The sequence below is a fragment of the Lutra lutra genome, chromosome 1, assembly GCF_902655055.1.
Source record: "Lutra lutra chromosome 1, mLutLut1.2, whole genome shotgun sequence".
NCBI lineage: Eukaryota > Metazoa > Chordata > Mammalia > Carnivora > Mustelidae > Lutra > Lutra lutra.
The window spans coordinates 48,478,076-48,721,868 of NC_062278.1; the positions used below are offsets into that span (position 1 = coordinate 48,478,076).

General features: G+C 38.8%; 1 protein-coding gene and 1 pseudogene across 4 annotated transcripts; both read left to right on the forward strand.

The window, feature by feature from the left end:
• Window positions 1–36,615: 36,615 nt before the first annotated feature.
• LOC125095804 (non-histone chromosomal protein HMG-17-like) lies at window positions 36,616–36,887 on the forward strand (annotated as a pseudogene).
• A 52,261-nt stretch (window positions 36,888–89,148) lies between these two features.
• COL8A1 (collagen type VIII alpha 1 chain) lies at window positions 89,149–243,377 on the forward strand. 4 transcript variants are annotated; one of them, XM_047723005.1, is made up of 5 exons: window positions 89,149–89,373; window positions 166,953–167,127; window positions 190,619–190,739; window positions 236,552–236,882; window positions 240,302–243,377. In XM_047723005.1, exons 4-5 carry the CDS (start codon window positions 236,555–236,557, stop codon window positions 242,209–242,211), a joined length of 2,238 nt encoding a protein of 745 aa, XP_047578961.1. In that variant the 5' UTR covers window positions 89,149–89,373; window positions 166,953–167,127; window positions 190,619–190,739; window positions 236,552–236,554; the 3' UTR covers window positions 242,212–243,377. The 4 variants fall into 4 exon arrangements, with proteins under 4 accessions (XP_047578961.1, XP_047578953.1, XP_047578936.1 ...); XM_047722997.1 differs by lacking the exon at window positions 166,953–167,127; XM_047722980.1 differs by lacking the exons at window positions 89,149–89,373; window positions 166,953–167,127; window positions 190,619–190,739 and having other exon boundaries at window positions 236,017–236,882.
• Window positions 243,378–243,793: the final 416 nt, after the last annotated feature.

Consider the following 243,793-nt stretch of genomic DNA (forward strand, 5'->3'; position numbering starts at 1 on the left):
AATGTTCCAGGTGCACTAGAGAAGAATGTGTATTCTGTTGCTTTGGGATGAAATGTTCTGAATATATCTGTGATGTCCATCTGGTCCAGTGTGTCATTTAAGGCCTTGATTTCCTTGTTGATATTTTGCTTGGATGATCTCTCCATTTCAGTGAGGGGAGTGTTAAAGTCCCCTACTATTATTGTATTATTGTCGATGTGTTTCTTTGATTTTGTTATTAATTGGTTTATATAGTTGGCTGCTCCCACGTTAGGGGCATAGATATTTAAAACTGTTAGATCTTCTTGTGGGACAGACCCTTTGAGCATGATATAGTGTCCTTCCTCATCTCTTATTATAGTCTTTGGCTTAAAATCTAATTGATCTGATATAAGGATTGCCACTCCTGCTTTCTTCTGATGTCCATTAGCATGGTAAATTCTTTTCCACCCCCTCACTTTAAATCTGGAGGTGTCTTCGGGGTTAAGATGAGTTTCTTGTAGGCAACATATAGATGGGTTTTGTTTTTTTATCCATTCTGATACCCTGTGTCTTTTGATTGGGGCATTTAGCCCATTAACATTCAGGGTAAGTATTGAGAGATATGAATTTAGTGCCATTGTATTGCCTGTAAGGTGACTGTTATTGTATATTGTCTCTGTTTCTTTCTGATCTACTACCATTAGGGTCTCTCTTTGCTTAGAGGACCCCTTTCAATATTTCCTGTAGAGCTGGTTTGGTATTTGCAAATTCTTTCAGTTGTTGTTTGTCCTGGAAGCTTTTAATCTCTCCTTCTATTTTCAATGATAGCCTAGCTGGATATAGTATTCTTGGCTGCATGTTTTTCTCGTTTAGTGCTCTGAATATATTATGCCAGCTCTTTCTGGCTTGCCAGGTCTCTCTGGATAAGTCTGCTGCCAATCTAATATTTTTACCATTGTATGTTACAGACTTCTTTTCCCGGGCTGCTTTCAGGATCTTCTCTTTGTCACTAAGACTTGTAAATTTTACTATTAGGTGATGGTGTGTGGACCTATTCTTATTGATTTTGAGGGGGGTTCTCTGAACCTCCTGGATTTTGATGCTTGTTCCCTTTGCCATATTGGGGAAATTCTCCCCAATAATTCTCTCCAATATACCTTCTGCTCCCCTCTCTGTTTCCTCTTCTTCTGGAATCCCAATTATTCTAATATTGTTTCGTCTTATGGTGTCACTTATCTCTCAAATTCTCCCCTCATGGTCCAGTAGCTGTTTGTCCCTCTTTTGCTCAGCTTCTTTATTCTCTGTCATTTGGTCTTCTATATCGCTAATTCTTTCTTCTGCCTCATTTATCCTAGCAGTGAGAGCCTCCATTTTTTATTGCACCTCATTAATAGCTATTTTGATTTCAACTTGGTTAGATTTTAGTTCTTTTATTTCTCCAGAAAGGGCTTTTATATCTCCCGAGAGGGTTTCTCTAATATCTTCCATGCCTTTTTTGAGCCTGGCTAGAACCTTGAAAATCGTCATTCTGAACTCTATATCTGACATATTACCCAATGTCTGTATTGATTAGGTCCCTAGCCTTTGGTACTGCCTCTTGTTCTTTTTTTTGTGGTGAATTTTTCCGCCTTGTCATTTTGTCCAGATAAGAATATATGAAGGAGCAAGTAAAATACTAAAAGGGTGGCAACAACCCCAAGAAAATATGCGTTAGCCAAATCAGAAGAGATCCCAAATCGTGAGGGGGGAGAAAGGGGATAAAAGGAAGTTCAGAAAGAAAAAAAAAAGAAACAATTAAAAAAAGAAAACCAATAAAGAAAAAATATAAAAAGGAAAAAAAAATATATATATATTAGATAAACTAGTTAAGAAACATTAAAAAAGAAAAAGGTAAAAGTTTAAAAAATTTAGCAGAAGAAGAAAAAAAAATTGAAAAAGAAAAAAAATTAAATTAACTGCAAGGCTAAAGAATCATGGGGAGAAAGCCATGAGTTCCATGCTTTGCTTTCTCCTCCTCTGGAATTCCGCTGCTCTCCTTGGTATTGCAACTGCCCTCCTTGGTAGGTGAACTTGGTCCTGGCTGGGTTTCTTGTTGATCTTCTGGGGGAGGGGCCTGTTGTAGTGATTCTCAAGTATCTTTGCCCCAGGCGGAGTTGCACCACCCTTACCCGGGGCCGGTCTGAGTAATCCGCTCGGGTTTGCTTTCGGGAGCTTGTGTTCTCTGAGCGCTTTCTGTAGAGTTCCGGAGGGGGGAATGAAGATGGCGGCCTCCCAGTCTCCGGCCCGAAGGAGCTGAGTGCCCGGAGCCCCACTCCTCAGTGCGCCCTCAGAGAACAGCGCCCAGTTACTCCCGTCACCCTGGCCTCCGGCCGCGCTCCAAGCTGACCGAGCCTGCGACCCGTTCAAGGTAACCCTGAGCTTAGAGCTCACTCCTCGGCTCTGTCTCTGTAGCCGGCTTCCCCGTTCTAATACCTGTAAGCTCTGTGACACTCAGAAACCCCCGATCCTTCTGTGACCCTGCGGGACCTGAGGCCACGCTGACCCTGTGTGGGCTTCACCCCGGTTAAGCCTCTGGAGCGATGTCCCTCAGCGGAACAGACTTTTAAAAGTCCTGATTTTGTGCTCCGTTGCTCCGCCGATTGCCGGGAGCCGGCCCCTCCCCCCGCAGTCTATCTTCCCGTCGCTTTGGATTCACTTCTCCACCAGTCCTACCTTTCAGAAAGTGGTTGATTTTCTGTTTCTAGAGTTGCTGTTCTTCTTCTCTTCGATCTCCTGTTGGATTTGTAGGTGTTTGCAATCTTTAGATAAGCTATCTAGCTGATCTCCCACTACCTGAAGTAGTTTCAGTCTGCTACTTCTCCGCCCTCTTGACTCCTCCCCAAGACATTTTTTTAAGAGGAAATTCAACACTTGCCATTTAGAAAGACATTTAACATTTTGGATGGAAAGAAAAAAATGAAATGGTGATGAAGGATAATATTTTTCAATGTTTACCTATTTTCCCTGCATGCTCTTTTACAATTTTTGCTCTCCATATTTCTGGTTATCTTAATCTTTTACAGGAAGAATATAGTCATATTATCCTTATGTAATTTAAGACATTTAAACTAAAGAGTAGATCATGAGGGTTCCATCAGCTAAATTGTATCTACTTTTCATTTACCATATTCTTTAATCGCCATTTCCTGTTATTCCTGAGATACCTGGGGGAGATGCCAGCTTCCCCTTTTCCTGCCAATCAGAAGAAGTGCTAGTATCAGGGTTCCCTCAGTCTGCTAACACAAAGACCCCCATGGCTAGCCCCTCTATCCGTCCTAAATGGAAAGAAGATACTGAAAATGATCCTGAGTTGATTTTCTACTGAAATAGACATACAACAGAAGCCCCTAGAAATACCCACTCCTCTGCCATTGTTGCAAGACAGGGTGGGCTTTTAGGCTTTGTAGTGACATGGTATCTGTTCAAGGCTCAGGATGACCAACATGTTCCCAGGAGAGAGCCCTACACCCTGATCAGCAAACACTTACAGGCTGTGACTCTGTCTCTAAGGTTACTTCTTTTTTACCTGCCAAGTTCCAGGTTTTAGATGGTTTATTCCTTCCTGTCAAGTGTCTGCTTATTACTTCCTTCCTTTGGCAGTCAATACTGCTATCTAACTTACCTACAGTGCCTACAAGACCCTCCTTCTCACACAAATTCTCCTGGCCACCACTGCCCCTGAGGGCCTGCCCATCCTGGTATTCCAGACTTTGGGACTTCAAGAATCTGTAAATTAAACACAAAAATAAAGTAGAGAATTGGCAGAAGGTGGCCAAAGTACCAACTCTGCCAGGTGTGTAATCAAAACAAGTAATACCATCTATTATCACCATCATTTTATGGAAGAAAGGCATATTAAATGGAAAAAGTTTGTAATCTAAGTAAAATAAAAATCTATCTTAATTACAACAATTAGGTAACCTTGGGGAAAGACCTGAGGTGGTGAAGGGACACACAACAAGAAGCTAGCTTACTGAAAAATAGCCCAGCCTGTTTGTCTAGCATAGGGGACCCTCTTGGAACCAGGATGGAAGCCATGGGGAATGCCACATCTCCCCTCACAGCTTAAGGTCATATCAGTGAGTTCCCCGTGCTAAGCTAAGGAGTCACACTAGCTGCTCTTCTCTCTCAGAAAACTTCCATCTGTCCATCATCAGCTGCCTGCAGGCCACCCTGGAAAATGTCTAGAAAAGAGAAGCTCACTCATGCCCAGAATTTGCTGCCCCCTTCCCCAATTCAAAGGCAGCTCACAGACTCTTCTTTGTGTTTTACAGCCTGGAATACTTTAAGCTCCCCTTGAAGAGACTCTTGTACAGTTCTTGTCCTGCAAAAAGGCTACAGAGGTATGGAGGAAAAGCCCCAGCAGAAGTACATGGCTGAAACTAGACAGTGGCGCCCCCTGCAGTGCTCATTCTTGTAATGGACATGAACCTGCCCATTCAAAAGTTTTTAGGGCAATCACTGATACATGACTATTGTGAGACTTTAAAGTCCAAAATGTACTTACTACGGACATTTTCTTTTTAGGTGAACACAGTTCTTGAAATGCAGTTCTTTTACATTTAATAAAATCCATTTTAATATTCACCCTGGTAACTCATCACATATTTGTTCTAAAGTTAAAGGCTAAGTGGCAAAATGGCTTTTTTCTTCTTTCCTAAAAGCCTAGGTTCCAACTACTTTACCTAGATTGCCAGCAGTAGAAATATCCTAACCCTCTCAGGCCTCAGAGAACCATATCCCTGACTTTTTATCAGAAATCTGTGAAAGGGAAGAAAAGGAATGGGGCTAGGCCCAGAGCCAAAAAGGAGTTTTAGTTATGAGAGAATTGGTCAATTTCAGTGCACGCAAGGGTGTCCAGAAAGGACAGATTGCATAGATGCCCCCCACTCCCTTGTATAGCAAGGAGATACTAATGGCCAGCTTTTACAGTGGTTATGGCTTATTTGCTCCAGTAATATTTGGTGGAAGAGGCACTGCCTTCCACCCAGGCTTATTGCTAAATAATACAGAAGCTAGAAGGAAACGCACCAAGAAAGTTGAGAATGTGAAACATGTGGTGAGGTCAGGACACACACTCCCACATGCCCACATAACACATGACTTTGCACTTTCCTCTATCACTCTGAACGCAAATGCCATTTCTATCACCATCATTAATTAGAATAAAAGTTCTTAAAACGTGCTGTGCCATTCATCTCTAGAGCTAAGTAGGATTATTCCAGGCTTTCAGCCCGAGTTTTCAAAAAGCCTTGCTGATTAGAAGGCTTAACATTTATATTTTGCCAGCACTGACTACACTGATTGCTAGCAAGTGTTTATGTGATAATCAAGACCTAGAAGGAGAGATGCAGAAAAGGACAGTGAGCACAATACACATATGTAAGGGGTACCCAACAAGAACAGAGCTGACTCCTCTTTGGCAAAGGAAGGAGGTTAACTCACAGACTTTGAGGCACTTTCTAGAGCTAACATTTTATGGCTCTGATTAACAGCCAGCTTTTCAGAAGGCATCTACTGCTGAGTAATAGGAGGTTCAAAATCATTCAAAGGCTGATTATCAATTCTTAGTGCCCCATATTCTTTTTTTTTTTTCTTCCTGCCTTTTCCCATGTACTCATTTCTCCTTGATACTGCTAATTAAAGAGGAAAGAAAGAGTTCTGGTAAATCAAATCGAATGGAATAGAAAGCTGAAGTTCTGAGGTTACCACAGAGTTCTCTACATACTTAAGTTCTCTGAAAGACCTTTTTCTTCTGTGACATCCAGCAGAAAGAATTAGCTAGGGTTGGGACTCTACCAACGCCTAGAGATTTGTCACGAAAGTACCTCTGAAGGAAAAATCTAGGAAGGAATGCAGTCTACTTCTGCGAGAGACCCCACCACAGCTGGCAACCGGGAAATCCGTGCTGTTTGTGATAAGAATGAAAGCAACCAATAGTCTTTCCTCTAAAAAGCAAAACAAACCCTGAAGCAATGACTTGCAAGTTTATAGCAAGCTTATCTCCTTCAGTTCAGGACAATTTGTCTGCCAGCTAAGTGTTACTTGTTACAAATACGAAGTTAAATCAACAACTTTCTTGGCATTCATGACACCAGTAGGTAAAAGAACCTGTGATATGTAGAATTAACTTTTCAGGTTTTGAAAGGGATTCATCAATTTTAGAAAAATAAACCATTTGATGAGTGTTTTGCTGGCTCATTTACACTCCATTCCCAGTCATAACTGTTGACTCCCCAAGCAAAGAAACAGAAAGAAAGTGTATTGTGTTAGAACAGAACTGAGTGCTACTTGGAATAGGAGTTAAACACATATGCATTTATTTTTACCATTACTTCCTACTACCATTGTTACTATTATTAACGTTGTACATTAAATACTTTACCAAGTGCTTTCACATATTTTTCCCATTTGTGCATGACTCTCCCAATCCTGTGATGTAGATAAAATACTTACCTATCTCAATTAATTTAGCATCTGTCACCATTCCCACCACCACTGGCATCTAAGTTGTACACTCAATGTTTTATGTGGATCATCTCATTTAATCCTCCCAACGACCCTAAGCAACTGCAACTATTATCTCTATTTTAAAGATGAAAAAACATGGAATCTGGGGCTTAGGAGTCCAAGTCCAGTGTTCTTTTCACATTGTTTTAATAATAGAGTTTAAAAAGAACAAAGAGAATGCTAAAGTTTCCAGTTCATTTCATATCAGTTCCCTTCAGACAGAAATAAAGCAAGAAAGGGACCATGAAAAGAAAGTTAAATTTGCAGCCTCTTCCCAAAATAAATACTTACAAAAATGCAGCAGGCAAAAGTATTTGCCAAATCTTCTGGAGCTTTTATAAATTGCAGTAATGTTGCAATTCCACTATACTAGCAGCTAAATGCAAAATTCTACTTTTAATTCTCTTCCTGATCAAAATACCAAACAAACAAACAAGAAAGCTATTAAAATAGAAAATAAAGAGGACTTTGTTAAGAAGCCTGACCGTATGGTGTGGCCTACCATGACTGATAAAACTCTTGGGTTTTCAAACCACCCCAGTTGCATCCTGGTTGGTCTTCGACTCTACCAGATTCAATTTCTACTCAGAAGTATTTAACAAGTACCTATTGCATGTGTGGTGTTGTGGGATATAGAGATGAATAAGACACTTATTGTTCCTGACTTTTTGGAGGTTGTTATGAAATAAAGACAAAGACAGATAGGAGATTAATTACAGTGTAATAAGTTCCAGAATAAGGGATTTATTCCAGTACTGGGAATTAGAGGAAGCTTCCCTGAAAAAAAGTGGCATTTAGATGAAACCTGAAAGAACGCCATAAGTTAATCTGATGAAGAGGTAATGTGAGGACTCAGGGGAGAGGGAAGCTGAAAAGCAAGGTGTCCCCCACAAACCTGAAAGATAATCTATATCCTCCATGAGGTGGAGGTTTCCATCATCTACCCCAGAATGGAAGTTCAGAAGAGAGCAGGTTATATAGAGAGTCCATCTTTAAAACATTTCTCTTACTCAGCCAAGAATTCCCATACTCTTAAGGAACTAGCTTGTACCTCCCCAGCTCTGGAAGGACTGTAAAGGAAACACACTGATGGTTTCTCAGCTCATTATAGCAGTGCTTTCATGAATGTCAGAAAAAAGGGAGGAGGTGAGATAGTCATTTAACAGGACATGAGAGGAGGGTGCCTGGGTGACTCAGTCAGTTAAGTGACTGACTACTGATTTCAGCTGAGGTCATAATCTCAGGGTCTTGAGATCAAGCCCAGTGTCAGGCTCCACACTGGGCATGGAGCTTGCTTAAGATTCACTCTCTCCTTCTCTCTCTCTTAAAAAACAAAAAGGAAGAAGAAGAAGAAGAAGAAGAAGAAGAAGAAGAAGAAGAAGAAGAAGAAGAAGAAGAAGAAGAAGAAGAAGAAGAAGAAGGAGGAGGAGAAGAAGAAGAAGAAAAGTAGAGACAGAGAAAGAAAAATAATTGGGGTAGGGATGTAAAAAAGGAAGGCATACCCTAAAAGAAATAGACCACAGCAATGAAAAGTTTAAGAATTTAATAAGATGAGCTCTCAGTTACCTACCTCTGGCTTAAAGAACTTATAACACATTATTCCAGATTCATTTATACTGTACTTGGGACCACCAGAGAAGACAATACAGTGTAGCAGATTTACTTTCCTACTTTCTGCTTAGGTTTGTTAAGCCTGTGGATGAGAAGCAACACACTAGAAGCCTTTGTTTCATTCCTTTACTTGGTACATCAGTTCCTTAATTCATTTTTAACACTCACACAAGAATTAGTGGTTTGTTTTGCTTTGTTTTTTAATATGAATTGCTAAGGACACCAAATGACAAGATAAGAAAACAGCCCCAGGAGCACTAGGAAAGAAGTAATTCATGTGCTAAATATTCTCAATCTCTCCCTCTAGATACACATATCAATCTTTTCCACCCTGCTCTGTGTTTCAGAGGTTGACCTGCCTCAGGGAGCTCCCGTGAGGTTTCAGTCAGCTGTAGTCAATGGGAGGCACCGGTAGGAGATCAGAGAAGAGGGATCCATGAATTTGAGGTGCTTTGCCATCCCTCATTGGTTTCCATTAACCTTGCTCACACCTTGAAGTAGCCCCTTCATTCATCCCTCCTTACTGGCTTAAGTTGCATCTGCCACCTCTCTCCCCAACCCCACCCCTCAAAATGGAAAAAGACACTTTAGTCACACAGAAGTATGATGCAAGCTCCGGAAAAGCATGATTGGCAAGAAAAAGGTATATTTATGAGAATAGTATGTTAGAGCAAGAAACCCATTTGAAAATGTCTTTGGAGCATATCCATTGAATTCCTCCTCTGTAGCAAGGAGAGAGAAATAACAGTGCATTGGGAGGAGATGAGAAAAGATACAGCCAGAACAATTTTAGACAATGATTCAGGATAACCACCAAGGGATAGGACACCCAGAGGAAATATTTGGGAGGAATTGATAAGGACACAGGACTTCTCTGAAGCCCCCCAAAATAATAAAACCTTCTAAGTATTCACCTCTGCACATTTCCAGGGCTCATTTCCCTCTTGGACTAAGGTAACCCTGGCTAAGACAACCTCAGTGGCCTCACTCTAACCCTTCTTTCCAAAAATTGAGATTTTATAAGAATACTTATCAATTCAGCAATGATTTTGTTAAGTTATAGATGTCAGGCTGTTAATAGTATTGTGAGAAAAGAAGAAATTCTTATCTCTTTATTACAACAACTATGGTAAAGTTCTACTGGCTTCCTCTCAATTATATGCATTAAGGAATACAAATTTAGCTAAATGTCAAGTACTAGCCAATCAGTGAATTCCTCTCTAATGGGCTTGAGCCAGTAACCAAATATTTATTAACTATCTCTGCTTCTTAGATGAAAAAACACATATTACACTATTCAAGGTAAAGCTACTCATTTTAATTTCTGCCATCTTCCTGTGCCGTTCCTTAAGTAACAATGACAGCTAAATTATTTTTTCTCAGCCCAAGAGTAATGTGTTGGGCTTCCTTTTTAATGACAACAATCTTTTTGTTGCCAAATGCTTCACGTCTTAAATAATGGCTTGAATCTTGGCTGCAATTATAAGATAAGCTTGTTCTCATAACCTTTTCACAATGGATTTTCATCAGCTCCTTTATAAAGGAAATTAAAATTTGCATTTAACTTCAAGCTCATGTGTCTGAAATTGGACACACCATTAGCACATTCAGACATGGCATTTATAAAGAAATAATAATTGGTTTATATGGTTTTGATTAATATTTTATCTCTCAAGGAAAAGAGAAGGAAAATCTAACTGAAATTAATGAAGAATCAACAGAGGTACAATCAGAGGGTGACTCAGAAGTGAAGATAATGTATTTCTGTAAATATAATGTGCTAACTTCTAAATACACCTCAAAGAAAATCTATTTACCTTCCAAAATTACTCAGTAACATCTGAGATCCAGACAACATAACCACAAGCAGGTCTGATGTATAACAGAATGTAATTTTGCCAGACAATAAAGGCCACAATAGGTATAAGTTCTATACAGTGAGTGACATGACATCCTCATTGCTCAGGATAGACAGCATGACAATAGCTATGGTCTAATAAAAGCAAGATGTCCCCAGGAATTAACAAGAAACTTCTTTCAGACAACATTTTCAGCTCATTTTTTCCAGAACCCAAGCTGGGACTTTGCATAACCTGAGAGTAAACATCCCTCATGCCAGGACTTGAGAAATACCAAACTCCAAACTTGTGGAGAAGTGTCTATCCATGATCCAGGATTCCAGCTCCCTGGCTGCCCCAAATGTCTCCTTCCTTTAATGTTGAGCAAGGACTGCCAACTTTGATAGTAGGTGGGATTTGCCCATAATACAGTCTCAAACAGGAGAAAGCATTCAAAACTAAATGAGACAATGGCTAATTCAAAGGCAACATCTGTGGGAAATATGATTGCAAACTAGGAAAGCAAGTTGTCTATCAGGAGACGAGTGATTCATAAATGTTTCTGGCAGGGTCTCACACAGATGGAGTCGTGCACACATGCTATTTTTTTCCTGCTAGGATTTTTGCCTAACAGAGTAAGTGATTGCAGACCTGAGTGAGTATGCATTGTGATCGAAAGCAAATGTAATGAACTTTCTGATCAAAGCACCATTGAATCTCTTTCCTTATGATATTCCCTACTCTGGCTCCTTCCCTTCAGTAGGCAACTTGGGGAGGTTCTTGAATGAAATGTTTGTGCAGATGCAAATGCTGTGACTTCCCTCCTGGCAGGAATTTCAACCCCAAGAGGATACTGAGAAAAGAAAAATCCCAGTATCTACCTCCCAGCAGCTCGGAAAAAAAAATGCCATCAGTCCTGTTTGGGCCAAATGAAGTACAGGAGTTGGTCTCTAGTGCAAAGATACTATGCACACAGAATTTGAGAATGTTAGAATTGGGATCTTAAGGCTCACGGTCCAAACTTCTCATTGTACGGTGACTGAGACCCAAGGAGATCAAAATGACTTGCCAAATGTCTCCTAACTACTCAATGACAGAACCAGGATTACAACCCAGTTCCTTTGATTCTAAATTTAGTGGGCTTTTCCTCCATTGTGACATAGACATTTTTTCATTCATTAATTCATTTATACTTCAAAATATTTATTCAGTGCCCACCATATGACAATCAATGTTCTTAGTGCTAGAATAAGAACAAGGAACAAGTGAGAGAAAATCTTTTACCTCAATCAGCTTACATTCTAGCAGGAGAGAATAACAAAATTTAGATAAACAAATAAATATATAATGTTATGTCAGGTAGTGGCAAATGCTTCAGAGAAAATAAAGAAAGGTTAAGGGGTGGGGTGGGGGGCAGCTATTTAAAAAACAGTGCTTGGGGAAACTCTCAGCAGTGATATTTGAGCAGAGTCTGAGTGGAGTTATGGTGTATGCCATACAAATAGCTGAGGGAAGAACTTTCCAGGCAGAGATAACAGTATCTACAAAGTTCAGAAAGCTGGAATGGCCTTAGTGTGCTTGGGTAGTAGGGTGGGGAAGGGGTTTTTGCCTGGACTAAATGAAAGGGAACAGTGGGAGTGAAGTCAGAGAGGCCACTAAAGGGCTTTCAGCAGGGGAACAACTTGATCTTTGATTTTTTTTTTAACAGGTTTGACTGTTATGTGAACAAACTGAAGAGAGGGGAGACAGAAAGGGACCAGGGAGTCCAATAAGGAGGCACTTCTGTAAGGCAGAATTTAAGTTCTTTGAGAGCAGGGATTTTTATGTAGCTTGTTCACTGCTGCAAAATCAGCACCAAGAATAGTGCCTGGCACATTACTGAGGTGTTGGAGATGTTTGCTAAATGGACAGATGCCTGAGCCGTGAAATAGAGGGAAAATTGACAGTGGCTTGGATTAAGGTAACAGCAGTAGAGACAGTGAGAAATGGGTAGATTTGGTGATATTTTGAAAACAGAAGTAACGAAAAGCTTCAATGTTGGATATGTATACTTAGTAAGAAAGAACTGAAAAGTTGCTCCTAGGTTTTTTGACTTAAGCCCTCCAGGTGAATAGAAGTAAATTCTCAGAGAGAAACAGATTCCTTGGGGAAAATTGAGAATTGTCTTGACCATGTTACATTTGACCTGTATATTGCTCTTTCAAATGGAAATACTGCGTTGGGTAAGCAGCTGAACTGTCTGAAACTCATGGAAGATATTAACGTTAGAGATATAAGTGGATACTACTTAAAAGCACTGAACACAACAATGTCACCAAAAAAATAAGTATTGATGAGGAACTGATAGCGTCCAAGGAGCCCAGAACATTCCAATGTTTCTAGATGGGTAGTGGAAGAAGATCCAGCAAAATCTTTTGGCCTAAGATGAAGTAGTACAGGCAAAAAAAGGCTGACAATAGGAAAACCAGAAATTGAGGTATCCCAGAAGCCAAGCAAGGAAAGACTTTTGTGTTTCAAAAGGAAGGAATGATAAACTGTTTCAGTTATTCCTGAAAGGTCAGGGTGAGGTCTGATAATTAATCATGGTATTTGTCCACACAGGTCATTGGTGACACTAACAACTGTAGTTTCAGTGGCATGATAGAGACAAAACCCTCACTGGAATGAGTTCCAAAGGAAAGGAGAGAAAAGGAAGGGGATGGTATAAGAATAGATCATCTTCCTCAGTAATTTGCTATAAAATGTATAAAGACATGAGGAATGATTTGGAGAAGATGAGGAAATCAAAGGAAGGTTGGGGTTATTTTTTAGGTGACAGTCATTACAACAAGCTTGTATGCTGATAGGAAGATCCATTAGAAAGGGAGGAGTTCATGGACAGAAACAGGATATGTACAAGAGAAAAGTCCAGGTTAGACAAAAGAAAATGAAATCCACTACACAAGTGGAGACCTTACCTTTAGAACAAGAGCAGGTTTAGTTCATCTGGAAGGGAGGAAAGGCAGAGAACTGGTGAAGATAGGATTTGCTGGCACCAAAGACAGCAAGTCCCGTTCTGAATGCTTTTTTTCCCCAGTGAAATAACAAGGTCATCTACTGAGAACATGGGGAAGGAAGGGGCATCTGAAATTTAAAGAGGAGGAGATGAGGTGGCAGCTGTAGGAGACTGATTCCCAGCAATATACTCTGTGCAGCACTGGCACAGAATGGAATACCATTAGAGAATATTAACAGTCATCCAGGTTCAAAAAAAAAAAAAATAGTACCACTGGCAGAACCAGGTATGGGCAGTTAGGGGAAAGAAATGGCTCCAAGCAAAAAAGACATGTAGAAAGAGGCAGCAAGAGGTGTTTTAAACAATACTGTAGCAGCCTTATAAATTTCAAAGAGAACCTCAAGATGGAATAGATCAATGTTGCTTTTCATGGAGATGCAAATATTAAAGAGTAATAAATCATTTTTTCCAAATTCAGGAGGAAAACATTTGCTACCTAAAAGCATTAGTTCTTTCATTTATTAACTTGCAATGAAATAAGACAGAGCCACATTTTGAACCAGCAACCCTGGATACATATTAGGATATTTAATTATATAATAATATATCCTGTACAGGACAGAAGGTTAATAACTTGTTAAGTTGAAGCAATTATCTAACAATAATAATAGCAACAGTGACAGAATTATATGTTCAGAGTGCTTAAGAGTGTAGGGACTGGAAACACTCATTAAATCTGAAGAGTTCTATTGTTTATTCTCTATGGTAGTTTTTATTTTTAGCTGCCTGCTTTTTCATGGAAGGTTTTAATTAATCCCTTTTACTGTTTTAAAAATCTCTCTCTTAAGTACAGTTTTAGATAACACTGCAATTCAAATCTTTGAGTAGTTTGAAGGTTTCCTTTTTCCTTCAACACTTTTAAAACACATAAGCTCCACTGTGAGAGATCCAAAAAAAGCAATATAAATAGCTTAGCAATTCTGGACCTTCTTTGGGTTAAAGGAACCATAACACTGCCTTTTTTCAAATTGGTTTCTCACACTACTTTGTGAGGGAGGGGATTAAGAAACAAACCACACACACACACACACACACACAGTCTTAGTTCTGTCGGGCTGTTACAACAAAAATATCATACACTGGGTAGCTTAAACAACGAATACTTAACATTTATTTCTCACAGTTCTGGAGGCTGGGAAGTATTAGGGCAGGGTGCCAGCATGGTTGGGTGTCTCGTTCAGACCATTGACTTCTTGCTGGGTCTTCATATGGTCGTTGCACATGGTAGAAGAGGTGAAGGAGCTCTCCGGAGCTCTCTTTTATAAAGGTTCAAGTCATGAAAGCTCCATCTTCATGACATAATCACTAATCCTGATCACCTGCCAAAATTCACATCTGCTAATATCATCACATTAGAGGGTAGGATTTCAACATATGAATTTGGGGAGACACAAACATTCAGTCCATAACACACACACAACACACACACACACACACACACACACACACACCCCTTACAGCTTTTTCCCAAACTCAAATGTATTTAGGGCAAGTAACTACCTATTCTTTAGACTTCATTGCAAGAAAGTACCTCATAATTTACTTTTGTTTTTATTCTGAATTTAAAAATGAGCTTTCTATTTGAAACATCTTGCATTGTACTAACCCAGGTCTTAACAGAATATTTTCAAAATGGTTCAGTATATTCTACTAAGTTGAAATTGTTTTCTTTCAAAAGAAAACCTGTTCTTCACTTCCACTATTAAATTTCTTCCTTTTTCTACTGATCCACTATCACATTGAGTTTCTGGGAGAACATCACTATCACCTTCATAGATCCATCGGATTTCCTTGGGTGAAGTAGAAGCCCACTTGTCCCACACAATCAAGACCATGGCTAGGTGACTACTTTTTTGAATGAGCTGATCTCAACAGGACAAAAAAGACAAAAGGATTATCATTCTATGGTGTTCACTTCTGTTGTGATTAATGTCCTCTCTCTATGCTGCTGTAATCAAGTAAATTGCACAATCTCAGGGCTAACCAGGAATCTGAGAGACAGGATGGGGAGGGGGAGGTAAGATAACGGCTTACAAGTCCAACTGAGTTGCAGAAACAGGCCTGGATTGGGATAATTAGCTAATAATCCAAGGTCACATAATATTAAAAGCTTAGTGTTTGGCATCAGGCCTTTATTCAAGTCCTAGCCATACAGTTTGGTGGATATTTAACCTTTAAAATGTTATTAATTTTTTCTGACACTGTCAAGTGAGGATAATGGCCTTACCTCAGAGACTTGTGAGAATTTAAACAAAAAAAAATGTTTCATGTAAGGAATTAGCATAAAAAGCATATGTTATGATTTTTTTTTTGGCTCAGTTTGTAGAGAATGGATCTCAGCTAATACTCAAAACAGTCCTACAAGGTAGGCTCTATTATTACCATCTCTGTTTTATAGACAAATAAGTGGAAGTACAGAGAGTGTGAGTAAATTACTGAAGGACACAGAGCTAGTCAGAGTTAGAGACAAAATCTAAACCCAGACACAGAATGGTTCTGGAGTCTGTCTTAACCACTATACTAAAATGTTCCTCATAGCTCTTTGTTCTGAAAGATCTGTTGAAATAGGGGTTAAAACTGTGATTAGAGTCAGTCAGTTGGTGGAAAAGAGGAGGACATGGCAACAGTGATAACAGGCAGAAGTCAACTTTAGCACCCAAATAGGCATTATGTGCTGTTATGGGTGATATGGCCATACAAAAATGGACATCAAACAATAGGTCAAAGTCCAGGAAAGACTGGCAGAATCTTTGGGGGGGGGGATCAAATACTATCACGTGTCCAGCTCTCATAGAATAAAACTTCAAAGCCATAATACACATGCAGGCAATGTTTCAACTGTAGGATGTGAAGGAAGAAATCTTCTCTTTATTGCCCTGAACCTTAAGTCTGACTGGTGGAGGAAATGACTTGGTACACATCAGATAGCTACAGACCTCAAAGAAAGAGAATCAAACCAAGGACGGGCACCATCCATAAAATGGCAAGATTTATTGAGACATTTCCCATCAGCAGCAGATTTTATACTTTCTTTCCTCTGTTTAGCACTTTATGGTTACAGATGTAGAATATTAGTCTGGATATGCTTGGCTGAGTTTGCTTAACAGCAACATGACTAGTAGTTCCAGATGAGAACTAGTAGTTCCAGATGAGGTCAAGATGGCTTGACCTTTTTTGTAAACTGCTGAATGCCTATATCCCTTTGTAGAATCTCCACCCTCTCTTCTTAAATTGGATAGTACCTTGCAACAGTAAAGTTGTAACTAAACTTCCTTTGATTATGGTTCTGACTTCTCAAAAAGTTGTTTCCTTCAGTGGTTGTTAGATACATGGCAAAACAAGGATCAGGTTGTCCCTGATTTTCCTCGCATAGTCAAGCTAACACTGGAATTCTCTCTCGATTAGCTGCAAAGGGACTAGAAAAAACAGCTGCTAAACGGGACATGTTTATCCAGTTCATATTTACACCTATGCTATTCCTCTCCATTCCTTTCTTCTCCCCTCTTCTCCTCTTCTCTCCTCAGATGTCTCTAGATAGGACTCACGAAGACTACCAGCTGATTAACACACACTTCTGTTCCCTGTAGGGCAAACAAGCTGTGGGCAGTCAGCACCAAAACCAGGGACAGCTCCTTTCCCTGGGGCTTCCCAGCCTGGTTCCCAGTTGCGGTTTTACTGCAGGGCTTTAGTTGGTAGCTAGGAGGTTCTCCAATCTCCCACCCTCACTGTGGCTTTTAATATTAGAGTCTGTCTGAACTGTTAAGTTTATCTGCTATATTTTCGGAGCTCTCAAGGTCTAGTGATAGATCAGTAGAGTCAGCAGACAGTTACAGGAAATGTTTGATCCAGTCTTAAGTTAGCATTTACAAGTCAAAGTTTCTCTACTGCTATTTGTTAATCTAATAAATCTCATATGGTTGCTTGGGTACACTCACAATTATGGAAGGGGTGGGGAAATAATAATTTCTGCATTAGTGTTTCAGAGTCTATTCTGGTATGAGTTGAATTTGCTAGGTTGAGCTCCTGGAATACCTACCTCACTGCTTCTAGGGTCTCAAAAAGTTCTTCTGATGTTTGTATAAACTTTTGAGAGGACAGAAGATACAGTTCCAGTAATGTCTGGACATACCTTAAAAGCTTAAACTGGCAATTCTAGAGTTATCTGAGCATGCATCAGGACATAACCTGTGTTTGGGGGGATATTTTAGATAGTCTCTGGCATTCCCATCATCTCAGACTTATATGCCCTCTGTGGGCAACTACAAGTGACTGAGTTGGAAAGTGGTTCAGATGCAAGGGATGTTACATCTTGGAGAGTCAGTGTTCTGTGGGGAAGCTTAGGGAGTTACTTAAGACTTCATTGGTACTAGAAGATACTCTAGTTTGGGAACATTAGTATCTCCAAGTATAACACAGAGTACTGAGTTGTTGCTGAGTAATCACTAGATTCTTCAACCTACCTGCCCTAGCTCATGGATAACTTTGTGTCCTGTCTTAATGGGATTTCAAGTATTTATTTATCTTTTTCTATCAGAATAATAAAGCACTTGAAGATTCTTTTTAGAATCTCATGCTTAGGTCTAATATATAGATATATACATATACATATGATATATATATGTTATATGATATGATATATATATATAATACATATCATATATAAATGAAACTAAGCAGGAGCACACCCAGTATGAACTTCATTGGCTAAAAACAGTTTCTAGGGGCACCTGGGTGGCTCAGTGGGTTAAGCCTCTGCCTCCGGCTCAGGTCATGATCTCAGGGTCCTGGGATCGAGCCCCGCATCAGTCTCTGCTCAGCAGGGAGCCTGCTTCCCTCTCTGTCTGCCTGCCTCTGCCTACTTGTGATCTCTCTCTCTCTCTCTGTCAAATAAATAAATAAAATTTAAAAAAATTTAAAAAAAAAACAGTTTCTACACCAAATGGCTTTCCCAGATTCAATGTGTTCATCTGAGACCATGGCAGACAGTGCCAAGTGGGCAGACTGACATTTGCTCTCAAATAATACAGGATTCAGTTACATGATTCAGGAACATGTTTGAAGGAATTCAGAAAATGAGAAGAAGCTAGATACATCAGCTAAAGGACACTGAGTTTATAGTCATGGATCAAGAACTCAGTGGTATGAGTCCAGCTATAAGAATAAGCCCTGTTTAGGGGTACCTGGGTGATGCCATCGGTTAAGTATTCAACTCTTGACCCAGCTTAGTCTTGATCTCAGGGTTTTGAGTTCCAGCCCCACACAGGGCCCCACACTGGCATGGAGCCTACTTAAAAGAAAAGTAAAAAGAAAAAAGAATGGGCCCTGTTTGGCCATATATAGGTTGAGGAGGGAGACACAATTTATCAATCTCAGGAATTCCAAGGAACTTCTAGATCTAGATTCTCCTGGCCAAGGTAAATCTGGATTTAGAAGTATTTACTACTGCTGGTGGATCAAGGCATTTTTCAGGGACAGTATATGTCCAACTGTAAGTTACTGTATACTCCAGAGATCTCAATAGATGGAGAAGGGCCTCCCTTACCATGTACTTTTACTGAAGCAGCACATTCATATTTGGCCAAGATGTGGCACACTCACAAGTGAGTTTCTTCTGTGAGATATCATGAACTCATTACAAAGTAGGTACTGTACAGCATGGTGATTGTGATCCTAGATTTTTAGGATCTACTCCTAGATAATTCCAGAAATACCACCTAGGGGAAAAAGTTTCTCCTACAGGAATTATACTAATTATGTCAATATTTTCCATATACACAATGATAACTTCTGCATATGTCAAAATTACTTGAGGTAATGTCTTTGAATGTTTTTACAACTCAGCTGATTCTAACATGAAACCTTCTGTAATCTCAGACATGGTAAGGGAGGGCCGGAACTAGTGAAGGTACATCCATGGAAACTGACTTGACTATAGACGAAGTCTTGGCCAGACAAGCTAAACACATTTATTTTAGAATTATAAGTATAGATACTCTGCCAGACTTGACCTCTGTTTGAAGTCCCTGTGAACCCCAGAAAGAGGAGACACATGGATTTAGAGCTCAAGACTAAAACCAGAGCTCCAATTAATATCTTTCATTTCATTGACAAAACAAGGTAAGTTTCCAAAATCTGACGGGGCCAGGAAATGTCTTGAAAAGCGTAAGTGGATTTGGAGGGCCTGTCAGTCAGCTAATACTGCAATAATTCTGCATAACAAACCCACAAAACATCACTGACAGACAATAATAAGCACTTACTTAGCTCATGCAATGCAAGTTGACTGGAAGTTAGCTAATTCAGATCGGACTTGGCTGGACAGTTCTGTTCCACATGTCTCTCAACATTCTCTTGGGACTAGCATTAGTCTGGGAATGTTCTCATAAATACAGCAGAAGCACAGCAAAGCAACTGGCACACTGGACTTAGCACCCGATGCTATTGCCCAAAACAAGGCTTATGACCAATCCCAAAGTCAGGGGACAGGGAGGCAAACTGTAGACCTTTAATGGGAGAAACTGAACATAGCAAAGAAGATGAATACAGGGAAGTTGATCTGCCACAAAGGTGATCAACAAGCATACTGAAAGACAAGGGGCCATAATGGGATTTCTGCACAGATGTAAAGATTACCAGCAGACCTGCTGTCCCAGGTCAGAGTTGCCCCTGCAAAATGAATTCCCTTCATGTGATACCTGGCCTTTGTTACTACTGACTCCAGAATAAGAAGAATGAATATGGAGTTAAATTTCCTCTGGTCAAGGCATACCTTCCAAAACAGCTCTTCAAGAATGAAATGGTGTTTGTCCTTCCCCTTAAACATTATTCTTTAAATTCACTTAGCATACAACTAATATGTGAATAAGTAAAAATATTCCAAATGCCTTACAAATTCTTTATTATCTGGACTCAGAGTGGTACACACTAGTTATTGTACACTATTTAATGGAAAATAAACAACCTCTATGTCTTTGCCAGGCTTTAATAATCTGATCATCTGGGTGTGGATAGAATGAACTTTGAAATTAATCTTCAGGGACTTCCAAATGCATTAAATTCTCAGTAGGCTTGGCAGTAATTATAGAAATTACTGTGTTATGACTACCAAGTAAGAAATCTAGGTCTATCATTTGGATACAATGAAATTATTATAAAATTAAAAGCAATTCAATAAGGCTTTGGCAACCTAATATCATGTCCTTGAATTCTGAACAGTGTGTGAATCCATGCAAATTGGCCTTTTCTAGTATGATTTTGTAGAATCATAGAGGAATTAAGACAACACTTGCCATTACTTTGATTTTTGGACCATACCTTAAAGATTGTTCTGTGTCTTCACAAACTTTCGTACTTGTTTTTATCTTTTATGTGTCTTGCCAGAATATTTTATCTCAGAATATTTAACCAAGTGCAACTCTGCAGCTGTTCTCAGTTAATATCTTCAGGTTAAATCAGTACACACACTGCAAACTAAACCTGCTTGGGGTGTTTGTTTTTAAAGTCAGCAAGTGCATGCACAGCTTTGAGACTTGTATTTTCCTCCCATCATTCTCCAAATCAGAATGTTCCAAAGAGATCGAATAGGTCATTGCACCTAGAAGTGGGCATATATTTCAAAGACATAATCATCATTAAGGATTGTGCACATTGTGTTGGTTGCCCAGATTATCAATGATTGTTACTAGAAAAAACGGATCTGCCTGTGAAGCCATAAACACATCTAGAGATCATTAAATTTCATTCTTTAGATAATCCCCTTTATTTTTCTAAACACAGCATGCCACCTAGCCTTAAATAAATATTTAAAAATATTTTCTCTATCATGGCAGCTAACAAATATAAGCTGACCCTATACAGCTAAATTATATGAAGGTTATTTTGACCTTTTAATATTTGTTAAAGTAAGGAGTTAGGCCACCAAAAAATTCCACAGAACATTTGTGACAGTGCAAGCAGAAGTCACAGTGGTAACAAACTCATCAGTCTATGCACGCACTGGCCTAGGGCAATGGCTTCCACTCTTTGACTATGATACACTGTAAACACACATTTAACATCACAACTCAATACATACATACTCACATTCTCACACACACATAACTGAAATAATGGTTTTAGGAAATGGTACTTAAATTCACTATATGATGCACTCTCATAATTTTGCTTCTCTATTTCATTATGTTTTCAAATGCTGATAGCAATGTACTGAAAATGATTTCATAGCCCCCTAATAGATTGGGACACTTTTTTGAGTTTTGGAGAAATTGTGCTTTCATGGATGTCAAAGCCCAAGTTTCCTGGAAATCCGACCCCAAGGCAAAGCTTTAGTGCTTTGGAAGTTTTATCTCAGGAAGGCAAGAGAGAGGGGAAAAGGAAGCCGGGAAACAGAAGAACACATATAAAATGGTGCATTACTGAACTGGCTGCAGCTTCATAGGAAAGCACAGCTGGTTGTCTTGTCACAGAGGACAGATATCTCCACCAAGTCTGCATGGAACAATCTGTGGAGCACGAAGGAGGAAGGCAAGCTATTAACGGCTAGCTCCCTTCCATGTGTATTCTCCACTTGGTCAAAATGTGCCCCATTTCAACTCCCCCCACGTTTCTGGATTATGTCACCCAGTTCTTCTGGGGAAGACTCTCTTCCAGTAATGTCAGACCCCAAGCTAAGACTGCTGGGGCACTGCTTGTGGAAGAGATGCTGACATCCAGATCTTGCCCCAAAGGGAGCCTGAGATGAAGGGATAAATATGGCAGCTGGTATTTTAAGAACCTGGAGATGACTCAAGTTGTCATTGTTCTCTAGCCAGGAAGCGGGATGGGTAGCCAAGGTCCAGGAGTCATGTAGGGCTGACCACACCAAAATCAGGGCCACAGTATATGGAAAAGCACAGATCTTCAAGGTGGAAAACCTAAGTTCATATCCCTCTACCTCCACTTCCCATGTATGTGATATCTATGTAAGTTGCTTTACCTCTTTGATGGATATTAGTACCCTGGCAGAGCTGCTATAAAAACTGGAGATAATGTATAATTTACTCCAAAAAGACCTTTTATATCTTTTATTAGACTTAGTCCTAAATAGGTTATATTTTTGTGGTATTATAAAAGGAATCTTTTTCTTTTCATTAATGCAATTAAATTTATATACAGCAAACTTACAAAGAATTATTCATTTTAACTTTTATCTGTAGTTTTTTATTCTCTATACAAAGAATCAATATCTGCTAATGACACTTTTGCTTAGTACTTTGCAATATTGACTTTTTTTTCAGTTTTACTTCCTTTTTTAATTTAATTTTTTTTCAGTCTTCCAAAATTCATTGTTAATGCATCACACCCAGTGCTCCATGCAATACGTGCCCTCCTTAATACACACCACCATGCTCACCCAATCCCCACCCACCCTCCCCTCCAAAACCCTCAGTTTGTTTCTCAAAATCCACAGTCTCTCATGTTTTGTCTTCCCCTCCAATTTCCCCCAACTCACTTCTCCTCAGTTCTACTTTCTGTGCTAGCTAGAGCCTTCAGTACAACATTGAATAGACACAAAAATAGGCACACTTGTCTTATTCCTAATATTGAAGGGAAAACTTCCAGTGTTTCATTTTAAGATTTTATTTATTTGAGAGAGAGAAAGTGTGAGAGGGGAGAAGGACAGAGGGAGAAGAAGACTCCCCATGGAGCTGGGAGTCCAATGCGGGACCTAGTCCCGGGACTCCAGGATCATGACCTGAGCCAAAGGCAGTCGCTCAACCAATTGAGCCACCCAGACGCCCTCAGTGTTTCATTAAGTTTGTTATGTGCTGCACGCTTTTAAAAAATTCAATTTAATCTAAGGATGACAAACTCCTTTTCATTTCTAGTGTGCTAAGAGGTTTTCGTGGGGGTTTTTTTGTGAATGGTTCTTGAGTTCTATGCAATTATTTTTCAGTATGCATAGATACATGATTTATTTTTTAATCTGTTAATGTGGAGAATAACACTGATTTTTCTCTTTTTTAAAAAAACTTGCATTTCTAGGATGAACACAATTAAATATCTATACTGTATTTCTTTAGACATAATTGAATCAGCTTTCCTAATTACTGTATCTATATTCCTGAATGAGATTCACCAGCAATTTTTCTTTCTTCCATTGTCCCTATCAGTTTTGGGGGGTCAAGGTTACATGAGCACCATAAAATGAGTTGGGAAATGTTCCCTCTTTACCCTATTTTGGAACAGTTCCTGTAAAATTGAAAGTATTTTTTCTCTGAATGTTTGGTTGGGCTCCATGCTAAGACCACCTAAGGCCTGAGTTTTCTCTATGGGAAGATCCTCAACTACTTGTCAATTTCATTAGTGGTTAGATGACTTTTCATGTGTTCTATTTCTTCTTGACTCAGTTTCATTAAGTTACATTTTCCTAGGAATTTATCCATTTCATACAAATTTTCAAATTAACTGGCATAAAGTTGTTCATATTATCCTTTTATTTTCTCCTTAATGCTGGCAGTTACAATTACATTCTTCGTATTGTTTAGTTGGAACAGTTCTTTTTTCCTGATCAATCTTGACAAAAATTTGTAAATTTTATTAGACTTTCCAAACAACCAAGTTTTTTGTTCATCCTTTTTATTAAATGCTTCTTTTCCATTACATTAACTTTGGCCCAGATCTTCATTATTTCCTTTCCTCCAAATTATTTGCATATATTCTGTTCTTCTTTTTCTATCCTCTTAATATACCACTCACTGGGTTTTAATCTGTGTTTTTGTTTTGATATAATCATCAAGAGCTAAAATTTCTAACTGCTGCTTTATCAGCATCTCGTAAGTTTTGAGAGCAATACTTTCACTATCACTCCATCCTAAATGTTTTCTAACCTCATTATGATATTTTCTTTGACTTGTGCTTGATTTATTTAAATGTATTTTTTTTTAACAAGAGGGAGTTGCTCTGCAACAATAGTTTCCTTTTTTTTTTTTTTTAAAGAGTATGAGAGGGTGGGGAGGAGGGACAGAGGGAGAGGAAGAGAATTTTAAGCAGGCTCCACACACAGCTCTGAGCCCCACGCAGAGCTTGATCCCACAACCCTGAGATCACAACCTGAGCCAAAATCAAGAATCAGATACTTAACTGACTGAGCCACCAAGGTGTCCCACTTAAATATATTTCTTAATTTCTCTCCATATGGAGTCTCACTGGTTATCTTTTGGTTATTGATTTCCAGCTTAACTACAGTATGTTCAAAGAACAATAATTATTGAAAATTATTCAATAATATTGAAATTTCAATAATATTGAAAATTATTGAGACTTGATATATGGTCAATTTTTACAAATGTCCTTTGTGTTCTTGTACTGGATGTAAATTATGCATTGCATGGGCATGCTTTTGTACATGGCCATCAAAACATGATTTTTAGTCATATTCTTTACTTTGCTTACTGATTTCCTCTCTGCACCATCAGTTTCTGACAGGTATATTAAAACCTTCTACAGCTGTAAACTTATTTATTTCTTTATTAGTTCTGTCAATTTTTGTTTTATTCATTTTGAGATATGCCATCAGGTACATACAAATTTTAAATTATTATATTTTCCCAGTGAATTAAATGTTCTATTACTAGGGGAAGAGATTAATTATGTTTTATGCTTTAAAACATATTTTTTTTATAATATGAAATATAAAAATAGCTACAGCATCTTTCTTTTGGCTGGACTTTGTCTGATACATTTTTCCATCTTCCTTTTATCAACCAGTCTAACAATCTTCATATTTTAGCTAAATAATTTATTTCATATAAATTGACGTTTTTACTTATACCTACTATTTTAATAGGTATTTTCTATATATTCTGGTTTTTTTCCCCTATTCCTTTCCTTCTCATTTATTACCTTTTAAAAAATTGATTATTTTTTTCTCACTTTTATTTTCCTTTGGTAGCTTGTATAGTGTTTCTATTCTTTTAGTGGTCTTCCTAGAAATTACAGTATAAATGCCATCAAAATCAATGTCTTTACTCCTCATACGACACAATTTTAACTTCAGTCACTTCCCTTCCAACTCAAGTTCTATCGTTTTCCAATATATTACTTTTGCTATTTCAGTATTTTAGTTTTAACCTACTTCTCATCCTCATCTTTAAGTTTACCATTATCTTTGTTCACTTTTCTCTTACTGAATCTGATTTTCCATCTAGAATCATTTTCATCGTTCCTGAAATATATCCTTTAGAAATTACTTTAGATAATCTTTTGGAAGTAATCTTGATACAGGTTTGCCTGCAAATGTTAGTCTGCCTTTGTTTTTATAGGATACTCTTACTGAGTTAAGAATTTCTAGGGACGCCTGGGTAGCTTAGTCAGATATGGTCAAAGGGAACTTAAGGCTTCAGGAGAGCCACACAGATATGGCCAGTTTCTCGGGGTAATTTCTGTATATTAAGATCATTCTGGGAAATTATTAAAATGCATATTCTACAGGTGCATGGGTGGCTCTGTCAGTTAAGCTTCTGTCTTCAGCTCAGGTCAAGATCTCAGGGTCCTGGGATTGATCCCCATGGCAGGATCTCTGCTAAAGCAGGGAGCCTGCTTCTCCCTCTTCCTCTGCCTGCCATTCCCACTGCTTGTGCTCTCTCTTTCTATCAAATAAATAAATAAAATCTTTAAAATAATAATTTTAAAAAGAATTTATTTTTATTATGATGATGATTGTTGTTATACTCATTTGCTGAAATACTACTGAGAACCTGAGTAAATCTCTAGAGAATTATTTTGAGTGAAAAGTCCAACCTCAAAAGCTTAAATACTGTGTTATTCCATTTATATGGTATTCTTAAAATGACAAAATTATAGAAATGGAAAACATATTATTGGTTGCTAGGGGTTAAGTAGGAACTGGAATGTGGGAGGAAGTAGGTGTAACTATAAAAGGGCAATAGGAGGTATCTTTGCAGAGATGGAAACGTTCTTTACCTTGACTTCAATGTCAACATCATGGTTGTTGCTACTGTATATGGTTGTACAGATTTTAATATGTTACCACCAGGATAAACAAAGTAAAACATATAAGGGATCTCTCTATAGTATTTTTCACAACTATTGTTGTGAGATTGGGAAACTACGACCACATGAAAATTAATATTTAATCTAAAAAATGACTTTAAAATGCATGATGTATACTACCACTTATAGAAAATTAAATATGTGCATACTAAAAAATAATTCCTCATTGGCAATTATTTCTTCTTGGCAAACTAAAGATACCATTTCACTGGCTTCTAGCTTCCATTACTGCTGTAAGAAATAAGTTGTCAACCATCCCTTGTTAGTGACCCATTTGTTCCTCCTGGCTGCCTTACAGATATTTTCTCTTTTGTGTTCTCTGGTTTCAAGCAAATGTGTTTTGGTGAATGTTTCTTCTTTAATACCTGCTTTGGATTCATTGACTTTATGTATCTGAGGATTTATGTCTTTCAATAATTCTGAAAAATTCTCCCATTCTTTTTATTGTCTCATTATGAAACACAAATTAATCTTGTGGCAGATATCTCACTCTCTCCTTTGTGTCTCTTAATCTTTTTCATATGCTCTGTGCATTTGTTTCTAAGTGGGGGCTAGCATTTTCCAGTTCCCTTTACATGGAAGGCAAAGTGCTCCTGTCCCAGCTTTTGGAAAGAAAGTCCTAGTCCTCTAATAGACTTCACATCTGCATTTTGTTTTCTGCCTCATAACTCTATGAGGAAGCTGAAGCTGAAGGTTACTAGGTTCAATAAATATCCTCAAGACAAAACTAAAATTTAGAGATAGCTAGCTCTCTGGATTTCTTTTTTCACCTGCCTTGATTTTAGCCTGACGATTCCTAACTTTATCACCTGCTCATTGATGCTTTTGAATACCATTATATAGTATTTTTAGTAGTTTTCAGTGGGAGGGTTTGCCTGAGTACCTGGCCCACCATATTAACAGAAATAAAAGGCAAAATTGTTTCTGTAAATTTTCAGGTACAGACAAGGAGTTCAATAAAATTACCTGTTATTATTGTTAAACTTGATTCTCCTAGCCTAACTAGCATGTCTGTTACTTTCTTTCCTTCATGGAAGCATCATGCATTTAAAAAAGAAAATTAGATGTTTTTAAATCAGTAAGGAACTAATTCTTCATTGGTTTTTCTATTAATAGAATGCCAAGGCTATGTTCTGAATTCTAGTAATTTGAACCAGAAAAGTAAAAAACCATAGTCATACATGTATCCCAAGGTTCTCTAATAAGACAGGAAAAAAAAAAAGCTCCTTTATTTTAGGTTTGAAAACAATACCTTTGATCATGAAAACACAGTGAACAAAACAAACAAAACAAAATACAAAACAAAATACAAAAATACAAAATACAAAACAAAAAAACAAAACAAAATACAAAATATAGACCAAATTATACAGCAAACTTTTTCAAAAAAAGAAAACAAGAAACCTATTTTTCAAGTCATAAATATTAGTTGGTTAATATAAAATAGAATGTGTTTATGGCTATGTGGCTGTATCTGATCAAAACTCCAGTATTTGGTGAATGTTGCTGTCTCTGTCTGGAGGAATGGAAAAGAGGTTTGATGCTATAATTTCAGAACTTCTAAACCAGACAGGGTCACTGTAAGGATACATGAAAGTCATCATAATCTTAAATCACAAAAGTAAATATGAACATGCCTAAATGCCAATACCTCCTTACTATTATCTCTTGCCAAGTTTCTGCTGACAGAACTAATTAAAGGAAAAGTGACATTTTTCCACATTTATCTCATTGGTAAAATATCAACCATATGACTAGCTTTTGAACTGTCAGGATAATGGTAACATTTAACACTTCTCGAGGGAATATGTCAAAGAGAGACCCAAACGGTTACTTAATACTGTTGCCCCTTTTCAGATGCGAAGTTATAATTCCAAGGACAGCAGTACTTCAAGAGTGACACATCTGTAAAAACAGAATCAATCATGATAGAATAGTTCTTTTATTTGTTTGTTTGGTTTTACCGTATTTGTTACATGGATCAAAATGTTATTGAAACCCTAAACTCTTACAGCTCTGAATTATGAAACAGTCATTAGTTATCCTATGGAAGGATATGAAAAGTTATGAACACTTAGATATTTCCTTACAAGTACAGGAACCATAAGGAAAGAGAAGCTTGGGGTCATGTAAGGTGCATTCCCATTCTCAGCAGAGAGATGGCCAGTAAAAGGAGGGGAAGTAAGCCAGTCAAGAGACAGTTTGGAGTTAGTGTGAGGTGTACAGAACCACTTGTTTGCAAGTTCTCAAAACCAGCCCCAGGAGAGAAACTTATAACTGGAACTAGAGGAGATCAAAAGAGTGAGGAGGCAGACTTCAGACACCTGTCTGTCATATGTGTGAACTTTATTCTAGAGTATCAAAATGCAAAGGCAGGACCAGGACACCATGTACAATCTGCAACAGTTATAGGAGGACAAATATTGGTAACTAGATTGAACACCAGTATGAGTCACACTAAGGGAAAAGCACTAGTTATGCATGATTATATTAAATTTTTGAGAAGCAGATATAATTGCAGAGTTTGCTGATTTCTAAACCTGCTCCTACTCTTAAACCAGAATCATAAGCTGATGGTTGGGGCATTTGAATCATGAGCCATAAGGACTCATCGTTTATCCTAGTTCCAGAACCAAAGTAGGAATTCTGTATTTTAAGGGGGAGGGGGAGACAACTTATCTTTACCTATAATATAAATTGAAAGCCAAACAAGGAACCAGAAAACATTCTTTAAAGAATGATTTCCAATGTACAATAAAGTCCTTAGCTTTCATTCCCTAACACTGTGTGCTGTTGAACCAACAGTATTGTAAAACCATTCAGTTTAGAAGAACAAATAGGAGCTGATACCTAAAGTGTGCCATGAAGTCTTTACAAAACAGACAAATAAGACATGATCCTTACCACTGGAGAAAACATTCTTTATCAAGAGGCTAAAAAGCCTCTTAAAAGGAGCCTTGTACAATTTCTTACTTTTAGTATTTAGTGTCTGTATCCATGTGACTCTAAGACATGTAGTCACAAGGCAGAGGCACCATAAATGTTACCAAATGAAAAAGTACCACTTATTTGGCCCATGTATTAGTTTTCTATAGCCGCTGTAACAAATAACCACAAATTCAGCGACTTAAAACAATAATCACTATCTCACAATTCTGTGGGTCAGAAGTTCAGCATAATATCTCCCAAGGTATCTCTACTAAGAGATCGTGAGGCAGAAATCAAAGAGTTAGCTGGGCTGGGATTTAATCTAGAAGTTCTAGGAGAGATTCCACTTTAAGGTAATTTCCCTGCTGATGTAGGACTAAGATTCTCATTTCCTTGACATGTGGCCCCTTCGTCTTCAATCCAGCAATAGCACCTGAAATCTTTGACTTACTCCTCTGCTAGGAGGCAGAGAAAAATGTCTGCTTTTTAGGGTTTATGTGATTATATTAGTCCTGCCCCAAATAATTCAGGATAATCTCCTTATTTTAAGTCTAGCTGATCAGTGACCTTAATTATATTTGTAAAGTCCCTTTTGCTATGTAACATAATATTCATAGGAGTAACATCAGAGAACCAAAATGTTCTGCCTACCATAAATCATTTGATTCCAAGTGATATAAATTGTAGTTTAAGCCAAAAGGGAGCTTATTGACTACCTGGGAAGTTAGGAAATGATGCTGCCTTCATCCAGGGCAAAACCATGCCTGAAGATTTAGATCTCAGAATCTATCTCTCAGCTTTGTCCCCTGGTGGGTATGGGGGAATGGTTTCATTTTCTCCTACTGTAGATGAATTTGCTTCAATTCCTATTTTCTATGTTCCCAGATTAGTGACCCACAGAAAAAGGAAAATTTTCTATTCTGATGTCCAATCAGAGCCCCATTTTCTGGACTTTGAATTTAAGCAGAGTATTCCAGTAATGGGAAAGTGGTTGGTGCTCATTTATTCTAATACCATAATAACTCTTTTTTTTAGATTATTTATTTATTTATTTGACAGACAGAAATCAGAAGTAGGCAGAGAGGCAGGCAGAGAGACAGGCAGAGAGAGAGGAGGAAGCAGTCTCCCCGCTGAGCAGAGAGTCCGATGCGGGGCTCGATCCCAGGACCCTGGGATCATGACCTGAGCCGAAGGCAGAGGCTTTAACCCACTGAGCCACCCAGGTGCCCCTAATAACTCATTTTTATACTGAGACCCACTATATCTCTTGTAGCACTCTGGGTCATGACCTTTCCTGACTCTTACCTTCTTGCCCTCCTATAGTAAATGCTGTGGTACCCCATCTATATCTCTTTTACCAGCGGTATATCTACTACACAGACTCTAACAGCTTTATACCTGCAACTTTCCCCAGAATATTGCCCTTGACTGACTGGGATATCTCATTCAGAAATGCCTGGGAGGGTTCAGTATCCCCCATTCCAAGGCAACCAATGATTGACTGATAGGGAGGCATGAAAGTCCAGTCTAAAATACACACTTCCTAACTAAACATAGACTTTACCTAAGACCACATCCTTGTGTAGCTCTTTGTTCTTACCTATACTACTTTCTTCAGTTTCTTACAAGTTTTCCTGAAGAGCAATCCCTCAATAAACCATGGTAACTTCAATCCCCATGTCACGTTCTGCTTTTAGGGAACCTACCAAAATACTTCCTGACTTTAACTGCCTTAATGTCCCACGCAAATTCTCATTTTTGCTCACCTCACCCAGAGTTCATTTTTATTGCCTAAAATCGAAGAATTCCAACTAATGCTCTAAGAATAGGGAAAGGGAGGAGACGAGAGAGTGCTTCATGACCACACCACCACTAGGGCCACATAAAGTGAAAAAACAGGTTGTGGTGAGAAAGTTAGTTATTTTTGAGTGTCTTAAATCCCTGATTAGTTTGTATGATTCAAAAGAGCAAGAACCATGTGCTAATCACCTTTTTTATCTTCCAGAGCATGTAGCACAAGGCCTTGAACAAAACAGATGTTTAATAAATATGAGTGGATCAATTTTACAGAGGTAAATTCTCTAAAGTGATTATGGTATCAAAAGATAATGTGGAAACAGGTCTATTGGAAAGGAATGAAAGTGTTTTTCTTATATGGGTCATATTAATTACAATTACTATTTACTTAGTAAATTATAGTTCACAAAGTTCATCTGCATATTTATTTCATTTACCCATTTCAACAATCATGCAAGTTTGATTTTTAATAATAGCTCCACTTTACAGATGACCTTCAAGGAAGTAGACTTGCCCAAATAGCATATTTCATAAACATTTAACAAGAACATCTGCTCCAAATCCCATATTTCTTCTTCTGAGCATGACCTCCCTGGCAAAGCAGGTCACCCACACACATCTACATGGTCTTGTATTTTTCCAGAAAGGACCTAGTGCTTGGTGTTCTTGACACCTGAGATGAAAGAGAGTGACTAGACTGAGGTGATGACAAAGTATGTGGTGTTCTGCAGTCTGTCACTTTTTTTTCAAAAAGGAGATTAATAGCAGCATAAAGTCAAGCCATAGAGGATGCCTAAATTATGTGTGGAAGACAGTAAGGGATGAAGCAATCAGGGGTGTATGAAAAAGCAAGGAAAACTTTGCCCCATTCACAGCCTTCAGTCAGATTTTATTATTGCTCTTCTCTCATTCCTGCCATCTATTGTTTCAGCTGGTGAACACTCTGAGTTTCTCCCCCTGCAGAAAAAAGCAAAGCCAATCCAATTTCTCTTCAATTATAAAGTTTCACTCACATCCTTTAAAACATAATTAATGAGAATGGTGTGTGGCCACTTCCAGACCCGGAGCCAAAACTTTTCCTTTAACCATTAGGAAAACATCTCTCACCCAGGGAGAGAGCTCTCCTTCCTTGTTCTCAATGTCAAAAAGCAGAGTGTGAGAACAGGTCATCTGTCTTGAGTCTATAGGCATCATATGGGCCCCTTGTCTGGTCCTTGGGGTCTGAAAAAACACAGAATTTATCTGAGTAGTTGTTGGAAAATTCTCTGCAAATCTGTTTGAAACTTCTGCTTGCTGGAGCTTTCACATTCACACTGATGATGTCTGATTTTCCATCCTTGTTTTTAATAAAATTTTCCACCTAGGGCCACTGATTTCAAGCTAGTTGATTCTAGGGCTGTTAGGCTTCATTTCAGCTGAAAAAAAACAGGCAAACCTTTCCTGGGTACGACATTTGCCCTGTCAGCCCACCATCCACCTAAAGACACCAGCAGTCACTCTGTTCCTGCCTGGCAATGTCCTCAATGTCAGCCAGAAGATCCTACCAAGTAGATTCCAAGCCTACACAGAAGACAAAAATCATCCTCCTTGATATATTTGTCCTTTGACCTAGAATTTTAAAGCACCTTTCCAAGAATGCAAAAATGAAATCTCCCTCCTAAGATCGCATTTTATTGGCCAGTATTCTTCCAGCCAAAATGGTGTCAGTCACACATTTGCTTACATTCTGATTTAAGGGTCAAAGAAGTTAAGGGATGTACTCTAAATCATCCAGGGGTTCAGCAGTCAAGGGTAGAGTTTCCTGTCCACACTACCCTTCCTAAGTCTTAGCATGGTTGTTTACAAAGACTATTTTCTTTGAAAGAGCTTGTAGGTTTTTTCATAAGTCAAACCAATAATCTTAGTGCCAGATTCCAAATATAGGGCCACTTCACCACTTTTTTTGGTCTTTCATCATCTCTATTTAAGAAATTACTACTTTTAACTACAAGAACATCTAATGCTATTATTTCATGGAGAGAGGATGTAGGGTTGAGGAAAGGGGAACTAAAATCCATTGGTGGTCCAAGCAAGAAAGTGAAGACCTACTCAAAGTAGAATAATTTTGAGGGAGGTATTTCAGCAAGATGATTCACTAATGCGTGGATTTAGGAGTTACAAAGGTGAGTGCAATAACCTGGGGACAATGACAGCTGAGGTTTCACCATCAGTAGACCAGAAGAGAAAGGAAAGGAAGCAGTTACCAGAATTCAGCAAGAGAGTTCTGTGAAGTCCGCTATCTTGTGAACAATTGTGATGTTTTGGTAGAGGGACACAGCCAGGTCCTACAGGGAAGGGGACAAGGAAGTATACCCCTGAGCTATCATCCCCCTCACACAGCTTCCTGCAAGGGCTTCCTTTTGGCCAAACCTGAAAGAAAGCCTGCAGTCTTGGAGAGCCCTGATGACATAGTTCATACAGCTTAGCCTCTCATGGCTGACAATTTTGCTAGATTCTGTTATGCTTGCAAACGATAATAACAAAACTGTGTATAGCATTCCTGATATGTACCAGGTACCCCTACTTTATTTCTTCTAACCCCTCCACCATCCTCTATTACGGGCATCTTATATCAGTCTTAGAGATGTGGAAAGTGAGGCTCAGAGTCTTTCAATAACTTGCCCAGTGTTGTCACACAACTGGTAAGTTCCCTTCTGGTTTTGAACTTCATTCTGTCTACCACCAAAAGAACTATTCTCTCTGGTATGTCCCATAGCATGTTAAGTACCCATCATTGTGTTTAGTACATAATAAGTTTCAGTAAATGATAGCTTGGCAGGTAATACCATTAATGATAACAAAAGAGCTGCCTCTTACCATGCAATCACTATGTGCTATGTGCTGTGCTAAACCCTTTATATATATTATCTCAGTTGATCTTTATAACCACCAATAGATTTTGTCCAAGAAAAAAATTTCACTTATCACTGGAGAGATGCACAAATTTTTAACCATGGGCTGTGTTGGCCATAAAAATATGCTTCTCAGATCTCCTTCTTCAGGAGCATAACTGACTAAGAGTCCCAGAGCTGCATTCTGAAATCTCACTACTATCTTTGCTCTGAGGTCACAATTTCCACCAGCTACTCCCAATCAATGACTGAGTGCAACAGGGACACTAAAATCAGGCCCTCTCCTGGGAGATGTCAAATTCCTCTGATAAATAACTTTGGCCTGAAGACTTCTCAGTGGCCTCACCAAACTCTTCTTAAACTTGCAGTTTGGTCTAAGATGTTTCTGGCCAAACTTCCTTCCTACCTTCCCTCATTACAGGTCAGACATGCATTATAGTCTGAAGTTTCTCCCAGGCTTTCCCAGCTTCTTTTCCTTCTTTGTTCACAGGCATTTTCCCCTAAAATTTTCTTACAAGTTTAATTCTGCCTTTGTATCTATTTTTTTTTTTTTTGGCAGATCTGTTTCTTAGCAGACCCTGCTAACACAGTAGTCTCACTGAAATTATAGTCTCAAATATAGTGTTTTATAGACAATTATTGAGTATCTGTTGTTTATAGAGTTGTGTAAAAGATAACTTAATTCAGCACCTATCTACAAGTAGCTTACAGTCTAGCAATATATTTGGTATGTCCAAAGATATGCTGTTAGCTGGTTACCTGATATGCCAGAAGGAGAGACCATCGTGGGCGGTCAGATTCCATCCTTTCGTGTTTTATGCTATTATCAGTGGGAATTCCATGCATGTTCCCTGGCAATGTGTTTCTTTGAAAACTTGGTTCTAAATCCAATATCAAACTGTGGTTTTTTTTGAATTGTAAGTGGAAATGGCTTGGCAGGAAGAAAAAAATGAACCAGCTGTCCTTGTCCAACTGTTTGAAATATGTATTTTCCAAGTATCCATTCTTTCCACTGTTTTTTTTTTTCCCCAACAAAGACCCCATAAAATATGTTTACACTCAGGAAGTCCTCCATTCCTCTGAGGTAAATGAAGGCAGAAACAAAGTCACTCACCTAAAGCATTCTTTTTATTTATAGAACAGTCTACTATCTATGTGCATCCCCCCACCAAAAAAAAAGAATCTTTCCCTGAGATATTCTTATTTAGATATATAACCAATATTCTTTTCTTTCCTCATAAAAAGTTTTGGGATGTATAGATATATGTAACACACACACACACACACACACATACACACACACCAGAAACACAAAGAGAAAGATAATTCCGGTTGCCTCTCTTTTTGAGTCTGAGAATTAAAAAATGAAAGACAATTCCAAATTTCTATAATTTTCTTGCCTGAAGGAAATCATGGGATTTTATTTTCAAAAAATAGCCATGAAGTCCTAAAAACTAACAAGCACCTTTTTAACAGGCATGTAGTCTGTAACAACCGATGAATCATTCTGGAGGCAGGATGAAGGGTGATATAGCTCACTTTAGTAACCTCTAGTTATGCTAAACTGGTTTAGTGATTCAACTGATTTCTCACCTTTGATATGTTATTGAAAAAACAAACACATAAAAATTTAGTCAAACTCGGGGCACCTGGGTGGCTCAGTGGGTTAAAGCCTCTGACTTCAGCTCGGGTCATGATCCCAGGGTCCTGGGATCAAGCCCTGCATCAGGCTCTCTGCTCAGCAGGGAGCCTGTTTCCTCCTCTCTCTCTCTCAGCCTGCCTCTCTGCCTACTTGTGATCTCTGTCTATCAAATAAATAAATAAAAATCTTAAAAAAAATTTACTCGGGGCGCCTGGGTGGCTCAGTGGGTTAAGCCGCTGCCTTCAGCTCAGGTCATGATCTCGGGGTCCTGGTCCTGGAATCGAGTCCCGCATCGGGCTCTCTGCTCAGCAAGAAGCCTGCTTCCCTCTCTCTCTCTCTCTGCCTGCCTCTCCGTCTACTTGTGATCTCTCTCTGTCAAATAAATAAATTTAAAAAAAATCTTTAAAAAAAAATTTATTCAAACTACTGAAGGGAAAGAAAGCCTCCAAAACTTTAAGATGTCTACCCATGGGCTGAGGTACTTCTGTTTATACCGAAAACAGCCTACCAAATGTAAGAGGTTAATGGAGAAAGTCTCTGTTTTCTAGGGCTCTTTAAATGATTTGGCCACAGGTCTTCAGTTATTATATTTGTGGCATCTAGCTGATTCTGAGAATCCCAGCATGAGTTCCGACAAGTACTCAAAGAAACATGGGTCTCAAGCTGTTATCCCTTCAACTGGGATCTCAAGTGATATCTCACCAGCCTGACCACTCAGAGGTCTCTGTCAGTTGCCTGGCATGCAGGACACCTATTCAGCTGAAGGAGCAGAATCTGCTCTATCTTAGGTTTCACTCCAAATAATCACCCTTATTTGAAAATAATTCTTGACAGAAGTAGAAGAAAAATAAGAGAGTGCTGAAAACAATGAAATGAGTAGAATTTCATGAACTTTATTAAGTCTCAAGAAAAGCCTTTGTCTTTTACAGAACCTTGTCTCCCTTCTCTGTGGTCTGTAAACTTTCACAGTCCTAGCACATACAGTAGTTCCCCCATATCTGTGGGGGTAATTTCCAAGACCCCCCGTGGATGCCTGAAACCTCAAATAGAATCAAATACTATGAGTTTTCCTATACATACATACTTATGGTAAAGTTTAATTTATAAATTAGGAGTAAGAGATTAATAACAATAACTAATGATAAAAGAATAACTATAGTAGACTATAATAAAATGTATGTGGAGTAGTATGAATAAGTAGAGGTAAGAATGACCCATGCATGGACTGACCAAAGCCCACACGCTGCCGCATGCCTGTGTCCAGTGCTTATGTCCACTGCTGTCAACACCATGCCCAAGAGAAAGTCTGAAGGAGGATGCTAAAGGAGATAGAGCCAAGGGGAAAGATGATCCACAGAGAAGATCTGCAAACTTATCTCCTAAACCTGCTCCTCCAAAGCCAGAGCCTAAACCTAAAAACGCCCCTTCAAAGAAGGGAGGGAACGTACCCAAAGGGAAAAGAGGGAAAGCTGATGCTAGCAAGGCTGGGAATAACCCCACCAAACAGAGATGCCAAAACAGACCAGACACAGAAGGCTGATGGTACTGGAGATGCTACGTGAAGCGTGTGCAGTTTTGATAACTGTGTACTTCTGATGTCTCTACGTTTGAAATACTATTTTTTATCAAGTTTTATAAAAATGAAGAATATTTTTCTTTTTTTTTTTTTCAAGCTATGTTGTTAGCCCCAGAACATTTCATTGCTATCTTGGGGAGAGGGCATATGTCACTAATAGAATAGCTCCAAAGCTAGATTGATACAGGAGGGAAACACCTTCCCTTTCTAGTTTTGAGAAACTTCCTCTTGGTTCCCAGGAGGAGGGATTCCTTGGTGTTGGTTCACATTAGCCACCTTGGCACAAATGCCTTATGGTGTAGAAAAACTAAAATTCATTCTTGTGTCCTCTTTGCTCTCTGCCTTCAGCATAGATTGGATTCTCTTAAACCCAGAGACCTGATGGAACCTGATGCCAGGTAAGGTTCCCAGTGTGTTAGGTAATCTGGAATTTGCAGTGTCAACCATGGAGATGTCACCCCTCAAAAGACTTCTTTTCTTAGCGTGTGGATCTTCGGATTGATAAATCTGCCATTTTCAAGTCATTTCCTGAAAGTCAGGGCTGACTCATGAAATGTGTTGAACAACATGCTAAATCTGAACTGTCTGCCCTCACTCTAAACTTTCCCTGCTTAGAGCATCACATGAAGACTTCATGGGGTTTTATGGTGGCTTTCTGATTTTGGTAGTCCACTGAAGGAGGGCATTTGAAAGCTATTGTATACTCTTTTTTTTAATTAGTTTCAGAGGTAGAATTTAGTGATTCATCAGTTGTGTACAACACCCAGTGCTCATCACATCACGTACCTTCCTTCATGCCCATCCCCCAATTATCCCTTCCTCCTCCCCTCCAGCAACATTGTTTGTTTCATAGAGTTCAGCATCTCTTATGGTTTGCCTCCCTCTCAATTTTCATCTTATTTTATTTTTCCTTCCCTTCCCCTATGTTCATCTGTTTTGTTTCTTAAATCCCACATATGAGTGAAATTTGTTAGATACTCTTAACAATTGACTGTCCATGTCCTGCCTGAAATACCATGATTGTTTATAAAAAATATCTTTCATAAAGATGGATACAGTTTGAAAAAAAAAAAGTTGCAGGAACATGTCTCCTTTTCTCAAAATACTATATTGTATTCACACGTCCTGTGATGATGTGAGATGAGAAAATGCCCACATGATGAGACGAAGTGAGGTGAAAGATGTAGACACAATGATGTAGCACTCTGCTACTAATGACCTCATGAAAGGAAGTCAGAAGAAGGATCACCTGCTTCCAGACAGAAGCTGACTGCAGGTAACTGATATTGGGGGAGTGAGGGGTGGGGAAGGGGGGCGCAGCAGGAAACTACTGTAATTTAGTCCCAATCTGTTTTAAGTGAGCTATTCTTATCTTCCTTTACCTTGAGCATAGGAATCAGCATGTATCCTCCGTCCCCATGATCCATCCCACTCAGGAAAATATGCAGTGATTTGCACATAAACCAATAAATAGGAAATGAAAATTGGATGGCCTAGGAAAAATAAATCAATTATTTTTGCTTTAACATATATTTTAACTTTCTGGACTACTGAAGATCAAATTAGTAAAAGAGAAATATTTCAAAAATTCACGAAGTTCTTTTCTATAATATATATGTTATATATATTATAGAATATAATATATATGTGTGTGTGTGTGTATATACACACACACACACAGACAGACATTTGTAAACTGAACAATATTTCTCTTTAAATTTCTATGACCGGGGCACCTGGGTGGCTCAGTGGGTTGAAGCCTCTGCCTTCGGCTCAGGTCGTGATCCCAGGGTTCTGGGATCGAGCCCCACTCGGGCTCTCTGCTCAGCGGCGAGCCTGCTTTCCCCTCTCTCTCTCTGCCTGCCTCTCTGCCTACTTGTGATCTCTGTCTGTCAAATAAATAAAAATAAAATCTTAAAAAAAAAAATTTCTATGACCAAACTATCTATGTGACCACAGAATTGTTAACTGGTTGTTTTTGTCATGTAGAGTCATTTTTGTTTTTTATCTCTTTATCTTTCCTGGCTCACCTTCTTTCCTTAAGTCTTTCTGGGAAATTTGCCTTTCAGATTAAGGTCAAAAGGCTGTGGACTTTCTACTTTCTGTGAGACAGCCCGCTGGAGGAAAACACTTGCTGACCAGGATGGGCAGAGATAAGATTCCCGTGAGGAATAGCTGAGCTTCAAGAGGCATTTCCCAGGGTTATATGGCATGACATTTCAAGGTGGTTAAGTCAGAATTGTAGCAGTTGGAAGGAATCAAGATTCTAGCAGGAAGGTTAAAGCACTTAAGAGCTGAGGCAGCGCTGATCAGAATTTAAGGTGCCATCTGGGAAGCAATTCTGACTCCACAAGCAACAGTCTCCAGTCTACCCCTTTTGTTTCATGCCCAGAATTTTTGGAGCCGAGTTGATAAGAGGAGAAGCCGCTCAGGAAGAGAGAAAGTGCTTGCCATGTCAGTGGCTTTTCTCTTCCTTTTATGCTCCTTAACTCAGCAACAAACCATAGTCCTTATTAAGCACAAATACAACAGGGGCCATTTTCACCTGACAAGAATTGTGCTCTGTAACTGAAAGCTATCATACACTTTTGCTAGCACATTTGGTATTACTAATGACCTGGAATACTGAAAGATTTTTTTCCAATCCCTCAGAGAAAAACAGAAGTGGCCACATCAGTTAGGCAGCACTAAAGAGAATTTTGAGCATCTGGATATTTAAGTAATTAAGACGGCCTAGAATACTTCAGTCTATCATTAAGTGCAGACCAAAAAACGAAGTAGCTTCCACAGTTCACAGATATATCCCCTGCCTTATCTTACTTGAGTATTCTGCAGGCTGCGCACTGGACTCAGAGTCCCAAGAACTGCAAACGAGCCCTGGTACCACTTACTATTTTGCAACGTGGGCAAATTACTTAGTCTCTTCAAGCCTGATTTTTCCCACCTACAAAACTGAATTATTTTTATTTGCCTTAGACAAAAGATCTTGTAAGGCTCAAAAGGGGCCATAGATTTGAAAGCATTTTACAAATTCTAAATCACGATGCAAGAGATGGTGTTAAAGGAATTAGTTAGTAGTGGGGGTCCTTTGCTGATCTTTGCTTGAGTTCCGTTAACCATCTAACATTTGGGTGGTCCTGACCTGACCACTATGCAGTCCTCAGGCAGACCCTTCATTGTCTGAATCCAGTATTGGGTGGAGCACGAATGAACTGAAATCAAATCAAATCTGCGTTCCGCTTGTTCCTGACAGACCTGGTAATTAGCATTCCAGAATTGTTTTCAAAGATGAGAATTGCAAGAGAAATAAAAATCACATGGTTTTAGGTCCCTAAACTATAGGGAATTGTCTTTCCCGTGTATTCTGTTATTTTGGACCATCCAAATTAAATGATAGCAGTTTATGTATTCCGTAAGAATCTACATAAATATTCATATTCTTTGCTCAAGTTCTAAAAAACTGTAGTGAAAAGTTTTCCTTTGCTCCTTGGATCTCAGTAAAGATGTTTTAGCCTTCCTACTAAATCATTTCAAATTATGTTCCGTGCCCACCGTGTGCATTTTATATCCTGCCAGTCAATAGCTAGACTACAAGGGCACTCAGCCAGATTCTCATTTTTACATAAATGGCTTTAAAACATGTTCTCTATATTACATCCTAATCTCATGCTGGCCCAGCAAAATATACATGATTCAATACAATGCAAATAATATTATAATGAGAAAAAGTTACCAAGGAGTCAAAATGGTGTTATAAAGACTTACTATAAAATCCATATGCTCACTCTGAAAATGTTCCAAATAAGCCCTAGAAACTGACACTTTAATGTGGTACTGAAAAGGTCAGATCAAGAAGCAGGAAGGCTCATGAAACCGAAGCACATGCAAAAGAAATAGCTAAACGAGTATCATGACTCCCATAAAGAATTCCATATAACATGACGTCCAAATTTCTAGTACCAAACTTAATTTACTTCTGTTCATATCAGAGACAAAACGTCTTTTATGAGAAACACTGGAAAAGCAGAGAAACGTAGCTATCGTGTTTCGCGCTAATCTAAATCAATGGAAAATATAGGCACAAAATACCTTCCTTAGAATAAACGTGAACACCTACATTTTAAATCTCCCCACATACCAAAATTTTACATGTCCAGCTGCCATTTAATTCAGTTGTCTGATGAGATTTCTCCATGTGCATCACACTTGACTATGTTTTCTATACAGTTTGCAGCTGGCTTTCTAGAATAATGTTTCAGGTATGATTATTGGTTTAGATATTCTTCTGGTGTTTTTTCAGAATGCACATCTTAAATAATTTTTGCTTACATAAGTGTAGCTTCAAATATGCATCTTTTAAAAGGGACCTTGAAAGATTCGCCAACACCTTCTAATTCAAACTTCTGGCCTATCACACCATTCCTGTATTGTATCACATTCCTACAGTCCAGATGGAGAAACTGAGGCAGAAAGGGAAGACTCTGACCCAAAATATTCAGTGATTGAGTCCAGCACAAGAACTCATGTTTTCAAATTCCTTTTATTATAATAGTTTTCTCAAGTTGCCTTAGAAGATCTTCCTCCAGGCATGATCAGAACTCTGACAAACAACTAACTGCTTTGAAAAACAACAAACCGTCTGCTGGAATGCCTTCAAACCGGCATAGGTGAAATCAAAAGCCAATAGGACCAAATAACCCTGGCTCAGGCTGCATGACAATTCCAACAGTAAAACTCTGAAACGCAAACGTGCAACCGTTCAGAAAAAAATAAAATAAGAGCTTCAACGCTTCTCTTAATTCAACATAAATCAAAACAAACAATAATGGTCACGAGAGGCTTCAAAACCAGCCTGGACAAAGCAAATCACTAAACTCCAGTGTAAAATCATCGCAGACAAGCTCTCTTCTCTGAAGCAAGCAGCAAACCCAGGTAACATATCCCTTCCTCGTCTACTTCTCCCACCAATAGAGCCACCGAATCAGTGTGAACTGGGGGTGTACCCGCTCCAAGGGGAAGTGGAATCCAACCCCCACCCTGCATTTAAATTAGAATAGGGGCCAACAAAATATTTGATCACATATTTTTTGCATTGAGGGAAAGCACGAGAAAATCAAAAAGGAACACAGAAATCATAGGCAGAAAGCAGGCTAAGCCAGCATTCTCCTAACTCTAGAACAAGGACTTGGAACAAGGACAGGGAAAGATTGAATTTTGAGGATACTTTGGTTTGTGGCTACTGCTAAATACCCTTATATTTTGATTCAAAAGCTATTTATTAATTCTCACAGCAACACTAGTAGCAATGTGCACTTAGGAATTTGGCCTTCCTTTTAAAATCCAAAATTGACAGACTATTTCTGTCTCAAAAATATAAAGTGAGAATCAGTAAAAGACAAACAACAGTGTCACAGCAATCAGTTATAAGTCAGCAAAAATAGTAACAAAGGAAACAAAAATCTTGCTAGCTGAGAGACACCACTCCCTCCCTTCAATAATGTTTGTTACAGTATAGGTATAATTTTATGTTTATGTTGCAATTACTTCATGACAAGTTCTTCCTCAGTTTAGGAGTCATTTTGGAAATGTTTTGAATGGCGAAGTGTGTTTTGTATCATTCAGGAATTCATAGCAAATTAAAGTATGCAAAACTAAATTTCATACATCTTCTAGACCTATTTCTAAACTGAGAGCCATTCAAAGAAATTATGTGTTCATGTATATTCCATCTGTTACAAATTCATGACTTTTTGAAAGGAAACTTTATAATGGGCATAGAATCATAAGCTTGTAAGCTAAAAGGCTTTGGAGACCACCTACTACAGTGTACTCAACAGAAAAGGAGATGGGGTTAATAGGCCAAACCCTAACCTTCAACATGACAGTTTCAAATAGAAAATAAATCTATTAAGACATTGCCAATTACTTTGTAAATCATATTTCAGGCTATTACTAAAGCCTTGTTCCAATCCTTTCTCACTAACTCCAAAAGAGAAGTCAGATTTGATATTTTATAATTTACTTCCTAAACATAAGAAGCCATATGTACACACAGCAAGCCCTTTATAATTCTGATTTTCATATATTATTTGTATTTTCTTATTCCTGACTATAGCATTTTCAAAATTGTGAGTAGGAAATATGTGTTTGTCTTTAAGAAATATCGTGTGCACAGAGGAAACTTGAGAAGGTGCCTCTCTGAAGCCTCTGCAGAGAGCAAGAATTAATATTTGGGGTTGCATGTAATGAATTTTCACTGTCAAAATCATTGTGACACATCAAGGGGAAAAAGTTCCACAATTTCTGAATAGCTATAGTGAATGTATAATTTATGATATTACACCAACTGGTTATACTTTCTTCCTGCAAAGAGAATGAACTGAATTGGTGGGTGATAGCCAACTATCAGAATGTGCCATTTCCTGGATCTCTTTTCACTCTAATTGATAACTAGTCTTTTATGCCAAATAAATTCAGATCTTAAGAACCCTTATTTCAGTAGTTAAAGGGCAGATACAAAACAGCCTGATTCCTGCCGATCCTTCAAAACATATCTGTTAAGGAACTGCCGGATCCTAAACTTGAGACCATCTTGTTCAACATCTTCGTTCCCAAGATGAGAAACCTCCATCTAGAGATACAAAGAGCCTTGCTCAATGCCCCAGACAATAAAGTATGGTTCATAACTAGAACTCCAAAGGCCAGTGTTCCTGAGTGGTTCTTCTGAATGATAAGTGCAATGAGACAACATAAGAGAAGTGGCTAGGGGGCTTCTTCCTCAAATCAGAATGTGACCTCCATGTATACTCACATCTTTTCATCTGTGATTTCTGGTTGGTACTCAACTATCCCATTGAGTTGATAGTCACATGTTTATAAAATAAACCTAAACTCAACTCCTCTAGACTATTACTACTTAAAAAACACATTTTGTTTCCTCAAACTCCGAAACCTTGCTCTTAAAACTTTCACGTAAAAGTCTCGTCTGTAATTTAAAGATATCCTACATCCGTCTCCTCCATGATGATTTCCTACAAGCTTCAGCCAAAAAAGGAAACTTCTAAGCCCTAGGATATCCCACTCACACCTCTTCTTTAGCATTTGTCACATGCTTTTCTGTAGTGATGCTTTCTATGTGCACTTCATCTGGCCCACCATGTCTAAAACACTTTTAAGTTAAGCCAGGACAGTATTCCTCCTTCAGTTACACTCTTAAAGCACACCATTTATCTTTTGGGGAAGCCTATCAGCTCCTGTGAGATCACAGGGACTGATGTGTATTATTACAGTGAATTATTTATGAATCTGGATCCTGCAATAAATTAAGAAGCCCTCATTGTCTGGGATTATGTTTGTTTTTAAAAGCTCTCATTACACTTAATTAATTAATTAATCTTTATGGCCTTTTACCCTAAAAATCACCCGTCTGTACAAAATCGTACAATGAAAACTACGAGGCTTCTCTTGGTATGGGGTGAGGGGCACAACTTCAAAAAAAAAAAAAAAAAAAAGACAATATTAAAAAAGAGATAGGAAACAAAAACAATGGTAGCACAATTTTATACATAAGTGGTTAATACATAAATACAATAGATATGGCAAAAAAAAAAAAAAGAACTGACATTTGCTTGAGGAAGTGGGCATCAGAAGCACTATCGCTTGTGAGTTATTATAAAGTGGTAGAAGGAGGGTTATCTGGAATCAGATGGAAAGTTTAACACCAGATGTAGACGGGTGTGGCTCCTAACGCACACAGAGAACTGAGGTAGATGGAACTGAGGTAGATGAGGGGTCTGTGTTTGTGTTTTCCCAGGCAGCTTGGTTCAGCTGGGTGCAGTTTCCTGCCATCCCTTAGTATTTCTTGCAAAGGAAATTGTGCATAAGCCAAAGCAAAATTCATGTTATGCTCAAAGTGTTCCCTAATATATCAATTGCACTGGAACAAATTCACATTTTTAAAGTCAAGCATTATAACAGAAGTGACTGCTTATGTATCTTTAGATGCCAGCGCTTTCATTCCTATGGATTAGATTTCCAGGATAAAGATTGATGGGTTGATGGATTTGTGTCTGTGTTTATTTTGTTTTGTTTTGTTTTGTTAAATATTGCCAGATTGCACCCAAACAGTTTTAACAAGATATTTTCTATTTTCACAACCTTAGAGAAAACAATTCCATCCCATACCATATATCCCATGTTTTTCCCAGTTTGAGATAACAACTGTGTGACTGAGTGAGATTTCCAAGAAAGGATCCTGGATCCTGCTTTGTACTAACCAAAGCAGCCAAGTGGTTAACTTAAAGAACTAAGCTTTTCCTAGGACAGCCAGGGAAAAGAGCTACTCCTACTCCTCTGCCATTTACCTCCATCTATGTGACTCAGGACGGAAAGAAGATTCTTAGAAGATACTTCAGACCCCAAGGTATTTTTTAAAATAATGTTTTTCAGGTTATAAAAAGTTAAAGATTCTCTTTGGGGCAGTGCTGAAACATTTTAAAAAGAAAGGGAAAATAATATTTACTTATGACTCCACCAGGTGGAGATAGCCAATTTTAATATATTGGTGAAATCTCTCATCTGTTGACATATGATATTTAATTCTACCTTTACTATTTTCATGTCACAATTATCATTAAGGTATTTTATAATTAGCACTATATACTTGTATAATACCCCATTTTATAATACACCTTAAATTTAGACATTTTTCTACCATTAAAAATTAGATTTTTTTCAAGTGTATTCTATTATAAATATCTCTTCCATTGGCATTTTTGTGTGCATATAAATATAGTTATTATATATTTATGTATATATATATACATGTAGCCTACATATATTATATACATTAACTATTTCTTTAGAATACTTTACAAGGAGAATTCCTGGAGTAATTCATAAAAATATGTTTAAGGCTACTGACATACTTTGCAAAATTCCTTTTCCAAAAAGGTACACCATTTACAATTCTACAACTCCAGCCTTATTAGATTTTAATATTTTTTGTAAGCCTATCCTAACTTGAAATACTACATTTCATTTAATTTGCATTTCTATTACTTACAAGAATAATTTTTTTTTATTTCTAATAGTCACTTTCTTTTTCTGAAAATTTTCGGGTTCTATTTTGTGCCTTTTAATTTGAGACATACTTAATCTTGACATATTCATTATATTGGTCCTTTGTCCATTATATTTACCGCAAATATTTTAATGACTTTTTATCTTTTTATATTTTGAAGTTTTTTATATTACTGACATTTTACTAAAGTTTTAAATTTTTATCTCATTAAACTTATCAAAGTTTCCCTTTGGTCATCTCAACTTCTTTGCAATTTGAGATTTTTTTTTTCCATTTACAGTCTGTAAAATTCATCCTTGGTGATGTAGAGTTCTATGGGTATCAAAAAATAAACGGAGCCCTTTAATACCCACAGTTGAGACAGAAAACCATTTCACCACAGCATTTCCCTCACACGCCCCCTCCAACCCTGAGCCCTAATTCCTGGCAATCACTGATCTGTTTTCCATCCATGCAGAATTCCTAAGATGTTATATGATGGAATCACAACATGTAACCTTTGGGGTCTGGCTGCCTTCATTTAGCAAGGCTAATTTGAGATTCATCTTTGCTGTGTTAGTCATAATTCATTCTTTCTGTTGCCCAGTAGTAGTTCCTGGTACAAATGTACCACAGTTCGTTCATCTGTTTACTACATGAGGGACAACTTAGTTGTTTACAGTTTGAGGCAAATATGAATGAAGGTACTATACATTACCACACAGACTTTGTGTGAATGCAAGTTTCCATTGCTCTCCGATAAATACCTAGAAGGATTTCTACATCATACGGTAAGTTCATGTTCAACTTCGTAAGAAACTGCAAAACTCTTTTCCAAGTGACTGTAGGTTTCTGCATATCTATGAGCTGCATCCGGCAGTTCCAGTTGCTCTAATCACGGTCAGTACCTGGTATTATCAGTTACTTGTTTTATCCATTCCAAAATATATTAAGTGGCCTCTTATTGTGGTTTTAATTTGCATCCCCCTAATGACTAATGAAGTTGAACATATTTTCAAATGCTTATTTACCACTGTATATCTTTGGAAAAGGGTGTGTTCAGAGGTTTGTTGTTGTTATGGTTACCCTCAGCACACCTCATTCTTCGAATACTTTAACAATACCTTTAGGGTACAGACACATTTCCTAGAGGAATTTTTATCAGTATCTCATCATCCCTCAGTCTTAGACTACCCTTTGCATTTACCTCAGAGTAGGGATGGCTCCATATTGTTGCAACCAACCCAACCTCACCCAGGAGTTTTCAGCTGGTATTTGTAACTTGATACTCAACTGTACTGCAGGAGGGGTGGTATGGAAGCTTCTGTTCTAATGAACACTTGGTGTTAGACATGCACTGTGTCACTGGGTCTGGAATCTGTGTTACTTTCAGTGCTCCTATCCCTTCTCCAGCCATAGTTCTAGACCTGGGACAAATATATACATGTGCTTCCTTCAGAGATAGAGGATTTTTTCTATTCACTTCCGCCAGATGCAAAAGCTTTTTACCGTTGCCCTTCCCCACACACAGATTAAGGCTTTTGCTTTATAGAGAATGTAGGAAAGAAGTGTCCTGGTGAGGTTTTGGTGATTCTGCAGTGACAGTAGCTCTATCAGTCTTGGTGAGTGAGATCCCATAATGTTGGACTTAGACATAACCTCCAACCCTGACACCATAGCTCATTGTGCCAGTACTGGGAGACCAATGACAAAGGCTAGCTGACAATTGGCCAAGACATTGTGTTCATTGTGTTTAGTACTTATTCCTTGGGTGATGCCCTCTGGTAAGAGTTAACATTTCATAAAAAGAGTTTCATACTATTTTCCCACCTGCTAGTTATACCCATGTGCCTCTTTCCCAGACATCCTTTTCTCTAATATCCCAATATTTCTCCTTTCACCATATCCACCGCCACCCTGGTCCAACCACCAAACCATTAGCTACAACTCAGAAGTCCATGCATTTTCTTATTTCTGTCTGCTTTTCTTTCTACACAAAGTAAATTATGGAAGCTCTGCTTATTAGGAGAATTTTCCCTCACTACTCTTTTTCAGAGTTATCCTAAATGGGATATCAGGAATCCTTTTATAGCCTGCCTTAATATATCAAGCCTACACATATGTGAAACAACCTCTGCTTTCATTCTCCCTCCTTTGGCTGATCTTAAGGAATACCTCATGATTGTAAAATGAATGAGAGGCTCTGAAACAAGTTTTAGATGGCATGTGTCTATGGACAACCAGCTCATGCCTGACCCTAGATATGCCACTCCCTTCTTAAAATGTTTTACTATTTTCTGGCTGACCTGATAGCTTTATGAGTCTGATATTATTCTGCTAAAGATGAGCTGCCCTTCTGACAAGATCACCCTATGTCTCAAGGTAAGACAATCCACCTCCACTCATACCCAGCAGCAAACCAAGAGCTATTTCCAAATGGCTTATAGTTCTCCACCACAAATACATTACAATCTCTACTGCAGTACAATAATTGTAGATGGTATGTCACTATTTCAAAACCAAAGGTCTACATTGTGATTCCCCTACTGGAGTTTTCCGTAATCTCCATGGGATATCTTCTCCTACCACAGATACTTTATGACCAAAATGTCTGCTGAACTGCAGGTGCAGTTGGCAGGGCTTATAAAATAGCCTGAGCTGCCACCAAAGCCTTTCCTCCTCTGGGCCTCACTCAAAGCCAGCAGTCTTCTATGTCAGCTGTGTCAGAGAAATGTTATCAGAGTAGTATTTGTGAAATATGATAAGTGTGAAATATACTGCCTTTGAACCAGAGAGGCCATCAAAGCACTTTGTGTCATTCTTAATGGTAGGAGTTTCTTTCACATTGGAGGGATATTCTGGTCACCTCACTAATGTGCTGGGAAAATGAATGAATCTTCAGAGTTTATTTCCTTCCATGTATGTTAGCAAGGCCTCGAACATACTTGTTTGGTCCAAGTAACATGGTATTATCAATAAATAGATGTGATATTTTATGAGACCTCCAGGTGGTCCAGGTCCTAATGGACCACATTATGACAGAAGGTGGTAAAATTAACAGGACCCTGGGGTAAGACCACAGATGTTATTGTGTTGTGTTGTCTGTTGTTTCCCTCATGGGAATGAGACCTGCTTCTATCTTCCTACTAGGTATGGAAAATAATGCATTTTTCAGATCAGCCTTGAACCTAAGGTTCTGCTCTAGCAAAGATATGGAAGCTATAATTGGAACTACCCTTTGGTTGAATTTACTATCCTCTAAGATCCAATCTGGTTTTTGTAGGGGCCAGAGAGGTGAATTAAATGAAGATGTGATAAGGAACTCCTCCTCTGCATCCTTTAACTCTCCAAAGGTGACATTAATATCTGTCACCAACCCTCTACTCGAGATATATGTTTTTAATTCACTATTTTGACAGTGGAATGGAGGCCAGTTTCGGATGTCCCCACTAAATCTTTCCAGTGGAAATTATAATAACAATTACCCCAAAGGCTTAGAATCCAGTATGTATACACTGCCAGCTACCAAGTATGTCTATTCCAACTATACATTCAGCGACTAGGGCAATAACAAGGTGACTCTATGTCTCCAGTGAATCCATGTGATCTAGTCCTTGGTCAAGACTCTATCTCTTACCTGGCCCCCACATATCCCCACTCTGACAAGGGTACATGATGATGTTTCAGGTACCTAGATATCAATGTCAACTGGACACTGTCCACCAGTTCTCAAAGTGTCTAGGTACTACCCATTTCCCAGTGGACAGTTACCTGTGTAAATAGTCCAAGTCCCTTTGGGAAACGATTAAGGGAACTATTACTGTATATATTTGTCATGGTGTTGTGGACTCCTTCCTCATAGGGCTCAGGCTTCTACCTGTGTCAGTGGGTCTTAAAAGTACAACTTTCCTTTCGATGTCTTTGGCATCTCTGATCATCCATTCTTGATTTCTTTTGTTAGTATAAATTAATATTCTTATAAGAAATATTCTGCCCATCTATTTGCCCCTGAGCTCTATCTTGCACCAGAGCTCTACGCAGGTCAGGTCCCCTGGCTGCCAAGCTGACCATGCTATTCATTAAGATAACTACACATACCTTGTTTAGAGTTCAGTGCTCCCACCTGGTCTTTTTACCAGACTGTACTTAAACAGGACAGTGATTGATCAGCTTCTCAGCCATGCAGGTGCATGTCTTTCAAATTCCTCACCACTTTAGTGAATAACATATCCATCAGGTCTTCCTGGAGTATAGTCAACTGGTGGGTGTTCCAAACTTATTTTAGATATCTACTCGAGCAAGCCCTGATCTCCCAGCCTTTTGATTCCTGCCTCTGCTGTCTGCCGTAGGAGTCCAGACATTTCTACTTCATTTAACATGGGTTCTCATTTCTCCCAAGATTCCAAGAGCCATCTGATCAGCACATTTGCTTCATCTTCTGAGTTCTTGAAATGTATTAAATCTTATAACCTAGAAGAGTGTTCTCATGTAGATAAATTCTCCCTTATCCAGCATGATGATCTACCTCTATCCCTTGATCCAACATCCTCAGGATATAAATATATTACACACACCCTCCTGGCTCCCACCAGTACATATTAGCCTGGACCTATAGTTCCTTGGGTATATATTCTCTTTGCTCCTTTAGCAGACCCAGAACTCCCTAGCTGGGTTAAGTTGTAAATTAACCCTAGTTCTTGATCCAGGAATGTAGGTAAGGGTAGTTCCTGAAGGGAGTGTGTGTTGTCTTTGAAATCCCGTGTGTCATCTTCAAGTAGCAAGGAGCACTAGCATTTAACAGTGTGGAATGGGCCACTTCCATGGTTCCAGAGCTTAAGAAAATCTGAAGATTCAAGGTTTCTAAAGACATAAACACAGATGTCCCCATTTTTAGTCTCGGGGTCCTACTGCTTTCTAACCAGGGCCCTAATCTTGTTGAAGGAGACTTGTTGGGGTTGAAAATTCAACCTTCTCTGAAGTTCCACTATGCTCATAATCAAACCCTGGACTTGATCCTCAAATTTTTCTTCCTCTGGTTGTGAGAGATAAAAATTCTCTGCTGCCAAGGCAGCCCTCTGGTTTGCACACTGTTCCTTAAATTTGTGATTAGCCATCCTTAGCTTTTAATTGTTTTTTTTTTTCCAATGCATCACTTGCACATAGCAAAAACCAGCTGATTTCACTGGCCTAATAATCGTTAATTTATTGTAACCTCTCCAATGCCTAAGATACTGATCCTACCAGAATATTCCCTTTCCTTGTATCCCATCTCAATTCACCACTTGAGAATGTTCTAACTGCATTGCTACAGCATGCCAGAGGCTCAGTGTCTAACACACCATCAGAGATGGGGTTGTCATTGTCCTCCTGCCAGTAGTGATCCAGCTCCAAAATTCCATTGTAGAGTCTCAGACCACTACTGACCAACTAGTATTTAAGCTGGGTTCCCCAGAAAATAGATGCACAGGCTGAACAACACTCACATATAAGTAAGTTGAACTGTAGTACAGTTGTAACAGGGGCCTTAGCCAATCCTACAAGAAGCCCTGGAGGTAAAATATCTATTCAGAGCTTTCTAGAATTGAACCAAGGAAACAGAGTCTTTGTACTTCCACATACGTCAATGTAACCTGTCTCCAGGGACAAAAGTATCCTTAAACAAGGCAGTTCCCTTTGTTCTAGAGCAACTTCCAGAGATACTCAGGTGTAAGGTGTCCACAGCCATTACTCCCCACAGGTGTGGGAATGGGTGCCATAGACCCTTACAGGATGAATCTAGATGATACATTAAAGTACTCATTACACACTTCCACAACAACAAGATTGTAGTTGGAAGATATTTGTAAAAGTCAGTATACTCTCTCTCTCTCCAAAATAAATAAATAAATCTTTAAAAACAAAATCAATTTAATGATCAGGTAAGAGAACAAATAATGTTCTAAGTGGGGAATTTCACATGCCCAAACAAAAGCGGGGTCTGAATACTACAATTATCAGGAAAAACCATTCATAGAAGTCCACAAAATGATCAGGTATGAGAATAACTGTTATAAGTGGAAAAATTAATATCATATAGTCACTAGTAAATAAAAATAGGAAGGGACCAAACAAGCTCATGCTGAGAGATGAGCTCTCATGGCACAGGATGGCAGTGTTAGTCACACAGCCTCCGCCAACCCTGAATCCATCTCCACCTTTCAGCTGGTGCACTGGGTCTAAACAAATAAACCCTGCCTATCTTCCCTGCTATCACTGCCTGTGTTCTCCCTCAAGGGCAGGGCAGTAATGGTGGGAGGTCTGATTCCAAAACAGATATTGTTCTGCGCAATTACATCAACTAATACTCTTCAGTCAGCTCTCTACTTAAACTGGGAAAAACTAGCAGAGAAGAGATGGGGGAGGGGCATCTAGTTGCCGGTTCCTCACGCAAATAGCTTAGAAGCCACCACTCTGTCCCAACAGCAAGCAAAAAGATGAACAGACTTAAAAATCAACATCTCATCTTGTATCTGTAATAGAAGAGAGGACACAGCGCAAACCGCTGCCTCCAAGATTAGTAACAGGCAAATAGTGAGAGAGACGGCTTCCTGGAACAGAGACCTATCTTGGAAACCAAGAGCGGTATAGGAAACAAGGAACCATAATTGACGAATTGTCAGAGGCTCCGCACAGACAAGTCTGAGAGCTAAAAACTCCACAGGGATCCAGTCATAAGGGGACACCACAATATTGTGAGAGCATCCAGGAGCACCAACCAGATTCCCTCAGAAAATATCAGGAGAAAAATCCTCTTCTGCTTCCAGCAGAGAGGAAGAAAGGAACCATTTTTGAAATATCCCAGCATACTCTCTGTTCTTCTCTGACATGGAAGGGAAATACCCAACTTCAGCCCACACTAGCCATCCTGTACCATCTAAGAGGGTAGAAAAAGACCTGCAAAACTCTTGTGAAATTCCTGGTCCACAGGCAGAGGCTCACTCGAAGACTGAAACCTAATCATAGGACTGTGGAATGCTTCCCGTCCCCCACGCCCAACCATCACCTTACTAAAGATTCATTTTACAGCAGTTCCTTTTGTCTAGTACATCATGTCCAGCTACAGAGAAAAAATTATAAAGCATACCAAAGAGCAAAAAACACAATTTGAAGAAGCAGAGCTAAATCAGAACCAGACATGGCAGGGGTATTAAATTATCAGCCCAGGAATGGAAAACTATTATTAACATGCTAAGAGTTCTAATGGATAAAGTAGACAACATGCATACAAGGCAAAATAAACAGAGAGATGGAAATCCTAAGAACCAAAGAAAAAAAAGTACTAGAGCAAAAACACTATAACAGAAATAAAGCAGGCCTTTGGGACACCTGGGTGGCTCGGTCAATTAAGCATCTGACTCTTGGTTTCAGCTCAGGTCATGATTTAAAAAAAAAAGAATGCCTTTGATCGGTTTATTAGTAGACTAGACACAGCTGAGGAAAAATCTCTGCGCTTGAGGATATCTCAATAGAAACCTTCAAAACTGAAAAACAAAGAAAACCTTAAAAAAACAATATCCAAGGACTGCATGACAATTACAAAAGGTGTAGCTCTTGTGTAATGGGAATACCAGAATGAGAAGAAAGGAACAGAAGAAATGCTGGAAAAAAAGACTGGCAATGTCTCCGAGTTCATGTCAGATACGAAACCACCAAATCCAGCAAGCTCAGAGAATACCAAGCAAGATAAATACCCAAGAAAAGAGACTGAAATTACTTGAGTCCATCCCTTCCTTCTGTCCAATCTGAAGGTTATTAATCAGCATAGGTTATAGAAAGCATGCGTTTCAAAATTCTGACCATTACCTAGATCAGTCTTCTTTGTTCCGTTTGGTGTGTCAGTTACTCTAATCAGAGACTCCTGAGATCCACCAACCCCACTTCTCCTGCTGGCCTTGCCAAAGAAACTTCTTAGCCCTGTTAATGGTAGAAATGTACAGTTTTAAATAAACAGAGATGAATGAGGTGGTTTCTGAACTTTATTAAAGGCATAGATAAATTATCATGCTACAAAAAGCATAGAAATTGTTATATTGTAAATATAAATATTCTACTAACCCACTCAAGGCCAATTTTAAACTCAGAACTGGCAATATGGGCCAGCAGTGATCTTTGGATTTAAATAAACCTAAATTCAAGTCCTGGCTCTGCTTCCCTATAGCTTTGCTTTCATGGGCAAATTATTTAACTGGACTAAGCTTCTGTTGCCTCATCCATAAAATAGATACATTAATGACACCAACTTCACTGAGTGCAATAAGGATAATTTTGCAAAAACATGCAAATAACACCGGACATAGCACTTAACTCCTTAATTAACGATACCTATGCTAATTTATTATTATTGGTATTACTATTAGCCACTGTGTAAGCAGTCTCCTTTCCCTGTGTTCTCGGTTTGTCAGAACATAGCCTACCACCAGCAAGAGTTGGTTTTTTAGTATTTTAAATTGTGGCCCTCCAGAGGACCAGGAACCCAACTGTTCTTGTTTAATGTGGTTTGTTCTGCACCATATGCGTGTGGGCTTTTAATAAATGCTATTTGATGATGATGATGAGTTCCTGGAGACAAGAGCTGTGTTCGGCAGAGTCACTACATTATGCTTGGCCTAACATTCTGCTACTCAACTCCAGGAATGCTCTTCTGAACAGTACAGAAACTTCTGAAATTTCCATTTGAGGTGAAGTACCACTGCCAGGAAACCTCACAAAGGGAGTCATTAACCCTCACCTTTTCTTCTTGTGGCCCCTTCCAAACTGACCCTCAGAAGGGCTTTCTCAGCAGGCTTCCCTGGAGCTCTCAGCAGTCCTGTGCATTCCACAGCCCTGCTATCTGCATGCTTCCCGGGAAAGCAAGGGGCTCAAAGCCACTGAGCTCAGTGCGCCAACTCCCAAAGTCCAAACTGTGGAGAACAGTTTATGACAACTCCACCAAAAGGAAAAACACAACCAAGGACTCGGACTTCAGCCCCTCATCAATACAAAATGAGTTTATAGCTCCAGGGATTAAACTCAAACAAGGATTAAACTTTTTTAGAACAATGTTTGCATTAAAAACAGTGATGTATTAAAACACCAAGCCTGAAAACTAAGATCAAAAGACTTTTTCTCCTCATAACTTACATTAAAGTGACTGAGGCAGGGGGGGCAGGTAGGAAGGGCTTTTTATCCAATGCAGATCAGGCCCTTTAAAGGGCACAAGCTCTTTTCATAAGTAGTTTGTATTCCACCCCAGGAGGGCTTGGGTGTTCTGTTGGTAAGTTCTCCTCACTGCTATAAAACTAGATTTGCCAGCTACGTTTGAATTAAGTCTTTTTTGTGTCAGATGTGCCCCCTTTATTTTTGGAAGATAAAGAATTTCTTCTTGGATGAAATGTAAACTTTCTTAACCTATGAAATTTCTACCCTCCTGCCCAAGAGTTGAGTTGGAAAGGGTCTAGTGACCCCTGGTCCATCCTTTCCAAGTAGGATGCTTTGAACAGAGTGTTGTCAATGAACAATGCTTCCTTTCAGACAACCTGGCTTTTCCAAACATAGAGATAGCTGTGATGCTTTGCCAGACCAAGAGAGAGCCCTGAGTTTCACAGTGATGACCTGGACTTGAAGCAAAGTTATGAGCTTTGCAGACAGTCTGTCTATGCAAGCTTAGACCTGGTTTCCAAGGTTCGTTGAGTCTACTCCTTGAAATAGCAGGGAAGAATGAAAAGAGATTCAAGAAAGTAGAAGGACATCAAATTACATTTGAGGGCAAAGAAGATACAGGGAGTGGCCTGAGATCACTTGTCTCTCCTTGGAAAACAACAAGACTATGAATTTAATATTGCAAAAGTCATAGAAAAGAGAAATCTTGCCTTAGTGCTCCTAAATTTATGTTTGCTGTTATGTTCCAAGCCATTTAATCAAATTTTACAGTCACTTGATCAATCATTTCATCAAGTCTTTAAATTCATCCACAGAGATTTTGCAACAATATCCTGGAGATTTATTTTTTTTTATTTTATTTATTTCTTTTCTTTTTTTTTTTTTTTTTTGCATTGTGGACAAGTCTGTTGTTACTGGCAATGTGTGTAGGAACTAGTCCTGGTGACCTCTCTGTGAACCCACCAAAAAGTCAAAATTTGCAATTTCTTGTTCAGTGTAAAGCTGAGCTTTGACCTTGAGGACTTTGTTGTGGTGGCTTTCCCCAGGAAATCAAAGAGACTGGTCATTTCCCAAGTCCCCAGAAGCAGTTCTGTTGTCAGAATCTCTTAGGGGCCTCTGAGTAAGCGTCTTTCAACTTAATGGTTCAAATACAAATTTTCATTGGTATAAGAAGCTAGAATCTAAATTTCAAGTCTTGCAAGAGGTAACAGGAAGACAAAAGGAAGTGGGGAAAAAAGGGAACTGGTTTTGAGAAAAGAAGTGAGAGGCTATTAAGTATGAGAGGAGGGGGTTTCTTTGTGCTGTGTGAGAGTATCACAGTATCAGTCTTTCCATCTTTTTGATTCCAATCTTTTTGGAATGTCTCCCTTCTTTGGTCAGGTACCTTCCATTGTTCTTGCTGGCTCTTCTCAAGTAGAGAGTAAATACTTTCCCTGCCAATTACAATTGAATGTCTCACACCTCTGCTGGGAACATTCTATAGGTTGGACTTCATTCCAATTTACTTGGATGCCCTTCCTGTTGACCTTATTTTCCTTGTGTCTCCCATATCAGCCCTCCCCAAAAAGTCAGGTACTGCTAATCTACACCTCACTCAGATGTTGACATAACTTTTGTCACCAGCGATTTTACTTGTCAAGAGCAGTTGTGCGTGCTATCGGATGTCCAGAGCCCAGAGGATCTTCCTTAGGATAAACTTCAGTGAGAAGCTCAATTTGTAGATTTATTCACCCATTTCCTCTTCCTCTTGTTTACCCAGCCCGTGGGACAATTTTTCTCTCTAAGAAGCACATGGCTTTGTGAAGGCCAACATCAGTAAGACCGTATTAATTCAAAGAGCATCCATTATTTGCCAAACTTTGTGAGAAAAACAAAATATACCTCATGCACAGAGCTGAAAAGGACCCTACAGCTTCAGTATAAAAGTACTATGTCTCGAACAAAGAAATTGGGATCCAGAAAATAATTTTTTCAAATCATCTTACAATATCGTGGTAGAACTAAATAAAAAAACAGTTCTTATCACAATTGCTGGTATCTCACATGCTCATGGGGCTTTCAGTTGCAATGACAAATTCTGTAACATTCTTAAATTATGTAACATTATAGCCTATTTCCATATAAACTCACATGGTTCCTCTAGTTTAAAAAAAAAAATCTATGCTGTTTGAAAATGTTTATTGATGGCTCATCTTCCTGATGTTCTCTATAAAAGCAATCTCTAAAGAGCTGATGCATTATTCTATTCTTTCCAATATTCAAATTCTCACAGACCTCATAGGTCCCAGGAAATCCTTTCTATCAACAGTCCTAAAAGAGTCATAAAAGAACATACAAGTCAGCAGTGACCTCAGGGAATACAAAACTGCATATGACAAGAAGTCTGAGTGGAAAACTTCAGAACTACATGTAATAATTGAAAGATGGTAACTCTTATTCTGATCAGTAAAAATTATGGTAAATTAAGCTTAGTAAAGCATTCAGTAGTGTCCACATTTTTTAAAAAATTTTTAACAATCTTTCCAGGTTTTTTTAAATTTTTTTATTTAAATTCAATTAATTAACATACAATGTATTTGTTGGTTTCAGAGATAGAGGTCAGTGATTCATCAATCTCATATAATACACAATGCTCATTACATTACATGCCCTCCTTAATGCCCACCTAGTTATCGCATTCCTCCACCTCCCTCCCCTCCAGCAACCATCAGGTTATTTCCTATGATTAAGGGTCTCTTATGATTTTTCTCCCTCCCTGGTTTCATCTTCTTTTATTTTTTCCTCTCTTCCCCTATGATCCTTTATTGTGTTTCTTAAATTCCACGTATCAATGAGATCATATGATAGTTGTCTTTCTCTGAGTCACTTATTTTGCTTGGCATAATACTCCTTTAGTTCCATCCACATTGTTGCAAATGGTAAGATTTCATTTATTTTGACGGCTGAGTAACATTCCATTGTGTGTGTGTGTGTGTGTGTGTGTGTGTGTGTGTGTACACATATATATGTATGTATGTGTGTGTGTGTGTATATATATACCACATCTTCTCTATCCACTTAATCCAAACATTGCTTCCAAATTTTTAATCCAAATAATCCATTTACTACTAAACACACGTGTCTCAAGTCTGTCCAGAGTTCCTTTGAAGGAAACATGTGTGTATGCATGCACGTGCATGCATAAAACTTTCACTTAGTGAGACTTTGTGGAATAACTACAACATGTAGAATAGAGGGACGAAGAAACAAGAAAGCACAGTCTCTGTTTTAGAAGCCATGTTGCTCAGCCCTCAATGTACCTGCCTTCATCCAAGTGTCTCATCTTTTGACTTGGACTACATACACCCCAGGTGTTGGGAAGAAAACATATAAATAACAGTCCTTACTTCAAGTTTTTCCTCCCAATACCTAGTCTATGCTGAAGTTCATTCTCGCTTCTGGTGTGTGTGGTCCTATTTTTCACATCTTTTGAGTCAAATTCTCAACTTCTTGTACAGACTCTTGGCCAATATTACTAATGCTGTATTTTCTGATACTATCTGGTCCCTGAGTTCTTAGAGTCTCTCTATTTCCTGGCCTGGGTTCACTGTCTCTGCAGCCCCCATTTCTTACTGACTTTAACTCAAGATATCTATTTGCTATCTGTAGTCTTCACCAATGGTGCCCTTGATACTATCATTGCTAGACCTTTCAGACTTTCCAGTATCTTCTATTCCTGATATTTTAGAAAGAAATTAATCTTGACAAACAAGACATATGAGTGAGGTCTTAAAAAATATCAAGGTGTATCTGATCTAAAAAAAAAAAAAATCAAGGTGTAGAAGAAAACCCTCTGGGGCACAAGCATGATCAAAAGTCATACATTAACATTTAGAACTGCTCATAAACTAGCATACCTACATAATTCTGACTTTCAAACAATCCAAACATTTGTGTAGTATTTTCAACATTTTTCAGAAAAATTAAAAGGCATTAAAACAAACTTACATAAGGAATTTAGTCTAAAATTTTTCTCCCAGACATATGTCCTGGGATCAGTATATATTCAGAATGATCTCTTGCATTCTATCTAGTCAGTTCCAGAATCTCACACCAATGATCCTAGAGCAATGACAGTCATTTCTTCATTGATTTAGGATTAAAATGGCCCTTTGGACTCACATAGACAAAAAATAGTAGCAGACATTGATATACGTTGAAATAATTTTCAATACCAAAAGTTTGATCCCTTTATTTTTCAGAAAAAATTAAATAGACAATATTAACTTCTAACATTCCAGCTGAGATTTTAAAATATTGAATACAATGGAAATCTATTATAACCTGCTGTGTTAAATACTTGGGTATCTGAAAAATGAGTGTCAGTTCCCTAAAATATGCCTGTGTTGAGATAACATCACTAATCCTGCATCTACCAGTAATTATATTTTATCAAATAATTTAAAGTCTTTAAGCTTCAATTCCCTCATGTGTAAAATAGGGAGGTATTTGTTCAAGTGAATGAAATTTAAAGTCCTTCCAATTGTTAAGTTATTTGATTATGTATATTTTATAACATTATTTGTTTATCACCCAAATATTAGTCCTGTCCTTTGGCAAAAATTAAAAAAAAAATTTTAAATAAGCATAAAGTGAAGTTTCATACAATGTCTCCATGTGCTAAAAGCCTGTAATTCTCATTGACTCTGAAAGGAGTTCTGCAGATGTGGAAGGAAGAACATAAATACTGTGCCTCTGTGAAGTGAAACTGAATGACTGTGAACCAACCAGCTGCATCAAGAGTGACTTCACTTGAGCTGTGCTCTAGTGTCTTGCCCTCAAACCAACTGTGCCACAGCCTTGTATCCAATTTTATTTAGAACGAGAAAGTGTTAGGAGAGACAAGAGAAACTATTTACCTGCAGAAGATGAGAGACTGAGAGATATCACAACTAACTGGCAAGTCATTGGTGATTAGGAAATTTCTCAGAGACATTTGCTAGGTTTTTCTGTTTTGCTTTATTTTGTTTCAAAGTAATATCCAGTTGAATATCAACATATACTGGACTCCATAGGTACAGAAGGATAAATAAGACCTAGCTCTTGCCTTCAACTCTGTATGGAAATAAGACATATACAAATAGATATAGCACAGTGCAGTAGAGACTGACCCACAAATAACTGATACAACATTCTCCAAGAACTCCAAATAGGTCTTAGGCTAATCATCATCAAGTCACTGTGATATACATCACATATACATAAATGATATGCACACACACACACACACACACACACTTATTGTAAGCCAAGATAAATGACCATGGTAATTAAATATTTTTAAAACAAAAATACTGAGCTGAATAAACTTGGGGAACATTCAGTGAGGCATATAATTATAACTTTAATGACCCATTTTACCTCATTAATAAAAGCGTTGGCATTTGTTGTTCTAGCAGAGATCAATAAACCTGTTCAAGGCAGACATTTCATACATGCCCCTGTATTAAATGAAATGTTTCATGGAAACACTAACCTAAAAGCAAAATGGGTGACTCCATCCCAACACACTGTTCCTTGGAATTCCTGACAATCTTATTTAAAAATTAAAGCATTAGAGGGGTGCCTAGGTGACTCAGTCATTAAGCTTCTGCCTTCGGCTCAGGTCTTTGTCCTAGGGTCCTGGGATCAAGCCCCGTCTCAGGCTCCGTACTCAGCGGAAAGCCTGCTTCTCCGTCTCCTTCTCCCATTGCTTGCGTTCCCTCTCTCGCTGTCTCTCTCTGTCAAATAAATAAATAAAATCTTTTAAAAAAATTAAAAATTTCTAATTTTTATTGTTCTTTTCATGTATATAGTTTTCAATGGAATCTTTAATATCTAACGGAAATGGCACATTTAGTAGAAAATACAGAATAAACCTGAATGTCTGTAACAGTTTAAACTTCCTTGTAAGATTGGCCACACACATATAACTCCTCTTTCCAACAACATGCTCAAATGTCAGTAAAGGAATAAAAAGATGTACATATTAGAAAAACAAAAATAATGAGAAAGAGAAGAACAGAGTATGAGAGAGTTCAACAACTTACTAGAACACTGCTGGGCAGTGTTTATTAAGGTAATTAATAACTGATTGAGGAGTAGTAATTAAATTAACTACAATCTGAAGTGCTTGCAAAGGAGGGCCTGAAGTCAGGTTCCTTAGAAGCAGAGACTGAAAGAAGAATTCCTGCACAAATCATTTACTGATAGTCCACTCTCAGGAGAAACTTATAGAGGCAATGAGGAAATCAAGCTAAAGCAGAAGAAAAGGCAAGTCAGCCATGTGAATTTAGAGGACGTCTAGCCCCACCCTGATTCCACAGAGAACACTGAAGGATAAAGTGTATTAAAAGGTTCTCCCATCCAGAAAGAAAGAGGCTGGGCCGTTATATCCCTGCATAGTTACTGCATGGCCATGGGACTGTCCCAGGCAGAGAGAGAAAAGTGCCATCTCCCTTAGTTGCTGGACCATCCTGCAAAGAACAATGTGCAGGTGTGAGCCATAAGCAGCCAGAATCTGTAGCAGCAGGGGGCCAGTGTACATACACTCCTAGTAAAAGCGATCTGAGAAGGGTGCCACCAGCATCTTGTACAGTACTGCCCTTGCCCAGCTCAGTCCGCTGGCTTCTCACCTTAAGTTTACCCCATCTGGTCCCTGCTTTTCCAGGATTCTAGTTGGCTGCAATTTCCAGTACAACTTACAGGAGAAGAGTTAGTGGAATAAGCTATTGTATCCCTGCTGAAGTTGTCCCCAAAATCATAACTGACATACATCTCCCTCTGCTATTGATATATACAACAATGCAACAACATGGCTGAATTTCAGCATAATTATGCTAAGTGAAAGAAGACATAAAAAAAAAAAATAAACAGCACAAGTGGTATGATTCCTCTTATAGAAAAGTCTAGAAAATACAATCTAATTGCTCAAAGAAAGATTAAGTGTTGCCTGGGGAGAAGTTATATGTACAGAAGCAGGAGGAAGTGATTTTTTTTTTAATGACCAGCATTCTCCCATTTTCTTTTTCTTTTTTTTAATTTAACTTTTTTTATTTTTTTATAAACATATAATGTATTTTTATCCCCAGGGGTACAGGTCTGTGAATTGCCAGATTTATACACTTCACAGCACTCACCATAGCACATACCCTCCCCAATGTCCATAATCCTACCACCCTCTCCCGACCCCCCTCCCCCCCAGCAACCCTCAGTTTGTTTTGTGAGATTAAGATTCACATATGGTTTGTCTCCCTCCTGATCCCATCTTGTTTCATTATTCTTTTCCTACCTCCCAAAACCCCCACATTGCATCTCCACTTGGAGGAAGTGATTATAAGGGAGCAAGAGGAAATTTTGGAGGGCAATATATGTGTTCACCATCTTGGTTGTGATGATAGTTTCATGAGTGTACATATCTAAACTTATCAAATTTTACACTATAAATATACACAGGTGACTGTAGTCAATGAAAACTCAATAAGGCTCTCAAAAATACACTCAAAAAATGAATAATTTTTAAATAAATACAGGAGTAAATAACCCATTTTATTCCAATGTCATTAATTCATTCATTCAATGGTTACCATATAGCTCCATTCTGTGAGACATTGTGCTAGATGTTGGGAGCAGAAATATTTCTAGGTTATGATTTAGTTTCCTAAGGACTTCACAAATTTCTGAAATAATAGTCACCTACCATTTGAGAAAAATGAGCTATGGTATTTCTTTCAAAGATGGTAGTTAATGTTCCTTACATTTCCCTTATATCAAAATATTGAATAAATTCAATAAATAATGTTAGCAGTCCTTTTGCACATAAAGCTTTCTTGTATTAGTAGCTGTTTCTGTGTTTCACTTTACTAACCATTGCTCTTGGGGTGTCAATAGTATCTTCCCCTTTTAATGCTAGTATATTAATGTTCCAAAATTATCACAACTTATTGACCATCACTAATGATGCAGCCAACTCTTGATCCATATTTTGACAGTGGATTTTCCGGAAACCTAGCTTTGGTCTTTGCACCCTTCTGCATTTGGGAACATTTCATTGCTTGTTAGCTCCTCCATCAAGGATGTTCAGTAGGAAAGAAAAAGTAAACAATCCATCCAAAAATTCTGCCAAGAATAATAAAATATTAACATTGGAAGTAATTTCCAAAGTAATCTATTCCAACAATTATGCAGTGCTAGAACTTCCTCTAGCCTGTCCCTGATATATTCATCTAAACTAGATCCTGCTTGAACATTTTGAATAATAACAGAGCCAATGCTTGTTTACTACAGTAAGAGCATTTACAGTACCCTGGTTTAGCTCTCCTTCATGTTAGCAGTTCAAATAGAAGCTCCAAGGTGGTTGGAAACAATTTTAAATTTGGTTAGGAAATAGTAATATGTATGTTAGTTATTATACATACACACACGCCATCACACAATGTTTGGAGGAAGGAAGGAAGGAAGGGAGAGAGAGAGAGAGAGAGAAGGAGTGAAGGAAGGAAGGAAAGACAGAAGGAAGGAAGAAAGAGAGAGAGGTTGGGAGGGAGGGATGAAGGAAGGAAGGAAGGCAGAGAGATGGGAGGAAAGAAAGAAAAGAAAGAAAAAAAGAAAAGAGGAAGGAAGGAAAGTAAAAGAGAGATAAGAGATAAAGAGGAAGGAATGAAGGAAGATAGATAGGAGGGAAGAAAGAAAGATGGAAGGGAGGAAGGGAAAGGAAAGGAAAGTGAGGGGAAGGGAGAAAGAAAGAGGGAGAAGGAAGGAAGGAAGGAGGAAGGAAGGAAAGGAGGAGAGGGAAAGAGAGGAGAAAGGGAGGGAGGGAGGGAGGAAGGAGAGAAGAGGGGAGGGGAGATGAGAGGAGAGGAGAGGAGAGGAGAAGAGAGGAGAGGAGAGAGGAGAGGAGAGGAGAGGAAAGGGGAAGGGAAAGATGGAGGAAATGTTAAACTAAAGAACGAGTCCATTAGTCGTATGGGCTGAACTGTATCCCCCTCCAAATTCTTTTGCTGAAGCCCTAATCCTCAATGTGACTGAATTTGGAGATAGCGCTTTGGGGTTCAAAGAATTTATAGGGGAAATTTCCTAATGTGATAGGATTAATGGCCTTATAAGGAGAGGGAGAAGAAAAAGATCTTTCTGTCTCTCTCTACTATGTGAGGACACAGCAAGGAAGTGGCCATCTGTAAGGCAAGAAGAGGGCCCTCAGCAGAAACGGACCGTGATCTCAGACTTCCAGCCCTCGGAAATGTAAGAAAATAAAATTTCTGTTGTCCAAGCCACTCAGTCTATGATATTTTGTTATTGCAGCTCTAGCTTTTTACTAACAAATTCAGTCTCAGAAGACTTTTTGGAAGTCCATTAAGGCATCTGAGAGCTCAAAATACTCTTTTGTGTATACCTCAAGCCAATTGAAAAAATGTTAAAGACTCACTTTTGTTCAGACCACTTATTCAATCTTACCTTGATTTGGGGGGTGGGGGGAGAAAACAAAAAGAATATGGGAGAGAAAGGAACCCGTAAAAGGGGAGGTTGGACACCAGGATCCTGGACAATATCCTCTGACATAACTGATGCTCAGTTGCTCTTCTATAAAATGTACGGCTGAAATCTTAAGTGACTCCAAAGCTTTCCTCCATTTAAAGACTCTCCAAACCTTTCGATCTTAAAGGACCCTGGAATATTGGAGGAAAAGGAACAGATGTGTAGTCAGTTTGGCTAAATGTATAAAGGAGTTTCTAATCAGGTAAGAGGGAATGATAACTACTTGCTAACAATGAGCATTATAGAATTCTCCATAAGGAAGCTCAATTTCTCCTATTAAGGATTAAAGTGCTCTAAAAGTAAACCTTATTATTATTTGAAGTTCAAGTGTGAAAAGAAAAATTATACTTGAGGCCTCCAAAATTTTAGCCTGTAATTTCCCTTTCTATATAAAATGATTCATTCATCCAACATACTAGAGACTTAAATGCAAATAGGAAGCTTAATTCCAACACTGAGAGTCAAGAACTAGAAAGCACTCTATTATTAGTTTTTCTAATGAACTCAATAAACATTAATCATTGGAAGTATGTATATGTATATATATATATATTTTTTTTTTTAAGATTTTATTTATTTATTTGACAGACAGAAATCACAAGCAGGCAGAGAAGCAGGCAGAGAGAGAGGGGGAAGCAGACTCCCCGCTGAGCAGAGAGCCCGATGCGGGGCTCGATCCCAGGACCCCGGGATCATGACCTGAGCCGAAGGCAGAGGCTTTAACCCACTGAGCCACCCAGGCGCCCCGGAGGTATGTATATTTTGATGTGCGAATATAATCTTTCTATTTAATATAAAAAAATATGTGCACTGAAAGAGAAGGATACCCTTGATTCAGGGAATTTAAGTGTGGGAAGATACTTCAGATACACTCTTTCCTGAAATCACCTCAGATGGCTTCAGAGATAGCAAGGGTGCCCCCTTCTTGGAGCTTCCAACAAGGAGCTTCCAACTGGAGCTTCCAGTATTTGATTCTCTCCCCTGTAACTGCATCTTGTTACATTATAATATCCATTTAAATATGTCTAGACAGTGGGGTGCCTGGGTGGTTAAATGTTCAACTCTTGATTTCAGCTCAAGTCATGATCTCAGGGTCATTAGATCAAGTGCCGTTTCAGGCTCTACTCTGGGACTGGAGCCTGCTTAAGATTCTCTCCCTCATTTTCTGCTTCCCCACCACCACCACCACCACCACCACTGTCACTCAAGCTTTCTCTAAGAAAAAAAAAATTTTTAATTACATATCTGTAGATATTAAGAGACATCAGACACAGGCACTGAGGCTTATACATCTTTGTTTCCAGAAACTTGCACCACATCTGAGACATAGCTGGTGCTATTTTGCAGATTAAGAAGAATAAATCTGATTGAATAGGAAGAGGCTGACGCTCACAACTACTTGTCCAAGCTCTAACAGACAGATGTGACAGAGCCAGATCTAGGCCCCAGATCTAAGGCTCAAAGTTCAGTTTTCCTGCCTTCAAAATAGCATGCAGGAAGGACACCTCAGTGGCTCAGTCAGTTAAGCATCCAACTCTTGGTCTTGGCACAGGTCATGATCTCAGGGTTCTGAGATGGAGCCCGACACTGTGCTGGGCTTGAAGCCTGCCTAAGATTCTCTCCCTCTCCCTCTGCCTCTCTCTTACTTCCACCCTCCTCTCTCTCTCAAAAATGAAGAAATATCATGCAGGTAAGAAACTGGTACCTCACTCAAACCCCACTTCTGTGTCCACTTGAGAATAACCAGGAAAACTAGCAATATAAGAAAAACAACAAAATTTAAAACAAGAGGAGATGGTGTAAAAAGAAACTGATTTGAATAGAAACTTCTCTAATAAAGAAGATATAGAAAAGACCAATAAGCACATGAAAAGATGCTCAGCATCATTAGTCACCAGGGAAATCCAAATAAAAACCCTAACAAGTACCACTTCATACTCACTAGTATGGCTGTAGTCAGAAAGACAAACAATAGGGTCATAATAAAACAGGTAGTAAGTGTTGACAAGAATTTGGAGAAATTGGAACCACTATGCATTGCTGGTGGAAGTGTAAAATAGTGCAGCCATTCAGAAAAGAGTCCAACATGTTCTTAAACAGTGATTAAAGAGTTACTACAATGCATAGAAACTCCACTCCTAGGATATACCTAAGAGAAATGAAAACATATGACCACACAAATCACATACATCAATGTTCGTAGCAGCATTATTCACAACAGCCAAATAGTGGAAACAATCCTAATGTTTATCAACTGATGAATGGATAAACAAAAATAGGGTAGTATATATCCATGCAATGGAAAGGTAGTATAGCAATAAAAAGGTGGTACAAAGTACCAATGCTAAGCACATAATGCTACAACATGAATGAACTTTGAAAACATATGCTAAGTGAAAGAATCCAGACTCAAAAGACCACAGATTGCATGATTCCATTTATATAAAGTGTTTAGGACAAGCAAGTCCATAGAGAAAGAAAGTAGATTAGTGAGTGGTTATCAGGGACTTGGAGAAGGACAGAATGGCAGGTGACTTCTAATGGTCTTTTGGGAGTGATGAAATGTCATGTAATTAAATGGGTTAACACAATTTTGTTAATATAACAATCACTAAAATACCTCGAAAACGTGAATTTTATAGTATGTAAATTATATCTCAATAAAAAATGTCAAACAAGGAAAGGAAACTACATAAAATGGCCAAACTTATATGAAATAAATGTCTTTATGAGATAATTTTTTAATGGTGCTATGTAGAATCTGGTGCAAAGTAAAATGAAATATTAGTAACTATTAAGTCTCATAAAAGAAACTGAAGGAACCCAGTGTTCATTTAGAGCCTGATTATGCCAGTCCCAAGATAAGGGCATTTTCTACATCTTTCTCATTCATCTTTTGAGCACTATATTACACATTTTATAAACGAGAAAACAAAGTCTCGGACAGGTTAACTAATTTTCCCAAGATCACACAGTAATGTAGGGGAGACCTGGGAATCCATTTCAGATATACCTAACCCCAAAGCACATATTCTTTCCACTCTAGCACATGCTTCCTCAGATGGTTTTCAAATTCTATAAAATTCCATTTCTTGTAAGTTCCTCCAGAAGTTGTGAAGTAAACTAGAACAAACTTATCTTCAAAGGCCTATACAAATCCTGGGCAAAACTGATAAGCTCAATGCACTCTTTTATTTGTCCTACCTGCCTTCTTGATCATCAACTTCATGATTGCCAAAGTTGGGGAGAACAGTTTACCACAAAGCCCCTGCCTACACCTGTATCCCTTCAGGACATCTAGTTCATCATTATGGTTCCCAAGCCTTTAACTACACTCTGCATTCAGTAGGAGTTCCACATGTACTTGTGGCAATTGAATGAATAAACCTTTTCTTCCCTTTACAGTTCTTGTAATCCCTTAGGGAGAAAAGTTGAGGCTATAGTAAAGTTAACCATTTACTATTTCATGACCAGATGCACCCCAACAAACTTTCTTTGCAGGAACATGTAACCATGGACAGACTTGGTAGATGGGAAGTCGTTCCCCAGTCCTTCTTGTAGAGGGTTACAGACTGATAGCAATGGCCATTGTCCATGTAATTGATGGGGTTATACCCTTTAGTCCTCTCTGGCAGGACCATGTGGCCAGTTCTGGAGAACAGGATGAAAGCAAAGGAACAGATATTACTTGTTGCTTGAACATAATTCCTGATTTCCTACACACCTCTCAGCAACTGCTGAGGTGGTAGCTGCTCCCTCAGGCACAGGAGAAAGTGTAGAACAGAGCCCCCAACTGACCCACATGGACATTTCATTAACCACTGAAATACTGAGGTTGTCTTTCCTTCTACAGCATGACCTAGCCCATCCTGACTAATTCAAGACTCTGAAGTCAAGATTATGTGTGAGAAGAGTGAGCAGTACAATTTAACTGGAACATGCTTGACTATGAAGAACTGGAGAAGGCAGGGTCAGGAAGATAGCTTGGGGTCAGAAAATGCAAAGTCTTGAAACTCAAACTAACTTAGAAAGTGTTTTGAAGGAGGAAAGTATTACAAAAATGTAAGAATAATTACATTAAGGTTAAAGAAACTATTGGCAGAAAACAAATAAATTAACAAACCTAAAAGCAGAGGAATGCACAATCAGTAGCAGACATCAAGACATGGGAGATGCCTTCACTTTGAAAGCCAAGAAGGGTTGAAGATAGACATCTGAGAGAAAGCAGGCATGAGGCAGAAAATGCTAAAAATCAATCTGAAAAGTACAAAAGGCCGTGGCTGGAAACAGAGCTGCGTTAATTGCCTATTGCTACTGTGTCAAGTTACCACAAATTAGTGCTTTATAAACACATAAATGTATTACTTTACAGATCTGTAAATTAGAAGTCTGACTTGGACCTCACTGTATAAAATGAAGGTATCAGCATGTCTTTGTCCCTTTCTAAAGGCTCTAGGGGATAATCTGTTTCCTTACATTTCTTAGCTTCTAGCCACCATTTGCATTGCTTGGCATGGTCTTCAAAGTTAGCAAGGTAGCATCTCTCTGACCTTTCTTCTTTTGTTTACATCTTTTTCTCTTAACACAGCTAGGAAAGGTTCTCTGTTTTTATTTTTTTAATTTATTTTATTTTATTTTATTTTATTTATTCATTGTTTATGCACCACACCCAGTGCTCCATGCAATACATGCCCTCCTTAATACCCACCGCCTCACCCATCCCCCCACCCTCTCCCCTCTAAAACCCTCAGTTTGTTTGTCAGAGTCCACAGTCTCTCATGGCTCGTCTCCCCCTCCAATTTCCCCTACTTCAGTTCTCTGTTTTTAAAGGCTCATGTAATCAGATTGGGCCCACTCAGATAACCAAGATAACCCCCCTCAAGGTGCTTAATGACATCTGCAGAGTCTTTCAAGCCACACAAAGCAATGTATTCACTGGATTTGGGGATTAAGATATGGTCATCTTTGGGAAGCCATTATTCTGCCTACCCCTGTAACCAATCATAAAGAGTGAGAAGAGTCAAAGAACCAAGAAACAAGACTGAGGTACTGGACAGGAGAAAGGCTCTATTTTAATGTACTCCAAGCTACAGCAGGCCAGCCCACTGCACAGTGGCTCTTACTCTGAGTCCCCAAAACAGTAAATTCAATGGTTGGAATGAGAAGGGATTAGGCTTGTACTTTGTTAGTGAAAGGGAATGTGTAGCACAGACAGCAGTGTCCATGATGCCCTGAGATTAACCCTTGGCATGCACAACACATAGGTTCCATAAATACAGGCTGAATGAATGGATATATGAATGAAATGTTGACTAAATAAGCAGTACTCAGCAGTAGTCTGGATACAGAAGGCACCAGAAAGAGAAGAATAAAAATATTTGACAGTCAGTGAAGCAGCTAGGAGAGGTACAGGGCTAGACTTTAAAGAAAACATGGGAGAGAATTACATGGAATTTCTTCCCAGCTGTGCTCTGAAAATTTTATTGTTTTGCAGAATTTAATTTCTTCTACATAGCTGAAGGAGCAGATATGCTGGCAAATAGATGTAAGCTAGAGAACTGTAAGAAATCATATTAACTATAAGTTTAGAAAAGGATTATTGGGCACATATTTTCCAGGAAACCAAAACTAGACATAATATTTGTGAGAAAGAATTGGGGAAACTCCTAATTAGAAGAATGGGATCATTTTTAAAGGAGATTTTATCTTTAAAGAGATCTAAAGAGATAGGACCATGTTTTAATCATGAAACAATGTTTCTGAATGCATGTGCCTTAGATCTCTCCAGTGGAGGTATTCTGCATCTGGGTCTATTGACTCAGTAACATGTAGTGAAAACTGAAAACTATAATAAATCACAACCCCTGTGGGCAACACCCGATTAGATTTCTTTCTGGCCTTTGCACAATGGTGGCAATGGCTGTAACCCAAAACATAAACAAAAACTCACATGGAAGCAACAAACACATTTTTTTAAATTATATTATTCCCCAGTCCAAAGAACTTTTTGTCTAAGACTTTGTCTGTGGTTTATTTATATTACTGAGTAACTCCACCCAGTGAACATAAAGCACAGATGACTCCAAAAAGGCAGCATTTATGTAGTCTAATGGTATGGATGATAAATGTGCATGCCAAGAAGTTTGGCAATTCCTTTTGGGAAATTGACTTAATAAGATGGTGACAAGTGAAGTGTGCACATGGTCAGTCCCATGATCACCCAGACATTTCTATTCTCATTTCAGGAAAAGCAAGCCATTCATTCTCCATTACCAATGTGCTGTAAAGCAACATGTAAATAATGGGCAAACTGCCACAAGTTAGATTTGCTAAAAACAGTCCCATGGTATAAATAGAAACCAGAGCTACAACCATTGCTAATGCAATATGATAGTTGATGAGAATGACACAGTCTTAAACCTCTTGTTTCTCAAAACAGTCTAGAGAACTGACAAACACTGATAAAACAAGAACCAGAAAGAATCAATTTGGCCGGTCGCTTGAATTATGAGTTTTTCCAGACATCCACATTCGTTATCCTACTAATGTAAATTGTCTCTGGTTAAACTTTAACCTTACAGTGGTTTTCCCCACCACTCAATACATTTCTTGTTTACTGGGCATCTAGGTATGACTGTGCTACTTACCTAGGAGCACTACTTACATAGGAGATAAAATAAGATTTACATTTCCAGTTGGGTCTTTTTATGACTTTATCAATGTCTAATGGGATTTGCCTAACTGGGGATGTTACAAAGATTAATCGAGAAGAACTGACCCCCTACTGTGGAATAGTTAACAAGCACATGCAAGGGTACATGCATATAACATACAAACATGAGAGTACTTAGCTGGAGTTTACCACCAATCTATCAAGCCTTTAATAAGGGTAGCTAGAGTCATACTCTAAATACACCCTTGGTCTTCTATTCTGTTTCAAACACTATGTTGCTTCTACTCCAAGAAAAACTTGGTACAATGAGGTTTCATCTTTTCATCACTGGTGCCCTCTCAGACTGGTAGCATAACACCCAGATTTCCATCTTGCTTCTTACTTGGTGCCTGTGTCATTTTTGTTTATCAATACATACTTTTCCATAAATATTTATTGAAAATGACTGTGTGTACAGGCACCATGGCAGGCACTGGAAATATACTGGAAAACAAGACACAGGTGTTTGACTCTCAACTTTCCCTCACAGTTCGAATCTTAGCCTGATTCCTCCACTTATGCCCCCTCCCCATCTCAAATAGTTCAATGCCCCAAGAGGACCCCATGGCGCACTACCCTAGCACTGATCATTGGGCAAGCATCCCACCCAAGCTGCCCTTGTCCCTCCAAAGGGGACACAAAAGACATTTGTACAATGACAGGACCTTTGCCCTAGATTGCCACTGCAGAATTCCACACTGTACTGTCTCCTTTTGGTGTTGAGGCAGATGCTATGAAGCATTTGTAGCCACTCACCCTATAATTTCTCAAAGGTTAATGCTGAAACTATGTTGAAGAACTCCACTGCACTTATTTTTTTTTTTTACATTGGTAACTTTTAAATTTGTGCTCTTAATAGTTTTATATAAATGGGTGCCATTCTGGAGCATCAGGAGATGGTTCTCTTGGACACTACTCACTCCTCTTACAAAATACCAGTGTCTTCTGCTTCAAGGGGAGGGGTATGTGCATGGAAAAAAATGGATTATGTATAGAAAGAAATGCCTTTTTAGATGTCCAGAAGACTCATAGGCCCCTTCCTTTCTGTCTCTCCAAACATCCCTTCAAGAGAAAAACAAAAAAACAAAAAACTCTGGTTACTAAACCAAGTCTACAGACTCAGATAATTAACTGCTGCTTAACTTTTGCTTGCCCACAACATGTTTACACCCATCCAGAGAAAGTAGCCTCATGTTAGTATCAAATGGAAAAAAAAAATCATACACAATAATGAAAATTTAGTGCAAACTACACATATCCAAAATATAGGAATTTCCAAATATAAATTAGGAACAGAGGAAAGTTTCCTTCTTTTCTTTTTTTTTCTTAAAGATTTTATTTATTTATTTGACAGAGAGAGAGAGAGCAAGAGAGGAACATGAGCAGGGGGAGTGGGAGAGGGAGAAGCAGGCTTTCCTACTGCACAGGGATCCTCATGCTGGGCTCAATCCCAGGAGCCTGGGATCATGACCTGAGCTGAAGGCAGATACTTAACATCTGAGCCACCCAGGCACCCCCAAGGAAAGTTTCTAAACCATCCAGTGAGTTGTCTATGTTAAGAATTTCTAACAAATCTGCACAAAATTCTCTTCTATAATAAAAATGCTTTGACTAAATTTCAAACCTTGTCCCTAATTTTCTCCCAATTATATTACATTCCAATACTGAGTCAGTCTGTTTTACACAGACAAATGTCATACTGACATGGAGTCAAACTACCTGTAGTCTATCTCCCTCCACATGGGACAGTATCTGAAATTATGTGGATATTACCTCACACAGTAGAAAACATTTCTCTGGGCAGAGTGTTTAAAGGGAACAAAATGTTGGCAAAATAAAAGCAGAAAAAGAATCTACCCTTACAGTCCCAAGGATTCTCTAGCCATGCACCTGTGTTCTCTTTACCTCTACCCAAACCAATGATTTTCTGACACTAAGGCAGAAAATACTGAAATAATGTATCTCTTCTCTCATCCACTGGGTTGCCCTACATCAATCACAGCTAATGAAAATGAAATGACATAATACATATGGAAATGCTTTGAAAAGCCTTAAGTGCTATCTATACTTAAGAGGGAGTGGAGATAGTGATGTTCCTAGAGGCAGGGATGTGGCAATTTCTTTGACAGTGTTTCCCCATTTAGGGCATAAAGAGAACTAGTTTTGTGAAAAGACCCTTGGAAAGGCAGCTCAGTGTGGGGTTGCTTCAGTAACCAAATGATCCTAGAATTAACACTATGTAGAAGCAAGATGGTGGAGGAGTAGAAAACTGATATAGCATTAGGTCCCAGGAGTTCAGCTGATAGTTATCAAACCATTCTGAACACCTACAGGTTCCTAACTCAATAGGACATAGAAGAGAAGAAGAGCAGCAATTCTAGAAACAGAAAATCAACCACTTTCAGGAAGGTAGGACGTGCAGAGAAGTGAATCTGAAGCCACAGGAAGATAGACCATGGGGGGAGGGGCTGGCTCCCGGCAAGTGGTGGAGCAGCGGAGCACAAAATCAGAACTTTTATAAGGCTGTTCACTGAAGGACGTGGCTCCAGAGGCTAAGTGGGGGTGGAGCCCTCGCAGGGACAGTGTGGTCTCAGAACCAGCCGGGTCACAGGAAGACCAGAAGTGTCTGAGTGTGGCAGAGCTGTCAGGTATCAGAGCAGAGAAGTGGGCTACAGAGATGGAGCAGAGCAGTGCACTCTCAGCTCGGGATGACCTTAAACTGTGATCCAAGGCACAGTCAGACCACTGCTCTTCATGCAGGGACCCCACAAGTGGCAGATTTGGGGAGACTCACTTTCCTCCTCTGGGAAGACTGGCACAGGAGCATGGCAGGAATCTGCTGGGTTTAGAGATGCCAAACAAGGCCATGCACCAGAGACAGAAATGCTGGGTCACAGGCTGGGTGAGCACAGAGCTTTGCCAGAGACTAGGGAGATGGGCGGGATTGACTGCTTTTCTCTGAAGGCACAGTGAAGAGTGGAGCCCTGACCTCTCAGCTCTTACAGACTGGAGATTCAGAGGCCACCAATTTCATTCCCATCCTCCAAAGCTCTACAGAAATTGTTCAGGGAATAAAAGCTACTGAGAGTGAACCCGAGCAGATTACTTAGCCTGGCCCTGACAAAGGTGGTGCAATTCCGCCTTCAGCAAAGACATTTGCGAAGCACTGTGATAGGCCCCTCCCCCAGAAGATCAGCAAGAACATCCAGCCAAGACCAAGTTCACCAATCAATGAGAACTGTGGAACTCCAGAGCTAGGGGAAAGCAACACATGAAATTCATGGCTTTTTCCCCATGATATTTTAGTATTGGAAAGTTAAATTTTTTCATTTTATTTTTTTCTTATTCTATTTTTTTAACTTTTCCTCTCTCCTCTGTTAACATTTTAAACTATTTCATCTTATCAATAGCTTGTTTAAAAAAATCCTTTAAAATTTTCAGTGTTATAGTCATATTTTATCCATTCATTGTATTTAACCTTATTTTCTGTATACATATAGTTTTTTTTTTTTTCTAAAAATTTTGGGATACAATTTCTTCTAATAGATCAAAATATACCTTAAATCTAGCTCCAGCCTGATCACATTCCCTCATCTTTATTTTCCAACCAACTTATCAATTCCTTTTTTTACAGTCTCCTTTAATTTTTTCCTTTACAGTCATATCCCATCCCTTCATCATCTTTACCCTTATTTTTGTATATATATAAGATTTTCTTTCATTAAAATCTCGGGAGATAGTTTCTTCTAAGAGACCAGAATACACCCAAAATCAAGTGGGTGGCTCTGTTCAATTCACCAGTCTAATACAAATATTTTTCTATTTTTATTTTTTTTATTTTCCCCCTTCCTTCTCCCCCTGGTTTCGGGTCTCTTCTGATTTCATTAGCATATATTTTTCTGGTATCTTTGTCATCCTTTTAGTATTTTACTCTCTCATTCATATATTCTTTTTTTTTAAGATTTTATTTATTTATTTGTCAGAGAGAGAGATCACAAGTAGGCAGAGAAGCAGGCAGAGAGAGAGGGGGAAGCAGGCTCCCCACTGAGCAGAGAGCCCAATGCAGGGCTCAATCCCAGGACCCTGAGATCATGACCTGAGCTGAAGGCAGCAGCTTAAACCCTGAGTCACCCAGGAGCTCCTCATTCATATATTCTTATCTGGATAAAATGACAAGGTGGAAAAACTCACCACAAAAAGAAGAACTAGAGCCAATATCTACAGCTAGGGACCTAGTCAACATGGACATTGGTAAGATGTCAGAACTAGAGTTCAGAATGACGATTCTCAAGGTGCTAGCTGGGCTTGAAGAAGGCATGGAAGATATTAGAGAATCTCTGTCTGAATAAATAAAATTCCTTTCTGGAGAAATAAAAGAACTAAAATCAAACCAAATTGAAATTTAAAAAGCTATCAGTGAGATGCAATCAAAAATGGAGTCTCTTACTCCTAGGATAAATGAGGCAGAAGAGAGAATTAGTGATATAGAAGATCAAATGACAGAGAATAAAGAAGCTGAGCAAAAGAGAGACAAACAACTACTGGCCCATAAGGGGAGAATTCGAGATATAAGCGATACCATCAAATGAAACAATATTAGAATAATTGGGACCCCAGAAGAAGAAGAAAGACAGAGAGGGGCAGAAGGTATATTGGAGCAAATTGTATTAGAGAATTTCCCTAATATGGCAAGGGGAACAAGCATCAAAATCCAGGAGGCACAGAGAACTCCCCTCAAAATCAATAAATATAGGTCCACACCCCATCATCTAATAGTAAAATTTACAAGTCTCCTGAAAGCAGCTTGGGACAAGAGGTTTGTAACATACAATGGTAGATAGATTAGATTGGCAGCAGACTTATCCACAGAGACATGGCCGGCCAGAAAGGATAGGCATGATATATTCAGAGCACTAAATGAGAAAAATCTGCAGCCAAGAATACTATATCCAGGTAGGTTGTCATGGACAATAGAAGGAGAGAGATAAAAAGCTTCCAGGACAAACAAAAATAAAAGAATTTGAAAACACAAACCAACTCTACAGGAAATATTGAAAGGGGTCCTCTAATCAAACAGAGAGCCTAAAAGTAACAGACCAGAAAGGAACAGAGAAAATATACAGTAACAGTCACCTTACAGGCAATACAATAACAATAAATTATTACCTTTCAATAGTTACCCTGAATGTAAATGGGCTAAATGCCCCAATCAAAAGACACAGGTATCGGGGGGGGGGGGGGGAAGGACCCATAGAAATGCTGTCTACAAGAAACTCATTTTAGACCCAAAGACACCTCCAGATTTAAAATGAGGGGGTGGAAAACAGTTTACCATGCTAATGGACATCAGAAGAAAGCTGGGGTGGCAATCTTTATATCAGATCAATTAGATTTTAAGCCAAAGACTATAATAAGAGATGAGGAAGGACACTATATCATACTTAAACGGTCTGTCCAACAAAAAGATCCAACAATTTTAAATATCTATGCCCCTAATATGGGGCAGCCAATTATACAAACCAATTTTTAACAAAATCAAAGAAACACATCAACAATAATACAGTAATATTAGGGGATTTTAACACCCCCCCACACTGAAATGGATAGATCATCTAAGCAAAAGATTAACAAGGAAATAAAGGCTTTAAATGACACACTGGATCAGATGGACATCACAGATATATTCAGAACATTCCCTCCCAAAGCAACAGAATACGCATTCTTCTCTAGTGCACATGGAACATTCTCTAGAGTAGATAACATCCTGGGTCACAAATCAGGTCTCAACCAGTATGAAAAGACTGGGATCATTCCCTGCATATTTTCAGACCACAATGCCTGAAGCTAGAACTCAATCACAAGAGGAGAGTTGGAAAGAACTCAAATACATGTAGGCTAAAGAGCATCCTACTAAAGAATAAATGGGTCAACCAGGAATTTAAGAAGAATTGAAAAAATTCATGGAAACAAATGAAAATGAAAACACAACTGTTCAAAATTTTTGGAACACAGCAAAGGCAGTCCTGAGAGGAAAGTGTATAGGGATACAAGGCTTTTTCAAGAAACAAGAAAGGTCTCAAGTACACAACCTAAGCCTACACCTAAAGGAGCTGGAGAAAGAACACCATGGAAAACCCTAAACCCGCAGAAGAGATATCATAAAGACCAGAGCAAAAATCAATGTAATAAAAATTAAAAGAACACTAGAACAAATCAATGAAACTAGGAGTTGGTTATTTGAAGGAATCAATAAGATTGATAAACCCCTGGTCAGACTTATCAAAAAGAAAAGAGAAAGGACCCAAATAAATAAAATCATAAATGAAAGAGAAGAGATCACAACCAACACCAAAGAAATACAAACAATTATAAGAACATATTATGAGCAAAAATACACCAGCAAGTTTGACAATCTGGAAGAAATGAATGCATTCCTAGAGACATACAAACTACCAAAATGGGGCGCCTGGGTGGCTCAGTGGGTTAAGCCGCTGCCTTCGGCTCAGGTCATGATCCCAGGGTCCTGGGATCAAGTCCCGCATCGGGCTCGCTGCTCAGCAGGAAGCCTGCTTCCCTTCCTCTCTCTCTGCCTGCCTCTCTGCCTACTTGTGATCTCTCTCCGTCAAATAAATAAATAAAATCTTTAAAAAAATAAAAAATAAAAAATAAAAAAAACTACCAAAATGGCACCAGGAAGAAATAGAAAACCTGAACAGACCCATAACCAGTAAGGAGATTGAAGCAGTCATCAAAAATCTCCCAACAAACAAGAGCCCAAGGCCAGACACCTTCCCAGGGGAATTCTACCAAACATTTAAAGAAGAATTAATACCTATTCTCCTAAACCTGTTCCAAAAAATAGAAATGGGAGGAAAACTGCCAAACTCATTTTATGAGGCCAGCATTACCTTGATCCCAAAACCAGACAAAGACCCCGTCAAAAAGGAAAATTACAGACCAATATCCTTGATGGACATGGATGCAAAAATTCTCACCAAAATACTAGTCAACAGGATCCAACAGTACATTAAAAGGATTATTCACCACAATCAAGTGGGATTTATTCCAGGCCTGCAAGGTTGGTTCAACATCCACAAATCAATCAATGTGATATAATACCTTAATAAAAGAAAGAACAAGAACCATATGATACTCTCAATAGATGCTGAAAAAGCATTTGACAAAGTACAGCATCCTTTCTTGATCAAAACTCTTCAAAATGTAGGGATAGAGGGTAAATACCTCAATACCCTCAAAGCCATCTAGGATTCTCAAAGCCATCTTCATTCTCAATGGAGAAAAACCAAGTGCTTTTCCACTAAGGTCAGGAACACGGCAGGGATGTCCATTATCACCACTGCTATTCAACACAGTACTAGAATTCATAACCTCAGCAATCAGACAACAAAAACAAATTAAAGGCATCCAAATCAGCAAAGAAGAAGTCAAACTATCACTCTTTGCAAATGATGTGCTACTTCATGTGGAAAACCCAAAAGACTCCACTCCAAAACTGCTAGAACTCATACAGGAATTCAGTAAAGTGTCAGGATATAAAACCAATGCACAGAAATCAGTTGCATTTCTCTACACCAACAGCAGGACAGAAGAAAGAGAAATTAAGGAGTCGATCCCATTTACATTTGCACCCAAAACCATAAGGTACCTAGGAATAAACCTAACCAAAGAGGCAAAGAGTCTGTACTCAGAGGACTACAAAGTACTCAAAAAAGAAATTGAGGAAGACACAAAGAAATGGAAAAACATTCCATGCTCACAGATTGGAAAAAACAAATATTGTGAAAATGTCTATGCTACCTAAAGCAATCTACACGTTTAATGCAATCCCTATCAAAGTCCCATCCATTTTTTTCATGTGATCTCTCTGATATGAGGAATTTGAGAGGCAGGGCAGGGGGTCATGGGGGTAGAGCAGGAAAACATGAATCAAGATGGGATCGGGAGGGAGACAAACCATAAGAGACTTTTAATCTTACAAAACAAACTGAGGGTTGCTGGGAATTGGAGGGGGAGGGATAGCGTAGTTGGGTTATGGACATTGGGGAAGGTATGGGCTATGGTGAGTGCTGGGAAATGTGTAAGCCTGACGATTCACAGACCTGTCTGTACCTGTGGGACAAATAATACGTTATATGTTAATAAAAATAGTTAAAAAAAAAAAAAAGAATTAACACTATGTATAATGTTTACCTTTCAGAACTTGAAAAGATAAATTAGCCATTGAAGGTTTGGAATAGCCCTGCAATGATGAAATCTGCCTAATCTTAATAATTCAAAATTTCTGCAACATAAATGCTTTCAACATATTTTTTCTACATAACATTTATTAATATTCCTAGGTCTAGGGGCGCTTGGGTGGCTCAGTCAGTTAAGCATCTGACTCTTGGTCTCACCTCAGTAGTGATCTCAGAGTCCTGGGATAGAGCCCCATGATGGCTGGGCTCCACACTCAGTTGGGAAACTGTTTGAGAATTCTCTTCCCCATCTATGGCCATACCACCCTGAATGCGCCCGATCTTGTCTGATCTCAGAAGCTAAGCAGGGTCGGGCCTGGTTAGTTCTTGGATAGGAGAATTCTCTGCCCCTCCCCTTGCTGGTGTGCTCTCTCACTCCCTCTCTCTCTCTCTCTCTCTTTCAAATAAATAAAATATATCTTTAAAAATATTCCTAGACACTGGACTCCCACAGAGTGTTACTAATATTATTATTACTATTACTATTACTATTATTATTATTATTTATAAGGAACAAAGAATTAGATTCTTTCTTCACTGAATAAGCCAACTTCTTGCCCTCATGAGACCCCAAATGCTTGCCTATACTAACAACATGATAGGTGGAATTCTTAATTTATGAGTTAAATTAGTGAGCCTGATATTCCCTCTAAAATTAAGACCCAGATTGGGACCTAAAAGCATTGTCCCAAAACCCAAAATTGATCATTTTTTAATGCATATGCCTATATATATTTTTGTTATAAAGAGGACTATTCAGAGGAAAATATATTCATAGGTATATTCATGGATTTAAAGATGGTAATCTTCATAATCTCAAAATGGAAATTAACCAACAAAAGTTTACTAGTGCAGTTAACCCTATGTTAGTGTTTTGAGCAACACAGTTTTCTGCTTTCAAGGAGCTCGCAGTCTTTTTGATTTCTCAAGATGTGGAATTTATAATCTAGAAGGCAGAAGTTAGCACAAGATAACACAAATTAAAATAGCAAATAATATTAATTTGTATTGATACAAATATGTGTTATCCTTATTAATGTCCAGTAAGAAACCCTCTCAGTCTAGTCAGTGAAAGTGGGGAATGGGGAAGCCCACCTGATCCTGAACAATGGTCTTCCTGTGCCCCATGGCCAGATGCGATCCCCGTATCCACCTGAAACTCTCTGATAATAAGTATAGCATGGAAGTATAATAAAAATTAAGGTTCCAGAAAGGATGCAAAATATACATAACAAAATAAACTAAACTGAAAACCAAGAGAATGAAGAATTAGAACATGGAAGAAATGAGGGTGGGAAAAATCAGATGAGACCACAACAGTGATACACTCCTTCTCTAACATCCAATGGAAACAAAGCTGTAAGTAACAACTTACAAGAGTTTCAAGGGATCTAGCCACTTTTTGCACAGAAATTTAAGTCTCACTTCTTAACAGGTCACCCTGTTTCATAGTAATCTAAAGCCCATTTAACCAGGTGTCAATAACTGTGACGCTTTTAAGGTTTCTTGCACATAGACTTAACTATTTCTTTTGCACTGAGTGAAACCCCAAGATTGTGACTTTCCTTCTAAGAAAACAAACAGGCTGCCAGAGATGAAGAGATCTGGTATTGGCATACTGAGTGTACTCACAAAGCCATATGACAGCCTTAAGCAGAGGTGGCAAGGGATAACCATTATGTGTTCACATTTAAGAAATAAATTATGAATAACATAGTAGTCAAGATATGTAGGACTCTAAATTGTCCCCCTTGTTGTCATGGAGGCTCTATAAAGACATCTTATAATATATTTCCCTTACAAGGAAATAGATGAGAACGAGAAACCATGAGATGGTATTCGGCCATCATGGAGGGTCCAAAAATAAGTGGCCACAGTTCTTAAGTGCATTCAGCATTAGCTGCAGCCTATTGTCCATTCATTCAGTCAATCAAAAGGATTATAATGTGGGGAACCTGGGTGGCTCAGTGGGTTAGGCCTCTGCCTTCGGCTTGGGTCATGATTTCAGGGTCCTGGGATCGAGCCCTACATCTGGATCTCTGCTAAGCAGGGAGCCTGCTTCCCCCCCGCCTCTCTGCCTGCCTCTCTGCCTACTTGTCATCACTCTCTCTCTGTCAAATAAATAAATAAAACCTTAAAAAAAAAAGGATTATAATGTGATGGTGTATGCCAAAAGAGTACATTTGGCCCCTTTTTATTTCAAAGAAATTTTGAAACACATCTGCTCAAATAACACTTGTACTTCTACTGACTTACCAGTCAGGAAGACTCAGTTTTCAGACCAACATGCAGACTGACCCTCCTTATTTCCAACCAAAAAACATAAAGCATATCTTCTATTTTCACCCTAACAAGTAAGGACCAAGCTTTTCTTTTCTGCGTGTTTCTCGATTCCAACTTCTGACTTACACTTTGCATTCTGAGTTATCATCTCAAAGCTCCTCATAATGAGTGAAGACCTCCTCTGAGCTCCTGTCATACAGCCCAGTACTTATCTTGCCCATAGAATTTGCCATGTTGAATAAAAAGGATCTATTTATCTCTGCCTCCCTGACAAGATTTTAAATTCCTCAAAAGTGGAAACCAAGCAAATTGGTCTTTGGAACTTCAGCTTCTACAATGATGCCAGAAATATACCAACAGCTCTAAATGTATTGTTGTTGTTGTTGTTGTTATTGTTGTTGTTGTTTTGTTCAGTTTTTTTTTTTGTGTTGTTTTGTTTTGTTGAGCTAAATAGGGTGTAAGGGGCTAGGAATATAGAATGGTAGGAGAGAAGTTAATAATTAATTTTTTTTAAAGTTCCACAATCCACAAACTTATATTGACCACCCATTCTATGCTAGGCCTAGTGTCAGGAAAAGGGGTTAAACCTTCAAGAAGAAGGCAGTGAAGTTCAGGAGAAAAGAGCTGAGCATATGTATAAAACTCTAGATAGCAAAAAAATTCATAAGAGAAGTGCTTTCTTTCCTGGGAGCTTCAGAAAAAGGATCAGAAAACATTTCTTCAAAAAGGTGGTATCGAAGTAATAAAGGATGTGAGCATGGGTCCATACGTGATTCTGGCAACAGGAGCTCCAAGCACCACCACATGGAAGATGAAGAGTCAAGTGCACAGACATTATGAAAAACTAACTGTGTCTCCTAACAGAAGCATAGGGTATGTGAGTGGGGCTGGAAATGAAGACTGAGCTTGAATCACTGTGGGGTGGGGGGAGCGAGGACCTTGAATGCCAGAATACAAATTCAGATTTTTTAAAAAATCAAATAATGTTCTGCCATTAATGATGTCTGAGTGCAGATATGACATAATCCTTGCTGGATTTAAGGTGATTGCTCTCAAGGCAACATTCAAGGTGATCTGGGGACAGCACATGGCAGTCTAAGGCAAGGGTACTTCTTAGATCTCTCATCGCAGATAAACATTTTTTTTTAAGATTTTATTTATTTATTTGACAGAGAGAAAGAGATCACAAGTAGGCAGAGAGGCAGGCAGAGACAGAAGGGGAAGCAGGCTCCCCGCCGAGCAGAGAGCCTGATGTGGGGCTCAATCCCAGGACCCTGAGATCATGACCTGAGCCGAAGGCAGAGGCTTAACCCACTGAGCCACCCAGGCGCCCCGCAGATAAACATTTTTGCCTGTCAGACTGGAGTTCTTCATGGAAATCTTGTATTAAGATGTAACTAACTCTGATCAGGAAATAGGGGATTTATTATAACTGAACATGAGGTAAATATTAACAAGTACCTCAGAGAGTAAACCACAATCAGAAAGAATGGAGAATAGAAGTTAAAGAAAAGTTAAGAGCTATTTAGCAAGGGCATTCTAGAATCAAGACAATTCCCAGACAGCAGATAGGGTCTAGGTTGCCATAAAGTAAGGGTGAACTATATTTTACTAGCACCCTGGAAGGCTTTTACTTTTCCACTCCTGAATAAGAAATAATCCCTGGATTATATCACCCTCTCTTTGCTGCACTGGCCCCATGAAAGAATTCCTACAATGAAATTTTTTTAAGGTATAAAAAAAGAACAGTGACTCTAGTTGTCACTGGTTATGGGGAAGGTGAGAGCCAGAAAAAGGCTCACAGACCCTAGTAAAAATCTAACCATTTGGGAAACTAAAAGAGCTATAACAATTTAGACTATATTGAAAAGGGCAACCAAGATTTTCCCCATTAAAGAAATAAAGAGGTAAGACACTGGAGAGAGAGAGGAATATCTAGTGAGAGACCCATAGAGAGATTCTTAGGAAATTAAATCAGTTAATTTGGATATCAAGTATATCTGGCACAATGGACAGAATTTCCAGAAACCAGGGATAGGTGTGGTGTGGTCCCATTTCCAACAGGCAAAATAAGAATTATTCCTTGATTCAGAGAAAGAGAGTTAAAATGCTTCCAGGTTTAGAGACTGACAGCTAATGTGGGAGACTTCCACCAGTCCCTACCACTGAGAGCAGCAGTGCTTACAGGTAAGGGCTAGCTAAGTGGCGATGGTACACCCCTCTTCGGGATTCCATACCTGAAATACAGACAAGGTTTGATATTGGAGTGTAATCCCCTTATAGCAAACACTGGATTCATGCATTATGAACTCTTACTCCCAGACGTAAAGCTAAGCATGTGCATCACTGAATGCTGGGTTGACTTCACGAGGAAGAGTAAGAGGATCATCTACCCGACTGGCACAGAGCCGACCTCTGAAGGGTGGCAAGACGTTTGGAGAATGCCTGGTTAAGCCTTCTTATTTTGCATACGGACACTAAATCCAAAATAGGATAAAACACAGTCCCAAGTTTTCACGGGTAGTTAGTGGTTGAGTTGGGACTAAACCCCAGATTTCCTGACTCTCTGTCCAGTGCTCTTTACAAAGCCAGCAGGAGTTGTGAGGCAGTCTTCTGTAGGATCACCCGAGACAGCTCTCTACCATCTGGGCCAACAGGAAAACAGTGACTCACAGAATCCAGCATTCCTTTGGAATGCAGGAGAGGTGTGCCTTTCTTCTATGTTCTGAGCCTTTTCAATTTCTGTAAATAAAACCCTATTTTAAATGCCCTGGGAGAGTTGGCAATCGTGAGTTCCCCGCAGGTCAAAATCATATTTGGTGGTACTTAGAACAAGCTTAGGCTGACTGACTGATAGATCCTTTGATAGATGCACAGCAAATGTCTGTACATCAAACTTCAAATTGTCAATGATTTTTGCTTAAACTAACAGCCATGTTCATGCATTTTGAAGCACTTAGGAGTGGCACAAAGAATGAGAGGCTGAAATTTGCCAAGGGTAACACATGTAAAATCGTTGCAAGTTAGCTGTTTAAAAGCATACATGTGAAGGTATAGCTTTTAATGTCAGGTTCCACTGTTCTTTAATCCAGGACGCCTTGAAAACTCATGATCTCATTCATCAGACCAACTATCTGAGAGTGGGTACTTTCTGAGAGCATTAAAACTGCCACAGGTAAATGACACACAGAGCAGACACCACCCTTCACATTAATTGCATCCATCATCCTGGCTGTACTCTGGGAGAGCCCTGCCTTTCTCTCTCCTTACAATCACACATGGCACTGATAGCAATAGAGTCACCACTCTTTCTGCCACCTCTCACAGGCCTCCAAATCTGCAGGACATAAGACACTCCGATTTCTCTATTTCTAAGTATGATAGTGGCCCTAACCATATCCCTCGCATGTATCTGCAAAGCTACTATATAGACAATATTCAAAGAAAAGTGAAATTTAATAGTATGCCATTCTACTGTTCAAAAGTGTTCAATGACTTCTCATTGCCTACAGTACACAGCTCAGACTACCGAGGTGACACATAAGGCCTCCAGCAGGCTGATCCCACCTCTCCTTTCCTGTTTCTTAGCCTCATTATTCTGCTACATAGACCCTTCCCTCCTAATCATGCTGGTCAATTCACTGTTCCCCCAAATAATCTTGTGCCTTCCTCAGCTGAACACATCCTCTTCCTTGCCCTACTGTTCATCACCCATGTATCCAAATGTGACTTTCCATGGCTCAGCTCACTGCTAACTTCTCCTCTTTGCTACGCAACTAACAAAATTTCATGCTTCTTTTCCTCCATGAGAACATATCTACATTCTTGTTTTATTCTGCTTTGAATATCCCACACTGTCTGGTATCCATTTTTAATAAACATGTGTTAATTGATTAATTCCAAATAGCAAAAAAAGGGGGGGGAGGGGGTCCATATTTAAGGCTCTTTAAAATATGGTAATAATCTGGAGCTGTTATTATATTATCCACACAATGGAAACTTCAGAGCATCTAGTATGTTGTCATTGGATTCCTTTCTTTCCACAGAAGACCAAACTAGGTCATTTCAAACCTCAGTCACCTTCAGAGAGATTCTAGGAGTGCACGCTAAGAACCAGCAAAGAAATCACATTCCTGGATTCCTTACTTGTTGTCCAGAGCTGCTACTGAATCAGATTCAGGCAAGTGTGAACTGGAGAAATGAACTAATCATTAGCACCATCCAAACAAAATGAAAGGAGCTCTTTTGTTATGTTGGCTGGATATTCAGGTTTGAAAGGAGGGAGTGAAGGAAGAAAAAGGAGAAGAAAACTAACAGCCATCAATTGTGTTCCCTTTGAATGTACCTTTCTTGCCTTTTCTGTTTCTTTTTTTTTTTTTTAACAACTATGTGATAGAACTGGAATATTTGGAAGGCATAAAATTGGGATTGAAAAGGTGGTTTGCTGTAATCTAATGAGGATAATTCCTAACATGTTTACCACCCAAATGCTCCTCTAACTGGGTTTTGTTTAGTTTGTCCAGAATATATTTCTTTGCTAAATTAAAAAGTGCCTAAAGTGGTATCCTGCCTATAAAATGACATCCGATTTCACGAGTCACGCCAGAATAGTCAATGCAGTCCTACTTGTAGGTCTAGTAACAAGGGTTATTTATTTCATAAACTTAATTTCATGGGTTTGGCCACATCCTTAAAAGACAAACATACTATTTGGAAAGAGGAAAACTGAGTTATGAAGGATGAGAAAAGAGTAAAACCAAAGAGCAAATAGGCAAAAAAGTTAATGTGAATATTCTAGCTTCCTAAGCATTTCATTAATTCTTTTTTTTTCATTCATTAAACTAATAAATAGTGGTCGTTTTCTATGTATCCATGCTCAATAGTGTCATTTATTCAATTATATTATATATATCCATTGAGTACTTGTTTTCTGCCAACTAGATATAACTTCTTTGCAGCCTAAAAGTTGCTGAAAATAATGCAAATTGGGGGATAGATATGAAAAATTATAAATATTAAAGAAACAATTTCCAAAATAATCATACTATCTAGAATAATTTTTCCAAGGTCAAATTTGTCTATGATAAATTTTAAATTTTAAATTTTTTCATCTGGTATATCACTAATCTTCCTTCATAACCCCCAGCACATGGGGTTCTACTTTGTTGATTTCCACATGTATCCAATTGAGAATAAGCTTAGTTACAAAAGAAGCAATGGAAGCATTGGGCTCCAGAGGCAAAGAGATGGAATATGGCTATGTAAAAAACTAAATCCAGTGTAAACTTCGCACATGTAGCAACCAGTATTATTTTTACCCAAATGCCACTGTTGGGCATTTTCTTAATGGAATTCTTTTTTTTTAAATAAAAATTTTATTTATTTATTTGAGAGAGAGAGAGATCACAAGTAGGCAGAGAGGCAGGCAGAGAGAGGGAGAAGCAGGCTCCCTGCTGAGCAGAGAGCAATGCTGGGCTGATCCCAGGGTCCTAGAATCATGACCTGAGCCACCAAGGCACCCCTTAATGGAATTCTTTAAATCCTTTTTTATAGTTGTTACCTTCTTTAGACCAATGATTCTTATAGGGAGGAGAGAATTTTGTCTCCCTACTCCAAAGACATTTGGCTAAGTGTAGGGACATTTTCAATTTCACCACTTAGGAAGGAGGAAGATACTGGCATCAGGTCTGTAGAAAGCAGAGAGGCTGCCCAACACTATGCAGTTCAAGGGGGAAGTCCCCACAACATAAAATTATCCAGCCCAAGATGTCATAGTACCCAGTTTGAGAAACCCTGCTCTTGACCATCATTTTTCCTTCTCTTGGAGCCTGGTAACCCTCAAAGACATCAGGATCTAACCTGAGACCGGGCTAGGTGTTTTTTTTTATGACAGTCTGGTGCCGAGTTCACAAGCTTTGAAAGCTCAGTAGCTGTGACATCTTGTAAATTTGAACTAGTGGCTTAATCCCTTTAAGATTCCGTTCTTTAAAAAACAAAAAACAAAGCGAAGCAAACAAACAAAACAACACTACGTAATACCTCATAAGGTCGTGGTGAACACTGAATCAAGTTTTCTATCTATCTATAGGAAGATATGTTTATGTAAAGACCTAATCAGTAAAAGCCCTCTCATTCTTCCCGGTCCACTCACCCCACCCCCACTCCTTTCTTTCCCCTCTCAATATCGCCCATCCTCAAGGCTCAGGTTCTCCCCTTTAAAATGTTTTAATTCCTTTGGTGGCCGAAATCAAGTTTGGGCTGGGAAGTGAGTCACCGCTCAGCAGCTAAAGGAGCTTGTTTTTCTTTCTCTGAATGTATTTCTTAAGAATTTCAGCCTGATGCTTCAGCCGTTTTGTTGGTCGAATCCTCTCTTAATGTTCAAGACGCACAGAGAGTGAGCTACGGCACTAAGACGTTTTCCAATTGTTAGGAATGAAAGTTTTTTAAATACCGAAAATAACCAGAGGGCAGAGTCCTGAAACCCTGTTACATAAGCAGACGTTGGAGGACCGAGGTTGGTTTTGAGGTTCCTTTCTCCACAAGCCAATCTCAGCTGATCCTGCCCAACCTTTGCTGGATTTACCTTAATGCTGCAGAAGTCTCAACGGGGGCCTCTGGATGCTGCACGCTACCGGCAGCACAGGGAGACCTTTCTCGACAAATAAGCACTGCCGGGAGTGAGGAGTGAAGGGCGGGTTTTACCCGGGGACCGACCGGGGCTGCGGGCGCAAGCTGCACCCGCTCCGCGCCGCGCGCTCGGCTCCGCGCCCTGGGCTCCGCGCCGCTGCCGGGCGGCGGTCCGCCAGCGCTTGGGCTGTGCTCCTCGGACGCCCAGCGGCCCCTCCTTGGCCTCGCTTAGGAACCCTTCCGTTTTCCTGAACCGTTATTTAGTTTTTCAAATTCACAGAAAACACCTTTAGTGCTAACAGTCACCCACAACTCCCCTCTTCAAAAAAAAATAATTAAGAAAAAAAAAGTCACACAAAAGCAAAAAATAATCCAATTTTCCTTTCCTTCCAGACCTTGCGTGTTTGTCTCTCTCTGTCCCCTATTCATTTTCTCCCCAACCCATTTTCCGTCTTTGGTCTACATCGCTTTCTCTGTTGCTCTTCGTTCCCCCTTTTTTCTTTCTCTTTCTCCCTCCCTCTCCCGTTTCCATTCCTTCCCCCGCTTCTACAGCCCCCTCCCGTCGCGTCTCTCCTCCCTCTTTCGGGCTCCTGCTCTGCCCTCTCCGCCCCTCCCCAGAGAAGAGTGTCCAGCTCCTCCCGGGGCTACCCGCCCGCCGCTCCTTTCCTGCCCACCTACTATGAGGAGCAGCTCCTCCCACCTGCCCATAAAAGCCAAGTGCATGTTACCAGCCGCGGATCAGAGCACTTTCCCGGTCCTCTCCTGTGGGAGCCCCCTGAGCCTTTCTCCTGGATCTTACGTGCTCAAGGTAAGACAACACTTCTGCAGGCATATGACCTACGAGGGGTTGCTGCGGGGGTGGGGAGTAAGTCTCCTCTGGTCAACACGCTTACTGTTTGGTTCGAGCTGACTCCTACGGATGCCAGATCAGCTGCTCCTTTAACTAGCAACTGGTTTAAAAACAAACTTCTGTTTGAACGGTAAAATAAAAGTTCACTTTGGGCAGAAACAGCAGCACAAATACTGCAAAAACCTTCTCTTTTTAAATCACTTTTCCCCCTTTGCCGACGGTTGCTGAAGTTAAAATGTATCTGTGTGGGGTGTTTTACTGACGTTTTTCATTGTAAATATTTCCTATATCAGTGGGGGCAAGGAAAACTTTGCCCATTGTCAAAAATGTACTTTAAAAGAACACAATTAGTTTCCTAAAAATAGCACAGTCAAAAGGTCTGCTAACAATTTAGGGATGTTTTCGAACCCCCAAAGACAGCTTCTGTGAGTCCTTTAAAAAGTATCTTTCCAGGTTTAAGTGCTTGGAAAAAATGATGTGAACGGTTGCCCTTTGCACAGAGACGGTAATCAGGTGGCTGGTAGATAGGAAAGAACAAATCCAAATTTACAAGCTGGGGCAAAATGTGCTCTCACAAAGCTATCTTTTCAAGACTTTTCTAAAATGAGAATGGTGTTGGAACCAAGAAAGTATATAAAAGAACTTCATGAATTTCTATACATACACCTAAACATAAAGCGTTTCAATATGTTTCACAGCAAGAGAAAAATACAGGCCAGATTATACAATTCTTCTGTGTACACCAGACGGTTGTAAAGAAAGATCAGCTCAAAGGCTTTGGAAGTTTGAACCCTACTTGCCACCTTCTTTTCCCTCATCTAGTAAATTAAAATCGACCTGACTAGCACCCGGTTCTCAGAGTTACCCAGTGTTTAAGTTCCCATCCCAGGTGAAGACTGCTGTATCTTCCCATTTCTGAGGTCAAAGAAAGAGTCCCATGCACCTGTGACAGGAAAAACATACTCCACAGCTACTTCTGTAAAAACCAGACACTTGGTCCATGAAGTTTGCTGTCAAAATCTGTGGGCTGTGTGGGATGAAACTCTCTCATGTGGGAGAAAAACCCTCTTCAAATATTTCCTCTGGGGAATTAATTGCACAAGACCACATAGAGACGACAAACCAAAGCTGGCAGTCAGGAAACCAAACCACTATTTCAGCCCTTAAGGTTCTTAAAGTAAAAGAGGAAAAGTTTCACTTTTTTTTTCTTTTTTGGTTTGTTTATATCGTTTCACTTAAAAAGGGGAAATTCACCAAAGCTGTAAATAATCCTTCACCATTAAAGAAAGTAGAATCATCAGAAGTTTAACGGAGGGTCTTTCAAAGCTATTCTCCATAGCTTTTGCATATCAAAAGAAATAATAAAGATATACTAAAATTCTGTTGGCATGGAGGGAATTCAGGGCTATTAGTCAAATGAAAGACTTACCCGGATAGCTTTGTGCCATGCAAAATTTTGCTTCATTGGAAAAAGTTATTGCAAGGAGTATGGTTTCCTTAAAGAAAATGATATAAAATTACTGTTGGCCGATAGTACGTGACCTGAGCATATTAAAATACCTTTCATCTGGAGCCACAACGCAGACTGCTTGCTTCATATCTGATGTAACTGGGTAATCAACCACGACAAGAGCACAGGTATGGGACAAGGCCAAACCAAATGTGTGGCATGTCCAAGTTAATTCTTCTTTTATGGTAGTACCGAACTCAAGCCATCATCACAAGGGTGAAAAGACACTACTTCATTCACCAGATTTCCCTTGAGGGAAGTTATCTTTCCTGAAAGAAAAAAAGAGACAGAGAGAGGGAGAGAGAGAGAGAGAGAAAGAGCTCCCAACGTAAAAGAGCTCCTGTTATTCCTAAATTTGGGGATGAACAGTGTTCTCCCAGAGTTTGCTTCTGCTTTTCCTGGCAGCTGATCCACTCTACCAGCTATGAACCACTTAAGAATAACGGCTTCCCCCTTGTGCCATCAAGTTCAGCACCCTAAATAACTGGGTGAGATCACGGAGATCACTCATGACCTAACTTTCCCAGGGCCCTTTACTGGACTCTTAAAGTGATTCTTTCCCTATAGCATACACATCAGGCATGATGATTCTTCTCTTAAGTTTTTAGGAAAGGCAGTGCTGGGGTTTCATTTAGTTACCCCAACATCTCCCCTTTGCACCTGTTATTGAGACTTCACGCGAGTCTTCTCTTTGTGCCATTATATTGCTGCTCCTGGATTGGGTTCATGGCCATAACCTAAGCGACACCGTTCCAGCAGGCCTGCTGGACTCCTTTAATGGTTCTCAAAAAAGTAAAAAGGAGCAGCTGTCTGTTTCACTAGAGACACAGGGAAGGTGTACCACTGATTGCAAGGACCTGCTACACCTAGGGAAACACACATTTGAGGTTTTCTACTACTCACAATTCTAAAACGATATTCTTTCCATGACCAGCAAGTATATCCCACTTTCTTCCATTTGTGCTACAAAAGTCAAAGAGAAGAGAATGGAGATGAGAACTGAGAGTGAAGCCAGGAGAAATCTCTCATAGAAAGTGCTCTAGAAGAAGAGAAAGAGCAGAATCTCTTCCCATTGCAACTTCTTTTTGCTTTGACTGATGTGGGACATGAAGAGATGCAGAGGGGCAAATATTCATATGTGATCTGGCTTCTGTCTTAAATCAATAAAAGTATTTCTACTAATACATTAAAATCTATCTCTGCCGTGTTCTTCTGGAACAGAGGAGAATAGCCCAGTTCTATAGATCAAAACGATTTCAGGACCCATAGGACCTTAACAGTTACAATTTTAAAAACTATATGATGAGTACAAAAATCCTCAGAACATTAATGGGTGGTTCACATCAACAAACCCACTTTTCCAAAGGGCCCGATGGTGGGTAATTATTTGCAAGTGAGAAGTTAGAAGCAACTGTTTACTCCTTTTTATCTATGGTCACCCACTTTTGGTATGGCAACTGGCAGAGTGATGGAGATGTGGACCTGTTTCCCAACCTCTGGTCCTCCCAGTAATCCTTTCTTCATACGTTGGCTTCTTTCTCTTCCACCGAGGCTTCATAAACATACATACACATAATTTAAAGAAAGTACAGATCTTGAGACTAGAACTCAGTCTTCTGAGAGATGCACTGTTCTCATTTATTGAGTGAAAAGGAAAACAAAAGGAGAGGAGAGGAGGAGATGAAGGGGATGAATGAATGTTCTTTGGAACTTAGAGAACGTTTTACTTTAGCATTTTGTGAAATGGACCTCTTAGTACCCAAAGCATCTAGAATTTAAAAAAAATAAATAAATTTTTTAAAAGATCAACTCACTAGTTGCTACAAAATGCTAAGTTTATAATGAAAAAGATCTTCAATGACCTGGCAGTCATTAACAGCAGTTTACACCCCCAGTACTGAATGAAAGCTCTGCTAACCTTGCCTTTTCCAGAGTGAAGAGTGGGAAAGAAAATTAACCACATTTCAGCACCAACAGAGAAGCCACTAATCAAACATTCCACTATCGCTTTGGTAACTGTGTTTGCTGTTTGAGGAAGGAGGTTCTTTATAGTCTATTCTCAAGCAAATAGTTTTGCAGGAAGGGGGTTAGAGGGAGTCACACGGGGTCAGAGTGTCTATAATCTGGGGACCCTGTGGACACAAATCCACCAAGCCACTGAAATTGCGTGACACCAACTGAAGTGACTGAAACAAAAATGTTCCTGAAAACTGATTACAGAGAGTAATTAGCTAAAATAATACTGAATTCTAACTGTTCAATGTGGCATAACAGCAAAAACAACTCACAGCACCTCTAGCTGATTATATATGATACTAAAATACACCTGAGGGTTCACCTTTAATCTCCTCTATTAATTTTGAGTTCATTGCCATCGTCCTTCCTAGAAAATGAAAACTTCCATTCTCTCCTTCAGCATAAGATCTCTTTTCAATTACTACAGATTAAGTTCCTGGAGTACCACTCATACTTGTGGATTTTCTCATTACCAAAAGTCTCATATTTCTCTTAAACAGGATGTAAATTTTCACTCCAGCAAATAAGAAGGTTTTACATTTTTGTAAACCTTAATTCATCTATCTAGAAGAAAGGTAATTTAAAATTGCCATTGCCTCCAACAGGCCCTTCTGAATGACATTTCTAAACACTGTAGTCCCTATTCTAATTTCTTGGGTATTACACTTGGAGAATAACAGAGTATAAACGCTGGAAGGATCTTTGGAGCTAATTTTAACTAAAGTTAATTTAACAGGTGAGAAAAGGTCAGAGAGGTTGATGTCATGCCGAAGTTCACTCAGACATGTGTAGCAGAGCTAGGGCTCCAGTTTAGGTAGCCAAACTCTTTGAACAGTGCTCTATCTTGGCTAACCAGAGTGTGTTTCCCCAATACAGTATGTGTCAAAGATGTCTTAAAGTCTCGTTAAAATATTTATGTGACAGAACAAATGTATTATTTTGTGATGGTTTAATAGCATAACGTTCTTCTTCTCCCACCCAATAGACAATGTGTTGGCATTATAACCACCTTACTCCTTCCCAGGTCTTTAATGAGAAAAAAAGGCAAAATATGCATAAAGAACAACCAGAGAAAACTTTGAGAAACAGACGGATTGAAGAGTGTAAGCATGAAATACATTCTGTCAGAGGAGAGGGGTCAATGGCCCAAGAATATAGAGACAAGATAGTGCAGCAAAGAGGGCTCATTCCGTCTTAGACAGAAGAGGGAGAAACTTGGTAGAATCTTGAGATACTAGAGAAGAGATTTTTAATATGCCTGATCCAAGAGTCTCTCAAATGTTTGGGAGATAAAATCTTCTTTGGGTCAGGCTCCTTTCGGTACAATGCCATTTGAGGACTGACTCACAGGGGTAAAAGCTTTACAAGTATTACATCTTATTAAAATTCTTCTTAACCCTTGACAGGGAAAAGAGCCTCATTTGACCTCTAACTCTTTTTTTTTTTAAAGATTTTATTTATTTATTTGACAGACAGCGATCACAAGTAGACAGAGAGAAAGAGAAGGGGAAGCAGGCTCCCCGCTGAGCAGAGAGCCTGATGCGGGGCTCGATCACAGGACCCTGGGATCATGACCTGAGCCGAAGGCAGAGGCTTCAACCCACTGAGCCACCCAGGCGCCCCTGACCTCTAACTCAACTGACCTAGCATACTAATTCTATAGATGTCAAGGCATCGAAATGTTTTTCTACTAAGAAAACGATATAATTTGGGGTGATATATAAAGTTATTCCAATATAGAAAATGATGAAGGTAGAAAACTTGTATCGTTTCTGGAAATAATTTACCCTGAATAAGTGGACAGATGTTACCCCAGATGCTTCTTCACTTTCCTCTAAAGCCTGACAATTGTTTGCATATCTTTGAAATAGTACTTATGTTTCTGAAATTGATTTATTGTATGTTAAAATTTACATAGTCTATGACTTAGTATCATCGTGAAAACATTCTTTTAAGTAAGTCTCTTGAAGACTGCCTCTCTTAAGCTCTCTATTGATGTGTTTACATCACGGGATATTTAGGCATTGGCATCATTTGATGTGCTGAGATTAAAGACAATCACTTCATGTGCTACTTTTCCAACTCTAACTGAATAGGCTTGGGTGTGGGTGTCAGCTGTTGGCTTCTCCAGGAAATAAAATGTGTCCAGCCTGTTAAGGCGCTTCCCCAGTCCTCTCTGTTAGCTAGATAAAACAGCTGTTTTTCGGAAAATCTGGGCCAGTGACCTCCATAGTTCAGACGTCGTAGTACCAGGGCAACAATGGCTGGTTTATGCAGAAATTTTATGCTACCCAGCAGCAGAGTGGGTAAGTCACAACTGCCTTCAGATCAACAGGAAGACAGTGAATCCTAAGAACTGGTTCGAGAGCATTGTCCTGGGGCAGCTGGGAGACATTTTGGCGCTCTTATCCTGTTTGGTATGTTCCTCCAACTATCCTGCCATGTGCACTCAAAAGATCATCTAAACTTGGTTCATAAATTCAAAGTGATGACTGTACATTATTCTATCTCTTTAAGGATCTTTACTTACTGATAATCTAGTCTTAAAATCCAGCTGTCATGGTGTTCATCCATGCTATAAATCCAAAGAAGTGGCCTCCTGTTAAAAGGCAGATGCAAAGTAAGCCCAAGACTGACGTGAAGCGAGACACTAGGTTGAGCTAAAAATCTGTAGCTTAGGTGGCCAAAATCGAGGTTGGGAAAAATAGCAGATAAAAAGAGAGGTACAGAGAAAGTATGCTATTGGATCTATAACTCCTGATTTAACCGGAGTTCCCTTCCTAGCTAGCTCCCAGTTTATTCTAATCCGATGTTCAAATGAGTGGGGAGGAAAGTCAATGACCAGTAGAGGGAGCCATGGGGCTGAGTGTCTCAAAAACAAACAACAAACAAACCAAAAACCTGACTTGTACCGGAGGGGGCCTTTAGAGTTGAATTTTTCCTGATAAAAGGCAGTGCCAGGTGTCCTTTGTAGCCAGTGGCTAAGATATACTAAAGGAGTGTATCACATTGGTGGTTTTCTTTAAAAAAATAATAATAATAACCAATATAAGCCTCTAGGAATAAATCACCTGCATTTCAGCAATGCCAGAAATGTCCAGACTTGTAGAGGTTTGTTTGAAAGAAAACCAAAGCAATCTTAGAAAATGTTCTTTCCAAGGCCACCACCAGCCAAGACTAAATGCCCAAGACTAAATGCTCAACTCAGTAAAAAACAAACCCTGGCAGCTGGGGGTTGGTGAGAGGAGGACAGGGAAGCTCAGGTGCTTGAAAGTTTATGAGCTGACAAGGGGAGTCCTGGTGCCCTGCCGTGACTAGTCCTTCCTGACAACAGGAGCAGGAAGGGTTCTGGGAGGAAGAAGGAGGCAGAAATGGGCCAAACAAGGTTCTCTGAGATGGCCCCAAATCTGCACTGTTGGATCCGGGTCTCTCCAAGGAGAGGCCAGGGCCTTGCTGAGACCGAAGTGAATACCTTTCCATTGAACATTTCCATTGCACAGCTGTGTTGGGGATGGCTTGTTAAGACTTGAGACACTTGCATAATTCAGAACCCTTTGGGGGATAGAGATCAATTAGGACCATAAAAGAAAAATCCCTGGCACACCAGAGAAGGGCTGCTTGCTTTGTACAATTTATGACATTCACAGGAATACAGAGCAATCCTCTTTCTAAGTCTATGTCTGATGTCAGTAGAGATGAACCTATGAAGTTGGTATGCAGAGGCCTACGAAGTCCCCATTTGAGAAAATCATGTGTTTTAATCTCAAAAACACCTTGACTCTTTCTGGGGTCTTAGGAAAGTCATTAATCATCTCTGTGCCTTAATGTATTTATCTTAAATAGGAGAACAGTTTTCAAATAACCACTCTCCTTATCATTTAGAGACACTTGAGGTCTTGCCAATTATTTTACAGAATGATGCTACTTAAGCATACATTGTCTCTGTTACTTATGTAGTGAATGGATTATACTCATAACACCTGGTAATGGCTCATAGTGTTGTAAACAAAATCAAGTCAAAATGGAATAAAACTCCAAAAAAGCACTTAGCCTTTCAAGACATAGCACAAGCATTTTTGTTTCTTAAAATACAAAGGACAATTCCTTATGTCTCAAAGAGCCAGACAAGGTCAAGTGTAAGTAGAAAAGGGAAAAGAAAGAATTAAATTATGGCTTAAGAGTCTCAAAAAGCCTCTGTGTTCACTTGTCCATAGTTTGACATTAATTAAAAACTAATTCGCCCCACACAAAAAAGTTTTTTGTTTTAAAATTCTGTTTTAACTAAAGAAAGATGATATTTTTAATAATGATATTATATTATGTAAAATCTGAATGTTGCTTCTTCAACATTTTCCAAAGTGTGTTTCAAAAACAGCAGTACCTGAGATATTAACATGTGTTTATACAGAAAAAGCTTCTATGGTCAAATAATTTTAGAAATACTCGATGAAACAATATGATCAGTTCAATTCACTGCAAGTTTCACAAAGACCTTAATATGCTAATTATATTTTCATTTTTCAAAGTTGTGACAGTAAATAGTGTGCCCTAAACTTATTTGCTAACAAACCTTCCCAACCTGAGAGCATCTCTTAGGACTGGTATTCTTTGGAACAACTTGGGAACAGTTTAGGAATCACCGTCCTCTTCATTATTTCAAGATCTACTGGGACATGGTAATTTCAGTGTTGCTAGTTATTATGTAATACACATTGAGTGTTAGTATAGATTATGTGCTATGCCAAATCATAAAGAAAGGAACTATCCCAATGTAATTTCCATAACCAGTTGAAAAGGGAACAAAAGAAGATGAACGTGTCTTGGTTCAATGGCTCAGTTCTTCATAATAAAAATAATAGCAGAAATGCCAGAATAATTTAAGTGTTTTAAAAATCTAGAAAGATAGATGATGGAAGGGAGGAAGAGAGGAAGGAAGGAAGAAGGAGGGAAGGGACATTGGACAGATCTAAATGATCTATTCCTTCCCTCTTCTTTCCCATTGTCTAGAGATTGTGTGTAGAGAAATGACCATCTATAAGCAATAAATTCAGTAAACGAGGAGCCTACGTAATTTCACAAATTAGCTCAGCAATCTCTGATCTGGTAATTCTGTGTCACCTTAACCACTGGTAATAACTAGGATCACTAGCCAAACTTCTTCCTTGAGCATTTACCTTCTCACCATAAATAGGAATCTAATTCCCATAACAGGATCACACTTACTGGTATCCTAGTATATCTTGCTATATCAGGGATTATTTGGCTTATAGATGACACCCAGACTTCCAACTCCTATTAAATTTCCTGTTTCTCTTAGGCCCATACTCTGGGAATTCTCTTTCCCCTCCACAAAGATAATGCCCAGAGGTCGGTATCCTAAAAATGTGAGACTGGAGCATCCTCTCCTTTAAGAAAATAAGTATTTCACAGTCATCCAAACGAGCAACTCAAACTCATCATTAGTAGTTATAAAATAGATAAAATTGATTAAGTGTCTAACAGGATCTGACATTGTATCATTATCTCTGTTCCTTATATCAACCCTATGACAGCAGTATTATCACTCTCAATTTTCTTAATTTTTAGTTAATTATTTATTAGAGGGAGAGAGAGAGCGAGCCCAAGTGGGGTAGAGCAGAGAGAGAGGGAGAAGCAGATGCCCTACTGAGCAGGGAGCCAGTGCAGGCTCGATCCCAGGACCCTGAGATCATGACCCAAGCCGAAGGCAGTTGCTTAACCAACTGAGCCACCCAGTCTCCCCATCATTCTCAGTTTAGAGATGAGAGAAATGGAGCCTCTACTTGGCCAAGAGGCTTGTCCAGGGTCACACAGCTAGCAGGTGGCAGAGCCAGTATTCCCATCTAGGTCACACTCCACACTGCTCCTCCACACTGCCTTTCATAGTGTCTTCTAGTGTCATAAAAGGGAGAAAAAACATCAATTCCCTGTGACAATGCCTCTGACTCATAAAGAAAGTGAGAGAATTCCAGTGGCTCTGTTCCTAGACACTGCCGACTGGCTCTGTTTCTTGTTTAGTACTGTGATTTTAATTTCTTTCTCTTTTCTGTATTTTTTTCCTAAAAGCATGCTGTCATTTTGGAGCCAAAAAAGTAAGGGCTGTGTAACTAGAAGAACCAAAAAAAAAAGCTATCGTTTCTCCCTAGAGTAATTTGTAAGGGCTAAGGTTTCTCCATAAATTCTCCCCAAGTGATCCCAAGTTGCTTGGCATCAGTCTGGAAGAGAGAGTGACAACCTAGCATGTCATTCCTAAAGCGGTAGAAATTCCCATGGTTATATGAGGAACAGAGAGAACAAAAGCATTACAACACGTTAAACAAACTTGAATCTGGCTCGTCAGATCATTCTCTTTGGCGTTACTTTTATTATCATCCATAGCCAGATGATGAGAGTCAAGACAACTTAAATGATTCCCTCAAGCCATGAGAGGTACCTAGAAAAATGTCTATATTGTCTACACCTGCTGCTTAACTGATATATATGGGTATATATGGAAATAAGTATACCTCGAACCCTTCCTCTGTGTTGTGCCAAAGACTAAAGAAGAAACAAGGGCTAGTTCTTTCCATATGGTCACATTCTGCATACTTTTTTTGCCTTTGTCCTTGACCTTCCCTTTCTGCATGTGGTATTCCCTAGTTAATCTACTAAATTAAGATTCCTCCTCCAAGATTCAGATCCTCCAAGATCTGAATCAGGTATCTTTCTGCTTTGAGAAGACATGCCTACACCCCACCTGCCCCAGGCTCCACTGTACAGCTCCGCCATGCTCCCTAGCCCTCTGTGCATGGCCCTGTCATGGCCATGTCCACGCTGTGATAGCATTGGCCTCTTCTATGTGCAAGACTGGGAGCTCTTTGCCAAAGGCTTCAGGTCTTGCTTATCTCTGCACCCTCAATACTTAGCACATAATAGAAACCTAATAAATGTGAAAAGGAGGAAAGGAAAAAAGGGACCAGGCAATAGAATACAGTGACAGTGAATGAGAAGCCTTTAAATGCATTTTTCTCTACCTCCATAGATGGTTCCAAGAAGACACAATTTTACCTAAGTCCATTCACACCCGGGCACACACAATTAGGTTACTAGTGTGACACTTTTTGTAGTGTTAAACTTCTGGGGCTAAGCTAACTTCCATTGGCATGCTAATATTAAATATTAACCTTCTATCTACTAAATTACATAAAGAAAAATTTGTTGGGTGATGCCACGGTCCCAGGACTGTTAGTACTCAGCTCAGAAATATTAGTGACATTATGAAACATGGAACAAACACCTTAACTTGCCAGTTAAGGTCAGGTATCTCAACCTCTCTCAACCCAAACCACCTTTCCATCTTCATCCCTCTCCAGTCTACAGCAGGAATCAGACCTAAACCACAAACATTATTATTCCCCCAAACATCCTCTTTCCTTTTCTCTACTGAATGTCCCCCATTGTTCTTAACACTTGACAAAATAACCATAAATTCAAGGTCTCGTTAAAGTCTCCCCAAATATTGCAGCCTGCACTGATTCTAGTTTATTCTCAACTGACAAGCAGTTGCTACAAATGTCACTTACATGTTGCCTGTACGCAAATCAGAGCTGTCTGCTAGAATATTCTGTAGTGAAGAAATGTGCCCTATCTGAGCTGCACAGAATGATAGCCACCAACCACATACTGGGAACTGAGCACTTGAAATGTGGCTAATATAAGTGAGGTCCTAAATTTTAAAATTCTATTATAATCTCCTTAAATTTAAAATCAAATAATCACAGGTGGATAGTGCCTACTGTATTGGACAACACAAAATATTTACATTTTCATGTGTCATGTCTTGTATCCCTTGATGACCACATAAACTACTGAAAAGATGCTTTTCTGTATCCTGAGTGAATGTCACGACCACAGTAGTGTTCTTTAAATATTGTGTTCAGTGCATGGCTTTCCTACCATGCCTAGCATTCCTGCCTCTAATTGTTATATTATCTTAAAGAAGTCCCCTTCCCTACATGTATAATTTTAATAAAATACTACAGATGGTATTTCCTTTTTTTTTTTTTTTTAGTGGCTTTAACTCACAGAGAATGGCACAGTAGTGTTATCTAGATCCTTTATCACTATACCAACAAAATGAGATAAAGAATGATTTGAACTGAGTCTTTCAAAGCAAAAGTTCCATTATACATTGCCATCTCTTCTCTTTTCCCTTTTATGGGAAAAAACGCATTTTAAATACCTGTTCATAGAATTCCTTCAATTTTCAATACGACTGTTTCTATAGAAAAAAACTTCCTGGGGTATCCAAAACAAGTGCAGTAAGAGCTTTTTGCCTTTATCTCCCTCTGAAATCCCATGACTCTCTGAAGGAAGGTAGTTCTTTATCATAGATTTTCCCAGAGCATTTTTGTCCCTATTTCTAGTGATCAAGCTGAGGTTCTTTGAAGAAGGCTAAACCTTCTACCAGAAGGTCAAGGGAGGTCACATGTCTTTGGAATTTAACAATGATGTGCCCCTGGCATTTGCTGGCTTACCAACGGCCCTTCAGGAGTCATCATGCCAACAGGCCAACCACGCAATAAAATCCTGTGCCTGGCAAAGCCAAGAGCAAAGTGATCAAACAGTCTGGCTGCAGATTAGATTCTAACTTATTAATAAGCCTTCAGAAAATAAACCAGAGTGAGTCTTTAACAGCAACAGTTTACAGGAGATGCTTAATGATTTCGGAGGTCCGCCACACTGCATGCCTTCCTTCTGACTCAGGGAAGAGCAGGACAGGACAGAAGACACGCTCAAGAAGCCAGAGCCATCAGCTGTATCTTTTCCATTTACAGCTAAGTCTATCTGGAGTGACTGGAAAAATTTTCAATGAAAACTTTTTTAAAATAATAAAATAAAAGAATTTACCCAGCTATCGTGAGCCACACAACATCAAGAAATAATTATGAGTGTGTATTTTCCCCTGCCTTGTAAAGTATTTACAAATTATAGCATGAACAAGCTCTAAAGTAAATGGTAAAGATAGCAATAACATTTAACTTGTAAATTTTTTATATTTAGCCATAAAAGAATCACCATGTGTTTAAATCACATTTGAATACATATAAATAAAATTTTCATCTGCAGACGTGAGCCAGTGGGTACAGAAAGAATCCATGATTCCTTTTCAACATGGCAAGAACACTGGAGAGGCTTAGTACCTGGTTTTTATAAAATAAAATTCACTATCACCACATCAGCAAAAGTGTTAGTAAGTATTTTAATTTGGAAACTTTAAAAAATGAAGAGAGTGATACAATAATAAACTCTGTAGAGAAATTTACTGTTTGTAATTTATTTTGTATTTTGTATTTTGTATTTGTATTTTGTATTTTAATGTATTTTATATACATTCCTTCATTTGAATTAGACAGAGGAAGATTTTATCTACGTTTTACACGTGAGACAGTGGAGGCTTTGAAAGAGTAAGTAAATTTCACATCATTTAGATAGTGAATGTTTTGAGCTACAATATGAAGCTGAATCATTAACTCCTCAAACGGACTCCCCGCTGAGTGCATATCCCCAGCTCAGGGCTCAATCCTAGAACCCTGAGGTTATGACCTGAACCGCAATCAACGGACTGAGCCACACAACCCATTTTAAACCTGCCTATAATTGTTGAAGCACCCTTTTCATTAATGCCAAAATATATGTCCTTTAAGGGGGAAGAAAAGAAAAGATGTTAAACCATCTATGAAAAACTACTGTAGTGTCACAAATAAAAGTGCTGAGCTGGACATGAAAAGTCATGGGATCAAGTCCTACTTTTGCCACCTAAAAAATGCAGCCACCCTGGCCAAGACAGTGACTCTCACTGAGTCTTTCTTTCCTCTGATCCAAAATAAGTCTACCTCTCCTGACTATAATGAATGTTAAATGAGATAATATGTGAGAAAATGTCTGATGCTCATAAGGTGCTCAGTAAAGGTCATTTGATAGTAATCACTACCAATTACAGAATGCTTACTTAAGTGTCAGCATAATGGCCCCTTTCCTGAGTAGAAGCTTCGAGCATTTCTTTCTACATATTGTAGATAAGGGCACTAAGGATCTTTATGCTTTGTAGTTCATTTGATGAACTCTGGACTCCCACTCCAGGATGAGGCTGTGAACATGTCAGTGTGGGCTTTTTATGGTCTGATCTGTATCTCTGGTCTTTGGGGTTTGGAGTTGGGGGAGGGTAGAAGGGTTGTTTTTTGTTTTGTTTTTGTTGTTGTTTGTTTGCTTGCTTGCATTAAATGGCACTGCATCCCTCTTCCCCCAAGGGAGGAAAGTCCATGATTCACAGCCCTTTCCCAGTTCAAGGCCTCCTCCTTCTCGTGGCAAAACCCATCATGTGCAGACAGGCTGTGGCATCATCAGGAAAAAGATGGCTGCCCTGGGTGTCTCATCTAAGGTCTTAGCTCATTCTACAGTCTTCTGGAGTTTTATGCTGCTGTATCCTTCAGTACTCCCACCGAGGCTGCCAGGGTTCCAAATGCATCCTGGCCCCTGCATTTGATGCAGTAATATGCCTCCTTAAGCCAAATACATGCTCCCTATAACATTCAGTTGGCATTGAACATCAAATCCTCCCTTACACATCAAAAATCCTCCCTTACATGCATTTCATTTTCCTGATAAAAATGTCCTAATTTTTTTTATCCCTATGCCTCAATTATCAAGAAATCTTTCAATCCAGGCTCCTTCCAAAAATGGTTCTAAGAAACCCAAAGTTAGAATAAAGAAAATTGTAAGCTATAGTGGAAGGCATTTTAGTTCGTAAAGACAAAAAAAGACGGACCACAAGAGTTTTAAAAGACTTTGTCTATCAAATTCAGTTACCCTAGTTTTGTTTCTTTAGGACTCCAATCTCAACCTCATTTGTTCATTCCTTCAACACATAGATACTGGGGACCTACCATGTGCCAAGTCCTGTGCTAGACACATCTGCACTCAAGATCTGCAGCTCAAAGGCATAGAAACCAACAGAAAGCCACTTAGAGTATAAATGCACAGAGAATCTAAGAACCCCCTTCTTTATCTTCAAAGGGAAGGTCACTTTTTTTTTTAAAGATTTTATTTATTTATTTGACACAGAGAGCTCACAAGTAGACAGAGAGGCAGGCAGAGAGAGAGGAGGGGAAGCAGGCTCCCCGCTGAGCAGAGAGCCCGATACGGGGCTTGATCCCAGGACCCTGGGAGCATGACCCGAGCCGAAGGCAGAGGCTGTAACCCACTGAGCCACCCAGGTGCCCCGGGAAGGTCACTTTTTGTGTATTTTCTACACTAGTCAAAGTGCTCTGAGTATTCTCTGAAGCCATTGTCCTCTTATATCCCCACTCAGTGAAGATTTTGACTCAATGTCAAGGATAATAAATTTGAACCCCATCCTGCTCATTAGGTGCCAAAAAAGTGATAAGTCAGCACTTTAATAGATGTATCTCAGACATTCAACACACATACATATTAATTTACAAAAGAGTAAACTGACTTTTAACTGATATTCTTTCAAGTAAAATTATTATGAATTTTTAATTTTGTTGCCAGAGAGATGCAATTAATACTAATGGTCCTAGAAAGGACACTGAGAGATCCTGAGGTCCTGGAATAGAGTCAGGTTCTTTATTTCCAATAAACCCTTGTTGGATGAAAACTATCTGAATCACTGAGAAAAAATAACTTTTCCCAAGCCAAGTTGTAAATTAACATGTATGTAACGTACATTTTCATAACCTAGAATTTTAATTTCTGAAAACTTCAGCCCTACAGAATACAACTGAAGACAAAAAAGAAGTCAAACATGCTCAGTGGTTGAAACAGAGTGGTCCTTAAGGTTCATACTCATAAGCCATCACATGAACTTCTCACTTCAAAACTATTTGCTTCCACTTTGCAAGTCATCATAATGAATTTGGTTCTCTGAGTCCTCAGGTCAGAGCTGTCTTGAGGTACCTCATTAGAATATGGAAAAGGGCTACAATAAATAAATGCACTTCCATGGAAGTTTGGAAGCCTAACAAGGGAAGAGAAAAGGAAACTATAAAAAGATAAGTGTTTTTAAAGCATAATGGCATTCATTGAGGAGACAAATAGCCATATAGCCTTAGGAAGCTTCTTTCCTTTCTTTCTTTCTTTCTTTCGTTCTTTCTTTCTTTCTTTCTTCTTTCTTTTGAGTATTTTATTTATTTATTTATTTAACAGAGAGAGAATGCATGCACGCACACACAAGTGGGAGAGGGAGAGAGAAAATTTCAAGCGGACTCCCCGCTGAGCCAGAGTGTCTGACATGGGACTGACTCTATCTCATGACCCTGAGATCATGACCTGAGTCAGATGCTTAATCATCTGAGCAACCCAGGCACCGTGTCTTAGGAAGTTTCTGAGGGAATCACTAAAATATAATTATTGACATACTTAGTGGTGTCTTTAAGAATTAAGAAAATTTCATGTTTTTAAATAGATCCTATCAAAAGAAACATCTTGGTGCTCACAGATGTAAAAATATCAGCTTCGGGAAATGTTTAATTATCCAAAATGTCTCATTCTCTAAAGATTCGGGGCAGCTGAGTAAGCACATACATACATAATTATGCATATGTATTATATGAAGTAGAATTCATGGTAAGCTAGAAAATTTCATGTCCCTAACATGCAGTATAACGGATTATTAACTTTTTGGTTGTCAGCTTCCAATAAAAGCATGATCAAAGTGGTTACCTGGAGTCCAAAACCTTGAGTTCATGCTTTCTTTTCATCTACTGCAGCCGAGACCAGGGAAATTACCTCACTGCTCAGTGCCTCAATTTATCTATTTGTATAATGAGAAAAACAAAAGCTTACCTCACAAGGGTCTGGTGGTCTTTGTTCCTGTTTCAAAGCTTGGAAATGCTTAATATAAATCCCAATAATACTCTGGTTTGGGGTTATTATTATTATTTTTTTTTTAAATGGAGAGTCCGACTCTTTTTTTTTTTTTTAAAGATTTTATTTATTTATTTGACAGAGAGAAATCACAAGTAAGCATAGAGGCAGGCAGAGAGAGAGGAGGAAGCAGGCTCCCTGCTGAGCAGAAAGCCCTATGCGGGGCTCGAACCCAGGACCTGGGATCATGACCTGAGCCGAAGGCAGCGGCTTAACCCACTGAGCCACCCAGGCGCCCCGGGGTTATTATTTTTTAAGCAAACACCCCTCAAGGAAAAGATGCAAACTAGTTCTTCCCTGCTTTTCTTTCCTTACAATCTTTCCTTTCCAAAGATCACCACAAAGAAAGAAAGAGCCAAACACACTGACTCACGTCTTTTTCTAATAGTGTTGTGGTCAATTTGCTCCCGCATAAAAAAGTAGTAGTGCAGCTTTGAACTCTGGTTTTTGGAAGGCCAAGAGTGGAAAAATGTCTTTAGCAGCAAGAACAGCACATTCCAAATCTGTCCAAATCTGTCCAGTGTTAGAAAAGTCCGATTGAGCATGCAGTTCGCATCGAAGCCTTTTCTGTTATCAGAACTTTCTGACAGAAGAAGGGGCTGAATTTTGCCTTTTGATGAAATGTTGAGTCGAGTATTTTTTTGTCATGTCAGACCTTACTCATTCAAGCCTTAAGATGGTTTCTCAGTTTGAACTTGCTTTTAGGACTGATGGGAAAATGGAGTGACTTTATGCCTGGAAAAGCTGGCTCCATCCTTCTTTGGGAGAAAAAGTTCTACATGGTTCAGAAAGCTGAAGATGTACTAAGAGTCTTCACACAGATTTCTAATATGGTGGATGGTTATTACATTCCGTCATTGATCAGATGTCATGCTTTTTGTTTTCTTAGATGTTGCTCTCTTAAAGTCTCTCACAATCTAATATAGCCATATAACTTTATAGTCCTATAACTTTATGAGAGTACATTCGCAATTGGAAATATATGTGTGTATAAGTCTTGGTACATTTCTAAGTGGCTGGTGAAGTTCTTTGTCTATTAAGGTTGAGCAGCTGGCTTATCCTACATATCACCCAATTGAAGAATTTATCTCAGTACTAAAATTTTATCACCTAAAGTACTTGAAGGACATCTCGGTGTCTTCACTCTTTTCTCCCTGGGAGGGGATTTCCATAAAAACACTCTTAACATACTGTTTCCCACCACATATCTTACCTGCAGACCATCCTGCCCTTTGCTCCTTCCCTCCTGTTACAGTGGAAGAGATATTCCTCCCATATTCCCTAGGTGTTCCTTAGCCACCCTGCCTGCCTTCTGGGGGCTTCATTCTAAATCATTTGCATCACCTGTCTATGGTAGCTGTAGTGCTCTTTTTCAGCACAACCCAGATTGTGACTCACCTCTGTTTGAAATCTTTAAGAGATATTTCATGGCTCTCAAATTGAGAGTCTGGACTCTTGCAGAGGATTTACAAGACCTCTTATGGTCTGGGCCTGCCCACCTTTCCAGATCCTTTCCTTGTCATGCCTCCCATTGTCCCCACCCCCACTCTACAGTCACTTTCTTTTCAAGTGCCGTAGCTCTTCTGTTTTAGGGTTTTCTTCCACACTGTCCTGTCGTTCTGCCTAGAATGCTCTACCTTCTCATCACCTCCCAACTACCTGATCATTCCAGAAGTCTTCCTTAACTCCAGGACTGGATTAGTTGGCTCCATTGTAGGCTCTCACATTGTCCCAACACCTCTCTATGGCATCAAACACTTTCCCTGTGAATATTTCCTTAACTGACTGTCTCTTTGGCTGGTCTATAAAGGCTGTGATTACCTGAATTGAATCTGTCTTCTAAGCAGTATATCCCCAACACAGGAGTCTGAGTACAGATTTTCAGTATTTGTTGAATGACAAAACAAATGAAGGATATATAAATGATCATCAGAGGAACACAGTTAAGAGACAAAGCAGCAGATCTGAAGATTAACCAGAGTTATAGAAAAGGAGAATGGTCAAAAGTCTGGCCAAGAAGTCAGATATCAAGAAGTCTTGCAACCAACAGTGCAAGGTTAGACTAAAAAGTTGAAGACAGGCCCTTAGCAATAATATATTGTAAGCAAAAACTGATCATCACAATCCCCAGCCAGACTCTCTTATCTGCACCTTGGGCAAAGTTTCCTAGAGTGCGTCATGGCATGGTCCAAGGAGTACTACCTCAAGTCCACACCCCTCAACTTGTCCTACTGACTCAGTATTTCATAGGGCAGGCCAGAAATGTACATTTTAATCAGTATCCCTGGGAATACTAATGCACCTAAGGTTCTAAGCTTAAAGTGAGGACAGTTACGACAACTGATCAAGTAGGGAGAACGAGAATAGGAAGCAAGTACCCTTCCCAGTGGTGGTTGAGTATTTTGAACCTCCAGCTGCTCTATATGTGGTATGTGACTCCTGTAGAAGGACATCTTTCACTTGGTTCTTTGACGGGGAGCAAATGCATAGCTGTCTCATGGTTGTCCCTTAGAAGTTCCAACAAGAGTCATATGTATTGGGGGAGGGCTGCTTTCATGGCATTTTAGTCATAATTCCCACTTAACTTCTCACTGTGACCTCCCTTCTCCTGTTTGAAGCATAGCCTAGTCTAATCCATCTGTGCATTCCATCTGGACTAATGAGTACTTAACCAACATTCAATGAAACAATATTTCCTTGTCCATGACCTGGACAAAGGGCTAATAATAAATAACTATGAAAAATTCATTGTAAGCTATTACTCCTCTGAGAAAAACAAAAATGTCCCCTTTATCCCCAATGAGCCTGTGGTTTTAAAGGCCTTTCCAATTTTGCATTATTGTCAAAGAAAAGTAATTAGATATGCCTGACTAAAAAAAAAAAAAAAATCTAGAAAGCTCTATCTGAGGAAAAGTGGCTCACCTCAAACCAACATTTCCTGTTATGATCATATGCTCCAAGCAGTCTTGTTTTTTCCTTTGGGTTTTACATATAGTTTTGTCATTTATGGGCATGCCTATAATCTGTCATGCTCACAATGAGTCCAGAATAAACACTGACTTTTGTTGCTATTCTATCATTTATAGCTTAAGATTACTCTTCACCTTTCTCCCAAGACTCGTTCTATCACTGGCCATTTGACGTCAGTACACTGTACCTTAAGTCTTCCATAAACCAGAATGTATGTGATGTGGGCAGGGGAAAAAACTACATCTTGACTTTCCCAAAGTAGTTTGAATCAAATGTTTTAAGTATAATTGAAAACATATTTTTACAAGCAAATAGAGCCAATAAACTAGAAAAGCCATATGGAAACACCAGGCCCCACTTCTCTGGTTTTTAATCAACTGCAGCAGAGGTCCTTAGGAAGAGTGAGACAGTCACGTGCCACCATGGAATCACACAGAAGGACAAGTGCTCCTCCACCAGCGTGGTTCATCCGTTGCAAGTGCTCTGGGCGGAAACTTTAGCAAGGAAAGAAGGAGAAACATGAAGACCACCATGACTTTTTATAACCTTCCTAATGTCAGTGTGGGGATCTCATAGGGCCTTACACAGCTAGTATGATTGAAGGGGAGAACCTCCCTGCCTTTGTCCCCTTCTGGTCCCTGGATGTAAAACCCTGATTATCTTCCTATAATTAGTACTTTAAAAAATATAACTACAAAGGAAATATCCTCTGGACCTTGTCCTTTTCTCAATTGCTGTGATATGACTCCTACCAAAAGCGTGGGTCACTGTTGCCCTTCATCCCAATGCCAGATATTTCAGCTGGCTTGGCCTTTCCAGTCCCTAAAACTAGAAGTCTCTGGTGCTGCAGTGGGGCTGGCAATGGGAAAGGATTCTGGGCTAAGAGACTGAATCCTTGGCATACACTGACTCATCTGGCATACTGGTCTCCTCTATAATTTCTCTCGCTATGAATTGGAGTGGATTTATTTACTCAATTTATAAAACGGCACCATTCATTAAAGTAAATCACTTGAGGTAAAAGAACTAATTATAGAGCTTTTAGTTAAAGTAAAGTAAAAGCTTTTACCTCTAGGCCTGGGGGCTCAATGTCTGAGTTATAGGTTTTTACTGCATGTGTTAAAGTTCCAAGGGACATGATTTGACCCAAATTTGCTGAATCGCTAACCATGATGTAACAGGCTCTTACTGTTTGAAAAACAGAGTAGCTATGTATAAAAATACCCCTTTCAGTGTCTATATCAATTTTTAAAATCTGTCTCTTATGCAGTGCTGACAAGGGAATGGAGATGGGGGAATGGTCCTACATTTATTGGTAAGATTCTAACTTGGTACAACTTTCAGAAGTTAAAATAGCAATTCCACCCAAGAATCTATTTTACAGAAATACTCACATGTTTGCTTAGGTCATAAGAATAATGATGTTCATCAAAAGATAAAATCCAGAGTGAAAAGGAAGCCTATAGAATGGTAGGAAACATTGGTAAATCATATATTTGATAAGGGGTTATTAGAGAACTGCTACAACTGAACAACCAACAAAAACTACAAAATTTTTAATGGGCAAAGGCTTGAATAGACAGTTCTCTAAAGAAGATAAACAAATAGCCAACAAGTACATGCATAATGAGATGCTCAGCATCACTAATCATTAAGAAAATGCAAATTAAAACCACAATATGACACCCTTCACACCCATTAGCATATCAAGTATTTAAAAAAATAAAACCAAAAATAACAAATGTTGGTGAGGATGTGGAGATATCAGAACCTCACATACTGTTGGTGGGAATATAAAATGCATAGCCCCTGTGGAAAACAGTATGGCAGTTCCTCAAAAAATTAAAAATAGAATTATCATATGACCCAGTATATACTCCACCTCTGAGTATATACCCAAAATAATTAAAATCATGATCCCAAAGATATATTTTACACTCATGTTTGCTACATAGCAGCACTATTCATTCACAATAGACAAAAAATGGAAGTAACCAAAGTATCCAATGATGGAGGGATGAAAGGATAAACAAAAGATGGTATACGTATATAATGAAATATTATTCAGCCTTAAAAAAGAAAAAAATTCTCACACATGCTATAACTTGGATGAAACTTGAAGACACTACACTAAGTGAAACAAGCCAGCCACAAAAAACAAATATTGTATGATTCTACTTATATGAGGTACCTTGAATAGTCAAATTCATAGGGACAGAGAGAGGAATGGTTGTTGCCAAGAACCGCAAGAGATGGGGAATGGAGAGTTATGGTTTAATGGGTATGGAATGATAGTTTTGTAAGATGAAAAGAGTTGGGGATTGATTTCACAACAATATGAATGTATTTAACACTCCTGAACTATACACTTAAAAATGGTTAAGATGGTAAATTTTAGGTTGTATTTTACCGCAATTAAAAAAAAAAGGGAAAAATAGTGTTGATTATAGTAATAGCACCCATTGAAAAGATATTGTATATATACATGTATTAACTTAGAAGAGTGTACAGATTTTGAATCAAAAATCAACTTTTAGGACATGATTATAATGACTGTATTAGTTTGCTGGGACTGCCATAACAAAGTACCACAAACTGGGTGACTCAGAACAATAAAAATTTATTGTCTCACACTTCTAGAGGCCAGAAGGCCAAGATCAAGATGTCTAAAAAGTTAGTTCTTTTGGAAGGTTGTTAGAGAGAACATGTTCCATGCCTCTGTGTTAGCTTCTAATGGTCTTCTGGCAATTTTCAGCATTCCTTTGCTCGTAGATGATGCATCACCCTCTCCCTTTATCTTCACATGGTATTCTTGTGTGCATGTTTAGCTTTGTGTCCAAATTTCCCCTTTGTATAAATAAGGACACCAGTTGTATTTGGATTAGGGGCCCACCCTACTCCAATATGAGCTCATTTTAACTAATTATATTTGCAGCAAACTTATTCCCAAATAAGGTCACATTCTAAGGTATTGGGAGTTAGAAGTTCAACACATGAATTTTGAGAAGACACAAGTCAACTCATAACAATGATATCATATATGAATATATGAAGGCCTGAATGGTACCTATCAAACCACTAACTTGAGTTACCCTCTGGGAAATGGGGAGTGAGGAGAGTGCATAGGCAGTCCTTACACTTTAATCTCCACACTTTTGAATGGATTGAAAAGTGTTCAACAAGCATTTATAACTATTGCAAATATAAGCAAGCAACTTAAAAGCTTTTAAGGCACCTTGTAGATGTCCATCAGGGTAGATATTAGGCTGCCTTGGTGATAAGTGGGAACAGCAACAATTAAGTTATCCAAAACTGTTGGAATACTTTTCAGATATCAATGTGCAAAGCAGTAGTATTTTATATGTTCACTAAAAAAAAAAAAAAAAAAATGAAAGAAGAAAGAAAGAAAGCCTGTGAGTCAGTGGCAGAGTGGAAATAGCACTGCACTAGAGGTCCAGAGAGCTAGATGGAGTTCCATTTCTGGCATTAGCTGGCCATGTGACCTTAGGTTCTTAACCACACTGGCATTTGCATTTCTGTCTTTAAGTATTTATATAAATTTCAGATATGCAGTACCTTGTCCTATGTTTATTCAGATCTGGCAGATACATTTATGTTGTGCATCAGCACAAAATTTGACTGAGCCTAAAAATATCCAACCATCACCTCTAGACAACGATCTGAATGAAAATAGGAGGCCACTGATCTGACCGATGTGCTTGAAGGACAGTATTTCGATGTTATATGATCAGACAGCCCAATTCTTCTGTTCTGCCTCTACAAAGAGTCTATGCCACTTCCACTATTGCTAAGGGAAGGGCAGGTTCCACCACAGACCCATATGACAAACAGCTGAATTCTTTAAACTTGTGTCACTCCTCCAGAGCTTCTCTTCATTCCTCCATTTAATTGGGAAATCATTATTAAGTACCCACTGTAATAAGCCAGGACTATACTAGGCCCTGGGGATTTGCTGATCAGAAAAAATAAACTAGGCCCTTACTCAGTTCCTCTAAGGTCAAGAAAACAATGTGAAATGCTTTTTGGTAAAGGAATTACATAGTGTCCTGGGTGGAATGGGGAGAACGGCCTGCTCTCTGCATTAGGGGCTCCTAATGCAGACTTAAGACTTGAAAAGTTTTCCAAAGGCTTCTCTTCCCAGAATGGCATCAACTCAAGCTTTGGAATCATGAGGTAACTTAGCCTACTCCCCACCAGCTTTCCAAGAAGTCTGTTTTCCAGTTGTCTTTATGGCTCCTAGAGAAGGGCATGGCTCGAGCTGGGAGTAACCAAGCCATTGTGGTTCAGCTGCTCAAAGAAAGACAGTGGCATCTCTGACCAAAATGTATTAGCTGTTCAGGTAGGAGAATCCATTCTGCCAAGTCCAGGTATAAAGGGTTTCAGGTATTTGACCATAAGACAAGAGAATAATGAGGAATACTGATTCTTTCCTTGTCAAAGTCAGTATCTACCATAGACTAGCCTCACTTTTACTAAACATTCCATCAAACACAAAGCATCCATTTGGAAGTCCTCAGAGTACATGTTTGTCCATTTCTCCAGGCATAGCACATACCAAGGTGATAGGGCTCACATCCCTTCTCTGTTTTTCTCCAAGTCGCTTCAGAATTCTTGTTTCCTGTCCTCATAATGTTTTCTTTAACATTGGGTTACAAAGCTCAAGTAAATACACAGTTGTTGGTTTGTTGTTGTTGTTGTTGTTGTTGTTGTTAGATTTCCTTATTTTTAGAGAGAGAAAGTACTAGATCAGGGAGAGGGGCAGAGAGAAAGGGAAAGAAAGAATCCTCAAACAGACTCCCAACTCAGTGGAGAGCCCAGTGTGCGGGGCTCAATCCTAGGACCCTGGAATCATGACATGAGCTGAAATCCAGAGTTGGCCACCCAATCAGCTGAGCCATGCAGGTGCTCTGTTGTTGATTTTTAAAGGAGTCATGATCAAAGAGGTGGAGGCAGTGTTTTGTTTTGTCTTTCCACTGCAATATGCTTGATAAATTTACCAAATCCTAATTAAGCTGATGTCTAAGTCTTTGACATTTAACTCTTATTTTTCAGCAATAACCATTGTCATTTTTTCCTATAATTGATTTCTAAAATCATGAAAAACTTACACTAGAGGAAACAAGCTTGATGAGAAGGGGATGAAGATGGTTAAGATTTTTTTTTTTCTCCCACAGAAAAAGATATTCCTGGGTCCCTTACAGAAGCCAGGTTTCTCTGAAACTTCTAAAAATTTAGAATATTTTTTAAAAATTTTCCTAACACATTTTTTTTTAAAATAATCAGTTTAAGTTTTTTTCTAATCCTGTTCCCATTCTGTAAATTCATCTACCACTGTTTTGTTTTGTTTTTTGTTTTTTTGTTGTTTTTTTTCCTTATACAGCAGAAATTACACCAAATTCATTGATTTGGAGATTCTGGGTGCCCCTTCCCACAGGCATTCTCAACTTTCACATGAGGTTCTTGGAGCTCCTAGCTCTCTGGCCCCTGCTCACTGACCTTTGGGGAGTGGAAAGCATCCACCATCTCCCTCCTTCACACAGGAAAAGCTTCTTACCATGAGCACTGACTCCCCCATGAGCTGATGTTCTCAGTTCCTACCTCCCCATCTCAGTTCCTACCCACTTTCTAAGATAGAGTGGGATTGGGGTGAGGGCTAATAGGGAGAAGAAAAAATGTTAAGCTTGATTACCCCATGGATGGTACTTCTGGGGTCACCTTAGTCTGGACACATTGGGGTGTGAGAAGCAATTGGTGAATTATTTTATTACCACTTCTCTGTTTTCTGCTGGGACCCTACACATCAATTTCAGTGCAACAGGAAAAGTCCCATCAACATCTTGTTATTTGTGGTACAAAAAAAAATGGTCTGTCTTTTATTCCCATCACTCAGAGCCTAGCATAGTGCCTTGTTCTGTGAGCAGTGATGGAAACACTCAACAATACTTCTTAATTCTTACTATGGAATTAGGTACTTGAGACAATGACCAGAAACTCTAGATCTCAACCTGAAAAACCTGCTGAAATTAGATTGTAGGTATCATGTCATGAATCCTGATGAAGTCACAGACTGGGTGGGATCACCCAGGAGTGAATTCCTAAACCCCACTCTGAATCTTCACAGGATTGTCTCAATCAACAAAAAATCTCCCAAATGGAGAAAGAACAGGGGCCATGTTTTAAAAATGAAATGCATGCTTACTGAGAAATGAAAAACAGAAACTTGATGAGACCATCTTTTATCTCTTTTTGAGTAAGCTCCTTGAGGTTCAGAACATTTCCTTAGCTCCTGGAATCTAATGTCACCAGAGTCCCAAATGGGAAACATTTTGTCACAATTCACAATTCGTAAGTAAAAATTCTCCTCCTTAAGATTTGATTCATATTGTGGACCTCCTCACTGGGTTTTCTCCCTTTCACAACTCAGATAAATAGAGTGTGTCTGTCCATGTGGTTTTATTTTCATATTCACAGCTTCAGTGAACATTTTTGGGTCATCACTGAACACATTAGATACATCCCTCTGTAATGTATGCACTCAGAGAACAAAAACAAACTAGTGTGGAAGTTTTGTGGGAGGGGTGGATTTATCTAATTTTGTTGGTTTCAGCTTCCTATTGAAATTTGTTTCATATCCTTATATAAACCAATTTTCCTCTCTGTACTTCCTCACTCTCCCAGTAATAAGGGACACGTCTACTTTTCTCAAACAAGTGCCACAGCAATTTAAGAGAAAAGTAGTTTGGGGACACCTGGAGGGCTTATTTGGTTAAGCACCTGTCTTCAGCTCAGGTCATGATCTCAGGATTCTGGGATCAAACCCAAGTCAGGCTGTCTGCCCAACCGGGAGCCTGTTTCTCCCTATCCCTCTGTGCTCTCTCTTGCTCTCACTTTCTCTCAAATAAATAAATAAATAAGTAAATCTTTTTTTTTTTAAGAGAAAAAAAGAGTTTTAAAACAAAACTGAGTTTATGGAAGAAATCCTCTTTGTTCCATCAAAAATTTTGCAGTTAACCATGTGGCCCTGGAATGTCTTCACCTCCAGTCTTCATTTTCCTCATCTATCAAGGTAAAGCCAGGCTAATTTATTATCCATTGATTGCTTATTCTATAACAGTTTCCATGGAGAGCACTTACCATATGTTACCATTTTATTTTGTATTCACAATAATGCTATATGAAAGGAATCCTAATCTGTATTTTATAGATGAAGAAATAGGTGCAGGAAGGTTAAGTAGCTTGCACAGCATGTGGTTAATTGCAAAACCTGATTTCAAACCCTCATTCATTTAATTCTAAAGCCCTGGTTCTATGTGCTATAATGTGCTATCACCTAATTGAGCTCTGTACTCTCTAAACTATTCCTTTAGGTTCTAGTTCTGAGCCATGAACTCATTGCAAGAGGCATCATTGGCAAATTATTATTGTTGGTTTTATTTATAATAAAAATAGTGTACCTTAATATTTTGTGACAACTGTCATGCCGTGAATGGTGGAGAAAAAAGAAATATACAGCCTCCCTCAGAAGACCATCTTTACTGTTGGGAAGAGGTTTTTCTCCATCTGTGGCTCCCTTCTATTCCAATTTATTGTTTGTACTTTAGAGTGAATTTGATCATTGTTTCCTATCCCTCTCTTATGATGGGAAATACTAGAACAGGATGCGCTTAGGGGGAGATACAAAAATATTGTATTGAGACACTGCAAGGAATGTTAATTCCTTCTTTCAGTCACCGTTTCAGGAGCTGTCTGTACAGATTAAAAATAGAAGGAATGAAATGTCCATAGATGGACACATGAGGAGCCCAAGGCTTACGTAAAAGGGTTCTTCATCATCTACTCTTCTTGTTTTTTCCTTTTTTTTTTTCTTGTGGCGAGAACTTGCAAGATCTCTTTTAACAACTTTCACATATGCAGCATTGTATTAGTAACTATAGTCACTTTGCTGTACATTACATTCCATGACTTATTTATCTTATAACTTGAAGTTTGTTCCTTTTGACCCATTTAGCCCACCTTCCGTCCTCCACCCCCCCAACTCTGGCAGCCAACAATCTATTCTCTGTAGCTATGCCTTCTTCTCCTCTTTTAAATAGCAAAAATTCAATATCATCTGTGCCTGCTTTTTTTGCCCTTGGAGAAATAACGGTTAAGGAAGAGGGTGGAGAGGAAGGAAAGGTAGCTCCAACTGATACTTAACTGATTTAATCACAAATTATCTAATATGCTTAGTAAGAATTATCTTCTCCATATGTGCTGGCTCAGAAAATGAAACACATCTTGTCCATCATGATTTTCCTATCAGCTAAACACTCCGTGAAAGGGAAGAAATATTTGTAAAGATAATACAGCATTTAAAAAAAAAATAAGAAATGAATGAGAATTTGTAGACCTCTTTTTTAACTTTGGCAAAGCTATTATAAATAGCATTTTTAAAAACCGTCTGGCTAAAACAAAACAAATGTTTCCTGTCAGTATGGAAAAAGAAATTCCTGTCTAAAATTATGTTATCGTGTTATCTGTCTTTTAGTCCACTTAATTAAGAAAGCTGTTAAATGTCATGCTACATGTCATCAAATGCCCTTTTTAAAACTGATTTCAGTTTTTCATGAGTTCATTCCAGTTTTGTGTTTTCACTACTTAATTCTTTAGGGGTTTTTTTTAAGTAAAGTAATCATTTTTAAAAGTCAAAGGTAACACTAGTCTTGCCATAATTACTTTTTGCATATCAGAGTTTAAAAGATACCCTAATATAGAAATACACTGGCCAAGTCATCTACTAAATATGATATAGCTTCAAACATAGTATTACTACTTACTTTTAAAGAAAAAAAAAAAGATACAGAAATTGCTTGACCTGAGTTGAGCTACATTAAGTCTAACCCTCTAATTTTTCACATTAAAAAAAATTTGAGGTTCAGAATTTGAATGAAATAAAGTTAAAAAATTGGTGGTAGAAAGCTGAGTTCCTTTCTGCAAGTCGTGGACTTTCTTCATGACTACAGTCTTCCAGAAATTTTATTAAGCCACTACTATGTCCCAGGTACTGGGTTAGGTTCTCATGATACAAAAGTAAACAAACAAACAAAGTAAACAAGACAGGGCATCCAGTCTGAAGAAGCTTATAATCCAATGGGAGAGTAAATAAATAAATTGATAATAAGTAAGTTTTTATTTAAGAATCTACTTAAAACCTTAGCAGCTTAAAACAATCTACAATATACTTTTGTTATTTCACAGACTCCGTGGGTCAGGGATTGGGCATGATTTAGCTGATTCTCTGCTTCAGCATCTCTCACAAGGCTGCAATCAAGGTATCAGCCAGAGCTGAGGTCTCATCTGAAAACTCAACTGGAGAAGGGTTCACTTTCAAGGTCATGTGGTTGTTGGCAGGATTCAGTTCCTGCAGGCTTTTAGACTGAGTTCCTCACTTTCTTGCTGGCTAATATCCAAAGGCTATCTCAAAAAACTTTACAACATGGATCTCCCCAACATGGCTGCTTCTTTTATCAAAGAATGCAAGTCCAAAGGGCAACAGAGAAAGTCTACTAACCAAATGGATTCAGGGATAATTGGCGTCATTTTAGAGTTTATCCGCCACAGAATTTCATAGTAAAACATGATTAATGCTGTGAAAGAGAAAGGCATGGGGGCAGTGGTAGTACAGGAGTTAGACTTTGAACCAGACTAAGGAGGCTGGGCTGTCATTTGAGTTGAATTTAAAGGATGAGTATTTATCAGATCAATGAAGAGGGAATGAAAGTGACTCTGGACAGGAGCAAGGTCTGTAAATACATAGTGTAGACTCTAGATGGTGAAAAAAGTCTCAGAGACATTAAGGCTAGCACATGGTAAATATTAATAAACATCAAACGAATGAACAAAATGCTTTTGTTGCACTAGAAATGAGATTCCTCTCTAATATGCCACATAATAACCATATAAGTCAATCTCCATAGCTTTAAGAAAGATAGAAGAGAGAAAATGACAAGTGTTAGGAGATAGAAGGAAGATATGTTTTATAGTAAGGAGAATTCTTGAGAAAGCCAGAAACAAATGAAAAAGGGACAAAGTTTAGATTTCGATTCTAATATCTACTTAAATAAAAATAAATGAGGGAATTGCTGTGGTGTCATACCAGCTCTTTTGGGGGAGGGGAGGCATGGAATGCTTTACAGGAACATAAGGTCATAATGAAACCTTTACAAATAGTTGTCACTCCATTCCAGGAGGAAAAAAAGTTTTCTAAAGGCTTTTTGAGCTCACCAAAATCCTGTACAATTTCTGACTCAAACACATAGGTAATACATCACCTCTAGGACCCAAAACAAGAGATGGTGTATAGTTCACATGTTTATGTCAGACTTAGCATTTTGCCTTGATATGCAATATATATATCTCTACTTTAGCTGAAGAGCATATTTTTCAAATAAGGTTAAAAAAAGTATTATCACTTACATTAACATTAATTACATAAAAGGCTAATATCTTTAAGTTATAACCATTATAGAAATGTTTTGATTGAAAAGCTGAGCGATAATCGTATCTCTTTTTGCATGTCAAGTATGATTATATGAAATATATTGAATAGGACTACACATTATGGTCCTTCCATTCATATAAAGTCAGACTTAAAATATTAGTCAAAGTTAGTCATACTGTTGTCCAATGGTGATGGGTAATCAGACATGGCACCAGTTTTCAGAAAGAAAGCAGAAGGCTCTTAGAGTCCATTAGGGAAGATAACCTCTTTTTACTGCCTCTTGGGATGCTGGATTCTTTGCCTTCTTTTCTTCACCAGTTGTGGCACATGCAATCTCTTCTGATGTGTGTGTGTGTGTGTGTGTGAGAGAGAGAGAGAGAGAGAGAGAGAGGGAAATACTTTGTAAGTGGGAGTAGAGAGAAATTTAAAAAGTAGAGTTCCTTTCTGCCAATTCTCCACAAATCTGCAACAGAACCAAAATCCTTGAAGTAAAAAATTTTTAAAGAATATGGAGCATAGACCAGTGGGAAGGAAGATAATTTCATTATTTTTAAAATATAAAAAATAAAGGTAATATTTAAGACATATGTGATATCAAAACATTCTTTGAGAGTATTATAGAAAAGACAAAATCTTCAGATGACTTAAGGTTCAGAAATATTTTTTAATTTCTTTGATGTGAGGATGTTCTAAGGTAGAAAACTTACAGCTCTTGATTATGTACACCAAATTTTGAAAGAACTATGTATTCAATTATGTAGACTATCTCTCTTAAACCTGCTTTCAAGGAAAAAAGCAGGACTTTGGGAACTTTAGCCAGTTTATTAATCTATAGAACACGCTAATTGAATTATAAGGAGTTAATCCATTTTAGAGCTTAAGAGTTTTTAACAGGAAAAAGACACAAGTAATCTAGAAATGGTAAAATCTAGAAGGCTCTGGTGAGGCATACACAAAACAAACTAATCCATAGGGAGTCTCCCCAGCTCAGGGTAGGAAAATTTATTTAATAACTCCTGCATTTTGAAAAAAGTTATTGAAAACCTATTCACTATTTCAGAGTCTAAATTTCCTAGATGACATCACTTGTTGTATGGAAAAAATAACTATTGCTTTGATTTATAAGTAAGATTTTGTTCCCTCTGTTAGATGTGTGTTGAAGCTGCCCATCCCTGACTTCCACGCTTTCTTAACTCCTATTTTCCATCTCTTTATGTCTTCAGATTGCATTTTGAGTGCTTTCCTCATGCCTCCAGTTTATCTAGTACTTGGTTTAGCCCATCTCTTGAGGTCTTATTTTAATAACATATTTTCATTTTTAACAAACACATAGCATTTCTGTAATTGGTATTTAATTTTTTTAATCTGCCCTTTTGTACAATATGCCCTTCTTGTCTTTCATGATTTTCTTCATTCTTTTATCACTAATCATTTTTTTTCATAGTTTATGTGCTTTTTTCTGTTTTGAAATGTTACTTTAGGGGCGCCTGGGTGCTCAGTGGGTTAAGCCTCTGCCTTCGGCTCAGGTCATGATCTCACTGTCCTGGGATGGAGCCCTGCATCGGGCTCTCTGCTCAGCGGGAAGCCTGCTTCCCCCTCTCTCTACCTGTCTCTCTGCCTACTTGTGATCCCTGTCTGTCAAATAAATAAATAAATAAATAAATAAGAAATGTTACTTTAAATATTTCTGCTTTCATTTATTCCTCATAATACTACATGTGTTTTTTAAGGCTTTAATTTTTATTGTTTTTATTGGATATTAAATATATAAAAATAACTGTGACTTATGTGTAAGGCTTAAGAATAACAATACCATGAACATATATTCAATATCTAGTTTTAAAATGACTGTTAATCAGTACAAAGATTTGGAGCCAAATTCACTGTGTGGGCCACTCCGGTCCCTTCCCTCTCTCTTCTTCCCAAGGTAACCATGATCCTGAATTTTATGCTTAACAGTTCCTTATTTTTCTTTATGATTTTATCATTCCTAACACACTTATTTTTACATGTATTTCAAGCATCTTTTAGATAATTATACTATCAACAGTTTAATTTATCTAATAGAATCCTTCCATTGGTTGCATCAACTAACTCTTTCTTAAGCAGTGAGTTCCTGCTTGTGCCTTGTAATTTCCATCTGTGAGCTTAACCTCAGAGAAAGCTGCCTCTCACCTCCATACTGATTACACCCTGAAGTACAGAGATTGCTTTTGGAGACTAGCTTTGCATTTCTTCTTCCGGAGCTCTACAAGTTTCTCCAGTTCACCCCAGCTTTATCTTAAACTGCACCACTTGGATTATTCCAGTTCAGGTCCCACAGGCAGCCTAGACTGGACTTCCAATTTCCATGGGTCCTTCCACCCACACCTCAGAGCAGACAGTCTGTTTCCATGCCGCATCACCACGCGATATACCAGGCCTATCTCTGACCAGAGTTTCCTAGCTCCCTTGATGAACTGAAAAAACTATTTCCAGATCTATTTCCCATTGTACAAAGAGCTTTAGACATTAGCTTTATATATCCATGCTACTACCTTTAACCTGCCTGGCATCAATCATCACTCATTATAATGAATTAAGTTCTCTCCCTTTCCTGCTACTTAGAGATACTCTGTTCTGACATTTGAACTCAGCTTTATAGCTAATATTTTATAACTTCTTTTGTAGCTTTTATAACTTCTTTTATATTTCAAGTTAGAAGATACCTTCCTTACATCTGCTTAGTCAACCAACCTTTCCAGAAATCAATACTGTAACTAAAAAAGTAAATTTGGGGATCTTTATAGGATTTTGCTTAATACCTTATTGAAGTACTGCTTTGTAAGAAATAGACTCATTTATCTGAATTATCAAACTTCCATTTCTGTTGAATCTTCTGTTTTTTGTGAACTTCTTTTTTAACATTAAGAAACACTATTGGGACACCTGAATGGCTCGGTCAGTTAAGCGGTTGCCTTCTGCTTAAGTCATGATCCCAGGCTCCTGGGATCGAGTCCCCCATCAGACTCCTTGCTCTCGGGGGAAATTGCTTCTCTCTCTGCCTCTGCCTGCTTGTGCTTGCTCGCGCGCACGCTCTCTCTCTCTGACAAATAAAAAAAAAGAAAGAAAGAAAGAAACACTTTGTTGTGAAAAATGATACAAGATCATAAGTCTGTTTAAATTACTACATGTGATTAGTAAATGGCCAACACGTAGTTGAATATTACTTACTTTGGCAGACAAAATATGAGGGAGTAGGGCTTGCTTGCCCTTCTTCATTAATAGTTCAAATCTTTAAGTCTTCTACTAAAAAGAGATCTGAGTGAATTTTCAGACTCAGATATTAGGGACATCCTTCCTCCTTTCAAAAGCCATATGAAACTACCACCTATGAATTTGTCTAAGTCATTTTATATATCTTTATATATCAAAACAGTTTTTGCCTTTGGTGTGACTAACATGTCCAATATTCACCCTATTAATCTATTTCCCTATTATAAGTCCTTAACATAAATATGTGAAAGTAGATTTTGAAAAACACTATTTTGACAGAAATTATTTTTCTTCTTGTTTTTTATTATTATTTTATTTTCCTGCCTTCATCTCACTCTGATTTGGGGGCAATTGCTGATTTGGAGGTATTTCTTCTAAAAATCTCATCTTATGTGCCATTTTTTTAAAGAAGTAGCAAGCATATGTGTTAAGATTCCCAGTTCTGGGGACGCCTGGGTGGCTCAGTGGGTTAAGCTGCTGCCTTCGGCTCAGGTCATGATCCCAGGGTCCTGGGATCGAGTCCTGCATTGGGCTCCTGCTCAGCAGGGAGCCTGCCTCTCTCTCTTCCTCTGCCTGCCTCTCTGCCTGCTTGTGTGCTTTCTCTCTCTCTCTTTATGACAAATAAATAAATAAATAAATAAATAAAATCTTTAAAAAAAAAAAAAAAGATTCCCAGTTCTGGGGTCAGACTGCCTGTTTTGAATCACCCTCCACCACTTACTATGAATTGAGTTACCATAGCAAGCTTTTTATTTTTATTTTTTTTAAAGATTTTATTTATTTATTTGACAAACAGAGATCACAAGTAGGCAGAGAGGCAGGCAGAGAAAGAGGAGGAAGCAGGCTCCCTGTCAAGCAGAGAGGCCGATATGGGGCTCCATCCCAGGACCCTGGGATCATGACCTGAGCCAAAGGCTTTAACCCACTGAGCCACCCAGGCGTCCCCATAGCAAACTTTTTAGCCCTTGTGTTCTCATATTCTGCATCAAGAAAATAGGAATGATGATGCTAGTGATGATAGAGGCTACCACATAGGGCTGTTACAAGGACTAAATGAATTAATACACATAAAACACTTAGAACAGCCCTCAGTTTATGTTAATTATTATTATTATATTTCAAATTTCTGTGACGCTTTTTGCACAGGCATCTCTAGAAAGTGTTCCTAGCCTTAACCTAACCTAATGATTTTGTGGCTTTATGGGAAAATCTCAAGGCACAATATCTTGAGGCATATAGAAACAATCCTGTGTTATCACTTTTCATGATCTCTTGATTTTTTCATGAATGGATGCCTTAAAGGTAATGAACCCAAATAACCCTCATTTTTTTTTTTCAATCAAAACCCTTTTTGAGACTATTTACAGGATCCCTCTTGGGAATGAAGGGAGTTGAGGCAACAGAAGAACCCTTCAGCTTTGTGGCCAGAGAGGGCCCTCACCCCAGCCCTACTGGTCCTGTGGGCCAAGATAAACATGCTTGGCAAGGAGTGCCTTGCTCACTCCACCCTGTCAACTCAGAGGTGAAGGTTTTAGACTGTGGTATTGCTACTCCACCCAACTTCTGTTCCATTTTTAATATACCTTTGTGATAAAATGTATTGTACCCATTTAAAAAAAATGTCTTGAAGGTGTGGCTGACAAGAAGAAAAGCAATATCCTGCCACTGCCTCAGACATGAAAGGCACTCCAGCCCCAGCTCATGGCCCACCCTCTCTACTTAGCTGTACAGTTCAGACTCCACATTTTGTTCAATTAAAGCAACAACATTCACATACTTCACCACCTGGGAAAATGCCATAAATTGTCCCAGTCATGTGTGCCCTGGCAAACACCCAGGTATTTCTCTGAGCCCTCAATAGCCAATCACAGAAAGAATATCAGCACACCTTGCTTTTCTTAAAAAAATGTGTTGCTAAAACTATATGAAAATAAGATGTTTGCAAGTTAAATCGCTTCTTAAATGCATTAAGGATTTTCTGCTTAATGAATACTGTGGAGGACTAATCACTGAATAATAAAATTCCTTTGTAAAGTAATAGTGACCTTATTTTGTAAATCTGATTTTCCTTAAAGCATGATGTATCAATAATTTCTAGTTTGTAGGTGCCATGTAATCTTTGGGGATCCGTTTTCTTTAGGGGAATATTAGGGCACAAGATTCAATGGTCTTTGCAAGTGCCTTCAAGCTCAAAATGCACTGTCTTCCTAAGGCAGTCTAGGAATAATTAGAGGAATGTCCTTTTGTTTGCTTATTCTTTCTGATTTATCATTCTCTCTGTAGTCCAGGGAGGGTGAACTTTCTACTAGCAGTTTCTCAGACAGCTCCATCTGATACTTCAGGATGGGACTGGCCTGAATGCCTTGAGGACATGACAGAGAGAACAAGAACGATGGTAAACTGACATTCTGAGGCTCCCTCAGAAATCTCCTTCCATGACTATCTTTCCATTTTGGCTCAAAGAATAAATCATTAAAGGTCAGGAGTGCCTTTAACAATTTCATAGGTTAGGATCTTCTTTGATGATTCCAGAAGCATAAGATACTACCTACAATATTTCATCATTTGCCATGAGCATTGGTGATGTCCAAAAGGAAAACTGTATTAACTCCCCTTAAGATGCTGGAAAAAAGTACCAGGAGGTAATTAGGTTACTTGCCCCAGAGGCTAAAGATGCTGAATTTTGTGACAGAATTACTAAACTATGCTGCCTGATGTTGAAATGTCTGACACCAGAAGAATTTTAGTTAATAACTTCCCCTGTCACCCCCACTGAACATCACACTCTTCATGCAGGGAGTTCATAAATTCACCCACTCACCACTGGAATAATCTCAAAAGCAAAAGGCAGCTGAAAAGATAATATTTCAAGCATTAATGAGATATTGGTGATCCTCAGTTCACCCAAGCCACAAGTCTCCAAACACAAACATAACTAGTATTTTAACTCCCCCTCTGGCTAAAGAAACACTTCCATTAGTAGAAACATTTGAAATCACAGAGATAAAAAGAATGTGTGATTCACATAAGTATTATTTCATCTCATCTAATGACATAAATAAATGTGATAATCAATATGAAATGGCTTGGCAGGCTTCAAAGAATGAAGAATCATTTTTGGCATTATTAGTGGTTGTATGAATAATACCATTGTAAACTATAGACTGACATTAAAAAGACTTTTCAAAGATATTATAAAACACTTTATGCCAGTAAATATGACAACTTATATGAAGGTATTATCAAACTGACAAAATAGGAAATCTGAATGGTTCAATATCATTAAAGAAATTGAACTTACTTTTATAAACCTTTCCACAAAGAAAACTCTACATCAAGATAGTTCACCTGTAAATTATCACAGAACTTGAAGAATAAATAACTCCAATGTAACACAAACACTTCCAGGGATAGAAGAAAAAGGTAAGAAACACTTCTCTATTATGTATGAGCCCAGCATAATCCTGATGCCAAAACCTGACAAGGATGTTGCAAGAAAGAAAAATAGCAGACACATAGATGCAAAAATCATAAACAATATTAGCCTGACCTAGTGGGCTTTATTCCAGGAATGCAAGGTGGTTTATGATTCAAAAATCAATGTAATTTACCACGTTAACATTAAAAAGCAGAAAATTACATAACAAACTCAAATTCAGAAAAAGCACTTGATAAAATTCAACACCCATTGATGATAAAAGTGCCTAGCAAACTAAAGGGACTTTTTTAATATGATAGCATACTTAGCAAAATTTCTTCAGCAGACATTGTCCATGCTTGTAACTTTGGGGACAAAACAAGAATGCCCACTATCACCAATTTTTTTAAAATTATACTGGAGGTCCTAGTCAGTACGATAAGGAAAGAAACAGGAATAAAAGGTATAATAATTGAAAAGTAAAAAAATATATATACTACTTCCATTAATCATTATTGCAAGGAAGAAGTGCATTTATCAAGTCTATTGGGTACAAGGGCCAATATTCAAAAAGTGATTAGCTTCTATATACAAACATTAGACAAATAGAAACTGAAATTTTTTAAAAGATGCCATTCACAATAGCATTGAAAACATCCATTTAGCATGTATGTGCAAAGGAATTTAAAGAACAAGGATCAAGAAATTACTATTATAAGAGTAATAATAATCTGATGAGACCAGTGCTTCAAAATAAATCCATATTCTGGGAAACAGTATGGAGATTCCTCAAGAAGTTAAAAATAGAGCTACCATATGACCCAGCATTGTACTACTGGGTATTTACTCCAAAGATACAGATGTAGGGACGCCTGGGTGGCTCAGTTGGTTAAGCAGCTGCCTTCGGCTCGGGTCATGATCCCAGCATCCTGGGATCGAGTCCCACATGGGGCTCCTTGCTCATCGGGGAGCCTGCTTCTCCCTGCCTGCCATTCTGTCTGCCGGTGCTTGCTCTCTCTCCCTCTCTCTCTGACAAAAAAAAAAAAAAAAGATACAGATGTAGTGAAAAGAAGGGGCACCTGCACCCCAATGTTCATAGCAGCAATGTCCACAATAGACAAACAGTGGAAGGAGCCGAGATGGCCTTCAGCAGATGAATGGGTAAAGATGATGTGGTTCATACATACAATGGAATATTACTCAGCCATCCGAAAGGATGAATACCTCCATTTACATCAAAATGGATGGAATTGGAGGGCATTATGCTAAGTGAAATCATAAAGGGAGAAAAATCATGACAGACTCTTGACTCTGGGAACCAAACTGAGGGTTGCAGAATGGGGGGTTGGGGAGATGGAGTAACCAGGTGATGGGCATTAAGGAGGGCATGTGTTGTGATGAACACTGGATGGTATATGCAACTAATGAATCATTGAACACTACATCGAAAACTAATGATGTATTATATGTTGGCTAATTGAATTTAAACTTAAACAAAACAAAATTTCTGTAAACATAACCAATTTTTAATAATTATTTTCTAAAACCAATATCCAAATCTTTCCTTCTCCTCCTCCTCTCTTTTGTTTTCTGCTACATTTCTTAAAAGCAAGATATCACAGTTATTTGAAAATTCACCAGTGATTCCCTAATGACAGCAGAAAATAGATATGTAATTCAGGAAACTTTTCATAGAAACCACTGTTTTTCAACTGGCTTCCTGTTTTACAAGGAGACTACCAAAAAAGACTGAATTAATCCATGACAGTCACAGGTCACTCTGGCTCTCTTAGAAGTATAATCCTCCACTTAATCAGATAGTTTCTTCATACAGAACACCTTACAGTATATCTCATGAAAGTATACAAGATGTCTAAAGAAGCAATTTTGAACTAATAGATAACTTCTGAATACCACCTTGGGCAAACTCTACTCAAATATTTTGTGACTTTCTGATGAAGATGCTAGACACTGAGGCCTTCTGTACTCTTCCATACAATTCTGCACTCAGAACAGCTCCAGCTGTCTATGGGAAGCCTCTGAAAGACAAAGAACTAGGATTTGGCTGTTTACACATAGAGCATAAATGAATTACCCAGAGTGTGTTGGCAATGAGATTTGAACTTAAGGACATGGGACAATCTGCACAGGTTGCCAATGGTTGTGAGTTGTGAGAATAGAAAAGAGAAAATTTAAAAAAAATTCTTGCTGGCGTAATTTACATTGGACCACATGAGCACATTCCAGTCAACCCACTTCATAGACATGATCTCACTGGTCTCCCCAACTGGTCTCCCCAACATCCCTACAAGGAAATGAGGGGGACAAGTGTGACTCCACCCTTAGGCCAAAAGCCCCATCCTTCACTCCCACTTGTGGCTAGGAGTGGGTGGAACACATTTATACAGAAGAACAAATTACCATCTTCCTTGTTTTCTGTCCCCTCAACATGTGGGTGAACAAGTTTGCCTTTCATTGCTTGAGGCCAAAACAACTTGTCTGAAAGGTTGGGGGCTGAGTCACTGGCCAGTGATAATTCTCAAACAACTGCTGGTTTGTTTCTCAATTATTGTTTGGCCTTGCTGACTTGGATTCAATACACCATGTAATGTAATTGGCTGGGATGAAATTTTCCTCATTGACCTAGAGGAGGTTTTTGTTTTTTGTTTTGTTTTGTTTTGTTTTGTTTTTTTCTGAAAAGTAGCTCCTTAATATTTTGTTGTTGTTGTTGTTATTTTACACACAATGTTATATTAGTTTCAGGTGTACAACAGAGTGATTCAACATCTCTCTATGTTATGCTATGCTCACCACAAGTGTAGCTACCATCTGTCACCGGGCAACACTATTACAATATCATTGACTAGATTCCCTGTGCTGTACCTTTTACTCCCATGACTTATTCATTCCACTGAAAGGGAAGACAATAGTGAATTTGGAAGGTGGGACACTTTACACCTTTGCCCAAGAGGATATGTTGATAGCCCTATGCTTATCTAGAAGATGAGATCTAAAACCAGAAAGTAAATATATTGGGCGTCCAGAAGTTCTCACAAATGATAGACTTGGTCTCCATTTTTCTGTTGTTGGGGTTTCTTTCTGTAACTCTATCACCATTCAAAACCTCACTCTCCTTATGGGTGATTTTAAAAAAAAAATCTGTGGCAGAATTATTCAAATTCTCCATCAAAACCTTTACTAGTAATTGTAATTTTGAGGAAAGGTCATTGAGAAAGAGAAGACCATACCAAAAATATATATATATTGGATAGTATTTTTCACATTGGGAAATACAAGTTAATTTATTCAAAAACCAACTCCTTAGGATTCATGTTTGATCTCTTACTTAAAAATATGTTTGGATTCTTCTTTTTCCCACTACAAATAAAAATGTCCAAATATTGAGGAATGAAAAGTACAAAAGATCATTTTCATATAAATGTTGACACACATACTCACTGTACCAACATATGGCTATGTCTTACAGATATAGAACTCAGCAGCATAGAGCAGTTTTCTGAGATGAGCACCATATGTGACATAATAATGCATTATTTCACTAAAGCTTTCAAAGCTTAAGAAAATAGCCTGAGGAATAAGGCTGCTCCTTTCTGAGCCAAGGTTGCAATCTTCTAAGTCCAAGACGTGCTTGAAAACGGTCATTAGGTAATTGTAAAAGCCAAGGGAAATCAGTTTAAGAATATGAAATAATACTACTACTGACTGCCCTTTTCTGTGTTCAATCCAGATGGAAGCTGGGCACATGGGAAGTGACATTTGTAGAACAGCAAAGAAAAAGAGGAGCAACCTTCCTATCTATGCTCTCTTTGTAGGGATTTATTACTATCTGTTCTTTCTAATGCCCAGAAAATGGGACTATTTTATCTGTTCAGTAGGTTATGGAAATTCTCCCTCTGTCTTTTTATGGCATAGTTTTATTTTATTGTTAGGAAATTTCATTTCACATATCAATAGTAGCCTATTAGCTTATTCAAGTCAACAACATGAAAAGGACATCTTAGTATCAAATAAAGAGCCTTCAGTGGAAGTCAGAGTAGTTCACTTTCACTAACTTGGTGTATGACCTTGAGCAAGTCACTTAACATCTCTAAGCCTTGCTTGACTGTCTGCCAAATGAGAAAGATGAAAAAAATTATCTCCCCCAGTCTTTCCAGAATTGTTCTATTCTATTCACAAATCAGTTTCTGTTTGCAGAAAGGGTTCAATCCGTTTCTGGCACAGCAATGACCAAGTTAGAATCTCTATTTGGGATAGTGAGAAAAATAGTCCAACACATTTACAAGATGAATTACTGTGGCCAAAAGATACATAAATATGGATTGAGTCTATTTTTAATATCCAGAGAAATTTCCATCTCTGAATTACTTCATTAGCAACTGTTACTTCACCTATCCCTGGCTGAGATTTTCCAGTAACACCAGGTCAGCAATTGTAGACTCTATTTTCTATGAAAAATCTGTATTTCCATCTGCAAAATTTTCATACCAATGGTCTTGTTCCTTAAGGGTCCAATGGAGACTGAAAGATTAGAGGGAGAGAAAAAACAAGGTTTACGTAGAAAGAGTTTCTCACTTGGGAGTGTATTTAGTCCAGAAACAAAAACTCTGAAGTGTGGCTGGCTTGGTAAAAGTCATCAAGAATATGAAGGACCAGCTGCTCTATATTTCGTCAGAGACTAGAACCTGAGGAAACTGCTTCCAATTACAGCATGAAGCCGTGCTTTGAGTTGGACCCAAAGAATTTCCTGGTTAGGTCTCTGAAATAAGTCATTAAGGGAGATTTTCATCACCCTCAAGGATATCTTGAGACTTGGGACAGCTATCACCAAATGTTAGTCCATGTGTGTTCAGGGCTCCTATATTCAGCCTCTATACCAAGCACATTGTTTTTGCTATCTACTTTTTTTTCCTATTATTTATTTTTAAATTTAAATCCAATTAATTAACAGATAATGTATTATCGGTTACAGAGGTACAGGTCTGTGATTCATCAGTCTTATATATTTGCTATCTACTTTTATCAGCATGGCAGCCCAGGAGAGAAATGTTACTGTTATTCTCACTTTATTGATGAGAAAACTACAGGGTTTTGGAGGTGGGGGGTTGTTTTTTGTTTTTTGGTAGCTAGCAAGCAGAGGCGCTGAGATTTTGAACCCAGAGCCAGCTCTGTTCACCATTAGGTTCTAATGTCTCTCTGCAGTGGATTGACTCTCACCTACTTAGTTGCAGTTTTATTGGGAATAACAAAACAAAGCTACTGGATTTGACCAAATGTAGGAACACCTTTTATACAAAGAAATAGAACCTGATGTTCTTCATCTCTACCAATTCCAAAACCACTGCAAATTTAGTGGCTTGGAGTTGTATAAAGACCACAGAACATGATAATTTACTAGCTTTGTGACCTCAGGCATGTCACTTAACCTCTCTAATGTTCAGTTTCCTCTTTCTTTTTTTTTTTTTTTTAAGATTTTATTTATTTATTTGAGAGAGAGACAGTGAGAGAGAGCATGAGCTAGGAGAAGGTCAGAGAAAGAAGCAGATGCCCCGTGGATCTGGGAGCCCGATGTGGGACTCGATCCCGGGACTCTGGGATCATGACCTGAGCCTAAGGCAGTCGTCCAACCAACTGAGCCACCCAGGCGTCCCTTTTTTTAAGATTTTTAAAAATTCATGTATTTGTCAGAGAGAGAGAGTATACAAGCAGAAGGTGTGGCAGGCAGAGGGAGAAACAGACTCCCCACCGAGCAAGGAGACTAATTCAGGACTCAATCTCAAGACTTGGATCATGACTTGGACCAAAAACAGATGCTTAACTGACTAAGCCACTCAAGGGTCCCCAGCTTTTTCTTTAACCTATTCAACACTATTTACTGAGTACCTACTTACATCAGAAATTCAATGGTGAATAAAATATGGAAAATGAAAAAAATAAGAAGTACCCCCCACTACATTGCTGTGTTTCCCATTCGGTCAGTGTGCCTTCCTTTCCCACTATCCCTCCTGCACGAGGGACTTATGTCATAGAAGGAAGAACTTCCTGACATTAAGTATTGTGAAGTATGCTTCTAAATATAGAAAGAGAGAATAAAGAATTGTTATCTTCTAAATGAAAGGTGCTTTTTCCAGAAAAAGTCCAAAGAGAAAAAACACCAGCAAGGGTTTACTTCCTTTCTCCTCTGTACTCTCAGAGAATGTTTTCATCTATTATAGTGTTTGTCATATTTAAATTATTCTTTTTCATGTCTTCCTCCCTCATGAGACTCTAAATTCTAGAAGACAAAGTCTATCCTTTGCTCCTTTCTGTATTTACCAAGATCATACCAAGCCCTGGGTCTGACACATCACGCATACATAAAATATTTGTTGAATGAATGAATAGATAGGTAGATGGGTGGGTATTTGGATGGATGGATAGATAGATAGATGATAGATAGAGGTTCCCGATTAGAAAAATGAGAATAAAATCACAGGAAAGAAAATAAGAATTGAAACTTGCTTCACATGCTAAGACTAGTAGACCATTTGTAGTTTTTGCTTTATTTCAATGTATAACAGCTATACCTAAGCAAAATACATAGTGTCTTTCATGAGTGTTTGAAACTTTCAGAATTCCCTTCTCAGCAGTGTTTGAGGGGACAAGATAAATTCTAGTTTGTGAAAGGAGTGGGTGGTCCTACTGGGAAGCAGGTGGATGGGACTACATGATTTCTTCCAGCCTGAGAGCAGCAGTGACTCAGTAATTCCAAATGAATCCTCAGGAATCCTTCCAATCAAATGATTCTTTCCAGTTACTCAGACTGGGCCTTAAAAAGCTCACCTTGAAAGAACCCAAACATTTAACCCAATATTGTCATGTTGCAAAAATTGTTTTTACATCAATGATTTCCCTAGGCGAGAGAAAGTACTGTGAATGTGGGCAAGGAGAGGCTGTGACTTTGTCTCTAGGAGATCAAAACAGGCTGAAAAATCGAACATTTCATGAAACGAGGTTTGGAAGCCAAGATCTGAAATGAGCTAGTTTTTTCTTTTTAAGTGAATTCATGAAGTAAACTCTTCAGAACAGTCAAACAGGTTGGAGTCCTGGGACCTCACGTCAGTGACATCAGATCTGAAATCCTCCAGTCTTCCTGCATTCACACAGGCCATTCAGAGGCAGACAATGCAAGCCAGGCATACCAACAGGGACCACACTTAGATATGAATTTAGAAGAAGGACTCTCTTCTCAAGTTTAATCACTGGGTATCGAGTGCCTCCTGAGTGCCTGGGGCTTTACTAAACATTTTACATTTACTGTCTAGAACCCTAAAAACAATCCTAGAAGGTAGGGCTCATTATTCCGATTCTATCTGGAGAAATGAGGCTTCAGAAAGGTTATACAAACTGCCCAGTGCTCCCCAGCTACCAAGTTAGAGTCAGGATTTAAATCCAGTGAATCTCTCTGCTTCCCTTCCTAAATTAGTTGGCAGATTGTTGGATTATTTACAGCATTTGAGCCTAAATGCTGTGAAAAGGTAGACCAGTAAACCCTAAGCCTTATTTTATGAGTCGTTGCTATTTTTTAATAAGAGTTTGTCATTTGGTTCAAACCAGTTGTACATCTTTTTCCTACTGAAATGGAGAGTTGTCGAGCCTCAATAACCCATTTCCCGCTGCTATTTGCAAATTGTCAGTATTGTTTTACGATAGAATCATTTCTTAACATAGAGTTGTGTGTTTGCTTTATAATGTCTGAATTTGGCACCTTGTAGAATAATTTTCTGAACGGGAATTTTGCTTCCATTACCTAATTGCAAAAAGTTGCCAAAATTTTAAAAGGCTCTGGGAAGGGAAGAATTCAAGTGACCTCAAGGTCTCCCTCTTAAAAGAAATGGAAATATTTTTGGACTGGATCTTCATCCTATTTGTTGGTATAACTACAGCTGAAAGGGAGAAGAAAAGGCAGTATTTTTCTCCCCACTTTCTCCAGTGACACCTCTGGCTGAATTATGCTCTTCATAAAGAGAATATTTCCGGGTAATTTGCAAATTTTACCATCTTCTAAAAAAAATGTTAATGTACTCATTTAATGCCTCACTCTGAGGAAAAAATAAATTTATTCTTAATGTAATAAAGATTCTGAGAGAAAAAATGCCAACCAACTAAAGTGAAAGCTCAGGGAGTAAGAAGACAAATGTGAGTAATGCAAAGTATGGCATCAAAAGCTGATGGACAGAGATACTGTTCACACTGTCTTGCTATCATCAAAAGAACTGAGAGGAAAGAATCAGAATTTGCATACCCTTGATGTGCCCAAAACATGAATATCCTCCAAATGCCACACATTTCAGCCTTTTAGTTTGGATTTTATTTTATATAGATAACAATGAAATAATATTAAGTTAATCACATTCTATTGGATAATAAAATTAGTATGTTAATATTTCCATCCTCACTAATCTGTCTTTCTCAGTTTCCTAATGAACTTAAAAATTTGCCAAATAAAAATGTGTCAGTGTGAGGAAAAGAAATGAGACAAACCCTTCCCTGTACAGTCTATGACATACCTTATGCCCATTGTGCATTTTTCTCCCCTTTTCTCTATGTTGTAGAATTTTAGAGTTTTCTTAAAAATTTTCCTGTATTGGTTTTCTATTTATAATTCTTCTGATGGCTTTCCACCAAGAATAAAAGATTTTGCCCTGATTACTAAATGCCTATGGGCAAGTCATGTTGACTTTGCTTATTTAAGTCTGTAATATCGTCACAAATTAAATAGGTTCTTAGCAAGAGTGCTAATTCATCCACCAGAGCAGTTTTCTGTGACTAAAAAAATGTGGCTGTAAGGGTCAGACTACCTTACCCATGTGAGGTACTCAGCTGGGGAATTGAAAACAGTCTCAATCATAGAAGTGTTTTTGGTTTTGTCTCTTTTGTTTTCAATTTACATAAAAGAGTTTTACTTCTAATAAACATCTTAATATCCTTCTTCTTCATCAAATGCTGGGGCAGAAATCCCCCAAAGATTGCTACTTTTAAAAATTTCACAACCTCGCTTCATTAGAACTAATCTTGTAGCCCTAAATTGATCCTACAATTTCCCAGAAAAGGCAAAAAACATTTAAAGAACATGTTGCATCTTTAAAGCAATAGTAGAATGAAGGGTTATGTATTTTACCAAAGACCTGCACTGAGCTTTTAATAGAATTACCACAATACCATATAATATTAGTGATAAACCTTTGGTATTTGGTATAAGATGTTTTAAAGCATATGAAAATGAAGAAAGAGAACAATTAAGGAGCTGATCATTTATTTCACTTTCATTTTGGTTTATTTAATAGGTTTCAGAGATGTAAGTCTATAAAATGGTCCACAAATTAAGAAGCAGAGGAGCCTGGGGAAAGGATTGTACTAAAGCCAGAAGCCAGAGAAATATTTTCTTCCCCTAGCCTAAGAACAGTGAAGTTTCAAGAGGAGACCTCTGAAGGTCCAGAGACAGAGAAATAGAGTCTTAAAAGCAGGAGAACATTAGAGGCCAGCTGTCTGGGCCACATAGTGGGGCTTTCCTGTCCTGAATGTTCAGTGTGACCATCACAATGACCTTGGCTGAGCTCTAGACCTGTCCCTTTCTGCACGTCCAAATGCCTATGCAGGAAAGCTTGAGTTAGCTTGAGTCTATCCACCAGCCGTTACACCCCCCAGCATATCTTCATCTGTATGATCATCGATGTTGATGCAAAACCCCAAAGTGCCTCCCATACCCTTAGAGAAAAATGTCCCAAATAACTATCAGTTTAACTGCATTTTGTGTTCTAATACACTACAAATCTGAAATCTGACCTTCCTGCTTCCCTTTTCTCAGGACCCTTGTGGTTAGCTTGGGCCCATCCAGACAATTCAAGATAATCTTCCCATCTCAAGATCCTTAACTTAATCACATCTGCAGAATCCTTTTTGCTATGTGAAATAATACATTCCCAGGCCCCAGGGATTAAGTCATGGACATTTTGAGGGTCCAGTATCCAGCATACCACAGATAGTTTATTGTGTTATCATTACTTTTTCCCTGAAGGAAAAGAGTGCATTGGAAGCATTAAAAATTTGGTCAAATACATCAAGTGAGCCTGTGATTGAGCTCTGCAGTCATTATGCCGAGTTGTTCCTGCCCTGTCAGTCTAGCCTAAGTTCTCTCACCCTTAACACTATTGACATTTAGGGCTAGATAACACTATAGACATTCTGGGAGTTTTAGAAACACCCATGGCGTTTACCCACTAGATGCCAGGAGCTCTGCCCCCACAGTTGTGACAACCAAAAATGTGTTCCTATATCACTCAGTGTAGCCTGGGTGGAAAAGTATTCTCAGTAGAGAAGTATTCATCTAACAGAAAGCAGCCAAATTATTGTAATGGTCTCTTTGACTCACAGAACTCACAGAAGGCAAAAGATCTGGTGGCATTTTTTTTATATTGATTTATTCATTCTGGAAAGCGTGAGCAGGAGTTGTGGGAGCAGAGGGAGAGGGAAAGAAGCAGACTCCCCGCTGAGCACAGAGCCCAAAACAGGCTTGATCTCAGGAGATCACAACCTGAGCCAAAAGCAAGAGTCCTACACTTAACTGACTGAGGCACCCAGGTGCCCCAAAAGATCAGGTGGGGTATTAATTGATGGCCAGTCTTAAGGGACCAAATGTGGGTTATTTATCTCAGCACTGTAAGCTAAATTTACCACTTATTTTATTTGTCCCAAAGATAAAAACTCAGAGTTAAGTCTTATTCATTGGCCCCAACCCATCTATGTAATGTGTCCAGTGTAGGTTGTGTATGAAGCTTTCAATTCTTTGGCAATCAGGCTGAGAGTGGCATCTCACTATGCTCTGTCTTCCAAAAGTTGTGAGCCCTTCAGTGGTAGAAACCGTGTCTTGTTATGCTTCTTTCCATGGACCATAATCTCCTCAACCTATATCCAGGAACCTTTTCATTATACTAGGGTGCTCCTCAAACACAGGGATGTTGGTTTTTCTAGAAGGATACAGGCCAGGCCCCTAGAATTTGCATCTTGGCTAATTCCCCAGGCATTGGTCCCCAAGCTTTAACCATTTGTACTCCCCCTTCACAATTTCTTTTTGCCATTTTTTACTTGGCATTTGTCTTCAAATCTATGTATGTTTTTCAAACATAAATTCTACTTCAGCGATTGTATATATTAAATCATGTTTCAGAATGCTATTATAATTTTTCTAAAATGCATTAAATTAAATATGTAACTATAAAATATTTCTTGTTTGTCCATGTGCCATTTAAAAGAAGCTCACTGTTAGATACACGTATGATACTTCAAGACATATTACATTAATGGACAATCAGGTAGGTGAAGGGGATTAAGAGGTGTAATCTTGCAGTAATAAAATAAATAAGACAAGGGGATATGATGTACAGCATAGAGAATATAGTCAATAATATTGTAACTTTTTGTATGGTGATGGATGGTAACTAGGCTTATTATAATGATCATTTCATAATGTGTACTTATAAATGTATACTTATAAAAACTCTGCTGTACACCTAAAACTAATAAAATATTGTATGTCAGTTATTATTTAATAAAAAAAATACATTGTCCTGGGGACAACTAAATTCAGCAAAAGCAGACATTTATTTCTAATTCTAAAGATGTTTTCCCATCTGTTCAACTTCCTCACAAGTGAGGAAACATCAAAGTACAACAAACCATACTGCTCACAGAGAGATGGTGTAAGTTCTCACAATGGAGGGAAAAGTTCAGGCTACTATTTACACTGTTTCTTAAAAATCTTCCCTCTCATTTTTCTTTAAAATATGTAATAGTTAAAATATATGCCCTTAAAAAGCAGTATTACCAAGTAGTTTGTCCCTATATATTTAATGTAAGATATTAGCCAGATAACCACAGAAAAAACAAACTAAAAAAAAAAAAAAAATTGGGAAAAGTAATCCAGATCAGTGTTTCCCAAAGTGCATCTCATAGAAGAGTAGTTCTACAAAATCTTAATAGACATTACATGAAAAAAAAAAAAAAAATAGGGGGGAAGTTTGGGGGAGATCTACAGTCATACAATTTTGGGAAATTCTTTTAAACAAAATGAAAACAACTTTTTTATTGCAAGACTTCTCAGAGATTTTCATATTCTAATGTGCGTTGTGAAACTTAAGAGAAGTGTGTATTAAACAGACAGTCCTAAATTTACTTAATGACAAAATCCTTTTTTATTTCTTGGGGCTAGTGTTCTAAGGAATGTATTTTGGGAAATGCTGATCTATGTAGATTAGAGAAAATTTTATTTTCCTGAGATGAAGAAGAACAAACTTTAGGGTAATGGATATTTAAAATAGCATGCTATCTTATTTTTCTAAAGTATATAGAAGTGCAGACTATCTTTCCTGGATTAGTTTTGTTAATCACTACCTTGCGCCCCCAAGGACTCAGAAGACCTTTATTGGATATTAATGATAAATGAACATAAAAGGCAACATGGAAATTCTCTTACTGGCTATAGCATGGTTTATATTGGCTACTTCTTTGCTTTGAGAAGTAATTAACTTCTTTTTATGTTAACACATAAAGCTCCACAAAATATGGGCCTGACCATCTAAAAACCCTTGCTGGTCTTGAGTGGCACAGTTGGTTGAGCATCCAGCTCTTGGTTTTGGCTCTGATCATATCTCAGGGTGCTGGGATAGAGCCTTGAACTGGGCTCCCTGCTCAGGGTGGCGTCTGCTTGGGGTTCTCTCTCCTCCCGGTGTTCCTCCTGCTTGTGGGCTCACATATGTGCATGGTCTTTCTTTCTCTCTCTCAAATAAATAAATTAATTAAAAAAAAAAAAAAAACACTTGGGGTGCCTGGGTGGCTTAGTCTTTAAGCATCTGCCTTTGACCTGAGCCTCAGGTCGTGATCCCAGGATCCTGGGGTCAAGGCCGGCATCGGGCTTCCTTCTTGGTGGGAAGCCTGCTTCCCTTTCCCACTTCCCCTGCTTGCGTTCTCTCTCTCTCACTGTGTCTTTCTGTGTCAAATAAATAAATAAAGTCTTAAAAAAAAAAAACAACTTTGCTGAAGCTGATATCGCCTGAATAGCATTAATGGACAGCTGTTAAAATTCATGGAATTAAAAAAACAATTCACGGAATCAGCAAATAGTAATTTTCCTTAGCAGACTCTTACTTTCTCTCCATGCACAGTGTATAAACATGCAAGTGTCATTCTAAATGAAGATTAAGTCCATGAATTGAAAATTAGTTAATTTGTCAAATTTAATATTTCTAGCCACTACCACACAGGGTTTGACATGATACTGAAAGTGAATGAGATAATGTGGACAAAACACTAAGCCCAGAGTGGCTCCTAAGAAATCTGAAGCCACCAAATATTGTCACCTAGAGTGTTAGCATGGGGAAGGATCTCAGATATGTAGACAGAGACATTGTCATCAAATTGCTACTGCTAATATCAGGAATTCTTGTACAGGGTGCACCACTCAATTATTGTGTGAGTTTGGGAAAATCACTTTGCCTGTGTAGGACCCGAATGAGAAGGCTGGGGGGGAAAGTTCATCTAGCACCTTGCTCCTCAAAGTGTGGTGCCTGGTCCAGTGGCATTAACATCACCTGGGATCTTGTTAAAAATGTAGAAACTCGGGCTTCACCCCAGATCTACTGAGTCAGAATCTGCATTTTAACAAGATCCCCTGATGAACTAGTAACACTGGTTTTCTAACACTGTTCCTAGCACCTCAAATCACCCCTCTCTACCAACCCTCTCGACCACCCAACTACCCTTGTGGACAGGGAACCTAAGGGCAGAATCAGCAGAAGGGATTAATTTTTTAAAAAACTCTGGTAAAACCCTCTCATGAGACAGATAAGGAAACTGAGGCCCAGAGAAGTAAAGCAGATTTCCTGAAACCACACAGTCAATTAGTAACAGAATGCAGATTTTATTATTAGCTTTTCCAGTGTAGTTAATTGTATTGCTTCACAAAAAGGTTACTAAAATGGTGGGATTAAATTGCCAAGTGTTAATGTTACAACAAAGGAACAGGAGTGCTTTTCTTCTCTCGGAAAAAAACTTCTTTTTTCAAGTTTAAAAATGACTGCTTTTTAATGAAATTATGTTATTCCTGGAGGTACTTAGAGAAGAATCAAGTTACAGGGTGTCTCATTTCTCTTCCAGGCAGTAGAAAGGCCTCTATACTCAGGCCAGACACTCGCCCCTTTCCTCCCTCTCTCAACACCCACTCAACCCTCCGACACACCCGCACGTGCACACACACACACACACACACACACACACACACAAAATACTCCACAATGATGACATATAATTCAATTATGAATAACTACAGAAACCACATGAGCCCTGATCCAGCATGCTCACAAGTCCAGTTTTAGTGAATAACCTCTTAGAAACCAGCAACCTTGTCTGAAACAACTGAAACCTCTGTGGCTTGAAAACCAAATGGATCTCAAATAACCACGAGAAATGGATGAGAATATTATGGTTACGTTTAAACAAATTTCACTAATTGAACACTGAGTTATACAGTAGTCCTCCCCCGCTTACCTAAGACCTCCAGAGGATGCCCGAAACCAGTCTCTCGGTCTCTCAAATCCTTTATATGTATATACCATGTTTCTTCCTATACAGACACACACATGATAAAGTTTAATTTATAAATTAGGTACAGTAAAAGATTAATAAGAATAACCAATAATACAATAGAACAATTTTAATAATATTCTATAATAGAAGTTATGTGAATGTGGTCTCTCTCTCAAAAGATCTTATCATACTGTACTCACCCTTCTTGGGAGGACATGAGATGATAAAATGCCTACATGATGAGACCGAGAGAGGTGGATGACATCGGCATGGTGACATAGTGTTAGGTTACTGCTGACTTCTCACAATATGTCAGAGGAGGATCATCTGCTTCTCAATGGTGGATAACTATGAGTATGGGAAGAGAAACTGTGGAGAAGGGCAGACTACTGCAATGGGCATTTGTATGTGCCCCAGAGACAAATGTCTCTTTCCACCTTGGGGAGATCTTTTCTCTTCTGTTTTGTTCCCACTCCTCTCTTCACTATTCTCAGAGTGGTGGCCTGGAAACAAAGGATCTTAGACTGCCAAAGCCAGGAAGAATAATAAAAACCATTTGAATGAACAATTGAGCATACTGTATTTGGCCTTAGTAATACTGTCAGATACTTTCTTTAATTTGCCTCCAGACTATTCTGGGTTTTGCCTGGAATTAAAGTCCCAGGAACTATATTTAAAACAAACAGGGGGGCACCTGGATGGCTCAGTCAGTTAAGCATCTGCCTTCCACTCTGGTCATGATTCCAGGATCCCGGGATTAAACCCCATGTTGGGCTCCCTGCTCAGCAGTGAGTCTGTTTCCCCCCATGCTCATGGTCTCTTTCCCTCTCCTCCCTTTCTCTCTCGGTCTCTCTCTCAAATAAATAAATAAAAATCTTTTTTTTTAAATGGGAAAAATAATTACATGGTGCCATGTTTACCCTTTGAAAATGATTTTTTTCATTTCCTTTTCCTTCATACCATTATATCATCTGGGAATTGTCGAACCAAATGTGTCAAACCAAAAGTTAATTTCAGTATTTCTTTCATGTTTGATAAATCATAAATATCCTTCTCACTCTTCAATTCTTTACTCTCTATAAATCTTTGTAAGCATGGGGGATTCTTGTTCTTCATCTCTTTTTCTTATATATTATAAAAAATTATAATATTATAAAATTGTGAGGTTTTTGATAGACCTGCAGCAATGAGCGTGACAAGATTAGGTCACTAACAAGGTGTAGCCAAATAATACAAATATCTAGCATATGGACAGGAAGCAAGGAATAGATCATAATGCATACTCCCTCTTTTCAAGAAATTTTTGTCTACTGGCAGAAATAAAAACTGCAGTGGATTTTTATAAAAGATGTTAGGGGATATAATTAACATCCTCTCTAACCAAATTATACATTTGTCTCTCTTTTTGTAGTAATTATTGGGGTGTACATCTTAAACTAGAATACATCCAAAAATAAACAAATTTTCATTTCCAAGATTCTATAGAAGTCAACTCAATAGAAATGTGAGAGTCATATATGTAATTAAAAGTTTTCTTACAACCACATTTAAAAAATAAAGTGAAACAGGTAAAATTAGTTTTGGTAATATATTTTATTTAACTCAATATGTCTAAGATATTATCATTTCAACATGTAATCAGAATTAAAAATTACTAATGAGGTGTTTCACATTAGTCATGGTAGCCTTGACATAGCATGCTAATCTTACAAGATTAGAGGGAGAAAATTGTTATAATTTTAAAAAAAAACAATGTAGGATTTTTAAGCTTGCCCTCCTGCCTGACACATGAGAATCACTCAATACTTGTTAAAAGAATTTAAAAAACAAATTAAGGAGCATCAGAGAGATCAATATAAATTATAGGCAAAGATCTTTTTTCATTAACAATATACCTAGAATTCTAAATATTACTTATCCTAATGTCTGAATTGGGGGGGGGGGAAGCAGAGCGATTCAATGTATCACAATTTTCAACTTCAATTGGATATTTTAAAATAACTTCTTCCTCCAAATGTCAAGATTAACAAGATATAAAGCTTGTCTGGGTTCCCCCCGCCCCACCAGGGTTAGGAAGGATCTGCTAAGGACAACTACATGAGAATCCTGGACCAAGGAGTAAAGTTCTGAGAGTTGAGTTACTTCCACCCAGAGCACCCAAGAGCAGCTCAATCAGGGAGAAACCCTGAGACATGGTCAAAGGTGGAACCAAAATAGGTCTAAGTGAACATCTGAATGTCTGAGAAGACAGACAGAGAGCACAATGTCTGGAATGGTTGGGAGCCTGTTTGCATGTAGCCGGTGGCTCACCAGAGACTAGAACTGCTAGGTCCCTCTCCACAGACACCCAGAAGTCTCTCCTCAGGCCCCAGGGTGACAGGGTTACTGCACCATCATACCAGAAATGAACACCAGCCATGCTCACACCAGATTATGACTACCAGACCTTAAGGTTGTAACCAAGGTAAAAACAGGAGTATTTACTTTGGAATTCATGTGACAGATTTCGGCATAACTGATTCAGAGCTGTTCTGTCATACTTCATCATCTTCCTCTCTGACCCACTTTTTTCTTGAGTTTTTTTCATTTAAGAAATTTCCTATATAGTAATTTAGTCAGTTTGTCATTCACCTGAAATATACAAAGATATGAAATCACGTATAAAAATCTGCAGGCCTATTTGAAGTTTGAAATATTTCCTGTCAACCCCATGAGAAATTAAAGGATGATTACATCTGTTAATAAACTTTATAGGTTTATGTCTCAGAATTAAATTAGTCAGATTAGAAAGTTAAAAGGAAAATAACCAAATTGTTTAAAATGCTGGCATTACCTAAAAAGATCAGGGAAGCTGAGATAAAAGCATGTTTTAGGGAGTTTACTGGAAATACTTTGGCACAAGAGAGGTGGTTTGAGAATCTTTCAGCACCTAGGAGTGACTCTAGCTTGAAAAATACACAATTCTAATAATGAGGGTTATAAATTCTCACTGACAACAGAAAAAGGAGCCTGGAGATACTCAGGAGTCATGTACTGCTTACATCTAGAAGGCCAGTTTCTTTGGGAAGATTTGTGAATACACATCTGTGCATTTCTTCACTTCCTAACATACAATCCTCTTCATACCAAACTATATTTTCCTCCATAGTGATACCACTACTGCTATCTGGCCAGCAAAAAATACAAATATTAGAATAGAGGAAATACCAGAGTTGGTTATAGAAAAGGATCTAGAGTAAATCATTCAACAGTCATTTATTCAAAAAAGAAATCTGATAAGATCTGACTCTGTCATCAGTAGGCTTTACTGTTATGAAAGATGCCAAAATAACATAGAACTGGCCTACCTCTGACAGTGACTAAATGGCTCAGACGCTTGAGCATCCAGCTCTTGGTTTCTGCTCAGGTCATGATCTCAGGGTCATGATCTCAGGGTTGTGGGATCAAGCCCCTTCAGACTCCACACTCAGTGAAGAGTCTGCTTAAAATTCTCTCTCCCTCTTCCTCTGCCCCTCCCCACCACTCTTTCTCTCTCTCTCTGTCTCAAATAAATAAATCAATCTTAAAAAAAAAAAAAAAAAAACACCAAAACTGACCTACCCTTAGGAACTTATAGTCCAGTTGGGAGAGAGAAAACAGCTACAAGCTAAAGCACTCCATTAAACAAACCTCAGTTTCCATTACATCGCTTTGTTTTATTGTCACTATGTGAAGCTGCCTTATATATTTATTTATTGTATCTTTATTTGTTGCTTATGATGTATCTCTCCCATCAGAATGTAAGCTTCATGTGGAGAGGGACACAGTCTGTGTTCCCAGGGCCTGGAAACAGAACATTAGTTGGATGAGTGTATCAACAATGAATGAAACAGACCACCTGCAGCTGTATATCATTAAGTACTTGATGAGTGATAAGGACAATAAGAGCTCCAAGCATCTGGCCTAAGAATAGAATGAGGGGGGGGCGCCTGGGTGGCTCAGTTGGTTAAGCGACTGCCTTCAGCTCAGGTCATGATCCTGGAGTCCCGGAATCAGGCTCCCAGCTCCACGGGGAGTTTGCTTCTCCCTCTGACCTTCTCCTCGCTCATGCTCTCTCTCACTGTCTCTCTCTCTCAAATAAAATAAATAAAATATTAAAAAAAAAAAAGAATAGAATGAGGGGGACGTCTGGGCGGCTCAGTTGGTTAAGCGGCTGCCTTCAGCTCAGGTCATGATCCCGGACTTCCAGGATCGAGTCCCATATCGGGCTCCCAGCTCCTTGGGGAGTCTGGTTCTCCCTCTGACCTTCTCCTCTCTCATGCTCTCTCTCATTCATTCTCCCTCAAATAAGTAAATAAAATCTTTAAAAAAAAAAAAAAAGAATAGAATGAGATTTTATTGTCGAGGAAGGCTCCATAGAAGAGGGAAAAGCCTTTGAAGATGAATCCAATTTAAAGAAGTGGAGAAGGAGGACCATTGCCAAAGTGAGGTAGGAAGTTCAAAAGAGAAACAAGTACTACTGGCAGGATTGCTATAGGTAAGCTCCCGAATTTCTCCACGTGGTAACTGTTTGGTGTTAAAACCTCCCCTTGCTTCATCCCTCTGCTCTTTAAAAATGCCATTGTTTACATCACATATGCTCACAACTCTGTGGTCACCTAAGATTCCTGTTCACCCTTCATTACTGCCCTATAGGCAAGGAGTCCCCAAGTTCTAAAGAGACTACTCCAGCTGTCTCTCATTCATCTCTACCCTCTCCTCTACTCACACTGCCAATATCTTGACCAAGCCCTTGTTAGCATTTATTTGAACCGGTCTTCAAAACCCCGAATATTACTTTCTAAGACCTGATTGTTTGTCCCAGCTCTGTCTCTACCTGTGTGACACTGGATAGAGATCACCAGTCTATCTAAGACTTAGTCTTTTCATCTGTACAGAGAGGACCTGGTATACACTAGATCATCTCCATGGTCCCTTCTTATTCTCACACCTTAGAATTTTATCCAATTATCCAATTCTCACACCTTGGATATCTGTCCTCTGCAAACCCAGCACTGTGCTTTGGACAGAAGGAATGCACAAATTATTTAATAATTAATTAATTTAATTGCATGTCATTTTTCAGATACTGCTGAAAAATTATTTTAGAATTTCAAATCAAAGACCCTTTAAACATTACTTTCCTAGGCTTTATTTTACTTTCTCAAATATATTTTCACTCTAAGCACAGGGCTATCTCTATTCTAAAAAAAAAACAGTTAAGTTTTCATTCTAAATAAAAAAAGTCAAGTAAAAAACGTTTAAAAGTCTAATTTTTAAAAACTTGGTTATTTTTCTATTTTACATAAAAATTTCTCCCACATTCTCTGTTGCACATACACATGCACACACAAACACACACACACGTTCTTACTCCTTTTAAGTGTAGATTATAATCTAGTCATGATCAATATAGAGTCATGCTTATAATGAGTTAATGATTTTTGATTAAATAATTAGATGAATAAAAAAAATCAGAGCAATGCCTTTTAAACATTAATTTGAACATGAACCATCTCTGGGTGTCATTAAAAGACAGATACTGATGCACTTAGTCTGGGCTGAGGCCGCAGATGGCATTTCTGATGAGCTCCCAAGTGATATCGACACTGCTGCTCCAAGAACCAAGGTGCTAGCAACAAGGTGTGAGAACACGGGGACCCTTAGAGATCTTCATACTAAACTTCCTCATTTCCACAGGAAAGTTGAGGCCTAGATTGGTGAAAGAGTGTGCCCCAGTCCCTCCAGCAAAAGGGAGCCAAGCACAGATGCACAGACACACAGACCTCCCACTGGGACCATGCCCCCATGCTGCCAGTGCAGAGTGCCACCGTGCGCTGCTCTCCCATCTGACCCATGTGGTGTGAGAGGTTACACTCTTGCAAGACAGCATGTTTCTTACCACCTTCAATGGTGAGAGGAGATAAGTCCTCAAATCTCATCTTCTTCACTTACCAGCATTAACCTCCAACCCACCAAAGGCAGAATCAGAAGGAAAATTCTTGATTCTGCTAAATCAGCTGAGCTGCTTTTTCTCTATTTTTATCAAAAACTTGAGAGAAAAATATGACTTCTTGAATTGCCAGATTCCTTCTCAGACTGCTTCTGAATCCCATGACACTGTAACCTAAGGTATTTATGAAAACTTATGGCCACTTTCTTTTCCCCTCCTTATATAAAAAGTAGGGGGCGCCTGGGGAGTACAGTCGGTAAAGCGTCCGAACTCTTGGTTTCAGCTCAGGTCTGATCTCAGTGTAGTGAGCTGGAACCTTGCTTTGGCTGTGCTCAGCCTAGAGTCTGGCTGAGTTTCTCTCTTCCTCCCCTTCTGCCCCTACCCCCACTCATGTGCTTTCTCTCTCTCAAATAAGTAAATCTTAAAAAACAAAAAACAAAAAAACCTCAGCTATCAACTTGCACTTAATTATGGAACTCTAAAGATCATTAATTTTAGCTCTGGAAGATCATTAGACATCATATCACATGCATGTGGGACTGAGGCCTTTAGCAGTGAAATAGTAATATTTCTTTTTTTTTTTAAGATTTTATTTATTTATTTGACAGAGAGAGATCACAAGCAGGCAGAGAGGCAGGCAGAGAGAGAGGAGGAAGCAGGCTCCCTGCTGAGCAGAGAGCCCGATGCGGGGCTCGATCCCAGGACCCTGAGCCGAAGGCAGCGGCTTAACCCACTGAGCCACCCAGGCGCCCCGAAATAGTAATATTTCTTAATGAGAGGCAGGGTCAGAACTTCTAACTCAAAATCCTATGCTGTTTTCACTGTATCAGTTTTACAAGAAAGAATGAAAGCATTAACTGGAGAGTGCTTTGGTGTTATTGGAGTCTATTACTGACCTCTGCCCTCCCATACCTGTTATTCAGAAGGAGTAAGCTTGTAAGTTAAGAATGAGGTGATCAAGGGCCAGGAATTCTCCCCAATAATGTCACTCAAAGTGCAGTGGGAAGATTTGCCTCTCTGCCTCCCCAGTTCTACCACATTCCAACAGCTTCTACCTTTAGGGATTCTGAGCATCAGGATAAGTATTACTCTGTCCCTACTGTCCTATCTTCAAATTCAAACATTCTGAGAGAGATGATATTTTAAATCACTAACAGCTAACTTTGAATTTGTTTACAGGGCAGCTTCTCTCCAGGATGGGAGAAGTAAGCCTTGGTCTAAGTGACAGAAAGCTCAGTAAAGAGAGAAAAGTGCAGGGGCACCTGGGTGGCTCAGTGGGTTAAGCCTCTGCCTTTGGCTCAGGTCATGATCTCAGGGTCCTAAGATGGAGTCCTACATCAGGCTCTCTGCTCAGCGGGGACCCTGCTTCCCCACCCCCTGCCTTCCTCTCTGCCTACTTGTGATCTCTCTCTCTCTCTCTCTCTCTCTCAGTCAAATAAATAAAATCTTAGAAAAAGAAAGAGAGAGAAAAGTTCAGAAAAGAGAGATGAAGTATGCCGAACTTCACTGCTTCACTCTTGCATAAGCCAGGACTTGACCATATTAAAACCCTGTTGACATGTCATAATATATGAGGCACAAAATCCACATAGATTCTAGTTGCCTCTAGTACTATAGCTAAGGACTGACTAGTGCCCAAAGAGAATGTAAAGATCAGTAGTCATCTGCAATTGAATCAAGAATCTTTTTGGCAACTAACATTCTAGAGAAAATCCAGGGGAGATTGCAATTCATGTGAGATAATTAATAAAGATGGCGATGACAGTGATGACAACAGGTACCCTCAGGTATGGCAGGTACTATCCTGAGTGTATTCATTCATTCATTCATTCATTCATTAAATGCTCATTCAGTACTACTTTCTGTGTGTAAGGCATTGTTATGGATCCTGGGGACTTAGTGGCAAAAAAAAAAAAAGAAAGTTCCTACCTTGATGAACCTTGAATTCTAATTGGAGGCAGATAATAAGCAAGCAATTAGATGCATTACATGTCAGATGGTATAAAGTGCTATGGAGAAAGGAAAGGAAACAAGTGTTGTCAGGTGGAATTGCTTTATCTTTTTTTTAATTATTTGATTTGTTAGATAATGATAGGAAAGGAACAAACAATAGGCAAACATCCCAAGATTCCTAAATTTGGTTAGTTGCTTTTTTTTGGCCTTTTAAAAAAAATTTTTTTAATTAATTCATTTTATTTAAACTAAAAAAAAAAAAAATCACCCACTTCTCACACTTCCATCTCTTACAAACCACAATCTGTTCTCTGTATCTTTGAGCTTGGTTTTTGTGTAGTTTTTGGATTTTACAGGTAAGAGAGAGCATATGGTATTTGTCTTTCTCTGATTTATTTCACTTAGTGTAATGCTCTCAACGTCCAACTGTGTTGTTGCAAATGGCAAGATTACATTCTTTTTTATGACTGAAATATATATGTATATTTTACATATATACATATATACATATACATATATATGTACACATTCATATACATATGTATATGCATACATGCATAAAGGTAAGTACATATATACAAATACTTATGACTAATATATATACATACACACACATCATAAATTCTTTTTCCATTCATTCATTGATGAACATAAACACTGGTTCCATATCTGGGCTATTGTAAATAATGCTGCAATGAACATAGGAGTGCATATAGCTTTTTGAATTAGTATTTTCACTTTCTTCAAATAAATACCCAAAAGTGGAATTGCTAAATCACATGGTAGTTCATTTTTAACTTTTTTTTTTTTTAAGATTTTATTTATTTATTTGTCAGAGAGAGAGGGAGAGAGAGCGAGCACAGGCAGACAGAGTGGCAGGCAGAGGCAGAGGGAGAAGCAGGCTCCCTGCTGAGCAAGGAGCCCGATGTGGGACTCCATTCCAGGACGCTGGGATCATGACCTGAGCCGAAGGCAGCTGCTTAACCAACTGAGCCACCCAGGCGTCCCCATTTTTAACTTTTTGAAGAAACTCCGTATCATTTTCCACAGTGGTTACACCAATTTATATTCCCACCAACAGTGCAACAATTCCCTTTTGTCCACATCATCACCAACACTTGTTATTTCCTGTCTTTCTAATAATCGCCATTCTAACAAGTGTGAGGTGACCTCTCACTGTGGGTTTGATTTGCTTTTCTCTGATGATTAATGATATTGAGCATCTTTTCATGTATCTATTGGCCATTTGTATGTCTCCTTGGAAAAATGCCTATTCTGATCTTCTGCCCAGTTTTTAATCAGATTGTTTCTTGGCTATTGAGTTGCATGCAGATTTTTATATTTTGGATATTAGTCACTTATCAGATATATGATTTGCAAATATTTTCTCCCATTCAGTAGGTTGCCTTTTCATTTTACTGATGGTTTCCTTTGCTATGCAGAAGCTTTTTAGTGTGATGTCCCACTTATTAGTTTTTGCCTTTGTTACTTTTGCTTTTTGTGTCAGATTCAAAAAATCATCATCATGACCTATGTTAAGGAATTTACTTGCCTATGCTTTCTTCTAGAAATAGAACACAACAAATTTTTGTGTATTGATCTTGTATTTTGCAATTTTACCAAATTCATTTTTTTTAAGATTTTTTAAAATTTATTTGACAGAGGGAGAGAGTATAATCGGGGGGGGGTGTGGCAGGCAGAGGGAGAGGGAGAAGCAGACTCCCCATGGAGCAAACTTATATGCAAAGTTTGATCCCATGACCCTGGGATCATGACCTGAGCCAAAGGCAGACACTTAACCAACTAAGCCACCTAGGCATACCACCAAATTCGTTTATTAGTTTTAATAGTTTTTTAATGGAGCCTTTAGGATTTTCTATATGAAAATATGCCACCTGTAAATAGTGACAGTTTTACTTCTTCCTATCCAATGTGGATTGCTTTTATTTCTTTTTCTTGCTTAATTACTCAGGCTAGATTCCAATGCTATGTTGAATAAAAGTGATGAGAGTGGACATCATTGTCTTTTTCATAATATTAGAGGAAAACTTTCAGCTTTTTACCATTGAGTATTATGTTACCTCTAGGTTTGTCACATATGGTCTTTATTCTGTTGAAGTAACTCTCTATACCCTCTTTGTTGAGAGTTTTTATCATAAATGAATATGAAATATTGTCAAATGTTTTTTCTGCATCTATTGAAATAATTACATGATTTTTATCCTTCATTTTGTTAATGTGGTGTAACACATTTGCTGATTTATAGAATGGTGAACGATCCTTTCATCCCTCGACTAAGCTTCTCTTGATCTTGGTGTATAATCCTTTTAATGTATTGGTGAATTTGGGTTGCTGATATTTTGCTGATGATTTTTGCAACATTCATCAGAGCTACTGGCCTGTAATTTCTGTGTGTGTGTGGTTGTGTGTCATCTATGTTTGATTTTGATAACAGGATAATTATAGCTTCATAAAATGTATCTGAAAGACTTGCCATCCACCTAATGTCCCCCTCCCCTACCTTGTTCTACTTTTTGGAAGACACTGAAAAGGGTTGGTATTAATTCTTTGAATGTTTCATAGAATTAACCTTAGAAGCTGTCTGATCCTGGAATTTTGTTAATTGGGAGAGGTGTTTTTTGGGGGTTTTGTTTTGTTTTGTTTTAAGATTTTATTTATTTCTTTGAAGAGAGAGAGTGAGAGAGAGCATGAGAGGGGAGAAGGTCAGAAAAAGAAGCAGACTCCCCATGGAGCTCGGAGCCCAGTGTGGAACTCCAGGATCATGACCTGAGCCAAAGGCAGTCACTTAACCAACTGAGTCTCCCAGACGCCCAACTGGGGGGTTTTTGATTACTGATTCAATCTCCCTGCTAGTAATTGCTCTGTTCAGGTTTTCTATTTCATCATGATTCAGTCTTGGTAGGTAGTACATTTCTAGAAATTTATCCATTTCTTCTAGGTCATCCAGTTCATTGGCATATAAATGTTTATAGTAATCTCATGATCCTTTGCACTTTTGCTAAGTAAATTGTAACATCTCCCCTCTTATTTCTGATTTTATTTAAGTGCTCTACTTTTCTTGGTGGGTCTAGCTAAAGGTTTGTCAATTTTGTTTATCCTTTCAAAGAAATAGCTCTTAGTTTTGTTGATATTTTCTATTGTCTTTTTAGAATTTATTTCATTTATTTCTACTTTCATCTTTATTTTCCTCCTTTCAACTTTGGGCTTTGTTCTTTTTTTAGTTCTATGAGGTGCAAAGTTTGGTGGTTTATTCGAGAATTTTCTTATTTCTTTAAGTAGGCATTTAACATTATGAACTTCCCTCTTAAAACTGCTTTAGTTATATCACATAAATTTTGGTATATTACATTTCTATTTTTGTTTGTCTCAAGATATTTTCTGATTTTGATTTGATTTCTTCTTTGACCCACTGGTTGTTTGTAACATTTTGTTTAATATCTATATATTTGTAAACTTTCTAGTTTTCTTCATGTTATTAATTTCTAGTTTCATATCATTGTGGCTGGAAAAGAAGCTTAGTATGATTTCAGTCCTTTTAAATTTATTGAGATTTTATTGTGGCTAACATATGATCTATCTTGGAAAATGTTCCATGCATACTTGGGAGGATGTATATTCTGTTGCTCTGGGATGGAATGGTCTATAAATATATGTTAAGTCTATCTGGTCTAACATATCATATAAGGCTGATGTTTCCTTATCAGTTTTCTGTTTGGATGATCTATCCATTGGTAGTAGAATATTGAAGTCGCCTACAAATATCATATTGTTGGGCATTTCTCCCTTTAAGGTCTGTTAGTATCATATGTGTGTGTGTGTGTGTGTGTGTGTGTGTGTGTATTTAGGTGGTCCTACATTAGGTGCATAAATATTTACAAATGTTATATCCTTTTGTTGGGTTGACACCTTTATTGTTAGGTAACGTCCTTCTTTGTCTATTAAACAGTCTTTGTTTTAAAGTCTATTTTGTCTGACATAAATATAGCTACTCCAGCTTTATTTTGGTTTCATTCACATAGAGTATCTTTTTCTACCCGTTCATTTTCAGTCTGTGCATATTCTTACACCTAAAGTGTGTTTTTTCTAGGTAGCATCTAGTTGGGTCTTATTTTTTTATTCACTCATCCACTATATGTCTGCTGACTGGAGAATTTAGTCCATTTACATTTAAAGTAGTTATTGATAGGTATGTGCTTACACATAATTTTTTTCATTGTTTTCTGGCTGTTTTTGTAGTTCCTCTGTTCCTTTCTTCTTGTTTTGCTCTCTTCCATTGTGGTTTGATCATTTGTATTCTTTATACTTTCTCTTTTGTGTATTTTCTACAGGTTTTCACTCTGTGGTTACCATGAGGCTTATATATAGCATATTGTATCTATAATAATCTATTTTAAGTTGATAATAACTTAAGTTTGATCCCATTCTATGGTTTAACATTTTCACTCTCCCCCACCCTATTTTTTATGTTTATGTTGTCACATTTACATCTTTTGCCTTGTGCTTTTCTTAACAAATTATTACAGTCACGTTATTTTTACTATTTTTGTCTTTTAACTCTCATACTAGCTTTATAAGTAATTGATCCACCACCTTTACTATTTGTTTTTTACTTTTCCAGTGAGATTTGCTCTTTCATTTGTGTTCTTGCTACTTATCAGTATCCTTTCCTATAAGATTATGTCTTATAAGATCAGTTTAGTGATGACAGTTTTTGTTTGTCTGGAAAACTCTGTCTTGCAATTCTGAATGTTATCTTTGCCAGGTAAAACACTGTTGGTTGGAAGTTTTTTTCTTTCAGCACTTAGAATATACAGTAGCACTCCCTTCTGGCCTGCAAATTTTTCACACACACAAAAAAAAATTTAAAAATGCTGATCATCTTATGGGAGTTCTCTTGTATGTAAGAAATTGTTTTCCTATTGCTGCTTTTAAGTTTCTCTCCTTGTCTTTAACTTTTGACATTTGGTTTATAATGTGTCTTGGTGTGTGTCTCTTTAGATTCATCTTATTTGGTTGGAACTCTATGGGATTCTTGAATCTGGATGTCTGTTTCCTTCCCCAAGTTAGACAGTTTCAACTATAATTTTTTCAAATAAGATTTCTTTCCCTCTCTCCTTTTTCCTTCTGGGAGTCCTGTAATGCAAGTGTTAGTCTGTTTTATGCTGTCACATAACTCCCTTAATTTATCTTCATTTTTTTTTCTTTTTGCTGCTCTGATAAGTTCCACTTCCCTGTCTTTAAATTCACTAATTCTTTCTTTTGCTTCATCTAAAACCCTGCTAGTGCATTTTTTTCAGTTCAGTCATTGTGCACTTCAGCTCTGTGACTTCTGTTTGGTACTTTCTTGTGTCTTCCTACTCTTTGTTGAAGTTCTCACCATATTCATCCATTCTTCTCCCTAATTCTGTGATCATCTTTGTGACCATAGTTTAAAATCTTTATCAGATAAACTACTTACCTCCATTTCGTTAAGGTTTTTTTCTGAAGTTTTATCTTGTTCTTTCACTTCAAACATATTCCTCATTTCTTCATTGTGCTTAATGCTCTGTTGTAATTTTAACAGAGTATATGAAACAATCCCCTCTCCCAGTCTTGAAGGAGTGAACTCATGTAGGAGATGAACCTTTTGTTCAGCCCTACCGCAGCTCTTGGTCATTTTTTTAAACCCTTATGTTTGTTTAAGTGACTTAATATATTGTTAATAGTGCCTAGTAGCTGAGAATGTGCCAAGACCTGTCAGCATCCCAGAGGGGAGGGTCTTAGCACCTAGGTTCAGGCTGACTAGAAGCTATACCTACAAGGAGCAGCTTTAAAGTACTCAAATATATATGTCCTGAGAAGCCACAGCATAAGCCCTGCTGGCCACCAGAGAGAGGCAATCTTGAGGTGTTCCCTGGGTAACAATCACAAATACTGGGGCTCCAGTGTATAAGCTTCTCTGAAGAGCTAGAACAAAGCAGAGGGAGAGTACCAAGATGGCATCCATAGCCTACACTCCTTGAAAGTAGCTCCAGTAAATGTGTGCCAAATCTGAAGCTTTCCTCTCAGTCTGAAGCCCCAGGACAAGCAAAGTAATCTCCTTCACAGAAAGATTGGAAGGTGTGCCTCAACCCACTATCTGTGCAGTGCTGTAGAAGTGGTAGCCTGCCAAGAACTGTCTTGCCATGTCTTTTGGGGCCCAGGAACACAAGCCTTTCTGGCAGCCAGAGCTAGGTGATCAAGAAGCATTCCCTAGGTATTAGCAGCAAGAAGTAAACACCAGATGTATGTAAAGCTCTCCCAAGGAGACATTGGCACTCTGGAACATGGAAGAGAGTGAGCACGAAGATATCACTCACCCTCTGAGGTCTCTGGAAAGAACTGTAGTCAGTCCTTGTGTGTGTGTTTAATTAGAAATATGTCCTTCAGGTCATAGTCATGATGATTACCTAATATGCCTCCCTCACAGAAAGAGTCATCTCCCAGGTCTGTTGCTTCTTGCTGTATCCTGGAAGGGTGCTAGATGTTTAAGAACTCTCTCTTAATTGGTTATGGTCCTATAGGACCCATGAGCATAAGCCCCGCTGGACACCAGAGCCAACTGATAGAGGAAATAGTCATAAAACTCAACATACCGGACAAGGGTATGAGCTCCTTTCTGGGTAACACCAATCATTACAGTCCCATGTGACCAGGAACACAAGCTCCCCTGACCTCCACAGTCAGGCAACCAGGGACATCCCCTGGACAACACAAGCTCTCTTGTAAGGCTATCTTCCAGAGGATACTGGTGTTTTAGAGTGTGGTAAAAGAGCAATTAAAAAATGGTACACACCAACCAGTCTCTATCTCTGGAGAATACTCCTGCAGATCCCAGATGTTTGTGTTAAATCAGAGGGCTGCATATCAAGCCAAGGTTTTAATATAAACAGGTGAGCCTCATCTGCTTTAGCTCTAGGTGGGATTTGTTATCTCTGAGCTGGGCCTGGGCTGGGTGAGTCTGAGCACACGGGGTCCTTTAAGATCTATGTTCCAGATTGCCATTTAGTGGATCTTGGCACATCTGTCCCATTGATGTTCAAAATTAGATGTTTTAGGGTAAAATAGATGAAGGGGATTAAGAGTACACTTACTGGGACACCTGGGTGGCTCAGTAGGTTGTGTCTGCCTTCAGCTCAGGTCATGATCTCAGAGTCCTAGGATCAAGTCCCACATCCGGCTCCTTGCTCAGCATCGAGCCTGCTTCTCCCTCTGCCTGCTGATCCCCTTACTTGTGCATGCTCTCTCTTTCTGACAAATAAATAAATAAAATATTAAAAAACAAAAAGTACACACTTATTGTGATGAGACTAATTAATATATAGAATGATTGAATTGCTATATTGTGCACCTGAAACTAATACAACACTATACGTTAACTATACTGGAATTAAAATAAAAATAAAATAAAATTAATATTTTGAGGATTCATCTCTCAAATGCTTTTCTTAAAAGTTGAGGTGCCCAATGTGGGTTTTAAAAACTTTACTCCTCAGGGAGAAGCTCCAGGTTTTGAGTTCCCTCCAGTTGTGGGTGAGTGTGGTAGAGGTGGGGTTTATGACAAGATTGTGTGTCAACCTCTTCAACCGTCTTTGATGTAGTTTTCTTCTCATTTGTTCAAGGCATATTTATCACTCAGTCTGCTTTAAGTTTTTTAAGAGAAAATTGTTCCATATATAGCTTTAGACTCAATATGTCCGGAGGACATGAGTTCGGAAACCAGAACCTGAAGTCGTTTTTTATAGACATAATCAAGGAAGGCCTCAGTGTAAAGGTCACATTTAAGCAAAGATCTAAAGGAAACAAAGGAGGGAGCTCTGAATATTTCCAGGGAAGAGTGTTTCAAGAAGAGGGAATAGCAAGGACAAATGCCCTGAACAGGGGTGTATGCTTGGTGTGTTTGAAGAATAGCAAGAAAGCCAGAGAAATTAGAGTTTCATAAGCAAGGGGAAGAATGGTAGAAGCTGAAGCCAGAGAGGTCCAAGCAGATCCTTATAAACCATCACCAGGACTTTGGCTTTCACCCTAACAGACAAGGGGATTCTGTGGGAGTGTTGAGTAGAAGAGTGATTGGATCTGACTCATGCTTTAAAAAAATCACTCTGGCTGTTCTGTTTAGATTAGACTTTAAAGATCCAAGGACAGATGCTTGTATTAACTCACGAAGTATCATGAGTTATGAGATTTGTGCTATTTTCCATTTTGCGCACGACAAAACTGAGAAAAGACAGATTGTAAATGGCAAAACCAGGATAATAGCCCAGGCAACCTGGCTCCAAAGGTCATGTGTTTAATTTCTCCACTCTACCACTTCTCAAGATAGACATCAAAGGCTGAGGCGAGGAAAATTTATGCAAATGTCATTGGAAGGAGACCACTAGGGGTAGTCCTAATTGAGACGTTTTGCTTCATTCCACTCCCATTATCTCATGGACTGTATTGCACTTTGTAGACAGTGAGTCAGAAAGACATGCCTGGGTCAAATTTTTTTTTTAAGTCTATTACAAGTCAGGAATATAGGAGTTATTGGCAGAACCTAGTAATAACTTTGTAGCATGTATCTAACCTGTCAATTACAAGAGTGGAAGGGGACCTTGTCCATTTCCTTGCCTGCACCTGTCCAAAGTTAAGCGAAACATGGAAAGGACGAAGATTCCTTTTCAATGATCACTCTGTCAATATTACTCATAAGGGATTCTCACCCTTCATTCCCAGATAACTCAGATTTCTCCAATTATTTAAAACTTATAAAGAAATTGGGGCGCCTGGGTGGCTCAGTGGGTTAAGCCGCTGCCTTCGGCTCAGGTCATGATCTCAGGGTCCTGGGGTCGAGCCCCACATCGGGCTCTCTGCTCAGCGGGGAGCCTGCTTCCTCCTCTCTCTCTGCCTGCTTGTGATCTCTCTGTCAAATAAATAAAAATAAAATCTTTAAAAAAAAAATTATAAAGAAAATTTTCACAAAACTTGTATTATAATCCTGTCAAATCTCCTCTATAATTCTTTTAAAGGTTAGACACCTATCAAAATTTTGAAAAGAAAGTTATCATCATTAAATCTTTTTACCACCACCCTTGCACACAAGGAAGCATAATTAAATTAGCTCCTTCTGTGATATCCCAGAGTTTTAGATCTCTCAAAATTAGAATTCATAATACTATTAAAAAGCCATCTTTTTTACATAAATCATTATTAAAATGTTTATCTAAATCATTAGGTTAAAATGTGGTTACTTATACATAAATAATTACGTAATAAAGTTTTTACTTCAAGCATGGTGTTTTCTTCTCATTCATTTTTAAAGATTGCCAAGTCAATTAAGTAAATCCCACCACACAACCAAAACCCAATTTAGCTCAATGAGAATCTGCTGAGTGCCTTAACACTTTGAAGGAGACACTAAAGAAGTACTACATGGAGGGTTTTCCTAAACTCAAGGAATTTACAACCTGATCACAGAGCAAGTGTATATATCTTATATCAAAAATGAGGAGGGGTACCTGGGTAACTCCATTGGTTAAGCATCTGACTCTTGGTTTTGGCTCAGGTTGTGATCAAAGAGTTGTAAGATAGAGCCCCACATAGGGCACCATGCTCAGTGAGATGTCTGCTTAAGATTCTCTCTCCTGCTCCCCCTTACCCCAACTTGCACAAGCACTCATGCACTAACAAAAACAAAAACAAAAAAAAAAGGGAAAAAAATGCCAAGATAGTAGTTAATAACAGTCTTGAATATGCAGTTCAGCTGACCCTGTTCCTCAGAGCAGTTCTGGACTCAGCTTCCAGGCAGCTCAGCGCTGCCTCTGCCTTCACTCCCTCCTGCCAGCAAGATACTTCCATTCTCTCTCCGAGCCCTACAGACTATGAACAATCTGTTTCATGTTATATTATTACACTTCTGCACTACCCTTCTGAATCTCGAAAATTACCTACATACATCCTAGGAATGTGAAAAGACTTTCCTCCTCTCACCATCAGAGCACCCCTCCACTGATAGAAGTTTTGATAGATTTGAGAGAAGAAAGAGGCACCAGTACTTTTGAACATGGATACCAAGAACAAGTATCCATCACAGTCTGTGTCCAGGTACAGTGGAGGCAGCTTAGGACAGCAAGAAGGTAGGTGCTAGTTGTTGGGAGTTTGGGAAAGAAGATATTAAAAGGGAAAAGAGTTACCCAGCAAGGCATGTGGGTGGATATTCTTTCAGATTTGACAGGCAGGACCCTCTACCTAGGAAACAGATAGCAACTTAATATGTTATTCTGCTCCTGGTCCCCACAAAACAAGCTAATGTTAGAGTCATTTGATTCCTAAACCTGGTTTCCCATTACAATCCTCAGGTAGTTCTAATGTACTGACTCACTGTTAGAGTTTATTTATTCATTTAACAAATGTATGGATCTCTATTATGAATTAAGCACGCCTCTGCGAACCAGACTGGTGCCTAACCTCCATCACTTCTATAGGCAGTCAATGTTCTGAGTTCCCGACCACTGATTTCCCAACAACCATTGGGAAGTCTTCTCAGATGTAAATAGAGGGTTTCTTATACTCTTTCTCTATTAGAATTTGCATGCTGTCTTCTCCTTAATTTAAGGAATCATGAAAGTCCAAAAGAAGGGTACACACCACTTGATCTTATTTATTTCTCTCCCTTTGAATTTGAATTATTTGAATGATGGGAAAAGCTCATGTGACATCATTTTTTAAAGATCCCAAAACAGAGATCTACCACAGTAGGGATTGAGAAAACTACAATACAAGGTAGATCATTTGATTTCCATAGTAGTCTGCCCATAAAGAATATGGTTTATGTTTTAAAAATCGGAAGAAGTTATAAGTTCACTTTTCTTTAAAAAGCAGGATTTCATTCTGATTTGCAGGTGAATAAACCCCTGCCCCCAGGTATAATCTTTTTGGGGGCATAATAAACAAAGTAAAAGATGAATAATTTTTTATTTATTCAATTCACCCAATTTTTTTTTAAAGATTTTATTTATTTATTTGAGAGAGAGACAGTGAGAGAGAGCATGAGCTAGGAGAAGGTCAGAGAGAGAAGCAGACTCCCCGTGGAGCTGGGAGCCTGATGCGGGACTCGATCCCGGGACTCCAGGATCATGACCTGAGCCGAAGGCAGTCGTCCAACCAACTGAGCCACCCAGGCGTCCCCAATTCACCCAATTTTAACATCTTTCCAGCATAGAGCAAACATTATGATAAATACCTATTTTTAAATGTCAGTATATTTTTTCATAGCTTACAATATTTTTTATCTCTTTCTATAAACATGTTAGGCATTTTAGGAAAAAGTCCAAATTGTATGGTTCTTAATCATAAGTATAGTGAACTGGGTGACAGGTAAGTAAATTACTGTTAGGTCAGGAAGAAATGTAGGCCGTGTACATACTTCAGCAGAGCAAAGGGCAACCTAGTCTTGTCCTCTCTACAACCCCCCAAAAAACCACACACATTTGTGTTTGCAGTTGTCCTCATTAGTACTGGAAAAACAGTAATAGTGCGAACTCTTAACAGAAACATCAGAAAAGATGTTAATCTCCAAGTTCAGGTCTTCTATTTTCCTAACATAATCTTATTTGAAAGAACAAGGAAATTTTTCTCAATGAAAACCAGCTTTGTTTCCAGAGTGCTTTTCTTCTCTTCTTTTTTTTCTCCTTAGTTAGAACCCAGCTAAGCAGAGTGGAAAGTTCAGAGTCTTTTTCTAAAACACAGTGTACTCAACCATACTTGATACGGTCATTCTCCCAAGGAAAAATGGAGAAAAATTGCTGAACTCCGGACAGTATTCCAGAGTGAGAATTCCAAAACTCTAAACACATTTTCAGACTGATGGCCTTGTGTTCTTACAAGATGACCCTTCTGTTTGATCATTATGAACAGTTCTGACTCCTTGACTTGGTTTGGACAGTTAAGTTTGGAATCAGCCAGCTGCCACGTCCATAGAAAACAATTACATCAATTCAGTCACCTAAATGTGCATATTTTCATGTCATTTTTAAATTATTAACTCAGACCTTGGACATTTATACCTCTGCACTGGTAGATTTAATAGCTACTTAAGAAAGGTATATAAATGTGGCTGTTCACTAGTAATAACTAGGTTTACTTGGTATCACTGCAAAGGGGACATTCTCATATAAAGTGCCAAGAAAGAGAGCTAAATTTATGTAAGGGAGTTCCCAGGAGCCTCATCAATCTCACTGAATGACCAACACCTTGGATTGACTTACATAATATGTGTTTTTTAAATGTTTTGCCTTCCCTGTTCCTTGGGGCAGCTTTTAATGAAGCAGACAATGCAGTAAGATCGAATAGGTTAAAGAGAAAGGAAGAAGAGGAGTCAAAGAGGAACTAGGGGTAGAAAAGTAAAAGGGAGTGTGGAGAAAGAAGGTACACCAAATGCACCTCATGACAGGCTGTATAGCTGTGAGGGGCAGGTCATGCATCAGGCCTGGATCTTCCCAGCAGACCATGTGCAAAGGGAAACACGATCAGTTATAAAAATTCACACACACACACACACACACACACACAACTAACCCCCTGCTCATACCATTGCTGATACCAAGAAGTAGAGCTGTGCTGGTGTGAGGAGAGGATTACAGCACACCAATCTGGGCCAAATAACCAGACCCTCAAGCCCTGAGATGACATCAGGTGCCAGTTCAATTTCACATCCCACAGAAGAGGACTTTCCTCTTCGTAATTCTGTTGAAACCCAAACTCCTCAAAACCTCAGCGAGCTGAACATTATCCTCCTTCTTCATCCTGTAGCAACCCATCATTTCTTAGAAAGAGCAGGTGCATAGCTCCCTCCCAGAGAAGCCTTGTAGGCAGCTTCAGGAAGAGGTCACTGCGCTGTCTCTTGCTTTCTTGCTTTTCTTGCATTTTGTTTTGGTCCTGATGCACTAGACAGGGGTGTAGGAAAGTCACTCTGATCCACATGATGGGGCCCAAGTCCTGCTTAACATGGGGCATTATTCCAAGAGAGAAATTTGAAGAAAGTGCCAACAAGTAAGGAAAATATAAAATAAAGAAAAACAAATAAATAACTAAATTAAATGACTGCTAGTCTACATCAATGTACATATGTTTAACAAAATTATAGTAAGCACCTATTAAGCACTTCTTTGTGCGCATACTGCTCTAAGAACTTTGCATCCATTCATTTAATCCTCCCGACAGCTCTGTGAGGTGGATACTATTACATGTTTTGCAGATCCGTAGCTGAGGCACAGAGGAGTTAGGCTTTCTCCACAACTCACACTGTTAGTAAGAAATGCAGTCAGGTTTAGAACCCTAAGGGTCTCACACCAGAGCAGAGCTTTCCCATCTGTGAACTCCAACATCCACTTCTCCTCACCCTTCAGCCTCTGATACACATTCCTGAGGCTACCACTTCGTACCTCATTTCTTCTTGGGTTAGCCTGATTTCCCCAACATTGAAAAAAAAAAAAAAAAGAAAGAAAGGAGGGGTGCCTGGGTGGCTCAAGTGGCTAAGCCTCCTACTCTGAATTTCAGCTCAGGACATGATCTCAGGGTTAAAAGATGGAGCCCCTCATGGGGCTCCGCACTCAGTGGGGAGTCTGCTTAAAAGTCTCTTCTCTGCACCCCCTCCCAGCCACATGCACGCACACACACACACACACACACACACACACACACACACACACACGGGTGTGCTCTCTGTCTAAAAAAAAAAATTAAAAAGAAGAAGAAATATTAAGAGAAAACCTCGGAGTGTTATTTGTGCTGCCCATACATCATCCCCAACATTCTTCTCAAAGACACAGCTGCTGGTGATATGTAATGAGCAGGCAACTGAGGAAGGACTGAGCAAGTTCTGTTCTAGAACTGGAAACTGGAAAGAATTCCAGAGACCTCAAGACAGTCTGTGGTCAGGGATGTAACTCGGATGAGAGTGGCTATCCCTAATTCTTCATTTCTCCTTCGCTGCTGGGTCTCCATTCCTCTTTGCCTCACATGATATAACTCAGAGATTCACTTCTTTCTCTTGGTCCAATGACCTGCCTTGCCAGAAACTCACCAGCTTGAATTCTTCTGATGGCAAAACCTTCCTCCTGAGGTAGAGCCCACTTCTTCCACCCATCTTTGATCTCTGCAGAATTTTTTTTTTTGAAAAACCATACGGGCAAACATAGCAAACTCCTTCCACATACTTGAGATTCTACAGCAGCTGTTTTGGAACCCCACTGAATTTTACATGTGTCAGTAGAGCTCTGCTGGAGAGAGCCCCCAGAGCCCTGTTGACACCTCACGGCAGAGTTTCACAAAATGTTCTAGGAAGAGATAATTTTCTAATTATACCACCAAGTCCTTCTTATGAAGGCATTTTCCAACTACTTCATTTCCAGTGATGGGAATGTCTGAGGGTGAAATTAGACCCGGAGTGCATACTTTCCTTTCTCCCTGTCATTTTTTGGTGTGTGCGTGTGTGTGTGTGTTTCCATTTTGGTGTTAGGAAGTTTTGCCTGAAAAGCTAGACCTTGCTTTCCAAGTGCTCACCTGAGAAGGCAACCCTACAAAATGTTCTTTTCCTCAAACATCTGGAAGCAATGGAACTAGGAGTCTTTCCCTAGACATACTGTATTCAAGTCCCCCTAGGAAGGAAGTCCATCATTCTGTGTCCCTTTTGCCTCTCTGTAACTTGTTTCTTCCTGCTCTTGCCTGACTGGACAGCTCTTCTCCAACCACCAGTTAGGAAGGCAACTCCTTCTCACCCTTTAGAACTTGGTTGAACTTCAATACTCAAGGCAGCCTTTCCTGAGCCATTCCAGCAGTGTTTCCAAAGTGTGGCCCGTGGACCACTACATAAGAATGACCAGGGACCAGAAAACCAAATTATAACAAATTCCTAGGCAATTCATATGCACAGGAAAGTTTAAGAATCTCTGCTCTATACTGAATTAATTCCCATGCTCTACCCTTCCCTAGTCCCTGTCTACTCCTTCCTCATGTTGGTAATTGACTCATTCAACATCCTCATTCTATATCAGACTATAAGCTCCATCAGGACAAGGGACATTACTGAATTTTAAGACTTTGGCACTTTCTAGTTTATAGTATATGTTCAATAAATATTTGTTGATTTGAACTAAAGCAAATCAATTTCTTAGAACTGTTCTTTTAAGTAATCTTCAATTTGAGGAATTAATCTACTTCTTTTTTTTAAGATTTTATTTATTTATTTGACAGATGGAGATCACAAGTAGGCAGAGAGAGAGGGGGGAAGCAGGCTCCCTGCTAAGCAGAGAGCCCAATGTGGGACTCGATCCCAGGATCCCAGGACCATGATCTGAGCCGAAGGCAGAGGCTTTAACCCACTGAGCCACCCAGGCTCCCCTCTACTTCCATTTTTAACAAAAAGTGATAAAGCCAATAAAACAACTTGTATGAACAATTTAGTCAGATACCAGAACCAACAGGGTGATCGTGTGTCTTTCTACGTTGAATTTGACTTCCTATCCATTCTGTTTGGTCTATGTGATCACCACCAATGTTCTGAATGGCAACAGAGGCATTATCTGGTAATTAAAAAGTAATTTTTACCCAGAAGATAAACTTTTGTCAAAATGTATTTTGAAAGATTTTCAAGAACAAAGCTTAAAACAAAGCATTTTTTAATGAAAATATAGTTAAAGAATGACAATGATGCATAAGGAAATTTCTTTTAATCACACATCCAAATCCCTTTTCTTATATGAGGAGAGACTGGCTATTTAACTCACTAAAATGTCATAGCTCAAAAATTAACCAGTCAGGAAACAAGAGGTGTTGGCAGGGTTGAAGAGAAAAGGGGAACCCTCCTATACTATTCATGGGAATGCAAGCTGGTGCAGCCACTCTAGAAAAGAGTATGGAGGTTCCTCAAGAAGTTGAAAATAGTGATACCCTATGACCCAGCAATTGTACTACTGGGTATTTACCCTAAAGATACAAATGTAGTGTTCCAAAGGGGCACATGCACCCCAATATTTATAGTAGCAATGTCCACAATAGCCAAACTATGGAAAGAGCCTAGATGTCCATCAATGGATGAATGGATAAAGAAGATGTCATACACACACACACACACACACACACACACACACACACACACACACACCACAGGAATACTATGCAGCCATCAAAAAAGGAATCTTGCCATTTGCAACAACGTAGATGGAACTAGAGGGTATTAGGCTAACCAAAATAAGTCAATCAGAGAAAGATAATTATATATGATCTCGCTGATATCAGGAATTTGAGAAACAAGACAGAGGATCATAGGGGAAGGGAGGAAAAAATGAAACAAGATGAAACCAGAGAGGGAAACAAACCACAATAGACTTAGTCTCAGGAAACAATTTGAGGGTTACTGGGGGGGAGGGGAGTGGAAGGGATGGGATGGCTGGATGATGGACATTGGGGAGGGTATGCACTGTGGTGAATGCTATGAATTGTGTAAGACTGATGAATCACAGACCTGTACCCATGAAACAAATAATACAGTATATATTTTTTAAAAGATTTTATTTATTTATTTGACAGGCAGAGATCACAAGCAGGCAGAGAGAGAGGGAGGAAGCAGGCTCCCTGCTGAGCAGAGAGCCCAATGCAGGGCTCGATCCCAGGACCTTGAGATCATGACCTGAGCTGAAGGCAGAGGCTTTAACCCACTGAGCCACCCAGGTGCCCCTACAGCATATGTTAATTAAAAAAATATCAAAGAAAAACGTCATAGCCCAGAAACAGAATTCTGGGTCATATATTAAACCAGAGAAAGATGACCAAGGAATTCTGAAGCAAAGCACTGTCATCTATGAATCTGGGATAATTCCCAGACCTTGACAGGGACTCCCCAAATATTCTCTCTCCACACACCAACTCCAAAGGAAAATAGCATCCATGGGGGAGGAGCAGGTGGTGACAGAAGGAAAACCACAGTACAAATAAAATAAACCAGCTCTGTTATGTTCATGTATTCTCTAAGTACCAATAACAGGATTTAGTACAGAAAAATAACAAAATTACAACAATTTTTTTTAATGCTAGTATCCACATAGATGTAAATGGTAAGTATTCACCCTTTCTGGTGGCTGAGTAATATTCCATGGTAGGTAGATATATAGATAGAGATAGAGATAGAGATAGAGATAGAGATAGAGATATACCACATCTTCTTTATCCATTCACCTGTCAATGGACATCTCAGCTCTTTCCACAGTTTGGCTATTGTGGACATTGCTGCTATAAACATTGGGATGCATGTGTCCTTCGGATCACTATGTTTGTACCTTTGGGACAAATATTATAGGAAAAAACTGAGGGTTGCTAGAGGGGACATCGGTGGGTGGTGAAATAATTGGGTGATGGACATTAAGGAGAGTACATGATGTGATGAGCACTGGGTGTTACTTTTTTTTAAGGATTTATTTATTTGGGGCACCTGGATGGCTCAGGGGGTTAAGCCTCTGCCTTTGGCTCAGGTCATGATCCCAGGGTCCTGGGATTGAGCCCCACATTGGGCTCTCTGCTTGCTTCCCCCTCTCTCTCTGCCTCTGCCTCTCTGCCTACTTGTGATCTCTGTCAAATAAATAAATAAAATCTTAAAAAAAAAGATTTATTTATTTATTTAAGACAGAGAGAGAGCAAGTAAAGGGGAAAGAGGGAGAAGCAGACTTCCCACTGAGCAGGGCGCCCAACATGGGACTCAATCCTGGGACTCTGGAATCATGATCTGAACTGAAGGCAGACATTTAAATGATTGAGTCACCCAAGCATCCTGAACACTGGCTGTTATATGCAACTGATGAATTATTGAATGTTACATCTGAAACTAATAATGTGCTATATGTTGGTTAATTGAATTTAAATTTTAAAAAAAGAAAAAAACCAATATTGCACTATATGCTAAGTAAAATTTAATTTCATTCTTTTCTATTTCTATTTTAAATAGAATAGATTCTTTTCTATTTCTATTTTAAGTAAAATTTTTAAAAATAAACTAAACTAAAATAAAATGCCAGTTATATCCTAATTAGAAGGACTTTGTTCCTGGACACTGTTTCTAGTACCCCATAAATAAAATCCCCAAAAATAGAGGGAGAGGTTTTCACTGACCTTCCAAGAGTTAAATCTACTTGGTAGCTATTGTCAGGAGGAACAATCAGTCTGCTGACTTTTTATAATAATGTTAATAATGTTAATGTTAATAATAATAATGTTAATAATAATGTTTGGGCCAGGCACTGGAATTATTATTATCATTATTACTACTACTCTTGTAATTATTCTTATTTTATAGGTGAGACAGTAGAGTTAGAGACTCTAAGTATCTGGCCCACAGTCACACAAATGGAAAGTGATAAAGTTAATATCCTGGCTCTATGAGACGAGGGCCCATGCTGTCTGCACTGTGAAGGACTTGGGAAACTTCCGCTGTTAAGTCATAATTTCTTGATGAACTGGGGAAATGTGAGGTAGAAAAAAAAATACAATATTTTCTTCTATGATTTCTGGTCCCCTCCGGGGTCTCACCTATGGGAGATGACATTCACCATTTTGGAATTCTTTCTGGGTACTAAAAGGCAAACCTGTCCTCAAGTCAGAAATGTGAAGTGTCCTGAGGAACTTTGGTTGCCCGGGCAATTTATTATGACAATTCTAAGACTCTTTTCTAGACTTTATTTTCCCCCAATGGCAAATCTTTGCAGTTGATGGGGCACTGATTAAGCACTGCCCTTTCACTTCTTTATCTCAAATATGAAATCACTTCCTTTTCTGGTTCAGGATTAAGAAGGTAATTTTAAAATCTTCTTTTTTGACTTGGAGAAACAACAATAACAAAAGTGAGAGGAACAAAGAAAGTGACTTGTGATAGCCATTCAGTAATTACAGAAAAATGGAATTAAATCTTAGTCTAAAAATGCAGAGAAAGTGAGCCACCTTAATAGAAACAAGTGTAGTCACCATATGATTGTTTTGTTTTCAGCCCTCTAGAACCCTTTGTCTTGTCTTCTCAAAACCCTTTCCCCTTTCTTTCTTTTTTTCAAAACTCCTGGGATTTTTTTTGCACATCTGCAAAACCAATGTTAGTTCCAGGTTCCTATTCTGGTGATGAACCAATCTGGCTTCCAGTCTCAGAAAAGAAGCCAGTTCTGGCCAGACAAACAAATGGAGGTGACCTAATACCTGGGGGAAGTGGGAGGTGGGGCCTCTTACTGATAAACTGTAAAGGATTTCAGGCCCGTCTGGTCCTCAGACCACAGACAAACTGAACCACATCAGAGCTCAGAGGCCATTGATGGGGTCGTGGAAAAACAGGTGAATTTTACTTTCAAAGCAGAGGGAGAGAATGTGGATAGAGAAAAATTCTAAGAATAAGCTAGGAGAATAGTTCTTTTTTTTTCTTCAAGTCTTTATTTAAATTCCAGTTAGTTAACATACAGTGTATTGTTAGTTTCAGGTGTACAATATCTCCCTAATGATGATTTATGCCTTCAAACTAAGGCTGATTAAAAAAAAAAAAACAGCATTTGATGCTATCAATAAATTGAAGTAATGTTCTTGGTTTGTGACTTCTCTTTCCACTAATAAAAATATTTGAGTCTGTCAGGTTTTTGTTGACCTCTATTAAATTCAGGTAAACTTGGAAGTGAACAAAACTGAAAATCTGTACTCTTTGGAAAGGGACAAAATTATACTTTGGAATAAGAGATTTTTAAAGGTCAGAAGAGAATGCTCTTAGGGCCATTGGGGCAGAAACCAAAAGGGGTTTATTTTCCTCACCAGTGAAGAAAAACTAAGCTATTTGTGACTATCAGAGTGGTACTTAACTTTGAGGAAAAAGTTTGCAAACAATTCTTGGAAAAGCTACCTCTCTAAGAAGATGGCATTTTTATGAATTGAGGGAAAAGGCATGAGCAACATATGGAGTACATTTCCCCTTATAACACTGATCTGTTTAAAATTGAGGGAAAAACCTCTTGGCAAGGTGTACTGGCCAAGCCAATGGCAAAAGTCATTTCGGTTTATCCTGATTCCTTTCCATGGTCCACCTCCCAGCCTGCCGGACATCCGGGCCCTTGATTTACAAGCACTGAATTGAAAAACAAGCCGCTGAAGATGCCTAGAGAACCCCTCTTTCCCTTGGCCTGTGTTGTGTTTTTGCCCCATGTCTGCAGATGATGTAAGGGAAAAGATCTAAAGATTTTCCAGAAACAAAGTGAATTTCAAAGAGCATCAGAAGTGACTGGTTTTTGAAGCGTTGCCTAGCCTAAGGAAGACCTCACAGAACTGGGAATCTGGTATGGAACATTTCCAAAGGCAGTGACTGCCCAGCGCAGTTTGCCCTGGTCTCTTCTGGTTTTGGCACTGAAGGTCTGGTGTCCCTGGGAACTTCTCAGTCCCAGACAAACTGGGACAGTCAGTCACCCCAGTAGGAGCCTCTGGATGTCTTTGTGTCTCAGACGTTGAGAAAGAAAAGTCTTAGCAGTGCTCAGAACAACCTGTCTAACCTGAACAAGGGAGAAAATAGAAATAATAGAAATAAAAACTTTGAGAATAGCAGTTCACATTCATAGAGTCCTTGTTTTGTGTCAGGCCTCTGCTGGGTGCTTTGTAAACATTATTTCATTATTAAGTTAGTTCTGCTTACATCATTGAGAGTCATTTATTATTGTCCCCATGTTGCAGATAAGGAAAGTGAGGAACAGAAAAATTAAATTAACTTGCCCAAGTTCACACAACCAGTAAGGAGAGGGCCAGAATGAATATCATGAAGTACCCTGAACTTGACCAAGAGTGATCCCTCCCACCCAAATTCAAAGTCTCCTCATGCCCCATGTGCAGCCTGTTTAAGCTTTAAGATGGAAATGGAACAGACATATTTCTTCTTTTTTTGCTATCCTAGGAACTTGCTAAATGCCAGATGCTCCCTAAAGGACAGAATCCATAAGTTTCCATGGAAGAAAGCTCTAAACTCTTACAGCAAGTTTACTTGAGTTCTGCATCAGTTAAGACCTTCAGTACCTTCTCTCTGAAACATTCTTTCGGTTGTTGATCCTGGGCACTGGGCAACCTCTTGAGAGCTAAGTACCCTGCCAGACGGCTGCCTGGGAGCCCTGTGTAATCCCTCTCTCAAGGAGCAGTGGTGTTGTTTGAGTAAAGTTGCCACCATAATCCCCTTGGCTTACCGTTTAAGAGTATTATGGGCTTTTGGAATAGATTTGTGGAGAAAATACAATTAAAAGAAATGTTAACAGTGTTGTATTCAAATACAGAATGTGTAGTTGCACAGGAGGAGACAGCTTGCCCCAGACTGGTCACCAGAGGATTTACTTAGGGAGAGAAGATGTTTTACTTAATCTGGTTTCCTACATAAAAACAGAATGCCAGGAGCTTGTGGCTCCAATAGAAGGGAAGGAGAAAAGGCATTCTGGAAGTTTCTCCAGGTTAACACTTAAAATTGGGCAAATGGAAAACACATCCAACTGGGAGTCTAACCATAGATATGTTTGAATGACAAATATAGACTTTCACATTTTAAATGAGAGCCCTTGACATCTCTCTCTCTCTCTCCCTCTCTACGTGTCTAAAAACACATGTATCGATGACTTGTGGGCCAGAGACCACCACCACGCAATTGTGGTGTAATGCAAGTGGCTCTATTCTTTTTTGTATCCAGACCATCTGTTTTTGACTTAGTGCTCTATTTGACTTCCGAAAACTTGACCCACCTCAACGTCATGACATTCTATTTCCCCCAAGGGCACCCTCCACTATGAAAGTAAAGCAGAAGCATTAGGACCAGCTGGCTAGAAGGAAGCACTTTCTAAAGCCAGTCTCATAAAGTTTCCAGATTCTCAAGGAAACAAATGACTCATGGAGCTCTTGGTGTAGGCATCTAGTGCTTCCCAAAATTTCCACAGACATAATGATGAAATGGAATCTATCTGAGGAACTGACCTTTGTTCTGGGGCTATTACAACTTAAATACACTTCTGCATCTTACTGGCCACCTGTGAGCAGCTCCCTTTATGTTTGTTGGCCACAGTCCCAGGGATCTATTTCCATCCATCTGTCCGTCATTCATCTTTCCCTTCACCCACCCATTCATTCATTTAACAAACATTTAGGGCATGATTATAGGTGCTGGGAGTACAACAAAGAATAAGACAGATAAGGTTTATTCTCTAAAGTAGCTCATAGTCTAGTAGAGAGACATTAAACAAGGAAACAATTAAATAAACAAAATGTTTTCAATTAAATAAACAAGTGCCATAAAGAACAAATAAAGGGAATGCTATAGAGAATGATGTGGGGGAGAAGGAGCCTCTTTACACAGGGAATGTCCTTTTAAGGAAATGACATTTGGGTTCAGACGGGAATCAATTAAAATTTTGAAAGATAGGAATCACAGGCCAAAGGAATTATAAATGCAAAGTTCTTGGGGACAGCAATAAGCTTGGTGAGTTACTGGAACAGCAAGAAGGTCATCATGGTTATAGGAAAATGAGCATAGTTGAGTCAGGTATAAGATGGAGCTGGAGGTTCATATAGGGCTTTTTAGGCTAAGGGGAGTTTGCGTTTTATTCTAAGTGCATCAAAAAGTCATTGAAAGGTTTGGGGGTAGAAGAGTGATATGATCTAACTTACAATTTTAATGATGCTATACAGCTGCTAGGTGGAGAATGAGAGGTCAAGTGTGATGGGGGTACGAGAACGGTTGAAGGAAGAACATCTAAGACACTATTAGAGTAAACAAATGAGAAATGACAGTGACTTGGACTTGTAGTAGAGACAATAAGAGGTGAATATGTTAGTAATAGATTTGAGATAAACCTAACAGGTTTACCATGATCCAGATATGGGAGATGAGGCAAGAGGAGAATCAAGGATTACTCTGAAGTAGTGGGTTTATGCTGTTGGGTAGGTGGTATTGCCATTTCATTGCTCCCCATCAAAAATCCTAAGTGGTAGGTAGAATGAGTCCTGCTAACTTTTCTCCCCTTTATTCCATGCTGTCTTGGGATGCAAGAGGCTATTTATGCTTCCTGTGGTTAATATTTATAGTGAAAGCCTTCCAATGCAACCCTTTTCTACACATATCTCACAACAAGCAAAAACTTGTTGGGGCCAGAGCTACATAAACTGTCAACAGAAAGAAAATACTTTTTTCTTGGGATCTGAGAAAATGAGAGAATAAACAAAGGGTGGCATTCTGATTCTGCAGTCCTCCTTTGCTCCTTGAAAGAAGTAATTTGATTGAGTCATTAGTAAGTGGGAATGCTAAAAGTGGTATTGGGCAACAACCTGAAATGTTTTTTCTCCAGACCAATCTCCAAAGCCTAAGAGACTCCCAGAGACTGCTTCTCTGAAGAAAGTATTATATTTCCATATTTCATGTAGTTTAAGAGAGAATATAAAACGTCTTGTGCATTCACTCTGGGGGCACTTCTCAGATTGCCTTTATTAAAAGAATTACTCTTCATACTAGTATAATCCTTTTCTTCTAAAGGTGGAAAATTTTGTGTACTGCAAACTCCTTACTATGTGATATCCATTTGAATCTAAATTAATTCCACTTTACCATACTCTGGCACATACAGAGGTTGGTAACCATAGACCAGAAGTAACCCGGTATGGTAATAGTTCTCTAGTAGACTTATGAACTGCAACCAATTTGGTGCATGACGTAGGCAAAAGACTTCTCTGAGAGCATTCTAAATTCTCACATTGGTTGGCAGCACCCTGTTTATCTGAATTCCTTCAGCCAGCAAAAGTTCATCCATCAGACCAACATCTTGAATAAGCACCCAGGGAGTTGCACTGGAAAAAATTACTTCTAAGACAAACATTCCATCAGAATGATTAGAACCAAAATGCAAAATCATTGACTCCATGAAGATAATACCTAGAGCCATTTAATAACCCTGGCAGTGGAATTTTTATAGGCATGCTCTAAAATGTGCCACAAAAAAGAAGGCTTTTTAAATAGAATTTCAATCCACATGCCTTGTGGACAATGTTGGAAAAAATAGAAACCCAGGTAGAAAATGTAATAGGTAGCCTTTCTGATATAGCAGATGACTCATGACCACCCCCCCTCCTCAGAAATCTCTTAAAGGCATAAGCCACAATTATAGCCAGTCCTCAGCATTGCATGACATTTGAACTTAGGAAAAAGAGTATTTTGCTAACCCCTTGGTGCTGAATGTTTGACCTTAAGGCTTACTGTTGCTCCTTTTTTGTCTCAATCCTCATGACTGCAAATGCTATTATTAGTCATAAGATTGCTCAGTCACTTTTAAATTCCAGCCATGGTATTTGACTCTCTGGCCTAAATATATAAGGGAACTCAAACTCCTAATTATTTCTAACGGGCTAATTCTTTTCATCTTTCCTATATATTCCAAATTTTCCCAGCTCCCTATGGAACTGGGAACATAGTTTTTAGCAATGTATGCCAATTAATCCTTCACTGAGCAGAGAAAAAAATGCAGAGGTTTGTGTAAGGACATCCCTGGAAAGGAATCTCAGCATTGCTACCAATGAGTTAAGTTACTTGAAGAAAGTCATGAACCCCTGTTTCACATAATAAATAGAAAACAATATGTACATGAAGAGTTATTATATAAATGATATATATTACATGTAAAATTCCTGGCACAAAAAAAGCATTCAGTAAATAGCATATATTAGTGATTATCACTACATCGTTTCATTTATGTAAAGGTAGGAGCTGACTGAACATGATTTTCCATTTTAGCCTATGTCTGGTAAGGCTTATTTTAGCCTTAAAATCTCTTATATTATGGCTTTACTTTTCATGGCCACACAAAGTAATAACACATTCAATATGCTATTTAGAACAATCTGTTTAAGAGAAACTCTATTAACTATGTTTAGTCTGAAAGTCTATCCCGGTCCATCCATAAAACATCATACAAGTGCAAAAATGCAAAAAGAATCATGAAGTCATGAATCTTAGAGTTCAGAGTATGATTAGAAATCAAATGGTTCAAATCCTATTACCTACAGATGTTGAAACTGAGGCCCATAAAGATAAGCAACTTTTATAAGACCATGTGACTTAGTGGTGAGATAATATCAGAAGACTAAGCCCCAGTTAGGTTTATAACTAGAAACCTCTCTTTTAACCTAATGATAATCTTTCAGAGAGCTTGACTTGCATGGTATTACAAATCAGTGATAAATTTGGGGCTAGATCATTTGTTATTAGTGGGAATTGCCCAATTCAGATACTCTCCAAGGGCTCATCTAGCTCTAAATATTTCATTATTCATCTGTTTGTTATTCAAGGATACCCTTCACAACATGGACACATGTTGTTCATCAACCTTCAAAATATTCTGCTCTTCTAGCCAGACATTGTCTTTATGATCCCACAAATATTTATTCCATTGCCAAATCTTTCCCCATATGCATAATGACCTGCACTTTCTTCTTTGTTTATACAACTCCTATTCATTCTGCAAAACCCAGTTTCCCACCTCCTCCCCAATACCTTTCATTTCTCTGGCTTTCATGAATCTTCCTCTCTTCTGAACTCTTATAGTCTCCAAGGTGTGTCTATATAACTGAGAACACAATTATCTACTGTGTAGGACATCCTCCCCCATTGTTTCTTGTGTATATCTTATCTTCCCAAATAGATTGGCTGCCCCGTGAAGACAAGTACCAAAGTTTAGGCTTATCTAATTGCAGTGAAGCAGAACACTGAGATGAATGCTCATAGTAGGTACTCAATTAACATTCAGTTGATTGGGCAAGGGGGCAGAGAGGAGAATAAACATTTTCTTGTTTCTCTAACCATCCTTGATAAACTTGAAACAGCTAAGTTTGATTGAGGTTTTGAAATAATTACAACCAATAAGGAAGGGTAGGGAAGAACAGCCCTTAGGCTACTTATAATCCTACCCTACAATCTTTTCTTTGAAATGTAGAGAATATTCAGTTGAGACTGCCCAAGGGACTGATAGTTGTTTCTAAAGGAGGTGTCCACTTCTGCATTATCAGTTTCTGATGATAAGTCTTTCCCTTGGAAGTATAACTTATTTTTTGGGGTAAGAAAAACCTTATTGAATCCCATGTGATGAAAGATGAATAATACGGAGCTCTATGAGCCAAAATTAGTAAAAGCAAACAAACAAAGCATACTCGTTCATATCAGAATGCCACACCTTCATTATATAAGCATGAAGTAGCATCAGGCACATCTTAGGAAAAGAGTTCTTATTCCAGCTTCTTTTTATTTATTATGTATTTACTGAGTGCCTCATGATAATGATAATGGAATATTAAGTATTAAATAAATATTATTCAAAAGTTAAGAGCCCCAGTGCAAGAGTCAAACAGTCTTGTATTCTAGACCTATAACTTGGTAACTGTATGGGCAAGTTACTTAACATGTCTGTACTTTACTTTCCTCACCTATAAGTAGGAATAATAATAATACTAATTTAAAGATTTGTTGTAAAGATTAAAATGAGGTAACACATGAAAAAACATGGAACTAAGTATGTAGCACTTAGTAAACACTCAATAAATTTTATTTATCATTATTAGTATTAAATATAATGTCATACACTGTGCTGGGCAATTTGTATATATTTATTAGATATAAAATTTGTAAAAGTTTATGAGTGTGCTCATTGATATATTCCAACACTAAGAGGAGATCCTAGCCCATGGGAGGCACTGAGTGAATAATTGTTAAATGGATGACTGGTTTCATTTGCTCCACACAACAGCCTTACAATATGGTAGTCTCTCAGAATACAACGCTGAGCAAGACAGAGGCCTAACCTTCAGCTCTAGTGCAGAGAAAGAGGAGGACATGCAAGTAAGGCAGAGAAGTCAACAGACGAGTCGTATACAGGGTAAGTGCTCTGATAAGGTAATATAGTGCATTTGGGTAGAGGTATAATGAATACCTAATTTAAACTCAAGGGAACAAACAAGGCTTTCTGAAGGAAATGACAGCCATACTGACATGTAAAAAGTAAGTAAGAGTTTGGGAAATTAGAATTACAGCAGACCCCCCTTATACAAGCGGGTTACGTTCCTAGACCCTCTGTGGATGCCTGAAGTGGTGGATAGTATTGAGCCCTATATATACTATGTTTTTTTCCCACCCATACATACCTATGATAAAGTTTAATTTATAAATTAGGCACAGCAAGAGATTAACAATTACTAATAATAAATAGAGCAATTATAACAATACAATGTAATATGAGTTACAAAAATGTGGTCTCTCTCAAAATGTCTTATCATACTATACCCACCCTTCTTCTTGTGATGATGGAGATGACCAAATGACTGCATGATGAGATGACATAAGGTGAATGACACAGTTGTTGTGACATAGCATTAGGCTACTGTTGACCTTCTGACCACACACATAAGAGGATCATCTGCTTCTGCACTGCAGTTGACCTTGGGTAACTGAAATCCAGGAAAGCAAAACTCCAGATAAGGAGGAAGCTACTGCAACAGCATAGAGTCAATCCAGAAGGTGAGAGAGTGGGTCACTTTCTTTAACTGTATATAGCTCAGTATAGATGCAGTGAGAGAGGAGAGAGGAGAAAGGACACTGCAGAGGTCAACAGGGTGCTGAGTATAGTGCCAGGGATGTGGACTTGATTCTGATGGCCATGGGACTGCTTCAGTGGGCTTTAGAATTGTCACTGATGGCTTCCTCCCTTTCACTGGGTTCTCAGAGTTCTAACAGCAACCCTGAGCTAGATTAACTTTGGTATTCATTTGCATATTTGTGAGTCCACATTGCTAGAATTATAATAGTTTATAGTTTTCAGACCCTGGCCTATTTTTTACCATCTTTGTGTTAGAGATCTCTAAGACCAAAGCTATCTTGAGTCTTACCGAGGTTGGTGGTACTTATCAAGAGTAGATCCAATTGGTTCTGTTACTCACGTCACAGAACTTGTCATTTGGCTATCTCACTAATACCATATTATGATTCAGTCAGTTGATCTATCTGGGCTAAGTTTATAGCAAGGGTGGCAAGTTAACTTATTGTTCACGGTTGATCCAGCCTCAGAAAGAGTATGTTTCATATTATTTTGTAGTATTAAATGACAGGAGAATTTTCAGGGAAGAAAGTGAGTGACAAGATGTGGAACAAAAAAGTTCCAGAATCCTGTATACCTTTCATTTAACATGTTCTTGATGCCAAACTTTAATGTGCATGAATACTGTATTACTCTGGATGACTTTCTAAGTTGTCCTCCAGCCAGCCTGAATTTCTCTTTATCAGAATTCAAGGTGACAATGTTACATAAGGAGAATAATGACAGACAGATCTTCAGCAGGGGATTTCGAGGGAATTATATTCACCAAAAGCAGACTTTCATGTAAATGGATCACATAAATTGGCATAAATATCTGACAGAATCTAAATTAAAACAATCTTTTCCGTCACCCTGAGCCATATGTGAACTGGTGTATCATTGAAGAATGAGCTGGTTACTGGTTAGTGTCTCGGGAAAATTAAAGAACAGGGCATGTGTTCAAAACTGGAATCTAGTCCTGGACTATGAGCTAAGAAAAGGCAAGCTTTGTATCTGGAATTAAAAACTCGGGGTAAATATCATGTAAGTCGTGACCTTAGAAGGATGATGAGGAAGAGCAGGTGGTCAGTCAAGCATCTGCCTTCAGCTCAGGTCATGATCCTGGCGCCCTGGGATTGAACCCCATATCAAGCACCACCTTGGCTCCCTGCTTAGTTGAGCTCCCTGCTCAGCCTGGGATCCTGCTTCTCCCTCTCCCTCTTGTGCTCTCACATGGGTGTACTCTTTCTCAGATAAATAAATAAGATCTTTAAAAAAAAAAAAAAAAAGGTTGGTAAGGAGCTTCAGAGAACCTAAACAAATAAGGGGGAAGATCCTTTTGATGATTCTCTGAGCCCCACTTCCCCCTCACTATTATGTTTTGATTCCAAAGTGATGAGAGGAATGAGGGCTGGGAGACATAGGAGGGAGCAAGGGTGGGGAACTGGAGGTAAAGAAAGGAATGACAAGATGAAAGGAGTGGTGGAGAGCATTCTCTAAACCATTCAGAATTTAGGGAGTAGAACTGAAGATAGGGGAGCGCAAGCGTGCCATTCCCCTTGCTCACCACCAACACCAACACCAAGCCAGGAGGCACGCCTACTGGTTGAAAGTACAAATGTCACTCAGGGACAAGTAGGGTCAGCTATGTGGTACGAGACGGGACAAAAACATGAGAAGAACCATTAGAAATGTCAGCTGACGGCTAAGCAGACCCGTCAGCCAGCCAGTGAGTCCAGAGCACTTGCTTTGTGTTCCGTTGCTGCAAAAGCCACCACTGCAGCCTCGGTGGACAGGGCTGAGAGAGGCCTGAGGAGAGGAGCACGGTGAGGCCCAGAGTGTGGGGGAGGCAGTGGCTTATAACCCAGATAGATGTGTTGTTTGAAGCAGGCAATAAATTGCTAGCACTCTCATAATAGAAAGAATGGCTCAAATGTGTACAATTTCATTCATCCCATTTTGATATCTGGAATATGATAAAATTCAGACTTCCCTTGTTTAACTAGCCATTAGGCTTGATGAAGAACATTTTTCAGGTTACACAAAAAATGATGGAAAAGTAAGGTGTGTCTGCCAGAGAAGGGGCAAGTGAAGGCCAGGCTGAAAAGGCAAAAGAACAGAAGAAAATAGCCACCTTTACTCTAAAATCCCTGAGAACATTTCAGCAGACACTGGGTTTTTTAACTGTAGGAGGTGATACGGCTAATCCTGATGTGCCTTCAGATGCTTAATTCAAAGTTCAGCAAAAGTTTAAAAGGAAATGAAGTGAAAATTGATCACTTGGTATATAATCACTGGAGAAAGAGATCAGCCCCAAAATTATTTCTGCCATGGAATTTTTTCAATGTCCTACTTTTGAGAATTCTTTCAATAATAGAATTTTTCTTAATTCCATACTAAAGTGTTTGAAATAAAGGAATTATCTTTTAAAGGGAACTCGTTATGTCATTGTATTCTCAAAATGCTCATTTTGTTTGTATGTGCTTTAAAAGATTACAGGGCATAAAAGATGGGGAATATATCCATGGGGATAAAGATGGAGAATTACAGACTCCTTTCCAGTAGACTACAAGCTATTTAATTAAAATACCCATATATAATATCAGTGGCCTTGCAAAAACATTTATGTAGTAAACTGAAAAATGATTTATCACAGGGAAAAACTTGTATCCTTTGACGTTAGTGCATAATATAACCAGGAGTACGTACCCAAGAGGACTTGTATTAACATATGTAAGTAATACCTTAATAAAAATTTTTTTAATAGAAACTGGAGATTCTTGCTTGAGAAATCAGTAATAGGGTGATGCACATTGGCCATTGTGAATAAGAATCATGGTAGTTAAGGGGGAATAGCTCTCTTTATTTGGCCAAAGAACTGCTTAGAACATAATCTTAGTCTTTTGGAACATTATAGGTGATTAAGACTTTAAAATTATTTTGTTCACCTCATTTTATAGTTGTGAAAAAAATCAAGGCATTCCCCGTGTTGTGTTTTCTACAGGTAAATTGCTTGTCTGAGGAAGTGGCCATTAATAGATTGAGACTATCATCTCGCCCTTTCCAAGAAAGCATACAATATAAATTCCAATGTTCTTCTAGATTTTCATGACCTAATACCTAAGATCTGATTGAAACTACAGAAATGGGACACCTTAACATGTCAATGTTTGTAGAATGAACCTCACAAAATCATTATTGAAATACATAATGTTAAGGGATCTTATCTTGAGAAAATAGAAGCCAATGTAAAAAAAAAAAAAAGACATTATAAATAGATGACATCTGAAACAGAACTCCTTTAGGTCCAGGAAGGAAGCCTGAGGTGGGTATTCAACAGCTGTATTTAGAGGAATGACTCCTGGGGGTGTACTCTCCTCCCTAATGAGGAAAGAAGAAGAAATGAATTTAAATGACAACCAAAGGAATTTAAGTTAGATGGAAAGATCTTATTGGCAGTGAAGGTTTTATGAACCCTGGAAAAGATTCCTGGGGAGGTTTTCAGATTCCCTATCTGGATATATTTAAGAGAAGAGAGATATCTATCAGCCCAGGGTGGTTGAGGTAGAAACCTGCCTGGAATTCGCTTTCAGCTGAATTCTGTAAATCCAGATTAACACCTGACTTTGTTGACGATGTCAGAGACGGTAAATGCTAGGCAAGGGCAAGAAACTTGTCCCTTAAAAAAAACAAAAAACTCACCCAAAGTAATCATTTCCTTGGAAAATCAACTGGCGTGTGCTAGTTGGTTATAAGCGGAATATACAATTATAATACATTCTGGCTTTTATTTTCTTTTTAATCTGGTTTCCAATGGAAAAAGCCTTATGAAATCTCTCTGGCAGTCTATGCCCTGCTTAATGCATTTTTATTTTTCTTCTTTAGGCTGGTTACAACCAAATCTCTTAGAAGAAACTAGCCTAGGTAGCGATATATGTGCCCTTGGAATAAACAATTTCAGAGGAAATGACCTCTCCCCACACTCTAAACGAAAACTTCTTTCCCTCCTAATTGAAAGAAACATGAGCAGCTGATTCCACTACTATTATCATCTCTCCTTCCTTACCCTCACGCAGGCTCCAGCAATTTCTCTGCAACTTGCAGAATTTCCCCTTATTTCCAGCGTATGAACAGCACTTGCACTCACAGTTCATACCAAAATTCTCTCATTTGTTGTACTTGTCTGTTTATACAGCTGTGCGTCTATTTGCCCCATTGTGTTAACCCCCTCTATTGTCTGGTTTTTATTGTGAGCTCCTGGAGGCGAGGAATGAAGTCTGTTTAATTTGGTTTGCACAATGCTGCGTGGACCCAGGTGGACCCTGTGTGACTGTGCTTGACAGTGATGGTTCCTGGCATGACTAGATGCTCCAAAAAATTATGATAAAATTTAAAACATCATGGGATAATCAAAGTTGGAGAGAGAGGACTCAATTCAAAGAGTCTTTGTCATCCCATGGTCCTCCTATATACAGTACACTAATGACATAATGGGTGTCAGGGACCACATTAAGCAGTGTGGACAAAGGTCCAGTCAACAACTGGACAGTCTATTAAGTCAGGGTCTGAAACACACAGAAAACAAGATTGAGTTTATTTGGAAGCTTGCCCTCCATCACAGCCATCCTTTCCCTTGTTATATAAGCCCAGTCTTGCTGGGGTTCATAGCTCAGAGCATCATCTGTCAGTGCCCACTGCCATATTTGACACTCCATGGAAGACTACCAAGGTCATATAGTATCTTGACCTTCTAACTTCTTTGCTTATACCCCAGAAAGAACAAAAGTCATTTTCACTGGGGCGCCTGGGTGGCTCAGTGGGTTAGGCCGCTGCCTTCGGCTCGGGTCATGATCTCGGAGTCCTGGGATCGAGCCCCGCATCGGGCTCTCTGCTCAGCGGGGAGCCTGCTTCCTCCTCTCTCTCTGCCTGCCTCTCTGCCTGCTTGTGATCTCTCTGTCAAATAAATAAATAAAATCTTTTAAAAAAAAAGTCATTTTCACCATAATTAATAATTCTTCCTTCCTATCAATCCCTGCACAACCCCCTCCAACCTAACTTAACACCAGTCTTCCTCCCTGACCCAAGAGGAGAGAGACAAGTTGATCCATGATTCTTAGTTAGGTTAAAAATTTCCTGTGCCTATTCATTCCTAAGAGTCTCAAAGTTACATCAAAGAGCAAAATGATTGATGAAAACCCTTCCCTCAGGGGACGCACAGGAAATGATATTTCATTTAATTCAACAAATATTCTCTAGGCACCAATTATTTTTAGGCACACTTGTTGTGGGCTAGGGAGGGAGAAGGGAGCAAAACATAATCTTCAAAAGTGTGTGTGTGAGTTAATTTAAGGTTTAAACAATCTTAAATATAATAAGATTGCTTTATTGTAGAATCATGGTGAACATTAGATGATGCAATATATATGTAAAATATAGTTAGCACAGAGCCCATCACATAAGTCATTCTCAGTTAAGTAATAACTGTTACTATTATCACTGAGTTACGGTTTCTTTTAGAGTCATTTCTTTTAGAGGTCTCCCTTGGAAACCAAACTTGACTTTAGAATATGAGCAATATAACTTGACGGTTATAAGGTTAGGGGAGCCATCACATTCAAGTGCAAAAATAACCTATCATCTAGAACATGGAAGTAAATATCTATCCACCAAAACTGGAGCTCAGCCATGTCTTGATGTCCGGAGACAGTCTGGTTCTCATCCTGTTTTTCCTATGAAGCTTCTGGAGTGTTTCAGAATCTCAGTCATATACCAAAAACACACATATTTTTCCTTCCTGCTTCCTCCTACATGCTTTGGAGCATGGTTATTCCATAACATAAGTGACTAGAAAGACACACTTACTTCAAAGGTACCTTTTTAGGGCATGATTTTAATTAGTTGGCTGTTACTCAATCAGTATCATCAATTAGAGTTAGACAAGAATAAGTCAACTTTTGGGGCACCTGGGTGGCTCAGTTGGCTAAGCGTCTACCTTCAGCTTAGGTCATGATTCCAGGGACCTGGAATTGAGCCCTGTATCGGGCTCCTTGTTCAGTGGGGAGTCTGCTTCTTCCTCTCCCTCTACCCCTTCTCCCAGTTGTGCTCTCTCTGTCTCTCTCTCTCTTTCTCACTCTCTCTCTCTCAAATAAATAAATAAAATCTTTAAAAAAAAAAAGAATAAATCAACTTTTGGGGCATCTGGGTGGCTCAGTTGGTTAAATGTCTGCCTTTGGCTCAGGTCGTTATCTAAGAGTCCTGGGATCCAATCCCATGTCAAGCTCCCTGCTTGGCAGGAAGTCCGCTTCCCTCCCACCCTGCTCATATTCTCTCTCTCTCTCTCAAATAAATGAATAAAATCTTCTTTTTTTTTTTTTTTAAAGAATAAATCAACTTTTAACTGGAAATAAAACAAAGTCAAATTTTATTCACCCAAGATTTTTTTTTTTAAACTTGCCCAAAACAAATTGCTTCACAGGTCAACTTGATGAGTTATAGTGTTTAACTTACCAATTACTCAATTGCATAGATAAACATATGAATGGACCATAATGCAAATGGCAAGATGATTGAATCCAAGGATGTCATAACAGAGTTAGCCCAAACAAAGGAATCCACTAACTTTGTATTTTTTGGTTCAATTTCAGCAGTGCCCTATAGTGCCAAATATCTGGATAACCAAAAATAGACTTCAAGCTAGGAGAGCTCATACATGTACTTCATATATGACCATACCTTGAGTCACCATGATAGTACCAATATTTTATCCTATCTGAAGTTTCATCCAATGGCTTCATATGAAAAGTGCTATAATTTCTTGGCAAGGATGAGGAATTTCTGGGAAATACTTCATATATTTCTATCTATTGCAAAAGTATTAGAAAGATGAACTTGAATGAAAATATCAGACCATTTTCTGTCAAATATCACCTCTTAAGATGTATGAGGAGGGCCTAATTTTCAATTTCAACCCGTGAAGCTGCAGCTCTCCAGTTTTCTGAACTAAAGACCTTATTTCTCAATTTATTCATCTATTGAAGTGTTAATTAATTTCTCACTTCTACGTTCCTGATTCCAAAATAATAGAACCCAAAGATTTCAGATATACTTTAGCTATTTAGATCTTTTCCGTCCTTTCATCTATCAGATCATTTAGATTTGGCTTCTTTGAACTGTGTGATCATAACGTGAATCTTATAAACAAAGGAAAATTAGTGTCTCTCCAGTCATAATGTACTTAAAAGAAGACCAGTGATCCAGCAAAGTAGACCTTCAGTAGTGGCTTAGTACAACATCAGGAGATTGTTTTTTTTCTCTTCCAATTTATCAAGACTCTGTCGATAATCATAGTTGATCCTATTTTAGTAGAAATGGAATTCACAATCCTAGTTTTTGTCTTAGGCAATACAAACTTAAGTTTTTGCAAAAATCAGCTGACGGATGAAGTCGTTCCTTCGAAGAAGGAAGACGTGGGGAAGAAAGGGAAATGAGCCCTTATACCTTCCAGTTCTCTAAACATTATTAATGAAACCAAATCAGACACACTACTCTATGAGAAGATAAAAATAGCTTCCAGATGAAATCAGAGAGGGAGGCAAACCATAAGAACTCTTAATTATGGGAAACAAACTAAGGGTTGCTGGAGGGGAGGAAGGTGGGGCACTGGGATAACTGGGTGATGGGCATTAAGGAGGGCACTGATGGAATAAGCACTGGGTATTGTACGCAACAGATGAATCACTAAATTCTACCTCTGCAACTAATAATACACTATATGTGAATTAAATTGATTTTAAATTAATAAAAACAGAAAGAGAAAAAAATAGCTTCCAGAAACCCTAAATTGCCTCACCCAATTGTCTTTTTCTAAATCCTGGCATTTTTAAATAATTCAGATGCACAGTTTGAAGAAACTCAGATGCCCAATTTAATAACATTATTAATCAATGAACATTTACCTTGCTCCAGACAACTGCCTGCATTAGTAAAGTAAAACACAGTTTTGAAAAATTTGGAACTAAACCCTGGGATAATGTCAGTAGGATAAGAACAGGCCATTCTTCATTTGCCAATTCCTGATTCACTGACCTTCTTCCACATTGTGTGAAAGAATAGGATCTGTCTTCTCATTGCCTTTACACATTTTTTGCACGGTTATAAGGATTAAATGAAACCATACAAATAACACAATTAGCACGACTGGCCCAAAAGACATGTTTAATAAACATGTATTTCCTTTCTCTTCAAGAATCATAAGAATGTGGCCAGCCTGCTTTGTGGAGGAAATTCAAAACTGGTGAGGACAGACTATGTTGAAACACTTATCCAAACTTGCGCCTGAGTGTCTGAATGTTATATAATTTTCTGAAATGGTATGGCATATCTATAAATAGCAATTCAGATTTTTCTCGTGGATTTTATAGAAATGGATCTCATTACTGTAGATGCTTGTGATTGTCCCTGCCACTGAGGTCCAACCACTGAGGGCTTGCCATCCCCAGAGTGAGTGACAAGAGGAGCACTTTTAACTCCCGTCCACCCAACGGGGTACTTATGACATCTCTGTGTTCTAGAGGCTTGTATTTAACCAGCCTCAAAACAGAAACTCTGTTTTCAACACTTTCAGTGCTGAAAGGGGATCTTTTACAAAAACTCGTTCCCTATCCAGTAAATAAATCACATGCCTTGTAGCGGTAAAAATATTGGTAGGAGGTGCGTATCCTTCATTTCAAAGCAAGAAGCCTGTTGAGTGGTGGTAGGGTTTTAAAAGTATCTGATTTGACAGGAGAGCTCTCATCACACTCCTGAAATAATTTTACACTATTATGATTTTGTTTGCGGTTTTTTCTTTTTTCAAAATTGAAGCAATGTACTTAACTTTAATCAGAACCATCAAAGCTTTAAAAAATACCCACATAACTTAAAATTTCTAGGCTTTTTTTTTTAAATGATGTCAAATCCTGTTTCTTTTGCACTGCTAAGCTATGTTTCAAAACTACAAGAAGTATTTCCAATGCATCCAGCAAATATTTGTGGAACACCTACCATGTGCCAGGCCTACTTCTCGTTGCAAGGGATGTTACAGTAAACAAAACACACAAGTTCCCTGCTCACAAGGTGGGGTGGAGAGAGAGGAAGCATTGGTGTTGAGGCAGATTATAAATGAGTAAAAATGTATAATTAAGCAAGGAAGATAAAACTGCTACTCTGCAACGAAAGAAGATTAGATTAGAGATACATGAAGATGAGCAGTTGACTTCAGGTTGAATGGTGAAGAGAAACCTCTCTAAGGAAACAATATTCACAGTGAGATTTAAGTGGCGAAAGGCCCAGCTATGCATGGTTCTGGGGAAAGAGCTTTTCAGACAAGGAAGAACAAAGGCCTAAAGGTGGGGCCCAGCAAAATGTTTTCTATAAGGAGAAGAGGAGTGTGGCTGGAGAATAAGGGACAAGGGGCAGAAGGGGTAAAATCAGGAGGTGGGCAAAGTAGGAATCATATTGAGCACGGAAGCCAGAAAAAAAGTTTAGGTCTGTTCTAAGTGCCATGAGGAGCTATTGGGTGCAAGGGGCTGGGGTGGTTAAGCAGAAGAATCGCATGATCTGATTTACTTTTCCAACGTTCACCCCATCTGCTGTGTGGAGATTGGGGCAAGAATAGATACATTTTAAATGCAACTAGAATCACTGAAGGATGGTAAGCAAGAAAATTGATGGGGTTGTGTTTGCTTTTGTTTTTGAGATTTCTCTAACGTGCAAGGACTAGACGATGGTGGAAAGTGATGTACAGAGGGAACCAGAGTGGAAGAAATTTTAGTAAACTGGGAATTAATGTGAATTTGGATATGGAGCTCAGATGGTGTCCTCAGATCGTAAGAAAAGAAACAACACGTATTAAGAAACTATTATGCTTATTTTTACAAAAGTAATCTCTTTTAATTATCACTGCCGCCAGTGGTATAGTTACTTAGCCCCATTTTTCTTATCTGAAAACTGAAACTTGGGGAGAGATAAATCAAATTTCCAAATATCCAGTCAAAGTAAATGGCAAATCCATGATTCAAAGTTTGGTCTATGTGACTTAAAGCCCTCTAATATGGTGTCCCTAGGTCAGAATCAACAAAATATCTTTGAAATTTCATTCTAAATAATAAAGTAGTATTTTGTATTGTAAAATACATGGTTTATTTAATGGTACTGATTGACATTTAGCTTGTTTCTATATTTGTTCCTATTAACTGTCGAAAACGTTTTATATGTTATTTTACTTCATTTCTGATTACTTTCTCATCCAAATTCCTAGATTCTAGTGGTATCAAAGAATAGGATATTCTTAAAACTCTACTCATGTAATATCAATTTATTTTCCAGAAAACTTGTGCCATTTAAACTGCCACTTAACCTAAATCAACATTAAGTACAATTTTTTATCTTTGCCAGTTTGATAACAAAACTTTTAACTCTATTATTTAATTCACACTCGCTTTACTTTCTAATGAGATTGAATATTTTTTACATGTTTCTTAGCCTTTTCATTTTTCTTTTGTGAATTTTATGTTCACTTAATTGTCCATTTTCCTACATGGTGTTGCTATTTCTTTCTTGGTGATTTGTAAGAGCTCTTTATATAAGAAGAATACTAAGACTGCTTTTAACTAATCAACTTTTGCAAATAACATCCCAGAGAATATTTCACTTTAGTTTTTAAATTTTCATTGTAAAAATATCATACATACAAGAGGCTATGCTCCAGTACCTATTGCTGTATAACAAGTCATATCAACATGTGGTGGCTTCAAACAAACATTTTATTTTTATCTCATAATTTTATGAGTCTCGGCTGGTTGCTTCTTCTGCTCTTATGGCTTACTCACCTGGCAGATCGGCTGTTCAAAAGAGCCCCAAATGGCTTGACTCACATGTTTAGTGATCTGGTGAGGGTAGAAGGAAGACCAAGTTCCGCCAGCCTGGCCACCTGCAGCACCAGCACATGGCTGCCCATCCACATGGTCTCAGGGGTAGTGACACGTGTTCCTTAGAGACCCAGGACTCCAAAAGACAGCATCTTAGAAACCAGGCAGCATCTTTGTTGCTGGGCTTGTATGAGCCTTGAATGAGCCAAGCTCACAGGTCATATAGTAATATTTCCACTGCACCCTCTTGGTCTAAGCAGTCACTATTTCTCCCAGATTTGATGGGAGGGAACACAGAGGAGGACCAAAGAATTTGTGGCGATGTTTTCAAACCCTCGATAGGGTATCAAATTGCTTAAAGAATTAAGCAAACTCCCCTTTACCTTTTAATTTTGTTCATAATTTTTTTAAATTTTTTAAATTTCTTTTCAGTGTTCCAGAATTCATTGTTTATGCACTACACCCAGTGCTCCATGCAATACATGCCCTCCATAATACCCACCACCAGGCTCACCCAACTTCCCAACCCTCGCCTCCTCAAAATCCTCAGATTGTTTTTCAGAGTCCAGAGTCTTTCATGGTTCATCTCCCCCTCCATAATGTTTTTATATGCAACTGGTTTTTAAGAATTTATATCACTCATCTCTTTTTTCTTTGTGATATTTTCCATTGCTTTGTAATTCATTTCTTTAAATTATTTTCAAAGTGTCTGTCTACAAAATCAAGGACATTATCAAAAGATGTATTTGGAGAAATGACTTTAAGGTCTTTAGATACTTTATTATGTATTGTAGCTGGATTCACTTAATTTAATTCTTAATCCTTTTCATCCTTAAATTGCCATCATTGACACATTTGAAAATTCAATTAAATATGCAGGTTGAACCATACATGTAATTATGCAGTTGCTGTGTGGAGGCAAAGAAAAAAAAAAAAAGAAGTCTAGCTAAATAGTTCATGCTTAGTACTTGGCCACATTTCTGGCTCACTCTTCCGAAATGAACTAAAATACAATGAGCTACTTTTGGCCCATGTAGCTAGTAGTTCTTTTCAGGTCTTACAATCCATGTTTGAAAATTGAATAATTTGATTTATTTTTTAAGTGGTGATGGTAGCATACTCTCTTACAGTGTTTTAATTGGCAAAGAAAAAAAGTGTTATCCCATAACAGCAACAAAAAAGCAGTAATTATTTTAAAGGACATTCTTCTGGCTACTAGAGAGGAAAGAACTCATTTTAAACATGTTGTAAACACTCAATAAATGCTAAGTGATGATACTCATCTCATGTTCTAAAAATGCCATTGAGGTCTTTTCTTTTATTTTCTCTGCTTCCAGAGTTGCATTTCAAAAACTGGTTTTGTCATCTATCTGGGTGCGGAACCATGAAAACTACAGAGAGATGTAAAAGGAATAAGATGTATGACACACACCTGATAGTGATCCTCAGCATTTCTGTCCATCCTGTGTATCTTTATCCTATTTTATTTTCACCGTATCTAGGAAAAAATGAATTTTGGAAGAAGATACTGGAAAATAATACAGTTAACCACCATGAGGGCAGAGGGCTCTATTTTTTTCCCAACATTTATGCACTGTGCCTTTCACATAGCAGTGTTCTGTGAATATTTATTGAGAAATAATTTGGGCAAAGGCACAGAAGTATTATCAGTCTGTTCCTCCTGTCCAGTGTGAATCTGAAGAGTTTCTTTTTCATAGAGGCAGCTGTTGGGCCAATATCTCCTTCACACCTGTCCTTGTTAACTGCCAGTCACACTACACAGCAATGAACTGGAAGTCAATCCTTGAGTCCACTTACCATCATTGACCTTTATTGCTAGAGATCATTTGAGATCCCGCAGTTTTCTAGAGTCCGTGTTCTCAAGTCACCTCTGGTGAACCCAAACTTGTGTCTGAGCATCCACAAGTTGAGCCAAAGTTCAGTGTTGGTGCATCCAGCCATCAGGCCTATGTACATGCATCAGAGTCCGGGCCTTGTGTTTTGGGAACACTTAGGTTCTATTGACATTCAGCAGCTAGAACACATTCAAGTACTTTTCATTTCATGTTAAATACAGAATACAAAAAAACTCTAGATCTATAGTCTCCATTAGCCACAAGTAGATCTTTCCATTTAAGTTTATTAAAATGAAATAAAACCAAAAACTCAGTTCCTCACTCATACTAGCTACCTTTCAAGAACTCAGTAGTCATATGCGACTAGTGGCTAACACAGAGAATAGTGAGATAAGTAACATTTCCCTTATCACAGAAAGTTTTACCGACTATTACTACTCTAGAATATATCACATATATCACACTGCAGAAATTCTAAATTGGATACCCAATTCTCCACTTACTTCTTTTTTTTTATATATTTCTTTTCAGCATAACAGTATTCATTGTTTTTGCACCACACCCAGTGCTCCTTGCAATACGTGCCCTCCTTAATACCCACCACCTGGTTCCCCCAACCTCCCAACCCCTGCCCCTTCAAAACCCTCAGGTTGTTTTTCAGAGTCCATAGTCTCTCATGGTTCACCTCCCCTTCCAATTTCCCTCAACTTCGTTCTCCTCTCCATCTCCCCATGTCCTCCATGTAACCAACCAATAATGACTTTCAAACTTTTTAATTATCTAAATGTCTGAAGTTGTTCCTGTTTAAATCTTTTTTGAGAAACAAATGCAGAGAATATTTCCTAAACAAGTCTCTGTGAAATATATCAAAATAAGTTAGAGAGTATCTATTATCTAAAACACAGTTAAATTTCTGAAAATTGAGTTCATGTCGAGAGAAGTCCATATGATTTGTAAAGGGTCTAAATTACAGATGACTTATAAAGCACATTTAATTAAATTACAGCAAAAGCTCAAATGAAAACCTGAAAGTGTTGCCAAATTAAAGTTCTATCAGATCTGACTCGATAAGTAACAAAGAACAATTTCTAACTCAAATGCTGTTGTATGCAAATTAGCTGGAAACCTGTTGCTGGAAAAATTTACTTTTCTTAAAGGAGTTTAACTTTTCTCCCTTAGGCATTACTTCCTCATAAATTTGCTTCCTCTGTAGCAAATGCTAAATCCTTTCTAAATTATCTTAAATCTGTATTAATGGGAATTAAATGAATGAGAACTTAACACATAGTATAACCATGAAAACCAATAAATGTATACAATAGATTGTTCTGACAAAAACCTCTATAGAGTATATGTATTAAAATAAATAAATCTGTATTTGTATATGTACAAACACAAAGAATTATTCTCTCCTAATCACTTTACAAGAATCTCTATATCTTCTAAATGTACACTTACATTTTGGTAAATAATACTTTTTACCGAAGCATGTACTTAGACAATCTTATTATATAATTTCTCCTTTGACCCCAAAACAATATACTTTGATAATTACTCAGCTTCTTCTTGTCTTTCAATTGAGTAGAATTATCCTCTTTTTTCCTACTTCAGAAGCTATTCTGGAAAGTGAAGCAGCATCTGGAGAAGAAAAAGAAACCAGCTGTAGGCGTGCCACAAGAAAGCACAAGCAAGGACACCAGTTCTTGATTCCACAGGCTGGCCAAGTCTAAATGTAAGTGTGAGGAGCAATGGTGGGTGGTGCAGTGGCCCGGCCCTGGGTGGTCCACAGGCCAAATGTGGACTGAAGTCACTGTCCTTGAGCACAGGGGCCATTGACAGACACTGGGGTATCTGGCCTGCCTGCAGTTCCTATGTCCCATCTACATCTTCACTGCCGCAGAAAGCCTGGAGACCATCACTAATGCCAGGTTTTAAAATCCCCCTGGGTAAAATACATGTGCAGAGTGTGATTCTAGCTGATTTTTAAGCCCAAGCATGTTGAATAGAGTCTTAAAATAATTATTTCCATAGGACCTGACTAGGTATCCAAGTGTTCACCAGATGCTAGTAGCTAGATTTTGCAGAGGAAAATTGCTAACTTAAGCTTCTTTTCATGATTCAGCAGAGGGTTTTAAGTAATAAAAGATCTGGAGATTTGTAAAATAAATAATTCCAGTGCAAATGGGAAAATTAAAACAATCTTATCATCTTCCAGTCATGTCTGTATGTGCTTTTCTACCATTATCAAATTTCTCTTAATTGGGCCAAGGTTTTGTTGGCTTTTGGGGGGGCGGCTCTGGCTGATACTTTACAGTTTTGAGTTATGAGCTGAAATGAAGAAATTGATGCCTTTCAGATGACTGAAGTGACATGTATTAAATTTCCCTAATGACAATCTAGGATGTATGAAAACAGAGTGAGATATAACAAATGCAGCTTTATTCATGTATAATATTGAATATATCTGCAATTAAAAACCAACAGCATGCCAATATTTCTTATTCTTTGATTGATCTCTTAGTTGAAACAATTAAAACATCAAATACACCATTAACTTTTGAACTTTGACTGGAAAAAGGAAAAACACCATTCGTTTCTGATGAGTAGACATTATCTCATAGTATCCGCAGCCATCCCATGGTTCTTACCATTGCCTGGTCTTAAGAGTGACTTTTGGACACCCAACTCAATATTTCCTGATATTCAATAGCACAATGGCTTTTCATAGTCTATTTCATTTTATTTGGTAATTTGAAGACTAAAGAGTTAAGATTCCTCAGATTTTTACATTCTTGCTCAAGGTGCACTTGAACAAAAAGAAAAGCATAGTATCGGGCCCTACAGCTAATGCCACAGGACCACATCCTGTCTAGAACGAATCCGTTCAGAATTTTTGAAGAAATGCAAATACTTTAATGATTTTCCTAAGGTATCACATTTTTACTACAGGTACCTCTAATTGTTTTGGCTGGATTCCATCAAAGCCAGATGTTAATCAAATGAAATATTTATAATGCAAAACCATTGAGTAAAAAATAGATGTCTGTTTAAGCAACAGCTTAGAGGACTCAAACCAATCGTGTATTTTGGAAAAGCTGATGAAGGAGGTATGACTCTGTTACATTCATAATGTCAGGGTAAGGCTCTGAACTCAATCCAAAGAAATTTTATAATTGTTGCAATCAACTACAGGCTCGGCTTCTGGATTTCTGCTCACAAAATCTCGCTGCCAAGGACATTGATGGGCTCACCCAGTAAAAAATTATAATAATGATGTTGAACTAAATCATAAAAATACAGGAGGTGGTTATTATAGGGTAGAAGAGAGGAATTGCTTGTAAAGTTATGGTGGAAATATCAAAAATACATTTTATTGGACTTTTTAAAAATTAAGCTTTGTTTTTACACTAGGGTACAAAAGCAATAAAATGTAAAGGTTACTCAAAAAACGATTTCATTCAATAGTTAACAGCAATGATTCAGCAAATGAAAATAAAAATTACATTTATTCAACATAGTCATCAACTCAGGCAGGCCAAAGCTTAAATATGATAACTTTCTAATAAAAATAACCAGCTGACAGTCATTTTAAAGAAAGAATTTTGACAGAGAAAAGAATAAAGAACTTTTTGAATGGGTTTCTTCTCGGTGAAAACAAACTTGGTTTGTACCTAATTTCGCATAGTATACAGCTCTAGATATTTTGTGTGGTTTTTCAAGTTCCATGAAGAAATTCATTTGAAATGAATTTAGAAAAAAAAAACAAAAAAATGTAAATATGAAAACCATGATAGACTTACAGTTAGAAAAATGGAAATAACTTATGATAGCTAATCCTCTGTGTGCTCTCCAAAAGTAAAGAATGCTAATTTTAAAATTATTGAATAATCTGGAGTTACCCTTCTGATCATCTTTTTACTTTCTGAAAATATAGATTATGGAATCATATGTCATAGACATTTTGGTAGAGATTTCCATATTTTCTTCAAGTTAAATAACACATATCTCTAAGTGACAATTATCATGAAAATAAACCGCTTTCACTCATTAAAATACCTAATGGGCCTTACACACAGTAAACACTTAAATAGTATGGATTGAATGGAATTATTCCCACTTTCTGTTCAGAGATAAATGTATCTCTTGCACTGACACTAGAGAGGTATCTCACACGTGAGAATTCATGAGCTACATCTGTAACCAAAAATATCCATGGAAAATCTGCTGAATTGATCCATATCTGTTTTATTAATCAAGTCCACTGCAGAAGGGTTTTCTTGTGGTTCTACTATATTTTGGAGGTAAATAGAGTAGGGAAACCACAGTTCAATTTAGAAGTTGTCTGAAACATTAAAGAACATAGGGTTTTAGATTATATGACAGCAATAAAGTCCAATCCTTGATGGTTGTAATTCTGATGTCTAAGTATATAAATATCTTATATGTATCATTTTAACTTCAGAACATTACAATTGTCAAGAAGACCCTAACTATTTAAGATGGAATTTACTTCTTACTGACGCTCTCTTCCTTATTTCTTTTTTGAAGTAGAAAAGTTTGGAGGTTTTTTGTTTTGTTTTGTTTTGTTTTTCTAAAGCTGGCTTGGTACGAACGGCTTTAGTTGAAGCAGATGGCTAGAAGTCAGAATCCCCAGATTCTATCCTTGATTCTCCTACCAACGGGGAATGTGGCCTTCGGCAAGTCATGAGAGTAAATCTACAATAACAGGGCTAATAATGCCTTACATATGTATGGTGCTTTCTGATCTAACAGAGCACTTACATACACAGTATCTTCTTTAATCTTACACCCAGCCTCCTAAGAGGAGTATTGCAGTTACTAACAACCTCCATTACAGAGAGCAGAAATTTGAGGCCCAGAGACACTAAATCACTGTTCACAGCCACTTCGATATCAAATGTCAGAGCCAAGAACAGGCACACAAGATTCCAAGCTGGTCTCTGTCTCCTCACCTCTACGCCATGCTGCCAGCCTCTGGTGCCTCCAAAGCTGAAATGATTAGAGCAGCACTGCCCAATATGGTAGCCACGAGCCACACGGCTTGAGCACTTGAAATGTGGCTAGTCCCAGTTGAGATGTATTGTGAGTGTAAGACACACGTGGGATTTCTAAGACTTTGAATGAAAACACAAAGAATGTAAAATATCTCAATACCTCTTATATCGATTGTACATTAAGATGACCATATTTTGGATATCTTGAGTTAAATAAAACATTTAAATTTATCTCACCTGTTTATTTTAACTTTCTAATGTGGCTACTAGAAGATGTGAAGTCGTATATGTTTCTCTTTGTTTCTATTGTCTGAAAGGCTCTCATCATTTCTACAGGATAGAGCTGGACTAGAAGATTCCAATGTTCAGAATTTCACGGTACTGGGCTTGTTTATGCATCTATCTTGATATGGCTGAGACAAATTTCCAAAGATTCTGTCACACATAGAGCAATGCAGATTCACAGTTGTAATTTGGTCATCAATTTGGTCATTCTCATATATCTTCCATATGTAGGGGAAATATCAGGTGTCATTAGCTGATGCTTAAAATTACTCATTCATTGAAAGGGGTCATATTATACTTGCTGAATGCTTGAAAGGCTTAGAGTAAAAAGAACCATGGAAAGAACTATAAATTATATTTATGACTCTGCAGCACACTATTTTAAAATATGTTCCCATTAAACATTATGAGTGAATGATACATTGGAGTATTAGGTGATACAGGCAATGTAAAATAGCAATTATATATACATTTATTATAAAATATGGCATATTTTATTCCCCCTACCAACTCTGTAAGACATTTTATATATAACCCCTGAAGCAGGAACTTATTCCTGTTTTAAAAAATCTAACTGAACGTCCTCAGGAAAAAAAATGGATTCTTATTCAGGAGAAAAAAAAACCATATATATATAGTAAAAAATAGCCCAAATCACTGAAAGCTAACATCTATTCGGCATTTATTATGTGGACTCAGCACTCTGCTGAGAGTTAGACCAAGATGATCTCACTTGGGAATTTGAAAATCCACAGTGGGGAACAGAAGCTAAGCTCTTAACCATTGCTGTCTGTTACTGCAAAGCTATTAGGAATCACAGAGAAACCTATCAAAAAATATTCAAATATTTGGAATTTATTCTCTTTTATCCATTTCAAATCCACAAGTGTTTATCCAGCAAATACAGTGGATCAGGAATCGCTCTAGACATTGAAGGAATATTGAGTCATAAGACCAGAGCCCTGCCCTCAAAGAGTAGAGAGTTGGTAGGCTTGAGAACACGTTTTTGAAAAATACATACCACCAAACAAGATTATATGAAGGTGGAGTTACTTTTTACTTTCTAAAGGTTGCAATAAAAATCTTTGTTATTTTCTCGATGTTACAATGTTTTTTCTATACATTATGACAGAAATCTTTTTAACACTGCTCCCAGTGTGTTGAAACCTGCCTGTTGTTTATAAAGCAAAGGTCTCAGGTTAAAAAACAAAAACCCACAAAACCCCACAACAGTGTGGTATGAATTTCAGAGGTGTGATTCCCTCTATATTTTATATCCACTTGGAGGAAAGTGGGCTGAAATGATCTTAAATATTTTCTGGAAAAAGGAGAATTAAAACAAACAAACAGAAAGGGACTTAAATCAAAATGGCACTGAAAATCACAAAACAGTGAAAACTAAAAAGTTTTATAACTCTTTATACGATGATAGTAATATGTTACCTTTGAAGGTAGGGATTAAAAGTTGTGTAAATTAGCTAATTATATATTAATTTTTCAAAGAATTTGTCAAAATGCCAATTCTCTAGTGTTCTTGCTTACCTAGAATAAAAGAAAAACAAAATAACCAACTGTGGGTGGCAGAATTGTAGACATCCAATGTCCCTAATTACACTTTTCTGTAATAGTTTCAGAATAAATATGCATTGCTTTTATAATAAGTAAGTAGAAAAACTTCTGTAATCAACTCCAAAAGTGCCTATAAATGAGAAAGGCAAAAATTGAGAGGAGTAAAATGCAAATTTTGTTCTTAATCACAAAATTTAGAAATAATATTACATTTTATAGGTTCTTCTTTCAGGCATTATTACCCTTCCTTTATTGAAGATAAATCACCCTGTGGACTATTCAAATTCTCTAGACAAGAAAGGTGAAAATTGGGTTAGGTTTTCTAGACTTTCTTAAGAAAGTGGTTTGCCCTCAGCTGTGAATATAAGTGTTAAGATCAAGGTTATAATATGAGCTCTGAAGCTTTGAGCTGTTATCACAGCAATCAGAAAAGGACAGCACCATGTAAAATGCAACTTGTCCACCTTGAAACAAATTGACCATTCATCATTGCCAAGGGCGTCTGCCTAAAACTGGCCTCGGTTCTTAGCCCCGGAGATGTGTGAAATGTCATGTGAGAACATATCATGTAATCACATCTTTGAGCTGGATAGATTCTTAGAGATCCTCAAAGGTGAAATGTATTTAGGCATCCCATTTAAAAATTCCTGGAGAAATATTTGGTTTGATAACTTCTTTTATGGAAACAAAACTAAAATTTTACTACAAAAAAAAAAAACCTCAGAAATGAGTTCTTTGGGCCATTTAATCATTAAATCATAAATCCACAGAAAGGAGCCTTCTAGATTATCTCATCCAATACCAATATTTTGCAGATGAGAAAACTAAGGAGCAGAAAAATTAATTTCTCGGGAAATTCCTTGAGTTAAAAAAGAAAGGCTATCAAAATCCTCCTGATTTTATGTATTTATGAAAAATACGCTTATAATAAAATTATATGTATTAAAAACATTCCTCTCACCTCAAAACTATATACTTACTATGCATTATGGAGATTGTTGTGGAACAAGTAAATATCAAGGCTCTTTTTCCAAGTTCAGTGTCTGTCTAAGAAATGGAAAATAGTAACACTTGATTTTAAGGAAAACAGTACATGTGTTTCTATTATCATCTATAAAATAGGAATAAGAGTAGAGGATCACAAAGTTGTTTAAGAATTAAACTAATAGGGACGCCTATTAGGGTCCCTCAGGGGTGGCTCAGTGGGTTAGGCCTCTACCTTCGGCTCAGGTCATGATCTCAGGATCCTGGGATTGAGTCCCACATTGGGCTCTCTGCTCAGCAGGGAGTCTGCTTCCTCCTCTCTCTCTCTCTCTGCCTGCCTCTCTGCCTACTTGTGATCTCTCTCTGTCAGATAAATAAATAAAATCTTAAAAAAAAGAATTAAACTAATAGTACATATAAGATGTTTAGTGCAATACTTGCTGCATAGTTAATATTCAGTAAATGTCAACTATTAGTAGTAGTAATGTCATTATTATTTATAACATGGTAATTCCTCCACATACATACACCCTACCCCTCCATCAACCCAAACTCTTGTGATTCGCCACACTGTTTCATGGCCCCACGCCCTTGCACATTCTGGTCTCTTTTTTTTTTTAATATCCTTTCCCTGCCTCTCCTGGTGAACTCCTACCCATCACCCCAAAGTTCAGCTCTGAAGCTTCCTCCTCTTAACATATCTTCCCTAAGATAGGTAAGATATTGACTTTGCCTGTCTTATTTGCTCTCATCCATTTTCCAGGGTACCCTGCATATAAGCCTCTCCTAGCAATTGAGAATGTGGCTTTTTTTTTTTTTTACTTGATCCCCCTCACTTCCAACACACACACGCACACACAAACACACACGCACACACACATAGGATTGAAAATGCATCACACTCCATTTTTTATCCCTATAGAAATGTCAGTTGTAACGAATGAACCAACTCCTGCATAAGAAGATACTTTTTTTTTTCCCTTCGTGAGTAGGAATCAGGCTAGAATGTGTACTTGGTAACCTTAATTGTGAAGGGGAAATTGGTGAGGGTTGGAAAAACCGGGGGAGGCAACTTGGCAGCCCTGGAACCTGGCTCTGCCACAAGCTTAACCTTGTGGTCTTCAGTGAGTCATTTAACTTCTCTGGACTCAGTTTCCTTCTCAGCAAAATGAGCGGGTTGTGCAAAATATCCTCTGAGGAACCGCCCAGTGCCAACATGTACTTGATGCTGAACAGTGATTCATCTCAGTGGTTCCCTAACTTTAGCAGACGTCAGAATCATCAGGAGGGCTTGTTAAAACACTGATTCCTGGTCAGCAGGTCTGAGATGGGGACCAAGTATTTACATGTTAACAAGTTCCCAGGTGATGCTGAGAGACCCATTTGGAGAATCACTGATGAATTTTATTAACACAGGACTGGGACACTGTCCTGTAGTCACCTGGCTAAGAGCATTCCTGATACGCAAATTCACAATAGGATGGAGGCAGGGAAATGCAGGCTTCTGTGACACACCATAAGGAGGACTGGGAGCCTGCGGGTAGGTCCCAAAAGCAGCCAGAGAAGGCAAATTTTGCTGATCGAAACTGTTCTGTTAAAGACCCACCTTGTGGGGAAGAGGCAGCCTGAGTTCGCAATGCTGTGAGGCACTGAAAATAGACTCCAAGGTTTGACCCATCTGCAAAACCCACGGCCGCTGAAGTCACAGTGGATCACAGTTGCCATCTAGTGATGGTTTTCAATTACTGCATCTAGAGACGACAATGAAGAGTTTTCTTTGGAACAATGTTTTTTTTTTTTTTTTCCCCAAAACTGTGTTCAAGATGAGAACCCCTAAGAATAGGCTTTAATCCACTTCAGTATTGTCTACGTTTGTATCTAGGTATAAAAGTAAATATGTATCTAGCATTTCCTAGGTACCAGGCACTGCTCTAATACTTAATATATGTTCAGTTATACATAGCAGCCCAATGAGTTCGATACAATTATTATTCCTGTTTTCCCAGAAAGGAAATATAACAAGATTTTTAAAATTTTTTTAAAAATTTAAGAACCTTGCCTGAGGCTGCCCAACCAGTAAAGCAGTACAGCTGGAATTGAACCTAGACCACTCCCAGAGAGAGATTGCTCTAGCTAGCCTCTCTTATATTGGCAATTTAAAACAGTTACCAAAACAATCGTTACCTGTAAATAGTTATGAGGTCCCAGGTCAATGTCTGAAAAAACTCATAAAATACATTCTGACACAAGAGTTTTTTCTGATTCTTCCAAATGAAATCAATTCACGTAGATAAAGACGTGCTTCTACCCACACGAAAAGAGCACCAACTTCGGGCGCCTGGGTGGCTCAGTGGGTTGAGCCGCTGCCTTCGGCTCAGGTCATGGTCTCAGGGTCCTGGGATGGAGTCCCGCATCGGACTCTCTGCTCGGCAGGGAGCCTGCTTCCTCCTCTCTCTCTCTGCTTGCCTCTCTGTCTACTTGTGATCTCTCTCTCTGTCAAATAAATAAATAAAAAATCTTAAAAAAAAAAAAAAAAAAGAGCACCAACTTGGAATCAATTTCCAACTTGTTATGTATGCATCCTTAGACAACTCACTTAACTCTCTGGGCTCCACTTTCTTCATCTATAAAGTAGTGGGGAAATTAAAATGTAATTTACATTTGGGGGGAGTTCTTTAAAACAAGACTGAATTTCAGAGTTAGAGTTATCCAGGGTATGTGATCACAAGAGCAAATACCGAGAGGATGGGCAGTAACTGTATGGGTTTTTCTTAAATGGTCCTACATGTGGGAAAAGAGCCAGGACGGAAGATTTGATCTTCAGGTCTATTGCCCAGAAGTGCAGTAAATAGCAACACTCATGGCATTTGTAGTGAAGTGAAGAGCTCAGCCAGGGAGATTTAAGTTTCGCTTGTCTTCCCGGATGCTGCCCTTGTCCTGTGCCCCCGAACTCTGTGCTCCTGCCTGTTTCAGCCTTCCAAGAGTCCTCACCAAAGGGCTCCTGCAGAAAACTTGTGTCTTTGCTGACGGATTGAAATTCAACCCCCCTCACTTCAGGCTCTTTTATCAGAGATTTGCTTGGATTTAAAAACCTGGCCCTTGCTAATTCTTTGAGCTTTGTGTGTAAGACTTCCGATACTAAACTATTTCTTACCTCAATAACCCAAACACTACAGAACAGTTACCAAAACAAAGTCCTAGTGGTTTCTTTGTATTGTGTATTTATAATATGCTAAGATCTGCTGATATGAAGATTCTTGATAATGAAGGAAAATAAACATGTAGACAGAGCTATAGAAACAAAGGGTAATAATTTAAATAGAGTAAAATATCACTATCTCACTTTAATAGATTTTTATGTCATTCCAAGTATATGCATATATTTAAATCAACACAGCAAACTCAGAATTAAGCTAGAAAAAGTTTATTTGAGAACTTTATTTGAGAAATGAAGGAAATTGAAGCACAGAAATTTTAGATTATTGATTTATTCATCTGACAGAGAGACACACAGTGAGAGAGGCAACACAAGTAAGAAGAGTGGGAAAGGGAGAAGCAGGCTTCCTGCTGAGCAGGGAGCCTGACCCAGAACCTGATCCCAGAACCCTGGGATCATGACAGGAGTGGAAGGCAGACACTTAACGACTGAGCCATTTGTGTGCCCCGAAGCACACAAATTTTAAATAGCTTCAGAAAAATAAGGTCCATATATCCCAATTTTTAGGTCTCTGCTTGCCCCCAAATTATGGTTTCTTTCAACAATAAAATCTTGACACAAGATGACTACCCTCTGACACTCTGAATGAGAAAGAAGTTCCTTGTACAAATATGGTAGAAGTAAAAAATTAATTAGACCTTAAGCGTAGTAAAAAGTATTAATTCACTCAACAAACATGTGTTGAGAATCTACTATGTGCCTGGCACTGTTTTAAGTTTAGGGGATTTAGCAGTGAATGAAGTCAGAAATGACATTCCAGCTTCAGAGCTTACATTCTATCTAGTTGAAGAGAAGACAATAAATAGGAAAACAAATAAATATGTAATACTGTGTCTGGTAATGAAGAAAAAAACATTACCAGGGGCATGGAGAGCATCGCTTTAAATCGAATAATCCAGGTAGACCTCTCTGCGATGACATTTGATCAGGGGTCTGAAGGAGGCTAGCTTGTGCAGAGATCTGGAAGGGAATTCAGGCAGAGAAAGAAGCAAGTGGAAAGTCCCAGGGTTGGGAGCCAGCTGGGCTTGCTCCAGAATAGCAAGGAGACCACAGGCCAGAGCACAATGACTAACAAGATGGTGTCCGGGAAGAGGGCAGGGCCATAGGATGCATGCCTTGTGGGCTGTGGAGGCAACTCGGAGTTCATAGAAATTCAGTAGGGAGGCATGGGATGGTTTTGACAGGGCCTGGTCTACACCATTAAATCATCATTCTCGTTTCTCTGGGCAGATTAGACCGGGGCAAGGGTGGAAACAGAGGCTTCAGTGAAGGGATTATAACAATGATCCAGGCAAAACATGATGGTGCCTTAGTAATAGTGGCTCAGGTTGCATTTTTATGAAGAGGTCCTAAAACTAGCTGATGCACTGGCTGTGTGAGAGAAGGACATCTCAAGCACAATTCCTATGTATCTAATATAGTCCATTCATAGAAGCAGAAACAGAATGGTGGTTGCCAGGCACTGGGGGGAAGAGGAAATGGAAAGTTGTCATTAATTATGTATAAAGCATCAGCTGTTCAAGATGAGTAAGTTCTAGAGATCTGTGATATCATGTTGTGCTTATTGTTAACCATATTGTTTTATGTTCTTAAAATTTCTTAAAATTTAAAAAAATTTCTTAAAAATTTCTTAAGAAAGTACTAATAAATATAATTAATAAAATTAATAAATTTATTTTATTTATGAATTAATAAATTGATAGAATATAATTAATAAATTAATAAAATGATTTAAAATTAAAAATTATTAAGAAAGTAAATCCCATGTTACTTGTTCTTACCACAATGAAGAAGAAGGAGGAAGAAGGTGGTAAGAAGGAGGAGGAGGGAAAGAAAGAAAGAGAGGAAGGGGAGAAGAAAAAGAAGTGTTGTTCTCCAAATAACACCAGACTTAACAACTGCAGTAACTCTGAGAAATTATTTTTTTAGGGAAATGAAAGAGTTTTTCCACATTTTCTTTTGTGAGTCATACAATGTCATTTAATCATAGCTTACCTCAAAACTTAAATTTGGAATGTTATTATGCATTTATCAAAATAAATATAAATTTGAAAAAGGGCTATATAAACTTTCAGAATCTTTGATGGAAAAAAAAAAAAGAATGTCTCCTAAACTTGGAGCCTGAACTAGAGAAGTAGTAATATCATTTTCCAAAGTAGGAAAGCCTGAGGTACAATTAGTTTTCCAAAACTTGTAGCCCTTTAGCCCTCTAATTGTATTCGTTAATCTGATTTCAGAATTTTAAATTCAAGAATCTTTAAGCTACATTACCACTTTTTAGAGAATGAGCCATGTACAGCACCAGTGATACCAGGCTTCCACATGGAATTGCACTCTGACAGAATTCTGAACCAGACAATCAGCCGGAGCTGCTGTGCTGTTTCTAAATGTTCTTTTGTAAAATAGTTTCAAAGACCCATGACTAGAGAATTATAAAACCGTGCCTTCTGTTTACGACATGTTTAGAAATATGAATAATGGAAGCAGAGCTCTCCAGGCTCTCAAGAAGCACAAGGTACAAATCCACGGTTCAGTTCAAAGGAATGTTAAATATCGGCCTGAGATTTATACTCTTGAGAAAGAAATGCTACAGTGGAATCAGGGAAGAAATGTGCTGGGTTTGTGAGCCAACAGCTCTTTCTTGGGAAGCACCATCTTCAACTGGGTCAGGCAGCTATGTGCTACTGAGATTGGCCTCAAAGGTTTGGGGACAGTGCCACCATATCACCCATGCCTGATTGATAAGAGCAAGAAAACACTTTTGGAGCGCAAGGACTTAACCAAAATCACCAGTAAATCTAGGATAGAGTCAAAACTGAATGAACAGTAGTTGTTAAATGGACACAGAAATTACTGGATTCATATGTAGAGAAAATCAAAGGGACACTGAATTCCAAGGAAATTGGGACTATGGTTCCTTTGTCAGATCCCCACTCATAGAGAGAATGGCTCCTTTCAACATTTTCGCTTGCCTGGTGGATACTAACTAGCTATGACTATTTTTGTAGAAGAAAAAGAAATGGAATTTAATGGTATATAAATTGTATAAAGACAGAGGCCTTTCCATCTTTAGTGTTGTGTCCCCAGCAGTTAGAACTGTCCTTGGTACCCACTGAGCACTGAGTAAATCTTCACTGAATGAATAATTAAAACCTAAAAGCTGGAATAAATGGCTAAATCTAAGGAAGGAAAAGCATCATTTTATTTGTGTAAAAAAAAAAAAAAAGGCCCCGTTGTCAGGTGAAGCCTAATTAAAATGACAAGAGAAAAGTGTCTGTGGGAACAAGACTGGCCTAATATACTCTTTCCCTCTGGTGTCACAACAGAGTTCTCATTGCCCTAATATTTACATCATTCACTGACGTTGACCGAGCCTTAGTGGGTCTTTATCTTTCACTGGTTTTTATGTGGTTCACATTTTCCATCCCTTCTCCATACTCTTCGGTGATGGGGATTACCAACCTGAAGAGATAAAAAAGAAAACTGAACAATTGACAGGCTGTAGCCCCCGACCTTGGGTCTTTTTGTTGTTGTTGTTTTTTGTTTGTTTGTTTGTTTGTTTGTTTTTACCATCGTCTCAACTCTAAGAGTCTCAGATCTGTGTCTAAGACTCAAATTTGCCTTAAGCTTACATCGGTTTATTCACCCTGACCACTTCTGACCTCATCCTCTGGGGCAGCCTTCTTTCCATTGTCATCATTCTATCTGGCCATTCTGTTGAGTGGCTAAAGATGGAAATGAGTAAGGGCAAAAAAATAAGAGCTTAAAAGGGAACTAAATGGGTTACATCCATTCCCAGACCAAGACCTCTTCAGGAAAATATTGGCAGCCTCTCTTACAGCTAAGCTGGCCTGGAATCCAGTCTGGGTGTAAGAGGCTGTTAGCACTCAGCCTTGAGCAGGAATCTGTCCTTATATCAAATATTCTTTAAGATCTTTGCACCTAAGACCTTTTACAAATGGATGTAAGTCATTCTAAAGTGAGAAAACAAATAGGATACAGTCTAGTCTAGAAAGCCAAGCAGAGATAATAAAATAAATCTTTCCCATCTCCCTTTTTGATGACATTACACTTTAAAAATAGGTACAGGGAGGAGCCCACAGGAGGAATTTCAGTTAGGCAAATTTACTTACAAGTAGAATTTCTTCCAGGATACAAGAGCCTTGGCAAACATTGGTTGGCACATTCTTCCTAAAAGGTAAAAGCCATTTTTTTTTTTTCTGGCAGGTTTTAAATGACACTTAAGAGTGTCAGGCAAACCTTCCAAACCATAGCCAAAAAGCAGATTTATCCAAAACACACAACATCCTCAGCCAGCTCAACATCAACAAAAAAGTTAAGCCTAACCATTACAGAATGTTAATTGTGAAACAAAATTCCATAATATTTAGGTTCCATAAACTGGACAAAGCTACTCTTGAGTACTAAGAAGTATTCCTTGTAGCGGGACAACTACTCATATTTGATGCTGTAACACTTGCTATTTTACAGAGAACCATGAGTTGTTCACAATCTGTGCATGGACGTGGTTCTCTACTTTTAATGGGCCCAAGAAGGAACAGGAGCAAGCTTATAGAAAATGTGCATTTCTAGTCCAGTCTCCACACCTATCTAGGTGGATTCTGATAGGGAGAGGACCAGAAAAAAGGAAAGCCAGTGAGTAAGGGGCAGATGATCTGTAAACCAGAATGGATTGAGAATCACTGCACCAGAGTCTGAAGTGAACACCCTGAAGTGGGGACAGTCTCCACTCAACCCTTAATTCCTTGCACCTGGCCCTGACACTGGCACCTAGAAGATATTTAATGTTTAATGAATGAAAAGTAGTTAGCATTTATGGATGCCAGGCACTGTTCTAAGCATTCTATACATATTAACTCATTTAATCCTCACAGTAAGGGACTGTTATTAGCCTTGACACTTGTTAGGCACACTGCGTGCTCACTGTCCAGTGTCACATGGCTGGTTCCTTTGTTCCATTCAGCTGCCCCCTCCTCAAAAGACTCCCACTGTCTGTCTAAAGTTGCATCGATCCCACTCCCATCCAATCACAAGATCCTGTTCCTTTCCTCTATAGCCTTTGCCTCTATGTAAAATTACCTGGTTTGGCTTATTGTTTGAATAATAAGCCCTCCACTGAAATACAAGCACCATGAAAACAAGAATCTTGCACGTCTTATTTGTCACTATATCTCTAATGCTTAATTCACAGTAGACATCAAAGAAATAATATGATAAATGCCAAACAAGGGAATTGTGTTTGCCATGTAATTCCTTAGTTCTCTCAGAGCTTCCAGATTTTATGACAATAAGTGTAAAAATCAAAGGAAAGACTTTCTAACCTTCCAGTGTCCTCAAAATAACTCCCTAATCTCCTTTGTCCCAAGTCATAGCACGGACATGAGGGAAAGTAAAAACTAAGTAAGTGAAAGTGGAAGGTTTGGATAGATTTCTCACTCTATGATTTCAGTATTTTATTTGAAATGAACTCTTAGGACATCAGACACTCCCATGGTCAAACATAAGTAGAAAATACATTCCAAGATCAATTTAGATTAACCTGTTTTTATTAGCTACATAATGACTCGGCTTTCCTAGTTCAGAAGGCTCTATCTGCGTGACACCAAAAGAGCTAGTTATAGCAGTGAAACTCAAACCAATTACCTTAATAGTAAAAAGAATGGATATACCAATTCAATCCACATGGCAAATGTGTCAGAATCATTGATTTTATCCTGTGCCAACAAAATCAAAATCAGGAACTGACTGTAGACTAAGGAGAAAGGAAGAAACTCATTTTAAATGGGTTTCTCATACAGTAGGTCTCAAAACCATAGTTCCTTTGAAGAGAGTCACTTGCTAGTTGACCTCATATCAAAGCTAGCCAAGCCTGTGGAGGATTCTGACCGTGGATGTTCAAAATGATCTCCTCTTCATGTATGGTGTGGGTCTCAGACAAACGACAGCTAGGACAAAGGGATTGCTGCTGAATGAAGCTTTTTGTTCCAAGTAATTTTTACCACTTCTACTAAAATGCAAGAGCGTAAATGTTGTCAGTGATGTTGGATAAAGCACAATCAAAAGCAACTAGAAACTTTAAAAAAAAAGAAGAAGAAGTTTTCCTCCTTTGGTTTTTTGGTTTTTGGTTTTTTTTTGTTTTTTGTTGTTGTTGTTTTTGTTTGGGAATATCTTTTCACTGTGATCATGCAGGAAGTTAGCCAGACCTGGGTTGGCTTCATTAGTCATCTCAGATAATGTGGCTAGGTCTTGGGAAAATCTTGTGATTTTTGAGGAATTGCTGATCCCATATCATATTCTTTTAGGTCAGTCACTGGGGCTTAGTATGAAACTTAGAAGTACCACAGTAGATGTGGGAACAGGATGGAGGAAGCAATGGGACCAACACTGAAGTCTCTTCTTACTACAGGAAGGTGAAGATCCTTTACAAAGACTTCACCTAGGACAAATTTTGCTGCTGCTACCCCTCCCCCATAATAGAAAAAGATTTAATAAGAATATTTTAAAAGATAGAAAAGAATTTATTTTCATCCTAAAAATGTACAAGTGCAATCCAGTCAAAAGCAAAGATGATTTCTGTGTTCACTACCCAAACCCTCAAAACCATCTGGATTAACTCAAAGCCAGAGTTAGCACGTTTTGCTTTCCATTTTGTGAGAAAAACATGATTTGGATTACAAATTTCTCAGAGGTTCATGCATATAGCTGGGAGATGCTGTCATTTCCTTATCAAAAGCAACAGGAGAAATTCCAAATATGAGGAATCACAGAGATTTATTGCCTCAATTCCCAGCCTGACACTTGGCTCAGCACAGAGGGTAAGCAGCCAAAAAGAAGTCCTTTGCTAAGGTAGGAAAGGAACTAGCTGCTTGTGAAGTCCAGACGTGGGAGTGACAGAAACAGGGGTTTGGGTTTTTATACAGCCAGCAAAACCTAGTCTGCTTGAAGTCGGATCAATTGATTTCTTGAACATTTCAAATAAGCAAAATTCTGCGGGAAATGGAAGCCAGATGCATTTTTAACTCAGGAGATCCTTGGAAGACAGGCAGAAAGTAATCAAACAACATCCTCTCATTTCATTTCGGCCGTCCTCCTAAGACTTCCTCTCCACTCTATACATCCTACATGACGTAGAGACAACGAATGACTAAGCCTGGGGAGGGGTACGAGTAGACATTTACTTTTTAGATCATTTGAATATATTTAAATAAGAATTTTAAATTAATTCACACGTTCATTTTAGTAAATTAAGAAAGGAAGAGTACGTGTTTGATATAAATGTATACCAATTTTAAAACATTATGCTATCTGGAAGAGGATCTGAAACATTTTAGGAAGCATCTGTTGGTGAAGCAGGCACCGTGCTGGCAACTTTCACAATAACCCCCTGAGGGAGCCTGTTAGTGTCATGGCGCACACAAAGAGAGAGGCTAACTGAGATTCTGGTGATTTGCCAGAGGCCACAATGATTATAAACAGAGAGGCTGAGATGGACTTACCAAAGGAGTCCCCAGGTGAGCCTCAGGACTGAAGTCTACATGAAAGAATCTGGTTTTTGAGACTAGGTTTCTTCTACACTAGCAATTGCTGGTTTCCCCTCCAAGTGCATGGTACAGGAATCAACTAGCCACTGGTGTTGAAGCTGGAATCACCAGGTTAGGAGTAGTTGGTACTTGTGTACATGCCAGGAACACCACCATGCCAAGTAGGTACCTGTAACTCTCCCCCAGGAGCTCTACTGGGAGAAGGAAGGGCTACTCTCATCTCTCCAGTAAGCTTTGGCTTCAGACATTTACAGGAAATATAAGAAACCTGAAAAGGAGAAATGGGCTCACCCTGCCACACCTAGCTGCTACCTTGTTAACACCTTGTTCTTTGTACTTGTGACTTTCACAGAAGACAGAATAGTTCTTTCCTCTTAACTTCACATATGCTGTCCAGAAGCCCCCCAGTTTTCCTGGAACTTTCATTAAGAATTCCAGCTATTTCAGCAATAATTTTCAGACACCAAGCTTTGGCTGACAGAGAACAGATACAACCAATGTCTGGGGATTTTCCCTCCGCTTTATTCTACTTCCTCTTCCAATGAAACTGTCCCATTATTGACTTTGATTTATTCACTGTGATTATACCTTCCTTTCCAGAGCTCTTTTTTGCAAGACAAAGAAAGAATAAAAATAGTAATGGGTAGTCATCCATGGTATTTTTTTAGTTCTTCTCGGCTCTTGTTTTTGAACTGTCTGCTGTTTCTTGGCCACTTCTGTGTCAGTAAAGAAAATCATGGCCATGGGACTTTTTTTAATGTGTACCTGCATTAATCGGGTCCACCCCTAATACTTGTGATGCTTTAGGCAAAAGTACAAATGGAGGCCCACATACTATACATTTAAATCTTTAAAAGTTATGAATCAAGCCAACTGTTAAATAGTTTGTGTTCTATCCCTCCACCTTGGCCAATCCACATTTGTAACAACATGAAAGGCCATGTTCAAATTTAGAATTCTCTGACTCCTTGAATTGCTACAGCAAAATATAGAGGCTCAGAGAGATTAGCCTACTCTGGGTTCATTTTTTCCCAACTCCAGCTTGGTTCTTGACTATGAAACATAGACCATGGAGTTTCACAACCATGCATGTGAACACCCTATCTGTACAGCAAACTCCATTCACGATCCCTAACAAACTGCTACTCCCAGCCTTGTTTAGGACCCAGAGGTTGCACAGCCCAGGAGGACAGTTCATTGCCGGAAGGTGAACCCTGAGAAAAAGCCTCTTTAGTCACTGGAATGAGCTCAGGATCCTTTGGGTAAAAAATTCTAAGGTCTTGCATATCCAGAGCAGAGTCTAGAAGAGTATGGGCTCTGGACAGCACAATTCCTTGGCTCCTCACCCCATGGCATTTGGAGGAGGCACAGTTTCAGGAAGGTCAGGGCAGAGGCTCCTGTTGGCCGTGAGTGGTCCTCAGAGTTAATGTCCCCCTGTTGTAATGGAAAAGTGAGAATTAACCTTATTGACTGGACACTTTTCATCCATAGCTTCCAAGTAAGAGTGAAAGGCCTCTGAGAAGAAGATTTAGAACCAGAGGCCCAAGATCCATACTTTCACATAAAGCAAGGCATCTGTACCTCAGTATCACTGAGGATTATGCAATTTGCTCTTTGAATTGCAAGTGCAGTCATCTGATTTCCTGCTCCAGTTTCCATGGTCCAAGGCCAAAGAAGAAACAGAATCTGTTAAATATCTGAGAGGTGACATCATTAAGAATGCATTATTTTCTAAGATGGAAGTAACTTTAATTAAGAGGAGGGAGTACACACACATATTTCATTGTCATGCATGTCTTTAGAAGATGAAACAATCAGGAATCAGAGAAATGTGCTCTGGGAGATGAGGGAGGGAGGCACGGTTCCTTGGGTTTATATTTCTTCCATGTGAGGTAGGCTATTCTTCTCCCTGCCCATCTAATCCCCTGGACCGGCTCCTACCTCTATCAGTGTGATAGCAACAATACTTAGCTAATACGTACATACCACTTACTCTGTGCAGGACATCATTCAAGGCGCCTTACCTGTTTTACTTATTTAATTTGTACAAAAGCCCTATGAGATAGGTATTTGTATTACTCTTTTCACTAAGCAGGGTCGGGCCTGGTTAGTACTTGGATGGGAGGCATAAGAAGATTTTTTTAAAACAACAAACTTTGCCCGGGGCACCTGGGTGGCTCAGTCATTAAGTGTCTGCCTTCTGCCCAGGTCATGATCCCAGGATCCTGGGATAGAGCCCTGCATCGGGCTCCTTGCTCAGGGGGAAGCCTGCTTCTCCCTCTCCCACTCCCCTTGCTTGTGTTTGTTCTCTGGGTGTCTCTCTCTCTCTGTCGAATAAATAAATAAAATCTTTAAAAAAAATTTTTTTAAACCTTGCCTAAGGTCCTATAGGAGGTCCAGAGCTGAGATTTGAACACAAGAGGACCCTTAGAGCTGTGCACTCAGCCACATGTCCTACTGCTTCTTGAGATGGTCAACCACACAGGGACTGGCCAGCTCAGCTATTAGTCACTCTCCACTCACCCTGCTTCTCCAAGTAAATGTGCATTTGCCCTTAGTAGCTTCAGGTTTGACTTGGAAGATCAGTTATCTCTTTGGCTAACCTGGAACTTTCCATTTCCTGTGGGACAAGGACAGCTTCCCTCTTCTAAGGCCTAATGGCCATCACCCACCAGGGGCCACAGAAACCATAACAACCGCCAATTTTCTCAAAGTCTAAATAGACTTTTTTTTTTAAGATTTTATTTTTTTAGGGGTGCAGTGATGGGGAGGGAGAGAGACAGAGAGAGAGAGCAAGAGGGAGAGAGAAACCCAAGCAAACTCCACGCTGAGTACAGAGCTGAACAGAGGGTTCGAGCTCACAACCCCCAGATCATGACCTGAGCAGAAACCGAGAGTCAGATGCTTAACCAGCTGCACCCAGACACCTCTTAACTGGGCTTTTCTAAGAGGAATTTTGTATATGAGAATTTACTTATTCTCTTGTCTTCAAGATCCCCAAAAGATTAGGGGTTGTGCCTTATTTTTCTTTATTTCCTGTTCTTTTTTTTTTTAAGATTTTATTTATTTATTTGACAGAGAGAAATCACAAGTAGGCAGAGAGGCAGGCAGAGAGAGAGGAGGAAGCAGGCTCCCCGCTGAGCAGAAAGCCCGATGCGGGGCTCGAACCCAGGACCTGGGATCATGACCTGAGCCAAAGGCAGCGGCTCAACCCACTGAGCCACCCAGGCGCCCCTATTTCCTGTTCTTATTAGAGTTTTTTATATGTAAGAGGTGTTCAGAAGTATTTACATAAATGAGGTTTACTGTAGTCTTCAATAACCCTTAATTTTAATCTGGCAACTCAATGAATATAAAGAGCAGAAAAATTTCAAATTCAGGGCGCCTGCATGGCTCAGTTGATTAAGCATCCAACTCTTGATTTTGGCTCAGGTCATGATCTCAGGGTTGTGGGATGAAGCCCGATGTCAGGCTCTAATGCTAGGCATGGAGCTTGTTTAAGATTCTCTCTCTCCATCATCTCCCTCTCCCCTTCTCCTCTCACCCCCCACCAAAAAAAAAGTCCAAATTCAATCATTACAGGTGGGCATGAATACGGAAATTATATATATATATATACATATATATATATATACATATATATATATATGTATATATATATATATACACACACACACATATATATATATCCCAGAGTCTAGTCTATACTTGAAATTCCTATTCAAAGAGGTGATATGGTATAGTAGTTGGGTGCCTAGACCCTGGTGGCGACTTCCCTGAGTTCAAATTCCAATCTTGCTCCTTACTAGCTATGGGACTGGTGATATATTATTTAAACCCACTGAGTGTCAGTTTCTTCATAGGTAAATAGGAATGATTATGGTAACAGTCTCCATTTCAGGGGAATTTTTCTGAAGATTAAATAAGTTAATAAACACAAGGTGATTAAATGAATTAATCAGTATAATGTGGTTTCAGTACTACTTGTCAAATAGGAAGTCCTTCATGAATGCTGGCTCTCATACCAAGCCATTCCATAATTTAAACACAAAAACGGTAACTTTTAACACATAAAATAGTTGTATTTTTAAGGGATTAGTAAAGCAGTTAACAATATTTTCTCTTTATGGTTATCAGAGAATAGTTATTATTAACAATAGTTAACAGGATACAACCAGGAATAACAGAATATAATCCCTGCTGCATTGGCCTCCAAGTGTAGGCATTGCAGTAAGTTATGTTATGAAAATATAGTTCACAGAGGCATGGTCTTGGCTATCAGAGAATCAGCTGATTCCCTAACCTCTCTCCTCTGATCAGGCTTCACCTTCCTGAGATTATAAGAAACAAGGATGAGAGCACGTGGGTGGCTCAGTCAGTTAAGCATCTGCCTTAGGCTCAGGCCATGATCTCAAGGTCCTGGGATAGAGTCCTGCATTTGGCTACTTGCTTAGCAGGAAGCCTGCTTCTCCCTCTCCCTCTGTCCCTCCTCCCCCCATGCATGCATGTGCTCTCTTGCTCTCTCTAAAATAACTAAAATATTTAAAGAAAAAGAAGAAGGAGAAGAAGGAGGAGAAGGAGAAGAAGAAATAACATCAATCTCAACTGTAGTCAGCTACAATTACTCCAACTCACACCAATAAATACCAAGGGGATAAACATTGCCAGACCAACATCCCATCTATTCAGCAAGGGTATCTTGTGAGACAGGTAATGCAATGGGAATCCACAAGCATGTACTTTTTTTGTTGACATTTTCCACAACGAAGCCAGATGGCATTACAGCAGGACAGCAATATTCAAGATGGTCTAAAACACACACCAGTTTAAATCCTTTTTTGAGCCCAAATTCCTTCCCTCATGATCTTGACCTTTGCTGTACAAATTCCTCCCAAATTCCTTCAGAGGCCATTCTTCAAGGTGAAGCTTGGAGCACTTATTGTACTACACCTACTTATTGTTTACTTCATTGGCATGTGGCTTTTCTCATTATAATATCATTAGCATAAGTCAGGGGGTTCTTGCTGACAAGGTAACCAGAGTAATGTTTGGTTGGTCCTTTAAATACTTTTGGTCACATCCATGTTCTTGGATTCCAGTCTAAGAATGTTAACATTTCATAGCTTCCTCCTATTTCTTTCATGTATATCTCCATTTAGTCTCATTGGCCTATTACTGGTTTTCCTAAATTATTAACATTTCATTTTATTTTTATGAGGTATCCTCAAAACCTTTCTCTTCTCCAACACAACAGATTTTTCTTCTAATGCCTACTCAAAAGCATGAAGGTTAAATTTTTCTTTCAGGAGAGCATCCCAAACATCCCTCAATGCAAGCATTTATATATCAGATGCTAGTTCAGCAAACCCAGATCAGATTATTTCTTTTAAAGATGGTTTTGTTTATGATTTAGCCTAAGGTACCAGAATTTGTTGTTAAAAGATCCATTAATATCCTATTGGTTCCTGGAACTGCAGTCATAGCAAGAATGTAGAGCTACATAAAGTTTATTATAGTAACTACCCTTTATTGAATTTCCACTAGTCGTCAGGTAACTGTCAGACATTTGTTATCAAATAATATCCCAATAAAAATGATCATTCTCATTTTCTAGGCTAGGAAATGGAGGTTGCAAAAGTTACACACCTTGTAAATGACAGAGCCAGGATCCAAATCTGGGTGGTCCGGACCCCTCAGCCTACAGACTGTCGCTATTTTGCAGGCTGCTTGTCAGCACTTCCCCTATCACTGCAACACGCTTGGAAAGGAAGAACTGAAAACCCAAAGAGCTCAGCCCATCTGTGCATTCAAAGCTAGGAAGCAAAGGATCACTAGAATTAACCTAGAAATAAAAACTTAAATTTTTATGCTCCCGATTCATTGTATAATCCTTCAACAATATTTTATTTTCCTCTAGTGTTTTGCTTGAGAAAGATAATAAATCTCAAATGGAAAATACGGTGCTATTAAAATTAATACTCACCATAATAATTGGACTCGACTTTTGGAAGCCAGTGCTACTGATGGTTAAAGATGATGTCCTCTAAGGGAAGAAACCCTCTTACAGCATTGCATTGCACATTTGTGCAAAGCATTAACTGCTTTGGTTCTTTCAAATGTTTTTGTATGTGTGCATTAGTTTAACAGTAAGTGTAGTACAATGAAGCCCTTAAAGAGATGGTGTGTCCTCCAAGCCTAAAACAACCTATGATCAATCTTTTTCCTGTGTGTTTTATCCCACAGCTGAGAATGTGACACTATGTCCAATACAACCCCATTTCTCTTAGAGATGTTTTTCTCTGATGATTTGGGATCTTACCTATTTTGCTACAGTTTATTAATCCTGGAGTTTCTTAGACACAAGGTTTTCATTTAATATTTAACTTTGGCACAGAGACATAGTCAAGTTTCTCCAGCCCAAAACTTGGAAAAGAGCTAAAGAAAAGTAGCCAGGAGAACTCTACAACAATATTTTTTAAAACTTCATATGTCCAGATTTAAAAATACATACATTTATCTTTTCTTCAGGAATAGCAATAACTCTTCGATGACAAGATTTTTAATAATCCTCTTGGTAACAGCTGGCAGACCCAACATGTTTTTTTGAGAAGGAAGGAAGGAAAAAGGAAGAAAAAGGAAAGGTGGGAGGGAGGGAGGATGGAAGGAAGGAAAGAAGGAAGGAAGGAAGGAGTAACCTCAAATACCTCCTACTTACCCATGATGAGCTAGCTCAGTCCTGGAGAGGACTAGGAGCATTTATTTCATAAGGTCATATTTCTTTTTTTTTTTTAAGATTTTATTTATTTATTTGACAGACAGGGATCACAAGTAGGCAGAGAGGCAGGCAGTGGGGTGGGCAGGCTCTCTGCTGAGCAGAGAGCCCCATGCAGGGCTCAATCCCAGGACCCTGAGATCATGACATGAGCGGAAGGCAGAGGCTTTAACCCACTGAGCCACCCAGGCACCCCATAATGTCATATTTCAATAGGATGAATGTTCTGCTCAACCCAGCTGCATTGCAGATCATCATTACTATTTCAATTGATTATCCAAAAGCAGATTGACACATAATGCCTTCTGCCACTGGGCCTCTAAATCATGATGTGCAAAGTATGGAAGTATATGATCTTTCAAAAACTAAAGAAGATGTCCCAAAATAAAGGAGTGAAAAGTAAAGACAGTACTAATGATAATCATGAGATGTATTTATTAGAATTAATGGGGATGAGAAACCAATACTACAAGAATGATTTAAATTCTAGGACCTGTGAAAAGAATATTGCCACATTCTCCTTTTGAATGTGAGGTAAGGAGATCGTCATAAACTATAAAATGCAGTGAAACTCATCAGCACATATTAAAATTTGGTTAAGATTGATGCATAATTAATCTCATTTCAAATGAGATAAGCTATTACAAAAAGTTGAAAAATTTTATTTTTTTCAAACTAAAAAATTGATTGGTAATATTAAGGTAAATTAAATGAGTTGTAAGAGTACAGTTGAAGTTCCTTTGAGAAAAAAAGATCTTACAGTCCTAGATATGGGGTCTCCACAAACCCAAACTCTAGAAAAGCTAACTTCCCAAAGATTCTACTCTCCTTTTCTCCTTTTTTCTGTGTAATTGTCCCCACAATCAAGCACCAAAACACCTGGTCTGATTCTACCTATTCCTAAATGACCACATAAGACACACTGCTTGTAATCTGCTGATGGCAGAGAGGGACCCTCAGATGGTTATGGGCAACTGCTCACCAAGGGCTGACATTTATGGATTACCAGCTACAAGGTACTGTACAGAGCACTGTATATAGAAAAATCTCATGTACTCCTCACAACACCCAAGTGTCATATGCAGAGAGATAAAAAATTGCACGAGGTCACACAGACTGTGAGCATCACAGGCAGTATGAAATTCCATACAGGTAATTACCCTGCTGTGCTGTGCCTCACACCGCCTTTCCAGTCAGCCTACCAGTCAGACTTCCCAGTAAATTGCTTTCTGAATACCTGATACAAAAATGTCAGTGTAGACCCAGTTTGGTTAAGTCCCCAGACCACTGCCCTTACCTTTCTCATGGCCCCAAGCCTCTTACTCCACCCAGGTGTTCCCCCTGAAGGGCCTCACCTTCAGAAATTTTCCATCTGCCCAGCCCTACATTCCTACCCATAACTTCTCATGGGATAATGACTTCCATTTGAGAATAAGTAAAAGTCAATCTTACCAAAATTACTAACACTAAGGTGTGGATGACTTAGGAGGGTAACTCTATCACAGAGTATTTGCATTTCAGAAAAGGGTTTTATTAACCCAAATGAATCCCTGGTGAGAGGGCGGGATTCTGTTATTTGGTGGTTTTATGGTGTCTATGTCATGAAGAGCACAGCATTTGGAGTCAGAAAGAAGTTGAAATCCTAGTTCTGCCAATATCAGCTCTGTAAAGTTAGGCAAGCAAGTTAATCTTCTGAGTCTTTGGTTTTTTATCCACTTTAAAAAAAAAAAGGGCAATAACTTTTAACAATTAAATAAGATGCTGTATGTTTAGCACCTAACATACTATCTAGCACATGGTAGGCAATTAATCAACATCAGTCCTTGTGCTCTTCTGCTAGCGCTTTCCAGAACACCAGAACTATGAAGCTAACCCTTGCCATAGACCATCATAATTTTACAGGGGAAATCAGACTGACAAGGCTTCTTGTTGTTGGTATGGGCAGACATTCTGCTATCTGCCTTGTTGGCAGCCTGCCCTCCATTCATGCACTTACTGAAAAAGGAAAATGAGTCAGCAGGGACTTTGAAAGACTGGTAAAATTACAGTTTTGCTAGAGATCAGTATTCATGATGTTGGCATTGTGTTGGATTATACACCAACAGGGCATAATCTGTTTTTTAAAGAGATTCATCAGCATTGCCCACAAACTTAGCCATTCACTCAACAATATGTATTCACCAATGACTGTGTGCCAAATGCTGTGCTAAGCCCCCGGGAATACAGAAATAAAGGTGGATAAAAGTGGTCAATGAACTGCCATGTGCTACCTGATAGCCAAGGTGACAACAACAACAAAAAAAAAGGAATGGAAAAGAAGGGCTTCCTTCTAGAAGTGAGTATATGGAGGCACACACACTCACAAGACAGAGTCATACTTAGAGAACATGGATTGCCATCCCTGGTGTCATCCATTCAATTATTCATTCTCCAAACTTTTACTGAGTATGCAGCATGGGCCAGAACCTGTGGGGATACCACAGTGAACAAGATAGGCCAGGTCCCTTCTCCGACAGAGTTTACAGTCATGGCAAGGGAGACAGACAATGAATAAATCTCTCTTCGCCATTTGTTCTGTGTGGAGAGCAGTGTTTCCAGCCTTCCTGACAGTATTTGTAGTGATGGAAACAAACAACCCAAACATAACAGTGATCCTAGGATATATTTTAACTTACTTGGACTGTCTTCCTTAAGCATTGATGGCTCTGATTCTTCTAGTAGCTTTAATCCAGAGTGAAGCCACTGGAGTTAGGCCATCAGATTTGAATCCTGTTATGCTACCTACTAGCTGTGTGACAGTCTCAAGCAAGTTACTTAAACTCTTAGGGTCCTCATTTTCTTGTCTATAAAATGAATATAATAGCATCTGCCTCCCAGAGTTGTCTGGGTTGTATTAAATGACATCATTGTGTAAAGCACTTAATACAGTGTCTGGTACTTGTATATACTTATTCAAAGTTTGTTACTCTTGATATTGTTAATAGAGTCAAAACGTATTTAAAAGCCCTCAAGGAATATGTGCTCAATGAATTAATAATAACAAGAATTCAGTTAACCCCCGATAGTGCCAGGGTCAGGGCAAAGGATAATACCTGGTTTCCATGTCCCAGTGAGCAAATTATTCCAGATGTTGAGGTCAGTGGTAGCCAAGAATGAGTCAAGCTCTCCTTTAACAAGATTCTGCTGCACTTTACATGGTGCTTCTGCTCTCATTGTTCTCTATACCTACATGTCTCATGAATCCAACAAGACATGAAATAAGTGAAAATCCAGGCTATTATAATTACTATTTGCAAAATAGCTTTCCTTGAGGATCTTTACTTTAAAAATGACTTTATAGAAACTTGAGCTCTTTGAAGGAAAAGCCTCACATACACTGTAAGACATAACTGTATTTTCTGTGTTTATTCCAAAGGATCTTTTAACAGATGCTGCAAATACCCATTTCCATATGCAACCAGAGCTCAGAACTAAACAAATAGCCAACCTGTGTGTCTCTGTATCCCTATGACCACACTGATAACTACAGGTAGATGGGGAGATAAATGATAGACTGGAAAATAAATAGGTAGTGGGAAGATGATAGACATATCTAAAGAAGAATTTTCTTCACCAGTTACATTATCATTTGATTGGGATAGAAGCTAAAACAAGTAAGTGTTCAGCAGTAGGAATCTAGTAAGATTCCTCTAAAAAAAAAAAAAAAATCCAGAATATCATTATACACTAAATAACCCATAGGTTTAGCTCTTCTTTGCTTGCCTCAGACTTCTTATGGATAATTCGCTTTTTTAATGTTCTTCTGTATAAGACCAGATGCTCATAGAGATAATTCAAAAATTATCTGTTTGTTAGCCAATGTCTTCTATTTGCATTCTTTGCAAGTCTTGTTGAGACGGATATTAAAATAAGTTTGTTTTTTGTGGATACACATCAAGGACTAGAGTGCAGAAAAGGCCTAATCACATGCTGGAAGATGGAGGCAAGCCAGTGTGAGATTGTAAAAATGCTGGCAATTATCACGCAAGTAAGTCGGTCAGCCCAAGACACATGAACAGGAGTTGAATGTTTCCCTGTGACTAATTTCACAGAGATGGAAACTGATGTAGGGAAGGAGTCTGAGCAGTCAATTCCTCAGCTAGCCAACCCCTCTATCCTGTGAGTCATTCTAGGACAGGGACCTCATTCTCCACTTACTGTTGTGTCTACAGTACCTGGCACTTGCTGAGGACTAAACAGTGTTGAATGAATGGGTAAATGAATTAATCAATTAATGGGTGAGAGCATTTCTCTACAGTCTTTATATCTTGGAACTCTAATCACCAAGGAGAGCACTGAGGTAGGGCCTGGAGGCTGTTGTGCAAACAAAAGCAAAGAGCCAAGCATGGTTTATCAGGGAGAGTTTACAGAGAGAGAAGCAGTAGCATGTATGAGGGTGCTGTTTTGTCCTTAGCACATTCCAGGCTAGCATCATGCACAGATATCCGGCAGGCCTGGAAGTCAGACTCCAGGAGAAGAAGTTTGCCCTTTGGACTTCAGGCATTTAAACTATATGACGAGGGAAGCACCAGCCCTTCCCCTGGTGTGATCAGAGCCCAAGATGAAATATCACTATCATATGGCAAAACTTTGGCTCCAGACCTCTCCAGGCTTCTCATCAGTCATGGCTGAAGAGAGTGCCAGCCCTTCTCCTAACTGGAAGATGGGGTTTGGGCCTTATAAATAATTAGGATTATTGTCCTAAGCACAAATTTAGAGCTGGGTTGTAACGAGTTTCCACAGAGCTTTTCTGAAGGTCAGTTCCTTTCCTGAGAGTCCAACCTAAAGGAGATCCCTCTTGCATGTATAAACTCTTGCCTCCCAGTGATAATGTGGTAGACACAAATTAATCATGCCATCACGACCAACCATTCTCTTCAGGAGCTGCTGAACTTGTGACAAGGCTAGGAGTCCTGCCTCCATTTCATGCTTCTGACTTCCCTAAGATACCTGTTACTTTGCTCCTCCACGTTACTCTCTACCCATTCCCAGCCAGGTCAACCCACAGAGACCCCCTAGAGAGCCCCAGGCCCCATTCTCTTAAATTCTCTGAGTCCTAAGTCCTTGGGCCCTGTTCTCCATTACCAATCAGTCACTTGTTTAAAAAAAAAAAAAAAATCTTTGGAATGTATTAAATTTCCCAGATTCTGAAACTTCAACAGAAATTTTGGGCACTCAGCAGACTATGGCAGAAGTATTTTGGTTATAGATAAGGATGGGTGATTTTTAATGCCACTCTAGTGATACCCCAGTGATATTTATTCTTTGCTTATAAGAAGTATGCCCTTGAATCCAGAGAGAAAGGAAGGTGATTTGATCCATGTGCCCACTGTGGCCCTTGAAGACACTAGTTTTTATCCGGGCTCAGGTTCAGAATGGGCTGAAGAGGTTATAAACTCCAGGTGAGACTCGAAACCTGGAAAAGAACAAAGGAATTATGGATAGAGTTGGGAAAGGACAAGGAAAAGGGAACAGATATGAGAGAAAAGGAGGAAACAATGCCAGGAAGAAAGAAAGGAAGAAGGACCTGTTTCTTTTTATCTTTTTTAAATACATTTGTCTTTGCCTTGTGTTGCCATTGAGGCAGAAATGACATCTTAGTCAGGCTTGAATCCTCTATAGTTGCTAGCCTGGGGATTCAAAATATGTTTATGAATGGGATGAACAAGAAAACTGAAGTGGAATGTGGGGATGAGCTTAGGTCATGGTGACACCACCCCAATCCTCACGGCATGTTAGCTTCACTTTTTAAGCAAGCAAAAGAGAGAATTAATGAAAATAGCTTATCCTAGTGATAATTTCCATGACAGTAGCTGAAACCCCTGTCTCTGGGGATTTTTTCCCCCCTCATATCCAGATTCTATTACTCTTAGAGCAGAGAAGTCTGAAATCCAGAAAAACTGAATGGCTTATCCAAGGCCACACAAAGGCAAGTGTCAGCCTCAGGACAAATACTCATCTTTTCCAACTCTCAGGGCTAGGACTGTAAGAAGAGGAAACTGAATATCATAGGGTGTTCTGCTCAGAGCAGACAGAGATTAAATATAAGATTCAGATGAATTAATAAAATATAAAATGTGGCAAAATTAAAAATAAATTGCAGACTACACAAAGTTGAAATGGGATCATGACACCCGATCCGGAATCTGTTTGCTATTAGGGTGGAGAACAAGATCATGTTCTGCTCTTCTGGAATTCAGACACATTTTCTATTTATTATTTATAAATTTAAAGATTTAAAGGAATACGAGGAAAGCTCACATGGGCTGGGCCTCTTTGTAATGTAAATACCTTTCCAGCGAGGGGGGGGAAATACTGAAAGATGGTAAGTTTGTCTTCTGATAATATTTCCCAGACATTTTTTTATTATTAGCAAAGCTCTCTTGGAGTGTAACTAAGAGTTTCTGAGGAATGGTAACTTTAAAGCAAAGGGAAGGAAAATTTCAATAAGAACTAAACTGCCCCAACTCCCCCTTTATTTTTCAACAGAACCATCAAAGGGCAGCTAACGGAAATATACTTAAGTGGCATTAATTCATCCCTAAGAGGACTCTCCAAGAGTTTTATTGCTACATAAGGGAAAGCCATAAACCAGCAGGAGGAGAAAGCAAAGAAAATAAGTCTGGGGAGTCGTCTTGTGTAAGAAAGTGAGCAGGTGGTCAATAATGTGTCCTTGGCTGGCTTCCACAGCAAGGAGACAGAAATTCATGGCAAAGATGTGGCCCACAAAATAGGCAGTCATAGGAGAAAGAACCATTGAACTTCAAAAAGTACTCTTGAAGGGTTTCCATGAACATGAAAATGGTAAAATGCCCCATCTCTCCTCCTCTTCTCACCACCCACCCAGTTTCATGTTATACTTGACTTCACAACCTGTTGTCTGCCTCTTGCTGGTCTCTGATATGATTAGGACAGATCAAGAAAGGACTAGGTTGGATAGGGCCCAGGAAAATGAGTCTTTAGACTGAAAAGTAATAACAATGATCATTTAGTCCAACACTCAAGTTTTACAGACAAGGAAATGGGTTCTCAGAGATGCTTTCATGGAGGGAGAGAACTTCAGAGATTTTCCCCTAAGGTCTGAAGTCCTAAACAGGATGTGAAGACTGGGGATTCAGAAAAATACTTCCATCATACAGTCATTCAGCTCAAGCCAAATCAAAGACCTTCAGAGTAGCCACAGAAAGACTGCAATGAGTGAAAATGATCACCAATCACAAGGTGCTTTTACCTTCAACTAACCCTTCCTTTTCTTTAAAAGGTTTTTGTTCAATCAAAAAGGGTATTCCTCATTAATTTCTAAGGAAGAATGGCTATTATGTAGGATTTTCCATTCTTGTGAGCTGGCAGCAGACACCTGGACACAAAATCAGGAGGATAAGAATGACAATAGTAGGCAGAGAGAAGAGTAACATTGATTCAGTGTCAGGAAACTGTGAGGTCCTTCACTCAGTCTTCCCACTACTCAAGATCTTATTTTATTAGGAAAGAGGGGAGGGCGGGGATGCCTGGGTGACTCTGTCAGTAGAGCGTCTGACTCTTGGTTTTGGTTCAGGTCATGATCTCAGGGTTGCGAAGTTGATCCCTGCCTCAGGCTCCACGCTCAGCCCAAGGGTATGCTTAAGATTCTCTCTCCCTTGCCCTCGCCCCTCCCCACATATATGGACACACACACACACACACACACACACTCTCTCTCTCTCTCTCAAATAAACCTTAAAAAAAGAAAAGAGGGGAGGAGACAAGGATGGAAATATGGCACCATTCATATATTCATTCAACAATAATTTATAAAGCCTACTTTGTATACAGTTATGAACTTGGTATGGAGAGAATTCTCAGAGATAAAAGTCTGATTGGAGTCCTCCAGACCCTTGAGAGAGCTCTTACATGGAGATTTCCTCCTCATAACCAGCTCCCAGAATTTATAACCAAAATTCCTTTTTCAAAATAAAATAAAGTACAGATTTGCTTCATTATTTGGGAAACTAATGTTCTCTATTTAAATAAGTGCTTGTGGCTAAACACGGTTTGGGATTTATTGGGTATTTTGGTTTGAGGTTACCTTTGCACTAATTACAAGTGAAGTGTGTGTTAAACTGAATCTGTATTTTTTTGGATACAAAACTCAGTATAGTTTTGAATTAAGCTAGGGTCTTGGCTTACTGGGTCTATGATGAGGGGTGGGGTACAAGAATCTTTCAGACACAAGTCCTAGAATATGGTAAACACTAAATAAGTGTTAGTTATAGCAATATTGTTATTATTCCAATCTCCAAAAATAGCATGGAAAAGCTTCTTTAAAAAGTAACCATGAGCTGATTATTTCTCTGACTTAAAAGTCTATTACTATTATTACACTTGTAAATTTTACTTCCCTTCAGCAATAAAATTAGCTTAATCCTGCAGTGGCTCCCACAAGGCCAACCTGCTGCTATCACCTACAAGAAGTGTCTTAGGCTTTCTGAATTTCAAAGTCAAGCCCTTTGAAGTCAGTACAGAAACCAGCTTCTCAGGGGTCAGGTCACTGAGGGAAGTGGAAAGACATCTGACATTGGAACTGGAGATCTAGCGAGACAAGAGGGTGGGGCACAGGTCACACTGAGAGGCGGGAACTCAGACACAATACTTGCTATCCACTTATGAGGAGCTGTTTTTACCTAAATGTCCTCAGACTCTCAAATAATTTTCATAACAGGTCTGGAGCAGAGTGAGGACATAAGTCATCATCTTTCAAATTCTTCAAAAAGAGGACAGCAGTAAAGCAAAGAAAGTGTCATGGAGTGTGTGCTCATGATCCCCTCTGCTATGACTGCTTCTCCTCCTCCTTCTCCTTGAAGTAACAGCTAATACCTATGAAGTGCTTCTATGTCTAGGCACTGTTTTAAGCATTTTAGGTGTACCAATTCCTTTTATCTCCTCCGCAATCTCATGAGACAGGTAATGTTATCAACATCCATGTAGGCAATGGAGACACAGAGAGGTCAACTAACTTGCCTAAGATCACAGATCTGGTAAGTGATAGAATCGGGATTTAATTCAGGAAGGTTAGCTCAGCATTACCCTCCCTCCCCCACCCCCACAGCTGCTCTTTACCAGTTTTAAATGCCAATGCCTGCTTTTAGAAAATTTTGAGGAAGGACATGAAATGTCCTTCATTCACTCTCCTCCTTCTGCTGCTGGACAATTCTTATTTATTCATCAAACTTTTAGTTCTAAACAGTGTCTCTCAAGGACCCTGTGTCTGACCAATGCTACCCACCCACCCACCATATCCAGGTTAAGATCTATTCCACTTGAGTGAGATACTCATACTAGATTAAGATCTGACTTTCAACAGTTGACTGGAAACTTCCTGAGAGTAGGTCCTTGTTTTACCTGCACTTATTTTTATATATTTCCAGCCACAAATGGGGTAGTGCTTAAAATTTCAATATAACATTGTTGAATTTAGTAATTAAATTAAGCAACCAATGTTGAGTAGAGAAACCATGCCAGTACTTAGAAATTTAAACAAATGAAAGCATGGGAGAACACCATACAATCTTTTAGAACAAGAAAGATGTTCGAGACCATCTGGTATAAAAGTACCAGCCTTGGTTCAAATCTGGATGGGGCAGAGCTCCCTCATTCATCACAAACTCCGGCCAGTCAATTCCCTCACTCCCCTCTCTCCTTGCTTCTCCAGGTACTTGGTCCCCTCTTCCCTTTGATTCGTTTTCCTCACTTTATAGGTTAGGAAAAGGAGGCCCTGAAAGTCTCACAAGGGTGTCATGTCAGAGGAGTGACTATACCCCAAGTCTCTCATCTCCGATTCAGTTTTCTACTCATGCTGTAGGCCCTAAGAAATAACATTTGTGAAGCATGTTTATCAATGAAGTTCCATGTTTCTGTGAATTCTTGGGCCTCATAGCAAATTTCAGTCATAAAAAGAAGTTTCTTACCCACTCCCAGCCTCCTTCCCAGATGTATCCCCAAGAACTGGCATGGATTACATAATTCTTTGTCCTTTCCTCTCTCCACTGCCATTTGCTCTGAAAAATGTTTAGTGAATTAACTGTGAAAACCTTATGATTTTTCCTCCCAGACAGAACATCCATCTCTCTCTCCTTCAAAATAAATTCCACCCTTAGAAAAATGGAACTTTCAATACCAAGATAGCTGTGGTTTGGTTGCTTCCAGTGTTCTGCCTGTGTTCAAAGGGCTGGATGTGACCACATGGGCTAATTACTTAGATGGAGCTGTGGTAGAAAAGTAGTGGATTTCAGAGGCGGTCCTCTCCATGGCTGACAATTTATCACAATTTGGTGTTTTAGGCTTAGCCCCAGCTTGAGAACTAAAAAAAATTTTTTTTAATTTAAATTCATTTTTGGGAACAGTCTTATGGAATGATCTCTGCTACTCTTGAACTGTGTAACAGAGAAAGAACAAATTCACATTTTTACTGACCAAGAAATTGTCAAGATTTTTTTTATTTCTTTTACAGTTTGGAAATTTCCAGGGCTAAAGATCTCAACTCCAGTAGGGTTACTGTTTTGACTAGAAATTAGTTCAGGGTGGGTGTCGGGGGGCAATTTCGGAAGACGTTGATTAATTATTTTTATTTCCAAGTGCTGTTGATTTAATGTTTTGCCCATGTGGGATAAAAATTCTAGGGCTTGACTTTTAATATTAAGTCATTCAAGGTTATGTGGCTCAGGGCACTTTTAGCTAAATAAAACTTCAACATTTGAACCCCAAAAATAACCAGCTCAAAAATGAAAAAGAAAAGCCAATAATTGGCTGCCTCATGCCCTGTACCTCTTGTCTTTAAACCCACAAAGACACATATGCACATAGTAATTTAATTAATAAATATTTCAGTATTATGGAAGATGGGAAAGGCTAGGATTTGTTCCTTGGTTCAAGGAATTTTGTTTGTTTCACAGTTTCCTATAAAAATACCAAAATGAACTATCTACTGCCATAAAATCCTGCTAATAAAAAGAAAATGCTAACACAGGATATTGGCTTGCTCACTTAATCTTCTGGATATACTGATAGAGAAGTACTAAGTGCTAATCAGAGTGGGACAGGAAAAAAAAAAGATATTTCCATACTTTTCCATCCTTCCTTGTAACCATTCTAGGGAAGTACTGGCAGAAACATCTATGGTGGTAAAGGGCTCTCTCTCCTGCTTCCAGGAAGCACACATGTTGGCTGGGAACTGAGCACAACGTTCTTTTTATTTCAACTTTCTCAATTTTCAGTTCTTTCACCAGAAGTTTTCATTATAGAACAACCACTAACTCATTTGAATTTCACATAACCTCTCAATCTTTCTTAAGAATAAGAATGCCAGGGTGGCTCAGTCGGTTAAGTGGCTGCCTTCAGCTCAGGTCATAATCCCAGGGTCCTGGAATCTAGTCCCGCATCAGGCTCCTTGCTCAGAGAGGGGCCTGCTTCTCCCTCTGCCTCTGCAAACCACCCTGCCTGCTTGCGCTCTCTCTCTGTGGCAAATAAATAAATAAAGCCTTTTTAAAAAAAAGAAGATGCTGAAGAATATCGAAGCATCTAGAAGGCATACAGAATTATAGAAGAGTAGAAAAGGCAAGAGCTTCTAATATGACAGTCTTTCTCAGAAAGCTGGAGTCCATAAGCAAGCCATCTACTCCTTTCCTCCCTCCCACATCTAGAGGTTGTCCCAGGACCCCAACCTCTTACACTTCAGCACCTAGATCGCCGTTCAGGTCTATGTACTCCTGTCTTTTTGCCCAGCTTGGTTTAAACTTTCTATTCTCTACAACCTTAGATATTTCAGGAATGAACATAATTTTATCACTTCATTTTATTCAATTCCTTTGTTATTTACTTACAAAAACCTACTTCAAACACAACTACTAAGTTTTAACTGTCCCTGTGACAAGGATATTGCTGAGTTCTGTTTGGTTGAAATTCACTCGTAATCCTATTGGTCTGAACAAGGGTTTCAGGGCGAGATCAAAGTGTTTGCAGTGAAAGGAAGCAAGAAAGCAAGAAAAAGGAAGGAAGAAAGGAAGGAAGGAAGGTAAGAAGGAGGGGGGGGAGAAAGAAAGAAAAGAAAGAAAGAAAGAAAGAAAGAAAGAAAGAAAGAAAGAAAGAAAGAAAGAAAGAAAAGAAAAGAAAAGAAAAGAGAAAAAAGAAAATAAGTGTTTGCAGTGAACAAATGTTCCATGGAATTTTTTTTTTTAAAGATTTTATTTATTCATTTGACAGAGAGAGAGATCACAAGTAGGCAGGGAGGCAGGCAGAGAGAGAGGAGGAAGCAGGCCCTCCGCGGAGCAGAGAGCCCGATGCGGGGCTCGATCCCAGGACCCTGAGATCATGACCCGAGCCGAAGGCAGAGGCTTTAACCCACTGAGCCACCCAGGCGCCCCAGTTCCATGGAATTTTTATTTTGTATAATAGATCATAGCCATTTGCTCTAAATAGTAATTTTACAATGTCCAGTTTGATAGATTACATTAGATGAACCTTTCCCATACATTGTCCCTTGCAACGGCCTAAAAACAGCTTTAGTTCACATTGTATGGTTGACATAAACTGTAGTAGTACAAAGAAGACAGAAAGATGCTCTCCAGAGGGCTCACCAGGCGTCTTCGGGACTCTGCCAGGAAGGAACTGACTTTGCTGCATATCACCATACCCATAGGATGGGAGGACCTTATTCTTGGGATGCTCTCATCACAGCCTACTTTACTACAGAACTGCCTTTAAGTTTTAGATCTTCAGTTTTTCTTACAAAATGAGCATTATTCCTCCTAAACACATGACTATGTCACACTATTCACTGCCCACTTCTTCTTCCCAAGATGCATATTCTGTATTCATTTGTCATTTCTCTGACAAGAGGCATACATCAATACTTGCTAAATGACTCCAAGGGAATTTTTGAGCTCACACACTGTAAGAAGTTTTTTTTTTTTTTAATCATTTGTAGCCACTTTTAAAAGATTTAAGTAAGCTTCAATTTTTATTCAACCTTTAAATATGTAAAAAATATATATATAAATCAGGGCACCTGGGTGGCTCAGAGGATTAAAGCCTCTGCCTTCGGCTCGGGTCATGATCTCAGGGTCCTGGGATCGAGCCCCACATCGGGCTCTCTGCTCAGTGGTGAGCCTGCTTCCCCCTCTCTCTCTGCCTGCCTCTCTGCCTACTTGTGATCTCTCTCTGTCAAATAAATAAATAAAATCTTTAAAAGTATATATATAAATCAGATTTTTATCCCTAAACTTCGTTTCTTATTGAGGTCCTTCTTTTTGTTTCTAGTTAGGTGCGGCTCATTTCATCAGAGGAATACTTACGGGGAGGGGCATTACTCAAACTCTTCCTGTTCCATCTCCAACTGTAAGAAGGGAGAGAGAAGTGTTTAAAGGTAACAGGAAGTGTGAGATTAATTAGCTTTATGACATCCAAAAGCCTTGAGCATGTACATTCATGAAATCATTTATCTAGGAAGTATGGGTATGTATTTCATGTTCCCAGTTACCATAGAATTTTAGAACTAGAGGAGACCTTGAAGTCATCTAGCCAGTGTTCCCATTCTGCAAATGAGGAAATTCATGCCTCAGCAGAATAGGTGCCTACATCAGAACTAGAATTTAGGTGCTCTATGCTCTGAGAACAATGATTGGTCATGTTATGGGGAGAAAAGCAAAACAAAGCTAAAAAAGGAATCCACTTTAGAACTTTCTCTTTTAAGAATCCTCTCAAGTATTTTATAAACTATTTGGCAGATGACATGATTCCATTTAGAGAGACAAAAGGAGTTAATTGCAGACTTCAAGTATGTGAACTATTATTTTAAGAAAAATATTCTCCAGACGTTTCCCACCTCCTTTGAGAATGGAAAAGAGGAAATGAGTTTAAAGTTCAGCAAGAAAGATCCCGATTAGATATTAAGAAATGTAGGTCTATGAAATCCTACAGTTGGTTACTAGGGACTGTGATGAAATTTCCTCTTCTGGAGAACTTGTGGAATGTGGGGATTGGTCATTTGTTTCAGAGGGGTTATGTGGGCAGCCCATTTCTAGAGGTGAGGACACAACCTAATGGACATCTCAAGTTCTGTAGGTCTCACGACATATGGTCTGCCAATAGCTAGTAGGTGAGGTTGTTTGCTGCTTTTGGTTATAGCAGATTCATCAGTGAATCATGTAATTCAAGCTGTTTTATATTTATATCAGTCCTGATAGATGTAAATGGGCAGATTAATTAAAACTAATGAGTGCTTATGGGATGATCTTACCCATGGCCTTCACTGATAGGTTTATTTCTTTAGGATCTATCCTAGCATATTCACCTTGCTAGTGGCTTTCTAATTTCATGAATACCTTCCAAGCTTATGTCCTTAGTCCAAAAAGAACAAAGGAAGGGATCCAGTCCAGAATCACATCCTAAATAACAGAGAAATTCTTTCTTTCAGCTAAAAAGTCAGCCTTGGTATTTGGAGGACAAGACGGAGAAAAGTGACAGTATAGTTAGATCTGTACCTTCTAAAACAAAGTAAAAAAATTTGTCAGCTAATGTATTGGGTGACAGCTCCTTAAAATAATCAAATAAGAATTTTAAAATTTTAACTCGGATTCTAATAGTCTTCAATTTCAGTAAAATAGTCAATTTTATAAATACAGGACGGGAAGATTTCATTTGAGTTTAACATTAAAAAATCTTAGAAAGTGGACATATTAACAGCAATAACATAAAAGCATAAGTTAAAAATAATAGTGTATTTGAAGTATGATCATGGTGCTGGCATAAAGTAAGTGCTCAAAAACATAGCTAATATTATTATGACTTTTATGTTCATTGGCCTGACTCACCCACCCATCCTCTGGTTCTGGTTTTCTGATATTCAGTCACCAATTTTACCCTTGTCACCCTGAAGCAGCACTGAACCATTCTTCCACCTAACCCCCCAAAATCCATCCCCACAAAAGAATTAGGTCTTCTTCAGAACAATTAGGGTTTCTTCATCTCTGAGAATATAAAGGAGGAGATTTATAATCCATATCCCATAATAAACATAAAAAGCTTGTCTGAAATGAGTTTTTCTTTTCTTGACTGCTCCTCTACTGGCAATCTCCTTTTCTGGCACTCTCCTCCATGTTGCAATCAACTCTGCTCACATATAATCTCCTCCAGAATCCCCCAGAATTTCTCCATCCTCTTTTAGAGTTGCTTCCTTTAAAACCCAGGGGCCAGCCCACTCAAGCACAGAAGACTCAGTTTCTATAGTAAAATGGGTTGCAAAGACCATAACCTCAACAAAAAATAACCATCTATCTCCTAACCTCTCCTGCTTTGTTTTTCTCCATACTATCCAATGCTGCCTATATTTAGGTTTTTGATTTTTTGTGTGTGTCCCAATCAAAGCATAATTCTCAAAATGTTAAAAACACAATTCTCATTCACAAATGAACATGCCAAAGTTTTATTTAACATGATGACAAAGTGGGATTGAAATAAAATATTATAAACCTGGGTTTTTTATTGTAATGAGCTTGTGAAAAAGAATGCTGAGATAATGCTAAGTTAGATAAAAAATTGGTTAACATAGTAAAGGGCAATAGAACCAAATCCTGGTCAACATAGTTTAGAGTTGTTAATATCTGTAATGCTAATCAATTATGCAATAAAGTTCCATATCCCTAGATGATCCTAAGGTGGGCTTATTGGCATGATATTAAAAGGTCATGTAATCATTCCTTTTTTGCCTTAGCCAATTTGGTGATATATTTTTAATGTTCCTTTCCCAGCTCCCACTAAAAGTAAGCTACATGTGCACTGCCATTATGAATCAGCTGCTCAGGTAATAAAAATAACAACAGAAATTGTATGACATGGGACGCCTGTATGGCTCAGTCAGTTAAGTGACTGACTCTTCGTTTTGGTTCAGGTCATGACCTGAAGGTCATGAGATAGAGCTCCACATTCGTGTCCATGCTCAGCAGGGAGTCTGCTTGAGATTCTCCCCTTATGCCCCTTCCCTATTTGTGCTCTTTCTCTCTCCAAAATAAACAAATCTTTAAAAAAAAAAAAAAGTTGCGCATGATAATAGGTTTTTTATTTATATATTTATATATGTTTATATAAATATAAACATTTATGAATGTTTCTACCATTATTAATATTCAAGTTGGAAATATTAGGCTTTCTGTCAGCAACTGTTGTAGACAGGATTCTAAATGCAGAGTGAGGCTGAAGGAGATGTTTTCTAATGCACCTATCAATACTAAGAGTTTTGACTGTCAAGCTTTTTCAATAAATATTGAGAAAATCCAAAGAATATCACATATTTTCCCTGTCCTCAGGAAGTTTGCAATCATGTTGGGGTCTAGTGGACAAAAAAACAATAGGAAAAAACACACTGTTGATGAGCTGCATTTAACTTTTGTTAAATTTTCAGTAGGACAAGTAAGATAATGATGGTTAAGGTGGGGAAGACTTCACAGAAGAGGTAGGAATTGAGTTGGTCTAGAGGAATGGTTGGTGATAGGGCTGAGTTTTGTCCGCCTCGTTCATATATTGTAGTCCTAGCCCATAGTACCTCCAAATGTGACTGTATTTGTTTTTGGGTGGTTTTTTTTAATATTTTATTTAGTTATTTGACAGACAGAGAGGCAGAGAGACAGGCAGAGAGAGAGGAAGGGAAGCAAGCTCCCGGCCAAGCAGAGAGCCCGATTCAGGGCTCGATCCCAGGCCCCTGGGATCATGACCTGAGCCGAAGGCAGAGGCTTTAACCCACTGAGCCACCCAGGCGCCCCATGTATTTGAAGAGAGGTTTTTTAAAAGAGGAAATTAAGTTAAAATGAGGTTAGTAGGAGAGGCCCTGACTGAACATGACTGGTGTCCTTATAAAGGAAAGATCATGTGAAGATCATGTGAAGACATAGAAAGAAGATGGCCATCTACAAGCCAAGGAGAGAGGTCTCAGAAGAAACCCACCATGCCAACATCTTGTTCTCTGAGTTTTAGTCTCCACAACTGGGGGAAAAACATTTTTGTTGTTTAAACCACCCAGTCTAAGATACTTGGTTATGACAGCCCTAGCAAACTTATACAATAGGGTTGAAATCTGGAGAAAGATTAAAAAGAAAAAAAAAGAAGAAATCTCAGGGGAAAAAAGAATACAATAGAGAGGTCAAAATGAGGATAGATGAAGATGAAGAATTAAGTTTTGAAACAATGGTTTACATTAGTTAAAGTCACCTATAACTACCATTTTGATAAATAGGACTTTCTGGGGGTTTTTAGTATTGTGTCTTGAAAGACAAATAAGCCTCCCAACTTTCACATCTCTAACCAAAATTTGCTTTCTCAGAGATGTCTTCCACTACCCTTTCCAAAACAGCGTCTTCTACCTCGAGTCATTTTTTTTTTAAGATTTTATTTATTTATTTGACAGACAGAGATCACAAGTAGGCAGAGAGGCAGAGAGAGAGAGAGGAGGAAGCAGGCTCCCCGCAGAGCACAGAGCCTGATGTGGGGCTCGATCCCAGGACACTGGGACCATGACCTGAGCCGAAGGCAGAGGCTTTAACCCACTGAGCCACCCAGGCGCCCCAACCTCGAGTCATTTTTGAACACTTCCCTCTGCTTTGTCTTCTTCACAGCACTCAAATCTAAAATTGAAAAATTTAAGTTGTTTATTATTGCCTGTCTCCCCACACTGGAATGTGAGTTCAATAAGATCAAGGACCTCACCTAATTCACTCCTTTCTCTAGTACCCCTCACAGTAACAATTAATAGGCACTCCTTACATACCTACGCCTAATGAATGAATTGCTCTGAGAAATGCAAACCGGACAGAACTTTCTTTAAGAGGCATGGGAAAGCCAAGAAGACAATTCTGGTGAATATTGCAGGGGTAGTATTCTGTCTGACTGCCCCTTGCTTCCGGAGCGATAAATCTGAGGATGTGAGAAACGATAAATCCTGCGTGAAGGGCTGCCCAGCAACAGATGAGAGAAGCTTGTTCACAACACACACACACACACACGCACACAGGCACACGTGCGGATATGCACACAGTGTTAGCACCATGTGAAAGGGAAAGTTGGACTTAGGGCAAGAACTGAAGGTTTAAATACTTAAACATTCTTTTGCACAGCAAGCCAAAATCTCACGGGGGTAAACGTACAAATAAAACGCTGAGGAGTGTCTAAAATAATATATATCACATTATTCTGTTATATACATTACAGGTCACATGAGGAAACTGAAACTCTCTGCAGCCCTTCCCAAATATAGGGAACCGTTTAGGGCTGTTCAAAATGATTAGGATTGGCGACTCTGACACCAGAATGAATAACTGCCTTGGTTCAGCTGTTCTTTTTTGCCATTTTTAACAAGTACATCTTAATGGCCATTATTGTTTTATTCATGTTAGGTTTATCATTACTGCAGTTAACCTCACATTTATTTTGGCTAGTACCCTTCTTTGAAAGTCTTTGACATTTCAGTTGGTTTTGATTTGTCATTTTGGTCACAATCCATTAATAATAACTTAAATTTGAATGGTGCTTTTCAGCTTACAAAAAAATTCATATTATCATTCATGTCCTTGAACAGCTCTGTGGGAGAGGCTGAGATGATCATTTCTTTTTTTAAAGTTGCTCTTTTATAGGGAAGGAAACTGAGGCTTAGTAAAGATAAGGGACTTGCCCCAAGTCGTAGACACAGTGAATGGCAGCGCTACAACTCAGCTCCAGGTCTTTGGTTTCTTCTACATAATGACATGAAACCCATCACTGGTTGGGCTGACTGGCAAAGATCCACCGTCCACACACATTATGTATGTTTATGTTCATGCGTAGTCAAGTGTGCACAAGCACACACACACACACATGCATGTTATCAAATAGAAATCTAAGAAAACAGTGACTGGAACAGCGACTAGAACACAAATCTAAGAAAACAGCATTATTGTGTCATGCATCCCCAGAAAAAGGAAAAAGAGGCACAAAAACCCATTACCACCATTTCTCCCAGCAGAAATTCCAAGGCTCCTTCCCCCCACCAGGTGTTTGTATAGCATTAAACAAATCTGATGTTCTTTTGAGTGATTTGGGGAGAACCACCACACCACTTTGACCACCAAAAATATCCTCAGGGACAAGAGGGAAATTAGTAAGGATAAGTCAAGCGGTAAATTCTAACCAGGGCCCCTATATAAATACTCAAGTTAAAACTGAACAAAGTTTATTTAAATAAAGAGCCAGAGAAATGGCAGATGGCAGACCAAAGGAGGTGGTTTTCAGGAGAGAAAGGCCAAGCCTGCAAGAGGAAATAATTGTAGTAAAGTAGGATCCCACTGGGCCATTGGTATTCAACTGGTCTTCTTCCCAGGCATTTCACTTCCTTCCAGTTTTCCAATGTTTCATTAGATTGTCCTGGTTTAAAGATTATTAAGTATAATCCAACACATTCACGGAACTGATGGAAAGGTGAAGAGCCAAACATGCTAGTTTATTCTTAAAGACATCTCCCCAAGTTCAGGATTTAGTAATTAAATTCCGTCATCCCCAAAGATAGAATTAAGTCCTAGCTTATACATCACCAGGTATTACCATACATTTCTGGTATGGATTAGCATGTTCAGCTCTCTAGTGACTGCTTTAGACACTGAATGTTAAGGACGTTAGAGAACAACTGAGTCTTATTTTTAACAAATAAGAAAGTTGAAGGGATCTGTTCAGATACATAAAACTGAGAAATAAGGCCTGAAGTTCTAGTCTTCTGAGTGGACAAAGAATAGTGGTATGTGTAGTATACTGTAATTTGTGTCCTAAAGGTGTGTGTAGTATATATGTATATTCTTAGAACATCTCCAGAAACATATGAGGAAAATGGGAAAAGCTGTTGCTCCCAAGGGAAGGGATTTAAGCCACTAGATGGAAGTGGGTGGGAAATTTACTTTTGTTGTGGATAGCTCTTGCTACTCATTAATAGTTTACACATCTGTCATGCCTACTAAAAAAGTATAACCTCTGTGGGGGCAGGGCCCATTGACCATTTTATATTTATCTTTGTAGTCCCTGGATGGGTGTAGCATTATGTTTGGTAAGTAGTTAATAAGTTTATCATTGAGTACTTACAGATGTTCTTCTTTTCCCATCTAAAGTAAAACTGACTATTACCAACTATAAATCAATACTAATTTTGTAGCTCTTTCCAAATGGTTTATAATAATTATTCTTAGACAGAAAATAACTGCTTTCTATCTCCTCCCATTCACCAACACATTTATTATTTCGAGCACATTTGAATCAAACAGTTCTTGAGACTATTCTGATTTATGAAATGGAGAACATTTTATAAATCATTTTGCTGACAGATGTTTTGGGAGAAAATGACTAGTTAGGATACTGAGAAAAATTGTAAAGCAGTGACTTTTGTGGTAGAGATTCCATTAAATATTTTCTTAGGTGCTTTTTATTAACCAATTCTTCTGTAGCCTGTTCACACTCGTGGCATTACTCTTGAATAGGATGTGCAAAGTCAACACATATTTTCTAAGAAGTGGAAAACTATGATCCAGAATTAAGAAAGACAGAAGCAAAGAAAACAAACTCGCAGAATGGAAATTAAAGTTATTTAGAGATAGGAGTTTATTCAAAGTTCTTACATTAAAAATTGTGAAAACCTTGCCATTTCCTTCTCCAGCATAATCATGACACACCACTGAGGATTCAGATTTTCATCAAGACCTTTCAAAAGGTGTGGGAAACACCTTACAATGCCCAGTACCCGGGAGAAGACTTCAATATGTACCACACTTGCCCTCTAGTGGGCCTTTGTGGGCATTGCAGTTCCCTGGGCTTTTGGGTTTTCAGCTAGAGGTCTTTTTGAGGTGTTTTTTAATAAACATAAGCCCCAATAATATTTTCCATTAACTGTTAAATTGCAAAGGATGCTGTTAAAGGGATTTTCCAGTTTATTCTCATGAGTGGCTAAACATCGTTGTTTTATTTACACAACTAGTTTGCCTTGTAAACTCCTTTCTTTCATAAAAGTTTCTTTCGTAAAAGAAAAACTTCAGTGCGCTCCAGGTCCAATTAGGCAAATTCCAAATTAACGACTTTATAGTATTTAAGTAGAACAAAATGGCATTCCATTACGTGCGTAATTATAGTGATTTTTTAAATATTTTGGGACTGTCACATGAAGTACCTTCCTTCCAATTCAGAAGACTTGTGCAGTTTTCATTATTGTTGTTTGTTCGCTATTTAACACTTATATTTATTTGTGACCACGCCAAAGCAAAGGACAGATGAAAAATCTCAGCCTATCAATTACTGTTTCCATTTAGAATAGAATTTCGGCACGTACTAACAAATTCCAACTTACCACCAAGTTTGCCTCCTTTTGGCCAACGTAACCTAACCATTAGGAATAAGTTTAGTGTAAATGTGTGACACTCAAAATAACAGTGATTTAAAGAAGATGATAAACCTTTAGCTTTTTATTGTGTAAACAAATTTCAAACATAAGAATTAATAGGGGTCTTCGTGTTCAGTAAAGGCTGAGGTTTATTCTAGCTTGTTACTAAACCACGCACAGTACATGAATTTCACTTCCTGGTCCATGGTTTCTGATCTGTTTCCAGGTAACATATCCACATATCAGCCAGCTGCAAGGAAGAGGAAAAACAGGGCCATTCTTCTTTAGGATCCTTCTTGGAAGTTGTACCCATTACAACTACATCCAATTGGACAGAACTTTTTCACATCACCACATCCGGCTAAAATGTCTTTATTTTGGGCTGCTCTGTTCCAGCTAAAAATCAAGAGTTCCAATACTATGGAAGAAAGCAGAATTGATATCTGGGGACACACAGCAGTATTTCCCACAGTTTATAATCCCACTGATTGCCTTCATGTGACAGTTCCTACTCTTTTCTGTTTTTTGCATGTTTTCTACTGAGAGGTAACACCGTCCTCCTTTTCGTTTGTTTTCCACAGGGGACGTTCTGATGATAAAAATTGTTTCCTTTTTCTCCCTCTTCTTTCTCTAAGTAAACTTGTCACTTGGCCTGCCAGTTTTCACCTATGTTGGTGCGTTCATTCCTTCCACAGGTGATGGCTGTACCACCTGGCCCTCTGCAGCTGCTGGGAGTGCTGCTTACCATTTCCCTGGGCTCCATCAGGCTCATTCAGGCTGGCGCTTACTATGGGATCAAGCCGCTGCCACCACAAATTCCTCCTCAGATCCCACCACAAATTCCACAATACCAGCCTCTGGGCCAGCAAGTACCTCACATACCTTTGGGCAAAGATGGCCTTAACATGGGCAAGGAGCTGCCCCACATGCAGTATGGCAAAGAGTATCCACATCTACCCCAATATATGAAGGAAATTCAGCCAGTGCCAAGAATGGGCAAGGAAGCAGCACCTAAGAAAGGCAAAGGTAACATCATATTCCTGTCCTGTTAGGAAACACCAGTTTTCCAAAATCTGAAACTATAAGATCAGGGGGAGAAGCTAAATTTTAGAAATTTTTATTTTGGAACGTGTTACTGACATTGTTTATGGTGCCCTAAACTCTATCCTTGAGAAGTTCAAGACTCAAAAATACAAACAAAATTACTGTTTTATGTTGTGCTTTATTATTTTAACAGCATTAAATGGCACGAAACACGTTTTTACTCCCTTATTCATTATCTCTCCCAACATTTGGCAACTGTTTAATGAGCATCTATTTTTGTGTTAGAAGCTGGGCCAGATGCTGGGGAATTAAAGCAGGCAGGGGTGGGGGCAGTGACAAGCCTACAGGAAGCTGCTGGAAGGTACAGAGAGCAGGAGTGCTCGGGCCTCTTCCAAACTTGTCTTCCCTGACCCTGAAGGAAACCAATCCAGATTCACTCCCTCTCACTGACACTCACGCAAAGAGGACACCTCTGCTTAAGACGGTTGAAACTAGAGATGGACAGGTTATCGATGAAATTTTCTCAGCATCACGCATGATGTCCTCGAGTGAAAAATCGCACATGACTCAGTGCAGCAATATATTATCAGCAAGAATTAAAAAAAAAAAAAAAAAGATGGACATTGGGGAGGGTATGTGCTATGGTGAGTGCTGTGAAATATATAAACCTGGCGATTCACAGACCTGTACCCCTGGGGCTAATAATACATTATATGTTTATAAATAAATTTTAAAAATTATAAAAAGAAAAAAGAAATCCATTATCTTAAAGATACAGCTTTCAAATGCTTTTCTGCGGTTTTTCAAGAGCACAAGATTTGAAATACGAATAACTTCTAGTTCTTGAGAACCAACAGCCTTAAAAGATTTTGAGGAGAGTTTATAGCATCATCTAGTGTACAAAGAAAAACTTGTGCTAGAATACCTTTTAAAAAGTATCTTTGAATACCATTAAAACTGCTTTTTCCCCAACAAGTGCCTGCCTGACTTGTTTCTGCTTCAATAAATAACTTTGGAAAACTCAAAATTAAAAAAAGTGACTAGTCAGTCTTCTTTAATGGGAGAGCAATGTTGTTAAAGACCTACTGTGTTAGGAATATATAAATATAGGGAGCCTGGGTGGCTCAGTGGGTTAAGCCGCTGCCTTCGGCTCAGGTCATGATCTCAGGGTCCTGGGATCGAGTCCCGCATCGGGTTCTCTGCTCAGCAGGGAGCCTGCTTCCCTCTCTCTCTCTCTCTCTGCCTGCCTCTCTGTCTACTTGTGATCTCTCTCTGTCAAATAAATAAATAAATAAAAATCTTTAAAAAAAAAAGGAATATATAAATATAAATGTAAATATATATATATATATATGAATGAAAGCACTTTGTGAACCAGGTGCTGGATAAATGCCAGTGTTTTTAAGAGTGCTTTCATTAAGCTACTACACCTATTAATCAATAAACTGAGAGGAGACTATGAAGGGTAAGGACTGAATATAGAGATGACAATTTTTCCCACTGTCTTCTAGCCATATTCACTAGTTATTCAACACCTACAAAATGCTTATTACTGTGAGAGACACTTTCTTAAAACTTCATGAGGTTCATCTGGATTCCTAAGAAACTTAGCATTTGTATGAAAGGAATTGCATCAACATAGCAATTCCCTTTGAGGAGGTAGAGGCCATTCCTACTGGTCCCTAAAAAGGCAGGAACTCTAGGTCTGGGGTACTAGTGGATTTGGTGTTAAGAGGCTTAGAAGCCAGAAATCAAAGACCTGGAAATAACATAATACTGTATGTAAACCATATTTCAATTAAAAAAAAAAAAGAACACCTCTCTGAAACTAGTTGTCTTTGTCAGTAAAGTAAGATTTGTTGAGAAAATCAATGGCATGGGTAAGTAAAAATGCTAAGTAAATATTAAAGCATCATAAAAACTTTTGAGTTGCTAGAGCTGGTCATTCAGGAAACCCGAGCTAAGAACAGAGTACATGCCAGGCACTGTGCTGGACACCCAGGATTCCTGATGAGGAAGACATGACCCTGCTCTAGACGCTCTTGATATCGTAGTATGTCCTACACACTGCCTAGAAATAACATGCCGTTATTGTACTAGACTGTCTACTTAGCATAAATGAAGTATTCCCAATTTGCTTCTCTTAGGGAGCTGATATTCCACTTAGGGGATTATCTCAGCCATTTGTTTCCCTTCCTTTCTTGGGGGGCCTGCCTGACTTTTGGCACTTCCTGTACTTATTCTGATGGGTACCAGACTGCAACCGGAGAATTTGCTAAGAATATGAGTTCTACAGTCTATTTTGTTCCCTGACAGTAGCTCAGTGAGAAATGGAATGGTCAGGATTAAGAAGTGACCACAGGTTAACATAAAACTTTGAGACTGTAAATTTCATTTATGTTTCATTTCAGTAGCATAGAACATCCAGAGTTGTGTTGCTCTGAAAGGCACAGTATAATCATCGTAACAGATATTGAAAAAATTTGTGAAAGCATAACATCTTTCACATCTATTATCTAATCTCATAGTGGCACTGTATTGCATGTGGGGAGGGGCAGGGGGAGGGAGAGAGAATCTCAAGCAGACTCCCTGCCATGTGTGGAGCCCTACATGGGGCTCGATCCCTCGACCCTGAGATTATGACCTGAGCTGAAATCAAGAACCAGCCACTCGACCTACTGAACCACCCAGGCACTTCATGTGGAAGATGTTATTAAATCACACACAAGATTAAATACTTCTATTCTTCCCTGAATCTACATGATAATTACTTCCCCTAAAGCATCATACTGCATTTCAACACAAAAGGAAATATTATTTAGCCACAAACTATTATATAAAAAAAACAAGGACATGAAAAAGTACAGCATTATGTAGATAAACTAATAAAAAATAAAAATGGAGAATGACTCCATTGTTTAAAATACACACACACAGACACACACGCACATACACACCCACACCTAGAACACATGAGATGGAAATACATATAAATATCAAGTGCTTATAGGCAAATTTGATTTTTCTTTATCCCTCTTTCAATTTTCCAAAATCCCCATACAGAACACACCTAACAAAACTTGGAGTTTTGTACTTAGAAAAATGTTTCTTCATTATTCTTTAGCTTTTCTCCTTAACCAATGTTGATAAAAGCAGCTACAGATATCAGTACTCAAACACTATTTCAAACATAACAAAGCAATTATTAGCTTGATTGTTCTTTAAGTACTGATAGTCCTGGAAGATGAACACATTATTCCTAGTGTTTCCTCTCGATGAGTAATAGACTAAGGTGTCAGAACTAAATAATGATCATCATGACTTCCTTGAAGAATAATAACTATTAATTTTTCTCTCTTTTTCCCCCTTCTCCCTCCTCCCTCTCCCACTCTCTTTCCCAGTAGAAATACCATTAGCCAGCTTACGAGGGGAGCAAGGTCCCCGTGGAGAGCCTGGCCCAAGAGGACCACCTGGGCCCCCCGGCTTACCAGGTCATGGGATACCTGGAATCAAAGGAAAACCAGGGCCACAGGGATATCCTGGAATTGGAAAACCAGGTATGCCTGGAATGCCAGGAAAGCCAGGAGCCATGGGAATGCCTGGAGCAAAAGGTGAAATTGGACCCAAAGGGGAGATCGGGCCTATGGGGATCCCAGGGCCGCAAGGACCTCCAGGGCCTCACGGACTTCCTGGCATTGGAAAACCAGGTGGTCCAGGGTTACCAGGGCAACCAGGTGCAAAGGGAGAGCGAGGACCAAAAGGACCACCAGGACCTCCAGGCCTTCAGGGTCCTAAAGGGGAGAAGGGCTTTGGGATGCCAGGTTTGCCAGGCCTAAAGGGTCCTCCAGGGATGCATGGCCCTCCTGGCCCTGTTGGACTTCCAGGAGTGGGCAAACCCGGAGTAACAGGCTTCCCTGGGCCCCAAGGCCCCCTGGGAAAGCCAGGTCCTCCAGGGGAACCTGGGCCTCAGGGCCCTGTTGGGGTCCCAGGAGTTCAAGGACCTCCTGGGATACCTGGAGTTGGGAAACCAGGCCAGGACGGGATTCCTGGCCAGCCAGGATTTCCAGGTGGCAAAGGGGAGCAAGGACTGCCAGGGCTGCCAGGACCCCCAGGCCTTCCAGGAATTGGGAAACCAGGCTTCCCAGGACCCAAAGGTGACAAGGGCATAGGGGGTCTTCCTGGGGCTTTAGGACCAAGAGGGGAGAAAGGGCCAGTAGGTGCCCCTGGAATAGGGGGTCCCCCAGGAGAGCCAGGCCTGCCTGGAATCCCAGGTCCTATGGGTCCTCCAGGTGCTATTGGTTTTCCCGGACCCAAAGGAGAAGGTGGGGTTGTAGGGCCACAGGGGCCACCAGGTCCCAAGGGTGAGCCAGGGCTTCAGGGCTTCCCAGGAAAGCCAGGTTTCCTTGGTGAAGTAGGGCCCCCTGGCATGAGGGGTTTGCCAGGTCCCATAGGGCCCAAGGGGGAAGCTGGTCATAAAGGTTTACCAGGGCTCCCTGGTGCTCCAGGGCTGCTGGGACCAAAGGGAGAACCAGGAATCCCAGGGGACCAGGGTTTACAGGGCCCTCCAGGCATCCCAGGGATCGCAGGCCCAAGTGGGCCCATTGGACCACCTGGAATGCCAGGCCCCAAAGGAGAACCCGGCATCCCAGGGCCCCCTGGGTTCCCTGGAGTAGGGAAGCCTGGAGTAGCAGGACTTCATGGGCCCCCGGGGAAGCCTGGTGCCCTTGGTCCTCAAGGCCAGCCGGGACTTCCAGGGCCCCCAGGCCCTCCAGGGCCCCCAGGGCCACCAGCTGTGATGCCCCCTACACCACCACCACATGGAGAGTATCTGCCCGATATGGGGCTGGGAATTGATGGAGTGAAACCCCCCCATGCCTATGGGGCTAAGAAAGGCAAGAATGGAGGGCCTGCCTACGAGATGCCTGCCTTTACAGCTGAGCTGACTGCGCCTTTCCCACCTGTGGGGGCCCCAGTGAAGTTTGACAAACTGCTCTATAATGGCAGACAGAACTACAACCCCCAGACGGGCATCTTCACCTGCGAGGTTCCCGGGGTCTACTACTTCGCCTACCACATTCACTGCAAGGGGGGCAACGTGTGGGTTGCTCTGTTCAAGAACAACGAGCCCATGATGTACACATATGATGAGTACAAAAAGGGCTTTCTGGACCAGGCATCTGGGAGTGCAGTGCTACTGCTCAGGCCGGGAGACCGAGTGTTCCTCCAAATGCCCTCAGAACAGGCTGCAGGACTGTATGCTGGGCAGTATGTCCATTCCTCCTTTTCAGGATATTTATTGTATCCCATGTAAAAAAAAAAAAAAAAAAAAAAAAAAATTAAAAAAAAAATAAAGAAAGAAAGAAAAGAAAAGAGATTTAAAGAAGAAAATGGCACACCGAAAAATTCCAAATGAAAAACATAATTGCTTCAAAACATTTATATAGTTGGAAAGTTATATTTAAGTGAAAATCTAAACCATCATGTACAAATAAAAACTAAGATGCATGTTGAATGCTCTGCAGAGCAGCCTGTAATTAAAAATGATGGGATAGATTTATGTATCAAGTACTGACACTTGTGTTGTACCCACTGGAATCATATTAGCTGTTGTATTGTTATATGCTTCCATGATAACCTGCTTATTCAGATCAGTCAATATATTTCAGTATGGAAGATCATAGCTAATGAAAGTCACTTGCTCATATTGTTTAAAGATTTCTAAATATGGCTTAAGGAAATGTCCATGATAACAATTACCGTATTTATTTGCATAATTTCCTCTGTCTTTGGGCAGATGTTTTGCCAGGAAGGTGGGGAAGGAGTCCTGTTGTGTGATAGCCCCAGTGGGAGGGAGTCAGGGCAGCAGAAGATTTTTAGCCCAAGGGCTACTTCCCTCCTGTCAGAAGCTGTGTCTTTTATGGACACAAGTCCTCCTGAGAATTGTGTATCTTGTGTCTCTAAAAGAACAAGTGAGCCAGTCGCCTGCTGTGTAATTTACTCAGTAAATTCTGTGTGCATGGCACTGGATGAGACGTGTGAGGGACATAAGACAGTGCCCCAAAAGGAGCTAAAAAAAACACTTGGGAGACAGGAGCCACAATTAACTCACTTATTTCTCAAGGATCTTTTTTGTTTCATTTTCTATAATTTTTTTCCTTCCTTCCATGTAATTTCCATGATGAATCAACTAATATAAACTTGTGGAAGTCATAAGAAAAAAATAATAACTTCCCAGTTTTGTGGAATGTTCATTATCAATATCAGTTTTTAATTGTGTTTACATGGGTATAAAAATCCCCTTCCTTTCCATACCATTCAAATGACTACAATGAGGTTTCACCCGTGAAGGGGCTATTGCTATTTTTCAATAGCAGTTGAATTTTGCAGAAATTTCCTGGTGTAGTATGTATGCAAATTGGAATGTTGTCTCAGGTTCCAAACTCAATTTCCAAAATCCAAGCCATTCTTTATTTGGGGGGCGGGGAGAATTCAGAATTACATAGGAAAATAACTTTTTGAAAAAATAATTTAAGTTTTAAATTTAAAAATGGATCTACTACTTCCAAGTGTACGTACTAAAATTGTAGGAAAAGAACTGCTTCTTTACAAGCAAACTGTGGAAGAGCTATGTAAAATATCAAAGGGCATAAGAGCCCGTGCTGCTTCTGTCACCTTATACTCAGCACAAGTCAAGAGTCAATACAAGTTTAAAGAGAAAAATAAGTATCTTTCCTTCTAGGTTTTCACTTAGGTACATACTAACCACTGCAGGCATTCAAATCTGGTTTCAAAACATAGGCAAAATATTTCAGTCAGCTATGAGTCTGCTGCTGATACCATAAGCAACAGGGGGAAATGATGTGGGGCTGTGGTAGTAGAATCTTGTATCTGTT

What these genes read in the sequence shown, in the direction of transcription:
- COL8A1 (XM_047722980.1), top strand. Translation starts at nt 236,525, where the DNA reads ATGTTGGTGCGTTCATTCCTTCCACAGGTGATGGCTGTACCACCTGGC. An exon ending in AGCACCTAAGAAAGGCAAAG is followed by an intron (nt 236,883 to 240,301) that starts GTAACATCATAT and finishes TCTCTTTCCCAG; the next exon opens with TAGAAATACCATTAGCCAGC.